Below are 288358 nucleotides of genomic sequence, written 5' to 3' on the forward strand. Positions count from 1 at the left end.
TGCTGGAGCTCGCAGATCCTTTACCCTGACTGATGTCTGTGACAACCACCGATCAAATATTAGATCAGATCGTATTTATATAGACGGTCAAAGCCGGAGAAACGACACGGCAGAACATGCAGCGGAATATATAATATTAATATTGGCTAGAAGCAGCCATGACAGCCATCAGTCACTGACATAAGCAGGACGTATAATATAGGGAGACTTGGAGCCTTCATTTATATTCCGCCTATATGATATATTTCTATCTGCGGCATCCACAGAACATTCCCTCTAATTCTGCCGGTATCTGACATGAGTTGGACCACAGACTTCTCTCCTGTGCTCTCTGTCGCCCCCCTGATGTGACCCTAGACCAAGGGTAGGGAACGTACGGCTCTCCAGCTGTTGCAAAACTACAACTCCCAGCATGCATACTTGCTCTGCTGTTCTTGGAACTCCTATGGAAGTGAATGGAGCATGCTGGGAGTTGTAGTATCACAGCAGCTGGAGAGCCGAAGGTTCCCTACCCCTGGCCTAGACTGTACTCTGTTGGCTCTGAAACGCTGTCACGTTTCAAGTTTATTTAATCTAACATTAGGGTCAGACTGGCATTTGGGTTTCCATATACGGACTCAAAAGATGGAAACCCTGTTCACTTACAACGCGGTTACACGTGGAAACCCACAGACCCCATAGACTATAATATTATCTGCTGATCTTATACTGAAACCAGCGGATGAAAAAGTTGTCCTTTCAGGTCTGATTTTAGGCAGATACAGCAGCAGGAACTACAACCCTAGTGTGAATCAAGACTTAGGCTACATGCACATAACCAGGTGGTAAAACAACATAGACGGCACATAGATGACACCTATATAGATATAGATAGATAGATAGATAGATAGATAGATAGATAGATAGATAGATAGATAGGAGATAGATAGATAGATTATAGATAGATAGATAGATAGATAGATAGATAGATATTAAGATATGAGATAGATGGATGGATAGATAGATAGATAGATAGATAGATAGATAGATAGATAGATGATGGGTAGAGAGATAGATAGGAGATTGTTGGATATGAGAGATAGATAGATAGATATTAGATAGATAGATAGATAGATAGATAGATAGATAGATAGATAATGGATAGATAGATAGATAGATAGATAGATAGATAGATAGATAGATAGATCGATCAGCGGCTTAGATACGGCAGCTGACAGGTCATAGGTCTCTAGGAGCTTCCATTGTTCCGTTCTGTCTTGGCCGCGGCTTGGCTACCCTTCTTCCTATGATGTCATGCTCCATCTCCATAATCTGAGGTCTCACCCGTAGGAGCCGTATCACAGAACCATGAAATGCCTCAGATATTTGTATGCCGCCTTGTAGTCTCTTGTTTTATCCATGCTTCATATCAAGACAAGTAAAAAATTATCATACAAATAAAAGCGCTATAATACCCAATTCTCATGCTAACTACAATATCTCAGGCTGCTTTTTTTTTTCCTCCAACGTTCTAGAAAAGCAGCAAAAACCGCGGCTGACATATAATAGCATATTGACTTTTGCAGATCCTTCCCTGGAGAGGTTACTGATGGTATTGTATATATTGTTTAAATCTGAATTCAGCCCTAATTCCTGAGAACAAATGGCTCTGTATCACCTCGGAGTGGAGATTTGGTGTGAGGAGGTATACCGTTGTTTTATTTCCCGCAGGTAATAAGGGACACGACCCTATTTCGCTGTCAACATCAGAAAAATTTACCGTAAAATTGACTATATAAACGGATGTGGGTCTCGGCCTCTTTCCTCTCTCCCTTAAAGACGTCACGCTTTTATATTCCGTCCATAGAACTCTCTGGATATTTATTCTTCGAGATGATTTCCAAGTCTTGAGTAAGACGCGTCGCCTGATTTCCAATGTTCAACCCAAAAAAATTGTTTGGTGTTGGTATTGTTTGCAGAGATGAGCGGGGATTAGCGGTAGCATGCACTTCCTGTAAATAGACTATGGCCATTTTTTATTCCGCCTGCAGCTGGCAAGGGAAGAGACCGGCGCATTACAACGAGTTTCCTGCGGCTGCTGAAATCATCCTCTAGTTTTAAAATTCATAGCTTCCTAAATTGTAGCATTAAGGGGAATCAGAAGGAAATAATAGGAAGGAGAGCGAGGGGAGAAAACAATAAATGCATAAATGTTCTGAGCTCGGCGAGATGTGCGGTCATTGTCAGCGCGGCCATCTCCTGATCAGATTAATATGAATGATATATGAATGAGCTGCACAACAGATAGACATGTAGGACTCAACTAATGACCAAGTGCATTGCGGGATGGATGGATAGATAGATAGATAGATAGATAGATAGATAGATAGATAGATAGATAGATAGATAGAGTGATAGATAGATAGATAGATAGATAGATAGATAGATAGATAGACGATAGATAGATAGATAGATAGATAGATAGATAGATAGATAGATAGGAGATAGATAGATGATAGATAGATAGATAGATAGATAGATAGATAGATAGATAGATAGGAGATAGATAGATGATAGATAGATAGATAGGAGATAGATAGATAGATAGATAGATAGATAGATAGATAGATAGATAGATAGATAGGAGATAGATAGATAGATAGATAGATAGATAGATAGATAGGAGATAGATAGATAGATAGATAGATAGATAGATAGATAGATAGATAGATAGGAGATAGATAGATGATAGATAGATAGGAGATAGATAGATAGATAGATAGATAGATAGATAGATAGATAGATAGGAGATAGATAGATAGATAGATAGATAGATAGATAGATAGATAGGAGATAGATAGATGATAGATAGATAGGAGATAGATAGATAGATAGATAGATAGATAGATAGATAGATAGATAGATAGATAGATAGATCATTGGCAGATAAGTTGATCGAGAGAGATATTGGTATCTACGTAAATAGACAAATAATCGACAGATCAACTGATTGGTTGATTGATTGATAGCTATTAGTATCTATATAGACAGACAGTCTATTTATCCATCAATGTATCTGTCAATGATCTGAGATGTTATATCTGGTCAGGTGATGGAAAGAAAGAGAGGTGTGATTGATGGAAGAATAGCTAGGCAGATCAGCAGAGAGGTATTTAATAGCTAGGCAGATAAATGTTAGATAGAAATGTGATTGACGGATAAAAGGATTGATGGAGAGATAGGCATTTAATACGTGTATAGGAGATGGAGAGGTAGATAGATGTGCGATTCACACCAGAATTGATACAAAGATGGAGAGATGAGATATTAAAGAGAAATGTAATAACTAGGTAGATAGACAGATAATGATGTAGATAGATCTGGTGCATTAGAAAGAAGTGTAATAACTAGGTAGATACCTTAGAATAAAGACACTCGCTATTATATAGGATGGAGTGCTGCTGGGGGGTTTTAATACTTTTTGGATGTGGCTGTCTTCTGTTTGGATTTCTGTGCTGCTTTGAACCTTTCTTCACTAGATATGGATAGATAGATAGATAGATAGATAGATAGATAGATAGATAGATAGGAGATAGATAGATAGATAGATAGATAGATAGATAGATAGATAGGAGATAGATAGATAGATAGATAGATAGATAGGAGATAGATAGATAGATAGATAGATAGATAGATAGATAGATAGGAGATAGATAGATAGATAGATAGATAGATAGGAGATAGATAGATAGATAGATAGATAGATAGATAGATAGATAGGAGATAGATAGATAGATAGATAGATAGATAGATAGGAGATAGATAGATAGGAGATAGATAGATAGATAGATAGATAGATAGATAGATAGGAGATAGATAGATAGATAGATAGATAGATAGATAGGAGATAGATAGATAGATAGGAGATAGATAGATAGATAGATAGATAGATAGATAGGAGATAGATAGATAGGAGATAGATAGATAGATAGATAGATAGATAGATAGATAGGAGATAGATAGATAGATAGATAGATAGATAGATAGATAGATAGATAGGAGATAGATAGATAGATAGATAGATAGATAGATAGATAGGAGATAGATAGATAGATAGATAGATAGATAGATAGATAGATAGATAGGAGATAGATAGATAGATAGATAGATAGATAGATAGATAGATAGATAGATAGGAGATAGATAGATAGGAGATAGATAGATAGATAGATAGATAGATAGATAGATAGATAGATAGATAGGAGATAGATAGATAGATAGATAGATAGATAGATAGATAGGAGATAGATAGATAGATAGATAGATAGATAGATAGATAGGAGATAGATAGATAGATAGATAGATAGATAGATAGATAGATAGATAGGAGATAGATAGATAGATAGATAGATAGATAGGAGATAGATAGATAGATAGATAGATAGATAGGAGATAGATAGATAGGAGATAGATAGATAGGAGATAGATAGATAGGAGATAGATAGATAGATAGATAGATAGATAGATAGATAGGAGATAGATAGATAGATAGATAGATAGATAGGAGATAGATAGATAGATAGATAGATAGGAGATAGATAGATAGATAGGAGATAGATAGATAGGAGATAGATAGATAGGAGATAGATAGATAGGAGATAGATAGATAGATAGATAGATAGATAGATAGATAGATAGATAGATAGATAGATAGGAGATAGATAGATAGATAGATAGATAGATAGGAGATAGATAGATAGATAGATAGATAGGAGATAGATAGATAGATAGATAGGAGATAGATAGATAGGAGATAGATAGATAGATAGATAGATAGATAGATAGATAGATAGATAGATAGATAGATAGATAGATCTAAATCATGGCCACAAAATAGTGCGGCGCATACGATCCCCGCTCCCATTGAAATCAATGGGAGCGTGTACGGCACGCAAAAGCCCCCGCAGCGTAGACGTGCCACATCACACGGCACGTTACACCATGTGAACCCTCCCTTACTGCAACGTGGGGCGTAAGTAACACTTTTGGCTTATCACCGTGTCGCTTGTTCCATGTGACTATAGAGCCCTATTATATAAAGTCCCTGTACATATTGGCGGTGTGGTGCTCGGTGACAGTTCACACCTGCAGCTCCTGATACACATCTCTTACCGTTCGCATAGAGCAGGACTCCCCCTTTAAGCTCCTTTGTACATTATTTGCTAATTATTTTTTACTAGAAAGGAGGAAAAAGATCATCAAATGTTAAATAAAAGCCTCATTGTAGCGGGTTTAGCAAATAAGACGACTGATCTCAGATTGTCTTCTACTCTTTGCATTTTCAGCTCTTTCCCTCCTCGCCAGGCCTTGTTCTTCCTGTGATATGTGCGGCGCTCCTTTGGTGCGGCTTCTTTGAAGACTCCTCTGCTACGTGCTGGTGGGTAAGAAGTTTTATGCAGAGTTTATGAAAACATCAGTGCTAATTAAGTAAATTAGAGATGCAATTAAATGATGTGTGCTGCCCCCCCTGGATAACAATGGGTACTGCGCTGTGCAGGGGAGGGATATTACACACATTTATCTAGTCATACTTAGCAGCATTGAGCAATTCTTCCATAATCAGATCTGTCCGGTTCTGAGAAAGATGAGTGGCAAACAATATGGTTGGCCCCCACAATATAATGCCCCATTGTGGTCCCCACACAGTATAATGTCATCCTATAGTCCCTACAGTACAATGTCACCCTCATCGTGGTCCCCACAGTGTAGCGTCCCTCTTCTTGTGGCCCTCACAGTATCATTCCCCCTTATTGGGGGCCCTGCATTATAATGCCCCCCACAGTATAACGCTCCCTTAGTATCATGCCTATCTGCTTGTGGCCCCACGCTGTATAATGTCCCCCCATTATAAGATCCCTCTCCTTTTAACCTCCACCTTATAATACCTCCCCCATCATGGGTTCCCACAGTATAATGACCACCTCATTGTAGTATACACAATATAATGCCCTCTTATTGTGTCTCCCACAGTATAACGCTCCCTCAGTATCATGTCCATCTGCTTGTGGCCCCCCACTGTATAATGTCCCCCCATTATAGCCCCACAGTATAATGTCCCCCCATTATAGCCCCACAGTATGTCCCCCACAGTATAATGTCCCCCACATTATAGCCCCACAGTATAATGTCCCCCACATTATAGCCCCACAGTATAATGTCCCCCACATTATAGCCCCACAGTATAATGTCCCCCACATTATAGCCCCACAGTATAATGTCCCCCCACAGTATAGCGCTCCCTCAGTATCATGTCCATCTGCTTGTGGCCCCGCCCCACAGTATAATGTCCCCCCATTATAGCCCCACAGTATAATGTCCCTCTCCTTTTGGCCCCCTTATATTACCTCGCTCATTGTGGTTCCCATGTGTAATGACCACCTCATTGTAGCACACACAATATAATGCCCCTTCAGTGACCCAACAGTATAATGCCCCCCTTATTGTGGTCTTCTACAGTCACTACATCGCCCCCTACCTGCTTCCAATCTTCTGGCAGGAGAGGGGGACCCCAATGGTGAAGCAGGAAGTGATCTGCTCCCATCTTCACCACCATATTGAACTCCACTGCCTGGGACAGCACCTGAAATTCAGGACTGTCCCGCTGAGGTATGATGTTGGTTTTCAAGAACCAGATTTAACTCCTATTTATGACTTTTTTTACTTGATTTTTAGACCATTCTTCTTTAGCAAACTGCTCGGGGTCCCTGAGATTTGAAGGGTGCCTTCTCCAAACTGCCATTTTGAGATCTAATCCATTTCAACTGGCTGCAAGTGTGATTTAGTTATTGCCACCACCTGTTAGGTGCCTCAGGTAAGTAACAGGTGCTGTTAATTAAACAAATTAGAGAAGCATCACATGATTTTTCAAACAGTGCCAATCCTTTTGTCCACCCCCTTTTTTATGTTTGCTGTGGAATTATATCCAATTTGGCTTTTTGACAATTCTTTTAGTGGTTTTCCATTGAAGACAAATTAAATGAAGATAATACCAAAGAATGTGTGACTGCAATCATTTTCTGGAAGAAACTGAGTATTATCTGACAGAATTGCAGGGGTGCCAATACTTTTGGCCAACACGGTATAAGGTATATTGGGAGTGTTTCTTGATGTATACCTTCAAAGGAAGGCTCCGACACATAGCCCTGAGTAGACCTACAGTGGAGACGTCACCCATAGCTCCCATCTAGTTCGAGATAAAATTTTCCCGACTTTCTAGACATGTGGGTGTGGCCTATCAAAAGGGGTGTGGCTTAAATGGGCCAAAATTAATGAAAATTGTGTAGTAAAGTTGTGTCTGAAAGTAGGCTAACTAAAAGGCGATATATACATATACTATACGGTCTGAGGATCCGGCAGATCTATCATCCAGCGTCAGTCACTGTGATAAATCTGGTGTATCCTCGCACTGCTTAGTAAATCTGGGTCATTGGTTGTCATTTATACATTAGAAACTTTATTTGGCATTTATTTATTTCTAAGTATTTTCTTAATCCAAGTAACTGGAATTAAATCAGACATTGTTAATCCCATTAAACAGCGACATGATTTGGGCCTTCAGGGAGAAGAGATTTTTTAAACTTTTTCTTCTATCAAAGAGGGACGTGAGGCCGGTGTATAATACTTATGGCGGACCTGAGGGCATATGTTAGGCCCCCGGCTGCGGTGGTAAGCCATCTTTACAACACGTTTGTCTGACTCCTTAGATGTTGTCGTCACTATTGGGATTAGATGGCTGGGATGGGCGATAACTGTGATCCCTGCCAGGATGTTGGCTGCTCTACAAGCGGCAATCATTGCTGATCGCGCCATTCACCGGACGTACCTGACATCCTACTGGGCTACAACACCACACTTGGGACATATCGGTACACTAGTTAGCTCAGAGGGTCATCAGTATGGGATTTCTGGGGTCCAACACTTGGCCCCTGCACAGATCAGCAGTATCAGCAGCGTTCAGGGGCCGGAAGTTCCAGCAATGGACGGGAGAGTGTGTCAGCTCTACTATGCAAGTATTCAGAGCGGGGCTATATAGTGGACGGGGATATAAAGTGGACGGGGCTATGTAGTGGACGGGGCTATATAGTGGACGGGGCTATATAGTGGACGGGGCTATGTAGTGGATGGGACAGCCAGCGCACATTTCCCATCCGCCGGTGTTCTGGTCTGCTGGTATAGCTGAACTGTGTAGGGTCTGAGTGTCAGTCCCCACAGATCCCATACTGATGAGCTGTCCTGTGCATAGGTCATCAGTATAAGATTCCTTTTGGGTTCGTGACCGCTTTTTTGGGATATTTTACGGCTTATTATAAACTTACAGTGTATTTGTATTCTTCTGTATAACATAGTCTGGGGTCAGTATTCCACAAGATGTTGCTAGTTTGCCCAGGCTATGGGTATGGTCAGCCCTCGGGTTCCTCTTAGGTCCATTTGCTAGTTGAGTGTCTAAAATGTTATCAGGATTTAGTTACGCTAGGTTCACACCTGCGTTCAGGGTCTCCGTACTATGGTTTCCGTCTTCTGCATGGCAGAAGACGGAAACCATAGACCGGGTCCGGCCGTGCGCGGCGGTGAGCGTTTTAGGCTCTCCGCCGCGAAACCGGATTTTTTTATCCGGACACAGAGTAGTGCATGTCCGACTGTGTCCGGATTATAAAACCCGGTTTCGCGGCGGAGAGCGCAAAACGCTCTGAATGGGTGAGAAAGTCTCCTGCAGGTTTCTGTCTCCTGCATCTGTTTTATGCAGGAAACGGAAACCTGCAATAAGGACAGATGAACGCAGATGTGAACAAGCCCTTACTGGTCTCCATATCCATCAAAGGGCCTTTGTCAAAAGACTGCAAAAAGCAAATTTCTAGGATAGACAGACAGACAGACAGACAGACAGACAGACAGACAGACAGATAGATAGATAGATAGATAGATAGATAGAAGATAGATAGATAGGAGAGAGATAGATAGGAGAGAGATAGATAGATAGATAGATAGATAGATAGATAGATAGATAGATAGATAGATAGATAGAAGATAGATAGGAGAGAGATAGATAGGAGAGAGATAGATAGGAGATAGATAGGAGAGAGATAGATAGGAGATAGATAGATAGATAGATAGATAGATAGATAGATAGATAGAGAGATAGATAGAGAGATAGATAGGAGAGAGAGATAGATAGATAGAGAGAGAGAGAGAGAGAGAGAGAGAGAGAGAGATAGATAGATAGATAGATAGATAGGAGAGAGATAGATAGGAGATAGATAGATAGATAGATAGATAGATAGATAGATAGATAGATAGATAGGAGATAGATAGATAGATATAGATAGAGAGATAGATATAGATAGAGAGATAGATATAGATAGAGAGATAGATATAGATAGAGAGATAGATATAGATAGAGAGATAGATAGATAGATAGAGAGATAGATAGATAGATAGATAGATAGATAGATAGATAGATAGAAGAGAGAGATAGATAGATAGAAGAGATAGATAGATAGATAGATAGATAGATAGATAGGAGAGAGATAGATAGATAGATAGATAGATAGATAGATAGATAGATAGATGAGAGATAGATAGATAGATAGATAGATAGATAGATAGATAGATAGATAGATAGGAGAGAGATAGATAGGAGAGAGATAGATAGGAGATAGATAGATAGATAGATAGATAGATAGATAGATAGGAGAGAGATAGATAGGAGATAGATAGATAGAAGGAAGGATGGATGGATAGATAAGAGATAGATGATAGATAGATAGATAGATAGATAGATAGATAGATAGATAGGAGAGAGATAGATAGATAGGAGATAGATAGATAGATAGATAGATAGATAGGAGAGAGATAGATAGATAGATAGATAGATAGATAGGAGATAGATAGATAGATAGATAGATAGATAGATAGATAGATAGATAGATAGATAGGAGATAGATAGATAGAAGGATGGATGGATAGATAAGAGATAGATAGATAGATAGATAGATAGATATGAAATTTCCCCAATGTGGGACTATTAAAGGATTATCTTATCTTATGTGTAGGTGAATAAATGACCTATTATTACCTATTACAGTCTTCTTCACAATGGCCGGCGTCACAGGTCGGTATCCGAAGCTTTTCTTTCTTCCCCAGTCTCTGACGCGTCCTCCATTGTAGATTTATTCCCATAGTGACTGTATCGTTGTGCGATTCTAGATGAACATTTGGAATTCTTTTAGTATTATTTTTTAGGGTATGAGACCCACTGGACTTATAGGGGTATTCCGATCACAAGTTATCTTCTAACCAAAGGACAGGGGGTCCACTACTATGGTGGAGGGCCGACCACTCTGACCCCCAATGATGTCGGGAAAGAGGGTGTTTTGCACCTCAGTTTGTATGGAGGAGGTTCGGGATACCCCTTTACAATACACCTGCTGCAAAAAAAAAATGGCCACTGTGTGTGAATAGGCCCCAAATAGTCCAATATTATCCCAATTCTATTACGACAGCCCTGGCCTGACGCCGATGGCGCGGGCGGCAGCTGAAGGGTTAACATTGCGGTTGTCGCCCCGTTCGGATATAACAAGCTAGTTTACATGCAATTTCTTTCCCGATCATATTATTTCAGGAAAACGTCCAATCCGATGTCAGCCATTGTGAAAATCATGACAGGATTTCATTAAAATGAACAGCTGTGAGTTTCACCAACGCCTCGCACCGTACAGCAGAATGTGCAAATAATTTCACTACGCAAAATTAATTTCACACCCATTGTAGAAAAAAATAAACCCGACGCCATAGCGAGAGCATTAGCCCCGTGTTATCTGCCAGTATATGGAGCGACGCTCATGTATAATACCGCCTAGATACAGGAAGACAGGAGAAATACAGACGTAGCAGAGCTGAGCTGGTGTTGGATATGTAGGGGCTCTGTGCATCATATCACCCTGATTTAAAGGGGATAAAAATATTGATTGATCTAGCCTAAGGATAAGTCATTAATATTAGATTGGTTGGGGTCCAACACCCGGCACCCCCACCGATCAGCTTTATACAGCAGCTAATACAGAGAGAATGCAGCAGGAAGCAGACAGCGCTGTTCTCTCTGCAGTGGCCAGACCAGGTATTGCACTTGAATGGGAGCAAAGCTGCAGTGCCCCAGTTCAGCCACTAGTCAGACAACAGCACTGTCAGCATCCTGCTCCATTCTCTGTATATTAGCTGCTGTATACAGCTGACTGGTGGGGATGTCAGAACAAACCCCTACAGATATGGATGGGCTGTCCTTAGGATGGGTCATTGATATGTTTAACCTGGAATATCCCTTTAAGATAAAGGTGATGTATCACCAGCAGGTCAGGAAACCCAGCCATGATGTCCTTATTGTGGTCAGGTTATCTTCTCATACATGTAGTGTCCTCCTGATAACCAGCCATGATGTCCTTATTGTGGTCAGGTTATCTTCTCATACATGTAGTGTCCTCCTGATAACCAGCCATGATATCCTTATTGTGGTCAGGTTATCTTCTCATACATGTAGTGTCCTCCTGATAACCAGCCATGATGTCCTTATTGTGGTCAGGTTATCTTCTCATACATGTAGTGTCCTCCTGATAACCAGCCATGATGTCCTTATTGTGGTCGGGTTATCTTCTCATACATGTAGTATCCTCCTGATAACCAGCCATGATGTCCTTATTGTGGTCGGGTTATCTTCTCATACATGTAGTGTCCTCCTGATAACCAGCCATGATGTCCTTATTGTGGTCGGGTTATCTTCTCATACATGTAGTGTCCTCCTGATAACCAGCCATGATGTCCTTATTGTGGTCGGATTATCTTCTCATACATGTAGTGTCCTCCTGATAACCAGCCATCAAACCCCCTTATAGAGACCACAGTGCCCTCTTCTGGACGAAACCTGCTACCATCAACAATGAAGTCCCTCAGCCCAGTCCTACCTACACCTGTGTATTTCAGATTCAGAGGCGACGTCCCAATTATACGTCTATATTAATACGCTTCTCTACATTAATACACAATTTCATTTTTTACTACCCATGCAAAGGCCTTCCTCTGGCAAACTTTCAACCATAAGACCTTTTCACCCTTTAGCATTTCACATCACGTAATCTTAAACAGTGTCAATGACAAAACCTCAAAAATTAAAAAAAAAAATTCCTAAAGCGGCGGCCATCCGTCATTCGAAAGGTTCTACTGCCACCTAGTGCCCAACTCCTGCCACAACATAACCCTGCGGGGGTAAATAATTTTTTTTTTCTTCTAATATATCTCGATAGCGGTGTACCAATAATCTAAATTTTACCGCGCCCGGTACCGCCACCGCCGTCTACTTTGCAGCCGAAGGGTTAGAAACTTTTTGCAAGTCCTGACCTTCAAATGTAATTTGATAAGACTGAATGTATTTGTCCTAGAGGTTTCAGAAGTCCATACTAAATTTGGAAACATAATTGGAAGATGCAAAGTGCAGAAAGTAATCAGCGCGGACCTACGTAGTCAGCATTCTTAACAACACCCGGGCATAGATTGTCCGCGCGCAACGCGGAGGCCCCGGCCGGATCGCTGCCTACTCCAAAGCTATTAATTGCATTTTGCCTAAAAGTCTTATTAGCCGAACTAGACAACTGAAACCGTACCAAATAGGATTGCAGTTATTAAGCATTTTCGGGAGCTGTTATGGAACAGTTATGGGCTCTGTGAATTTCTCATTATAATAATTGTTTTTCATCGGTTCATAGCAGAAGCGGCGAAGAAAACAATCGGATCGACATTCATCATACCATCTTAATTCATTAAACCCGAATATCTAATACGGGCGACGGCCGGAGTCAGCATTTTTAGCCTAAATGATACATTTTTTAATGGGCGTCTGCTATACTACGTGCCGTATAAACAAATGCAAAAAAAAAAAAAATACGAGACTGGGCGCCGGTTACGACTCTAGCGGAGAGATATATACCGGGCCCGGGCGACGGCAGATGTTATTGGAAGCTATTTATTTTTTAAATGTGGTTGTATGAGAGATGTCATATTCTTTTATGGGTCCGACGTAAAATTGTGCCACCGTTGGCTCTCCGTGCAAGAGGCTGTGGATGGGTTTGCAAGATTAATGGCGCCCTGCCTGGCTTAGATCGCCGACAATGCAAAGCTTGCAAATGTGCAAAAAAATAATAATAATAAAAACGAGAGGGAAAAAAAAATAAAACAGGTGTTACGATGAAGCAGTCACTGGAATAACATGCATTTGGTAAAATATTTATGGCCGCTTTACGGGACCCGCGGTGTAAAAGTTATAAATTATTCAATGGTTACACTTATTTGGGGCAAGTAATTCCCAGGTTTCGAAGGGAAGGATCAAGACTATTGATAAAAGGAGCGAAGCTACGTGTAGGAATCAGGAAGATGCATTGCGAACGTCTGCAGAGATTGTGGCTCTGACAGCGGCTTTATAAATGGCACAAGGTAGGTGGGAGGCCAATGGGGGGAGGGCTTCACGTTGCAAAACCGAAGGATGAAACTGTAATAATGGACAGCTATAGCTCTGCGTAGCAGCTGTATACACAAAACGGTATTGTATCTCCATGGTTGCAGACTACAAACCAACTTGTATGTAGTCTGAACCTGCGGTCAGGTCTTACTCCCTTCCCCTTCTGTATGCAGGGGATGGGGCAGGGAGCGGCTTTGCTCCTATTCCAGTATTAGGCACCGACCTGCGGCCCCGTCCACTTTATAGCAGTGACACCAGGGAATCTCAGGGGCAAAGCTTCTTCTGACCCCCTCCCCAGCAGTAACGTCAGGGCTCAGCTGATCGGTGCAGAGTCTGGGCGTCAAGTCCCCACTGATCAGATACTGATGGCTAGGATTGAGCCGATCTTGAGATTTCAGGATCATTTTTAAAATCCGATTTTTCGATCATTCTCCAGCCGATCCCGATCGTGAAATTTGCTTGATCGCCGATCCGATCTTTCCCGATCCCTCAACCCTAATGTTAGCTTTTCCCACAATGATTGGCCAGTAGCCAAGCATTGTGGGAACTAACGTGATCCTGCTGAAAAAAATCAGAATTCCAATCACGATCGTGAAATTTACTCGATCGCCGATCGGAATCCGATCTTTTCCGATCCCGATCACTACTGATGGCCTATCCTTAAAGCCCTTTTCAGACTGAAAGGCTCCTCTTGGCTCCGTTATAGAACAATCAAAAAAAAAAAAAAAAAACTAATTTCCCATCCTAAAGTATATAATAAGATTGCAGATTATCCAACCCCCTCCTAATGTTAAAAAGTAAGTGAACCTTTCCTCTTGCACTGAACACATTGTACAGATCGCTTTGCTGTCTGCTCGGGATTACGACGTCCTCGTTTCCATCAGGGTACAGCACTCTCTGTTCTCTCCAGGTAAGTGTTCTACAAGTCTATTATTAATGTTATTACTATTATTGAAGTGGATAATCTCCTGCAATGACGATCATGTTGATGTATGTAACCGAAAGAGACCTCTGCAGAACAACACACATGTAGATGGTACAAACAGCCACCGCTTTATGGAGTTAGCTTTTACCTATTCTTGCTTAATTTGGGTGAACTATTGAGGGTTTTAGAAGGAACGATCATGAAGAAGAGGAGGGAACATGTTGTGGAAAAACAGAATTTGCTGTTGCAGATTTTGCTTGATTTTTTGAGCTAAAGTCAGTAAAAAGCAGTTCTGCAATGTGTAGCCTTGTATTGCACTTGCCCCTGCCGTGTTGCTCCTATTGTATACAAGTGAGCCGCTCATTTTGGGTTGGGGTCCAGTGTGATCGATGACTTTTGTCTTACTAGATAAGTAAAGGAACCGGGATGTCACTTACATATGGGACCGATGTGATTAGAATTCGGTGGGAGACACCAGAGCACCGGCAACAGGTGAGTTTTTTGCCACATTCCCTGACCTCTCTGCAAAAAAACAGGTGATCCTGGACAACCCCTTTAATTTGATCCTTTGGGGGACAGAGGAGAGGGTTCTTAGTGCCCACTAAATGACAGGCTGGATTCACATCAATCCCTCTGCACCATCTATGTGATATTGTGGCACATATTTGGCAGACGTGCATCACATTACTTGCTCTGCGCCTTGTCCACCACATTGTGGCATTAGTCCACCTGTAATTCCAGTTCACTTTCTACCAGGTGAACATACCTTGAGGCTAAGGCTGAGTTCACACGGGGTATTTTGGTCTTGTTTTTTGAGCCCATAACCGCCTCACAATCCTGACTAAAAAGATGGCTCTTATTGAAATCAATGGGAGCCGCTCAGTTCTTTTTTCCGGGAGTCGTTTGTTCCGGCTCCCGGAAAAAAGAACGGACCTGCTCATTCTTCAGGCGGAGTCACCTTGCGAATCCGCCTGAAGACACTCCCCCCTCCCAACAAGGCCCATTCATTGGGTCTAATCCGGAGCGGAGTGCGCGACCGGATGCTGATGCACTGTACTGGCATCCAGTCACAGTTACCTGTATTTTGGACAGGAGGCCGCCTCAGGTTCCGGGCCAAAAAAAATCCATATGAATCTGGCCGCAGCAGAAAAGGCCTATGGGAAATACCGCGCTTTTCACTGAATTTTCCTCTGTAGACTTTCTACCTAATTTTTTTCTATGCTATGATTGGCAATCAACTGAATTAATTGAAAGGGAGGTGGAAAAATACTGACAGTGTTTTGTAAATTGAAATCTAAATTTGCAAATTTGCAAATTTTATAGAACAAAAATTCTGCTTTGGAATTTTTTCGCTTCTACAAACCTCGTCCAAGGTGGCCTTGATCAGTCTGGAGTATATATCCCCTTTTATGTATATATGTATGTGGTGCAATGTATGTAGAGTGTCTGTACAGGAGAGCGGGGCCTGTAACATGTTTTGTATGGTAAGCGCAGATGCGGCACCTTCACCACAGCAGCCACTGACAATTGGCGTCTTAATGGCGTTAGTCACAATGAAAGTTCCCAAACTTGAGCAGGTATACGAGCGCATTTCACGGGGAGGTCAGGTCCGCGCACATCACATTTATATGCGCTGGAAACATTTTGATTGCCTGCCAGAAACAATTTGTGTATTTATAGCCGGTGAGAATATTTTCTATCTTTAGACACATTAAAGTAAAGCGGAGCTATCTGATGTAATCAGATTTCATAACCCGCAGAAATGAAAACAAAATCGTATTTTTTTATCATCTCGCGTTGCAGAGTAATATTTGCCAAATAAATAAGTGTGACAGGACAATTGTGATCACACCGGCTGGAGATATTGAAATGCAAATGGAATTTTCAGAGCAGCTTAGTGCGGAGGCCGCGAGAGGTTTGAAATGTCTAATAGGCTGATAATGATACAAAGATACGGGAGAGAGAGATAGATACGAGATAGATAGATAGATAGATAGATAGATAGATAGATAGATAGATAGATAGTCAGATAGATAGATAGATAGAATCCGAGAGGATAGATAGAATAGACTGTATTCACCCACATTCATACTCATATTTTGATATAGATACATATAGAATAAATAGATCAATGAGAGAAGAAAGGATAAACAATAGATATGGAACAGATAGATTGATATACATACCGTATATATATATACAAGGATGAACAGATCGAAAGATAACAGGCAGATAGATATTGTATTGATAGATATAAGAAAATGAGTATAGAAGATAGATAGATAGAAGATAGATAGGGGATAGATAGAACACAAGCGCATCAATCATTCCCTTAGATCCCTTTTCCACTAAAATTAGAAATGTCTTTCATTATGTAGATGGGATTATTGTGCCATTCAGTCACCTAGATCTGTGTCACCTGGACAGATCCTATAACTATGTGCATAAGTCTTAAAGGGGATCTCTACATAAATGGGTCAGCCTGCGGGGAATGCTATAAAATAAGAACCACAACCATCACTCACCTATTAGCCCCCGCTGATCCCGATCCTGTAATTCTGAGAAGTGACAGGGACCCCAGGACCCTATGCAGGGTGTGAATACTTCTGCAATTCATTGTAATGACTATAAATCACTTCGCTCACCGCCTATAAAACAGATTCAATCCCGCGCAGAACATTGATAAATGAGCTTGGAAGGTGGGAACTTTTTTTTTTCTGATGACCTGGTTTTTGTGAAGCCAACGCAAGCTCCAGATCTATGTCCTCTAACAATGCATAAAAGATTGATCCGGAGAGTGGGCGCCCAGGGTGACGGAACAGAGCGACGGCGTAAAATATAGGAGAAAACTGGCCGTAATCTGTCATGGCTGGTGCGGCCTGCTGGGAAATACTGGAATATTGCAGGATGTAAGACGCTACGTTATGTCAAGTGGCTTTACACCAAGGACTGAAGTCTGATGGAATCAAATCCGGCAGTGCCAGGGCTGAACCTTGTAGGTTTTACTATGCACAGACAATACAGTGTCGGGGGAGGCCGGAGTAGGGTGGCGAGGGGCCGCGGACCTCTGGCCTCTCCTTGACAGGTCTCGTCTTTAACATTACATACACACAACAAGAATGAGCAGGACGCGTATTTTTTTTCAACGTTCTCGCCTCTCACTGAAAGCAACAGGAGGTGAATTCTGCCCCCAAATCCGAAGCAAATTCCTCCAGGTGATCTCACCCTCTTTTTTCTCCCATAAGCGATGCCTCTCTAATATTTGTGTTTGTTGAGGATCCTGCACAAAATTGAAGGCACCCACAGATACGCAATGTCCGTCTTGTTCTAGAGCCACGACACCACCATCTGCGTAATTGTGACGCAATCCCCTTCACAGAGCGCAAATAGAATGGAAAACATCAAAAAGTTGACCAGTGCTTTATTTATACAAAAATCTTCTCACTTGTGTGAAATGTATTCATCTTACAAAACTACTTTTCGGATAGAAACAGGATTTTTGTTTTTGAACTACAAAAGTGACCACGTATAACCGTATACCACAGCCCACCCACCCATATAGGGATCACAATGTATATTTAGTTTCCTATCAGTATGTCTTTGTAGAATGGGAGGAAATCCACGCAAACACGGGGAGAACATACAAACTCCTTGCAGGATTCGAACCCAGGACTCCAGCGCTGCAAGGCTGCAGTGCTAACCACTGAGCCGCCGTGTTGCCCCGATTTTTCATACTGATCTGTCCACAGGATACGTCATCAAGATGTGATCTATGCGGGGTCTGACAGCCGGACCCCACAGAGATGAACGCTGCTAGTGAACAGGGACGTTCCATGTCCAGGTGTCAGACCGCCAACAGATCACCTATGAAAAGTTAATATAGGTCTGGAACACCCCTTTAACTCTGTAAGCTGTATTCGCTGGGTGATGGGGCGTCAATGAAGGGATTAGCAAATGGGAGAAGCGGATTAAAGGGGAGCAAGAACATTAGGAGGCCATGGAGACAGATGTTACAGTAGTCTAAGTGGGAGATGGTGAGGACACGGACTAGCATTAAGGGTTAAGGATTCGATACGCATTTCCGAGCTGGAGGTAAGTCACTAAGATGGCTACCAATGTCACTGGATTTTTTTTTACCCTGCATCACATGACCTCTAGAAAACAATTCATGCGCACCATTACCTGTTCTGGATGAATGACATCGGGGAGCAAAAATAAAAATGACAAAAACTATGAAAGCAAAGAATGAGGGGTAAATAAAAGTGAAAATAAATCTAAACACATTCACAAAATTTCAACAACTAAAATTATTATTATTTTTTTATATAATAAATAAATAATTTATAAAACATTATAAAATATCACCGAGGATCCGATCTCCAGTGAAATCCTTCTCTCGGGGCTTACAGCTCATCTCGGGGTCTTCGGGGCGGCCACTGAGGATGGCGAGACACATAGTCGGCGGCCGAGCTGACCAGCCGTACAAACTCCTCAACGTGGAAGGCGTAATTGGTGAATTTCGGGTGTTCTCCCAAAGTCGGGTGATGTCCCTTAATTAGAGGGCACAACAAGCGGTGTCAATGTCGGCCATCTTACCCTCTCCGTTGAAAGACAAGTTCATTAATTCTGGACACAGAAAACAACTTTCATTTAAGCCCCCGGGAACTATTGATTGGTTTGGTTTTCTTTCTTATGCGCAGGACACGAGGGAGAATTATTGACAGGGAGAACTAATGAGCAATTAATTCACTTTTGATCCTGCCACGGTTAGAAATGTGTCACCAGTCAATGGCTGAGGCCTAGTAATGGGGGAGAACAATGTAGGTTTCAGGGAAAAATGACACTGGAAAGAGTCAGGAGCAAGGCCGGGTGATATACGAGATGGCGGCCTTCTCTCCTAATATAGGAGGACTCTAAATTTAGAGGGGGTGTTCAGTGTATAATGGAGGTTGTTATACAATTTTCTTGTATACTTAGACTGCCATCAATATCACACCTGACACCTCTGCTCATTGAAGGGATTGTACAAAGGGAAAGGGATTCGACCATTAAAATCACATTTTTTGTCGTTCACACATAGGAATAGCCTTAAGACACTTTTAGATGTCTTCTCCGCGCAACCATTCGGTAGAAATCCTGATTTTCGTCAGTATGCAAATGAGTTCTCTCGCAGCACTGGGGGCGTCCACAATGCTGTGAGAGAACTCTCCAGCGACGCCTCCATCTTCTTCAGGAACGGGTCTTCTTCCGGCGCTAGGGGTCAAATTTCTAGGCCTCGGGCCTAAGGGCAAAGCCAACTGCGCATACACGCCAGCCACAAGCGAATGGCCGCTTACACAGTAAGTAAGCGGACATTTTCTTGTGGCCTGTGGGCATGCGCAATCGGCTTTGCCCGAGGCCTAGAAGTTTGACCCCCAGCGCCAGAAGAAGAGGCTGTTTCTGAAGAAGATGGAGGCGGCGCAGGAGAGTTCTCTCGCAGCATTGGGGACGCCCCCAGTGCTGCCAGAGAACTCATTTGCATACAGAGGAAAACCGGGATTTCTAAGGAACGGCAGTGCGGAGAGGAGACGAATAGCCTTTCTTAAGGCTATTCCGACGTGTGAATGAGACAAAAATGGGATTTTAATGGTAGAATCTCTTGAATAATCTGCAATACCAAGCAAAACCACAACCAAATGTATAGAGCTATACCCAGAAAACAATGAAGGGGGCGCACTCACTAGACTGCAATGGTGCCTTCAATCAATTGATCACAGGGAGCCAAACTATGTGATCTACCAATTCCCTATCAAAATGGGCGCAGGGGCAGCAGTCGCTACTGGGCCATGGACCTAGAGGGGGCCCTAAAAGGCACAATGGAGGTAGGGGCCCTATTACGGAAGCCTCAAGCGACACCTCTGGAAAGCAGAACTTACCTTGTCCTGAGGATAAACTTTATCTGCTTTCTCCCAAGTGATGTAGTGAAGTCCTCGAAGTCTGGCCAAGTCCAGGTAACACCTCTCATCTTCGCAGTTGTACCTGTGGCAATAACATCATGAATATACAAGATTCTAGATAACGGCGCCCCCGTCTGGGTACCTACCTGCTTTATCATCAGCAATATTATAGGAGAAATAATCAATTATAGCCTAAGGAAAATACATTACCTCTTCACCCCTGTAGGGGGCGCACAGTGCACCTCATCCACAATTGCATTATTTAGGACAAGCACTTACGAACAGACATGGCCGCTTTTCTCCTGTATACTCAGCGCTACGTGCAATATACATACGGTACGTGTAGCATTCTCATGATGCATATACTAAATACAGTATCTGATTTAACCCTTCAGTCTAAAGTGCCCATAAAATAAGATTGATAGCGCAGCATTATTTATACACCAGGTCAGGGGGGCGCACGTTCAAATGGGCTCGGGACGTTGTCATTGAGATTAATGGATTCTTGTATACGCAGATTGTGATAATCCTCATCCAGATATGGTTGAGATGACCTTGTAGAGACGACTCGTGGGAACAGAAATTCGCTTTTATTTTGAGAGTCTATAAATATTTATTGAGCATTCCTTTCTGAGTGGTCATGGTCGGCCATGGCTAGAAATGGGAATATATGGGCAGAGCAGGCCGCTCGCTTAAAATAAATGTGCTAAAAGCAGTGATGGCTACGTGGGTGCGCCAACAGGGCGGGAGTGCGGGCCAAAGACCATTACCATGATATTGTCATCGGTATAGGGTCCTCCAAACTAAAGGCACAACCAAATTTGCAGTAGCAGTTCGGCGCCCGTCCTCTCTCAAGGCGGACCCCCACAGCAGTCACATGGTCTGTCTTTATAGTTCGCCCACCACCCCCGATATAAATTTAGGGTTATCTACCACTATCATCTGCCCGTAGTTATCTACCACTAGCACTCAGTAGTATGTACATCTCTGCATATGGAGAGTGTACTCAGCTGTGCTACAGTGCTGCCTAAGCTCTGCTACATCTGGCCATTTGGATTATAGGGGTGTTCTTATGTCAGTGTCTGAGCAGCTTCTGTGTTGGAAACAGCTTAACGGATGTTGCAGAAATTTGCCACAGTTCGATCAGCCTACTCCCGCGTATCAGCTCTGCTACATCGCTGCATATGTATGGGATATCAGCTGTATGTACATGTTTGCATATGAAGAGCCTATAGAGGTGTGCTACAGCACTGCCTAAACTCTGCTACATCGGGCAATTGTGATCACAGGGGTTTGGTTATGTGACTGTCTGAGCAGCTTCTGTGTTACAAAGGGCTGAACGGATTTTGCTGAAATGTGCCAAAGTTCTCCCCCATCAGAGGCAGAACAACACATTCCCCGTCGTACTCGCTGAAACTCTACACCCGATATACTCCTCTTGCCCACACACATCCTGCATGTTCTGTAGTCTCCTGATCTTCTATGAGACTCCATTTTCTTCACCTTTCACACTGTCCAGCTTCATCCTATATAGCCCCGCCCACAAAATAGCATGTAGCTCCGCCCACTGCCTAGCAGGCTCCTATCTGAGAATGGCTCAAGGACCTGTGATGATGTCATTACAGGTCCTTTAGTGTTGTGTGAACTTAAATTCCTTCACTGCTGTCGTGTAGTAATGTCATTTACCTGGACAAAAAGTAGCCTATGTTTTAATCGGGGTTCCTATCTATGTATGTGGCAAATTTCATGCAAATCAGTTCAGCAGTTTTTGTGTGATTGAGGAACAAACATCCAAACCCACAAACATCCAAACACGGATAGGATAGTCATAAAGGATGACACTCAGGTTACCAGTCATCCTATAGCAATTCTCAGAGATAATGTTAATATGGGAAACTCTCCCTTTACAAGGTGGATCCCCCAGAACCCCCCTAGGTCTCAAACCCGCTGTCTACACATCCAAGACCCCTCAGCGGAACGTAACATGATCATTCCCATAATATCAAGGAATGGCTAGTCATGTAATTGTAATACAAGGAGGATCTCCGTATTACACACCAGGACACAGGACAAGACTTACAGCTCGAATATAACGGCCCAGTCTGGTAAAAAGAGTAAATGCGTTAGGCCGGCCCCGTGCATCCCGATAAATATGTCCGAATTGTGGGTGATCTTCAGCTGGTCGAGAAATCCAAGAGACCTAGAGAACATGAAGCATTGACAAGAATGGACACGACACCCCATAACCAGCCCACCTCCTCTATAAACATAGGCCATAATAGGTCTTATGAGACAATGCCATGAGTTTACAGACTATGAGCCCTTATTTAGGACTCGCCCCATCACCTCCGATGGTCACTTACCTATATTTGTAATCCACAACAGTCACTTGGAAGCGCGGGATGGCCTTTAAGGCGCGGACCAGCTGAGGGAGAACGTCAGTAAGACACGGATTTAGTTTTGCATAATATTATATCACGTTTCTAGATGTCCTGGGAGACCAAAATATTATTTCCCATCATCGCGGTACAAACAGGAAGTGTCTGTGGTTATAAATGTCTCCGATCGCTTGTCGGGAGCCTTCCCACCCGCTCACCGAGACATGTTTTGGCTTCCGAATATCACGTCAGGCAATGACGGAAAAATACCAGACTCTTTTTTAATGTAGATGGTGAGCCCCATATAGGGATCACATAGGAAAAAAATTTACAATCAGTATGTCTTTGTAGAATGGGAGGAAATGCACACAAACACGGGGAGAACATACAAACTCCTTGCAGATGGTGTTCCGGGCAGGATTCGAACCAAGGACTCCAGCGCTGCAAGGCTGCAGTGCTAACCACTGAGCCACCGTGTGGCCCCAGGAAAAATACCAGACTCTTGTATGGAAAGGTTATGATTGTCAGAAAAGCTTCATTCAGAAAGAACCCACCGACCACCCCAGGACACCTGATGGTCACCCAGAGGATTCTACCATGACCATTTACAGATAATTATAAAGTAAGAAATTATTACCTCATCTAAGTTCAGGATTTTCCGAAACTCTGTGCTGCGTATAAGGATGGTGACTCGGATCTTCTCCTCCTGGGACAAAAAATTAAAGTAAAAGTAAATCAGTTATGTTGTATATTTTTCCATAGAGTGTGACTGAGCATGTGCGACCACCAGCAATCAGCTCATCAGGTGGTCATAAACATTGCAACGCACTTTGAACACCAGGTGGCACCATACTGTGCAAGTAAAATAAGAAAATATGGCGTCATCTATGGTCAGTAAGGGATGTTTGGATGTGTCACTGGTGTTATCTATTGTAAACCTGTCTGTGATGTAAATGAGGTGACAGCTGCAAAAAAAAAAACCAAAAAAACCCTGCAAGATTGGTAAATGTCAGTCTATTATTAGGCTTAGTGGTCAGAGTGACAATTGCTGGATAGGATATAGGTTTTTATCTGAAATAGCGCCACTCCTGTCCACAGGCTATGCCTGGTATTGCACCTCAAGTCCATTAACTTGAATGCAATGTTTAAAAAGCAGATTTTTTTTTGTAATCGCGTATGATACAACCTTTATGGTTAAGCCATTTTAAGTGACTTCCTCACCAGCCGGGTTGGGACATGAAAAGTGCACTTGGGGGAGGGGGGGATCCCGTTGCGTTCTCAGTTTACACATGACCCATTCATATTACAGATAAAGACATAACAGAGGGCACAAGTCCTGATGGCAGTGATGGGGACACTACCTCTTTCATAGTCTCCGGCCTTCTCCCCACCATTATTATTCCTGCGCGGTCTGACAACGGAGAAGTGCTCCATATATTATTGGCAGGCTATGAATAATTTTATACATACATAATTCACGGAGCGAGCGGCGACGACTCTACTTTATCCGTACGGAAGGATTTAAAAACGAAAAGAAAAAAATTCACATCTATATGACTGTAATGAACTGCGCCCAGGAACAAACCCTCATCTTGATTTATATCGCACCTTTAAAGTTTCTTGGGAAATATTCAGCCGGAAAAGCACGTGTTGTGAAAACGCTCTGAATAATCCGGTGCTGCGGCAATTTGAGATCTGGAGAAAGAAAAAAGGCGCCGAAATTTACAGCACTAATAAAGAGCGCATCTCCTGTCTTCAGACAATACTTCTACTGTCATCCTTCACATCTCCGGATAACAAGCTTACCAGCGGCGTGTTGTAAAATAACCCGTATCTCATCCTGGGCAGGAGCGCAAACACAGCATCCTTAAAGCAGACCTTAAAGGAACATAAATGCAGAGGGATATATTACCAGCAATGGCCGTAAAAGCGTGAATCACGACCGCCAAGTGTAACTTTCATAGACTGTAACTCTTCCAAATGGGAGAGTGATCTATAAAACAAAGTGCAAAATACAGAACACACAAAACACACAGAACCTCCACTTACAGCAGAGGAGAAGAATGATGGAGGAGAGAAGCTGAACTGAGATATAGTAGTTATAATGGAGAGAAGCTGAGCTCTGTGATATATAGGGTTATATGATAGAGGAGAGAAGCTGAGCTCTGTGATATATAGGGTTATAGGATAGAGGAGAGAAGCTGAGCTCTGTGATATATAGGGTTATATGATAGAGGAGAGAAGCTGAGCTCTGTGATATATAGGGTTATATGATAGAGGAGAGAAGCTGAGCTCTGTGATATATAGGGTTATATGATAGAGGAGAGAAGCTGAGCTCTGTGATATATAGGGTTATATGATAGAGGAGAGAAGCTGAGCTCTGTGATATACAGTTAGGGCCAGAAATATTTGGACAGTGACACAAGTTTTGTTATTTTAGCTGTTTACTAAAACATGCTCAGAAATACAATTATATATATAATATGGGCTGAAAGTGCACACTCCCAGCTGCAATATGAGAGTTTCCACATCCAAATCGGAGAAAGGGTTTAGGAATCATAGCTCTATAATGCATAGCGTCCTCTTTTTCAAAGGACCAAAAGTAATTGGACAATGGACTCTAAGGGCTGCAATTAACTCTGAAGGCGTCTCCCTCGTAAACCTGTAATCAATGAAGTAGTTAAAAGGTCTGGGGTTGATTCCAGGTGTGTGGTTTTGCATTTGGAATCTGTTGCTGTGACCAGACAACATGCGGTCAAAGGAACTCTCAACTGAGGTGAAGCATAACATCCTGAGGCTGAAAAAAAAGAAAAAATCCATCAGAGAGATAGCAGACATGCTTGGAGTAGCAAAATCAACAGTCGGGTACATTCTAAGAAAAAAGGAATTGACTGGTGAGCTTGGGAACTCAAAAAGGCCTGGGCGTCCACGGATGACAACAGTGGTGGATGATCGCCGCATACTTTCTTTGGTCAAGAAGAACCCGTTCACAACATCAACTGAAGTCCAGAACACTCTCAGTGAAGTAGGTGTATCTGTCTCTAAGTCAACAGTAAAGAGAAGACTCCATGAAAGTAAATACAAAGGGTTCACATCTAGATGCAAACCATTCATCAATTCCAAAAATAGACAGGCCAGAGTTAAATTTGCTGAAAAACACCTCAAGAAGCCAGCTCAGTTCTGGAAAAGTATTCTATGGACAAATGAGACAAAGATCAACCTGTACCAGAATGATGGGAAGAAAAAAGTTTGGAGAAGAAAGGGAACGGCACATGATCCGAGGCACACCACATCCTCTGTAAAACATGGTGGAGGCAACGTGATGGCATGGGCATGCATGGCTTTCAATGGCACTGGGTCACTTGTGTTTATTGATGACATAACAGCAGACAAGAGTAGCCGGATGAATTCTGAAGTGTACCGGGATATACTTTCAGCCCAGATTCAGCCAAATGCTGCCAAGTTGATCGGACGGCGCTTCATAGTACAGATGGACAATGACCCCAAGCATACAGCCAAAGCTACCCAGGAGTTCATGAGTGCAAAAAAGTGGAACATTCTGCAATGGCCAAGTCAATCACCAGATCTTAACCCAATTGAGCATGCATTTCACTTGCTCAAATCCAGACTTAAGGCGGAAAGACCCACAAACAAGCAAGACCTGAAGGCTGCGGCTGTAAAGGCCTGGCAAAGCATTAAGAAGGAGGAAACCCAGCGTTTGGTGATGTCCATGGGTTCCAGACTTAAGGCAGTGATTGCCTCCAAAGGATTCACAACAAAATATTGAAAAAAAAAATATTTTGCTTGGGTTATGTTTATTTGTCCAATTACTTTTGAGCTCCTAAAATGTGGAGTGTTTGTAAAGAAATGTGTACAATTCCTACATTTTCTATCAGATATTTTTGTTCAACCCTTCAAATTAAACGTTACAATCTGCACTTGAATTCTGTTGTAGAGGTTTCATTTCAAAACCAATGTGGTGGCATGCAGAGCCCAACTCGCGAAAATTGTGTCACTGTCCAAATATTTCTGGCCCTAACTGTATAGGTTATATGATAGAGGAGAGAAGCTGAGCTCTGTGATATATAGGATTATATGATAGAGGAGAGAAGCTGAGCTCTGTGATATATAGGTTATATGAGAGAGGAGAGAAGCTGAGCTCTGTGATATATAGGGTTACAGGATAAAGGAGAGAAGCTGAGCTCTGTGAAATATAGGGTTATATGATAAAGGAGAGAAGCTGAGCTCTGTGATATATAGGTTATAGGATAGAGGAGAGAAGCTGCGCTCTATGATATATAGGGTTGTAGGATAGAGGAGAGAAGCTGAGCTCTGTATATATAGGGTTATATGATAGAGGAGAGAAGCTGAGATCTGTGATATATATGTTATATGATAGAGGAGAGAAGCTGAGCTCTGTGATGTATAGGGTTATAGGATAGAGGAGAGAAGCTGAGCTCTGTGATATATGGGGTTATATGATAGAGGAGAGAAGCTGAGCTCTGTGATATATAGGGGTATATGATAGAGGAAAGAAGCTGAGCTCTGTGATATATAGGGTTATAGGATAGAGGAGAGAAGCTGAGCTCTGTGATATATAGGGTTATATGATAGAGGAGAGAAGCTGAGCTCTGTGATATATAGGGTTATAGGATAGAGGAGAGAAGCTGAGCTCTGTGATATATAGGGTTATAAGATAGAGGAGAGAAGCTGAGCTCTGTGATATATAGGGTTATAGGATAGAGGAGAGAAGCTGAGCTCTGTGATATATAGGTTATATGATAGAGGAGAGAAGCTGAGCTCTGTGATATATAGGGTTATAGGATAGAGGAGAGAAGCTGAGCTCTGTGATATATAGGGTTATAGGATAGAGGAGAGAAGCTGAGCTCTGTGATATATAGGGTTATAGGATAGAGGAGAGAAGCTGAGCTCTGTGATATATAGGATAGAGGAGAGAAGCTGAGCTCTGTGATATATAGGGTTATATGATAGAGGAGAGAAGCTGAGCTCAGTGATATATAGGGTTATAGGATAGAGGAGAGAAGCTGAGCTCTGTGATATATAGGATAGAGGAGAGAAGCTGAGCTCTGTGATATATAGGGTTATATGATAGAGGAGAGAAGCTGAGCTCAGTGATATATAGGGTTATAGGATAGAGGAGAGAAGCTGAGCTCTGTGATATATAGGGGTATATGATAGAGGAGAGAAGCTGAGCTCTGTGATATATAGGGTTATATGATACAGGATAGGGAAGAAGAGTCAGATCCCGAGGGACCCCCTGCAATCATGAGAATGAGGAGCAGACCACCCCCCTGATTTCTCTCCCTGAATGAAGCCCCTTTGGGCTTTGTATGGCTAACACTCCATTTACTTCTATGGGGCTGCTGGAGCTTGTGGTCCTGGCCGCCCTATACATGTGACTGGACCTTCACCAGAGGTCGGTTCCCCGTGATCTGACACTTTTCCCCCGTCCTGATAATAAGAGATAAGTTTTGCATTAGGAAGTTGGCGGATTTCCCATAATACATTACAAGTTTTATTCACACAACAGAAAATCCCCTTTAATTGGTAAAACTGCTGGTAAAGAGAAGAAAGCACTCGTCTTCTTACCCGCTTTGCGTCGTACGCTTTCAAGTGCGTCACTTCATAGTCGGTGAAAGCTTTCCACGTCTCACTAAACAGATCGCCGTAGCCGTAGAAACTCTGCAGAGAACACAGAGACATTTTCAGACATATAATGCACAACATCTGTATCCATGGGGTGTGGCGAGAAATCCAACGTCCTGACTGTAGGGGGCAGTATACACTTCATTCCTGACCTTTCTTATATCCAATTAGGGGAGCGCTGAGCTGGCACGAGATGTGCCCGAATTATTAAGGGGTTTAGGAACTCTCCTGTGCACCAGAATTGAGGCCTACACCAAACAGGAACTGGTGCAGATTTCAGGTATACCATAAGTCACTGCAGCTTTCTGGTGCGAGTTATAGTGAATTTGTTGGGTCAAAGGGTCCCAGTTCCACCCACTTTTGTAGAAAGGGGCAAGCAGAGCACCGATGGAACAATGGGGCACGTTTGGGGCAAGAAAGGGCTGTGTGCATAAGATGTGCCACATTGAGGCTTCATGTACATGACCGAGTGCGTAGGCCAAGGGTATCTGATGCTCAGTTTTATTTTTGCTCTCATCAGAACACCCTCGGGGGTGCACACTCGGCCGTATGCCCAAAGCCTTACACTAATATAGGCCATAATACTGGCACAGACGGGTTAGTAAATTCCCCCAACTATAAATCTGTATTGAGATTTGGAAAGCACCAGAGCCCTGTAGGGGGTCGATAACTAATTCTTTTCAGGGCGCACATATGGTTAAACGCGCTGAACCGATCTGATGAACTATCGGGCTTGAGGTCACTTGTCAGTTTTAGATGGAGTAGGACGGTCAAGGGGATATTATATAATGATCATTGTAATCCCTGACACGACGCACAATGGCCGCCGGTCTCCATGGAGCCCCACATCTCAATGGTTGAGCAGATTACAGTGGATTATAAATCAGGATTGTCTCCTTTCACACGCCCCGGGTGCAGGGGACGATTTCCTTTTTTGAGAACAGGACCATCTGCCCAGTGCAGATAAGCTGCGTACCTATCCTGCCATACGGCCCCGTGTATACACCCAAACCCTATGGGACCAACTGCAATTACTGATCAACAAGTGAGCGCTACAAGGGGCGCGCCGACCCCTGGACCTGGCAAATTGAAAAATCCCGCTCTTTGTGTAGAGCTCCCGCTCTCTGACAGGTCGTCTCCACCTACGCCATTTATTTTGGGAGAGGTGAAGGGGGTGTAGAGGTAGAGATAATACCGGTCATCACTATCTGATGGGCAAGGGACGTGAACACCTACGAGATTGTAACACGCGCTATAAATTTAATTCCATACAATCTTTTTTTATTAGGTTAACCCCTTCACAATCAAATCAATTTTGGGCTAAAAAAGGGGTTGCTCTAAACTGGTCATTGTCCACAGGACAGGTGATAAGTGACCCCTGGGACCCCTACCAATCATAATGGCAAGAGGTCCCTGCCCCTTGTATGAATGAGGCCCCAGTCGAGCATCTCTATAGCAATATATATATATATATATATATATATATATATATATATATATACACACACACACTATCCTACTAATATTATAAATGGGAAAGTTTGTGTGTTTGGATGTTTGTTCCACTATCACGCCCAAACGGATTACCCTCAAATTTGACAAGTACCTAGAATGGGACCAGGAATCGACCATAGGCACTTTAACGTCCCCAAACAGAGCCGGGCTTGCCCACTGTGAGCACCGAAATCACGGTTGGTGTACGCTGCAGGACCTGAGATGACGTCATCTCAGGCCCTTGCGCTGCTATACGATTGGTAAGCATCATGAAGTGGGCTGCACTCTGGACACAGAACGAGCGGAAAATGGCGTCGCATGTGCGGGCAGCCGTGGGCTGAACATGACGCCATTGGTGGAGCCCGCCGCACGGTGTGCATCGGTGAGTCCACGGGGGCCACAGAGGTGCGAGGGGGTCGGGTGAAGTTGGACACATTACGACACATTGGCATCTGCCCGTCGTGCCACCTGCATAGCCACGGCTGCTGCGCAACGCAGTAGGCCGGACATATACACACATCTACACTAGCAGCACCAGCGGCCCGGGGGTGAGGGCGGATTGCACAGGTGGAGGGGGGGTTGGGGAGGGTGACCGGGGTCACGGGTAGGTGGTGGGGGAGATGGAGGAGGTGACTGTAGTCTCTGAGGGGTGGGAGGGAGAGGGGGCCGGGGGCACGGGTGGGGGGTAAGGGGGGGACCGCGGGTGAGGGGACCGTGGTGAGAGTAAAGGGAGTTGGCGAGGAATGATGGTGTGGGAGGGGGCCGCAGCGGCTGCAAGGAAAGGGGCGTGGGGGGCCACGGGCCGTGCTGCAGGTGGTTCGCGCAAGAGTGTGGGGGCTGCGGATGAAGTCGCGGGTATTGCTAGTATATATATAAATTTTTAAATCTATAATAAAACGTAATAGTTCTATACGACATTTTATACATATGGCCTAACCCTGGGGTCTCTGCTGAACTACACGCTGTCCATCCAGTATAAAGCCCTCAGAGCCGTCCATTTTTCAGCAACGTTATCAGCACTGGAGGGGTTAATCATGATGGAGAACCCCAATGCCTGGATTTATGGGTAGTAATCCCTTATTTATTACATGCACCACAACACGGGTTTATGATTTATAAATAAAATTCCAAAGCATCAGTGAAGACTGACACTTTCACAGGCAGCGCAAACAAACATAAAAAGGGGAAGGTTTCCATTTAGCTCAGGTGTACACGCAATAAAGAGTCCTACGCCGAGCAGGTCACTTTCTCTGAATATTAGAATGGCCTGGCATTCGCACATCTCGTAGTTAATGGGCAAATATAAAAGTGGCGAGTGCATAAGAGCTGCTGAAGATGCAAATCCGGGCACTAAGCAGCTGCAAGCACTAAAAAAAACAAGAGCAAGCGTAAAAGCCATAAAACATATGGTTATCAGAAGAGATCACACCACGGCCATCTTTACAATGTCTCCAGGCTCCTAAAAGCTTCCTCTAGTCCCCAGTAAAGTCCTGTCTCCTACCACAGTAAATCTTGTTCCCTGCTGGCACTGTGCACACTTGGCAGCTCACCAGCCTGTTCTTAGCTCCGTAACAAAAGCAGAATTTGCTTCCTGTTCTCACGCTCAGGAATAAGCAGAAATATCCTCAAGGTTCTGTATTACAGGTGGCAACAGGATATTCCGTACGCCCTTCACACGCCTTGTAGAGAGGCCACTACATGGGTGACGGCATCAGATTGCACAAGTGATGGCAACAAAGGGCTGTAAATAGCTGAGAAATCGCCAACAAAACCAAGGAACCCCTCCCCCAACATCCTGCAGTCATATACAGATATTTTTGGGATGGGTCGGGTCAGACTACATCGCACTCACAGCCACTGAATGCCCTTATGCTCCATCCCTAAACAAAAGTCTTAGGGTGGTTATCCAATTTCCCAATGATTATATAGCGCCTACATATGTAGCAGCGCGGTACAAAAATTGAATTAAAGGGATTCTACCATTAAAATACATTTTTTTCTCGATCATACGTAGGAATATCCCTAAGAAAGCCTATTCTTCTCCCACCTTTAGATGTCTTCTACGCGCCGCCGTTCAGTATAAACCCGGGTTTTCGTCGGTAAAAATGAGTTCTCTCGCAGCACTGGGGGCGGTCCTCAGTGCTCAAACAGCACTGGGGGTGTCCCCCGATGCTGCGAGAGAACTCTCCAGTGACGCCTCCATCTTCAAGAAAGTCCTCTTCACGCGTCTTCTTCCGGTGCCGGCTTCAAATTTCTAGGCCTCGGGCAGAGCCGACTGCGCATGCCCACAGGCCACAAGAAAATGGCCGCTTACTTACTGTGTAAGCGGCCATTTTTCTTGTGGCCGCGGGAATGCCCAGTCGGCTCTGCCCAAGGCCTAGAAGTTTAACCACTAGAAGAAGATGTGTGAAGACCCCGTTCCAGAAGAAGATAGAGGCGCCGCTGGAGTGTTCTCTTGCAGCATTGGGGACACCCCCAGTGCTGTTTGAACGCTGAGGACCACCCCCAGTGCTGCGAGAGAACTCATTTGCCTACCGACGAAAACCGGGATTTATACCGAACGGCGGCGCAGAGAAGACATCTAAAGGTGGGAGAAAAATAGACTTTCTTAAGGCTATTCCTATGTGTGAATGAGAAAAAAAATGTGTTTTAACGGTAGAATCCCTTTAACATCAATCACTACCTTCCATAAGGTTCGCTTTTTGCAGATGTGGGATGTCAGACCCATAGACTTTAATGGAGCGGCCCCCTCCTCTGGGTGTCCTTCTGCATTCACTCCCATTTAATAAGACATGACGGAAGCTTCAACTACTTTTCTGTTGTTGCGTGCAGGGTCTGCTACGTTCCTTACAATGTAGTCAATAGGATCGGACGCAGATGGAGGGGCTCAGTCCCTGTGGTTATTACTACGGATAATTTCGATTGTTCTCATCCTATGATATATGACAGCCACGGACCCCAATAACAGTAGTGTGAACATATCCTAATTTCCCTATATCAGACACACACTATGGCCCATAAGCCTCTCACTATGTGTTCTGTCCATGTGCAGATTATCCTAGCAGGAACCTCCACCACCGGCTCAGGGAGAACTGAAGATGGAGCAGAGGGGAGAACTCCCAAATCATACAGAATACACCTCATATAATGGCCAGAAATAGTGGTACTCCTCATGTATATCCTGAAGAGTCACCCCATAGGTTATATAAGCTATAACACTGATCTCGCTTGCGGTAAGGATGTTATTAAGGAGCGTCTTGCTCATGTTCTTCTATGTATTATTGATGGTGTAATGTACAATTCATGAGGTTTTCTTTCTAGTCCACAGTTTTGTCTTTATTGATGTCATATGGACGCCCTCTATTAATATTTCCCTCGGCTCATCTGTTCTTTCAGCCTTTACTTCCTCCACATATAATTCGATAGTTACACAATAAAAACAAAAGCTATCCCTGCCAAAAGGACACTTGAACTTTTTTTTGCCTTCTCAGACATCTGGGTTAAATTCTAAGATCTGTCCCGTGATGAAAGCCTTGGTTTCTCTGCAGACAGAAGACATAAACCAAACAATATTGGGAAAATCTTCCCTTTTTTGGGCTACAAGCATACGTGTGCATGGCCTGGGTGGTCGACACGTGTGGAAGGTGGGGGGACTGGGCCGCACTACATCTGGGTATACTGTGTATATCCCCGCACATGGGAGAAAGGGGCATGCAAAGGGATTGGGGAGAGGGGGGTAGTTTGGCTGGCGCGCGTGGGCGCCCTCGGGGTGCGGTGGACACCTGGGGAAACTGCACATATGTGCAGATGTAGCAGAGCTGCGACCGGGGCGCAGACGCGTCATCGCCAGGTACATTTCCAGGAACAATTCCAACAATGACACGCGGACAAAGTCGCGGGCAGATGTTTGTTTCTTCATAAATCGGACGTCACACAAATCATACATATACCTATATATTATATCTAAGTGGGAACTGGCAAAAACTGGTCACAGATATCAGTCACTGATCCTGAATGCACATGTGTACCCCTGCATTTAGAGGTACCCCTCCCCCACTGACATTTATTAAATGTACCCCTTAAAGATAAGAGAAAGCATTACTTACCGTGTCCCACATGACAATATTGACATCAGTACTGAAGGAGTTGTTAATGTGTTGTGTTATATAAAGATTCACAAAATCACAGAAGTGGTGATACATATTCACACCTGGAAAGAATAAAAAGATAAGAATTAGAGATGACCGAATGCTATTCGAAACTCTAGTTTCGAATACCTCGCTCTCATAGGAATGAATGGGAGCGGGCGAACTGCAAGGGGTTAAGCGCCGGCCGCTCCCATTCATTCCTATGGAGCGAGGTGTTCGAAACTGCAGTTTTGAATACTATTTGCTCATCTCTAATAAGAACCAATAAGTTCTAAGAAATTGGTGGATTAGATTGTTGGCACCCCCTGGCACCTGCCCGGCCAAGGGGCAACCCAAGGGGATTAAACTTATAGACCACACTGCTGAAATGTAATTCTTCCTGAATCCCCCTCACCTAAGAGATCCGCAAAGGACCCCTAAGAAAATTGGGTCTTGTGAGATGCTACAAAGAAGTACAAGCCGGACCTACAGGTCACCTGTATACCTGCATCCAACTTCATGATATACGTGGGCTTCTCCACAATAACGTCACAATGTCCGTCCTCTATGGGTCTGAATGTCAGGGCACTGTACGCCTGCAGCTCTGCAAACCTGGAACCGCAAGAAATCAGAAAAACATTAACAAAACAATTCCCCCTAGTACCGTATATTACATGTTATATAGTGCAATCTGAGGGGGGATGACAAAACCCAAATTCACACGAGGCGCGGAATGGCTGATCTTGGTCCTGATTCTGACGCGGGAAGCCTGTCACGACTGTCGCGGCTTCCCGCTCCGGAGTAGGCCCAAATGAATGGGCCTAGTCCGGAGGGTGCACCATAGAAACACCATAGACTATAATGGAGTCTATGACAGGAACGTCCTCACCTCAGCCAGGCCTCGGCCTCTTCCCCTCTCTCCTGACTCTATGTGACCAATGTCTGAGGACCACGAGGCCCCTTGCTGGCTCAGATACGTGGCTGATATACCAAACAGCCATCAGTCATAGATAGGTCTGTCGCCATGACACTACAGCGGAGGTGAAGGAGATTTCCTCCAGGCCCCACGGCGGCCATGTCACTGCCTTATCCTGTTCACACTCACAAGACAAAGGCGTACAGAATAACAAAAATCTATGAAATAAAGAGGGAAAATCCTCAGCGCCTCCTCCGTCAATGCTCACCTCACCTTGACATGAAGAGCGTGCTGAGATTTGTAGTGCACATTAGCTGTGCTGTTACAAGGTGCGCCCGGAGTGAGGAAGATGGGAGAGATGTATTGGAGCGCCTAACTTATAGGTTGTACGGGTTACCACGTGTGACCCTATATAATGAAATTTTTCCAAGTACAGGAGACACCACATCTTAAAGGGATTAAGTTATTTTTTTATTGATAAGTTCCTCAGGAATGGTCTTCAATAACAGATCAGCAAGGATCTGACAACCGGAACCCCCGCCGATCTGCTGTTTGTAAGGGCTGCAGCTCCTGTACTGATTATATTGCATGCCACCTTATTACCATCTCATCCCATTCACTTCTATGGGCCAAGGCTGCAGTGACGTTGTATGGTCGCTATAAAACAGTAAAGGGGTCACTGAGGGCTAGTTCACACGGGCATTAATGGCGCGTAATCCACGTCATAATCTGCCCCTTCACAATGGTGGTCTACGTAGCCTGCCAGGCTTCTTTTTTCCGTGAGCGGCATGTTCCGGGCTGCCCTTTCTTCGGGTGGATTCTGCGACTCGTTGAGCCGCAGCGTCCACCTGGCGGCAGCAACCTCCGGAGTCGGCCCATTCATATGAGCCTGCTCTGAGGGGGAAGCCGCGACTGTCGGAAGCTGCGCCAGTCGTGGCAAGCAGGTTTTGACCCGAGAGTGACGCGGCTCCCCACGGTGCCAAAATCCTCGCTTCCGCCCCGTGTGAACTCACCCTGACCCTTCAAATAGCTGATCAGCGAGAGCCCCGGATGTCAGAACCCTGGGAATAGCTCATCCATAAAATAAAGAACTGGGCTACCCCTTTAAGGTTTTTGTTATTATTGCATCTAAGCAAGGGGAAACCTAGAAAAACATCCAGATTCCCAGAATTTCATTCAGCTGATCTTCATACGTCTCAGAGGAATCATCATCATCTTAAACATGTCCCTTAAGAGCTATCCGTTCTGGGAACCATCATGGCAGCCGTCCAAGACGCACATCAAGAGACCAATAGGTGTCATTCAGAAGAACTGGAGATATTTTAGGTTTATTTTGCTGCTGGGAATCTGACAATAAAGAAGTTTCCAAAAATCCAGCATTTCCTGCTTTAAACCCAAGGAGAGGAATTCTTGTCGTCCTAAATATTTGTTGTTTTCTCCTAAAAGCCGATTTAGCATTTGGCAATTCACGGAATCAATGGTCGCTAAAGCGAGACGCCAAACGCTGCCATCGATCCCTGTCCGTATAACGTGTGCATACATTAATTACAGACGTCTGACGGTGATTTATAGGGCCGCAGTCTAATGACAAGAGGCTTATTCATTTTATAAACGGGGGAGCTGAGGTCACTTTCGATTGGTGCCAATACGAGGAGATGAGGGCGAATCCACAGGTAGAAAGTAAATTAGAGTAAAAGTGAGGCTGAAAAGGGATTTCCAGGGCCAAGATATCCAGGTCTTCATCGATATCAGACTGGCAGGGGGCCGGACACTTGGCACCCCCACCCAAGAGACATGCAGCATTCAGATGCTAATATTGCAGCTTAGGTGCGGATTCACAACTGTGCCCGGTCTCCGCTTTCGGGTTTCCATCTTCTGCCAAAAGAAACTGGACAGGAGACGGAAACCCGGCAGTCAGTTTTCACTTGAACGGGTTTGCAAAGTGACCGCCCGTGAGCGTCTTGTTCCTCTCCGCGGCAGAACCGGACACAAAGTCGGACATGCTAGAACGAATACTGAGCTTTGCGAGGCTCCTTCCGGTTGTCTTACAGGTACTATGGTTCAGCCTCTTCATTTTGGTCATTGAATTCTTGTGGTCAGATACCTGCAAGTGATGGCGCGTACACGAGACAGAAAAACGTCCTAACACATACCATGACTGTAGGGGGCTCTTGCGATCACCTTGAGAAAGCAGCTTCTGCGAGTCAAGATCACAATGGCCTCCAATCTCTCCTTTCTGTATAAAGTCTTCATTAAATCTGTAAAGCAAGATTAAGAAGTTAAATTACTTATTTGTTCATACTGAATCCTAAGTGCCCCTGTTGTTCGGCTATTTACATGATCAACATCCCTTATCTGATCGGCGCCGTCACCCGGGAACATTTCAGCGTTTTATTTATCCAAATCTGTTCAGCAGTTCCAAAGTGAAGTCCAAATTGAGGTCTACTAGCCAAGTGGGCGGTAATACTGCATGACATACAGCACAGAGACCCCGCCCCTGAGGAACTATAGTAGTACCGCCCACTTGGCTAGTAGACCCCAATCTGAATCAACATTATAAAGGCATCAAACTCTCAAAGCCATCAATAAACCATCAGAGCATCAATCCTTTTTTATACCACAACCCCATTCTGAGTTTCGTTTGTCATAGATGAGAATGGGATTTTTATTATGAAATATCAGTCTCAAAAAATCTGCCCCATGGTGTGTAGGCGAATACACCCCAGCAATCAGATGTGATCTTTAGGGAAATCAATATGGCAGCAAGTGTTTATTCCACCTGCAGCGCCACCATTTAAGTCAATGGCCGGTCGGTGTACTGCAAGACACGCCAAGTCCTCCAGAACAAGAGACCTTTCTTAAGGATGCCACCTCCACCTCTCAATTCAGACAGCTCCTTATTTCTTACATACTAGATCACAGGATCAATATGAAGTACTGCAGACCTGTCTTGGGATCGTCTAGGATTTCTTAAGTCCAGGTAAAGGTTGGTGGCTCTGCAGTGCTGGAGGTGGCTCGAACAGACCAAGAGAGAGTCTCCCTGCAAGACAGAGACATGTCAGGCAACGTGGACCACCAACCAGAAGACGCAACGCACTCAAGAAGACAGACCTGTGCACGAGGATGACAGAGGACTTGTGCCTCAGCCAGACGCTCCATAACATAACCAAAGTCTGCCTGTCTCCAAAATACTTCTTGGGCGCCCTCCAAGTTCCTTGCCCTAAGGGAACAATATCACATGAGATAACTGGCGGAATATCTGACACATCATTACAATGGGACAACAGATCTGCACCTACTTCTCCTCTACAGAATTAAGGGAAAACAAAGAAGTATATTTAGAACTTATAGTTCTCAAGAATCAAAGCAAGAACCCGGGACCCCCACAGATCAGCTATGCTACTTATCAAGCACAGCGCCGTATAATGTATAGTGGCTGCGCTTGGTATTTCAGCTCAGACCTATTCAAGTGCAAACATCGCCAGGGGCAAATCAGGGACCGCTCTCAAGCAAACTAAATATTCAGGACTGCGGTTACTATGTTTAGGGTACTAAACCTCATATGTAAGGGGTATAAGAGTGCTGTCTAGCAGGATTATATGTTTTTACCATACAGGAGCAGTTTTGAAGTGTTCTACATGGTGGCATTACTTTACAGTATTGCAGGACTGTCTACGTGATCAGTTTCTTATCCCTTGTCCTGTGGAACGGCGCCCATATCGGCACAGATGCAGCCATGTTTTTTGAGAAGACCACCCACCTACAAGACCACTTTTCAATGCAGCTTTGACTGATCCTCTCAGAGAGGTTTTACTATATGTGCTGACTGTACCTATGTACTGTATATAGGAAGGTATTTAGCATTAAAAGGGTTGTACCCAAATTAGAAGGGAACACACCAATCCTGAGAAAGGGGATCCCACTCCCCGGTCCTGATGGAGCATGCTCTATTCATGCTCTATGAGCGCACCCCAGATCGCTATCCCTGGCGCTCCAATAGAGAACATATAGGGTTGCAGGTATATGATCAGGATGCAGAATGACGGACTGGACCCTTTTTTCAGGATGGGTCTGATGGCTGGGACACCCACTGACCCCTGAGAACAAGGCTGCCCCAACCTGATAGAGCAGGAGGCCGAGGCTGTACCCTGCACCTCCATCCTATGGGAGCACCAGAGATGCTTTAGCATCACTTAGAAGAAGAATTATAAAGTTCAGCTACAATTTCAGAGACACTCTGGGCACAGGACATTGTCCTTGCATGCTACGTCTTAGGCTGTAGAAGACGCACTTACCAGCCAGAGTCGACCTTGTCACACACCGGATAACTGAAGCGTTGCTTCTTCCTGCACGACTTCTCGTAACCCCAGCAGGAATCCAGTCGTGTCAGGTGTTCCTAAAGAAACAAGGTTACACATAAGCTGACAATTCTTATAAGTACTAAGTAGCCCCAGAACCTGCTTTACTAGTAACATCCAGACTGATCCCTACGGGTCGCCTCCTTGTCTACACGCCGTACCCAGAAGAAGCCTTTGTACATGTCTATACACAAAACACGGAAGGCCTCCTGATTTTGCCGCTACCTCCCCTGACAAGGCTCCTGTAGGCCAAGGGTGCAGGTTTATTGCTGGAGGCAGAGCAGGAGCTTACGGTGAAACGATCAGGCTGAGGCCACACGTTGCAGAAAAGATGCAGTTTTTGTTCCAGATTTTGCTGCTTTTTTTTTTTTTTTTGAGTTGCAGCCGAGAATGGATACCAAAGGAATGGGAAATCTAGAGGGAATCTTCAGCTAAATCTATTCTATTAACTGTCATGGTGTTCCTCTATGATTCCTCCTGGTAATGTAGGATGTTACCTACACAGACATACATTGTCCAATCAGTGCAGACTGCCAAGACGGCTGGGCGTTGCTATATCTCAATCTATTCTTTCATTTCCAGGAGGGATAACAGAGGAATAGCACAACATAGAGTTATAAGAAAAGATACTCCATTAACCTTTTAGGTTTGGTATTGGTAGACCTTACCCTAAACGGACAGCCGGGGTCCTTACTGCAGAGTCGCGCCACATCCTGGTTATTGTGCAGGTAATACGGTAAGTGCTCGGCCGGCAGATTGATCTTCTGGAAGTCATAAGACAATGGAGTGACGTTCTGGTCTGCAGAGACAACTGGGCTTTGAGCGCCGAGTTTTACTATATGTAATAATAATCCGAAGACCGGGTAGACCATGACAACGCTCAGCATCTGGAGATACAAAATATCACATAGGCATGTTCATAGTACACTTTTACCTACAGCGCCATCACAGGAGAAACAAGGCATTACATATTTTCCATTAAATGCTATGAGATTTGTAACACATGGACGTGTTGGGTCCTCCAGAGCAGGAGACACTCTTTACTCCACGTAGCAGGCACAGGGTAGTTCAGTACATCAGTTATGGGGTAGTGCGGAGGACTGGATGGGGGCTGATAATATGGGAATAGCATAACGACAACACCATTTACATAATGTGAATTAAAACCCCAGAGGGCTTCTTTAAGGTAGGATTCACTTCAAGTTTTTTGAATCCGTTTGGCAGAATCCTGATCTGCTAAAAGGATGGGAAAAAAAATTGTAGGCGAATGTACCCTACTAGTTTCCAAATATGGGACATCTCTTAAAGGGGTTTTCCAAGGCTTACATATTGCTGATCTCGCCTTAGGATAAGACATCAGTAGGTGACTGCTGGGTGGTCTGACATCCGGTACCCAGACAGATCAGCTGGTTGATGAGGCCGCAGCGTTCAGGTTGGGTCCTGCAGCTTCTTCACTGAATACCAAGCATAGTGCAGGGTATGGCCAAGGGACTGAGTTTGGTATTGCAGTTTACTTGAATGAGACTGAGCGGTTACTGTACCATGTGACCAATGAATGTGACATCTTCAGACCAAGGAAGAGGCCAAAGAGCTCACAAGTGCCTCAGCCCCCACAAGCAGCTGATCCTGGTGTTGGGCCCCCACCAATTAAAAACTTGCTATTGGCTGCGACTTTCTCCTACAGCAGCCACTACAGGTAAGATATGGTATTACATGTCGACCATTCAATGCCATACTATTCTATCACCTTCATCCATAATAACTCATCGCCAGGGGTTTTAGCTGCCGGACCCATGGTGGGTCCCTTGCAAGAAGGTTTTGGGTGACATACAATAATACTGCCACACCATTTTCAAAGGGCACACGATATTATATGGGGTCACATGGGCGATTCAAGAAATGAGAATATGGAAAATACAAATACAAAATTTGCCAGATCTATTCCACCATGATGGTGACATCGATGACCTAAAATACCTTTACATGGGTGAAGACTCTCCTGCCATAGCCCTGTATCTGGGCACTGCCACATCGGTCCTCCTGCCATGTCACATTAACAACATGACAAAGTTTGTCTGCAGAGGTTAATCTTTAATACCTGCCATATAAGGTGCCCGTCATGACCCATAGACCACTTGGGGCACCTGTACCCATCTGTATATTACTATGGAGTAATGCACTTTTTAATGGAAAATTTTGCTAAAATAATTAAAAAATAAAGTAGTAAGTTGGTTGCAATCCCAAGGATCGCCGTGTCGCCCTGTGACACCTGCGCGGTTGGAAATCAATGGGGTCTCCCTGCAACCCAATGTGACTACGACTGCAACTCGGAGACCCCCAAAGCCCTAGAAGTGATCAATCCCAATATAACCCCATTGAGTTGCATTAGCGCAGGTGACGCAGGGCGACATGGCGGTCTACGGTCTGGTGTAGGTACAGCCTAATAACACCCCTGAACACCCCAGCGCCTGCAGGGTCAGTCTACTACCTATAACTATTCTGTAGTACTACAACTCCCAGCATGCTTTGTGCAGTCAGTGCACCCTGAGAGTTGTAGTATCGCCCCCAGCTGGGCAGCCTGCAGATGAGTGCGCACATATCAGAGGATGGAGGACCCCCGACCCCCGGCCCCTCTTACCCGCCTCCAGCTGCTCTGTGTCCGGCCGCATCACCCCTCGGTCTCCGGCTCTCAGTGCTGGAGGAGGGAGGCAGGGCCGGCTCTAGTCCCCGCCGGAAGCCTGGGGCGGAGACGGGGAGGGGAGGACGAGGAGCGCCGCCTAGTGCCAGGTGATGGAGGCCGGACGGGGACGGGGCGCTCACACACCGGGTGTACCGGGAACACTGCGGCTCCGGAACGGGCTACAGACCCGGGATATTGTGTGATGTGCCGGATAGCCGGTGTTGTGGCGCCCCCTAGTGGACATTCGTGGTGTTATCTAATCTGTACAGCCATAAGCTCCAGCAGTCAGTATATAGTGGCCTTATATATACCGTACAGCCATAAGCTCCAGCAGTCAGTATATAGTGGCCTTATATATACCGTACAGCCATAAGCTCCAGCAGTCAGTATATAGTGGGCTTATATATACCGTACAGCCATAAGCTCCAGCAGTCAGTATATAGTGGCCTTATATATACCGTACAGCCATAAACTCCAGCAGTCAGTATATAGTGGGCTTATATATACCGTACAGCCATAAGCTCCAGCAGTCAGTATATAGTGGCCTTATATATACCGTACAGCCATAAACTCCAGCAGTCAGTATATAGTGGGCTTATATATACCGTACAGCCATAAGTTCCAGCAGTCAGTATATAGTGGGCTTATATATACCGTACAGCCATAAGTTCCAGCAGTCAGTATATAGTGGGCTTATATATACCGTACAGCCATAAGCTCCAGCAGTCAGTATATAGTGGCCTTATATATACCGTACAGCCATAAACTCCAGCAGTCAGTATATAGTGGGCTTATATATACCGTACAGCCATAAGCTCCAGCAGTCAGTATATAGTGGCCTTATATACACCGTACAGCCATAAGCTCCAGCAGTCAGTATATAGTGGCCTTATATATACCGTACAGCCATAAGCTCCAGCAGTCAGTATATAGTGGGCTTATATATACCGTACAGCCATAAGCTCCAGCAGTCAGTATATAGTGGGCTTATATATACCGTACAGCCATAAGCTCCAGCAGTCAGTATATAGTGGGCTTATATATACCGTACAGCCATAAGCTCCAGCAGTCAGTATATAGTGGCCTTATATATACCGTACAGCCATAAACTCCAGCAGTCAGTATATAGTGGGCTTATATATACCGTACAGCCATCAGCTCCAGCAGTCAGTATATAGTGGCCTTATATATACCGTACAGCCATAAACTCCAGCAGTCAGTATATAGTGGCCTTATATATACCGTACAGCCATAAACTCCAGCAGTCACTATATAGTGGGCTTATATATATACCGTACAGCCATAAGCTCCAGCAGTCAGTATATAGTGGGCTTATATATACCGTACAGCCATAAGCTCCAGCAGTCAGTATATAGTGGGCTTATATATACCGTACAGCCATAAGCTCCAGCAGTCAGTATATAGTGGGCTTATATATATACCGTACAGCCATAAGCTCCAGCAGTCAGTATATAGTGGGCTTATATACACCGTACAGCCATAAGCTCCAGCAGTCAGTATATAGTGGCCTTATATATACCGTACAGCCATAAGCTCCAGCAGTCAGTATATAGTGGGCTTATATATACCGTACAGCCATAAGCTCCAGCAGTCAGTATATAGTGGCCTTATATACACCGTACAGCCATAAGCTCCAGCAGTCAGTATATAGTGGCCTTATATATACCGTACAGCCATAAGCTCCAGCAGTCAGTATATAGTGGGCTTATATATACCGTACAGCCATAAGCTCCAGCAGTCAGTATATAGTGGGCTTATATATACCGTACAGCCATAAGCTCCAGCAGTCAGTATATAGTGGGCTTATATATACCGTACAGCCATAAGCTCCAGCAGTCAGTATATAGTGGCCTTATATATACCGTACAGCCATAAACTCCAGCAGTCAGTATATAGTGGGCTTATATATACCGTACAGCCATCAGCTCCAGCAGTCAGTATATAGTGGCCTTATATATACCGTACAGCCATAAACTCCAGCAGTCAGTATATAGTGGCCTTATATATACCGTACAGCCATAAACTCCAGCAGTCACTATATAGTGGGCTTATATATATACCGTACAGCCATAAGCTCCAGCAGTCAGTATATAGTGGGCTTATATATACCGTACAGCCATAAGCTCCAGCAGTCAGTATATAGTGGGCTTATATATACCGTACAGCCATAAGCTCCAGCAGTCAGTATATAGTGGGCTTATATATATACCGTACAGCCATAAGCTCCAGCAGTCAGTATATAGTGGGCTTATATATACCGTACAGCCATAAGCTCCAGCAGTCAGTATATAGTGCGCTTATATATACCGTACAGCCATAAGCTCCAGCAGTCAGTATATAAGTATTATATACTGTACAGCTATAGGATCACAGCAGCCCCTCCTTCCCTGGTAGACAGTATATATGTATATAGTGGACATATATATTGTATAGCCATAAGGTTCAGCTGCCCATCATTCCTTAGTAGTCAGTATATAGTGGAATTATATACTGTACATTATAAGCTCCAGCAGCCCCTCCTTCCCTGTAGAAAGTATATAGTGGACTGATATTATTTTCTGCCATAAGGTCCAGCAGCCCCTCCTCCCTGGTAGTCCATATGTAGGTATATAGTGGACCTATATACTGTACAGCAGCCCCTCACTCTCTGGTAGTAATTAACCCCGTCCCTCCATTGCACATCTTTGATTTTCTAAATATTTTCCTCTTCCCTTAGACCCATGAAGGTTTTCTATAGGGAGAATTGCACTAACGGCTCCATCGAAAGGGGTTTTCTGGCCTAAAATGGACAGGTCATCGGTATGTGATCCGGGTGATTTGACACCTGGACCCCACACAGATCAGCTGCTCGGGTGGCCTCCAGGCACTGGTGCAGTGGTATTCGTGGAACTCTAGTGGATGGGGCTGCGACTCCGCTCCCATTAATTAAATAGGTCATCAGTATGAAAAATCCACTTTGGACCAGAAAACCCCTTTAGGCCGAGGCCCCAAGTTGCCTAAACCTAGCTCTTTTTGTTGCAGATGTTAGTGTGAAGACACCATGCACACATTGAGCTTTTCATCTCCCCTATTAAATTTATAGGAAAACCGCACGCAATGCCAAAAGCTAAAATTAACATGCGAAGTTTCTGAACCGCATCTTTTTTCCTGCAATGTGTTTATGAGATTAACCTTATTCACTTTGCTGGTATTGCGTTTCCTCAGCCTGAAAAATGCTGCAACCTTCTTCAACCCCTTCTGACAGTGGAGAGATATTGGTGCCGAAATGAATGGCACCGATATCTCCACCACCAGGACACTTCCCAGGAAACAGAATTCAGCGTACTCTCTGCTTTTTATTTTACTCCATTCTTTACCTGCTTTGGTGCTTCTTGGGTTGGATTTTGGCCAATTCTGTAAATGAAACCCCAGAACATCATCCATTCATTTCTATATCTATAAGGTTAGACATTATTGCATTTATTATATTACTGACATTGGGGTGACTTGCTGATCAATGTTGTTGGTTTGTGGACCATGTTCTGGGGTCCTCTGAGTTGTAATAAGTGGAATTTATTCTATAGGTGTTGTAGATTTTATATTGTACGGAGTCTGATATATGGGGAAAAATAGAAATGAAGATTTTAGCAAAGTGTCTGTATTGGTGCATGTGAGATATGGCAGGGACTGGATATCAACCAATAATATATGTAATAAAGAGACTATAAAGAAGAGACTGCTCATCCCTACAAGCTCTAGGAAGGGACTAGTGAGGGCCCACCCAGGGGGGATGTCATGTCCCACTAATACTATTCACCTGAATGTAGGTTCAGACTGATGCCCCAGCCAAAACTTCAGCGTACCTGTCATGTAGCGTTACCTCTTGCACCGATCTTTGCTCCAGGTTAGAAGATTCACTTTGGCTCAGCCCCAGTTTCAGATCAGCCGCAGGGCTCCGTCCCGACCGGTCACGGCTTGGTTCAGATGCGGTGATGACATCATCGTACCGCCTGCTAACTTCTAGGTCGCGTATGTCGTCTCTTATATACCCATAGTGTTATCTGAGGCTTCAACTTTGCATAAAGTTAAAAACTTCCCGCCACTTCAATCTCCAATGAATATTAAAGAAAACCAGAAGACGTGGCTCATATACACAGAACTGTCCTTATATTTTAGGAACCTTAAAAATGTCTGGCTTTAGACCCGAGCAAATTTACATACTACACAAATAATAATTTAACAGCAATATCGGATTTAGAGGGAGAGATTCATAACGCCATGTCGACATGCGGCAAATAAAACATCTCTGACTCCGCTCGAGGTTTATACAGAGGACGCGGATCAACATTTACAGGAAAGAAGTTTCTAGATAAAAGGGCGAGTTTCTTATTCAACTAATTGAGTCTTTGTTGTAGGAGTTCGTCTATCTGAGTCTTATACATATTCTTTACATCCTCCAGGTCCAGGCGCAGTTCTTCGGCCTCCTCGGCTTTCTCGCCGTACATCTGCAGGATAGTGTTGTATCGTTGGTCCAAGTCCTAAAATATTCAATGGATTATATTACAGTATAGAGTTCTCAGGGAGAGATGAATTTAATAGAACACATTTCCAAGTACATAGCACCCTCTGCTGGTATAGAAACGTATGGCACTGCCCGACCACTACCATTCAGACTGGGGGGGACAAAACTCCCCGCTGTTCCTGATTGGTAGGGCCTGGGTGTCCGGACTCCCACCAATCTGCAAGTCAACATGTCTGGATGGGAAAGCCTCTTTAAAAGGGGTTGTCCTAGATTATACATTTAAATGCAAGTAAACACACACCGATACGCACTTGCCTCCTCCACTCTGATCCTGCAGGTCGGCCATTACCGCAGCCCCTTGTTTCTATGCAGAACAGTGCAGAATGACAGGACCGCTGTGGTCAGATTGGTCTCAGTTGTATGTATCTAAACAGAATGAACACCCTGGGTGCTGCCGCTCTGTATACAGAGGAGTGGAGGTTGTGGCTGGCCCGGTGCAAGATCGGAGGGGAGGAGGCTGATAAGTATCGGTGCATACGTATTTTTCGGACTATAAATTTGGGGGGGGGGGAAGAAGGGTGCGTCTTATAGTCCGAATGTGGCGCCTGGCATCCGCTGTAATAGAGAGGCGGATGCCGGCGAGAGACAGACGCCGGCACAGGTGCCGGGGCCTGCGACATCGCTGCGCTCCTCTGCCCTGCATGAAGCCAAAAGCGGGAGGAGTGATGCTATTCCGCTCCTCTGTCCCCCCGCCGCTGGCTTCATGCAGGGCAGAGGAGCGCAGTGATGTCTCAGGCCCCAGCACCTGTGATGGCGTCTATCCCTCGCCGGCATCCGCCTCTCTACTACAGCGGATGCCGGGTCAGTATTGGCGGCCCCTTCTCTCCTGTACCTGTAAAGTTGCAGGCCGGCTCCTGCGCGGCGATATCGCAGGAGCCGACCTGTTCGGGTGAGAGCCAGGAGCCTAATGAGGCTCCCAGGCCTGTCACTGCTGTATTAGTATTGCGGCTGGGTCTATGACCAGCCGTAATACTAATATACAGAATGTCCCATAGATGGCAATACAGTTGTATTGCCGTTTATGGGACTTGCAATCAAGTGACCGCAGGTTCAAGCCCCCGGGGGGGGAAATAAAATAGTAAAAAAAAAAAAAAAAAAAAAAAAAAAAGCTTTAAAAATATATAATAAAAAAATGAAATAAATAAAAGTTCTAAATCACTTCCTGTCCCTAGAACATATATAAAAGTAGAAAATCATATGTCATAAACCACCGGGTTTTTTTTTTTCAATACAAGGTGATCTAAGCAATAGACATTCCCCAAAATGGTATAACTAAAAAGTACATCCGGCCCCGCAAAAAAAAAAAAAACACTCTATGCATCCCCGTACAGCTGCAGGGTCACCTGTCAATGTGGCCTTGCAGCTGTTGCAAAACTACAACTCCCATATTTTACCATTTTTTGCTTCAAAATTTTTTTTCCCTATTTTCCTCCTCTAAAACCTTATCTTCTTATAGTCCAGTGCGTCTTATAGTCCGAAAAATTTATCTCCTAACCCTTCCCTACTGGTTGCATTACGATTTGTGATCTAGGACAACCCCTGTAATGTTTCTGCATTGTGGCCCACAAGTTAATGGGATAGGACGCCATCATCCACCTTCTTCACAGAGCTCTCTCTCACCTGGAGAAACCCGGGAACACTGTGAGAATAATGTTCTTTGATTTCTCCAGGGCGTTCAACACCATTCAGCCAGAGCTACTGAGGGAGAAGCTGAACCTTGGTGGTGTGGACCATCACCTGTCCAACTGGATCCTAGACTACCTGACAAACCGCCCTCAGTATGTGAGAGCCCAGGACTGTGTGTCTGACACTGTGATCTGTAGTACGGGGGCACCACAAGATACAGTTCTTGCCCCATTTCTCTTCACACTGTACACTGCTGACTTTAAGCACAACTCATCCAGCTGTTACTTACAGAAGTCCTCCGATGACTCTGCTATAGTCGGCCTTATCACTGATGGCGACGATAGGGAATACAGAGACTTAAACCGGGACTTTGTTGAATGGTGCCAGCAGAACCAGCTCAGGATTAATGCTGGGAAGACCAAGGAGATGGTGGTGGACTTTAGTAAACGGAGAGGTGCTCCGACCCCGGTGGAGATCCAAGGAACATCTATTGAGATAGTCAGGACCTATAAGTGTCTGGGTGTGCTCCTCAATAATAAACTAGACTGGGCTGATCACCTGGAGTCATTGCACAGAAAGGGCCACAGCAGACTCTACCTGCTCAGGAGGCTGAGGGCCTTCGGAGTCTGGGGGCCACTTCTTAGGGCCTTTTTCAACTCTGTGGTTGCTTCAACCATCTATTTCGGTGTGGCCTGCTGGGGGAGCAGTATATCAACCAGGGACAGAAATAGACTTGAGAGGCTGATCAGGAGGGCCAGCTCTGTCCTGGGGAGCCCCTTGGACCCAGTACAGGTGGTGGGTGACAGAAGGATACTGTCTGTGGTGACCTCCATGCGGGAGAACAAATCCCACCCCATGTATGGGACCTTGATGGGACTTGGCAGCACTGCAAGTGACCGTCTGCTTCACCCCAAGTGTGAGAAGGAGCGCTATCGCAGGTCCTTCCTTCCAACCGCGACCAGGCTGTATAATCTACATCAGACCAAGCGAAGATCACTCCGCACAGAGAACTAATGATTATGACTATGAAGTCTTCCTTCTTTCTTCTTCTGTTCCTTAGCTGCTATGGACTCCTAGTATATCTTCTCTTCTCAGCATATGTGTGCCTACGTCTGTAATATATTACTGTGTATTATCCTGTATCTGTATTACTATGCTGTTGTAACATACTGAAATTTCCCCACTGTGGGACTATTAAAGGATTATCTTATTTTATCTTATCGCAGTTGCTTGAAACTCAACCTGCTGTTTTTTTGGTGACTGTCATTTCACGGGAACCTTGTGGGTCACAATGTAGCCACATTAACGTTCACCATTGCAATACAGGCAGTGCTGGGTCTACCTGTGTCTGTGCTCCATCTAACATACAGGGGTAGCAGAGATAACCTGATGACAAAAAACATTGAAAACTGATTGAAATCTATTTTCCAATGACTTTTCATTGTGTTTTGTAGTCTCCTGTGATGAGGTATCCCGCTGCAGCAGTTTAACTCTGATTCTTAAAGCCGACACCTACCTTCATCTGATGGCGCAGTTTCGGGATCTCTTTCACTTTCTCTTCTAGTTCGTCGTTCAGATTATTTAATTTGACGACTTCCTCGGCCAGGATGGAGCGAGTCTTTTCTAAATTCCCGATTTCAAGCTGAAAGAAAAACAGGGATTAGCAAATATATGGAAAGAATTTGCAAATTTTAGTGATCTGTACTAATAAAACGAAGCATCCTAGAGAGCTCCTTCCCCCTTTCAGATCACAGACAATACCAGAGTGTCAGTCAGCACCTCCTGCATACAGAGCATGCTCAGTTACTGCTCTTTTGCACCATAGTTTCCCCAAGCAAGATGTCGCCAGCAGTGTTAATGTATGTGTAGCCTTTGGATATGACAAAGTATTACCTGCAACTGGGCGATCTCGCCTTCTCTCAGTTTTAGCTGAGATTGTAGGTTTTCGATGACGCTGGAGCCGGCGCCCATCCTTACAGCATCGTACAGATTACTGCTGCTGACTGACGTAGTCATTGGACCGTAAAGTGAATCATGGGAATCCTCCTATACGAATAGAAAAACAGAAGTGGAAGTAAAATCCACCTAGCCCAGGTAGAGGAGGGAAGCAGATCACAGATGATCACAGCGACACATAGCCCATACATTTATTCCCCCATGTAGTGACAGCGCCATCTATGGAGCGCCCGGAGTGCTGTAGGTGAGCAGTTCTCTAACACAGGCCTATAAATTCAGAGGCGTCCATTACAAGAGGAAGAGATGTCGGGTAATATAATTCCCGGCAGTTCTTCTCCAATTGTAGTCTGGGTTCAAGCTGACTTTTAGGAAAGGACATGGAGTAGAGAAGATTTCCTTACCTGTGACAGGAGAGACGTCTGTAAGCCTGTCATATCCACCCCACTGATTGAACTGGAACGTGACAATGTTGGGGTGGTGGTGCCGGTCTCAGGGGTAGGATAGCCATAAGATTTACGCTCCTGGAAAAACAACCAAAGAAGTTACTTAGTGGGATGAACTTGCAAAGAAAATAAAATGAGATAATGTGAGAGCACAGAAGAATCAGATCAGTTTTATAGATTTACAGTGTATGTTATGGAGGTCAGCTGTGCAACCTTAAAGGGGTTATCACACAAAGTGAGGACGGGAGGACCTTTACTGTACTGCAGGCAGAATGTGGGCATGACTGGTGGTCGGCGGCACAAACATCCACGTCAATGGTAGCGCCAGAGAACGGCAAGCACTGTACTGTGCTGAAGGGACAGGGGTCACGGCCCACCACCAGTCACACCCACATTGAGCTTGGCTGTGGTCAGGTTCTCCTGTTCTCTCTTCAGAAGATATTAAGTTTTATTATTATTTATTATTATTTTTGTGACCGGTGGGGGTCTGATTCACTGGGACCCCAATAATTTCAAGAACAGAGCTCCAGTTCTCCCATCCTGATGGTGCACCAGGCCTAGCATACACACTGCCACTCCATTCATTCCCTATGGCAGTGTCAGACATGGCAGAGTACAGCACTTCACTAACTTCAGAGCTCCCATAGGGTATGAATGAAGCAGAAGTGCACATGTTCAGCCTTCCAGGCCATTAGTATGGAAGAAGGGGAGACCTCTTTTTGGAATCAGTCAGGGTCTCGGAAGACCAGACTCCCACTGATCCTAAAGTTATCTCCCATTCTATCGGTAAGGAATAGAGATGAGTGAGTACTGTTCACATCAGCCGATCCGAACAGCACGCTCGCATAGAAATGAATGGACGTAGCCGGCACGCGGGGGGTTAAGCGGCCGGCCGGCGTCAAAGTGGAAATACCAGGTGCATCCATTCATTTCTATGGAACGTGCTGTTCGGATCGGCTGATCCGAACAGTACTCGCTCATCTCTAGTAAGGAATAACTTTATATCTTGATACATCCCCTTATAACGGGTTATCCCTTCTATTACCTACAACTCCCTATACGTCTCTCACTCCCTTCCCCAAAGCTTGTCTGAGCTATTGGGAACTGTGCAGATTGCCTTTAACTAATGCGATCCATGGGAATGAAGACAATGGGATTTCCCCGTTACCTTCTCTTTGGCCGCCTCTTGGGCTAGCAGGACCTTCTTTTTCTCCTGTTCCACTCGCATCTTCTCCATTTCCAGCTGGGAGTTTAGCAGAGCCTGGAAACACAATCCACATAAGAGCAGAATCCAATGGACAAAGGATGAAGAATCAAGAAAGCAGAACTACAATCTCACCCTTTCTCTTCTAGCTTCTTCCGCCATTTTCTTGTATTCCATCTTCAGACTCTCCAGTTCCACTTCATTTCTGTGGAAGAAATAGAGATCGTGTCTGAGAAATATCCATGAGAAGAGACGGGAAGTATTCAGGTGTGTGGTGGAGATGAAGGACATGCGGTTATATATGGTGGTGGCACCCTCTAGTGGTAGCCAAGAGAACTGCGACAAACACTAAAAACATGAACTGTAGGACTAGGCATCACCTATACATGGATTAAAACCAGAAATACATTTTTCTAAACAGTTTGTAATTTTGTTCTGTTCTCTGTACATCATTATCTTGTCTGAACTTCAGAAATGTGCTTTACAGCAGTCACATAGACCTTAGACCTCTAGTCTGGAGAGAACTCATTGAGTTCTATGGGTGAGTGTAATGGGCATGTTTTGTACAGACTGCAAGCGTGCCCAATGTAGTCTGTACAGAAATGGTACCTGTGATTGTAACAAGCATATAATGATAATGAAGTGACTGCAGAGACGTGATCTCTACAGAAGAGGAAGTGTCTGCGTATTAGGAGTTCAGTGCAAAAACTGCAGAGACTCAGGATTTTCGATAGACATGATGACAAATAATGTGTGCAACAATCCCAAGGATTCCCACATGGATACAATTCCTTAATCTGCTGCAATTTTTCTACTTCATAAGGGTAATGCCGGCATTTTACCATGAGCCACAGGCATTGCCATGTCACCTAAAGAGGTTTGTCATTGCAGACTCCTATTCCCTATCCACAAGTGTCAGATCACTGGGAGAGCCCAGCACCAGTGCATTGCATTACCAGTTCTCCATTCAGTGCTATGGTCTGCAATCCCCAGCAGTCCTATAAAAGTGAATAGAGCGCTGGTGTTTCATTCGAAGACAATGCAAGGGAACTTTTGGTCCCCTGTTTCCCTGATATGACATTAGGGATACGTGTCTATAAAGAGAAAGCACTTCAGACTTTAGAGTGACACGTACAATATATATAATAATTCAGCCACTGAATAGCAGCTTCCACTCTGATGGACTTGCTACAAGAAACCTGGATAGGACCTCACTGACCACAACATGAGTGGCCACATAAAGCTTCACGTATATTCAGAGGCATTGGGTAGCAGTATAGAGAGACCCTACACCTCCTCTTATATATACAGTACCTGCTGTGTTCTTCCTCCATCTTTGACAGCCTGGACTTCTCCACCTCTAGCTGAGCTTGGAAGCGGCTCTTCTCTTGGCGGAGGAGGCTATTCTGAGACTCCATTGCTGAGATTTGCGTTTTTACAGACAGGAGCTCCTCTGTCGCCGCTCTCTCCTTCTCTACTGCAGATGCCAGCCATGTCTGCGATTCAGCTATCAGATTGAAAGAGAAGAAAGGGTTAACAATGAAGGGTTAATGTAAATACTATTGTATAAAAGCCTAAAAAAACTGCACAAGACGTTGTGACTTGGAAGCGGAATTAATAAAATATATATTTCCATTTTGTGTGAATCTGTGCATGTAAAAGAATGTGACATGTTCTTACTGAGGCGATCAGAAAGATTCTTCTCCAATTTCTCCCAGGAGGTTGTTTGAGCTGCTAAGGTTGCTTGAAGGTTTTCAATCTGACGCAGCAAAGGTCGAGTCGCTGAAGTGACGCTCTGACTTAGTTCCTGGTTCCGAGATTCACCTTCTTGGAGTCTCTGCAAAAGAGAAGTCCATGTAATGAGATAACGTGAAGAAGTCACAGAGTATAAAGTGATCCTGTCAGGTTATAGGATAGAGGAGAGAAGCTGAGCTCTGATATATAGGGTTATATGATAGAGGAGAGAAGCTGAGCTCTGTGATATATAGGGTTATAGGATAGAGGAGAGAAGCTGAGCTCTGTGATATATAGGATAGAGGAGAGAAGCTGAGCTCTGTGATATATAGGGTTATAGGATAGAGGGGAGAAGCTGAGCTCTGTGATATATAGGGTTATAGGATAGAGGAGAGAAGCTGAGCTCTGTGATATATAGGGTTATATGATAGAGGAGAGAAGCTGAGCTCTGTGATATATAGGGTTATAGGATAGAGGAGAGAAGCTGAGCTCTGTGATATATAGGGTTATATGATAGAGGAGAGAAGCTGAGCTCTGTGATATATAGGGTTATATGATAGAGGAGAGAAGCTGAGCTCTGTGATATATAGGGTTATAGAATAGAGGAGAGAAGCTGAGCTCTGTGATATATAGGGTTATATGATACAGGAGAGAAGCTGAGCTCTGTGATATATAGGGTTATATAATAGAGGAGAGAAGCTGAGCTCTGTGATATATAGGGTTATAGGATAGAGGAGAGAAGCTGAGCTCTGTGATATATAGGGTTATATAATAGAGGAGAGAAGCTGAGCTCTGTGATATATAGGGTTATAGAATAGAGGAGAGAAGCTGAGCTGTGTGATATATAGGGTTATATGATGGAGAGAAGCTGAGCTCTGTGATATATAGGGTTATATGATACAGGAGAGAAGCTGAGCTCTGTGATATATAGGGTTATATGATAGAGAAGAGAAGCTGAGCTCTGTGATATATAGGGTTATATGATAGAGGAGAGAAGCTGAGCTCTGTGATATATAGGGTTATATGATAGAGGAGAGAAGCTGAGCTCTGTGATATATAGGGTTATAGGATAGAGGAGAGAAGCTGAGCTCTGTGATATATAGGATTATATGATAGAGGAGAGAAGCTGAGCTCTGTGATATATAGGGTTATATGATAGAGGAGAGAAGCTGAGCTCTGTGATATATAGGGTTATATGATAGAGGAGAGAAGCTGAGCTCTGTGATATATAGGGTTATAGGATAGAGGAGAGAAGCTGAGCTCTGTGATATATAGGATTATATGATAGAGGAGAGAAGCTGAGCTCTGTGATATATAGGGTTATATGATAGAGGAGAGAAGCTGAGCTCTGTGATATATAGGGGTATATGATAGAGGAGAGAAGCTGAGCTCTGTGATATATAGGGGTATAGGATAGAGGAGAGAAGCTGAGCTCTGTGATATATAGGGTTATAGGATAGAGGAGAGAAGCTGAGCTCTGTGATATATAGGGTTATATGATAGAGGAGAGAAGCCGAGAACTATGATATATAGGGTTATAGGATAGAGGAGAGAAGCTGAGCTCTGTGATATATATAGGGGTATAGGATACAGGAGAGAAGCTAAGCTCCGTGATATATAGGGATATTTAATATGGAACAGGTTTTCTGTGTAAATCCCCCTAGAACAGACAGTGAGAGTCACGTTTACCCCATTACCACACAGGATGGTGACAGCTTTCCCCATGGCAGTGTTAGTACAGATAAAGTTGTTAATGTTCTATGTGGGTGGGGTAATCAGGAATACCATTAGTAATAAGGCATTCCTTGCATCCCTATTTATTCGGGAACTAAAATCTTCGGCATACTCAACCTCAGCAATCTTGGCCACATGCGGGAAATCATCATTTCCCGGTCGGACATGTTGCTTCTTTTTAAGCAGTTGGTGACGGATACTGAGAGTAACCAGTGGGGATAGACTGGAGAGACTAACACATTACCTGCTGCAGCTCTGCAATTTCTTGCCGCAAGTAATCCTCCTTCCTGGCAGATTGCTGTTCTGCCCTCTGCAGCGCCAGCCTCAGATCAGCCACCTAAGGAATCACGAAAAGAAGAATTTGGGTTCAATTCTTTATATTATGCTGACTTTCTACAGACTTTCTGCTCTTAACCTACTGGAGGCAATGAAGAGATGGGACATTGTGCTCATAGCTAGAGCTCGTCATTTGTCTGACACTTCTACCTAACAGGACATACACATAGGGGTTGTCTAGACTCTGCTGGTAACATGACATTAAGCCCTTCGTCTCTGTGTCTCTCTTGGCTTTTTCACCAGTGACCAGAGAAGTCAGGCTTGCAACAAATCAGGGCAAATCCTATACATCGTCTTGGACCAGGTAAATAATATCACCCAAAGTCAATTGATTCATACACTTCTAGGAGGAATAACAGAGCAGCAGATATACAGCAGAGTTAGAATAGACACTATATCTTGGTGAAAGGTTCACTGTAGTTATTCTGAATAAGCCTCATATTTTCTTCTCCATTTACACCCAAAGATGGCACCCCAGTGACCCGATCCTACCTGAATGGCCAAGGCCTCCTGCTGCTTCTGAGACTCTTCCTTTGCCTTCTCCAGGGCTAAGCACATCTCCTCTTTGGCTTTGATTTCACAGCTTAGCGCCACCTCCTGGGCTTCACTGGCTTTTGTGGCATTGGCTTTGTGGAGTTCTGCGAGCTCACTGAGATACAGATATCGCATATCAGCGTGGTAATGAGAGAGTTTATATAAAGAGGCTAGTAACATTATACAGACACTGTACGGAGACTTCCATCATAACCAAGCCATTATTAGGATACAGCGCTGAGGCACCGCTTGGTATAATACTAGTCAAGTGTACGTAGCATTAGCGCCTAGTCAGGGCTAAGTTCACATCCATGGGAGACCCCGTTGCAGTGTTCTGCTTCGGTTTTACAATGATGGACACCCAATGGACCCCATTTCATAGTCAACTGGGGTCTGTGGGATTTAGAGTGTTACCACTATTTTAATGGTCCGCTCCACTGTTTTGGCCAGTGTGCACCTAGTGTAATATGTACCGGTAAGAGTTGTCCAGGGCCGCCTGCAGGCTGCGATTCTTTTCCTGAATTTCGTCCAGCTCGGCCTGCAGTCTTCCCACGTCCTTCTCTTGTCTTTCCACGACACTATTCAGCTTCCTGATGTTCTCCCGATGCTGCTTCTCCACCTCTTCTTTGCCGTCTAAAGTCTGCACAGAAATAATAAGACACGTTACAGACAATACAGGACCTTCCAAAATCTGGATTAATCATCACAGCATAGACGTCAGAGGGCCGGGGTCAAGTATGTTTCATAAGGTCAATGTTAAGGGTCTATTCGCATAGCGTGCTTGCATTGCACATTACAGGTTTAGGTCGGCAGAATGTGACAATTTATACATTATGTCAAAAGTCACCTCTGATCTATGGAATTCTATAGGTAAAGGTAATGTTACTTCTGTCATATCAAGGGGCCGAGGCTTTAGGAACTTCTTAAAGAATGCTGTGGCAATACAATTCTAATAAAATGACTAGAGCTCATAAGTCTTCCATGGCTTTCTCTCCTCATTATGACAATGGTATGTTTCGATGACATGTTGTTCCTGTCCGTAACGTGGCCACAGATGGAGGATAATGGGACCAAACGGGTTACTCTATATCCTCCAGTATAGCACACTGTGTCTATGAACCTAGCACAGGAGTAGTATGCTACAGTAGAGGATGCAATCACATGCACAATACTACAGACAGGGGGCAGTAAGCCTTTCCTGAAGTGTCCAGCCTTGCGACTACATATCACACAGCTCATACATATGGTACATACAACCCACCTGTTTTAGCAGCTGCAGCTCTTCCTCCAGCTCCCGGATCTTCTTGCTCTGTTTATTGATGGTGTTGTCGTGCTCCTTCTCCTTGGACCGCAACTTCTTGATGATCGTCGAGCTCTGAAGTTGTTGCTTGGAAAGTTTCTCTCCTGTGATAGAAGAATATGTTCGCCATGTCACTGACTGCCCTGCTATATTATAGAAGTGGTGGTAGACTCCCTCTACAGTCTATCACCCCATTGCTCCAGATCTCCTGCTCTATATCCTTCCCATCCGCTCACCTTCTTCCATTAGCCCTTTAATCTGCTCGTCCTTCTCCCTCATTATCTCAGCGGTTTCGCTAGACTTGAGTCTTGTCGCCAGCTCCTCCTTCATGGCTTTGATCTCCTGAGAATGTAATAATAAGTTAATGGTCATCACAAAGCCGGTCTTCAGCGTGGTGTATGTCAGCGTGGTACTATATCTGGTGGCTCCCACTGAACTGAATGGAGCAGTAGTGCCCATTTACACTATGCCAGTCTACATAGTTATCATGATTGGTGGAGGTCCCAGCAGTTGGACCCTCCTGACCAGCCAGTTGCTCCCTAATGCTGTTTAAAGGGTCTTCCAATATGTTCTGCTTCAATGACACAGAGCAGGATGGGATCTGCCCTATAATCATAAAGTATTGGACACTCCCTCAGGTGAGCCTTGACCTGCACACTTGGTCATGTGCATTAAGCCAAACAGATTCATCCCAATCTATAGCATTCATAAAGCCCTAAGAACTACGGTATACCGTTTTTGATGCACTATTAACAAATTGTACCCTGTGCCTTGTAAAGAGGGAAATTTGAATACGTTAAAAAGCTGCAGATTTATCACCCAAACCAAAGGTCGCTTCCCGCTGTGTTTTTTTTATTGCAGAGCATCCAGATAAGATTAGAAGAACCCTCATCTGCTTTGCTGCTACAGTAAAACGCTGCAGATTTTCACCAGTGACAAATCCATGCCATGTACGTGCTATATCAGTGTACTCATAGGGAATGTCCACGGGTATGCTTCAAATTTTCCGTTCAGATTTTGGGGGCTGAAAATACGCGGACGAGATTTTAACAAAATCTCATAACGCACGCTCTGGAAATATTCTGCACAGATTTTAACACACAAACATTGATTTCTGTTGCAGATTTTTGCCACTTTGTGAAATCCACTTTCCAAAAGCAGAAAGTAAAGCGGACATAAAGTGTCACAGAACGATCACATGATCACTTAGGTTTTTGGGTTTTTTTTACCTTTTTGGCAGTGTCTCGCTCCTTACACGCCAGCTGCGCCCTCCTCTCGGCTTCTGCTATCCGATGTGTGAACTCGTCTTTCAGCAAATACACGCTGCTGCTTTCCTCTCTGACTCTGACAAGTTCACTGCAATTGAAGGCAAATACTATTAGTCAGACATAAATTCCTTGATAATATTAATAATCTGGGATACAATCTGACCACGGCATCTGCTTGACTTCTCCTTTGCACCAGTTTTGATCACTTTTCCCTATAGGACACCAATCAGTTTCATGGTGACTTCCAACTAGCGGATACTTACCTGCTCCAGTCTCAGCCATTTAGAGACAGTCAGGGGGTCCCCGAATACACAGACGGTCTACTAGTTCTGTCACGTTAATGGATTAAGCTGAAACACATCCAATGACCAGCCTGTACCACTCCTATATCATCATCTCATTGTATAGATCATACCAGCGCTGTGTTTTGCGCATAGTAGGGGTTTCTTCATCCCTGTATGTGAGACGTCAGTGCGTCCATGGCCTGGTTAGTAAGCACGAATACTCTCACTAACCACCTACATACGAGTACTCACTCTCTGAGGTTATCCAGAGTCTCTTCTAAAAGTGCTTTCTCCTTGCTGACGGATAACAGTTGCGTTTCTCTCTTCTCCAGCCGCCCATGGACCTCATTGATGATCTGCACAAAGGGAAAGACAGACAGAAAAGTGACGATTATTATAAAAGGTTTGCAAAGGTTTATTACTCTAGGAGCCAGAACGAACAGATGTTCTGTGACAGTGGCTCCCCCTATGGTGCACCAGTCACATAGTCAGTAGAGATGAGCGAACACTATTCGGATCAGCCGATCCGAACAGCACGCACCCATAGAAATGAATGGAAGCAGCTGTGACGCTGACTTTGCCGGCGGCCGGCGTCACAGGTGCTTCCATTCATTTCTATGGGTGCATGCTGTTCGGATCGGCTGATCCGAATAGTGTTTGCTCATCTCTAATAGTCAGCCATTAATCCCCGCTACAGAGGTTGGATGCGGTTTCACCTGTTATCTCCCAGGCCGTGTCGCTCAGTGGATCACCAGTCCAGATGTCGTAGCGAGGAAACCCCTTACGGCCAAAGCCACGTGTTGCGAAACATGGACCACAGGGTATATAAGGCCATAAATGTTCTATTTATTATGCCGCATGATGTAAAGACATGGAGTTCACTACAGTAATATAACACAATGTGGATTAACAGTATATACCACAGTACTAATATATACTTTATAGGACCATTCACCTATATGTGGCACCTGGAGGTGTATATAGGTCTGGTCTATTCTCTGCAGATTCCTTCTCCTTCCACCGTCTATGAACCCCAGTTTCCTCATGGTAGTCAGTCCTAGATGGGTGGCAGGACGAGGAAGTCTGCAGGTAATATATCCGACACCTTCTCCCAGTAACAAAAAACAAGAAAGACAAGGTTAGAATCACTTGTAAGCTACACAAAAAGAAAAAAAATCCAGCCCCTTCCATGTTTATTGCAACGTGTTGTCACAAATCATCAACCATGACAGCTGACAAAAAATAAGCCAACCCTCCATTATTGATAGCAATGTCTAAGAAACGGTTGTCTATAATGGTAGAAGTGACATGTATGTTAGGTTTATGAGCAGCGTACGGCGTGGGAAGGGCGTTGTATACGATGGGAAGTGGATTTTAGGAAATCCTACTAGTAACAGATCCAATATCTTCTCTCTTATTGGCTGTAATAGAGGATTCACCTGCAATAAAGCGGATTTATTTCTAGCAGAACAATGTACAATGCAATCCTATGGTGGCACAGCGTGTACTTAAGCGGATATTCCCATCTGATAAAGTGATCGTATACAACTCTGTATGACATCATTTTATAACCGGTGTAGTCAGACCTAGGAGACCCCCAATAACTCGGAGAATAAAGTGGTGTTGGTGTCCAAGGAGCTACACTTATCCTTTATCCAGAGAATAGGGGATAAGGATCTGATCCATGGGACCCCACTGACCACAAGAACAGGGGTCCCATGTTCCAGAGAATATAGCTCCCTATTCTGGTGACAATAGGGCCCCCCTATAACAGCTGCAGACTCTTCTCTGAATACTATGTGCATTGCATCGCTGCGGTGCTTGGTATGGCAAATAACGCAACTGAGCTTCAAACCAGTCATGTGATGCCTTAGGCCGGGTCGCCACGGGTTGTAAATGTCATGATTTGCGGAGATGCTGCGGGAAAAATCGTAGCATTTTACAGTGCAAGCAAAGGGGATGGGATTCATGCGAATCCCATGCCCACTTTGCGGAAGAAATCGCAACGCAGACATGCTGCGATTTGCAAAGCCGTTGCGGAGCAGCATGTCAATTATATCTACGGAAACGCCGGCGGCCTTCCTGTAGATATAACTGTAACAGAAAGCCCGCGGAGGAGAACTCTGTGAACTTTCTGTTGAAAGCCCTGCGGAAAGAACAGCGATGCGATCACTCAGGGGTTCTTTCGGCAGCACTTTAGCGCTGCAATTACGGCACGTGGGGCCTTAGCCTTATTAGTCTTTCCAGTTATACTGGTTATTTCATGCAAAATCTGTGTGTATTCATTATTGTATGCTTTCTTGTTGTTTTTTTTTTTTATTTTGCAGATGGCACAATCGTAATCAGTTTTGCACGACAGGGACGGCACCACAGGGACGGCTACATTCGTATTTCATCCAGTACACAGTGTACTTTTAAACTATTCATATTTACTTATATAGACCCATCCTACCCTAAAATGTGCTCCATCGTTTGATGTAATGAGCTGTGGACTTCTCAGGGAAGGAAAACAGATGCCATTAGGAGTCTTACAGAAGCTTTCTCCGCTCTCCCCATTGAAATACAAGACAAAAAAACTGAGTATACAAGTGTATGGGGCAGTGAGGAGAAATAGCTATTATCTGACTACAAGAAAACTGCCGCTTACACAGTAAGCTGGTGTAAGTGACCATTTTCGTGTGGCCCGGGTATTCGGCTCTGCCCGAGGCCTGACTGCGCGTGCCTAGAAGATTGAACCCCAGGACGGAGGAAGACACAGGGAGAGGTCACTCCAGAAGAAGATGGAGGCGGCGCTGGAGAGTTCTCTTGCAGCATTGGGACCGCCCCCAGTGCTGCCAGAGAACTCATTTGCATAGACAAAAAGCGGGATTTCTACTGAACAGCGGCGCGGAGAAGACATCTAAAGGTAGGAGAAGAATAGGCTTTCTTAAGGCTATTCCTACGTGTTAGTCAGAAAAAAAGGGTAACCAATGATAGGATCCCTTTAAAGGCATTTCCAATCCGTCCAACTTATTCCGCATCCACAGGATACTGGATAAGTTGACGATCTCACAGGTTGGACCCTCACTGATCGTGACCACAGGGCTGTTTTGCTCCCCATTCTGAATGCAGTGATGGCCGGTCAGATGCGCTCCACCAGACACAGAGAGCGCTCAGCCATCTCAGTCAGTCCCATGCAAACGAAGGTCCTGTCAGGCCAGAACAGGAAGCAAAAAAACCTCTTTTTTTACGATCTGTGAAAGTTACTGAGATAAGAAAACCTCTCCCCATGGTGTAATGATAACAGGGAGCAGCCGATTGTATTCTACTGCACAGTAAAAGGAGATAAAACCAGACCAAAGGACATATAGTTATAGTCTGCACAAGAGCAGGATTCATAGACACCTATTCACATAAAGGAGCAGGAAGTGTAAGACTTTGTCTCCAGGATGTTTTCTTTGCTTTTATTACCTTTTGCATATCTTCCATTGTATAATCCGCCTTCTGCTCACTATCTGTCTCCTGCAGCTCCCCGGTCACTCCCTGATGGACTAATTCCAATTCCTGCATCTGAAGTGCAGTGACCAGGAGATCCGGCTGCTCCGAATTGACAGGGGTTGCGCTCCTTCCGCTCTCCTCCATCTCTATATCCTCGCTGGAGTGCACAAGCAGCGTCGTCTCATTCGCTTCTTCATCAGTTTTGCTCTCTGTGGAGCTAGTAATGTCCATACTGGGGATAGAAGTGCTAACCGCAATGGCCACCAGGGTGCACCCCCGGCCCGGCAGCTCGTCATCGGAGTTGATTTCACTAACACTGCGACTGTCCAGGGACTGTACACTAAAAGAGTCTATCCTTTCAAAGGCGTCAGAGGAAGAGCAGCTTTCTGTCAGTTTAGGGAATTCATCCAGGCGGCCATATTCAACAGAAGGAGACAGGAGCTGGAAGGAATTCTGCATCAAGCTGAGGTTACCTTTGGAGTCCGTCACCTCCTGCCTGGAGCTGACCGAGCTCTCGCTTATGACACTCTCATGGTCTAGCACTTCAATGTCACTAGTTGTGGAGGTGCCAGAGGAGAAAGTGCTGATGGGAGGTGAGGGGGTATTACTCTGGCGGTCCTCTAGCTTTTGGTCCTTGAGGTCCAACCCATTGTCCTTACTTTCCGGTGGAACCGTTGGAGAAGAAGCAGCGGAGTCTTCTTCTGATTTTGTTTCTAGATGTCCTTTCAGATCCTCAGAACAGTCTCTGGGTTCCTGAATGGATTCTTCAAGGTCAAGTTTCTCCTCTTTTGCCTCTTCCAATACGTCTACAGGCAATTTCTCCGCTACTTCCAAGTCTTGGACTTGATGTTCCTGCGTCTCCGTCTCTTGGAGCTCCTCCCTGGGCGGGATGTCCTTCTTCAGTTTGATTATAGGCTTAGGTGAAGTTTGCTTCACTTCTTCTTTGGGTCTTTGTGATTTGGTGGGAGGCTTTGACACCACAGAGCTCACCGTCACTGGTTTCACCTCTGGTGACGAGAGGAAGGCACTGAAGAAATTTTCGGATTCATCCACGACAGTTCTTCTGACAGGTTTGGTGATGGCGGTCGGTGACAAAATGACCTGGGTCTGAGCCTCCTCCGACTGTCCTCCCCAGTTGGAATTCTCCCAGCTCCCCTTGATGGAAGATCCGGTCCCTGCAGACAAAGGAAAAGATGAACATGAATACTGACACGTCTCTCACGTCATATAATAAGAGGAAAAGCAAACAACTGCACACGATACACTGACAGAAGGGACTGGAAATGCCAAAAAATGAACAAACACAATTAAACTAATTGTTCCTATAACAAGTAAGAGCGAGTTACACTGACATACAGTAATCTGCAAGGCATCTCCAATGTGGAAGAGCAGGGATCGTATATTGGGTACTTGGGATTATTTGACACACTAAAGGTGGTCATCTGATTTTAGGCAAGTTCACAAGGCAGAATCCGCCACAAATTGTCCCCTTCTTTGTCCATTCAGCGGGAGGCAGACGCCAGTGAAAAAAAAAACATCTTGCTCGATCATCATACCTGCCATTGAAGTGTATGGGTGTAGGAAATCTTTCAGATGGCATGCAGACATGGCAGACCCCACTGCAAAATCTGACTTGTGCACTTACCCGTAGCCTTTTGGCAACCACCTGTGGTGGAGGGTTATAACCCCGAGAACAAAAGGACTGGACTGCAGCGACTTGTTCCATAAACAAGACACGGTGGGCAAGTCCTGCTGCCATCAATGGGTTAAGCTAATACTAATGTAATATGTAAGGCCAAAAAGAATGCAAAACAATAAAACCTGCAGAAATCAAGGACGGAGCCAGGAAATCCAATTCCATTATAAGAAAATTCTTAGGTCTTTCCATGTAAGATGTGGATGACGGATCTCTAGGATAAGTCCATCCACATCAGAGGAGTCCGAATGAATATTCCAAGATCACAACTCCTGCTCTCTTCAATGCCTTCTAATAAAACGTGACCCACAAACAAAGTAGCATAAAAGCAACCTACTTAATGCAATTGCCTAATTCCGAGGTCGCTCAAGAATGCTGTGACATAATATTGGAGAACACCGGCTTAACCCCCAGACTAACGCGAACTGTATACATGGCGAACCCCACACATAAAACTAACCGTATACATAGCGAACCCCACACATAACGCTGACCGTATACATGGCGAACCCCACACGTAAAGCTGACCGTATACATGGCGAACCCCACACGTAAAGCTGACCGTATACATGGCGAACCCCACACGTAAAGCTGACCGTATACATGGCGAACCCCACACGTAAAGCTGACCGTATACATGGTGAACCCCACACATAAAGCTGAGCGTATACATGGCGAACCCCACACATAAAGTTGACCGTATACATGGCGAACCCCACACGTAAAGCTGACCGTATACATGGTGAACCCCACACGTAAAGCTGACCGTATACATGGTGAACCCCACACGTAAAGCTGACCGTATACATGGCGAACCCCACACATAAAGCTGACCGCATACACCACTAATCTGCCGCATAAAGCTGACTGTATACATGGCTCCCCCCCCATACAAATGAACGCTTGCTTCGGCCGAGTAGCCATGTATCCGGTACAGGACAGGACAGGACCGCGTTGCTGCCAAACACCTCCCCAGAGAACAAAGCAGCCAGTCCTGCAGGGGGCAGGTTGGGGTGACATTGACACGCATGGCCACCTTTACACAATCGGGCTCCTCACATCCACAGTGTTAAAGGGGAAGTCACATGGAGATAACCTCTGTCCATATAGCTATATACTGGTAGATCTTGTATTACATGGACGGCCATTAGTTGGATCAGTCGCTATGTAATACTCCATCTCCCCTGCTGCAGGCGCTGTCCCTCCAGTGCAGACCAGTATAACCAGCTATTCAGCATATATGTTAATCCCTCACATGCCTCTGAGAGGATTAAGTGGAGTTCCCCTTTAAGGGCCCGTTATCATGGACACCCTGTCTGCAGAATCCGTGTCCTACATGACCTGAGCGCCCCTCACCCCTGCACGTACCGTCCTCATAGGAGGTGATGATGGGGTCTGCCCAGGCGGTCTCATCCTCCTTGATGTCCAGCACTCGGTCTATGGATTTCTGGGCCTGTGACAGCGCCTGCTTGGCGAAGCTGGAGAGCTGTGAGGCGTTAAACCAGCTCATGGTGCCCGGTCACCGCCGCCGCCGCCTCTCCCGGGAGCCGTCACCGAGCGTCCTGCACTTCCCGAACACGTAGCAGTAAACAAACCCCGCCGTGACGTCATCACATCGCGACAGCTGCCTTCCTAGGGGCGGTCTCCTGACCGGTCTGGTGACATTCTTCTGTCATGACGTCATCGCGGCGCGACACTGGAATTCCAATGTAACAAGAACAGGAAGACCAGCTTATTATATGTAGTATGGTGACGTCATGTCATAGCATATGAAAGAATCCATGTAATAGAATATGGTGACGTCATAAACGTAACCATTTCATGACCAAGGCTTTTCATAGATTTCAACATTTAACTTTTTGCCGCTGTTTATTCTCATTTTTGCTTTTCGGTGACACATACGGCTTTATTTTTGTGTTATTTATTTTATACGTCTTTCTCATGTTTTTTTTTCTTAAATAGCACAAAGCGCTACTCAATTCTAAAAAGTTTTCAATAATTTTTTTTTGTAGGCGGTAGGGGTAGAACCTGCGATGGGGTATTGCATTTTATTTGATTTTTTTTACACATTGAACCCCCACTTAAGTTCACAGTAGATTGTTGGGGGAGATGTTATAGAGAAGCTTCCACGTACTCCAGCACCTGCAGTATTATATATTCAGCGCACGCTCAGCTTTGCCAGAGATATCTCTCCACTGTCATGAGGACGGGCCTTACAGCCTAGCACCATCGCTCGTGACTGATGTGACATCACGTGGCCTGTGAAGTGAAAGAGACACACAGGAAGAACGTCTGCCGCTTCAAATAGCTGATCTACACAGGTCCCAAGTCTCAGGCTCCCCTACAGATTTTCAAATTGATGACCTATCATCAATTAATAAAGCCAAAACCGTCTCCCATTGACTTCAATGGGAGCCACTCACTTATTTTTTTCCACTAGCTAGTAGCAGAAAAAAGAAGCGACATGCCCTATATTTTACCCCTGTCCCACAGGTCCAATGCCTTGGGATAACCCTGGACTTCGACTTATCCTTCAAGTCACATATTCAAGCCCTCAACACCTCCTGTCACCTCCAGCTCATGAACATCCAACAAATCTGCTGCTTCCTCACCCCGGAAACTACCAAGATGCTCGTTCAGGCCCTCATAATCTCCAGCCTAGACTACTGCCACACCCTTCTGCATGGACTCCCAGCAAATACCCTCGCCCCCCTCCAGTCCACCTTACACTGCGCTGCTCGCTTAATCCACCTCACCCCCCGATCTTCATCGGCTGCTCCCCTCTGCCAGTCCCTCCACTGGCCACCCATAGCCCAGCGAATTGAGTTCAAGCTTCTAACGCTAACATACAAAGCCATCCACAACCTGTCCCCTCCATATACAGTCCTATGAAAAAGTTTGGGCACCCCTATTAATCTTAATCATTTTTTGTTCTAAATATTTTGGTGTTTGCAACAGCCATTTCAGTTTGATATATCTAATAACTGATAGACACAGTAATATTTCAGGATTGAAATGAGGTTTATTGTACTAACAGAAAATGTGCAATATGCATTAAACCAAAATTTGACCGGTGCAAAAGTATGGGCACCCTTATCATTTTATTGATTTGAATTCCCCTAACTACTTTTTACTGACTTACTGAAGCACAAAATTGGTTTTGTAACCTCAGTGAGCTTTGAACTTCATAGCCAGATGTATCCAATCATAAGAAAAGGTATTTAAGGTGGCCAATTGCAAGTTGATCTCCTATTTGAATCTCCTCTGAAGAGTGGCATCATGGGCTACTCAAAACAACTCTCAAATGATCTGAAAACAAAGATTGTTCAACATAGTTGTTCAGGGGAAGGATACAAAAAGTTGTCTCAGAGATTTAACCTGTCAGTTTCCACTGTGAGGAACATAGTAAGGAAATGGAAGACCACAGGGACAGTTCTTGTTAAGCCCAGAAGTGGCAGGCCAAGAAAAATATCAGAAAGGCAGAGAAGAAGAATGGTGAGAACAGTCAAGGACAATCCACAGACCACCTCCAAAGAGCTGCAGCATCATCTTGCTGCAGATGGTGTCACTGTGCATCGGTCAACTATACAGCGCACTTTGCACAAATAGAAGCTGTATGGGAGAGTGATGAGAAAGAAGCCGTTTCTGCACGTACGCCACAAATAGAGTCGCCTGAGGTATGAAAAAGCACATTTGGACAAGGCAGCTTCATTTTGGAAACAAAAATTGAGTTGTTTGGTTATAAAAAAAGGCGTTATGCATGGCGTCCAAAAAGAAACAGCATTCCAAGAAAAACACATGCTACCCACTGTAAAATTTGGTGGAGGTTCCATCATGCTTTGGGGCTGTGTGGCCAATGCCAGCATCGGGAATCTTGTTAAAGTTGAGGGTCGCATGGATTCCACTCAGTATCAGCAGATTCTTGAGAATAATGTTCAAGAATCAGTGACGAAGTTGAAGTTACGCCGGGGATGGATATTTCAGCAAGACAATGATCCAAAACACTGCTCCAAATCAACTCAGGCATTCATGCAGAGGAACAATTACAATGTTCTGGAATGGCCATCCCAGTCCCCAGACCTGAATATCATTGAACATCTGTGGGATGATTTGAAGCGGGCTGTCCATGCTCGGCGACCATCTAACTTAACTGAACTTGAATTGTTTGTCCAAAATACCTTTATCCAGGATCCAGGAACTGATTAAAATCTACAGGAAGCGACTAGAGGCTGTTATCTTTGCAAAAGGAGGATCTACTAAATATTAATGTCACTTTTCTGTTGAGGTGCCCATACTTTTGCACCGGTCAAATTTTGGTTTAATGCATATTGCGCATTTTCTGTTAGTACAATAAACCTCATTTCAATCCTGAAATATTACTGTGTCCATCAGTTATTAGATATATCAAACTGAAATGGCTGTTATAAACACCAAAATATTTAGAACAAAAAATTATTAAGATTAATAGGGGTGCCTAAACTTTTTCATAGGACTGTATCTCTGAACTAATCCCCCGCTACCTGCCCACACGTAACCGCAGATCCTCCAATGACCTCCTACTCTGCTCTGCTCTCATCCGCTCCTCACACAACCGTCTCCAAGATTTCTCTCGTGCATCCCCCATACTCTGGAACTCCTTACCAAGACACATAAGACTGATCCCCACAATCACAGGATTCAAGAAGGCCCTGAAGACTCACCTATTCAGGAAGGCCTACAACCTCCAATAACACTATCACCGCACCGCCATCTGTACAGTCTCCCCCTCTCCTTCTGTCTCTACCCCCTTCCCTCATAGATTGTAAGCCCTCGCGGGCAGGGCCCTCTACCCCACTGTGCCAGCCGATCACTGTTAGTATGATATGTACCTGTATATTTTGTGTACTGTATGTAACCCCCAAATGTAAAGCACCATGGAATTAATATAATAATGTAAAGCACCATGGAATTAATGGTGCTATATAAATAAATAAAATAATAATAATAATATTTTGCCACAGATTCCACAGAAGACCTGTCCGCGGTGCGAGACTCCCTCCCCATTAGACCCATTTATTTGGGCCTAATCCGGAGCAGAATGCCACGATGGGATGCTGGTGCACTGCATTGGCATTCTGTGGCAGCTAGCAGCGTAGTATGTTCACACGCGGAATCCATTTTCTACTGTGAACATACCCTAACACTGCATGCAGTTTTTTTGGTTAAGAATGCTTCAGTAGGGGTACCAAGAGGTACATTTTTTATTTCCAGTGCTGCACAAAGCCTAAACGATTGGCAAGCACTGCACACCCTTAAATTCATCCTTCTCCCAGAGTAAGTTCAGTTGTAAACCACCGTATACTAACCAGTGGCGTGCCGTCTGTACTTCCATGACCCCTTTCATTCCATGAATAGGAACCGCAGCCACAAAATTGGACAGGAATAAGATCTGTTCCATATCTGCAGTCTGTCCTGTCAGCCTTCACACAGGACATATAATTCACAATCATGTGTAGGGGCCCATATAAATGAATGTGAGAAAAAACCCAAATAACACACTGACCATACAGTTGTCTGCAACTGGCTTTACACGGTGGTCCCTATTTGTCCCTACCAGGGCCCATTTCCCAAAAGCTATTTGATCTGGTTCCATAATTTTGGCACGTGGAAACAATCCTATATATGCATAGGAAGAACATAGATCCTTCATGCGGATTCCAAATATCGTATGTAATCGGAGCTAGGAATACATTCAGCCTCACACAGACAAGGTAAAGAGGGTTTTATTTGCCTAATTACATTGTGTACAGCTCTCCTACAAAACACTTCGTGTGTTTTGCCATAAGAAAAGAACATACGTAAAAGAAACATACAGGCCTTTATACATACACCGCAGTGAGGCGACCCAACAGAACACTGTACATGCTGGATATTTCTAAAAAGTAGAATTAAAATGCTCTTGGGGTGTCTTTAAACCTTTTCCCTTCTTATAAATAATCACTTACGGGGACTATGTTACAGGAGCATTTTAATGACCCTATGGATGGATGGCCACATAGACTCATGATGCCGAATCATTGCCATCAGTCTGACTTCCATCCCAGTGCATAGAAATATCTTACGTTACTGCAGTCTTTTCTTATTGTAATAGCTAAAAGTGGCCACAAGGATCACGTGCTGATCAGTCAGTCTGGTTAAGTCGTGAAATGAAGCTTGAACAGCACGGTCTGCGGCGTGGTAATGTCAGCGACCGCCAGCTCCTGTCCATCAACGAGGCCGAGCTCTACAGGGGGAAGAAAAGAAGAGAATAGATTTAGTGAAGCCAATGCATTTATTTAGAGGGTGAGATTAGAAATGAAGCAGGTTTATCTAAGGAGAGAGCTGCAGTTGTATGGTGGCAATCAACAAATTCTGCCTTCATCTTCTTTAGGTTATAAAGGAGTTATCAATTTCCTCTGAAAAGTCCTTAAAATACAATTTTCATCATTATTTGCCCTATTGAGCTTTGGATAAAATCAGTTTCCTTCGCCCTCTGGCAGCTGGTAATAGCTATTACTTCCCTGCAGGAGTCTTCTCAGCTATACTGCCACCTACTGTACAGTCTCTGCTCCTTCCTGACGAGCAAAGCAAAAAAAAGATCTTTCTATTGGCTTCCTTGCAGTGAACAGAGGATCCCTGTGTACAGACCAGACTGAGCATGTGTGTCCACCAGCACGCCGCTCACATGGTGGACATGCACAACTGCTATACACTTTGAACACCATCTCACCTTTTAAAGTCTTGCAGAGATTAGGTCTAGTTCGTTCTTCTATAGACGCTACTGTCTGCAGAACAAGAAGCCATGGTCATATCCATGTAACAATAGAGACACATTGTTAGAGATAAGGAAGTCCCCATGTATGTTCTTACCTGTAAATATAGGGTCTTATTCTTTCCGTCCAGAGTTGCAGTGATGGCAGGAGACTTCATCTGTCTATAGGAAAACAAAGACATGTTGGTCACTGGGTTTGGTGCAGTCAAGGTTTTGTAAACGTACCTGTTGTGTTCATTGTGAATGCACAACATGAAGAACGAAAAACGCAAAAAAAGAAATAAATCTACATTTAAGTGTGTGTTCCTCCTCAGAATCCATTACACATTGCAGTCCTGTGTCAGCGCTGGTAGAAAGCTGAGAGAGAACTTTGGCTTCCTGATGTGGGTTTGCTCCCTGATCAGCCTTAGACACCGTGGGACTAAGCAGTGGTAGTCTATGGCCTAATGCACACAGCAATGTCCAGTCCAATGGTCCAGAAAATAGGTCCTATCCTGCTGCATGTCATCGGAACACAACACATCACAAGTCCCCATAGAGGTAAGTACTAGTGTTGAGCGAGTAATATTCAATCGAATACCTCACTCCCATAGGAATATGTGTAAGCGGCCGAACACCAAGAGGTTAAGCACATCGAATATTCACTGCACTTAACCCCTTGGTGTTCGGCCGCTTACACACATTCCTATGGGAGCGAGGTATTTGATGGAATACTACTCGCTCATCTCTAGCAAGTACATCATGGAACGTGCATGGGGCCTTAAGTTAGGTTTGTCAATGCCTCCCCTAGAAAACAATGGAATCCAGACTCGGTCCAGAATTTGCAGAGGATAATAAGCAGAATCCAGCTGCAAATTCATCAGTGTAAACAGACCCCTAAGGAGGATCTGTCACCTCTCCTGGTGCGAGTTACTAAATGCTTGCTTTCCCCATGAAATAATTCTGGAGCATCTTCTCTCACAACTCTGGACTGCACTGTTTTCTTGTCATACCTACAGAGACTTGGCAGTAGCATCACTGACCATACAGTGACAGATGGGGTGACCTCCGAAACCAAACGTCAATTTATTCATGCATTACCAGGAGGAATAACAGAGGAATGGTACAAAACAGAGTTCTAAGAAAAGATATTGGAGAATTGTTGTTTTTTGGGGATGGACGTTACAATTAGGCTGTGTTCAGACAACCATTGTTAATGTCCGTTGCTGTCTTCTGTCATAGGACGAAGGCGACGGATATTACCTGACTGAGTCCGTTCCCATTGACACTAATGTAAAGAGCAAGACACTGTCAGGAGAGGGGACAGGTCCATTCTAGGCAAGTATAAAAACAGCGTTTCTCATAGTTTATATGACATTGATCGTTATTTACACGCGGTCCTATCCTTTGTCCTATCTATTGTATCAGTGCAGATTTTAAACATAAAGGGACAATGAAAAATAAATATATATGATTTTTTAAGTTTCATTTAATGTAATACAAAATGCATCTAAGCCTTATGTCTGTGAGTGAGAGTTATTATGGCTGTGCTTTGTCAGTATTACTTACAATGAGGTGTCATTTATTAAGTAGTCCAAAACCTCTTGCAGTTTAGCAGAAGAGGGAAACTGGATTTTCTGGGGCAGTTGGCTGCAGGCTGGACAATTTTCCTGGCAAAAAAAAATGAATAATGTCAATTAGCAAAATTTTTATAAACAATTATGATCAATTAGTAGTAGATTATTGGGAACCTTAATATGGTTAAAGTACCCTTAAAGGGGTTGTCTAGGATTTGAAATTATAGCAACTTTCTTAGAAAAATAGCACCATTCCTGTCTAATGGTTGAGTGTGGTACTGCAGCTCAGTCTTACCCACTTCATGGAAACGGAGCTGCAATAGCAGACATAACCCGCAGGTAGGTTGCCAGTAGATAAGACCATGTATGTGGGAGCTTTCTATGGTTTCACACTTGTGAGAAACCCAGCCATGATATTGTGGTCAGGTAATCTCATACATGTAGTGTCCTCCTGATAACCAGCCATGATGTCCTTATTGTGGTCGGGTTATCTTCTCATACATGTAGTGTCCTCCTGATAACCAGCCATGATGTCCTTATTGTGGTCAGGTTATCTTCTCATACATGTAGTGTCCTCCTGATAACCAGCCATGATGTCCTTATTGTGGTCAGGTTATCTCCTCATACATGTAGTGTCCTCCTGATAACCAGCCATGATGTCCTTATTGTGGTCGGGTTATCTTCTCATACATGTAGTGTCCTCCTGATAACCAGCCATGATGTCCTTATTGTGGTCGGGTTATCTTCTCATACATGTAGTGTCCTCCTGATAACCAGCCATGATGTCCTTATTGTGGTTGGGTTATCTTCTCATACATGTGGTGCCCCTGCCTGATAATTTGTCTACAATAAGGACATCATGGCTGGTCGCCAATTCAGACACCATCCAGAAGTCCCTGACTTCTATTCTAGTCTATGAGAGGATAAGATTCGTGCACTCATAGACTTACATAGAAAAAGGGACTTCCAGCAGGTGTGTGAATTGGCAAGTCCGTTGGACGCCCCTGGTGAGATCATTCCCTTTATTATACCCTGTACTAGAGGGCTAAGACACAATCCACTTTACCAGAATGGGGCTTTATTACATTACTATAACAATAGAACTTACCTTCCTTTCTGCTTCGAAGGTATACGTGTACAATCCATCCACATCATTAAACACCAGGTAATTATTCAGCGGAGTATACGCGCTGCCCCATAGACAAAGACAGAAGATTGTTAGATTGAATCCTAATAATTGGACCAAATCCATAAAGCTCAATAACATATTTACCTGGTGGCTATTTTGAAAACTTCAGTGGCACAAGCGGCTGAAAACACAAACATGGCGACCAGTGAGTGATATTACACAATGGCTTTCCCACAACTAAAACACCCCTCAGTATTAGGAAGGTGCCACACTGACATTAATGGGGTCAGTCTAGCTTCAGTCCGCCTTACCATACCCAAGCCCTGAACCAGGAAAAAGGGCCCTGAAGTGGTTAAAATTTAATCAGGATTTTCTGGCTCCAGAACGGCCTTCATATCCGAGTATAAACAGAGCCAAGCATGTATTAGGCCTATAAACCAGCCGTATTTACACAGGCGCTGCTGTTATAACACAAAGGTCCACATTTTATTCGTTTTTTACCTGCTATTACTGCATTGGTAGAGGCGACGGCCGGGATGATTCTTTTTACAACACCTAAGTCAGAAATCAGATATCAGACACTGGACACAACCGTAGGCACGGCTAATGGAGAAGTGGTTGGAGTAGATTGTGAAATGGGATTTTTGTACTCACCCTGAGTAAGTCTGTACGTTACCCCTCTGATGTTATATTGTGCCGCCCTTTCCAAAGAATTTTTAAAAATCCACTGAATATGTTCGGGGTCGTCCCCATCCAGCGCTACGCCCTCTGCAGACAGAAACAGATCCAGCTTTATAGTATAATGCTCTGATATAGACAACAGGGCAGAGTTATTATGTCAGTTCTCTGGTGTATGAGGCATCAAAAGGTGTAAATTGTGTTTGCAAATCGGGTATAAACGATGCAGGAAATCTAGGCCAGCTTGTCCCGTTATGGACACTTATCCCCTGTCCTATGGATAGCTGGGAGTCCCATAAGGCCTCAGAATGAACTGCCAGGGCACTTGTGTGACCAGCACTCCATTCACTTCTATGGGGTTGTGGGTGTTGCCTAAGATTAGAATCCTGGCAGCCCCATAGAAGTCAATGGAGCGTGCTGGTCACAAGGAGGACTTGGGGGGGGGGAGGGTCTTTTGATTCCTCCGGATCACTGGGGGACCTTGCGTTTGAACAATTGTCTCCTGTCTTGCATTTAGAGAATGTGTACATAAGGGGCAACCCCTTTAATAACGCTGGTCCTTACTAGAGATGAGCGAGTACTGTTTGGATCAGCCGATCCGAACAGCACGCTCGCATAGAAATGAATGGACGTAGCCGGCACGCGGGGGGTTAAGCGGCTGGCCGCCGTCAAAGCGGAAGTACCAGGTGCATCCATTCATTTCTATGGAGCGTGCTGTTCGGATCGGCTGATCCGAACAGTACTCGCTCATCTCTAGTCCTTACCAATCTGCCCCAATGAATGCAGAGACCCTAAGACTAGGAGTACTGAGACTTTCTGCAGCACTACTGAGAAATCCGCTAAGTGTTATTGCCAACATCTCAGGCAGTTACTGACTTTATATAAAATTACGTTCCATACCTCCAAATGGCTGTTCCTTTGGCCATTGCAATATCCGGACATATTCTATACAGTGCTCTGGTAATCTGGGCATAGACGCAATCGTACACATGGGGAAATTAATCTGAAAAAAGCAAAATGCACACATAGGATGGGATTTAAACAGCTGATAAGCAGGGGGTCCCTAGTTTCGGACCCTCACCAATTGCACACTGATAGGAAATATTCAGGATAGGCCACCAATATGTAACAAAAGAAATAACGGACTGAAATCCTGCGTCCTTACCTGCGGTGGGTACAGTTCTAGAGTACATTCCACACAGGCGGTCATTCCTGGTATAATCACCCGGGCGTTTCCTTTAAAGCCTTCTGTACCGCCATCGATTAAAGGAATTACTGAACTTTGCTGCAGCACGCCATCTTCATAATTTAGCAGAGACATCTAAAGAAGAAAAGAAGTCAAAGTCAATAAAAGAAGGTAAAAAAAAAAAAAAAAAAACCACACATCTTTTCCACCCTGTGTAGCCTATGCTGACATTTATGTACATATTAGAATTAGATGACTGGGACTATCACTGATCACAACCAAGCATTTCTATAGGAAATATGGAAACAGCCAAGGTCTCTGACTAGTAATGGGAGGGGGTCTCCAATGAGAACACTGAACACCTCTCTGCTGTATAGAGAATACATTTTGGAGGGGATCTCCTTTTAAACAACAGATTTTCATTAGAAATACAGACAGAGTAGGAGATAATTTAACATTTCTAGTGACTACCATGTTATATACTGATTGTTAAAGGGATCCTATCATTAGATTCCCTTTTTTCTAACACATGGGAACAGCCTTAAGATAGGCTATTCTTCTCCTACCTTTAGATGTCTTCTCCGCACCGCCGTTCGGTAGATATTCTGTTTTCCGTCTTTATGCAAATGAGTTCTCTCGCAGCACTGTGGGCATCCCCAATGCTGCAAGAGAACTCTCCAGCGCCGCCTCCATCTTCTTCAGGAACCGGCCTTTACACGTCGTCTTCCGGCCTGGCTTTCAATCTTCTACGCATGAGCAATTGGCTCTGCCTGACTGCACCCGGCCATTTTTTTGTGGTGCCCACAAAAAAATGGCCACGCACAGGTGCAGTCGGCTCTGCCGATTGCGCATGCGTAGAAGATCGAAAGCCAGGCCGGAAGATGACGCATAGAGGCCGTTCCTGAAAAAGATGGAGGTGGCACTGGCGAGTTCTCTCACAGCATTGAGGATGCCCACAGTGCTGCGAGAGAACTCATTCGCATAAAGACGGAAAACAGAATATCTACCGAACGACGGCGCGGAGAAGACATCTAAAGGTAGGAGAAGAATAGCCTATCTTAAGGCTGTTCCCACGTGTTAGAAAAAAGGGAATCTAATGATAGGATCCCTTTAAACAATATAAATGGATAGAAATATTACCAGCATCCCATTCAACCAGCGCCTGGCGATAATGGAATCCAGACCACACACTATAATATGGAAGTCTGAAAAAAAAAAATCAGAAAGATATAAATATGCTGAAAATAAACATGTTTTAATTAAAGGGCTATTCCCATCTCTGCTATTCAACACAGGAGCAACGGAACATGGAGCAGAAGCTTCCCCCGGTGTCTGTCATTCCCATTCACTCCTATAGGAATTACAGAAACATTGTAGCCCACTCAGCTGTTTCAGTAGTCTAACCTATCTCTGGATGCTGCAAAAGACAGCATTCCTTTATCAGTCATGAATGGTTGAGATAGGAATACCCCTTTAAGGAAATGATATTGTTTGATAAAGTGATCATTACCTCTATAAAATGATTCATCGTAATCTTGAATCTTCTTGTAATGTCTTAAATTTCCAGGTGTTAAGGTAAAAATATACGAACAGACACAGAAGGACAGGAGCAGCTCTGAAAAGCTTTTGGGAAAAGATCTTTACAATTAAATACACACTCCTGGTAAAACGGATACATGCTACGGCAAATGTATGACCTAAGGAAAATCCCTAAGAATTCGAAAATCTATCAGTTTTACCTGGACTGTTACTTTAAAGGGGTCCTCTGCTTTGAACAATCCCTTTATTGTTAGAAGGGTCCTCTGATAACAAGCTGATCACAGGGTTTCGCTCGACTAGACCCCCCGCAACTATCTGTGGGGAACCTGACAAGTGTACTGTATAACCCAACAGTCTAGAAAGGATACGGTGTGACACAACAGTCGGGGATTCTAGTATTTATGAATTCAGCCGCTACCTCTGCTTTGGGTCTTCCAACATCTTTAGGCCTGAAATACAGAATACAAAAAACATATATATTACAAACATGTTAGATTTAGTAATAACATTCTGACACATCTTCGAACAACCTGCAGAGTATCTGCCGTGACCAGGAAAGAAATGATCACAGGTCCTGGAGAACTTTCTTCTTATAAAGGTGGGAAAGTTTTATAAAGTGGTTGTCCAGGAGCTGAGGAGAATTGACACTGGTGACCTGGCCCCAGGATGTCGTCAGCAGACTGGTTGGGTATCCAACATTTGGAACGTATCCTGGATTAGTTGTTTCATCTGCTGGCAGCAGCTCTGCTCCTACAGTGTACAAAGCCAAATGTGGTATACAGAGCTCAGTATACTGTAGTGGTGCCTGGAGCTGCAGACCCGCTGCCCTTCACTTAAATAGGACCAGAGCTGCGTCTGTCCATATACCTAGAATGTGGTTTCCAGCAGCCAAAACAGCAGATTGAGGCAGGAGCAGGGCGTTGGACTCCGACCAATTTGATGACCAATTTTTTATTTTAACACTATAGTCAAAGGCAGTCCTACAAACGGAAGGTAATCTGCCTGCTTGCATCCATCTGCACCGGCATCCAGTCGCGTACTCTGCTCCGGATTAGGCCTAGTCGGGAGGAGGGAGTGTCTTCAAGCGGATGTCACAACGCGAATCCACCGGAAAGAATGAGCATGTTGCTTTTTTTTTCCAGGAGCCGGAACAAACCGCTCCTGGAAAAAAGAACTGACCAGCTCCCATTGATTTCAATGGGAGCCGTCTTTTTGGTCAGGATTTTGAGGTGGATACGGCCTCAAATTCCTGACCAAAATACCCCGTGTGAACTTACCCTTAGACTTTATACTCAGGAACAAACTAAGAGGAGAACATGATGGATCCGCTTACCGGAACAAGAACTGTCTGTTCAAATTAGAGACGTCTATGGTGTCCATATCGATGACATGTATCTGCCGAAACCCTGACAGGGCCTGAGGAATAAAGAGAAACCTGTTATTGAGAGCAGAGATAATCTTTGTGGTGCCGTCATTGCTAGCAATGAACTCCTCTATACACGAGGGACCTCGCTGCCCTAATAGCCCATTACCAGAAATAGCTATTGACCCAGTAATGCGTTCTAGATTCCCCATCAATACTGAAGCATTCATCTCCTTCAGCAATCCTCCATTAGCTGTATGTAATGTACTTCCTTAAAGGCTCAAAATAATGATGACCTACCCTAACAATAGGTCGTCCATATTAGATCGGTGGGGGTCTGACACCCACCACCCCCCGATGTATCAGCTATTCTCAGGATCCCATACACAGAGAATGGAACAGGAATCAGACAGCGCCATTCTCTGTGTAGTGGTCATCCCAGGTACTGCAGATCAGCTCCGAAATAAAAAGGAAAGTGAACCAGACTGGCAACCGCTTTATGAGGGACGCTGATGGATTCGCCAAATCTTGATTTTACTTACACTACATCCTTGGTGTTACCCGATTACCTGAATCGTTGCCATATTCCTATAATAAGAGCCAGGCAATGTGGGCGGTAGATTGCCGAAGCCCATTTCAACTTGCTAAAATCATCACATATACACAGAACATAAAATAAATTACCAGATTTTTGAGAAGTTCACACCCTAAGCCCCCAGCTCCAACCACCAGTATTTTACAGGTCTCTAAGAGAAACTGCAGAGACTGGAAAAAGAGAAACAGATTAGTACAAGCATGAGAATTAAAATATATATATATATATATATATCCATTGTATACAGTCAAGGCAGCCGTAACATGCAGGGTTATCAGAAAAAACGTATGTGATCTATATTGTATAAGGTATACGTATGTTTGTATATAGCTGCACACTCCCTGCTCTTGTCTATAGCTCCCGTATACTGTATAGCTATCAAATAACACAGTGACCTCTGCAACAAAGTGTCAAATAAAGTTAAAAACAATATTCTACACTCTCATGTCTACAAATCTTATGCGTCTCCATTGTTACAGACTACAAAACAACCCCGTGTAGTCTGATCTTGCCGTCACGCTCGCATCTTTTCCATACTTCTAGCTCACATATAACTTGTGGCTTAGCAAGATGGAAAAACATGACGACAGCGGTCTGTAAGGATGGAGACACAAATCTACATCATGGGCGCGACTGGTCTAATAACACCCGGGCCGAACACAACTTATCACAAGACACAGAGCGCTAACGTCTTACTCTACATCAGTTACAAAGCTACAAATACATGAATGGAAATGTGGGGGTTCTCACTTCGTTGCTTGGCTCGAACTCGGGGTGTGTGAAAGGTCCCGATCGCTCGAGGAACTTCTTAACATGGTTCCAGCGACCTTCCCAGTCTCCAATGTCCCCACACCCAACATCCACAGCCATTCTGCATAGAACACAGTACATTTCACTGACATTTCTTCTGTACGGATATGAAGGTTACATCAGAAGATACACCAGAGGTATGACCGCCGAGGAGCGCACTTACCTACCGCCGGATTATAGGGAGAGGGAAGCCTTAGAAAGGAAATTCAAGATTTGCAAATATTTACCCTTTAGTAGTTGTAAGGCCCGGTTCACATCTGCATACGGGTCATTCCCTTCCCCTCTCCATGTGAAAAATGCAGAGAAAAAAGTCCTACAAGCAGGACTTCTCTCTCCGCATTTTTCGTGCGGAAACTGAACAGAAATGACACGAACCCCATTATAGTCTATGGGGTCCGCAGGTTTCTTAAAGGGATTCTACCATTAGAATCAAATTTGTTCTCCCTAACACATAGGAATAGCCTTAAGAAAGGCTATTCGTCTCCCACCTTTAGATGTCTTCTCTGCGCCGCCGTTCCGTAGAAATCCCATTTTCCGCCGGTATGCAAATGAGTTCTCTAGCAGCACTGGGGGCGGGCCCCTGCACTCAAACAGAACTGGTGGCGTCCCCAATGCTGAGAGAGAACTCTCCAACGCTGTCTCCATCCTCTTCAAGAACGGGGTCTTCACGCATCTTCTTCCTGGAGTTGACTTCAAACTTCTAGGCCTCGGGCAAAGCTGACTGTGCATGCCCGCCGGCCACAATAAAATGACCGCTTACACAGTATCGTAAGCAGCCATTTTCTTGTGGCCAGCAAGCATGCGCAGTTGGCTTTGCCCGAGGCCTAGAAGTTTGAAGTCAACCCCCGGAAGAAGACGCGTGAAGAGCCCGTTCCTGAAGAAGATAGAGGCGGTGCTGAAGATTTCTCTCACAGCATTGGGGATGCTTCTAGTGCTGTTTGAGCGCTGAGGCCCGCCCCCAGTGCTGCGAGAGAACTCATTTGCATACCGACAAAAAACGGGATTCTCCCGAATGGCTGCGCGGGAAGACATCTAAAGATAGGAGAAGAATAGCTTTTCTTAAGACTATTTCGACGTGTTGGCGAGAAAATATTCGATTTTAATGGTAGAATCCCTTTAAGGTAACCCCTTTTTTTATGCAGATTAGGTTTCCATTCGGGGGTCCCCAATAGGGCTCCCGGATGGAAACCCATGTGCAGATGTGAACTGAGCCTAACCCACTTGGCTACTTAAAGGAATTTTCCAAGCAAACTAGAAAACCCAGGAGGGATAGACACTCCCTGAACCATGGTCCTCCTAACTTTGGATCCCCCATAATTTTTTTTTTATGACAGAAGTGCTTGTCTTCAGCAGCCACAAGTTGTCTACTGGTGAAGTCTATGAAGTGACATTACTGGTACCCAAAATGTGAATGCTGAAGTCGTGCGAGCCGCTTCTTTACCTCCTCCGCCAGTACAGTCACTCAAAGGGAGAACCAGGGGTGAGGGAGCATTGCTTCCAGTTTAACTCAAAAACCCCTTTAAGAGTAACGTATCACATATATATAGACAAATCATATATAGATAGATCATACAATGCATAGATGTATATACTTTTTTTTTTATTTTTTTAAGTTGCTTTAAATTCCTCTTCACCTCCTCCACCTTTACCTTGTCTTAAGCTGCTATATTTACATTTCAATGCAAACCTTATATTCTGCTACGTCTGAATGCACGTCAAGGCTATGGCCCCAGTTTATGAAAAAACTGCTTTTTTTTTTTTTTTTTTGCAGATTTTACTTAATTTTTTTCTAACCAAATCCAGAAGTAGATGGAGCAGAAGTGAGAAGTATTTGTGCTTTCCTTATAGTCTTCATTGTTACCCCTGGGTTAGGCTCAAACTCAAAAAAATTCAGCAAATCCTGCAAAAAAGAAAAACAGTTTTCCCCCAACCAGCACGAATCATGCGGACAAGAAAGTAGATGGTGAACTACTTCCCTGTCCGCAAGATCCCTGCGGCGATCTGGCAGCAAGCACACGGACCCCACTATAGTCTATGCACCAGCGCTTGCACTTGTGTTTGGTATTCCGTTCAGGGGGTTCCCCAAACACTGATGTGAACGAGGGCTTAGCCTTATTCATTTGGACGCTGCAGTTCCAGACATAGCCTAAGGGTAAGAGTGGCGCTGCGCCTACAAGAAAGCAGTCATGTTTAAACAGAAATGAAAAACTAAAAAAAAAGTCCTTTTTGCATAATCATACATTACCTAAAGATAAACTTTTAGAGAGATTTAATACAATTTAAGAAGGTGAAGAAGTCTCCCATAACAACCAAGGAAGTGATTCTTCTGGATCTTCCAATGATCATCTCTATCCATATGTAACATTACACCTAGGGATATCATATAGAGGGGGGGGGGGATCTTTCACTATGAGCTGGAAGGTCAAACATAGGGTGGCTCTTGCTCTGGCCTTGTTGTATTCGGCCTCGTTCACATGTGCGTTGGTATTCTATCCGGGGGAGTCCACATGAGGACCCCTCGAACGGAATAATGAACGCAACTGCAAGTGGTGTGCCAGTGAAAGCACATGGACCCCATAGACTATAATGGGGTCCGTGCTTGCTGCCAGATCTCATCAGGGAGAGTAGTTCACAATCTACGTTCCTGTCTGCATGATTTGTGCAGGCAGCGCGCGGCAAGCACACGGACCCCATTATAGTCTATGGGGTCCATGTGCTTTCACTGCACACCGCTTGCAGTTGCGGACTCCCCCGGACGGAATAGCAACGCAGATGTCCCTGAGGGGTTACATTGATATCCGTCCATATAGGACTGGCCACAGCTTATTGATGAGGGATAATGGCTGTTTGCTGGATTTTTGTCTTCAGAAGACAATCCGTATGAGATCTTGTCACTGACTGGTTGCTATGGCTTACCCCCTCACCTTTAATAGCACAGTATATCATCACTACATGCACGGTAATGCAGTCCTAGAAATCTATGCAAAGGTCTGTTCAAATTTAAGAGAAGACAACAAATCTAGATGGAGGGAACAAGATTCACATGCAGGTTTACTCATATTCTGCCCTAGTGTATGATACAATAATGTGGTAATCTATAGTTATAATCTATATAGGCAGCCTCATCTCTACAGAGAAAAATCACCTACAGAAAGAAAATACTAAAAAAGAAAACCATAGTAATAATATTAACAGTGAATAACCCGCAACCATCACAGGAATCAGATTCCCAAGCTGTCTCAGAATGGAGCGGCAGCACCCCGGTGACCATCACTCTATTCCCTTTGTTACAGCCCTCCAAATCAGTGGCTGTGCATGCACACTACCGCTCCGTACACATAGGATGCCACTGATTGTGATCAGTAGGGTCACAGCAAGTGGTAAGACGTGTCTGCATACAAAGTGCCAGTGCGTCCACCATAAAGAATGTACCCATTATTGGTCAGACACCAAAAAGACATCCCCACAAAAGGGGCACAGATTGGCGTTTGCCCTCACTGCCGAAACCCACCCCAATTTCTGTTCTTTATTACCGATGAGCTGACCTAAAGAAATAAATGCTGGATAATTTCCTTTGATATCACGTTCACACGGGCACAGAGAGGGTGGATTATGGCGCGTAATCCACGTCATAATCCGCCCCCTCACAATGGTGGTCTATGGAGACCGCCAGGCTTCTCTTTTCCATGAGCGACACGTTGCCACTAGCGGATAAAAGAAGCAGGCTGCCCTTTCTTCAGGCGGATTCCAAGGCTCGTAGAGCCACAGCGTCCACCTGGCGGCAGCAACCTCCGATGTAGGCCCATTTATTTGAGCCTAGTCCGGAGGGAAAAGCTGCGACAGCCATGGCGGGCAGGTTTTGACCCCAGAGTGACATGGCTCCCTGCGTCACTTTCGGTGCCAAAATCTGCCCCCCTGCGTGAACTAAGCCTAAGGGTAAAAATGTGTAGTCAGGTTTTGTCGCAGCTGTGAATCATAAAGGGTGAGAACCTTATATAGGACAAATGGCTTTATTCCATTGTTGGTTACTACATAGCTCCTGCTTCTGGCCCTGTACTGTGTATAGTGTGGACACCAGTAACAGCCTGTACAGCTGATTGTTGCGGTCACTCCCCACTAATCAGGTAAATCCTAAGACAAGGCCATAAAATCCTACAACCCGCACAACCCCTTTAATATAGCATCTCTGCTAAAGACAATCTGTCACCTCTCTGGACACGCACACCCGGAGATAACTGTGTCACTCTGCAACCCCTTTATTAATGTAAGTGAACACAATCACATTGCGACCCTGAGTTGACTTCTAGTTGCAAAACATTTTTGGGACTAGAAGTGGTTACAACGTCCATGGCGTCGCAATGGGACTCCATTTACTTTGGGGAAGGATTTGCAGGACGACACCATTGCTGGATGAATGACAGGAGTTGTGATTTCTGTGTAGCCCTAGCCAAATACTCGTATCTGTCATGCAATACTTCTACAGCCTCTCGTCTCACAACTCTGTCTTGTTTCGTTCCTCTGTTATTCCTCCTAGAAATGTAAGAATAAATTGAGCGTTACCAGTTAGAGATACATTCATGCATTGTCTTATTGTACATTGTGATAGAGGTAACATTCAGCTATACATTTCCAGGAGGAATAACAGAGGACGGGCAGCGCATAGTTGGGAGATGAGATATTCTACAATTGTTATTTCAATACTAAAGCCCTATGCACACAATGGAATCTGACCCCAAATTTCCTGATCTGAATGCAGTCCATGCCTCTACCATAATATACAGTAAGGGAGCCTTCACACGGAGTAAACGCGTGTGTATTTTTGCAAAAAATAATATTTAATAATAATAAAAATAAGACTTCAATTATATTTTTTACATGTGTAAAGTGAAGTCAATGGGAGTCTTATTTTTACATGTGTATTTTGCTAAAATGCATGCACGTTTACTCTGTGTGAAGGCTCCCTAAGGGACAAAGGCACGGTGCTGAGGAAGGGGCTCCGGGTATTCTAGATCACTATAATGCAGAGACTTGCAAGCGCCAAATGCAGGGTACAAGCAAGTCTACGTCACATCTACGCCAGGCAGTCTGTCCTGGGACTAGAAGAATGGAAAGACGGATTGCACAAATAGCAGAACATGAACTGAGTCAGAAGGAATCCAAAAAAATAAGTAAAATAAGATACCTAAAAGCCTATAAATGTATGCTAATGAGGAGGGGTCATTAATATGCATAAACCTGATGAGTGCCAGGTGCTTGGCCCCTCCCCCAGGCAGGGATGTTATGGTCTCCTCTCCTGTGTGTAAGGGTTTTGTTCTCAAACCTGTCCCAGTCCTATCACCTCCCCTGTGCCAGCACTAACTTGTCAGACAGCTCTTCTATCCGCCTTCTTTTCTTCTCCCTAAAAGAGAGAGAGAGAATAAAAGAAGGGTTTGGAGGGCGCTCTCCTGGCCTGTGACACGGAGGGGAGACGGGGGGAGAGAAGGAGACGGGGACCCTGACAGCGCACACAGATACTCACGGCTCTACAGCATCCGCCATATTTGCCCGAGCTTCTCTCTTCCCACAATGCACTGCTGCTGCCCGGTGGGCGTGGCCAGCAGAGACAGGCCGGGAGATGAAGCGCCGGGATCAGGCGGCGGCGGATTTGTTTTGAATAACTTTATTGCTAGCGTGACGTAAACACGAGTGGGAGTGAAGGGGTTGGTGGCAGGGCTTCATGTGGAATAAACTGCACATAGAAAGCTGATAGAGAGGCCCAGTCTATACACAGCCTCAGTGTCCCCATAACAGGGATGTAGTGGCCACAGTGACCCATGGGCTGCCAAATCCAGGGCTGCCAAATTAGTGCTAGTCACTGTCATACCCCTATTGGTTCCAGTCACTGCTGGGGAAGGCACCAATGGGTTCTGTGGCTCAGTGCAGGCGGTGATAGTCTGACACTAGGTGCACACCTGCATTGGGGTTTCTATTCTTCGGGTCCTCTTGGGTGGGCACCCCATCTGTGGAGCAAATTGTACTGTGTGTGGGGGTCACTGTGGAGCAGATTGTACTGTGTATGGGCCACTGTGGAGCAAATTGTACTATGTATGGGTCACTGTGGAGCAGATTGTACTGTGTATGGGCCACTGTGGAGCAGATTATTCTATGTGGCGGCCACCGTGGAGCAGATTGTACTGTGTGGGGCAGATTGTACTGTGTGCAGGCCACTGTGGGGCAGATTGTACTGTGTATGAGCTACTGTGGAGCAGATTGTACAGTGTGGGGCCCATTGTGGAGCAGATTGTACTGTGGAGCAGATTGTACAGTGTGGGGCCCATTGTGGAGCAGATTGTACTGTGTATGAGCTACTGTGGAGCAGATTGTACTGTGTGGGGGCCACTGTGGAGCAGATTGTACTGTGTATGGGCCATTGTGGAGCAGATTGTACTGTGTGGGGACCACTGTGGAGCAGATTGTTCTGTGTGGGGCCCACTGTGGAGCAGATTGTACTGTGTATGGGCCAGTGTGGAGCAGATTGTACTGTGTATGGGCTACTGTGGAGCAGATTGTACTGTGTGGGGTCACTGTGGAGCAGATTGTACTGTGTGGGGCCCATTGTGGAGCAGATTGTACTGTGTATGGGCCAGTGTGGAGCAGATTGTACTGTGTATGGGCTACTGTGGAGCAGATTGTACTGTGTGTGGGTCACTGTGGAGCAGATTGTACTGTATGGGGCCCAGTGTGGAGCAGATTGTACTGTGTATGGGCTACTGTGGAGCAGATTGTACTGTGTGGGGTCACTGTGGAGCAGATTGTACTGTGTGGGGGCCAGTGTGGAGCAGATTGTACTGTGTATGGGCTACTGTGGAGCAGATTGTACTGTGTGGGGCCCATTGTAGAGCAGATTGTACTGTGTATGGGCTACTGTGGAGCAGATTGTACTGTGTTTGGGCTACTGTGGAGCAGATTGTAATGTGTATGGGCTACTGTGGAGCAGATTGTACTGTGTGGGGTCACTGTGGAGCAGATTGTACTGTGTGGGGCCCATTGTGGAGCAGATTGTACTGTGTATGGGCCAGTGTGGAGCAGATTGTACTGTGTATGGGCTACTGTGGAGCAGATTGTACTGTGTGTGGGTCACTGTGGAGCAGATTGTACTGTATGGGGCCCAGTGTGGAGCAGATTGTACTGTGTATGGGCTACTGTGGAGCAGATTGTACTGTGTGGGGTCACTGTGGAGCAGATTGTACTGTGTGGGGGCCAGTGTGGAGCAGATTGTACTGTGTATCGGCTACTGTGGAGCAGATTGTACTGTGTGGGGCCCATTGTAGAGCAGATTGTACTGTGTATGGGCTACTGTGGAGCAGATTGTACTGTGTTTGGGCTACTGTGGAGCAGATTGTAATGTGTATGGGCTACTGTGGAGCAGATTGTACTGTGTGGGGATCATTGTGGAGCAGATTGTACTGTGTATGGGCCACTGTGGAGCAGATTGTACTGTGTGGGGCCCATTGTGGAGCAGATTGTACTGTGTGAGGCCCACAAAGTATCTGTTTTATAGCAGACAAGTGATATTATTTAAGTCAGTACACTACCAATCTGAACAGTATTAAGGTTATATTGCCATGTTGGTACTTTATGATAAATTAGAAGGTTTGGGGTTGCAGTTTGGGCACTCCGTCTCTAAAAGGTTCGCCATCACTAGTATATACTAAAGCTCTGTAATGTATGATCTCAGCTATAATTAGATACACACTATGTCTGACTATTAAGAACATATGTGTAGGTGTATGTACTGTATGTATCCAGTCATATACTGACTGCAATAAAAAATGGTTATACTATGAAGGCTATGGGAACCCAATGTACCCCAACCAAATGAATGCCCATATCTATGGCCTAGGAACATATCAGCATACATACATATAATACATGAATTTTCCCATTTCTGCATTTTTAAGGAGTCGCGTAAAAAAGGGGGAGACCTCCTGGTCTCCAGGAGAGTTGGCATTAAGGTGGCGTTATACAGGGCGGGGGACACTAAGGGGGCATTATACTGTGTGGGGGACACTAAGGGGGCATTATACTGTCCCAGGTTTTGGCACCCAATGGCCGCTTTTTTTTACTGAAAAAAAGTTGCAAACTATGTAGATGAATTATAAAAAATAGCGACATGTGAAGCCTAGCCTAAATCTACCGAAAGCGACTTATTATATTAAAAAAAAAAATGGCATCCAATGCACAGTATTTTACTCAATTTCTGTAACCATTATGCAGTCCATGTGCTGATTTTGAGAGTTTGTAACTCACTAGGTACATAATAACACCCCTAATCTAATGCCATCCTTCGCCAACCACAACATGGCAGATGCGACAGGTAACTTGGCGCCCTCTAGTGTCTGTTTAGGGATACGGCCGGGACAGTGACAAGGTACATGAAGCGCATGCGCCCCCTCAGCTGCCGGATGAGGTAATCGGGCTGCAGAAGATTAGCCCGCATGCGCAGTATCACTCCAAGGTTTGCAGGCAGCAGGAACATGGACGTCCAGGTAGCACCGCTGCGGGCCTGGGATGATTTCTTCCCAGGCTCTGATCGCTTCGGCCGACCGGACTTCAAAGACATCTCGAAATGGAACAACAGAGTCGTAAGCAATCTGCTGTACTACCAGACCAACTACCTGGCCCTGGCCGCGGCCGTCATCTGTCTGGTGGGGTAAGTGGCCATGATGTAGCAATTAAAGGGTGAAGGGAGATGGCGGGGGGAGGACCAGTGGGGTGTAATGGTATTAGACATGCACAATGCAATAACATAAGGTGTATTCCACCACCTGACGAGTGTAGCACCTTCCTAAGGCCATGCTGGGACTTGTAGTTCTGCAGACAGCAATGCCAGTGGCCTAGGCAGGGGGCATATGCAGGTAATGGTGCCTAGTAATGGACTATAACACTAAGGAGAACTGAAAATCCAAAATGCATAGAAGTCTCCTAATGCATTGGAGCCACAGCAGCGCCGCCCTGCGACTTGTACCCTAAGAGAGTTAAGAAGCTCAAGTGGCGCCCTACACCTTACTATCCAAACTCAGCCTAGTACAAGTCCCTGTAAATACTGTTTGCCTATCCTGGTGTGAGATTGTAAGAGTCATCTGATGGTTCTGCACCATGTAAAAGTTGCAGTCAGGCGCCTCTTTTGGCTGCTGGTACATTTACTGCAGATTTACATTACAAACTGAATCAATACAGAGCAGGGGAAGTTCCCTGCATGTGACCATATGTATATTCTGCATACTATAAGGGATTCCAGATGGTTTATGGCTTATTGCTATGGCCTCATACACGTGTTTTTTACGGGTCCATGTGGTTGCTGTGAACACAGGCCACAAAATATTGAGTGGGTCCTATTCCAGGCTGTTTCACGTATACGTCTATGAAAATCAGGGGCTGCACATGTCTACCGTGATTTTTCAGGGGCCCATATGGTCGTGTGTATGGGGCTAGGTATCAGGGGTGTGACTTTTTATTTACACCAATGGCTCTCTGTCGGGGCATGCTGGGGATTGTAGTTTTGCAACAGCTGCAGATTTAGGCTTTGATCTTGGACAACCCTGATGTAGCCCAATAAGACTGAGCCATCGAGGCCAACGGCCGACCATGCACGGGCCTTCAACGCGAGAGGGTTTTTTTGCAGCCACAGCTTTACATTCTGGTTGCAGCATCGGGCGCCCCCATATGGCAGCCATATTCCCTAGCAAGGCCTAAGAACAGGAGTCGTCCTCTGTACAGTCCTTCAGATTTGCAGTAAATCTTGTGTTTCTTTGACTGGTTTTCCATGAGAGTATTGTGGCCACCAATCCCGTCCCATCTTCGCTTCTAATAACCTGTGCAAATATCGCACTCATGTGAATACATTCCTGACGGACACTGTTAGTGGCCGGGTATGAGGAGCTAAGTAAAGCCGGATCTTCCCTGCCATGTAATGACGCGGCATCCTCCGAGCTGAATAATATCCCAGATGTCACCCCCCGAAATATACCCGCACTCTTCAGAGCCGTCACCTCTCCTGACATGGCTGCTTTACTCAATACATTGATATATCAATTCTGGATCTTTTCTCCTAACTCTGCTGTGCTTTTCCTCTGTTACTCCTCATGGAAATGTGTTAAGAAATTGACAACTGGGCGTTACCATTCCACTTGTTCAAAGGGTGTGTCACTGTACGGTCTGATACTGACTTGCATTGTCGTATTGTGCAAGGACACAAAACCAACTAGTTATCAAATTATTCATTCATTTCCAGGAGGAATAACAGAGGAACGACACGAGAATTATAAGAAAATATACGGCAGGATTGTTATATTATCGGGAATGTCGGCATTTAGTAAAACAGACATGTCGGTGGAAATAACGGGTTCTCCTACAAAAATTCTACCTACAGTGCCCAGCGGACCCGAGTGACCCTGATGGACTCTATTGGGTTTCTATCAAGGCGCCCTCACTGTACTAGATTAGATGCTTTACCAATATTATGATGGTAAAATTGAAACTTTTAAGTGTCAAACACCCACTTTAGGGCGATTTATGGTCACGCCGAGATTGTGTTCAGAAATTTGGGAGTGTCCCAGTAAATGGTCCTTAAACTGCACCATTTTATATGTAATGGCCACAATCACTGGGGCGGATTATACTCGCGCTTGGTGATCCCTGTGATGCGATTCATGATGAGGCGCGGGTCTTGTCATGAATCGGGCACATCCTCCGGCTGACCGTGCTCCTCGGTCATGGATAGATATGTGCCGCTCTGACCCCCTCCCCCCATATGCCCTGCCTTGTAAGGCAGATGTTGGAAGAGGATGCATGTATAGGTCCGTACATAGGACTTTCTTCATTCGCTCCCCATTGACTTTTGTATCTGTTGGGTGAAGAACCAGTAAGTATCTTGGGAATTGGTATTTGAGCAATTACACTAGTTTTGCACAGAAGCAAATACAGCCCATAAACTCCAGACTGTATATTGTCCTCCTCTCATGTACTGGACTGCGATCCAGAGGCCGGGTGTCCTAGTGTTATGGGGATCTTTGATGTTAGGACTCTTCTATATTTGTATACAGGACTGTATATTGTATACAGGACTCTTCTATATTGTATACAGGACTCTTCTGTATTGTATACAGGACTGTAGAGCCTTGGGGTGGCAGAGACATCAAAGATCATTGCAATTCTTCAGACTTGACTCAGCTCAGGAAATCTACGAGTAATCTTCATTTTCTGGACCATATTTGCCTGTGTGTATGGGGCCTAGGATGATAGAGCATTGCTCATGCAGAATTTTAGGCCTCCCCCTTGTGACCGCACCCCTGGCATAGGCTATGGATGGGATGAGTAACACACGGCTTACTTAGAAGAGCCCTGACCAGCGTAGGAGGGGAAGGAGAATCTGTGCCAGGAGTCATGAGCCCTTCAATCTTCCACGTAGGCTATCACCCAGCTTTTTTGGACTCTGAGTCATCAGTATGTCATGTGTCGGGTTCAATAGCCACAACCCCCAAAAAACAGATCAGGCGTTCCATAAACCTCTGGGTGCCAAATGCTACTAGTGGACAGGCAGCTTGTGCTCTTGTACCCCTCCTATTCAAATAATAGCAGCAGGGTAGCAGCCGGGTCAACTGCACAGCGCCTCTTCTGGTGAACTGCTAGAACAGCTGATCTGTGCGGGGTCGACACCTGTCCAACCCTGACACATCCCATACTGATGGCCTATCCAGTAGAAGGGTCATCTGTATGAAAATACAATTTGGGGCCAGAGATCCCTTTATCTATTACTGACTTATCCTTTAGCTAAGCCATCAGCATCTGATCGGTGGGGGTCCAGCATTCGAATAGGCACCTGCCTATTCCGTTTCACAGCCCTGTGATGTCACATTCATTGGCCACGTCTTTGTAACTCGGTCCCATTCATGCAAATGGGTCTGAGCTGCAATTCCAAGCACAGCCACGATACAATGTACGGCGCTGTGCTTGTGTGGACGCTGCTGCCTCTTCCAACAGCTGATCAGCGGGGTGGCCGGGGGTTGAACCCTTCCTGATCTGATATTGGTAAGCTATCTTAAGGACGTCTCATCAGTATTATAATATTGGAAATCCCCTTTAAGAGAGAGTATTGTTTAGCTCGTGCTATTTTTTAGTGTTCAGGGCAGTCACTCACCAGGTTTGTTCCCATTCCCAACAGGGGGCGTCACTCTTGTCACATCAGATCTAAATCTAAGGGAAGACCCCTTTAAAAATCACTCATCCTGCAGCGATGACCTCATAAATATCATCCCATGACCACATGACTATCCCAAAAAGTATTGCGCAAGGTATGGGACACATGTCGCCGATATCCGGATGATGTGATCACTGGTTTTGGTTGCGGGCATACACATGGCTAATTTGCTGCGGCACCCCCGGCGCACGGTGTTGTTTATAGCTGGATAAATCCCTAATACTGGATATTACACCATATTAAGGTATCCTAGTGAGGTGTCCGGGCTGCCATCTATCACTCGTATCAGCCCTACTATGTGGTCACCTCTCATCACCCTATCCATCACCCTCCTCTCGGCCCTATCATTGACCGTCACCGGTGCCAGGATCAGATGCCCGGGACGGCCTTGTTTAGTGTTAGTTTATGGGTTGTCAGGGCGGCCTGCGTCACTTCGCTCCTTTTTACTTGAGTTTTCTCCGGATGCAATCAATAGTTATTGGCAAAGATCCTTTAATGCCACCCGTGATCCCTGGTGACGTCCCTAATCCGGGCTGTAACGCTTACAGAGGGTCATCCCTGGCCAGGCAAATATAGCACGGGTTTCCGTGTAATGTCACGTAATCTTATGACCTAGGGGGTTTGCTGGAAAAACTACTAAAGGAGGTGAAAGTACAACAAGACCGTGTCCTTAAAGGGGATGTCCAGAGTAGAGCTTAGCTGTAGGTATTGCAGCTCAGTTCTGTGTGAGTGCTGCAATACCATGTATAACCTATGGGGAAGAGTGGCGCTGTTTTTCATCAGAGAATACCCCTCTCAAAATAGTGGCAGCGTAGCAATTAAAGGGATTGTCCGGGCTGTGATGTTGATTACGGCAGCCTGAATGAACACAGCGCCACACATTGTATAGTGTCTATGCTTGGTATTGCAGCTGAACTCATTCATTTGAATTGGACTGAGCTGCAGCATAGCCTTGTGACTGATGGAGGTGATGGCAGATCGCTACTGCAATATCTTGTACTGATGCTATTATTGTATGTATGACTGTCCATCTCATGGTCATTATTGGAAACAGTCAGCAGGTTGTTCCTTACACTTCTAATACAGTGGACCAGTTGGCTTCTTCTACTATAGTACCTGATATAAACACAATACTTCCAAGAATGCAAATCACTATAGCAGGCATGAAGAAAGCTCTACATCAGCAGGGAATACCGAGAGATTTCAGCTCTGAAGCCGTCAGAATTGTGAATGCAGCTCTGGATTGTAATACAAGCTGTAAACCTTAAAGGGATCCTGTCATTAAAACTCAATTTTTTCTGCCTACTACGTAGGAGTAGCCTTAAGAACGGCTATTCTTCTCGTACCTTTAGATGTCTTCTCCGCGCCGCCGTTCGGTATATAATCCGGTTCTCGTCGGTATGCTTTTGCAAAACTACAATTCCCAGCATGCTTTTCAGCGTGGGGCCTGCTGGGAGTTGTATTTTGCAACCATTGGAGGCCATACAACACTTCATATGACCTGTGTTTTCATGGTGCCGACCCTTTCCCTGGTTTGGGTGTTGGCCCTGTGAGCGCACATCTGTTCACATTCTGTTCCTGCGGCCTTGATGATATTCACTTTTTCCAGGCAGATATAAGTAGCTATTTGTCCTCTATATTTAGCTCGGTCCCACCTCAGATTCGCTCTGCGCTGCCGGTGAAGGAAGTCGGCCAAGTTTTCGTCGGGTTGCAGTGAATGTAATCACAGAGTGAGTGGAGCAGGTGGAGCAACGGGTGCTAGGACTGCAGGAGGACGCCGGAGCTGCTCAACTCTTTGACTTTCTTTTTATGCATACTCCTGCTTATACAATAAGAATATAAACCCATCAATCCGGCCTCATATTAAGGCTTCACATTGCAGAAACGCAGCATCTTTTGGTTGCAAATTTCAATGTTTTTCAGGCACAGTCAGGAGTAGGTTTAACAGAAAAGAAACATCTAAGAACTTCCTATATATTTCCTATTCCTTTTTAATCCACTCCTGACTTTGGTTCAAAAAAATGCAGCGATTCTGCAATGTGGACCCTCAGCCTTTAGTAATTCTGGATATTGATGACCTATCGGTAGGGGTCTGACGCTTGCGACCCCTGCTGATTAGCTCTATGTCAAGGATGGGATGCTCACGAATGCTGCGGCCTCTTCCACATGGAGATGACGTCACATTCAGCGACCGGATGGTGTGGCAGCCCCCCATTCCGTGTATGTATATGGGGCCGAGCAGCAGTTCCAAGCAAGTATGTAACCTGCTGATCTCTGGTGTGGGCCCGACAACCAGAACCCCCAATCGCGTATTAATTACCTAACTTAAGGATAGCGCATTGGTGTGAAATTTCCAGAAAAGGTTTATTCTGGTCACAAGAAGCTACCCCTATCCACAAGATACTGGTTAACTTGCTGGTTAGTGGGGGTACGACCGCTGGGACTCCCATTGATCACGAGAATAAGTGTTTTGCTCCCTGGTGGTATTTGGTCAGCCCTGTTGTCATAACTGGTGGGGGTGCGAATTGTTGGAATCCCAGCGACCTATAAGTTACACCTTAGCTTATGGGTAGGGGGTAACTTGTGATTGAAGTACCCCTCTAGGTTTTCTCAATTACAGATAATTAGGGGGTGCTCCAGACTACACAGTCAGGCTATGGTTGAACCTACAAGGTTTTCCGGGATTTAGATATAGGTGACCAGGATCGGCCACTATACAGTGTACTGGGCTGTCTTGTTCTGGCTCCAATACACTGTGCTTGTTCCAGTGACCACAGCTCCTAACTGATCGGCGGAGGTGCCAGGTGTAGGACCCCACTGATCTTATATTGATGATCTCTCCTTTAAAGTATCACTTTTTTCTTTACCTTATGACTTCACGTATTCTTATCTCTCCTTTTTCCCTTCAGGTTTTTGAGTCCATTAAACATGATCCTCGGCGCCACGGTCGTCATCTTGGTCTTCCTGGGATTTGTGTGGACGTCACACAACAAGGACATAGTCCGTAAATTTAAGAAGCAGTACCCCACTCTGTTCGTCATGTCCATCATGATGTCCAGCTACTTTGTCATCTCCATGTTCGGAGGAGTGATGGTGTTTGTTTTTGGGATAACGTTCCCCCTTTTGTGTAAGTGATTCTGTTTTATGGATTATAGCGGTTTTATTTCCATACTGGCGTGCGACTTAGAATTAAAGGGTCACTCTAGCAAAATAGTAACCCTTACAGGGGTTGTCCTTAAGAAATAGAAAACCCTTTAAATATACAAGACAAGACTCTCCAAAGATGAGAAGACTTTCAAGCTGCCTTGATATACCTGTCATTAACCTCTTCCTCCTCTTCCGCCCCCTAGTGATGTTCATCCACGCGTCTCTGAGACTCCGCAACATGAAGAACAAGCTGGAGAACAAGATTGAAGGTGTCGGCTTGAAGAAGACTCCGATGGGGATTGTACTGGACGCCCTTGAACAGCAGGAGGAAAATTTTGCAAAAATAGCTGACTACATAAGCAAAGTGAAGGAATGAGCATGAGCCGACCCCACCCACAGACCCCCCGCTCCTCCGTCATGTACCATATGAGGTTATCTTTTATGTTTCAGTTGTGTGTTTCGGGGGCAGCACCTCACTGCCATCTTTCCTTCCCCAAACAATCGGTCCAACATGGAGACCTGGTTTTGTACTGTGTTTCTCGGTGTGACCTGGTGACCCCGCTACTGTCTCAACAAGGGGGCCAACTTCTTTTTTTTATATCTTGTCACCCACTGATACATCCTCTGGTGTAATCTTAGAAATATGGGGAGTACCAGTTCACCCAGTCAGGTGTCACCCCCTCCTACCCCCCAACACCCCTCAAAAAACAAAGTATTATTACTTAATGGAAATGCTAAATGTAACTCATATTGCACTTGCTTTGGATACAGATGAAGGTCCTGGTTGCCTCTGATGACTCCACCCAAGGGTTAGGGCTCATATGTATATTTTACCATGTCAAGGATTTTTGTTTTGGCTTTGTTGCTGTTTGTTATCCTTCCTTTGATTGCACTTTTGCAAGAGTCTAGCTCTCTGTGACGGTGCAAATAAAGTTTATTGAAGATGGCAGAGGAGTTACAGTTGATGCTAGTAGAATGGAGTGGTTAATAGTAAGATTTCATGGTGCGGATCCAGTAGGTGGCGCTGTCACGACTCCTTTTTCCTTCCCATCTTCTGCCACGCTTAGTATTAGGCGCACCCCCCACCCACCCACTTGTCCATGTCAAAGCAGGCGGCTTAGGCACATTTAGTTACTGTGACCTGGACCACGCTGCAACAACAGATGTCAAGGTGGAAGGCGCGTTAGCTTGATGGGCAAGAGGTAGCGCCACCTACTGGATCTATGCCACTTCTTGCCACTGCTTTCTAGCACCAGCCCTATGGACACTGAGCACATTGAGTTTCCTTCAATAAACTTTATTTGTCCTATCTTGACAAATCCTTGGATCTTGATAACCCAGGTGACACCACACACACACGCACACGCTCTGTTCTTCTTCCATTGTGAATGCTTACTATTATATCTGCATATTCTAACATATTGCTAGTACAGTAATGCTATTCCCAGCATTGTAATCATTGCATTACCTGGCGCTGGTGCATGAAAAGCAATTCCCGAAAATCATCTAGGAATGGAGCTGACCACTATAAAGGAGGGCATTAGTCATTGGTAACGGTGTAAACACCTGACGCTACCTTGTTCTCGACCAAACACTTCATTTGACTATTACAGGAAAACTGACGAGTAAAGGACTAGACAGTGCAATGGCGGATCGCCCCATCCCTATGGAGGCCGCTCAGCGCTTATGCCATGACTTCTCCTTCCCCTGTATGTTCGATATTATTTGCTTAATATATTTCTATATTATTATATTTACCGGAATAATCCTTAATTTATCCTAATATATTCTTTATTTCCTGCGGTTTTTGCACATCAATTAAAGGCTATGCAAAACCTCACGTCCTATAGAAACCAGCAATTTGCGCTTTGGCTGTTTTTGTTTCCGTTTGCGCTAAACATGGGGGGGCGGTGGACTCTGAGCTGTGGCGGTCAGCACGTTGGGAGTTGTAGTACGTCCACAGGTCAGAGACCACTGCGGTATGGGTAACCCTTCCTTATTAACACTCCTTCTGTGACGAATAATTGGTTAGTAGTAAAAAAGACTGCGGCCTTTTGAAACAGCTGATCGGCAAGGGTCCCCGTTGGTAAACCCCTTTAAACGTCCTGTTAGGGAAATCTAACGAGACTGCAAAAAGCATCTCTTGTTCTGGAGGACTTGACACATCCACTGATATCAATAGTAATCCCTTGTAATTCTTTCTCTCTCCTGTGGAGGTGCTGTAGGGGAATAGAGCACATCAAATAATGCCGATCGGCTGTGATCAAATTAGTAAATCTCTTCTTGGAGAAATTGGTTGTCCCATGTGGACGAGTCCTTTAGTAGAGTATTTGACATCCTGGTCTGTAGGTATTACTAGTTAAAGGCTATATCATTGTATTTTCATTTATTTATGTTTTTTGAACTTGACATTGACCACTAATGGCCGCCATTGCAGTTCTTTTTGGGGTTGTTTCCTTATCCTCCCAGATCTACCCTTTGGGTAGTGTAATGGTGGTCCCATTAAGGTTCACCCAGCTTTCCTATAAACTGATATAACCAAGGAACATCTGAACAAGACACGCCGAGGATTTAGATCTACTTTTAATTTATATGATGCAAGTCGAATGCAAAGCTTCTCTGACCACCATGGCTTCCTCCATTTTGTGCTTTTTATCTTGCCTCTCCTTTAGAGGGCGCCGTTACGCCCGCTAATGTGTTTTTATAATCCACACCGATCCTCTCTTTACTACACTGTTCATCTATGGGTTACCATATACATTCCTATCTATAAGCGACTGCTGTTACATGTCATGTGACAACAGGCCTCAAAAACAGGGGCTTTGTAAATTAAAATTTTGGCAAAATTTTTTATAGGATAGCCGTAAGCCTGGGAATAATGTAAAGTAATAAGCGACAGGATCAGATTGTAGCAATGGAAAAGCATAGGTTTGCATGGGAGCTGCGTACACAAAGCAGTCGGGTATTGCTTTAATCCAAACCGTTCACTTCATGTCTCATTTTGGGATAGATATCGCTCTAAGAGCCGGATTTTTCGCTCTGTAGACAATACCTCCCCTCGTAAGTTTCCGTACGAGGCGCAGTTTTGTCAATGGCAATAGGATTAGATATAAATATTCTTCATACCTCGCTATCGGTATACAGGAGACATGTCAAACTAACCATTGTGACAGGCAATAATGGGGCAGATTTATCAAAATTGCCTGAAAACCATATAGGCCATGTTACCTATAGCAACCAATCACAGCGCAGCTTTCATTTTTCCAAAGCAGCCTAAGAAATGAAAGCTGAGCTTGGATTGGTTGGCATAGACAACAAGGCTGGTTTCACTTGAGCAGGAAGTGGAGCAGTATACTCCAACTCCATGCTGACACACTCCCTTTAAGACATTTACACAAGGGATGCTTTATACTTGCCCTTGTAATAGCGCCACTCTTGTTTATAGGCAGTTACTGGTATTGCAGCTCAGTCCCATTTACTTGAATAGTCTAGTTGTAATACCAGGCACAACCTATAGAGAACTGTGGCGCTGTCGGGAGGATTGTGAATGGCTTTCTTTTATTGATTTGCACATCCGGATGATATTTTACACCTTGCTGTACATAATACGGTCCATAATGATGACATTTCTCTGGTGTGCCGGAGTCGGGCGCTGTTCATGTTACCGCCTTGCGGTTTTAGCTAGGACAGATGCAGCGCTCATTCAACGGCGACAAAAGAAACGGGAATTTCTAGCGGCGATGCATGTGTAACGTGTAGTACTAGTGCAATATTTCACAGATGTGTATGGAAGCTGTGGAAATGAGAAGCAACTTACCAATAAACTGAAACCTGACTAAAACTTGGGATTTTGACCTTTTTTTTTGAGAGAGATCAGTTTGGAATTAAAAAAGGAACCCGTCAGCAGGTTGGGGGGCACTAAACCGCCAGCATGTGATTAGTGTCCCAAATATATATATATATATCTCCTATTTTGAAGTGGATGATCCAAACCGCAGTACCAAGCATGGCCACAGTTGCATGGATGTCCCTGTGCTGGTTTGTTGTAACGTTATTTTGCCAATGGGTAAGGGCACCCAAAATATAGCGCACTGCTGTTTATGCTAAACTTGTATATCCCAGCAGTGACCTGTGTAATGCTCAGACTCTCCTGGCCTGATACCTGTAGTCTGCTCTTCACTTACTTGCAACCATAGGAGTGACTACAGTCTATGGCCGCCTTCCTCATTGTCTATTCCAGACATGACGACCTGTCACAAGTGTCCGGGATGGAAGTGATTGATGTTCCTCTTCCTTACATCGGTTTATTTTAGTGGGAAAATGTGAGAATAAAATCTAAACTCATTTGTCAGAAAGGATTTTCTTTCTAGGTATGGAGTATCCTTAAATGGATTGTCCAGGATTAGAAAAGCAAGGCCGGTTTCTTCTTCGACAGACCAGTGTCTATTTATAGAGGGTATGTCCTCCTCTGAACGCCATTTTATAGTCAAATCAATATTATAGTCCGTATGACACATAGGCACAAGTAACTTTGTAAATTATATTGCGTTATTTATCGTGTTGGCCATGAGTTATTCTGTGTTATATTCCAGAGCTACACTCACTATTCTGCACTCTTGTATTGATCCTGAGTTACATCCTTGTATTATACTGCAGAGCTGCGCTCACTATTCTGCCGGTACAGTCACTGTGTACATACATTACATTACTTATCCTGTATTATACTCCAGAGCTGCGCTCACTATTCTGCTGGTACAGTCACTGTGTACATACATTACATTACTTATCCTGTATAATACTCCAGAGCTGCGCTCGCTATTCTGCCGGTACAGTCACTGTGTACATACATTACATTACTTATCCTGTATTATACTCCAGAGCTGCGCTCACTATTCTGCTGGTACAGTCACTGTGTACATACATTACATTACTTATCCTGTATAATACTCCAGAGCTGCGCTCGCTATTCTGCTGGTGCAATCACTGTGTACATACATTACATTACTTATCCTGTATTATACTCCAGAGCTGCGCTCACTATTCTGCTGGTACAGTCACTGTGTACATACATTACATTACTTATCCTGTATAATACTCCAGAGCTGCGCTCACTATTCTGCTGGTACAGTCACTGTGTACATACATTACATTACTTATCCTGTATTATACTCCAGAGCTGCGCTCACTATTCTGCCGGTACAGTCACTGTGTACATACATTACATTACTTATCCTGTATAATACTCCAGAGCTGCGCTCACTATTCTGCTGGTACAGTCACTGTGTACATACATTACATTACTTATCCTGTATTATACTCCAGAGCTGCACTCACTATTCTGCTGGTGCAGTCACTGTGTACATACATTACATTACTTATCCTTGTATTATACTGCAGAGCTGCGCTCACTATTCTGCCGGTACAGTCACTGTGTACATACATTACATTACTTATCCTGTATAATACTCCAGAGCTGCGCTCACTATTCTGCTGGTACAGTCACTGTGTACATACATTACATTACTTATCCTGTATTATACTCCAGAGCTGCGCTCACTATTCTGCTGGTACAGTCACTGTGTACATTCATTACATTACTTATCCTGTACTGATCCCAAGTTGCATCTAGGATCGTTACCGGGTAAGTAATGTACACAGTGACTGTACCAGCAGAATAGTGAGTGCAGCTCTGGAGTATAATACAGGATAAGTAATGTAATGTATGTACACAGTGACTGTACCAGCAGAATAGTGAGCGCAGCTCTGGAGTATAATACAGGATAAGTAATGTATGTACACAGTGACTGTACCAGCAGAATAGTGAGCGCAGCTCTGGAGTATAATACAGGATAAGTAATGTAATGTATGTACACAGTGACTGCACCAGCAGAATAGTGAGCGCAGCTCTGGAGTATAATACAGGATAAGTAATGTAATGTATGTACACAGTGACTGTACCAGCAGAATAGTGAGCGCAGCTCTGGAGTATAATACAGGATAAGTAATGTAATGTATGTACACAGTGACTGTACCAGCAGAATAGTGAGCGCAGCTCTGGAGTATAATACAGGATAAGTAATGTAATGTATGTACACAGTGACTGTACCAGTAGAATAGTGAGCGCAGCTCTGGAGTATAATACAGGATAAGTAATGTAATGTATGTACACAGTGACTGCAGCAGCAGAATAGTGAGCGCAGCTCTGGAGTATAATACAGGATAAGTAATGTAATGTATGTACACAGTGACTGCACCAGCAGAATAGTGAGCGCAGCTCTGGAGTATAATACAGGATAAGTAATGTAATGTATGTACACAGTGACTGTACCAGCAGAATAGTGAGCGCAGCTCTGGAGTATAATACAGGATAAGTAATGTATGTACACAGTGACTGTACCAGCAGAATAGTGAGCGCAGCTCTGGAGTATAATACAGGATAAGTAATGTATGTACACAGTGACTGTACCAGCAGAATAGTGAGCGCAGCTCTGGAGTATAATACAGTATTGAAATGTATTTACAAAAACGAACATGAAATTTACTTAACATTCTTAAATATTTTTGCCTTCCTTTTGAGGCCAAGGAATTTTGGTTAATGGATGTGTCAAGCCCTAATATACAGGACAGAGTCTTCTGATGTTACCTGTTCGTTTCACCTGGATCATCTTTCTGAGGTTTTTCCATAGACCCATATATTATATACCGTATATACCGTGTATAGCCATGTCAGATTGCGGCCTAGTGGCGGGATTACATTTAGGACAGGGACATTGTAGGACCATTTTATTACATCTTCTTATCATTAATAAAACGAGACATTTCTGTATAAAGGGCACATAATATGGAGACAATTCAGACATTGCTTCATTCACAATCACTTAGAAAAATCTCAGCACGTAAGTCATTCACATTCTGTGTCTTTCCGAATGTCTGGAGATCATCTGTTTCTCGTCAGGTTTCACCTCCCTCTCCTTCCAGGCTGGTGGTGCTTGGTACCAAAGACGTGGAGATATCTGTAGGGGTTCCCGATGCCTTCTCACATTCCTTATTCCCTGGTTTTTACCTTGCAGATTTATGTTGTTCCTCATGCCGGTCATGGGCTCGCTACACGATGATTAATATGGTGTCCTCCTATGTTCATTCCAATATGGAACATGTACAGATTGCCTGATGTCCTGCAGTCAATCGAGGGCAAGTCCCTTTCATATGGACCTGCAGGTTCAGGGGTCGTTGGCTTATTGCACTGTGGTCTCCGCTTGTTGCAAAACTCCAACTCCCACCGTATCCATCGACTGTAACAAAATATTTCCTAAATTTTCTTTCCAATTGAAAAACCGACCTTTTATCTAAATCGGATTGGACCTCCCTTGGACAGACCCTGCTGAGATCCTCCCAAAATATAAGGAGACCGTTCACTTTTCTGACCTTGATCCCCACATTGACTTTGTAGAAAAACATGGCAGCTTTCTTCCCAATCCAGTGCCACATTTGTCCACAGATTACGCGTGGCATTTCAGCACAGCCTTGAGCTGCAGTACCCGACACGAACTGTGGACAGGTGTGGTGCTGTTCTTAGAACAAAGCAGCCATTTTTTCCTAAAGTAAAAATTCCTTGGGCATCTTTCCAACAACTGTGGTGGCTTAAAGCTTTTTTTTTTTCCACAACCATTTTCATGGATCCCTCAAACACTTCAGTCTATTGACTGATCCCTGAAACTCAATAATAGGATGTCCTATTTTTAGATGTCTAAAGACACCTTAGGATTAGTTCACATGTTGTTTTGTAGGCTGAGAAAAAAAATTTCTTTGGAGGACCTGCCACGACCATTTATTACACAGGCCATAGATTTGCATGGTAAATGTGTAATGCCTAATTTCAACTGTGGTGGCGCTGCAGGGAAGGTCAACACTTGCTACCGGGATCCACAGATCAGCTTTCAAGCACTTGCTTGGCTTTGGTCTAGGTCTGTTCTACCCATCTAGGATTAGACATACACTATAACGGTCAGGGTAGCCACACCTCCTTGTCACATTTGCCACTGTTGCCCAATTATTAATGGCCCATAACACTCACCATCCTAATTTATGTAGTCCAATCCACCATGCTTGCCCTTGACCATCCCTCCATGTGTTTTTGGTATCGCCGACGTTCAGATAAATTTGCCCCATTCTATCATTGTAAGGTCTCGGCGCCATATTTGTGAAGTCCCACGTGACATTTTTCCTGGCACAAGTCGAGAATTGTTGAGGGTATAGTCGACCATGGTCGCATCCGAAAGCGCATTTGCCATGTCATGTGTGACTAGGCGGCTACAGATACATTCACATCTCACTCGATTCTGTGGTGATCCCATGAAACTCTCCGCAGTCTCCCCATTGTCTTTAGTAGTTGGCTAATAGTAACATTCGGACTGTCTATAGGTAAGAGTCTTCACATTTACTCCAGCTCTTTGGGGAGAGGCACCTGTAAAGTAAAGCAAAACAATTATTACTTAATGGATTGCTTAAGATCAGTTTAACTACCCCTTCCCCCTGAAACAGCGCCACTCTCTTCCATAGGTTGTGTCTGGTATTGCAGCTTAGTCACTTCTATTTGAATACTGCAGTACCAGACCCAGCGAATGAACCTGAACTGTAGGGGGTTGGATAGGGGTCTTATACGAAGAATACTAAGTATGGGATACCTATGTTTATATCCTAGAAAATCCCGCAAGATGGGTTGTCCAGGGTAGGCCATAAATATTTGATTGTATATGTGGGGGACAATCAGCCTAGCACAGATTGGTTGTACTCGATCCCTGTACTATACAGTGCACTGAGCCAGAAGCAGATAGCTCGCTGTCCTTTATAGTGCTTGGGTGCCATTGCTACATTGATGTCAACGGGAGCTGACCAGCAGTAACACAACCTGGCCACTCTATAGGGAATGGCGCTATTTGCTTCTGGCTCTGTGAACTGTATAGTACAGGGATCAGTCCCACCCCATGAAGAAGATCCTGGACAATCCCTTTAACAAGGTGGTATGTAGACCTTGGATAAAGGCTCCAATTTACCAAAACTGGTACAAAGTGGAAGCTTTGCCTTGAACGACCTATCAAAGATCCCCAAATAAGAAAAGATGGCGTCTGATCTTTTGTCCTATTTCCCATAAAAGTCCCACGTTGCGTTTAATTTTTAATTTTTTTTTTTTTTCAAAAACACAAATCTTTATATGAACCTACATAACTGCAAACTCACTTCCTATCCATAGAAATAATTCCTTACCGCTTTTAGATAGGCGACGTTACTTTGGCGAATATCTTTCAAAAGCTCATCTCTTGGCGTGAGATTGACAAGAGGAGGTGGACGATTCCTTGGCACCGGCTTCAGGGTTTTTATTACGTCCTTAAGATTGGTTTTCTCTGACAGCTCTGAATTTTGAGATGCACTTGACTTGGGCTTTGCCCTCTTGAGCTGTATCATGTCTCGCAAACTGCCCTTATCTGTTTCTTCCCTTAACTTTTGGGCGATGGATTTTGAGTGAAACTTTTTGAGTTTCACTTCTTGGAAAGGTGGAGGCTCGGAATTGCACATGTTCTCCGCGTTGAGCTGTGGCTTGTTCTGTTTGCTTTTTCTGAGCGGTGGTATGGGAATTTTTGGTTCCTCTGGAATCGTTGGCATTCTTGAGTTTTGAGTTGGTGGGGGCATCTTGGAATTTGGAGTTGGTGGAGGTTGGTTCAACATTGCCCAAAGTTCTGGAGGAATTTCCATCCCTAGACTGCTTTCCAACATATTAATGAGCTCCTCTTGCTCTTTCATCTGTTGCTGTTGTTGTTCCTCTTTCCTTTTTTGCCTTTGCTTGTCTAGATTTCTACTTAACAGATTTGTGACCACCATTCTTGGGCCGGGCAACTCAAAATGGTAGCCCATTTTCAACAACGTGTTATTGGCCTTCAGAAGTCTTGCGATCTCCATCTCGGCATGGTGACCCAACATATGTCTTTGATTGTGGAACCTGAGCTCGGTCAGGTGCTCGTTGAACTGAAGACATCGCACAATGGCCACGATTCCTTTGCCGGTGATGAAGTTGGATTCGATATTTAAGGTGGTGATGCTCCTGTTTTCTCGTAACATATTGGCCACTGTGAAGGCCACGTTTTCATCCGCTCCAACATTGGCCATACTGAAAGTCTTTACATGTTTGTTTTTCTTCAAAGCATTGACAAAGTCCACCAGCATCTCCTTTGGAATATTCTCAATGTTGTTCAAGTTGACTTCTTTAACATCTGGATTGTTCTCCCGGATGTTTTGCAAAGATCGATCCAAGTTGGTTTGATTTCCAGAAGGTCTGGCGCTCATCTTAATGAAGCTTGAGTCCAGTGCTAACTTCTTTGGTATATTTAATTTTGAGATCTTCGCAGGTGGTTTTGTATCCTCATTCTTTTCAGATGGAAGCTCCTCGGGGGTGGGACTAGTTTCATCACTTTTTTCCGCTTCTGGCTCCTTCTCTATAACTTCTCCATTCTGTGTAGATGGCGGATGACTTTCTTCTACAGTTTCATTGTCCGTCTTGTCTTCGTTTTCTGATTCTCTTTCAGATGCGGGGCTTTGGTTTATTTGTGTCTCCTCTTCTACTTCTTCTATTGTCCCATTGTCTTTGTCCAAAACTTCCAACGTTTCATTATTACTTTCTTGCTCTGGCTCTTCAGGCTCTTCTTCATCTTCTTGGTTGTCTTGGTCACTGGACTTCTCGTCCTCTTCTCCTTCTTGTTCTTCTTCTTCTTCTCCTTCTTGCTCCACCTCTTCTTCTTGCTCCACCTCTTTTCTTTCTTGCTCCTCCTCTTTGGCAATTAACCTCTAAAATGTAGAATAAAAATTTATCATCAGTGTTTAAAAGTCACAAATAAAAAGGACATAGAAATGTATGTAAATTCAGAGGGGGCCAGGCCATAGCCTGCACTAAAGGCCTCTGCAGGTGGCGGTCTGTTGTTTGTGGACATCCATGACATCTTTGTGCTCTTGGCCTATGGATAGGGATAGTCTCACATTGGACATTTATAGCATATCAACAGGATATGTCTGATAGATACCAGTCCAACCTCTGGGGCACGTAATGTATTCCCAGAATGGGGCTCCCCGACTCTCATTCCTCCTGGTGATGTGGTGATGCCCACCGCACCCAGGCAGAGTAAGTGGAGATTAGGCCTGAACCCTGAAAGTAGATGGTTGCGAGTGTCTAGGGTTGGAATACAACTTTAACAAGATGGGACAACCAATTATTTCACTATCACACTGGGAACAAAGGAATGGTCAGCCATAGCAACCTGATTGCACCCCATTTGAGGCCAAAAGGCCCGCTTTTCCATTGTACCAGTTTTGCCATCTCTCTCCCATTCTTTTGACATTGGTCCCTCCAAAAATTCACCTTCTTGAGACCCTCAAACCTACATAAAGTAGAACCTATAAGTTTGGCCGAGGATTTGGGCCTATAAGCTTTATGTAGGCCTCTGAAGCCTGCTGTGACCAGATCGCCTATGTGTTATCATTGGGTTTCCAATATTTTAGATTCTACGAAGAGCGATATATTTTAGCGCAGCCGATATTAGTGATATCCTTCAGCGATCTCACCGCTCTGGAAACACACAGACCTATTTATGGCCGCTGATGGGTCACCTTGGACCTCTTTATCTTCTACACCAGGGGTAGGGAACGTACGGCTCTCCAGCTGTTGCAAAACTACAACTCCCAGCATGCATACTGGCTCTGCTGTTCTGGGAACTCCCATGGAAGTGAGTGGAGCATGCTGGGAGTTGTAGTTTCACAGCAGCTGGAGAGCCAAAGGTTCCCTACCCCTGATCTACACCCTACAGACGTTATCTGGGGCCTTCAGCGCAGATGTGAACTGTGGTGTATGAGCGATACAGTTCACAGATGGAAACCATCAGCAAGCGGCTAGTAACAACAGGGTGCCATGACATCCCGGACTAAGGATTGTTAAGGTGAGCCCATGTAGGACTGAGTTTTTCAGTGGATCTGTCAACAGCAACTTACTGATGGTCTGTGTTATATTTTACATGAAGTAGAAATGAACTGAAATTCGGTAAAAATAATTAAATAAATGATCGCCCGCGACTACGGTGAAGTACAGGGGTCAGCAACCTTTGGCTCTCCAGCTGCTGTGAAACTACAACTCCCATCATGCTCCATTCACTTCCATGGGAGTTCCAAGAACAGCAGAGTCAGTATGCATGCTGGGAGTTGTAGTTTTGCAACAGCTGGAGAGCCGTACGTTCCCTACCCCTGGTGTAGTAAATAGCGGACAGCTGGACGGCGGGGTCATGTGACCGGCTGCTATTCTGATAGCTCTGACGCTACTCTCTCCACACATGCCATCTGACACAGGTCATGTATTCTTATAACACAGACTGCTCGTGACTTCTAGGACTACAGGTCCCAGCAGGGAATATACAAAGGAGAACACATCATACCAAATCTGCTGTAAGGGCAGCCCTAGACCTTTACCAGTTTTCCCCTCTGCGGACTTTCTACCCCTATTATATCTATACGCTGGCGTTTCCGTAGGTATAATTGACATGCCGCGATTTACAAAAATTCAAGTGTCTTTCAATTCGGAGCATTTCCGCTGCCGATTTTTTTTTTCTGCAATGTGTGGATGGGATTAGCGAGAATCTCATCCGCTTTGTAGGTAATGTAAAATGCAGAATTTTTTTTTTTTTTTTTTTTTTGCTGCTGCTGTGTTTCTGCGTTTTTGCAACCTTGGGCCCCAGCCTAAAGAATGATCCCTGTTTTTGAGATTTCTATCAAACAGCGCCCATTTGGTTTTTTTAAGTATATTGGAACATTCCTTGTCACCATTTCCAATCCTGTTTTTAATAAATCCTAGTATCATAAAACACTAATGTCATGCAGCGAGTTAAAGGTCACGTGACTTGCAACTTTTTGTAACTTTTTTTTATTATTATTATTTTTTATTTATTTTTATTTTATAGTATATTTTTGAGAACCATATCAAAATGATCTGACAATGATTCTTTACCGATATGTTGTGGTGTATCTATGGTGGAAAAAAAAAAAACATTTGTTTCAAGCCAACATAACAGAACCCAACCTGTCATAGTGTTTCAAAAAAACAGGGACAATAAAAAAATTGTGCTATGGGTCAGTGCCGAATTACAGGCGTACCCATCTGACCTCTGTGACAAGCTCTCATAATTCACACAACAAATGTTTCAATATGTCCCCCCCTCCTTGGGTGACCAATTTTTTTTTTTTTTTTTTAATTAAAAAATCTGCAGCCCCCTCCTCATTTCCACCTTACACAGTCGCCTACTCTGCCGAGCCTTCACCTGGCCCTGTATTAATATAAATGCCATCATTTTTATATTAAAATATTTCACAGTCTCTAAAAACAAAGAGGGAAATAAACTGTGGGGTTTATGTTTCTAAACTACTGGTAGCTTTAGTTTTGTTTTTTTTTGTTGTTTTTTTTTTACCTTTTTTTTCTATTTATTTATTTTACCTTTTTTTGTTTTTGTTTTTTATTTAAATACTTTTTTTTTTTTATCCCTGTCATTTCCCTGTGTGATATCTTTTAGCCATTTCTAAACTTAGCCAAAACGTTTGACAGTGGTAAGACTTGTAATAGTTGAACTTGGTTCTGACTTACCCCCCACATACCAAAAACAGACAGAGAGGGCGGACATGACTGCTGTGATAACACATGATTTTACCCCTGACTGTTTGACATCCCAAGTCACTATGGACCCTCGCTTTAGCTATATCTGTATGTGAAACTGACCACCATGACAGCTCCAGTAAGTGTCACCACCCAGCTTTCCCAGATACCTGAGCTGCATACGTGCCCATATAGATAATAAGTCATTACTCATTATATAGGACAGGCGGTCACTACAACTCTTCTTCTCAGTCCTACCTGGTGACGCCATTTTTTATTTAGTCGCTATTCACCCAACTGGATTTTTCGTGACCTGTTGTCCAAAAAAATAAGCCGTCCTATTTTTCCCCATTTTGTGGATCCCTCAATAGACTGAAGTGTGAGGGATCCGTGAAGATGAGAGCCCAATAGATGCAACAAGCGTCCATGTCTAGAGCCCTAACTCTAGGGTCGCTTTTTTCCGGTCCGTCTTGTGGGTGAACATTTACCTCAGATGGCAGGAGCGTTACGGGAACTCTCTCCTCCTCCAGCATTCGCTTGGATTCCTTCTCCCAGTGCAGGTAGTCGATGAGCGACCTGTGGTCAAACTGCCCGGTCGGGGCCTTTTCGGTCTGGTCCTTCTGTAACATGCCCACCGGGACTTTCGGATCCGGTGCCAGCACCTCCATTTCGCTCTGGAGCTCCTTCAGCTCTTCGGGGGATAAATTGGCCAAAATCTCATCTTCGTCGATATCCGCGAACAGCTCGTCTACGTCCGAATCTTGGCTGTGCTGAGACATGGTTGAGGGTACGGTCCACACGGAGAGGGATCCGGGCGGTTATGGTGCGGCGTCTTGTGTCCTCTGAGAGGAAGCCACCATGAGTGACTGAAGCGACAGTGACTCCAGCTGAGGCCAGAGCTATATTAAGCTGTGGGAGACTTCATAGAGAATTTATGACCCCGCTGCCATCTTCTGTTTTCAGCAACTGCTGTCAGCTGTGCAAACGCTTCTGACATTTGAGTACAGCTGGTGCGCCCCTCCTCATTGTGTAACATGGAGCCGTCATTTTCTAGAGGGTTCCAGGGACAGGCCGCTCCACACAACTTTCCATGCGCTCACCAAAGTGTCGCTCCCCTTGAAACCTGACTGGTTTTATTAGGAAAGTCTGCAGAATAGGGGTTAATACGACGTACAGATGCGGGCACGTATCCCAGGATGGCGCTCACACATGCACTCGCCATTGACAGTCGGTATCCGTGCATCCAATGTAGCGCCCATATCAGCGCCGGTCACATACTAATGGTACCAGGACGTCCACGTGCTCTATGGTAGCGCCCAGCTAAAGTAAACCATATGCCCTCATCCATGGGTGGTGTCTGGTATCACTCTGCTCTAATGGGGCTAAACTGCAATACCAGACACAGCCTGTGGACAAGAGTGGTGCTGTTCCTACAAAAAAAAGAAAATCAGGGAGTTGGCATTTTTCCACATCCTAACTTCAATTCCTGCAAGGTCCAAGCACCATAGCGGTGGGGGGGCATCCACATCTGGTGGTCCCTCGGAGTCTTCTTGTGGCCTCCTACCTGATGTTACGTGTCTTAGGGTCATGCGTTGACTTTGGGATGTTTGCATCAAAGATCAGTGATGCCCACGTGACTACTAAGACCCAATCCCAGGCCTCAGCGGTGACGTCAGCCAGGAGGATGCCCAGGCGAGGTGAGTATAGCGGTGTATAATGTTGCCGCAGCTCCCTTGGGCCTCCATTTATTATACTCTGGGGTCTGAAATGAACCAAAATGATCCCTAATATTCATCGAAACGAGAGATCTATCATACAGGATCTGTGCCTTTACCGTATGTCGTGCGCCTGTGCTAGGTGGTAGACATGTGATATTGGTTGTGCTGTGACGCCGCTCCCGATCCTGGATGTTTGTGGTCTGACCACTGATTGTAAATAAAGCTAATTTCAATCAAACCCTGAATCGCGGTTAGTGCATTGTGCATGGGACTTAGTGGGATTCCCACATCATGAGGCTGTAATGACGTATATATATGACAGGGGGCGATACCACGTGCCCAGATTGTTTTGCGGGCCATTCTAGGTCCCTGTTGTGAAAACAACACAGGATTAGCAGAGAACAGCTGAGCGCGGATAATGATGCACATGGCAAATATAGTCTGGGCACCGTGCTGAAGTGTTAAATCCCGCTGGAATTACGGAAAGCGACATAAAGACAAGGGGTCCGGGGTCAACACGTGTGCTAATGTGGCGTATCTGATGTCAGGAACAGTGGCGTAACTAAAGTCATGTGGGCCTTGGTGCAATCTTCTGTCTGGGGCCCCCAACCTCGTCCCTAACACCCTGGAAGAATGGGCAAATCCGCCACATCGTTGCATTCAGTGCGCTGGGTCTCCCGGGGTCCGACTTCTGAAAGTAGTCAGATAATATTCAATATCATGTGGGGTGAAGAATTCTGGGCGATTGGCAGTATAAAAGGGGTCTCCTTTACTTTGGTTCCTGACAGTAATACTATCTGTAGTGGCCTGAGGGTGACCCTGGGGTGACTGTAACTGCCATAGAGACTGGTACTCATGGGAGTAACTGCAGATGGCAGGAGTATCGGCATTGTGGCTAGAAGTACCACAGAATAGTGAGCGCAGCTCTGGAGTATAATACAGGATAAGTAATGTAATGTATGTACACAGTGACTGCACCAGCAGAATAGTGAGCGCAGCTCTGGAGTATAATACAGGATAAGTAATGTAATGTATGTACACAGTGACTGTACCAGCAGAATAGTGAGCGCAGCTCTGGAGTATAATACAGGATAAGTAATGTAATGTATGTACACAGTGACTGCACCAGCAGAATAGTGAGCGCAGCTCTGGAGTATAATACAGGATAAGTAATGTAATATATGTACACAGTGACTGTACCAGCAGAATAGTGAGCGCAGCTCTGCAGTATAATACAGGATAAGTAATGTAATGTATGTACACAGTGACTGTACCAGCAGAATAGTGAGCGCAGCTCTGGAGTATAATACAGGATAAGTAATGTAATGTATGTACACAGTGACTGTACCAGCAGAATAGTGAGCGCAGCTCTGGAGTATAATACAGGATAAGTAATGTAATGTATGTACACAGTGACTGTACCAGCAGAATAGTGAGCGCAGCTCCGGAGTATAATACAGGATAAGTAATGTAATGTATGTACACAGTGACTGCACCAGCAGAATAGTGAGCGCAGCTCTGGAGTATAATACAGGATAAGTAATGTAATGTATGTACACAGTGACTGCACCAGCAGAATAGTGAGCGCAGCTCTGCAGTATAATACAGGATAAGTAATGTAATGTATGTACACAGTGACTGCACCAGCAGAATAGTGAGCGCAGCTCTGGAGTATAATACAGGATAAGTAATGTAATGTATGTACACAGTGACTGTACCAGCAGAATAGTGAGCGCAGCTTTGGAGTATAATACAGGATAAGTAATGTAATGTATGTACACAGTGACTGCACCAGCAGAATAGTGAGCGCAGCTCTGGAGTACAATAATGGCCCTGAGATGCTGTACTAGATCCAACCAATGGAGAAGAGAGGCGCTACTTATTGAACGGGGGGGGGGGGTTGGTAATCACACAATTTATTATTTTTTTTATAGTGATTTTGGAGAACCTTCTTTCTATGTTCCAGTCTGATATTGATCCCGTGTCTCATAGTAAGATTTCCATGGTTGCTATTATGGCCGACTCAGCAGCCACTTCTGGCCGGGTGCCTTTATAAGAAATAGAAGCGGGCACCTGTTATAAAAACACATGACGCCCTCTCCCGCAGGATTTAGCCTGATACCGGACCCTGGTGCAGTTGGAGGTGCAGACCTTCTGTGGGATCTCGGTGGGATTAGATTATTATACCGTTAAGATAAGATAGAGCCATGAACTTTAAGGCCTTGGCCGACATCAGACATGGCTGCTTGTCTAGAGGTCTGGGAACTAAATTTGGCTTCGGCTCATCGCATACCTGGAATAATTTGGCCCTGGATCATTTTTATTAATGTGCATGTAGAAAAAGATAAATATGAATCCTAAACTTAGGGGAGAGAAACGGGGACGAGAACGCTTGTTTTTGTAGAAAAAATCTAGAAGCTAAAATCGGTCTTTATATCATGGCCATATAGGACGGGTGCATGAGCCATTATAGTGCACCAGACGGGTCTTTACATAGGGGCGGAGCTATAGGAGGTGCAGAGGTGGCCCTGGAGCCGAATGGGGACCCAATGGCCTCTCTACAATACAAGACGTCACCCGTGTTGTAGATGTCACATCTCGATGATAGGGGTAAAGTTGATCTCAAAATTTGCGCCAGATCCAGGACCAAATCGGCAGCCTACACTGTTAGGAGCGCACAAAGCCTTATTATAGCCATAGGATGTATCAATAATACCGTCTAATAGGTTGTGAACTGTCCCATATGATAAGGACTCCAGGATGGACCGGCCATCTTTATTACATGGACATGAATCTGGTCCTCAGCATATAGGGGCGTCCTGGACTGCAGATCTCCATATATGACGCCCTGGTCCTCAGCATATAGGGGCGTCCTGGACTGCAGATCTCCATATATGACGCCCTGGTCCTCAGCATATAGGGGCGTCCTGGACTGCAGATCTCCATATATGACGCCCTGGTCCTCAGCATATAGGGGCGTCCTGGACTGCAGATCTCCATATATGACGCCCTGGTCCTCAGCATATAGGGGCGTCCTGGACTGCAGATCTCCATATATGACGCCCTGGTCCTCAGCATATAGGGGCGTCCTGGACTGCAGATCTCCATATATGACGCCCTGGTCCTCAGCATATAGGGGCGTCCTGGACTGCAGATCTCCATATATGACGCCCTGGTCCTCAGCATATAGGGGCGTCCTGGACTGCAGATCTCCATATATGACGCCCTGGTCCTCAGCATATAGGGGCGTCCTGGACTGCAGATCTCCATATATGACGCCCTGGTCCTCAGCATATAGGGGCGTCCTGGACTGCAGATCTCCATATATGACGCCCTGGTCCTCAGCATATAGGGGCGTCCTGGACTGCAGATCTCCATATATGACGCCCTGGTCCTCAGCATATAGGGGCGTCCTGGACTGCAGATCTCCATATATGACGCCCTGGTCCTCAGCATATAGGGGCGTCCTGGACTGCAGATCTCCATATATGACGCCCTGGTCCTCAGCATACAGGGGCGTCCTGGACTGCAGATCTCCATATATGACGCCCTGGTCCTCAGCATACAGGGGCGTCCTGGACTGCAGATCTCCATATATGACGCCCTGGTCCTCAGCATACAGGGGCGTCCTGGACTGCAGATCTCCATATATGACGCCCTGGTCCTCAGCATACAGGGGCGTCCTGGACTGCAGATCTCCATATATGACGCCCATATGCCCCGAGTACGTCGCATTGGATAGACTTGGCATCTATTCGGCTTTTCCATTTCACAAGTAGCGCCGAGATCCAAGGAGACCCGTGTTGTGTTATAGGAACGGAGGGTATAAATATCAGTGAGGAGGATCAGGTCAGGATTACAGGGCGGCCGGCTCGGTGACAGTCACGGATCCTGGATATTGTGATACCTTTCTTTCCCTGGAGACGAGGACCGGGAACAACAACGTGTTCTGGGGATCTGCAAATAGCAAAGTTATTATTTACAAATTGGGTAAAAATTCTACATTTTATAGATTTGAACCTTCTACTTGTCCAGGAATCTCATCTATTGGTCAGAGTGAAGAGCGCCACCTCCTGACTGGGTGGAAACCTACATGGTTGTGCTCTGAGGACCTCTCTGCACTATATACTGTGCTGTAGGATAGGACTTGGATCTAGGCAAGTTATCCGGTTACAATTTATTTCCTGTGTATATGTTGTACATATGCTAGTCTGACACTAGGTGGCAGTATTTCTATATACATATACGTGACCTGACTGGTTTGTATGACTTCTGGTCATAGTCAGGGTCGGACCAGCTCAGCAGAGACTTAGGCTGGTCTTACACGGCCGTAATGTAAGTCCACAATTGAGGGTTTTCGATTGCGGACACATTATATTCAATGCAGCCTCTTACACCACCAGATATTTTATCCGTGGTATGGCCGGGCCGCAACTGTAGTCCGCAATTAGTAGAACATGTACGTAATGGCCGTGAATTGCGGCACTGCACGGACTCGCCCATACAACTCTATGGGCGAGTGCTGCAGGACACGGACATCTGCAGAGCCCATGTTGCCGATCAGCAGCTTGCGGACCGTACATTCAATACGGACGTGTAAGAGCAGCCCTAGCGGACGGTCCCCAGCTCTGACCGGGGAATCCTTTCCATTTAGTTATTTATATAACCCTATTGTAGGAATTGTTCTGTCTTTGTGACCCTTCACTAGGAAAATGGCCTGAGCTTTGCATTGGACTTATCCTTGGGGCTCCTGGACTCAAATGCAAAATCGATCACGGGGCTCCTGCCTACCCTGTACGGTGTAGAATAGCGGTATATGTTATGTGGCAGAGGGAGCTTAGGGGCCCCTTCAGGTTCCAGGATGGGGCCGCATCCCCTATAGCAGGGGTAGGCAACCTCCAGCGCTCTAGCTGTTGTAAAACTACAACTCCCAGCATGCATACCTGCTCTGTTGTTCTTGGAAGTCCCATGGAAGTGAATGGAGCATGCTGGGAGTTGTAGTTCCACAGCAGCTGGAGTGTTGCAGGTCGCTGCCCCCTGCTCTATAGCTACACGCTTGGTGAACTTGGGGAGATGGAATCCGGACTTGTTTGTAGAAGTCATCGGCGATATGGTGGGGATAGGACCACGAAATGTCTACCTGGCCTGAGGGGGGACGTTATATCAGCAAATATCAGAGGCTTGAAGCTCTTGGGCCCCATTAGTAAATCTGTAACGGGCCCTTGTGCCATGTAGAATAGCGGTATATTGTATGTAGTCCGTTAGTGACAGCTACCCCTGCAACCTCCATAGGCGGAAGCCTGTAAGTCCCGGCCAATATTATTAGGGCGTCCATATCTTCTATACTCTCTGTATCTTCATCCTGTACTCAGTAAGGTCTCATGTTGACCTCAGTAGACATTTGGCCATATGACTGAATCCCTATATGGCCCCCGGTGTATTCAGGACACATCCTATACCTGTCTTGTTTTGCGGCCCAGGCTCACTGAAGTATATCAATGGGTTGGTGAAGGTGCAAGCAGTTATCTGTAAGTCATCCATGTGAATGTCCAGGCACATGTATGTGTAGTAGTTGTGCAAATATAAGGAGCAATAATCCGCACGCAGACACGCCATCCATCACAATTTCTTTTATTATCGGACCCTTACAAAAAAAATCGGCTCCAGAAGTTTAAATGCAAAAAAGTTGCGATGTGTCCAGAAGGTGCTGTACAAAACTAATAAATACGCTTCTCATGTCTATCCCCAGATCTCCCAAATGACTAAGGACCAGCTCCATTCTCAACCCTTCACACAACAGATAGAGACGAACACACACAGCCAACCTCGCACACGGCCGTGGGAGGAGCCTGAGGTTGTGGGCGGGGCCTGCAAGCCTGTCTAGCAGAAAACTGGTTAATCCCTTGGAATACGGCCGGTGGGGGTGAGTGCACGCACCTGTCTCAGCACGCCTTACCCTGCTGTTGTCAGGCCAGGGTTGTGATGACTTTTGCAAAGCACCGAAACCTTTACGTTCCGCTCAGTAAGTTTTAGAATTTTTTTTTTTTTTTGCAATTTCTGGAAAAACCTGCAGCTCTTGCAAACAAGCAAAGCCCCAGAAATCTCTGTGAAATGTCAAAGTGGCGTCCGCACAACTCTACGGAGCAGCTGCCCCTCCTGCGTTTGGTTTGTACTACGCTACATCTCTGGGCTCTGCTATAGTGCAAGGCGGAGATCAGATTATTTCTATAGAAAAGGAATCGACGGCCCCAGGTGGAGCCTGAATATGTGTCATGGGGGAGGAGCAAGATCCTGCCCAGCTTAGTTTTAAATAAACAGCGCCACTCTTGGCCATAGGTTGTATCTGGTATTACAAGTCACTGCCATATACAGGGACATATATGCAGCGGGTATAGAGGACATGGGCCCGGCTCACCCACCTCTTGTATAGCCAACAAGTCACCGTCTGACCTACAGGTGCAACCAATCGGCATGGAGGGGTATCACGGATCAGCATAAGGTGGGGTGTTTTTCGGGTCCCCCTTTGTTTTATATGCACCCCTGTTTAATAATAGCTTATAAATGTGCTTTGCTGTGCAAATATGCAGCCATTTTACTGGACCCCCGAGGGTGGCGCCACATAGGGCGGCCATTGATGGGCTCGTTTATCAGATCAGGTCAATAATGGCTGCCCCTTTCCTTTGCATACAAAACAGAATCCTTAAAGGATTAAAAAACCAGGACAGGACGTTCCAATGAAACAGCGCCACCCTTGACCACAGGTTGTTTGCGGTATTGCAGTTCACTTCAATGTTGCAATACCAGATGCAACCTATCCAGAGGAGTGGCGCTATTTCTTCTTTGCACCAAGATCAATATATTACACTATGAAAGGTTTTATTTTAGTATTTTTAATTTCTGGAAATCTAATAAATCGTCATTTCGGAGCCCCGACAAGCTTACAGACCTCCTCCCGTACCTTCCGCACAACAAACTCCTGTTCCACAATTGTTCCATTGCAAATAATAAAAAGATAGAAGTGACACCTGACCAGCAGATTATAACCGTTCCGTATATATAGATATAAAAAAAACCTCCCAAAATAAAAAACAAAACAAAACAAGCTGTACCATAAGAAATTCATTCGTCGCAAAGTATCGGGAGGGTCGCTGTAAAAAAACCGTATACAACGCCGATAAAAAGTAGCCAAGAAAACCTATATACACGTCCTCCTATATACAGATTTTGGGGGGGGGGGGGTTCGGTTTAGACTTTTTGGAAGCATTGGATTTTTTTTTCCTAAAGAGACATGGCATTGTATTCGCGGTATAATCCTTCATATGAACGGTCCAATACTGACTGCAAAGGGTTAATCCCGTTCCAAAGTCTTTGTGCTTTCCCTGTCCTGCAGTACTCCATTTCAGCCACTAGTTGTCTTCACAGTTGTTCTTGTCATAAAGTTTTCCAAAAATTAAAGAAAAAAAAAAAAAAAAGTGCTTTTAATAAATTCATTCTTAGACCCGCGCCTGTAGTATGAGCCGCTAGCCTGCGCCTTGTCAGCCTCCGATCCTGGTGACCGGGACTTGGCGGATTTTGCAAAATCAGCGGTCTCGCTGCAAGGCACGTGAGGTGATGAGTGGAGATTGGGGGGAAGTGTTGAGGGTCGGACGCTTCATACTAAGGTCCCTGGCTTGGAGTCTTCGTGCCATAAGAGGTCTTGTTCGTTCTGAAGGGGGTCGTCACTTAGGGGGGCGACGTCCGGGTCGTCCATTTGGGGAGTGTACGTGACGAAAGTTCTGTGGATGGAAATGGAAATGTTCAGAACATATGGTAGACAGGGCTTGGTTAAAGGAGTTTCCAGTATTAGATAAACTGTCTGCAGTGCCACCTCTGTCTACAGGCTGCAGATGGTATTGCAGGTCAGCTACATTCAATTTACTGCACAGGACCTGCAATAATAGAGATGGCCTACAACCAGAAGTGGCGCTGTTTCGTGAACAAAAAGCAGATCCTTTATTAGTAATCCTGAAAACCCCGTAAGGGGGCATTCACATGATGTAACGGTGGCATTTATTCTAAAAAGTAAACTCGTGTCAGAATCAGCGCTGCAAAACAGAATCCCATTGACTTCAATGTGTTGCATGTGCTCAATGGAACCCATGGAAGTGAATGGGATTCTGTTTTACAGCGCTGATTCTGAAACGAGTTTGTGTGTCAGAATCAACGCTGCATTACATCATGTGAATGCCCCCTAAAAGCGGGTTCACACCTGCGCCCGGTCTCCACTTTGCGCGAAACTGGACAAGAGACGGAAACCGGCAGTCAGTGACCGCCCGTGAGCGTCTTCTGGTCTCCGCAGCGAAACAAATTTTTTTTAACAGGACACAAAGTCGGACATGGAGGACTTTGTGTCCGGTTAAAGAAAAAAAATGGTTTCGCCGCAGAGACCAGAAGACGCTCACGGCCGGTCACTGACTGCCGCTTTCCATCTCCTGTCCAGTTTCTCGGGCAGAAGATGGAAACTTACAAAGCGGAGACCGGGCGCAGGTGAGAGGTCATCACTATGTGTCTGGTGGACGGCCCGGTGATGTCACTTCATCAGTCACATGGGACAGCAGCAGCTCAGTCTCATTCTAGTGAATATAGTTGAGCACAATATGTAAGGCATGGTGCAGCACCCGCCTGTCTCTTATACCAGCTGATCTGTGGAGGCCCCAGGTGTTGAACTCCCATTGATCAAATACGGAAGAGCTTTCTTAAGGTCAGGTCATTAATATGACCCCAAAAATCTCCTTTAAATTCAAGTAAATCCACATGAACCTAAACGGTAGATGGTGGCTATCACGTTGGCTCCTGTCCTATGTACATTGTGGACTCGGAGGATGTCACAATGGCCTCTATTTCAGCACAGATGAATGGGGTCAGTGTTTTGGAACGGAGGGCATCCTGCGCCTCTAACGGCTTTCTCCCATGTCTTCTAAACATTACTGACCTTACACACACAATACTAAAGAAAACATGGAGTGACTGATGGGGGGGGGGGCGTTTTCAACATGTTCTGGGTCGGTGGAAGTCGAGAATCTACAAACAGCGGCTAAACCAGTCTGGCCACAATCCGGGACTCACCTGCTGGGCAGAGGGGTGCTGCTGTACGCAGTGGAGTATCCGGTGTAGGACGTGTGAGGTACGGTGTTTGGGTACACCAAGGTGCCGCTGTGTGCCCACCGACTCCCTGCTGTGCTTGTGGAAGACACTGGAACACACAGAAAACAAGAACGATAAAGGTTTTCCAAAAACTCGGATTATCTTTTTTTTTTTTTTTTTTTCCCATTGAGGCTGCAGCGCCGTACATTGTGTAGTGGCTGTGCCGGGTATTGCACTTGAATGTGACCGATCTGATGCTGTACCATGTGACTTATGAACAAGGGACTTGTAAGTGCCTCTTCAAGCAGCTGATCTGTGGCGGTCCCACTGATCACATAATGATGACCTATCCGCTGTGCTAGACATCCCCTCTAAATATACTATAACGTGACCACCCCTCGGAAAGACGACCCTGACTTACCGGATGAACAAGATGGCGCCCTGATGCTGGGAGATGAGGGAACTTGCATAGACGCATAACAGAGACTCCTCTGTGACCCGCGTTCCGACTCAATCATTCCGTGGGTGGTATCTTTCTGAAACGACGCCCGCTGGTACCACCCCCTTAAATGTTCGGCCACGATGGCCTTGTTAATGTTCTTGGTTATCTGTTCGGTCGTCTTTACAGCTTTCTTTTTCGGAAGCCTTAGCGTTGCATAAGCGTTGAGAGGCACAAACTGGTCGGACTCGTACCTCGCATAGTGGTCGTAGCCGTAGTGCATGGAGGAGCGGTACGAGGGGTTAACGCTGTACTGTCCCTCCGTGTCGTTCTCGTAGATGTAGCCTGTGTTGTAGTAGGGGTCGCCATCGTGGTAGGCGGAGTATCCGGGGATGTAGTAGCTGGAGGTCGGCTGGTTCTGGCTCATCTGGTACACACTGTTGCGGGCGTCCTTATGGGCCAGGTTGGGCATACTGCCAGAGTTTGCCGCAGAGAAGTTTTGCTTCTTGTGCCGCCGCCTATCCCGGGGGCGATTGTCCAGGGTCTGCGTGGTGTAGCAGTAGTTTTGTTTTGGCGGCGTGCTGTAATACTCCGAGCTCGACTGGCTGGTGTAGGAGGATCCGTCATCCAGGACCTCGGTGCTGTTACTTCTCTGACTCTTGGAGATGGAGAAGGTTGCGCTTCCATCGACGGCGTCCACGATGAGAGGAGTGTGGGATTCTAGGCTGCCCCGCCGCTGCCGGCCATTATGGCTCATCCCTTCATTCCTGGCAAAGCAGAAACAAACACATTGTAGTGTCAAGGTAACATAGAGGAGCCGTCCTATGCTTAGGATACGCCTGGGGACACCCTGAAGGGCCAGTGGCGATCACGGAAATGTGTGCTGCTGATCATTGGGGGGGTTTGGTGGGCTCCCAAGCTGACTACCCCAAGCTCTGTCACATCTATAGATCTATTTAAAGGGGCGTTCCCGTCCCATGATGGCAGATTGGTAGAATAGCCTATCACATTAGGATCAGCCTGACCTCTGAGACCCCCAGAGAAGCAGAATTAGAGTTCCCCCCTCCATTATTTCCCCCCCACCCGGCCACCCCTCTGTGCAGGGGCCTTAGGTGCGTCCCCAATTAAGTGAATGGGACCAGTATCGCCGCTGTGCAGGGAAAGAATTGGATGCAGTGTTTTATCCAAGGGCAGAGCTATAGGGTGGAAGTGGTAGCATCTGATACTAAACCCTGGACCCTGAGGGGGCCCGAAGGTCCCTCTGCCACATAATATACACCACTCCACTATTATAATTGTACAAGGTCGATAGTGGCCCCATTACAGATTTTTGCATTGTGTGCCTGGATCAATGCAGCGTCTCCTTCATTCTCAGGAGTGGTCGGGGTCCCAGAGGTCGGGATATCCTAGCCATAAGCCGTGACTCTATAAGATGGAAAACGGCAAGCACAGAAGAAACCACATTGTACTTGAATATACCTTGTGTATTTTTTGGCCGCCACAAACAAACCCCAAACGAATAGGAAAGAGAGAATATTTGGTGCCATTGATAGGGGCGTCCTATAGTCACACCATTCCTACAAGGCAGACATTATTAACCCTTCACCAGGCAGTGCCCGCTGACGCGCCCGCTCACGTGTCCATCCCACGTTCCTGACCTATCGTACGTTGCATGAAGTTATTTGCGACTTACTGGAGATGGCTGCTGCTGTAGGCGTTGCGTGTCAGTACAGGAGTGGAAGGCATGCTCCGACCCCCGTGAGGCTTCCGCTCGGCAGTCTTGTACGGGCTGCTGTGGGTTGAAGTCGGTTCTCTGTGACTATATATGGGAGGAAATAAAAACACATTAAATTTATTAGGCGACGCCAAATTATGCAAATAGGATAAAACACGCACACGACGGCGTGTATAAAACAGGATCTTAGTGAATGGTATAACTTGAGTAAAAAGTCATTCAGTTGCATCGCTCTACTAAAATGGGGTTTTTTTCACAAAAAATATTAAAGCGTTATTTTTTTGTCCACTAGGTGGCACTGTCCTGTTGCCATATCCTGAAGATATCAAATTTATTCTGAATTCTATTCAATACTAATATTCTAGTTCTGGATATGTAATGACATTCACGTCTATGGGGCTGCCCCCATAGAAGTGAACGGGTCGTCGGTCACACAAACCCACTGGCGCTCCATTCACAAGGAGGCTTTTGATTTCTGGTTCTCCTGATCACTTTGGGACTCCGCGTTCAGGCCCCCAGTGATCGGACTCTTATCTTCTATCCTTTGATAGGATAAGTCTCCTTAATGACACAACCCCTTTAAATCTTGCGACTTGAGAACATGACGGTGTGTAATACTTAATTTCTCCAGTGGTGGCGCTGCAGTAAGTATACACTTAAAGGTGCCTTACCCTGAGAGGCGCATGTCTGAAAACTGTTCATTGAGGGAAGATTTTCTGGAGAGGCTTCTGTCTTTTGGTAGTCGGGTCTTGGGTGAATTCTGTAAGGAGCAGGATCTCTGTCCTTGTAGGTAGAGCGAGTCGTCTGAAAAAAACAAAAAAAAAATGTTAATTTTCTCTCTGAGATGGAGGAGAACCAAAACCAAGACTGTTTACTCATGCAAAAGCAATCACTAGGGGGCAGCGTTCAGCAAGCGTTAGATACTTACCATCATCAAAGGTGGTTGTGTCGGACAAGGAGCTGCTTTCTGATGGGATGATGTCATCTGTAAATGGAGGAAAGAAAGAGGAAAACAGGATGTTTAGTGACCAGAAGGGGAAGAGGTGACACTAATGGCTGACTAATGGATTCCTAATTAATCCAGAAAGTGCTAATTATTCCAGATTAACCCTTAGGAGGATGCACACTTTACATCTAATGACTTGCAGGAACCATCGGTCATTATAAGATGATTCCCACATCAGGGTCCCCAAGGGGCGAATCTGATACACCCCTCAATATCTGGTCTGACTAAGCGAGAGGAGAAGAGCCCTCTGCTGGACACCTCCAGGGGCGGCTTATCTCCCTCGAAATTTGGCATGTCTCACCCTTCCTTTACATATGCAACATCAATGCAAGTCAGAGACTTCATACAATTAAAGGGTTAAGGTATTCATCGATGGGGGGGTCACCATCTGTACAGAACTGCTTCTGGCCATGTATTGTGTATAGGACGGGCCCCCTGTATAGTGGCTATGCACCAGTACTACAGCACAGCTACCAATGACTTTAATGGACGCTGATCAGCGACGGTGCCCGGATGCTTTACAGGAGATGGCGCTTTGGGCTCCCGACCCTGTATTGTGTATAGGATGAGTACCAGACAACTGATCAGTCTCATTGATCAAAAATTTATGGCCTATCTTGAGCATAGGCCAGATAAACCTTAACCCTGTACAACCCCTTTAAGACTGTCGGGCTGGTCCCACTGGAGTTGTCACTTTGGGCTGATGTGATGTGATCGGCCATCTTTAAAGTGGCTGGTACATCCTGGTACAAGTAGAAGAAATCTTACTGAGGGATTTTCCTATTGATCCAGATAACAGAAACTTCCTGCTCAGTTCCGCTACGTTCACCTTTTGGCCTGATAATGAATGTGTTAACCTGGGGGCGGTGGGATTTACATGGGACTGCTTATAGTGTGGTGTGGATGTTGCCGCTGTACCTTGCAGGAGTAGGGAGGCCCTCTTGGTTGGGTCTTTCCCCCTCTTGATCCTGTATTCGTTGATGGCGCTCTCTATGTCCTGCAGTCTCTTGATGGCGTCGCTATAATCCTGCTTCCTCTTCCTCTTGACATTCTTCGCCAGGTCGGGCTCCATCAAAAGTTTCTTTGTTGCCTCGACCATTTGTTGTTGGATGAGAAACTTGTGCTCCAAATTTTGCAAGTCGGATTCCTGGGTGCAAAGAAGAGAGAAAAACAGGTCACGAAAACCCCAGGAAAGGAGGGGACCCCGTCCTGTGTGGGAGGAGGAGTCCGGTCTCCATTCGCTGTAGATTCGGGCTCGGCCCTGAGGAGTTACCTCTTCTCCGTGGAGAATATTATCATCCAGTTTAAAGGATGTGCCCATTCGTCTGCGGATATTGGGGGGCTTCTCGCCAGGATTTAGTGGGTACTCGGTTGGCAACTTCCCCGTTAGTTCCTAAAAAGAAAAAAAGAAAACCCCAATGAGGATTAAGACATCACATTTTTGTAGACAATTGTTTAGTGTTCAAAGACCACCCCAACTCCAAAAAAGGGGGTTGTCCAGGTAGAAGACCCATTTACATGCATGTTATTAGGGGATTTGGATAGAATAGGGTGGGACCTCCTCATCTTCTGGCCATAGTGGAGGACCAGTCCTGTCTGCACTACACTGACAGCCCATTGATTTGAATGGACGCTGTGTAATTCTTCTTGTGACCAGAGGTGTCACTGTAGGGAAAGTCCACACATCCTAAAGATCACAGCTCATAGTCAATCAGTGGATCACTTTATGATAAGCTTAGTAGGAGTTGCCCAAAATGAACAACCCCTTTAGCTACAGTGCTAACCACTCAACCACCATGTTGCCCACCCCTTTAAGTGAAAATCATCTGACTACCAGGTTTCACTATCTACGTAAGAAGGAAGTGATCCTGTGGTAACCCCAGATATCAGATCCCCGATCATCAACCCCCCCAGCCCTTGTGGTCACTTACCGCCTCTCTCATACAGATCTTCTTCAGTTCTTCGATTTTCTTCAGCAGAACGTCTTGCAAATCTTTCTCCTTCTTCTTCAGTTCTTGAATCTTCTCGGCCTTCTGCTCTTCGCTGACTTCTGAGTCGATAGAACCTGCCAACAAAATACATTTTAGTCAATTCTCCGGTTCTGGAACTTTTTGAATTTCACCGAATGTTTTTTGAATGTTAGATTTTTTTATTATTTTTTTTAGATATATACCTGAAGAGATTAAGCTGCCGCTGCTGGCCATGATGACTGGATTTTTTCCGTCCACCATCTTGGAGATTCTGCTAGTGCTGCTTTCGGTTAGATCCATAGCAATTTCGTCTAGGCTGCGGGCTGATGGGATTTTGGCCTGTGGAAGATCAATAGGGATAACTTAAAGGGACGGGTCGTGATATATGGGGGGCAGTAATATAATTCTGGCCTGTCTCCAGAGGTGTCAGCAGGAGTCCTTTGATGACATCATTACTCAGGGGCTTTTACTATGTAAACGACCCCATTAAGCACGATACCCCTGTTACGACCCCTCACCACCACGATAATGGTATAAGCTGAACCCACCATGTTTCATTTAACACTTAATTGCCTGTAACAATTTAAGCAGTGACCGCAGGTCTCCGGGCTCCTCATCTCCACTTACTTTGCTCTGTTTTCTATCCAGGTAAAACTGATGTTGACTAATGGCCATCACCCATATGGACTTGATCAGAGAATTGTTTGCATACCAGGTCTGAACTACAAAACCGCTCTGGCCAAAGGTTCTTCGTGACGCAGATATTCTGAAAATTCAGGAGAAAGGGGAAAATAACTCAGCATGATGGACGATACGGATAGCCGGGATAGGATCATGTATGGCCGCCTAGAAAGTGTGTGTATATAGCCATAAATGTGATTGTAATGCGCTACGGCCTATGGTGGCGCTTTGTGTATAAAGATTATTATTAGCAGTATTATTTATCCATCTAATAGACGTCTACAGACCTAGAGTTATTCTATCAGATGGACAACACTCATATCTGTCTCATATACAATGTATAGCATCTAGGGCTCCTATCTCTCGTCAGTCTATCTATGGGTAACTCTTATATTGGTCCATGTAATCCCTACCCATCTCTCTAATCTCTACCCATCTAATCTCTACCCATCTCTCTCACTACCATCTCTCTAATCTCTACCCATGTAATCTCTACCCATCTAATCTCTACTCATCTCTCTCACTACCATCTCTCTAATCTCTACCCATCTCTCTAATCTCTACCCATCTAATCTCTACCCATCTCTCTAATCTCTACCCATCTAATCTCTACCCATCTAATCTCTACCCATCTCTCTAATCTCTACCCATCTCTCTAATCTCTACCCATCTCTCTAATCTCTACCCATCTCTCTAATCTCTACCCATCTCTCTAATCTCTACCCATCTCTCTAATCTCTACCCATCTCTCTAATCTCTACTCATCTCTCTCACTACCATCTCTCTAATCTCTACCCATCTCTCTAATCTCTACCCATCTAATCTCTACCCATCTCTCTAATCTCTACCCATGTAATCTCTACCCATCTAATCTCTACTCATCTCTCTCACTACCATCTCTCTAATCTCTACCCATCTCTCTAATCTCTACCCATCTCTCTAATCTCTACCCATCTCTCTAATCTCTACCCATCTCTCTAATCTCTACCCATCTAATCTCTACCCATCTCTCTAATCTCTACCCATGTAATCTCTACCCATCTAATCTCTACTCATCTCTCTCACTACCATCTCTCTAATCTCTACCCATCTCTCTAATCTCTACCCATCTCTCTAATCTCTACCCATCTAATCTCTACCCATCTCTCTAATCTCTCCCCATCTCTCTCTCATATCAGGGGTTGTTAGCCACCTGTCCATAGGCCCTCTATAGCACCCTATTAGACTCCCTGTCCCCTCCCCCACAACCTCTGCCTGTGTAAGTGTCAGTCTTTAAATATGTCTCTGGCATTCCATTCATGAACCAGGAAGTTGGGTAGAAACAGGGCTGTAGGTCTCTCCCAGATAAGAGCCTGACACTTCTGCCTCTGCATTTATCTATGAGGCATCATACAATATGGCCAGACAAGTCTCACCCCATGGCCTCCTATTCCATGTACAAACCTGCGGCAACCAAAGCACGGGCCTGTGTCTGTCTTACCTGCGGGGATCGTGAACTTCCACTGCAAATTTCTTTTCTCGAAAATACAAATTCTCCAGCTGCTTCCACTGAAATAGCTACAAGAGAAAGAAAAAAGAAGCTGTCAGCGCCCCATAAATAACCCCATCATTATCCATGTAATGTCTGACACACTCCACAGTCGCTAAATCATCCTGGAGGGTGCATGGCGGGATTATGTACGGCGAAAATAAGGGACTAAATTATTATCTGCAAATGGAGGCAAATTCTACTAAAAGAAGAGACGCAAACGTGGTCTCCGTAAAATGTCATCGGATTGTATGTGTAATGGAGCAATGAGGGGTGCAATGAGACTAAAATATACAGAGGTAAGCCGAGTGACCCCGACAGAGGAGGCGGAGGTGACTTTCTCTCGATTTAGAATATATGCATGGTTGGCTGAGTATACATGTGTATGGAGGAGTCAGAAGGAATAGCTGTCAGTCATACTAGCTTAGGGGGTCTGCTGTATGAACAGATATATATATACTCCAGGGCGTAGCTATAGGGGGTACAGAGCTAGCAATGACTACCGGGCCCTGTAGCCTCAGGAGGGCCAAAGGTCTCTCTGCAACATAGGACGACACCAGTATAGTAGATGGCACATTGTAAAAGGGGGCCCCATTACAGATTTTGGGAGGTTCTTGTATAGGGGTCATCTACTGATTGTATCTATCCCGGAACTATCTGCATGTTATAATATATGTAACACCCCTGACCATAAGATACAAAGTAACAAATCAAACACACGGTTATATAATACCCATTAAATACGCCGTCACCACAAACAAAATCCTTTACAAACACTCGGCTTTGCATAAGTTTGTCAATGGCGACCGTATTTCCATATCTTTCACTAAAGTTCAATGCAGGCGACTGCAGATCAACACAAGTGTCCGACGCTAGGACGGCTCGTAGGGTCAGCAGCCCCCGATGGGAGTTGTAGTTCTAGAATAGGAAGTGGATGTCTATCCTAGACAGTCGAGGAATGGGGCTAAAGGGTTAATACGGTGATGAAGGCGTTTCGGAAGGGAGGAGGTGTATATACTGTCAGCAGGAGTCAGACCTGACCTGACCTGACTAATAGGAAAGGTAGGGACTGAGAAAACGCCGTCTACAAATTATTACTAGTATTTAGTTTAATATCGATCCAGCGCTGATGTCTGCAAAGCGGATTCCGAAAATCAAAGGAAAATTTTTTAAAAAAAACATATAAAAAAAATGAATATATTCCTAAATTCCACAAATCAGAAACAACATTCAAAAAAAAAAAATTCCAAAATTGGACACAGATAGAAGAAACGACGTTTCCTACTGGATCTGTACCGAAGTTACAAACGAAACGCGTTTCAGATCACGGAACTGATCCTTTCTGAAGCCAAAAAACAGCCATGGAGATCCAACAAAAGCTCCTAGGGTAAATCGTAGTGTCCCCCCAAGTAAGTGGGGGTGCTTGTTGTTTATGGTAGGACACTTGTAAAATGTAATAAAAACAAAAGGATAAAAAAAAAAAAAATAGTCGTCCTCTTTGGAAACAGTATATTCTCAAATCCCGAAATGAAAACGTTCGAAAATGGTCATAAAAATGGATCAAAAATCAAAATATTATGTAAAAAAAATAGAAACAAAAAAATTCATTTAAATCTATTCCAAAACAAACGTTCCAAAATTCCGCAAAGTGTTGAAATGGAATTTTCAAAAACACTACAAACAAAAAAAAACAACTTGATCTAAGTCCTTGAAGACTTGACAGATCAGCCCCGGCGTCTCGGCACAAGCAGCTGCAGAACACATGCCCGGTGGCGTCAGCTCCGTGCCCGGCTTACCTAGCCCCGTACTATGCCCCCATGGTCCGCAGTCCGCTCAGGGCTCCTCTGCTGTGTTCGCCGCCTTCTAACTCTTGACTCTCCCTCTGTGATACTGAAAAGGTGAAACTCCGGTTTCCCAGCCCCGACCATCCCACCAGTGACACAACAGAGCAACGTCACGGCTACACCCCTCCTGTCTGACAGCAGCACATTACACACACATGGCAGTGGCTCAGCCCTTACTGGAAGTGACCCCGGGGAGACGACACATCGCACTTGGCATTATTTTACCCCAAAAGTAAAATAGGTTTCTTCTAAAATAATTCTACTTTATATGGAAACTGACAAAATCTTGCCGTGACCCTGTGCCATAGACGCCAAGTGTCTACCGTGTGTAGCGAGACGTAATACGGCAGCCTGTGGGGTACAAACCACCCCGAGCTCCAAAGTTAATGTGTTTTAATTTATGATTTTTATTTTTTTTTGTTTTATGACTTCTGTTAGCAAAGTGTTCCTAAGGAGACGTCCACACTGCGGAGTGTAAAACCGTGCGCAGATAGTTTGTTGCGAAACGCAGCTAAACCCTAAAAAAATGCGGCGAAAACAAAATCCCGTAAACGTTATCCACTACTTTTTGCCTCCCCCTATAGATCTCTATTAGGGTTGAGCGATCGGGATCGGAAAAGATCGGATTCTGATCGGCGATCGAGTATATTTCACAATTGCGATCGGAATTCCAACCCGATCTTTTCCAGCAGGATCGAGATCGGAGGTTATCTCAAGATCGGCTCAACCCCAAAAGTGACTTTTCCCATAGAAAAGCATTGACTAGGGTTGAAGATCGGGATCGGAAAAGATCGGATTCCGATCGGCGATCCAGCAAATTTCACGATCGAGATCAGGATCGGCTGGAAAATGATCGGAAATCGGATTTTAAAATCGATCTTGAAATCTCAAGATCGGCTCAAATCGGCCCTAATCTCTATATTTTCACAGGCTGCTATTTTTGAAAAACACACATTTTTTACAATTCTGCAGTTTCGCGGCGTTTTTTTCCTCCCCGAGATGACATAAGAGGATAAAACTCGATAAAACTTAGCCTTTTGTCTGCTGCGTTTCCGCAACGTGTAGCCTCAGCCTAGAGTCGGTTTGGGGCAGGTAGCCACACTGGTCAGGTCCATTCCAAGGGGCAATTGTTTTTGCAATGTTATTACGGCTCTGAAGACAAATCCCCGGGTCGTCCATACAGCGCCCGTAGTCAGGACAGGTCGGCGAGGCTCACCAGGCGGAGCGCGCAGGTCACGGACACACCTTGTACCTGTGTCATTGGTGTATCACTGAATGACTAATTGTCCTCACATTCCAGACGCTGAGAATCTTCCCTGGATCTGAAGCTTTCTACACGGACCGTGACTACGAGACGTCCCTGTACGATATCCCTGCTAGGGAGCCCTACAGGACGGATGCGGGATTGACAGATCCTTGCCAACGAACGTGTCAGCGAGCGTTCCTCAAAATAAGAACATATGATTCAATTTCCCTTTAACATCCACTATGATGTCATTCCCTCGCCCCACAACCACCGCCGGGCCACATGACTCATGATAAAAGGGAATCATGGGACTGGGTAAGGAAGGGGTTAACCTAATCCAATATAGTATTTTGCTAATTCCATTTGACTTTGGGAAAGCTGGGTGACGCTCAGTAAGCCTACAGCTACGCATCGACATGGGTCAGGTGACAAACGTTTCGATGTATTTCTAATGTGAAATTGCGACATTTGAGGTCCTGTGACGCGACCCTGTTGGATTTTGGTCACAGATCACAAGGTAGATGTGACTTTTTTATTACCATAGACCTCAATGGAGTTTGCATGCAAGTCACAGTCACTTGCTACTGCTATTTACCCCCAGCAGGGCTAATATTATTGCAATGGGTGGTATATACCAGTTTATATCAGCGTCACCTATAGGATACCCAATTCCATGCCAAGCTAATCCTGGCACCAGCTCAATCCAGTAATACCATTCAATAAGACCATTGTGGAGAGCCAAGTGTAGGACGAGCCCGTCTCCAAGTGTCCCTGTGTGATCCTTGTACCCAGGGCTGGTGTCAGCAGCGGGTGAACCTGGGTGTCTCCCACAGACCTGGTCATTCCTATAATACACTGACGCCATTCCCTCATCTGTAACTGGATCCCAGTAAGCAAACATTCCACATTCCCAGGATCTCCAAGACCAGAAAACCCAGATGTGCGCAGGGACCAAAAGGTTTGCACAAGTGTTCAATCCCTTAACAAGTCTCACAATGTCCGGGGTGGTTTGTCCTGCGAGAAGACTTGAGGTTTTAGGTGTTAAGAGTCAATAGTCCTTTCCCAGGCGTCGCACTCCTGCACACGTGTACATTGTAGGGTTAACAATAGGGTCACCACAAGCTACGGGGATCAGCATTTTATAGGTCCCCGTATACGTTGGTTGAAAGTCGCCTGCGGATTTCGGCAGGACGGATTGATCATCTATGCGTATGGGGACCGCCAAACCTCTCCGGGCTGCAGATATCGGGGCAAGGAATGACTGGGCATGTTCAACGTCATAGATCAGTCTCAGGGGGTCAGGGGGAGGAGGGGGCCTCTGATTCTCTCTGGTTAAAATTTTGGAGCATTGACTGATAAAAAAAGTGTTTCCAGGACTACTAGATGGACAGTCCTTAGGATAGGTCACCGGTATCAGATTTTTAGGGGACCCCCGCCGATCAGCTCATTGAAAGGGCTGCTGCATTTGGACAAGTGCTGTCGTCTTCTCACTGCTTACCAAGCACAACGCCATCCGTTGTATAGTGGCCGCGCTTGGCATTGCAGCTCAGCCCCATCCATTTAAATGGGACTGAGCTGCGGCTCGGCCATGTGACCAATGGACGCGATGTCACTGGTTTGGGAAGAGGAAGTGGAGCTCTCTTAATTCTTCAAACAGCTGATCGGCAGGTGTCCTGGGTGTTGGACTGGATCAATCTAATATAGAGGGACTATTTTAATAGTCACGAACATAGTCCTGGACAACATACCCCCAATTTTGGGATCGGACCTCACAGCGGGGGCACTGGCGGTGGTAACGACTTCCAATTTGGGAGAAGATGGATGAGCTATTGTGGGGTACTGTATAGGAATCTAAGCTCAGGTCATGGTCACCCGTCACCTTATATGGCTGTCTACTGGGTCAAACCAAAGAAAGCCGGGAAGGGGGGGAGGTTTTATGTCAATGTCATCAGTAAAGCTGGCCAACGCCTAAGGTTCTCCATAGCGGCCCTAGTTCGGGGAAGGGTTCACGTGGTTCACCCCCGGTCCATGATATAAATAGCAATGAACAAAGAAGAGAAGCCATGAAGAAATCCTCGCACTTCCCCATTCTCTTTATAGTCTTCTTATTTTCGGCTGGAGTTGGAGGAAACATTCAGCACTTCTTGAATCCGTCGCACTAAACCTTGAGACGAGCGACCACATGGCTACGGGAAATAGTTGTATTTTACAGATAAATTGCGCAAAACCTCAAGATCTGATGGAAAAAACTGCGATGTCAATCAAGACTAACAGACAATGTGCTCAGATGACCGATACCGAGAAAAGGGGTCATCGAGGATAAGAAAAACATGGCTGCCTTCTTTACAAGACAGCGCCACCGCTGTCCACAGGGCGTGTGCGGTATTGCAGCCCAGTTTATTCACTTCAATGGAGTGGAGATGCAATACCCGACCGAACCTGCGGACAGATGTGGCGCTGTTTCAGGTAGAAAGCAACCAGGAGTCTCTAATCCTGGAAAACCCCTTGAAGTGGGTGGAAGAGTCACCCTAAATGCAGGACAACCCCTTTAAGAGTGACTTCAAAATGGCGCTGTGGTTAACCACGGATGATGCAACAAAATATCACATCATAAGACGCAAGCGAAAAGAAAAACGGATCTGATCATCAATCCTGAGGAAATGATGCGCCGGCATAGACTGGCACGGAGTGTATACTTGGCACACGGCTACAATTAGTCACCTCCATCCCCTTCCTCCCCCCCTTGGGCCGATAATCTGGAGTGTGCGTACAATATGGATACGGTTACATATCACACCACAGCAGATTAGTCAGGCCAGGACGACAAGTGCATGGTTGCAAAATACAGCTGTTATCTGTGCGGAAACCCAAGCCGTGCATGTCTGGATGTGTAATAAGAGGGACAATGCGGTCAGTGTGCTTATTGTGTGCCCGCCAGATAGGAGACAGGCCGAGGATGACTACTACGACCCCCCCGAACCCCACCACCGAGCACAGGCTATTATTGGAAGTCTGACTTAAAGGGATATTACACCATAACAAGTTACCATTCTTCTAGTCAGAGGGGTGTGTCTGATACTGTCCAATCAGTGCTGACTATACTCAAAGAAGTAACACAACAGGTAACACCAGGAGGAATAACAGAGGAACAGAACATCATAGAAAAGGTAGACTATGACCCATACCGAAAGAAGGAGTAACAGTGCCACCACTGTCCATAGGGCGTTTGTGGTATTGCAGACCAGTTTATTCACTTCAATTGAGTGGAGATGTAATACCAGACCGAACCCATGGACAGAGGTGGCGCTGTTTCAAGTAGGAAGCAACTAAAAGAGTCTAATTCTGAAAAACCCCTTGAAGTGGGTGGAAGAGTCACCCTAAATCCTAAAAATGTGGACTAGAAGAACAAGGATATTACGAGGATGCCGAAATCCTGACTACTAGTCGACAAAAAGTCGTAGTATGTGACTCCATTCACTAACATTATTGCGATGCACGTTCATTGGTTGCGGTCACCTGGCCATAGCCTTAAAGGGATTGTCCAGAGTGTAATGAAGCTCATCCTTTGCAGTGTTTAAGCTTGATCACTAATACACCCCTCACTCCCCCAGAGTCCCCTTTATTACTAGGGAGGCGGCCTCCTCTGCTGGCGCCCTGACTCTGGGTCACATGACCAACTCCGCACTACTCATATAGCTTGCGGGCGGAGTAGAGGGGAGTCCGTGACAGAGGAGTGAGGGTCCCGGCCTCCCTGGATTCCCACTGCAAACGTGGTAAATGTGGCTTTGGGCCGGGTGTATATTAGTAACAAAGCTTAACCCTGTCCTGCTGAGTTTTAAGATTCCCTGGATAACCTTCTTGCAGATGTAACGGTGGTACCCCGACCCTGAGGTCACCCAAAGACCCCTCTGACATAAGTAGAGGTCAGTATGGTTGGTTAGGGGAGCAGTCCCATAATACAATCTTATTATTGTAACTCTCTTATTGTCATCTTTCATTATGGAATTGCAATTCGTGCGATTGTCCCAATGATCTTGAACTAGTTCTATACAGGTAGCGGAGGCCAGTATACAGACAGAAAGCTCTATATACCCCGCTCATGTGCACTACACCTGTTCCCTACAGTCCCCGGCACAGAAGGGTTTCCTTAGGGGTCGTAAATCTGTCACTTGCTAATCCTCAGCACAACTGTGATCCTGTATTCAGGGGTTGACAAATGCCCTTAATAGCTAATAACTAGGACTCAGTAATGGGGCTCAGTGGCCCCCGCCGTCGGCAGACCCCCCGACTAGTCCTCATTAAGTCAGTACAGGACGGCGTGTTCTCCCCGCCACGTACAAGGTGCGTGTAATAAAGAGGATAGGATTGCAATGTAATGAGCTGTGAACATGGCGGCTGCAGTGTGTATCCTCACTATATACTCAGGGCCTGCGGCGTTTCAGTGTTATCATAGGATTTTATGCAAATCGTGCCAAAGGGATGGGAGCCTGGAATATTTGGGGGATTTTGCTTGTAACCTAGAACACCTGTGTCTATAGAGCGTGCGGCCCCTGGAATAGCTTTGTATTGTAATGTCTAGGCCCTGTATATATTACACAGAGCCGTACACGGTGCAGGCCTGAAGATACACATACCTGGAATAGCACGCATAGCTTTACCTATGGGATTCTTATTACCTTTCCATCTCTGCAATTTTCTTGCAATTTCAAGAATATTACAAATCTGCAAAGACTATCCAGATATTATAAAGCTGGGTAGCAGCCCCTGGGGTCACATGAGCACTCAATGCTATACAGGCACAAAATGGGACTATGTGCCTTTAAGGACTTGTGGGATCAGTCCCGGCGGCCATATTGGTGGTTCCTAATCTAAGCGGAAACCATTGAACGTCCATCATAGATTTGCATCTGTCCCCCATATCGGATTCCCCGGCCATATCACGATGTGTGAGAAAAGCACACACAACATGGGGCGGCCCGGTTCTCATCACCTCACCCTGCTGGGAAGGACAAACCACCCTGGGGTAACAGGTCTGGGCACAGAGGACTCTTCAAAAGGCCTCACCCTGTATATTCGTGGGACCGGAGGGAGAAGAATGGACTGCCCTTTGTGCGGGATCTATAATCAGAAAGCCATTCAGTTCCCCGTTGAATACAATCATGAATATTATTTATGGATCGTCCCCATTATACTAAATCTTTTGTGCAAAATATTGACCTGGGTCACCCTACACAGAGATAGATAGGAGCGACGGCCATATCCGTTGTCAGCCATCTTTATACGGATACTAAACGCCATTTTTAGGGCGAGTGCACACAAAAGAGGTCTGGGGTTGCAACCTATAAAGGGGTTCCTTAAGAATAACCCATCCATCCATGTATAACGTGGCCCCAATGACTCGGCCGAGCATTCATGTACCTTTGGCGGACACTTATATAATATACGATATAGGATTGGCTATGTTGGGAGAGCCAGGAGACCCTTATACCAGAGACCTTTGCTCTGACGGTTTAGTCCCTATGTATATAGATGTATATAGTATAAACCCTCCGCTGAATGCACAAGAAGCTTTTGTTTGCACAGTAAACCTCGTCCTCGTGTTTTATGGAGCCGATAATTGGACGTAAATCAGACCTGTAAACAGATGATATTTTGGCTTTACGTGTGTACACCTATAAAGGCCTGACCTGTCACATTTTATAGACCCCTGCCTCATAGCTTTCTATATCCAGAGCAGATATAGTCAGGACATTAAATAACCAAAGGATGACAAGTCGTAATGGGTCAGTGGGTGACGTGGACTGGCCAAACTGGCTGAAGAGGGGTTAAACAGGGGGCTGCCAGAGCTGAAATCAGTATAACGCCCTCCTAAGGGTTAATCATAGTTCTGTGTGTTTGTGAGAAACCAATATGGCCACCGCTGCCACTCCAACCGGCCGTGTGCAGTGCGGGCCCGACCCAAGTTTCCCGACCGTTCAATTCTCGATCTCCTTGACAAGACACTTCCTTCCTGGTCCGGTGTCGGCTACAACCTGTTCACGCTCCTCCGATCCCCTCTCACGTGTAGACTCATCTGACTACAGGCGTGAGCCGGTTTCACAGGACGCGGGTATTTCTCGTACATGTAGGAGCAAAGAGGGACATACCATAGAAGGACACGTGCGCCACACTATGGCTGACAACAGGGAACAATACATTACATTCCACCACACAGCGAGCGATTCTGTAGAAACAGACCATAGTAGCCTTCAAATCTGGGGGTCTTGTAGTGGACCATTATTGGGTTAGAGCCCGGGCCCCCTGGGGGATCCTCTAGTCGTCCGACACTGCCTGCTGCTCTATTCTTCCCATCATATATGAAGGAGCCTCAGACAGAAGACGCTAAATCTGTAATGGGGCCCCTACATACCTTGTGCCGTTCAGAATCGAGACCTTTGGGGCCCTCTCAAGGTTCAGGGTCTGGTAGTGACTCTGCACCCCCTATAGCTGCGCCCCTATACAGTAAGATTTAACCCTTAAATGCACAGTAGATGCTAAGGGACCCCATGAGCTTCAGTGCCTGGTGACCCAGATCACGATCCCTATTCCGGGACAACCTTCATCGGAAATCCGACAGCGAGTGCAGAGCAATTCCTTCTACTACCCGATCCCCAGATCCAGGGACGTATTTGGCGTGACGGATATTGGCCTCGCCATATAACGCTCCTGCACTATTATATACGCCCCATCTACACACGTATTATTCAGTCCTCCTATTGTATGGACGTGCTAATAGGATATGGTGTACTGTGACTGCGGGGTAAGCCTAGAAGATACAGATAATCCTCACAAGGATAGAAATCACCATCTTGTCACCTGGCGGCCATGACTTCCAGCTGTTCTTCACACGGTTACACCTCTTAGCCCAGCATGGGTGTTTGGTACAGCCTCAGAGCACATGGGGTGATGGGCGAGGTTAGGGTAATGCCATTTACATAGTAAAGAGAATGGTCATCGGTGCGAAACAGGATTTGCTTTAAGTGGCATCTAATGGGTGAGGGTCTCTAGCTGTATAGAGTGTTATATTGGAGGCAATCCCACATTAGGGATATGGGGGGTAGGGTTGAGCTGATCTTGAGATTTTAGGATTTTTACGATTTTAAAATCCAATTTCCGATCGTTTTCCAGCTGATCACGATCGTGAAATTTGCTTGATCGCTGATCCTGATCGCTCAACCCTAGTGGAAGGGGAAGGTATTGCAGGTTGCAGTTTCTACAAAGCCCTGGAGGCCTGAGGGGTCCCTAAGACGTGCCTACGGCTCCATATAGGATGGCGTCATGACTTGTCCACCCCATAGACTGTAATTAGAGATGAGCGAGTACTGTTCAGATCAGCCGATCCGAACAGCACGCTCGCATAGAAATGAATGGACGTAGCCGGCAGGCGGGGGGTTAAGCGCGCCGGCTACGTCCAAGTGGAAGTACCAGGTGCATCCATTCATTTCTATGGAGCGTGCTGTTCGGATCGGGTGATCCGAACAGTACTCGCTCATCTCTAACTGTAATATCCGAGCGATCTCTTTCCACACTTGTCAGCGCCTTCATAAACATGGCTGACAGCAGAGGACAACAGCCCGTCCCGCTACCAAGGCCATGAGAAATTGAGGTTTTAAGTATCGTAACCAGTAAGAAGGCGGCACAACATACCGCACATACCGCTTCTATATCTGTCCCTTTTACTGCCGCGCGCCAATGAAAACCTGAACGGCGTCATTCAATAAAAATATTTTTTCGACAATTAAGAACGGAGTTATTCAGGCGGCCGCCTCAGCCTGGACCAACCGTGAGAAAGTCATGAATCAGTTATGTGGCCGCTTTCCCCATTGACATTTTTTTTTTTACTCTCTCGTTGCCTCCGCCCAAGTAAATCCAGGCGAAGAGCCGGGGAGTGGAGCGAGAAATATTTATAGAAGAGGTGGAGGAAAGTAAGTTTCTGGGCTGACTGAAGACGAGGTATACCGCCCCGCGTGCTCCAGGTATCACTAGAAACACCTACTGAGGGTGCAAGCTATATATAATGGAGGAGACAGTCACATATACAGATCTATACTGGTATTGTATAAGGGGGTCAAATGCCATGTGCACCCCCGGCCCCACAACACCACCATGAATATTCATTGTAGGCCCCAAAAATCCAGAACAAAATCATTGCCCATTCACGGTTAAAGACAAAGTTGGTTAAGATTGGTTATTAAAGGGGTTTTCTATCCTTAGGATAGGTGATCAGCGGGGGACCAACACCTAGGACCTCCACCGATCAGCTGGTTAAAGGTGATCACCGCAGCCTTATCACTGAATACCAAGCACAGCACCATTCATTGTATAGTGGTTATGCTTGGTATTGCAGCTCAGCCCTATTCACTTGAATGGGACTGAGCTGCTACCGGATCGTGTCACCCGTAACATGACATTGGCAAAGGGAAGAGTGTCAAACAGATGATCAGTGCAGATCCTCTGATCACAAACTGATGACCTATCCTAAGAATAGGCAAGTCCTGGAACGCCCCTTTAATATCAGATCCAATTCCAGGTACCCCCACCAATCAGCTGACATAAGGATTAGGTGAGTGCTGGGTCCCCTTCATCGTTTGTAGGAACAGCACCGCACATTTTGTAATGGTTGTGTCAGGTATTGCAACTCTATCATTCAAGCGAACAGAGTCACAATGTAATACCTAACAAAGCCCATGAGCAGAAGTGGCGCTGTTCCTACATATATCCTCTTTAATCCCCTGACAGATCATGTTGGTACCAGACTATCAGATGACACGAGTATATACACATATACACACATATCCGTCCGCCACCTGTTTTTCCTGCTACCCACATTGCCCAACATTTAAGTATTACCCTTCCAAAAATCACAAACCTGTGCAAAAATGTCCTAAATACTAGAGACGTGACACACTACAAGTCATTGCATACGTGCGGTGAGTCAATACGCCATTCCCTTTAATACTGTAATTCGTGTCATTTTATTCTACAGGGTAATAACGTTCTGGACTACAAAGTCTAGAGATAGGAGATACTAAAATATTAGGAAAACATGGCTGCCTTCTTCCAGAAACAGCGCCACACCTGTCTACGGGTTGTGTCTGGTATTACAGCTCAACTCCAATGGAATGAATGAGACTGAGCTGCAATACCACGCACAACCTGTGGACAGGGGTGGCGCTGTTTTTGGAAAAAGGTTGTCATGCTTTTGTAATCTTGAATTTCCAGTTGTTGCATAACTATAAGTCAGAACGTGAGGGGGTTGTAGTTTTGCAATAGGTGGAGATGCACAGGTTGGGCAGCGCTGGTTTGGATGCCGGGGACGGAGGCCGTACCTTTCTAGGCTTTATCTTGTCTTGGATATCGTATTGTCCAATTCCTTTGTAACTAATTCCCAGCCACCAGGGGATTCCTTGCTTGTCCTGGAAAGAATGCAAAAAAACCGTAAGCAACGACAAATTTGCAAGCGAACCCTATTGGCGGCGCAATTACTACCATACTGATTTGGCAGGGTGAGAGAAAGTCATTAAAGGGGTTGTCCCAGCTTTTGGAATATCAGATCTGCAGGGGCTGACAGTTGGCCCCTGCACTGATCAGCTGTACAGGGCCACACCTGATGTCTATTCACAACACAGGGCGCAAGCAGTTGGCACCATATCTCATCTAGTGGCCAGATGCGGATCTGCAGCTCAGCTTTGGGAGCTTTGCTACAATACCAGAACCCCCATTGACTTAGCATAGGGTTAGTCAGGTACCACCACGGAGTCGGTCATTTTGATAGGAAGAAAAGCACTGCATGCTGCGCCATTCTTCCCCTGCAATCTGCAAAACTTTCCTAACAAATGTAAACACGGGCCCATCTTACAAAACGGTCCCTGGATTAGGGGAAAAAACCTCAATAACACAAACGTGAAATGCAAAAGCGAAGCAACAAGCAGAATGTAAAGTAGCCCCTGGGATGGAGCTGCATCGTATAAAGGAAATGAAAGCAATAGAAAAACATCCAACGATTCGTACGGCGGCCGAATATCTTAATAAAAGATCAAAACCCCGAAGGAACCCGGCCAAGACTTTATGAAGGGTCTGGTAATAAAGTCTCAGAAGAAGAAAATAAGCATTTTATGGATGTGTTGGCGGAGCTGCGGTCACTGACCTTTACTTTGTAGTAATGTACTCCATATGTGGGCAGAGCTTCCACGATTTTCATGTACCTGCAGGTGGAGGGAACAGAGACAGAAGATTATGTCATGGACAATAATGAAGAGATAAATGTCAGTCCATGCGGCTCATCTGATAGTGGGTGTATGGGCGGCCGACAGAGCGCGGGGAACGAATCCAAAAGAATATGCGTAGGACGAGATGGCCGAGGAACTAAAACTGCGTGCAAATAAGTAAGGATTCTGCCCGGGAACATGTATCCTAATAAACAGGTAACTGCAGGGTGCTCGTGCTGCTATGGTGCACAATGATGGTGTCCCTGCAATATACAGCGCTGGGCTATCTATATGTGTACAACGTATCAGAGCTGCCCGTGAACATCTTACCGGACTATGGCTTGTCCTCTAGTGACTCCTTTGAGCTTCTTGCAGTGTTCGATGACTCGATCCTCACTACGAGTAAACACACAATATAAAGGTAGTGTTATGGCCCCTTATAGATGGCTGCTTTATGACAGTTTTAGGGCTTTTCAGCACATTGGAATATATAACCTGCTGTATTTTACACCTCGTGTGCGTCCGCCCAGAAGCCCCTCATAGACTAATGAAGTTTAATGGGAGCCTGTCAGCAGGTTTGACCTCCCAGACCTGCTGACAGTGCTGTATACAGAAGGGAAGACACATATCTGCATGTTTATTTTATACTGATGGCCTGTCCACTAGATCGGTTATCAGTATGGGATTGGGGGAGGGGGGCGACACTTACACTCTGCATCGATCATGTGATCTTTTTTTTTTTTTTTTTTAATGTAGATTGTGAGCCTCATATAGGGATATATGATATAGGGATCACAATGTGCCTTTTTTTGTTTTCACTATCATTATGTCTTTGTAGAATGGGAGGAAATCCACACAAACACGGGGAGAACATACAAAACTCCTTGCAGATGTTGTTCCTGGCGGGATTCGAACCCAGGACTCTAGCGCTGCAAGGCTGCAGTGCTAAACACTGAGCCACCGTGTTGCCCCATCAATCATGTGATCCTACTGCATTGGATGGTGTTGTAGCAGCTCTGGTCCTACCCAAGTACTAGCCCCGTCCCCTGTATAATGGTGGCACCGGGGCACTGGAATAGGAGCTGATCTGCACTGGCCCCATCCAGTGCACTAATGTGGAGCTGATTAGTGCAGGGAGCAGATACTGGGAATATAATAAATCCCTTTAAAGCTTCCGGGCCCCAATGCAAAATCTGTAACAGGGTTCCCACCTTGCATTTATAATATTGGCGATTTTCGTGCCAAAGGGGCCTTAGGACACCCCCCCCCCTCCCCCGCGCACAACCACAACTCTGCATTGCCTATAACTGCCCAAATAAGACTGAATACAGGAGAAATGCCTCCACCCTGGTAACCGGATGCCCTACTATAGTAAGCAGCTCGTGTACATACCAGTAGGTTAGAGACGGGTGCTCCTGTAGGGTCCTGGTGGGCAGCGCCGGGAGGATCTTCAGATCTTTTCGTGCATTTTCATCACTGCAGTAAAACAAAGAAGAAAAGAGAAACTATTGTTGGTTTTCCTGGTGGGGGATGAATTACCGCGGAGCATTGTAACGTCTACTACACACACTCGGGTTACAAGGTAGGCCGCTCTCAAGTGACAGCGACGCAAGAAATCAGGTTATAGACACCTCCGACCGTGGAGACGACACTACACACTGAGAAGGAAGGAACACCTCGAATAAGATACAAACTGGAACAAAAAAAACACCTAAAAAATAAAGAAAAATAGAAAAATACAAAGAGTATGAAAGGGGTTCTAATCCCGTATAGACGTCATATGTGGGTCAAAATCACTTTACCCCTGTGAATGATCAGGTGATAAATTTTGACTGGATTTTCCCAGATTTATTTTTTCGTTTTAACCTTCCGGGATTTTAGTTTATTCAACCAAAGAAGGAAAAAAGAAAGAAAAAAAATTCCGGTAAATCCAGTCTAACAACGGAAATTTTTTCGAGCTGGAGGAAACGCTGGTACGCAGCCGGGTCGGGGTACAATAGTTTAACTGAGTAAAGTTGAATGAGATAGATCGGGTAGAATAGTTGTATAATCGGCGCTTCAATTCTGGAATTTCAGGAATGTTAAAGATCCGCGGGATCCCCCCCCAGCCCAATAAATATCCTCCTACCCCTAAGCCTGGCCGAAAGTGACGAGACAGACAGCAGGGAAATTACTTTTTTAAAAAATTTTAATTGAAAATTTAGGTTGAAAATTGAAAAGAAATTCAAGGACAGTCATAAGTTTGCTATGATATGTATTATAGATCGTTTTTATCTGTATTACTCCTTTATCATACCTCCTGATTTTTAAATGTGGGAGGTACGTGGTAAATGTAGCTCCACCCACTTCTAAATTGACCCCACCCCTTTCTCATTGGGTACACCCTGCACCCCACATCTCCCCCCCACAATCATCCTTGCACCCCACAGTACACCCATGGAATACCAGATTGTGGGGTATTTTATGATACAGCCATTCTATATACCAACACCCCTGTGATGCCGCCATTAGACAAATTGATGCCTGGACCTTTTTGTGGTCCTGTTCTCAGGATCGTGCCATAGAAAGTTCTGAGGGGCGAAATTCTCTTAGTTGCACAGCGGTGTAGGTATAATTTTATCCATAGGAAATCGTGAATGGCAGCCATATTGATTGCCACCTAGCTTTCCCATAAATAGAAGGGGATATCACATGCCTAAAATATATCCAAAAAAACACAACACATCAAAAAAAAAAAAAAAAGACCCAAAGACTAAGATGCCATACACATGACTCCCAAAATTCGTTTAAGGCCCCGTTCACACGGCACAGGATGGCGTATTTTGGACCTGATTTTGGTCAGAATAGGACCAAAACGCGCCTGCCGCGACTTCCGCGTTCTGTATTTAAATGTTACTTTAAACTAGATCTTATGAAGAGGTTGTGTCCAGTTTGGAGCACAAAAAGCCTCGAAACGCGTAATCAATAAATACTATCCTTTTCACCCATCCGAGTGTTGTCTGAAGGCTTTGTGAGCGCCATCGGATATTTTTCTTTGGGGTTCCTATCCCTTGCTCCCTAATCCATCTTCTGTGCTGCGACTTCCGACAGTCGCGGCTTCCCGCTCCGGAGTAGGCCTGAATGAATGGGCCTAGTACAGAGGGTGCCGCCGCGAGGCAGATGCTGCAGATGAAGCAGAAACCTACCGCTCATGGAAAAAAGGAAGCTAGTGGTCTGCATAGACCGCTATTGTGAGGAGGCGGATTTTGACGAGGATTCAGCGCCCCCTCTTGCCCCATGTGAAGAGGGGGCCTCAGGGTCCCAATTTGTTTCCGGATCGAATGTCCCCATATTAACCAAGGGGCAGATTTATTACGCCTTGTATTTGCCGATAAATAAGATTTTTGCGCAAAACATCTGCAACTTTTTTTGGTTTTGCACCATCCTCTCCTTTTGTGGTGTGACAAGGTGCGTGATAGGGGAAGGTGCACGCAGGTGTGTGGCCCGGCAGAGCGTGCACCATACGCCGCTGCAGAGGATATGAAGACAGATTTTTGATAGAGCCAATCTTGTCCAAACTTCCCCAATGGGTTCTAAAAATGACTGCGATTGTGCATAGGGCCTTATACTTACCGGTAGATTTCGGATTTTTTGGGTTCCCCTTTTTATTTTTGCTCTCTTCCTATTCTAGCTACTTCATGCCGATCTATATTAGTAGGAGGTCTCCGAAACCCTTATTTGCTTATAAATGACACTTAATAGGAAGCCGAGGAGGCGCATTCTCTCCTGTAATAACACGGTTCCTAGCAGGAGACAGCGGCCGTGTATATTCTGCTGTGCGTCCTAATGGAAGTGACAAACTCCCAACACATGTTCCTCTGGGGAGACAAGGGCGCCCATTGTCCAGCCGCTTCCCCTGCTATTTCTGACACGTAACTTGTGCTTTATTATCTTTGTCTTGTCCTTACAGGAGTCAGACTAAGAGCCTGGTAGTCAGCAGAACAACGCTCCCTGCTGGGAAGGCATGTGCTGACACCACAGCATTTGTCACTCGGCCACCATACCTGACATTCCGGCTTCTGAGCTAGAAATAAGGCTACTGTTCCCCTGAAATAGTCATTTATAATGATAGAGAGCCCTGGTCTGAATACAGGCCCCCAATAACAGCAGCTTGTACGGTGCAGCAGACATCTATTAGCTGGTGTCTGCTGACAGACAGCCATAAAACAGCCAGTGTCTGTAAGCAGGATGCAGCAAAATTGAGATTTATGGTCAGAGCCAAAGGGGGAGGGGGAATTTAGTAAAGGGGTTTTTGTACCCAAATTGTTTTTTCATACCAATGACCTGTCCATACGATAGCTAATCAGTGTGGTGGTCCGACACCCCGACCCTGCTCAAATCAGGTGCCACAGCAGCCTCTAGATGCCAGAAGGTATTAGGGGATGGGGTGCGTGTGCAATCCCTGGAACCACCACTATGCAGATGATGGGGCCACTTGCATCGGAGTGGTGCTGCACATGCACCTTGTCCCCGGAGGCTGCTGCAACAGCTGATCTGTGCAGAGCCTGGGCACCGAGCCCATCTCCCTCCCAGCCCTGCTCTGCCCACTTTCACAAAACGTAGTAAACAAGGCGCAGAACAAACCACGTGGCAAATTTTTGGTGCAAGAAACTGTTAAGCACTAAAAATGCATCACAATGACGTCATGAACAATGTATGATGTCACGAAAGGGGCATGCACTTGTCTTGTATAGCCAGATGACAGGCCCATAGTCTCCGCTCTTGTGGTGTGTCAAGGTAATGCCGGCAGACATGGTACCATAGAGGACAGCTAACTTTGGATGATGTTGCTCGTTGGAGAACCTTCACGTTTCATTTGGACTACTCTGCGTTGGGTATGGCTGGTGCAGAATATTTGGAGCAAGGAGTGACAATTATTGCAACAATTGGAGGAACCCAAAGATTGTCACGTTTCTTCCTCTGCACAGGATTAGATATGTCCATGAGGTCAGGTGTGTGCTATATTCTACACCTTTCACAAAGCAGTCTGGTCATAGATCCGGACTCGCTCCTGACCATAAAGACACCATCAGTGGTTTCTATGGACATAGTCAATGGAACTTCATTCTCCGAGCAAAAGGGGACCAAGATGGATTAGACACGAGGCAGACAGGCTGGAGTCAGAAGACGTAGCAGGTGGTGCAGAATCTCCTAGACTCCTCTCCAAACATCTCTCCACTCTCGTAAAACACTTGTTATCTTGGATGTTTGTTCCTTCTTTAGCAAATAGGACTACAACTTAAATATTCAAGATAATATACGACAAAAGATTATAGGACGTCCTGCTCGCCCCGACCACACGGGATGATTGACAGCCTTCTCTATGAACACACTGCAACAGGAAGAGCTGTCAATCATCCTGTGGGGGTGGAGGAATCGGGACTCTTACGGTCTCTCCTAGGAGTCCTGTCAGGATATACTCTGCTATACTGTGCATATATCATACAGCTCAGCTTCTCTCCTCTATCATATAACCCTATATATCATACAGCTCAGCTTCTCTCCTCTATCATATAACCCTATATATCATACAGCTCAGCTTCTCTCCTCTATCCTATAACCCTATATATCACAGAGCTCAGCTTCTCTCCTCTATCATATAACCCTATATATCACAGAGCTCAGCTTCTCTCCTCTATCATATAACCCTATATATCATACAGCTCAGCTTCTCTCCTCTATCCTATAACCCTATATATCACAGAGCTCAGCTTCTCTCCTCTATCATATAACCCTATATATCACAGAGCTCAGCTTCTCTCCTCTATCCTATATATCATACAGCTCAGCTTCTCTCCTCTATCATATCCAATCCGAGGAGGGTCAGGCCGGCAGTACCCACCAGGGGTTGCCATAGTAGGGGCGCCTCAGGTTGGAGTCCACTAGTACGATCCATAGAAGTCAGTCTCATTGTTTTATATGGTCATTGCACTAATCTCACACGTACGTATACTGTATACACTTGTGTCAGAAATGAGATATATCCTCCACTAGTACTTTGTACACTGAGGCCATGTGGCACAGAATGGGGCATGCTCAAACCTGAGGATATGTAAATATTGGCAGAGCACACAGAGACTACACCTCGCAAACAAACCCACAGCTTATTCAAGTCCGGGCGGTACAGGGTTAGGGCCTTCCAATCATGGACGAAAATACAATGCACAGTGTTTTGGATGCCGGATTGTGTCAACACTTTTTGCTTATGATCTTGTAATCGAGTCACATCAATAAAGTGGAGTGAACAATACTCATGTCAGATGCGGCCTATTATACTGCTGACAGGTGACTAGACCTGCTGAGTATCCACGCCTTGTGAATGGCTGATAGACGGACCCAAGGGTATTGTGGCTTACACCGTGCTTCGCTATATATGGCACCACCAGAATTTTATGGTCCGAAGGCCAAGTCAAAAGTTTGTGACAAGACCTAATATTGGACCCTCTTCAAATAGGCAAAGGTATTTTGATGGCGTCTTCGGTGGCTACGACTCACAAGGTCAAATATTGCCGAATTACCCTGCGACTCCTTCATGAACGTGAAAGCCCAAGGTTGTGACTGCGATGGAGATCGAACACTGCTGGATTTTTGTTATCAGAAGTCACAACTCCCTCGGGGTCGCAATGTGACTCCATTCACTTACATCGATGAAGAGATCGCGGTGATCTTTGGACACGAGACGGAAGGAAAAATGGGCAAGTTTAAGGATCTGAACACCTTCAACGAGGGCCAAATTTTGGTAGGTAGACAAATGGGTCAGAGCATCTCCAAAAGGTGTCTCCAAGACGTAGTAGATAATGCCTTCCAAAAATGGTCCATGGTAGGACAACAGGTGAACTATTAATGGGATGGTCAAGGCTTCTTAATGCCCATGGAAGGTGAAGGCCGATACTAGAGAAGAACATTGTTGACCTATAGCCATGAGATTAAAACCACTTGCCTAACCAGTATATAATAATGTAATAACTTGCTCATAGATTTAGTTTTTGGTTGGTACGTCCCACCAATATTATATTGAACTGATAGACAGAGTCCTTATGTCTACCAAGGTGAAGACAAAGATGCGATAAGATGAAGATCCATTACTCTATCTTGGAGATTAACATTCGTGTCACGTCCATGGCCAGCTCGTGGTCACGCTAAGTTACGAAAGCTGGAGTTTGACCAAGTAGTCACCATAGACTATCCAGAATTTCACAGAATGGGCTACTATGGGAGTTTTGGGAAGGTTTGCTTCCAAGACGATCCTGTTCCTTAGAACCAGTTCAGTCTCCATTGGTTCCACCACTACTTACCAGTTCTAACCATCACAATTTAATAAAGATCTTGAATAGACGACACAAAATACATGGTAGGGTCGCCTCATTCGGGGTTGACTGCGCCTCCTCTGTGTTTGATAACCAGCCAGAAATAATGTCTGGTCTGATTTGTGTCCTGGGATTTAGCCTTAGCCAAGCCAACACTATTCACGGTCAACGTGATATCTAATGGAAACCATCGGAACAGACTGTTATTGCTACACTCCCATAGTCTTCCTGTTCATACAATGGGCGGCTTAGTGACATTAGACCGGCTCCTTTTGTTGCGCCCAGTATTGTACACATGGCCGGGCCTGTTATTACAGTAGCTTTTTTAATAAAGAAGCCATGGAGCTTCTCATAATTCATAGTGTCTCGCTCGGGCTCGGGCCGCGCTCAAGTAAAAACGAATCTGCATGCCTGTGGTCCATAAAGCCATGGAGACTCCATTGTATAATCGGCCATTGCGGTATTAGATGGGACCACCATGGAGGAGGAGAACAGACCGGAGCAGGGATTTCATGAATGGGAACTCAACGAAAAACCTCATTGGGCCAGTTTCGACTTCGATGGGGATAGAATGACTGTTGGATTGTGTAGTTGTACCTACTGGTTTAAAGTGGTATTCCAGTTCTGACAAGTTATTCCCTATGCAAAAAGAGGGCATTACAGTTTACTGGTGGGGGTCCTGTGTGATTTGTGGGGGTCCTACACCCAGGACCTCATGGACCAGTTGTCAGTTGACTATTGCTTCCACTTCATAGGTAAGTTCCATAGTCATTAATGGAGTATGCTATTAAAGGGGCTCTATCACTAGATTTTCGTGTTTCTAATCATTTGTAGCAAGACCCCCCCATTTTTGTTAATTAATGTGGAAGTCGATATGCAAATCAGCTCCAGGGTGCACAGTGGGCGTTCCGTGCACCCCCTTGCATCATACCTTCTGAACACCCACCGCTACCTCCAAGCCCTCCTCCTCCTGCTTATTCATCGCCTCCATTGTTGGTGGTTTCCATTGAAGTCACGCGCGTACACTTGCAATGTTCTTTAAGGAAAAATGGCACTGGAGTGTGCGCAGTAGCGGTTTCTATTGAAATCACACGGGCTACTACGCACGCTCCAGCGCCATTTTCCCTTAGAGAACATTGCGAGCTGGCGTTGGAGTATGCGCAGTAGCTCGCCGGAGGGAGCACTACCGCGCATGTGCATGACTTCAATAGAAACCACCAACAATGGAAGCGGTGAATAAGCAGGAGGGCTTGTAGGTAGCGGTGGGCGCTCAGAAGGTATGACGCAAGGGGGTGCACGGTACACTCACCGTGCACCCTGGAGCTGATTTGCATATCGACTTCCATGTTAATTAACAAAAATGGGGGGGGGGCTTGCGACAAACGATTAGCAGCACCCGAATAGTCTTTTTAAAGGCATATCTTTAGCTAAAAACACAAAAATCTAGTGATAGAGCCCCTTTAATATAGGACGCGGTCTGAGTTAAACCACCACCGTCTGAGTTAAACAATTAACCCTTTCCTAGTCAGACCATGAGCCGCTCATCAAGATAAACCTCGGAGGCCATTGTTAGAGGATTACTTACTACAATGGAGCAAATATTCCAATATTTTCTATTCCTTCTCATGTAGACTGATCCCTACATCAAAGGCTCGGAGGCGGCCGCGCGGCGACTTATCCCTGCAATTAGCTGACTTTGCAAAAACGCTACAAAACAAAACAAAAATGCTTAAAATTCCTCCGAGACTTTACATTTACAGGTGATTTTTTTTTTTCTTTTTAATTTTAGGCTTTCTGGTTTTATGTAAAATAAAAGATAATCTCAGTATAATGAGAATTTCTGTTTAGCTTTCTTAGGGCCTTGGGTTAGTTTGAGATTTCGGCCTTGTCGTTCCATTCGCTGACAACAAGCGGAGGAGAACGATGATCAATTTGCAAGTTGCGTAAGGTTTCTTTCTATAAAACCGGAAGATTCCTTTAAGGATCCTCGTAAACTTGGTAATGCAATGAATAGTAGCATGCGGCTGGGCCCTTCTCCCACTTCCAAGGGTGTGTGGATTAAGAGGCGACGCACAATTACTAATGTAGGTCACAACAGCTCCGGGCAGGACAATCTTTAAAAAACAAGTTCCCGACTCGACGTGATCCGACATCTATTCCCTACATGATACTTGACAGACAAAACCAAAGACAAATAAGGAGGTATTAAGTCTGCGGACGGGTATCATTACGGAGTTAGGCTCGCTCTCCAAATACAAGCGTTGGGAGAAGGATGAGGTTTGGTTTTTAAGTGCAGGTCTGTTTGTGCAACGCTGGGCCGCATCTGTCCTAACAGGTCGCACCGCTCCGGAGATATTAAAAGCTCCCTTATTATGGAAGGTTGGAGGATCGAGGAGCCATTAGCTACGACAACAAGAGCTATGCCGCCATCATGTGCTAAGTGTGCACCGGGGCTAGGTTAGTGCTAAATATAGGAGTCAGTGACTATTTGTGCAAGATAAGACTAAGGGTGTGCTCACATCTGCGCTGTTTAATCCGTACCGCCATAGGGGTTGTATAGTCGCTAGACCACGCCGCAGGTTCTAACTCCGCAGTCCAACCCTGATTCCTCAGATTTTATAAATGGCTGACTGCTGGGGTCAAAGCGACAAAGTTCCTCTACGGCCACATGCACAAGACCGAGTGTGCACGCCGAGGGGGGACCGATTCCGAAGTGGGATGCAAAAAGATTACATCTGAGTGTCATCAGTCCCCCCCCCCCGTTCCGATGCCACAAAGCAGCATAGGACCTACTCTATAATCCTAAAAGAAAGGCGCCTCGGACCCCCCCATTGGAAGAGCCTTGGCGGTTACCTAATGGAGTAATCCATTATCTCTGTGGGGGTCTGTATGGGTGGGCACCTATAACACTTACTGTATGGTGGCCAATATAGTATATGAGGGGGCAATATACTGTATGTGGGGCGGGATCAGTACAGGAGGTGTTATATGGTGCGGGAGCCGTGTGGGGGGGCCCCAGTTGCTATCTTTCCTAGTTACACCCCTGCCTATGCCAAATCCACTCGTGATCTAAAGGGTCCATGGATTCAGATGGGTTTCGTCACATGCGATTAGCCCCCACGGCCGCCACGTGACAACTCCACGGACATCATGTCACTACTTATCACTGAAAACAAAGGAGCAAAATTAAAAATCAAGGCGCAGTGGGAGGATCCCAGAGATAAATGTGGATAACAGAGATAAGACCTGGAAGGAGAGGACAGGCGGATCTTTTATAGATCGGACGGATTGGATTTACCTCACTCCCCTAATGAAATGTATTTCGCTTCCTCCCAGATCATAATAAACCTATTGGATCACTTTCAAGTAATCAATTAAGGCAGTTCCTGTCGGGGCGCAGATAGTAAACAGTATATGTAAAGAGTTACAGCCTGAACCTAGAATACACAGTGACTCACAAGGCAAACACATGGCGGTGACAGACATGGAGGGAGCGGACTGCAGCGACAGCTGGGACCGCCTGGACAGCGTGACTGGACTCACAACTATCGCCCTGGACATTACAGAGATTTCACGCACCTCATCCGCCCCGAGAGACAACACGACCCAAGTCCTGAAGTTTACGGTTAACAGCGGCGTCTAAAATACGTCAGATTGACACTTAACGTGATTGTCCAGGAATCGCAAAAATGTCATAAACAGCGCTACTTTGTCCCATCTACTATGTCTGGTATTGCAGGTTAGCCTCATTCGCTTGGACGCTGCAATACCACAGACAACCTACGGACAGGTGTGGCGCTGTAGAGAGCTGACTAATGCTGCAGGGGCGCAGCACCCGAATCAAACTTAGGACCGTCACAATGCCCTTTAAAGGGGTTTTCCAGGCTAAATAATGGATGACCTATCCTTAAGATAAAAGATCATGGCTGCGATATAACAGACTTACAGATCGATAGTCTCCGTTACGGCAGTGCGCGGTGGATCCCGTGGAAGGTACCAGGCCTCCCCCCGGTGACATTGTATTAACCAACGTTTATCTCCCCAGCACAAAGCCTGGATTGGAAATCTTACGTGTCAGCTCTTTAAAGAAAACACCGCGCGCCGTGTGCCCATCTGGAACGCCAATTCAGTTTCCTCAGCAAAAAAAACAAAAAAAAAAACAAACCTCTGCGTGTGATGTTTTCTTTTTCATGTTCTCCAAATATACCCGAGTTATTTCTGTCTTGATAACGGACTTCCTGCAGAATCACAAATAACTTCATGGAAACGTATCTGGTCTCTCAAGCGCTCGCCGTGCCGCGATTCGTCTAATACGTTACCAACATGCATGAATAGCGATTGTTATAGACGTGTGATCATGTCACCCATAAAGGATATACACATCCTGATCTTCCTGGTTCATGAATAGAACTACAAACTGTTACAGCTACTATGACACTTCGAGGTACGCGTTATGAAGGTGTGTATAGTACGGTAGAATTGTTAGGGTACGTTCACATCTGCCATTGCAGGACCAGAAGAACGGATTACACAATATAGACGGTCTATGTAATGGTGACTACAATGGGGTACATTGGGTATCCGTCATTTTGCCCCTGACATTGCGATAGAGAAAAATTAAGTTGCAGGAGTTTTTCTTCCCCAATTTCAGATGGACACTTGAACATCGTCTTAGTCCATCACGTAACGTATTAAAGGGGTCCCCACCTGCAGGAAGAAAGAACATGGCTGCCACTTCAATTTGCATCCTCCCATGCTTGGGGAGTGGGGCCGCAACTTATAGTAATTGCCCCCCTTACATGGGGCCCAGGGGACTTTAGAGCCCTCTTAGACCGCAACCCATGGGTGGGAGCGCTTGTAGCAAGGGAATTCAGGGCGCAGCAAAGTGACACCAACATTATAAATGGCATACTATATGGGTAGGGGTCCTCTTTACAAATTCTGCACTGGGACCCAGGGGCTCTATGTTATGCTAGGTTCACACTAGTGTTCAGGTCTCCAATCTTCGGGTCCGCAAGAAGACTTAAAAAGTGGTTACCTGTGGACACCTGCAGAACCCATAGACTATAATGGGGTCCCCCGATTTTAGGTAGAATCTTTGGTGGAGTCAAAGGGCCCGTGCACACGATGTAACGCGGCGTTGATTCTGACACGTAACTTCAATAGGTTCTGTTTAACGTGTGTAACATAATGAAATCAATGGGTTAAAAAGCCTCCCATTGATGTCAATGCGTAGCGCGCGTAAGACGGAATCCAAGTCAATGGGATTCTGTTTTGCAGCGCTGATTCTAACACGAGTTTACGTGTCAGAATCAACGCCACGTTACATCGTGTGCATGGGCCCTAATGTACTCCTCTTCTGCAACCCCTAAGCCTAGTCACCAGAGAACTCGACGGCCATACTATTGCCCTACGTGTCCATATACAGCTATATACGTTCACATGGCTACATTATTGTGCCGGAATCCATCTCAGAAATTCAGACTGGGAGGCTGAGGCCAAAAACCATAAGCGACGTGCTCGATCTTCAACCAAAGCTCCAATTCGCGTGAATGGGACTCGGAGGTCCTTACATGGCGGGTCCTGCTGCCAAACCTGTTGTGTGACCCGAGCCCTGAAGAGGCCTGAAGGCCCCGCTGTGAGGTAATGTGCAGGTGACAGGTAGATGGCTACTCGCACCCGCAGCTCCTTACTCATACAGTCTGGGTTTTGTGTAGATAGTGAATTAATAGAAGTGGAATTCCTCCTGTCTGGACTAGAACAATCGCACTGTTAGTTTTACGGATTCGGGTCACCAGGTTAATCCCCTTTTACCCCTCAGTATCTAGTTAGGTGTAATCTCTCTAAGGCAATGAGTCATGGCCGCACCACAGCCAAACTATAGCGCTTACCCGTGCGGAGTGGACGGAGGGATTATCAAATTAGTATGGGGGGGAAGGGGGGAGGACATGGCACTGAGGCACTTGGGTAATTAATGGCCAGATAACGAGGTAATGAATGACTACTAGATAATGGATTTCACTATAAGAATGGCGGATACCAAGCCCCAAGGTCACGCCGTCTCCGCGCCACCAACACTAAAGGGTCACTGACATTCCAGACTAATCGTCCTCCTTATCTCCAAGGATTGAGGACTTAGCGGAGACATTATCTATATACTGAGGATTCACTTCTATATCTTTACTACAGGGGTCTCTGTTCCCTGCTTTGTTGTCTCAGGCCTGGTCTCCGTATCATGGCGCCACCTTTTAACCAGGGCTGACCGGTGTTCGAATGACACGAATGGCAAAAAGGGTGGCGGGGGGTCCAGACTTAGGACCCACATTTATATCTACCTCTGGGACCTGTACCTATCTCCCAAATGGTGGTCCTATAGCCCCCTCCCATCTACCAGCTGACGCATCCTGAATCACAATGGACACGTTGCCGCGTAGTTCCACCGCGCTCTTCATTCACATCTATGGAAGTCATGGACCACTTAGCTGGAACTAGATATGGGAGTCCTGCCCCTATCCGAAACTTAAAGAGGAGTACCCCTAAAGGTAGGAGTACCCCTTTAATGAAGTTCTTAATGACCTACAACATGTTTTCTACCACATTAGAAGTGACTTGACCACAGACTATAGGATGGCGGCCATCTTTGCCTGCAGTACAGTCTATAGAGCGATCAGGGACATGTCTATAGGGGATAGCAATCGCTTCCATACCCTGTAGTCTGAGGGGGCCCAAAAACTGCTCTACTGTATAAGAAGACACCAGTGTTATAGATAGCAAACGGTAAGGGGGCCCCCTGACAAATTTGGATTGGGGCCCCGGATCTCCAATATACACCTCTGGCTATACCCATGACACACTGCACAGCTCTCCTGGACCACTGGACACGTTCCACCCTTGTGCCCCAACACCCTGTGCAATGGTTCCTCCACCCTGTGTAGCTTTCCTCTGGTATATTCTATTATTCCACCATCTTGTGCGGGATACACCCTCCGGTTCTGTATTCTGCTCCTGTTTCATTCACCCATGAGAGCGATAAATATTCGCTTGTCATTCTTTGCAGACCTTTTCGCGTTACGTTCTGGTTAGAAATCAATGGACGAACAAACTGAACCTCCCCCGGGTAGAGAAAAGCATCAATAAGCCTCAGTCTGTGTGTGAATGGGGCCGACCCCCGGTGTGTGTCCTAGAGGTCGGACCCTCGGGTATCAGGTACGTCCTATAGGTAACATTCTCTGTACTGTCTCCGTCGTCCATTCTCACCCTCCCTGTCATTCCTATAGTCCAGGTGACATATACGATGAGCCCGATACATACATATAATAGTAGGCCCATTTTGTCCACTTTTGCTTTTTCAAAGCATAACTCCCGTATGAGAAAACCGTCTATTATAAGATTACCGCGGCTCCCCGGCGAGTGCCAAGTATCGCAGCGATGACCCCGCCTGCTGACATGACACTTTTATGAGCTCATCACCTCCCATTAAGGCCTTCATGTGGGTTACTAATGTTGAGTTGTGGTCTGAGTCAGCGCCAATGTTTTGTTGGTGTAAACGAGTTGAGCGCAGACCCCGGGATTCGTCGTTGTGTTATCTACAAGACTTGGCTGCTGTCCAGGTGATACCAACGCAAGGAGGAGGAGACGGGATCACTCCCCAAAAAGTGTCTACAATCAAAACAATGGCGACTTTACATCATGTGTTTACGTATCTAGATCTACTGAGGTCAGCCACCTCGGAACAGAAGGTTTGGAACGGGGAACTACAAATATAGGGGCTCGAGGTAGCAAACACCTCAAAGATTAGGTCTGTGGGTTCTTAAGTTTCCATATCTAGATGTAGAACAGACGTACAAACTAGATTAGAAAATTGCGTAAATTTATATTACCGTATATTGTGGTCGGTTGTCGAATCTGACTTTGAATGGAAAAAAAAAAAAAACCTACACAATTGCCAGTTTATATTACAGTAGGTTTAGTGGTCAGAGTGAAAATTGCAGGGATTAGTATTTTTTTTTATATAGATTATCTGAAAATTCTAAAAAAAAAAATTCTAAAAATAAATAAATAAATTAGAATTAAATATAATTAACCTAAAAACTTGGTTTACAAAGCAGGCCATTTTCTGGTGACACATAATTAGAGTCCCGGGGAATTGAAGGATCAGATGTACGGACTTCAAGAAGATTGTAAAAATGTCTCTGACACGTCTGACCTTCTCAAGTCTTTGAAATCTTACTGAAGGGTTAACGCCATTGATGTCCGACCTGTCACTCCGGCCCATAGGGAGTCTAGGGGATCTATAGTATCCTCCGTATATGGTAGCCATGTAATATACAGGATATAGTCAGATCCTTTCCCAGCACAGAGGAAAAAACCCCGTTCCTGGCCGCAGGTTCTCACACATGACACGGCTGACCTTGACTGTCACTCAGGTTATTACATGTACAAAGCGCAGAGCTCACACCTCGGAGCGGTTTTGATGTCGGTTTCCGGCTTGTCAATGACTCCATTGTGAAGCTTTGGCTTCCTCGGTTACCCTTTACCATTGTCTTATGGGTACGGTAGCTGCTGCCATCTTGGCGCTGCTACTTTTAAGATAGGAACCCCGACACTATCTAGGGGAGGCTAGAGTTCTTTGGTAATACCTATCCCGTGCTCCAGGGGGCAGAATTTTGACACTTCTACTGCATATCTAGTCTGGGGTTTTTGGAGGGGAACTTTGCACTAAGGTGAGCACTATGGGCCTAGGCCGGATCTCTACCCTCTTGCCATGTAAGTATATTTCTCCATGACTGCCCTAGATTTCGCAGTAGTCACCCAACCTTGGATAATCGGCTTGGCGCAGGAGAACAATTAAGCAAAGGCCTGTAATTGTGATTATTTTTAGTAATTAGGAGGTGCCTGGGAACCGGCAGACACCGGTGACAGGAAGATACAATGGGTCAGTGGTCTGCAGCGTATGGCTCTCCGGCTGGTGTGAAACTACAACTCCCAGCATGCACTGCAACTCTAGATTAAAGGGGTTGAGCACACTTTCTCACATGACCATGCTGCAGCTCAGTCACATTCAAATGAATGGGGCTGAGCTGCAATACCAAGCACAGCCTCTTGGAAGGCAGTCAAGAAGCTGCAGCAATCTGTATCATTGCCCCAGGCAAGCCTTTAAAGGGATCCTATCATTAAAACTCAACTTAGATGTCTTCTCCGCGCTGCCGTTCAGTATATAATCCGGTTTTTGTTGGTATGCAAATGAGTTCTCTTGCAGCCCTGGGGGCGGGACTCAGCGCTCAAACAGCACTGGGGGCGTCCCCAATGCTGCGAGAGAACTGTCCAGTGCCGCCTCCATCTTCTTCAGGAACGCGTCTCCTTCCGGCGCTGGCTTCAAACTTCTAGGCCTCGGCTAGGCCTGACTGCACATGCCTGCCGGCCACAAGAAAATGGACGCTTACAGTACTGAGTCAGCTGCCATTTTCTTGTGGCCGGTGGGCATGCACAGTTGGCTTTGCCCTAGGTCTGAGGCCTGGAAGGTTGAAGCCACCGCCGGAAGAAGATGCGTGAAGAGGACGATCCTGAAGAAGATGGAGGTGGCGCTGGAGAGTTCTCTCGCAGAATTGGGGACGCCCCCAGTGCTGTTTGAGCACTGAGTACCGCCCCCAGTGCTACAAGAGAACTCATTTGCATACAGGCAAAAACCGGGATTTCTACCAAACAGCGGCGCGGAGAAGACATCTAAAGGTAGGAGAAGAATAACCTTTCTTAAGCCTATTCCTACGTGTCAACGAGAAAAAAAATTTGATTGTAATGGTAGAATCCCTTTAAACATATTACTGTAGGATCAGACCGCACATGGTTTGTTGTGTGCATTGGAGCTGTATACACAAAACGGTAAGTCCACCATGTCGCTTCCTACTTGATTCTACATGCATTTGTACAATACAAACCTCGTTGCAAAAGTATATCACCCCTTCTAAACCATTAATATCCCATTGAAAGTGACTAAACACATTCGCGTGCAATCCCAGCCTTCGTCCCCAGCGTCCTCCCCACAAACACAATGCACAATGCGGCTGCCCACACACAAGTCATGGATTAGGTTGGGCTGTCTCAAGTTCACATGGTCACTGGTTATTATTAAACCGGCCGCTGGCTTTGTGTGGGAAGAACTTTTGCCTTGTTATCAGCTCGCACTTTGGCAGTGAAAAAAAAAAAGGGAAAGACGGATGAATCATTAACAGGCCGAGCGCGACCTTTAGGATCCGTATTTGCTCGGTGACTTGTTACTAATAGGTCCTTGTGCTTATAGAATGGAAGATTTCTTCAAGGATGTAAAGTATGGGCGCTTGTATGTTTGTCAGGCGGAAAGTGAATTAAAGGGTAAACACGGCTTTAAGAAAGAGCGACGTGAACCTGTAATTCCTGCGCCTCGTGCCGGCCATTGTGCCGCAGGGCGGACCCCATAGGGAGGTCAATAATAAAATAAAGGGAAACTTTACGTGCTGTTTATGGACAATGTAATCTGTGCTATATAAACCTTTAATCCCATACAAAGTCACCTTAGTCTTAGCCCATTACCCCACCACTAGGGGGAGCTTACCGCATACCCTCTATAACACAAAGTATACAGTGAGCGCCCTCTAGTGGTGGCAGCAGGGTGCAAAATCTGTTTCTATCCAAAGACCTCATGCACACGACCATGTGTACCGTCATTGTGCTAACATACATATATACGGCCGTATTTTATCACTGACCTGTGAGCCTGGGGCAAAACTCAGGACAGTTCCTATCCCTCTCTGCTTTGTGGTCTGGGCTCACTGAGAGTAATGAATGGGGCTGTGAAGGTGCGGGCGGCCCGTGGACAGACCAGATCATGCACACAGTCATGTTTCCCAGAATGTTATTCTGAGACCCCAAATTATGTTACTGCACGGTGAGTCTTCCACCTAACACCAAACCCCAGGATACCCACAGATTACCCAACAAAGATGACAAGGGCCCAACAATGGACCATAACGTAAGTTTTTGACCAAGCGACGCTCACAAATAACACAACATAGCTGACGTAGCCAATGGTAGACAAAGACTAGAGGACATAGATGAACATCTGGTGAAGCACTTTGGCAGGACAGACGACCATAGAACATGTTTGGACTGCATTAGATTTCCACATGTACAAGACTTCATTCTCAAGGGAGATAAGACACTGTGAAAGGTATATGGCGGCGGCCTATTCCATAATCCCTATTGAGGCGCTAAAAAGTTATCCGGTTTCTAGTATTGATCCTTATACTTTATCCTTAGTTTTGAAGGCCCATCCTATAGACTTGAATGGGATAGCGCTGCAGTACCTACACTCACCACTAGAGTAGGGTTGAGCCGATCTTGAGATTTTAGGATCGTTTTTAAAATCCCATTTTCAATCATTTTCCAGCCGATCCCAATCGTGAAATTTGCTCGATCGCCAATCAGGATCTTTCCCGATCCCGATCACTCAACCCTAAACTACAGTAAACATTACCGAGAGCCATACTATCTCAGTACAGGAGATCTGCGGGGGTCCTGAGTGTCAGACCCCTGCAGATCAATATTGATGGCCTATCCTAAAGATAAGCGATCAATATTAGAAACCGGATAACCCTAATAGAGGGTGCACCTGATCTCTGATTGAAGTGCACCCCCTGCCGATGCAGGATACAAAGACTGGTGTATTCACATCTCCCCCCATGGGTAAAGCAAGGCTTTTCTTGACTTTCGCCTCCCCCCATAGTTATAGATACATTTGTACAATGCACAAGATACTCGGCCCAGTCATTCTCCATGTCTGAAGCCTTGGCTAAGGAGCCTCCAGCAGTAAAACAAGGACTCTTCATAACCACAAGACCTAAGTCAAGACGATAATGAAAAGGGAGGGAATTCATTAAACCCCCGGATGACAGACAGCTCGAGTGTGCTCGCTGGGATGTATTTTGGGCTGAAACCTAGGAGATGTTATCCAAACCTATTTTTGGATTGTCAGCACACTTTCCCTACCAGCCCCCCCCTCCTCCCTGTCTGCAGACTACGCTCCCTGCACGGCAGACGTAACTTTAAGTGGCCTGGGGGGGGAAGATGTAGACTTTGGCAGCTCAGTCTACCCTACAGAAACCAACATGCAACATGAACGTACAAGAGACAAAAGATTCATTACCTACTGAAGTCTCCCCGAGCCTCCTGAAAATGGAAGAGAACAGACAGTGTTAGGATGATCTCAGCCGGATATAGCGCTGGCATACATGAACAACCGGTCACATTACACGTACCAAAGAACTACAAGTCCCAGCTGGCAAGGCACGATGGCTACTTGTAGTGTAATAGGATTAGGAGACATGAAACTGGCCATACACAAGGGACCCGTCACATCTAGTGGAAACCCAACCTGAGACTTTAACTTACTTGCTCCCAGAATTTTTAGTAGCTGGACCAAGGGGTTCTGTGTCGGTTTCCATCATGGGTCATGGGGATCGGAACCAGCCCCCAGGAGCTGTGGAGCAGATTGTACTGTGTGGGGACCACTGTGGAGCAGATTGTACTGTGTGGGGGCCACTGTGGAGCAGATTGTACTGTGTGGGGGCCACTGTGGAGCAGATTGTACTGTGTAGGGGCCACTGTGGAGCAGATTGTACTGTGTGGGGACCACTGTGGAGCAGATTGTACTGTGTAGGGGCCACTGTGGAGCAGATTATACTGTGTGGGGACCACTGTGGAGCAGATTATACTGTGTGGGGACCACTGTGCAGCAGATTGTACTGTGTGGGGACCACTGTGGAGCAGATTGTACTGTGTAGGGGCCACTGTGGAGCAGATTGTACTGTGTGGGGTCACTGTGGAGCAGATTGTACTGTGTGGGGGCCACTGTGGAGCAGATTGTACTGTGTGGGGACCACTGTGGAGCAGATTGTACTGTGTGGGGACCACTGTGGAGCAGATTGTACTGTGTGGGGACCACTGTGGAGCAGATTGTACTGTGTAGGGGCCACTGTGGAGCAGATTGTACTGTGTGGGGGCCACTGTGGAGCAGATTGTACTGTGTAGGGGCCACTGTGGAGCAGATTGTACTGTGTGGGGGCCACTGTGGAGCAGATTGTACTGTGTAGGGGCCACTGTGGAGCAGATTATACTGTGTGGGGACCACTGTGGAGCAGATTATACTGTGTGGGGACCACTGTGCAGCAGATTGTACTGTGTGGGGACCACTGTGGAGCAGATTGTACTGTGTGGGGGCCACTGTGGAGCAGATTGTACTGTGTTGGGGCCACTGTGGAGCAGATTGTACTGTGTGGGGGCCACTGTGGAGCAGATTGTACTGTGTGGGTCCACTGTGGAGCAGATTGTACTGTGTGGGGGCCACTGTGGAGCAGATTGTACTGTGTGGGGGCCACTGTGGAGCAGATTGTACTGTGTGGGGGCCACTGTGGAGCAGATTGTACTGTGTGGGGGCCACTGTGGAGCAGATTGTACTGTGTGGGGGCCACTGTGGAACAGATTGTACTGTGTGGGGGCCACTGTGGAACAGATTGTACTGTGTGGGGGCCACTGTGGAGCAGATTGTACTGTGTGGGGGGCCACTGTGGAGCAGATTGTACTGTGTGGGGGCACAGAAACAAATGGGTCTGTATGCTGTTATAATAAGGGCCAAAAATACAGTCCTGGGCAAGGAGCCTAACCTGGGGGCTATTTATAAATATAATCGTCCACGTAATATATTGGATCCACCAAAATTAGAACTTCTGCTTGTTATGACATCCCATATGTCATAACACTATTACCCTCTGCCAGGCTGAGCATGCATGTATATAGGGCTGCTAGGAGGAATGGCTGTCTATGTATGGCCACCACAATGGCTAATGAATAACTCATTTTTACTGACACATTAGATAATCTCAGGTGATTTACTGACAGATGCCAGGCCTGATCATCCGGTGTCTGCACGGACCGTTACGTCGGCTCATACAATATTAATAGGCCCCGTGAATATTTCATAGGCTCCAGGTATTGTCCATGAGGAGCGGCCATAGATCTAGGAGCAAAAAAATTGTTTTGGCAACTTGAACTAACTTGGAAGTCAGGAATGGAAAAAAAAACGTCCGAAGACCTATTTGGGTAGGAAGGGGATCTTATCTGGGGCCTGCCGCATCTTTCAGACACCCTGCAGGACATGAAATGAATGGGGCCTTATCTCAAAGGAGCTGTGTCTGAACACGCAGATAGCACGAAACCTTATCTTCTTCTTGTACTTGGATTTGGCTGGAAAAAAGTAACCAAAAAAGTGGAACATACGGAGGCCAAGGAGTTCCTGCAGTCTAGATAGATCAGGGAGCCATCTACAGAATCTATGTGTTTTGGTTTTTTTTTCCAGACATATTGGTTTTCAAGGAATCTGAGTGACAACCAATATGGCCGCCCTTACAGTATGGTTTAGTCCCGAATGATCTGTCTGCCCAGTTACGTATGTAGTGAGATAAGCGTGGGCGCTATCTGGGTGAACAAGCTATGGCACTATAATGGCGGCCATTCGACTCTTCTTCTGTTGTACTTTTAAATCCTTAAAGGGGATGGACGAGGATAGAAAAACATGGCTGCTTCTTCCTAGAAACATCACCACGTTGGTCCGTAGGAAGTATCTGGTCTGTCGCTCAGGCTGAGTTCACCTCTCCATTAGAGTCTCCATCGCAATGTCCGCTTACCATGGTGTCTATCCTGTACATTTTAGTGGTCTGTTTGTCCCTTGTTCTGGTTCCCCGAAAGACCAGAACAACGGACAATTGGCATCAGCCTTACTAAAGTGAAAATGGATAATGTGCAATACCAGACACAGCCTATGGGCCATGGTGTCACCGTTGGGGGGTGCACATGAAGGAATCCGGATTACAAAATCCAGTCCAGGATTTCTTGACCCAAACCATGTCAGGAGACAGGGACTCAATACATCATAGTGATGATACCAGACTGTGATATGCCTGCTGTATGATGGGGGTAACTTCCCCTGTCAGCATTACTTCTATAGGGGCATATGTCCATAATGCACCATCCTACAGGGGCAAACATCATGTGCAGGAGACTTTGGACTAGTAAGTGACCCCCAGCCATTGCTATACAGCAAGAATCCACCATATGCTGAAGGCAATAACTTGCTGAGACTTGCGGTTCTACAGCGTCTAGCCGCATGCACATTGACCTTGTGTAACATTACCGGAGATTTTGCCAAAACAACATCTTCGTTGCATTGTTACGGCAAACAATAGATGATCCATTACACGGACGACTACTACTACTACTACAACTACTACTACTACTATCATCTTTCAGCTTCATTGTCCCGGCTCACTGGTTAGCTCAGGTTTAAGGACACGTTCAAACAGTGCATTGTTTTATTTGCTGCAACTATGCCAAACCTGTGCCGTTTTGCAAAAACTACAACATTTGGCCACAATTTCATAATATTTCAGCAAAAAAACATAGTTTGCCCACACAGATGTAGTCTTGAGGTTGAGTAGGAACACACGCCTCACTCAAGACGACTTTGCAAATGTTTTCTATAAGGATGCATTCACACTGTGCGGTTAAAATTGCATCTATAAAAGAAGGCATGCAGTTTTTGATTTTGCAGGTGCAACATATTAAATAAATGCAACGTATGCATCAAAAACTGAACCAAAACTGCATTGTGTCAATGCAAAAAATCCCCTTAGGTGGCAAGTGCACATATCTCCATGCAAAATACCGCACCTGTGTGAACACGGTTTTCATGCCATAACGCTGCCCCGGGGTCCCTGGGCCAGATCATTCCATATAGAAATGACTATATGAACTGCCCTGCAAGCGCATCGAGCTTGGGCCACATATTGCAGCACCTATAGGCAACGCAGCCAGGTTCGCAGCAAAAGGTGACGCCAGTCTGTGCAAAAAGTGACCCCGCAACTTTGGTTGCACAAAATATTTTGAGTGCATGCGTCCTTACCTGCAGAATGAGTGCAGCCAACTTAAAGACGGTCTCGCTGTCCACTTCTATCTGCCCCTGTTAAGACAAGAAGAGAGTCAGCGCCGGCTGTGGGCGATCTCTGCAGTTCATGCCTGTCACTGCCTCTGGGCTCTGCTACAACAACAGACTGTACCATTCCACAGCGCGGGGGAGGCCGGTCCTTAGAGGATTTGATTACAGACAAAGGTGTGAGCTGCTCTGCAATCCTACTTTGCAGACAGAATAACTTTGCAAAGTGTTTGCAGGGTGCAGCGTATTATCATACATACATGGAGAGTGTTTGCGGGTGCATTTAAAGTGTCCTAGGGTGGCTGGGTATAGTTTTAAGCATTCAGGGTGCCCAGTTTTACCCGCTGCGGGTGGATGGTCGATGCCCAGAGATAAGGTTCCACTTCAAGGTTTAGTATTATATACACACAGACAAGTGCAGGGAGACACAAAGCCGCCTCTTGTTGTGCCACCTCCGGGATCTCATGCAGAAAATGATCATATCCATGGCTGCTGCAGGAGACCTGGACTTTTCTTTCATTGTTCTGCTGCAAATTTTAACCCTATGTTGTCAGAGAATACTAAGTATATTGATAAAAGTTACCTGCAGAATGTTGTGATGATAATCAGCCCCATCCATAGGGGGCAGGCTAGAGGCACTGCAGGCTGAGATCACACAGTCAGGCTTACCGTGAAGGGCACATGAAGAAGAGAAGGTTGCATAACCAAATATCGCTGGGTTGCTTTGCAACTCCTTCATTCACGTTAATGAATGGAGTTGCCTTGAGACTGCCGAGAGTGTTGCAACTTCAACTTGAACATTGTTGAATTGAAGTCATTGCACTCTATAACATTAGTGAACAAGGCGCAGGGCGACACACACCGATCTTTGGTTGTGCAACAGGAATCACTATGTAGTCTATACATTGCTGCAAAACCGCCCCAATTCACAGTAAAACTGCCAGCGACGCAACAAGAACTGCGCCACAACTACAACGTCTGAATACGCCCTCAGGGTACTAATACTCTATCGATGATACACTGTACACATAAGCGTTGTAATTTCGTGTTATTGTATCTACTGTCTGTAATGACTATTTTCCTCCGCGGCCGACGTCACGGATGGGGCGGTGCATGAGAATTCAGGTTGATCATAGTAGCGAAGCTGCGGCCCGTGAATTATCATCATTGGATGACGACCAAGGAATATGAGGAAGATCATCAGGAGCCAAATAAAAGGGAGGTATAATTCTATCAAACCCTCGCGGTCGGCGACCAGAGCGCGTTATAAGGAAGCTGAACACACAAACTGCATTCAATGGGGTTAGCAAAAGTAGGTCATGTATTATATATTGTTATTATACATGGATATACGTATACCTATATACCACTAGTCAATAGGGGGTGAAGCTACAGTCACACCCAGGCCCACCGACTCTAAGGTGTGCACCATATTCATAGTCACATGAGACGGACGCGTCCTATTATATTAGGGTGTCATGGTGGACTTGGGGAGTGCGGGCTTTCCTTGTGGAGATCCAGCTGGTGTTGGAAGTACTATACTATAGCTCAGTCTCAATCAAATGAATGGGGCTGAGCTGCCATACCAAGCTCAGCCACCATACAATGTACAGCGCTGTGGTCTCCCCCATTGAGTGTACTGTGTCATGCCAGGGTGCGCTGCGGGCCCTCCTAGGGATTGCCTGTTCACCTATGGGCCAGACCAAACCTGAAACTATGGAATGACCAACTCCAAGAGGTAGTAATGGCATTTGGCCATGTAGGAGAAAACCTAAAACCTACCCCGGTGCCAGGCATGGACTATAGCTGAGGGAGAGGTGCCAGCACTAACCACTGTGTATCTAGGAGATGACTAATCTAGCAAAGTTATTACATGATATCAGTTCCCTCAGGGTGCAGACACCGATGACATCACATCCACTTGTCACTCTGGTAATGAGCCATCTGCAAGGTATCTATAAGTAGATTATTACAGAAGATTCATTATCACATCTAGCAATGATATTATTGGTTGTGATTGGATTTATCGCAATGATTCATCGTTCCTTGTGCAATTTTAACCTGTCGGGTGAACGTTGCAGAGCGCAATGCCCCATCGGATACACTGAGAACGTGAAATCTATCATGGCTTCACGACAAACTGCTCGCTGCCCCCACCCCCCATGACTCCACTGTACTATACTATACTATATATACTGTATTATGGGAAGGTAGAGGTAGCAGGGACTCCTAGTCATACATCACTATGTTCTTTGGAGTTCGGGTCTCCTGACTGGGTTCAGGCCTGGAAATCCGGCCAAGGTGCAGACAGGATTTTCCTGCCCATATATTCCTGTGTGTAGGAGGTCTAATAGCCACCTGTAAGTGCCAGTCCTGAAAATGTCCCTCTATGTAATGGTGACAAACAATGTGGCTATAAGTATTGGAAGGAAGAAAACCAGAAGAAAGTAATATAGTGACACTTGTTGCCCAGTATATCACTCAACTATCCTAGACCACCAGGGATTTTACCATTAACTGGTTAACCTTTCTAGACCACCTGGGATTTTACCCCATACTACCATAGATCACCTGGGATATTACCATTACCCCATACTACCATAGATCACCTGGGATATTACCATTACCCCATACTACCATAGATCACCTGGGATATTACCATTACCCCATACTACCATAGATCACCTGGGATATTACCATTACCCCATACTACCATAGATCACCTGGGATATTACCATTACCCCATACTACCATAGACCACCTGGGATATTACCATTACCCCATACTACCATAGACCACCTGGGATATTACCATTACCCCATACTACCATAGATCACCTGGGATATTACCATTACCCCATACTACCATAGACCACCAGGGATTTTACCATTAACTGCTTAACCTCTCTAGACCACTACGGATATTACCATTACCCCATACTACCCCAGACCACCAGGGATCTTACCATTAACTGTTTAACCTTTCTAGACCACTAAGTATATTATTATTATCTCTAACTATCCTAGATCACCAGGGATCTTACCATTAACCCTTTAACTTTTTTAGACCACTAGAGAGATTACCATACTCCATACTATCCTAGACCACCAGGGATTATACCATTAACCGCTTAACCTTTCTGGACGACTGGGAATATTATCATTAACTATCCTAGACCAGCAGGGATTTTACCATTAACCTCCCAACTATCCTAGAAGATCAGGGAGGTTAGCAATAACACTTTTAGTACAGGGATTTCACCATAAACCCCAAATGTGCTGGTAATAACGATTGTGTATTGGTAATAGGTCCCCCATTTTGCAGCTAGCCAAGTCCTGACCCAGACGCAGCTTGTTATTCGGCTGCACAATTCTGCCTTTAATACGTCATGCGGCCAAGTAACAATTTACTGGCCAACAACACCCACAAAGCAAAAATTGTGCGATTTGTCTGGATCTTGCAGCTGCAGTCATCATCTCACACCTCTGTGCTTTATACTGTCCTGACTATTAAAGGCAGTGTCTTCTCATCTACCTCCTATAGTGCCCCCTATACTCATCCCTGCTGATCACACCCATCCCAATAGCTATCCTAAAGAATGGAGCGGGCCTAGTCAGCGACTGGTTCCCAGCCATTCACATCCATATTGCCATTCTGATCATTGTTCTTCCCATTTTCACTGTAAAACAAATAAGGGCCTATGAAGAGTTAAGAGGATATTAAAGTCTGGTGTCAGCTTCTATTCTTCCTAACAACAGGAGTTCATGTGAAGTTTACCACACCCATGGAACAATAGGGAATTATTACAGGGTGTGTAAAGTCGGTTTTGTGACCTGCAAAAGTAGCAGAAGGAGAATTGTGCGTTTGGTCTATGCAAATGTTGCAAGATGGAGGGTGAAACTGCAGAAGAATCTGCAAAAAATCTACTTAAAGGGTTAAAAATATGAAAGAACTATCAGATCAGTAGGGGGCTGATATCTGGCACCCCCATCGATCAGCTGGTACACAGAGAACGGAGCAGGAAGCAGACAGCGCTGTTCTCAGTGTAGTGGATTAACTGAGTCACTGCAGCTTAGGAGGTGATCTGCAGTACCAGATCTGGCCACTACACAGAGAACAGCGCTGTCTGTTTCCTGCTCTGTGAATCAGCTGATCGATGGGGGTGCCAGAGCCCCAATAATATGACACTGATCCTTGGTATAGGCCTAATGTATTGATCCATTGCATCTAAAATAAGCAATAAAGAAACATGTAAAGGGTGGGCCCTGGGAATAGAACGACCTGGGCTGGGTCCTGCTTCTTAGGGCCCTATAGCAGCTGCATGGATCTGCTTTTATGCGATGCATTCCCCTGTTCGATATACATTTGGGCACAAAAGGACTGCAGGTTCAGACTACACAAGGTCTGTTTGTAGTCTGTTATCATGGAGACCCATAGGCCTGCAGAATTAGCAGAGTTCAATGAAGACCAGATACAATGTTGCTATATCTATTCTATTAGACTCTATAAACTGTTGCAAAGGTGAACCTTTAACATAACCTGCTATAAAGGGAATCAATTCCGGAACTATTCTGAATGGAATAACAATAAGGATGTGGTACGTGAGAATGTCAATAGGGCGACGCCATATCAATACCCTTACACATTACTTTCCCCTTAAGGATTCCGAAAGATTCAGACAAACAAGTTTTATTGGCTGGTAAATTGTATCAGCGCGTAGGAAAATGTTGCAAAATATCATTAACCATGGGTGGGGCAACTACCGGGTCATAACTCTCAAGGGTCAATATAACTGCCCTGCAGGCGGGTGATAAAGCTGAGGAGTTAATACTTTATGGCGTCCTCACGCCACTTCTGTTTTTCCATTTGTACGTTCTCACCCCAGATGGAGAATGGCTGCGCAGGCTGAAAAAAAAATTACCTAAAAACTTCCTTATTACTATAGGGGTCCCAACAGGGCTCTGCTGATGTGCGTCTGTGATTTAGGGGAGGTGACCATAACATATCCCTTCCCAATAGGAGGAGACTAGTACAATAAAGGATACATTGATAGTAGGAGGCCCGGGACAGATTTTGCATCTGAAATGTCGGCCATACTGGCTATCACCCGGTGCTTGGTTTTGTGTGGGCCGCCCGGGGTCAGCAACATACAAGGGGGTGGTTGCACAGTTAAAGTCCCGTCGCATGCATCCTTGCATGCAAATGCAGTCACATCAGTAGTATAAACAGTAATTTGGTGGTAGTCAACATGGCCATCAAGAGAGCGGCGGCTCGTTGGTTCATTACTAGTGAAGGAAGAACTTATTAGATAGGCTGAGTTCACACGGGGCATTTTGGTCAGGATTTTGAGGCCTCAAAATCCTGACCAAAAAGACGGCTCCCGGAAAAAAGAACGGACATGCTCATTCTTCAGGCGGAGTCACCTCGCGAATCTGCCTCCTCCCGACTAGGTCCATTCATTTGGGTCTAATCCGGAGCGGAGTGTGCGGCTGGATGTGGTGCAGTGCACCGGCATCCAGTTGCAGCTACCCGTATTTTGGACCGGAACCTAAGGCGTCCTCCGTGTGAACCTGGCCTTACTGATGAGGTCCGGGGAGTGAGTACTTACCTCTCCTATTGGGAGGAAAGATTAGTCCTAAGAGCAGCGAGTACTGACACATACTCACCGCTCACTCCCTCGGCCCTGTATATTGTTGGGGCTGAGCAATATACTCTGCTGGGGTCACTAGGGTTGCATTATTCTGTGTTGGGGCATTATAATGTGGAGGAAATGTGAAAGCTACCTACACTGAGAATCTTATTATTTAACAATTTTGTCTTTGGAAAACCCCTTCAAGAAATGGTCGCACTAGTCCATAGAGTGAATGTATACAAGGAGGCTCTAATATCCTCCAGCAGTTCGATAGTTACCTAAAGGGGCGGAGCTAAGACACCTGTATGAGCTCAGGTATCAGCTGATCCCGCTGCAGATTCTCACCTGGTCGGTGTTGACCTTTTATCTCCTGCTCTTTCTGCATCTTTTAAACCCTGCAATGCCGAGCTGACATTGTCACTCATGCCGCCATCTATGCTGTCAGTGCTTCGGTTATAGGCTTAGGCCAGGTGGCAAGGCGCCAAAAACCGTAACCTCCGTGTTTATGGAAAATTATACAGCGTTACATAGCTGCATGGTTGAGGAGAAGGACAAGTCTATCAAAGTCAACCTCGTGGATTGTTCAGGTCATTAATCACATGAAACGTCGTCCTGGGGGGTAACTGTGCTCGACCGGAAGACCTCGTGCAAAGCTGTACGCACAGACTCTGCATAGCATACTATTACAGTACTGTGCAGAAGTTTTAGACAGGTGTGGAAACAACGCTGTGCAGTAAGAAAGTAGAAGGGTAAATAGTTCATTTTTGCCAATTAACAAAATGAAGAGAAATGTAAACAGGTCAACAGTCGCCCCCTATAGGTTCAAACACTGACCTGACCTAGAATACCGCCAACTTGTGCAAAGTGAACATACATTCATATAGACATTACCTTGAATACACAGGCTTTTGCATTGAGGAAAAACAATTCGACCGTCGTGATTTCCTTCAGAAATGTTATACTCTCGATGTAAAACCTGGAAAGAAGTAAAATAAGAATTCATTTATTTAAGAATTTATCCTTTAAAGGCATCCTGTCACAGCTAAAGGGATCCTGTCACACGGAACATGGAGTCTCATCAGACCAGGAGTCCGGTGGGAGGTCTCCTTTAATGATTTGTAGCTTTGAGGGTGCATACAGATGTCTGTCAATCAATGTTAGGACCGCCCACTGGACTCCTAAGCACCAAGAAGCAAGGACTTCATTGGATCCATGACCGGGTTATACTGAATCTTTTCCCACAAACCTATATATCAACCTGCTGGCTACTCTGACCTTACTGTCGGTAGACTGGATAGCTTTATGTTAGTGACAGGTCTCCTTTAAGACGAACTCTTCATTAAAAAAAAAAATAATAATAAGGTTTACATCACTGCAGTAAAGTGACAACCTTATGCTGAAAATCGTTATCATGCTGTGGATAGAGATTTATTCTGATTATACAGAAAGGAATGGTGCCCCGATAAGATATGGACCGTACAACCCAGTACATTATCTAAATTACCCCAAAGATAATAAATGAATTGGAACGGTCCCTTAAATATTTAAAGAGACAGTAACCTAGAATGCCATGGTGGTGATACCGGTAATACTCTGGGTTACCGTCCCTTTAAGTATATAAAGAGCCAGTTCCGGTTTCTTTAGCCGCGGTACTTAGAGTCAAACCCAACCTGTAGAAGGGCCCCGACCTGCCCTGTTTGTGTATAGTAACACACTGGGCAATGCCGTGCCAGGCGTACCAAGTATCAGCACGCGTTCATCGTTACGTTTTGCAGAAATCGAATCTCTCCAAAGTAAACATGAAATTCCATCCGACTACACATTTTTCGGCGTTGCTCAATACGACACTAGAACAACATTACGGCATCGGCAGACGTTTCCTAAACCCATGATTTATTCATTTTCTCAATGAATGAAATAAACAGATGAACAGACAGAAGTTCATCTCGTTCGGGAGCCCGGACGTGACACTATATGATAGATCCGAGGGTAGACTGTTATTACACCCCTGCGTTCCCAAAGGGGTTGTGTCCGCTACTGAAGTGGTTAAGGTCTCTCTACAGTGACGATGTCTCTCTGCTTTCCCTCCCCTCTCCATAGACTTCTATTGTACAGAATTGATCACTGGCAGAAGGAAGCAAACAAGTGATGAAGTGGGCACTTTACTTATATACAGTATATTACAACGTTTGTTCTCTCCACCTGCACTATGGCTTTATGAAGAAATAAATAAAAATATACTTAAACTTGAAGCATTGTGCTGTCCGGAGCGATAGCTATAGGGAGTTCTGAGGTGACAATTGCACCCAGGCCCTGTGAGAAGACACCAGTACTAGGCCCTGTTAACGCAACCAAGAAGTGCATCCTGCTACAAACTCGGCCCCACATCAGAAGCACAATCGGTCGTGTGCATGGGGCTTCTCACGTGGCCTTTGGCCCCCCTCAGGCACCAGGGCCTGGGTGCAATTGTCACTTCAGCACGCTCTATAGCTATTACTGCTGGCAGCTATAATGTGGGCGCGGGTCGACTGGTTGCAAGTAGGATTCACCTAAACAAGACAAGGGGCCTGGGGCTCACCTTAGCTTTAGCCCAGAAAAATGTCTGTCATTGTTGAAGGTGTACCCATCTAAGATTGGTAGCATTTACCAAAACGTTATGATTCCTATTGATTCCCCTGACAGTCTTTCCATAGGAAGAATATGCAAATCTGACTTCCATGATGTAATTAGGAAGTCAGTGCCTTAGGCATGCACACCAATAGAGGGCGCTCACTGAGAATGTGCAAGTCTATCTTCCATGATGTAATTAGGAAGACAGAGTCTCAGTCAAGCAAACCAAGAAAGAAGAAAGAAGCCTTTGTTTGCAACGATGTTGGGATTTTACCAGGTAGTCTCTCAGCTAAGGACAGCTGTTTCGATGTTCTTGCATCTCATCAGCTTGGTGCAGAGAGGACTAACCCTGTCTAAGCCTTTCACCTCTACCAGGTCAGTCATCTCTGCACCAAGCTGACAAGATGCAATAACATCGAAACAGCTGTCCTTGGCTGAGAGACTGTATCTGGTAAAATCCCAGCATCATTGCAAACAAAGGCCTCTGAGAAGGTCGGCATGATGTTAAAGGGAGCATGTAGGATACCTGTGTGAACAGGGCCAGAGACAGTGTCCCGCACAGTGGGTGACTCAGAGCAGTAAAGGCCTGTAGCCCCATCACTCTCAGGATTGGTAGGGGTCCCAGACCCCACTGATCATGTAGTGATGATGGATCCTAGTACTATGCCTGTGCCTCATGAGAATCTCCAGCTGTGGAAATGCTGGGAGTTGTAGTACTGTAACAGCAGGACAACCACAGGTTAGAGATTTTGGTATAGATGTTGCTTGTGTTACGTTCCTCTGACCTGACCCCCCGCCATCTTTCCTGTCCTGCCACGTTCCCAGGTTCCAGGAATGATGCACAGGAAACTGCTAAAGAAACGTATAACCCTCCGATCGGAAATGGAAGTTATTGTTCCAGACGTATTCACACACAGAAGAAAAATTATTTATTTTACACAGGAAATAACAATTTCAAGCAAACAAGGGTTTGTTGTTGTTTTGCACTATTCACATAATAAAGACCCCTTATTAACCCGAGTGGGGGCTCCGACTCTGGAGGACACGGCACATTCATGCACTGATATCAATGGATAGCATGTAATGCCTCGCTTCTCCTGCGGAGGCAGTGCAGGGTAGCGGCATACTTGCTGCATGAACAATAGCGTAGAGTCAGACCCTCATACAGTGAAAATCCCATCAGACGTGCAGGAGTTAATCGAATCTAAACATTTCAGGGTCACTGTCAGATATTTTAATGAATTATGAAACAAAAACAAAAAAAAAAAATCTTCCATTTCCATCCAAGGTTTGAGTCACGGTGAATCAGAGCTGCAGTAAATAGAGGCTGAATCACTTCTATGTATCACATCCATCTAGTACTTGGCGTAACCCTGGTCCTCCGGCTCATACTGGGCATTGCCAGTCTGTACCAGTGTGTACCCCTCCTCCCACTACAGCCCTGAGCCAGGGGTCTGCAATCTGCGGCTCAGCCATTCAGTACTGTGGGAAAGATTAGTGACCACCATGGCGAGAGTTGTAATAGGAACCATACTGCATAGGACTCTTGTAGGATCAGGGTGTCGGCCCTCCACAGGATAGGAGGTCATCTATGGAGGTCTCAAAATTTGATTTGGGGCCGGTAAACCTATAAAAGGACAAGTCAAGGACTGTCCTAAATTTTCATAAACAATTCTGGCAAATAGGACACCTTGTTGGAAACTCCGCCCACAAATGGTAACCTTTATAGGCAAGCCCCACCCAAATGTGGGCGTTCCTGCTCCATCAGGGATGGACTCCCCTTACCGATCCCCTGCCATTCCGATTATGAGGTCCCTGCCAGTCTCTACACTGCCCTCTACAGATGATGTGTTCACATTGCTGAGATCACTGCTGTGCTCAGTGATTGGCTACAGAAGGTCACATGTCATGGTATCTCTGGAGCCCAGTATACAGAGACCAGCAGGGGATCGGGAGAGATGGAAATGGATGAAACGGGATTGATAAAATATTTTTTATTTATTATTAATTATTCTTTGTTTTATTAATGTTATTTTATACGATCAGACTCCAAAATGTTCAAAGTCTGGACAATCCCTTTAAGTATTTCCAAATTAAAGGCATACAATCCTATTACACACTATAGGGAATATCTGCGCCTACTCTCGAGGGTTGGGATTTTATTAACCCCATTTCCCCGGGTCACCATCAATTATTAAAACCAAAAAAGAAAACCCAATATTTCTCTTTTGCCATATAGGATCAATATTGCAGGTCCTATACCTAAGGGACACAATGAGGATGCCGAGCCTTGTCTTTGGCGTTGGCGTACGTCTCCCAGTGGTGAGGCTGACAGCCTGGTACTGGTGTTCGGTAGAGATAAGTGGGCAACTCCGCTCAGGAACAAGAGCTGCGGCCCCGTATCACAGATAGGGCGCTCGTCATGTAGGAGGGGGTAAGAAGTAATGTAATTACTAATATTAGCCCCACATGGTATGGCCAGATAAGATTACCACTGTCCACCACGTCATTGTAATGGGAAGCGGGGGGGCGGTTATACCGTACAATGTGTCATTATTATCCGGATACAGAAGCTGTTGTCACGTCTCCTCCGAGATTGTAATTACCCCCGAATTGTACAGAATGGCCTGAATGTAATTAATGTAATTATTTCCATCACAATATAATATTATCCATTACAGAACATGTCAGGAGGAGGCATTGGTATAGTGAGCGCAGCTCTGGAGTATAATACAGGATAAGTAATGTAATGTATGTACACAGTGACTGTACCAGCAGAATAGTGAGCGCGGCTCTGGAGTATAATACAGGATAAGTAATGTAATGTATGTACACAGTGACTGTACCAGCAGAATAGTGAGCGCAGCTCTGGAGTATAATACAGGATAAGTAATGTATGTACACAGTGACTGCACCAGCAGAATAGTGAGTGCAGCTCTGGAGTATAATACAGGATAAGTAATGTGATGTATGTACACAGTGACTGTACCAGCAGAATAGTGAGCGCAGCTCTGGAGTAAAATACAGGATAAGTAATGTAATGTATGTACACAGTGACTGTACCAGCAGAATAGTGAGCGCAGCTCTGGAGTATAATACAGGATAAGTAATGTAATGTATGTACACAGTGACTGTACCAGCAGAATAGTGAGCGCAGCTCTGGAGTATAATACAGGATAAGTAATGTAATGTATGTACACAGTGACTGCACCAGCAGAATAGTGAGCGCAGCTCTGGAGTATAATACAGGATAAGTAATGTAATGTATGTACACAGTGACTGCACCAGCAGAATAGTGAGCGCAGCTCTGGAGTATAATACAGGATAAGTAATGTAATGTATGTACACAGTGACTGCACCAGCAGAATAGTGAGCGCAGCTCTGGAGTATAATACAGGATAAGTAATGTAATGTATGTACACAGTGACTGCACCAGCAGAATAGTGAGCGCAGCTCTGGAGTATAATACAGGATAAGTAATGTAATGTATGTACACAGTGACTGCACCAGCAGAATAGTGAGTGCAGCTCTGGAGTATAATACAGGATAAGTAATGTAATGTCTGTACACAGTGACTGTACCAGTAGAATAGTGAGCGCAGCTCTGGGGTATGTAATGTAATGTGTAGCAGAATCTTACTGTAGGGAGTATTGTTGCTTTATATGCGACTCCTGAATATATAAGTGCAGGTTCCCTAAGGTTAATGGTGTTGGATTAGACTTCATAAACGTGTAAAACAAAAAAATACAATTTTCTCGGCGATACAAAAGCTCAGGAGGTAAAATAAGAATTCAGTAAGATTTCAATATGAAAATTACAGGATTGTTACAAAGCAATGCTCTAGAGAAGACAAAGCAAAAATGTCATTTAGAGAGAAAAAAATCCCTAATCTGTCTTGATGGTGTAATAGAAAACAAGTACACGGAGTTTCTGCCATTCCTTTGGTGGTAAGCAGAGATTGCACTCAGCAATAAATTGGTTTTCTATTACATTTCCAGGCGGCGGTGACATGTAAATACCCGTATCGTGGTACAAATGACATCTCCCCACGGACGCTCGTGGAATGCAAAACTCAATGTCAGACGATTAAAGATGGCGGCATCAGAATATTTATAGTAAACATGGCTGTAAGTGGGAACTCCATCCAAAACGCCTGCGGGCACAGGTTAGGTTTATGCTGGAGTTATTTGGTTCTTGGAGCTGTAGACGCTGCGGTCACATCTAGGCCCAGGTGCCTGAAGGCGCCCAATTCCCGCCAGTCCCGGACACAAGCACTATCAACAACCTTGGGGGCCATTACAAAATTTTGCATGGGGTCTATGGGGTCAAGTTGGTTCTAAAACTGGACTGATATGAAGTGTGGACAAAGGGAAAGAAGAGGTGTCAGTCACTGCGCGGCCCTGGTGTATGAGGTAGTCCAGAAGAAGACAGAGGTGTCGCTGGAGAGTTCTCTTGCAGCACTGGAAATGCCCCCAGTGCTGCGAGAGAACTCATTTGCATACCGATAAAAAACAGGATATCTACGGAACGGTGGCGCGGAGAAGACATCTAAAGGTAGGAGAAGAATAGCCTTTCTTAAGGCTATTCCTACGTGTTAGGGAGAAAAAAAGTGTATCCAATGATAGGATTCCTTTAAAAGAATGGATATCCAAAGTATCCCACTACAATCACTGGTGTAAGTCGGACACTGTTAGTTTCCATTATTTGTTTGTCAGTTGTTTTGGTCCTTTGATAGTCCAGAACAACGGACACATCATCGCAGATGTGAACATAGCGTGAGACGACACCAGTATTATCAATATGCACCATCCACAGGTATTCCCTCTAACCACCCAAGTACATGCACACTTGGTTCACGCGAGTGTGCGTGTGTCCGAATGGGAAGAGGGTAATAATCTGTTACCAGGAACTTCTAACAATGGTTTATCTTCTCTGAGAACAAAAGGATTGGCCATATTGAAATCTAAGTGATCCTTTTTTAACTCTAACATGAAGGGATGCCCCATATACCCCACGAGAGGGTCAGCGGGTCCGACCAGAATCAGCAGGATCGGCCAACTTTGATCTAATATGTATGGCCTGCTTTTGCTTTGGTCTTTACATTGAGCTTGGAATAATATCTGCAGGGGTTGCCAGTGCTGACGTATATCAGCCCGCGGTGGCCGCAAGGAAAGGGGTGTGGGGGGCCGCGCTGCAGGTGGTTCGCGCAAGAGTGAGGGGGCCGCACACGAAGTCGCAGGTATTGCTAATATATATATATATATATATATATATATATATATATATATATATATATATATAGAAAAGGATAGTAGGATCCGCTCGACCAGGTAAGTTAAAAAATAACTTTTAATCCGACATGGTTAAAAAACACACAAAAGAAAATAGATGTGAAATGACAAAAAAGAAGAAAAATGGTGATTAAAACCACATTCTGATAGCTCTAGCTGACGCGTTTCAAGACACAAGGTCTCTTACTCATAGCTTTGTATATATATATATACAGTATATATATATATATATACAGTATATATATATACAGTATATATATATATATATATATATATATATATATATATATACACACACCGTATATCGCGCTAACTAAGCGACCAGCTATACATTATTCCATTGCCACAATTACGCCTTTCCTCCGGCACCCTCCTCACCTGGATGTACAATATATCTTATTGTTGCACACACTTGGAGACCCTGCAGCAAGATATCTAAGACGCCGGAGACATCTCCCTTCCTGGATCTCTTATTCTGTTTTTAACAGTAAAAATGTGTGAAGGTGTGAGCAATGGAGAATAATGAACAGGCGTCCTCATTGTCTGCGGCTGGATGGTGAAGGTCACAGCGGTGTCGGTTTCACGTACAGTGCGGCTGCGGGGTGTTATACAGGTACGTGCTTGTAACTCAATGAGAAGAAGACTCACTGTCTATAGGGAAAAACTTAGTCATGAGACAACTGTAAGACTAAAGAGAAAATCTCTGCAGCCGCCCCCCCCGAACTGATGCTGAAGTTATCCCTGGTCAGAGGTCGCACTGGAAGGTTAAAGAATATTCCTCTTCATGTTTTTGGGGAGTATTTGTAGCCATGGGGGTGCAGGGAATATGAAGCAATAAATAATGTATCTGCATAAGAAGTCACTGCTTATATACAGGGAACCATTATTATTCTCCGCCTCGCCGTTCCGTAGAAATCCCGGTTTTCGTTGGTATGCAAATAAGTTCTCTCGCAGCACTGGGGGCGTCCCCAATGCCGTGAGAGAACTCTCCAACGCCGCCTCCATCCTCTTCAGGAAGAAGACGCATGAAGAGGATGTTCCTGAAGAAGATGGAGGCAGCGCTGGAGAGTTCTCTCGCGGCATTGGGCCCGCCCCCAGTGCTGCGAGAGAACTCATTTGAATATCGGCGAAAACCAGGATTTCTATGGAACAGCGGCGCGGAGAAGACATCTAAAGGTAGGAGACGAATAGCCTTTCTTAAGGCCATTCCGACGTGTGATCTACAAAAAATTAAGTTTAAATGATAACATTCTGTCTGCCTGCGGCCACCACTAGGGGGAGATCTGCTGATACAACTAATACCTTGAACTCAATAATAATACAGTATTTTCTGGTTCAACCTATATTGCAAGTAGCCGATTCCACGTCCTGATTGCCATTTTGGTGTGGACATCCGGATAGGTCTATAACACTCTAGCAGCGGTATTTACGGATATCGGCTGCAGTTGCTCCCCAGCACTGTAGGTGACTTAGTTTTATATACAGTACTGTAGAGGTCTGGTTGATGGTATTAAGCAAAGTGACGCCACTATGGAATGGCTGCAGGGCATATGTTAAGGGTGCAGCGAGCCAGGAGATGTAACTCTATGGATTGAGAAGTAAGCTAAGTCTTTGTTGCAGATGAGCAAAAACCTAATTAGGGCTCTGTCGGACCCCTGAGACCCCGACCACTGTCTAGTCTGTCTTGTTTCCATAATTCCGCACTATGATCTAGCAGGATTATCTCTCCAAAAGGACACCTGGCATCTTTATCCTCTTGGCCTGGGGGGGGGGGGGGTCCCAATGTTTGCCGTTACCCTGAGCAGACAATACCCCATAAAAGTCTCCACAGAGGGCCCGGACTGTCCAAGTGCTGTCACTACAACCTTGAGACCGTCCTAGCGGACAAACCTGCCTCCGGTCAAGCAACTTTCTTTTCTTTTCTTCTAAAGTTTTCACCAGAGTTTGCTGCAAAACCCACCAAACCAGTAATACCAGTCTGCTAGTCTGAACAGGGCGCCCTTTCCTCTACATATTATATCATGGCAATGCTTTATTTCTGTACTCGGTGACTTTTCTCTGGGATGTTATTGTGATAGTATGGGTGCAACGCATTGGCTGAGGTTCAGATGAGTAAGTAGCCCATCCGGCCATCATTAGCGTTTTGGGTTTATCTAGGCAGGGCGCAGGAAGACAATGGCTTATCTAGGACAATATACAATTATAATCAGCTGGATCCAAGCACCGCTGTCAGTCACAATAGTTAGCGCTAGGTTCACATGAGCATTGACTGTCCCTTGTTCGAGTCCATTGGAGGATCAGAACAACGGACAGGTGGATTGCTAAATGTTAAAATGCAAGAAACCATTGACTATAATGGGGTCTGTCAGATGTCCGTTGTTTTTAATTAAAGCGGCGGACAAAAAGTTTGTGCGTGCAGGACTCTTTCATACTCCGATTTCAGGCGGAGAATCTTCCAAGACTCCGAAACAAATGTGCCTAAGCACTGCTGCCTTCGTTTTAGTGGTCATAGGGGGTCTCACTACCCAAAACTAATATATAGTATATCCGTCAGGAACAGGCGTACATTTCCTGTATAACTCACATAATAAGTATGTTGGACCGACGTGTCCCCATCCCCCACCCATAGTCTTCGTCCCCTTACTCAGAGAGTGCCAGGGTGCATCCCTGGAGCAAGACATGGCCTTGCATCACCCACCTACACCAGTTAATTGGGATAAATCCCCCCACAATGTCCATCAGCCTATTAATCTCCTTAGGAACTGTGTAATACTTAATTTCTCCTGTGGTGGCGCTGCAGGGGAATCGAACATTTGCTGATGTATGTGATCTGATTGCCGGAGATCTGATCATTGGGGGGCCCTTATAAAAATCCATACGTTATTATTGTCTTATCCTCCATCCTCGGTCTCAGCTGAGAAAACGGAGCATGGAAGTCCTTGCAGCAGAAATTCGCTGCATTGAAGCGTTCTCAGCGCGTTTATTGGCCTCGCGGTTCTCCGTGTCTGGTGTGTAAGGGTTAATAACAAGGCGTTTATAATCTTTTATCTTCTCCCCTGGAGTAACGCACTCCGCGCAGCTGTGGATTATACAGCTCAGGGGGAGACGTCGCTTTCCATCAATGTATACAGCACGTTCAGACAGCACAGTAACAAGCCGGTGAACGCAGGTTATTATCACAATCTATGTGCACGGGACGACGTTGTAAAGACGTTTTCCATCTCTGGTTAGTGTAAAGCTGATCCGCGACGACTAAGACAGTGAGCTGGACTGGACGACATCGACAAAGTGTGGACCATGAAGATCAATGCATTACAAGGAAACTGCACTGACTTCCATGAGAATTGTGTAATACCCAAGTTCCCCTGTTGGAGCGCTGTGGGGAAATTGAACACTAGGTAAGAGGTCCTCCTGCAGATGACAGCTGAACCCTGGGGTTCCCAGCATCAGGACAAGCCATAGTCATCTACAGCTATATCTTCTGACCCCATACACATGCATGCTCGGCCAGATAGTATGTAGCGGGGGTTTGCGTTCCTCAATTGGTGACTAGAGTCTGAGAAAAGCTTAAAGGACTACAATTGTCTTCACCTCCAGTAATATAATATTTTATAGGATAAGTATATGCCGATGCGGCGTAATGGCGTAATGTCTCTGACCCAGTTCACATGGTGTTTATGTGCTCATCGTGCTGACTAAAGCCATCATCAGAGGACTACATTGCAGTATTTAGCTGCTAACACCCACAACAAGTTCTGTCCAGCAGACTATACTGCCTTGCAAAGCTCTCTACAATGAGTTGAAGATAATGGGGACATAGCGCCCCCTGCTGGCAAAGCCAAATGCAAAACTAAAACAAAAGTTTTTCTATTATATTGAGCATTCATCTGACTATTCCTCCTGCTCCCCACACATGATCAATGGGGGGCAGATACTTTTCCACCATACTGTAAACAGAGTACACTTACCTTACAACAAAGTACAGCGTTACAGGACCGGATTTCTTTGGCAAGTCGTGATCGAGCACCCTCTGTTCTAGCTGCAGCCAAGCAAACTGACCCCTGCAAGAGCCAAAGGGGAAACGGAAGAATTTACAGATTTTCGCCTTGCGTCCGTGTACCAAGTCCATTGGCAGATGGCAGCAGATGGTCACATTAGACTGTCTATTCCCTGGCGTAAGATCTTACTATGTGTTTGGCTTTATACAGCTGGCGACTTATTAAAGAAGTTCTCCAACCTCTAACAATAACCCAACAATAACCCGTCACAGGAAAAAGAGTAAAAATCACAAATAGTATGTGCTATATGTCCTATATACATGATGGCGAACCTATGGCGCGGGTGCCAGAGGTGGCACTCAGAGTTCTCTCCGATAGCACCCATCTGTGGGGCAGATTATACTGTGTGGGGGCCACTGTGGAGCAGATTGTACTATGTGGAGGCCACTGCGGAGCAGATTGTACTGTGTAGGGACCACTGTGGAGCAGATTGTACTATGTGGAGGCCACTGCGGAGCAGATTGTGCTGTGTGGGGGCCACTGTGGAGCAGATTGTACTGTGTGGGGACCACTGTGGAGCAGATTGTACTATGTGGAGGCCACTGCGGAGCAGATTGTACTGTGTAGGGACCACTGTGGAGCAGATTGTACTATGTGGAGGCCACTGTGGAGCAGATTGTACTGTGTGGGGACCACTGTGGAGCAGATTGTACTATGTGGAGGCCACTGCGGAGCAGATTGTACTGTGTAGGGACCACTGTGGAGCAGATTGTACTATGTGGAGGCCACTGTGGAGCAGATTGTGCTGTGTGGGGGCCACTGTGGAGCAGATTGTACTATGTGGAGGCCACTGTGGAGCAGATTGTACTATGTGGAGGCCACTGTGGAGCAGATTGTGCTGTGTGGGGGCCACTGTGGAGCAGATTGTACTATGTGGAGGCCACTGTGGAGCAGATTGTACTGTGTGGAGACCACTGTGGAGCAGATTGTGCTGTGTGGGGGCCACTGTGGAGCAGATTGTACTGTGTGGGGACCACTGCGGAGCAGATTATACTGTGTGGGGACCACTACGGAGCAGATTATACTTTGTGGGGGCCACTGCAGAGCAGATTGTACTGTGTGGGGACCACTGTGGAGCAGATTGTGCTGTGTGGGGGCCACTGCGGAGCAGATTGTACTGTGTGGGGGCCACTGCGGAGCAGATTGTACTGTGTGGGGACCACTGCGGAGCAGATTGTACTGTGTGGGGACCACTGTGGAGCAGATTGTACTGTGTGGGGTCACTGTGGAGCAGATTGTACTATGTGGGGGTCACTGTGGAGCAGATTGTACTGTGTGGGGGGTCACTAAGAAGCAGATTGGACTATGTGGGCGCCACTGTGGGGCAGACTGCACTGTATGGGGGTCACTGTGGAGTAGATTGTACTGTGTGGGAACCCCTTCACCATTTAGATCACACAGTATCTGTTTTATAGCAGACATGTGATACTATTACAAGTCAGAATAACATTGCATGGTCACTATCAAACAGATGTAAATGGTGAACAGTAATTGTTCAAAATTATACCAAAAACCCCAATAGCACAATCCTATTTTGCGGGTCCATAATTGTCCACAAATGTGTCTCCGCACAGTATTAAGGTTAAATTGCCGTGTTGGCACTTAGTGATAAATTACTGGGTTTTGGGTTGCAGTTTGGGCACTCGGTCTCTAAAAGGTTCGCCATCACCTTCCTATATACAGTGAGCACCCCCTAGTGGAAGTAGCTTCTATGGCAAGTAATGGAAGCAGCTCAGCGTTAACCCCTCTCCCACCATCATAAAACTAGGGTTACACCGAGACTTTGGCTACAACCTAAGATAACCGTGTAACTCCTTTGGTAATATAAGTGACTGCAGCTGCTCTGCAACCCCAAGCGTGCGGCGACTGCGACTTCCAGGTGTGCAAAAATGGAGTACTGCACTTAAAGCCGCAAATCAATATCAAAAAAGTTGCTGAGGATTGACGTACAAACTACCCTGCGTCCTTAAAGGGTTAAAAATAGGGACCCATTCCCTTTAAGCATTATCCCTATGCTAGCATCCCGTCTTAAACCGTCACGTAGCAGCTATTTCTCACCGACTACACGTCAGAGAAACATATGAGTTGTGCGCACAAGCGCTCCCTCAAGCCCATAACATCACTCAAAATTTAGTTTATCAAGACTAAAAATCTGTCCCCAAACAATACCGCCGTGTAGCGTACATGACAGATTACACTTCAGCGCGTAAATCAGTCTATGTCCGGGGTTTTTTTCTACCGCCAAGGCCATCAATGGCAGGAAATAGCTGGCACGATGTACGAGCGGCCCGGTACCAGACACCCGGCCGTCATTAATCCCTGGTAAATTATTCACAGATGGAATTACGGAAGGTTATTTTACATATGAACCGCTGCTAATTGATTCATCGCCTTCTATTCATAGGGAACGTCATGTCAGGCGCGTTAATTATTAATAACCAACCAGAAAATTTCACGTCATTCGGTCCTATGGAGCCGAGCTGGGATCACGGCGAGTGATTCTACAGGCTGGACGTAATGAATAATTTCCTCAGAAGTTAATTGAGATTTTTCTTCATCAGATTTTGAGGTTTCCTTGCTATAAAGATTAGTAAGTAAATGTGGAAAACTTATACGGTAAAGTTCCATTAATCCGGTATCGATGACGGCCGGATGGTGTCAGATGATTGAATATTCTGGATTTATGCAAATCTCAGATTATTGGATTCCAGATTAACAGAATGGGGAGACAGAGGAAGCTGAACCTGTCTGTTGCCCCTGGCCAATCACAGCGCAGCTTACAGTTCTGATATTGCACTTGAATAATGTAAGCTGCGCTGTGATTGGTTGCTGCGTGCAACAGCCACCTCATCCATTACACAGTTTTATGGCCAAAATATCTTTGTCTAGGAAAGCTGGGTGACACGAATATGGTTGACATCCAGCTTTACCAGACACCTGGATTAGAGTGCGGATTGTGCTACTATCTAGCTAGGAAGATTGCAGAAAGCCATTAGACACTATTATGTTACTTACGTGTCATCCAAGAAGGAGATCCCAAAATATTCCTTTTCCTTTAGATTGAAGTGTGAGGCGACCAGGTCCAGCAACTCCCGGGACAACAGCTTAGGCTGCAAGAACAAGGGAAAATTGTATTAGGCCTGTAAGATGGATAGATAGATAGATAGATAGATAGATAGATAGATAGATAGATAGATAGATATTACATGAATAGATACATATTTGCTAAACAAACAGATAAAAGTCAGATAGATACATTACTGTAACTTATGCAAAATTCACACCTGCATTTGGGGTGCCTACTTGGGGACCCCCAAACGAAAATCTAATCTGCTTAAAAAAGCTGTTACCTGCAGAAACTGCCGGACCCCATAGACTATAATGGAGTCCGCTAGGTTTCTGCTCAAAAAGAGCAAAAATTGTGTCACTTTTCTCTCCACATTTTTAAAGCATGGTTCAGGAACAGAAACCCCAAACAGAGTTCAAGCACTGGTGTCTCAGATAGACAGATGTGACTTATCCATAGGTAGATAGGAATCATTTGAACGAATACACGATAGATAATACAGATAGATAGATAGATAGATAGATAGATAGATAGATAGATAGATAGGAGAAATATACGTGAAGTATTTATGTTCTTGTTTGTTGTACACCAGGCAGCGCTGACTGTATCTTGCAGGCACCTGTTTGGCACCAGTTTCTCGCCAGTCTCGGGTCAGACAGCTTTACAGAGCAGATGGCAATCTCAATCCTCCTCGCCCTATGAGGGTGGCCGGTATTGTACCAGATGGGGGGAGCGGACCATTATGCAAAACAGGACTATGACAACAGTTGTCTGCAGGGAAGTCTGTCTCTTCCTTATGACTTCTCTTCTCCGAGACCTTCTCCTTATCTCTTACCTGCACCAGTAGCTCCAACTTGCGGTCGTCCAACAGGTGCACCTTGCAGTGTCGCCCTTCTGCCATCTACAAAGGAAAAACATCTTTTAGGTCCATTTGTAAAGAGAGACGGTCAGAGCACGCGATACTAACAAGGTGAGGAGTATAACAGGCCCGTCCACACAAGGCAAATCCTCAGTATGTGAAGTCTCCAGGGCCTACAATCCAGTATATATATATATATATATATATATATATATCCTGATCATTGTACAGATATATACTATTCTGCCATCTGATCTCACTGCTATATACGTGACGTGCTGATAGTATAACTCCCATCTGATGTGCGGTGATAGCGACCAGGCTCTTCTCAGAATCCTGAATTATTTATTGCATGAAACAGATGAGAAATAGATTTTCTTTCCTCGGCGCGGTCGTCCGTCCTCCACGCACATTATTTAGTCTTCCGGCATCAAACGCGCCGACATCATCATCATAACAATGGATCTCAGGGAACAAGGGCTGCCCCAAATCCCAATGAGGAGGCTGATAAAGTAACAGAGGAAGGGGAGACATGGGGAAAATTAAAATTGCACCCCCTTGTGGTCACTTTTGACCATACGTCCCAGCTCTCTTGGAACATCTCGGAGGCTCCCACTAAAAGACGTGACCGCCCAATGTGTGCGACTCCCCCAGCCCCAGCATGGCGGAAAGTGGTGACTCAGAGACTTGTTATTTGCTGAATTTATACATTATAGTCCATTATATATTCTATCATGTAAGACGTTACATCACCAGACATTGGGGGGCGATGTGACGGCTACAAATAATGCCGCATTATCTACATCGTGGTAAATATACATCCGTGTCACTTGGGCTTAAGTGATGTAAAGAGACAACCTGTCTGTGGGAAACGGTCCCGGAAATATATAGGGCTGGAACGCCCCCATCTGACATACAGGGAAATCCTATATGATATATGTACGGCCTAGCAAAGTAGCTGCGGAGTCTCTGGAATTGCAACCATGAAGAATTTCAGAACCAAATTGTGTATTCTGCTGCACCGAATGTATCTGCTGCCTTGTGTTTCAATGGTTACAGACTACAAACAAAGCCTGTGTAGTCGGATTCTGCAGTCAGATCTGGTTGCCTTACCTCTGTCCCCTTTTGTACGGTCTATAGGTTGACTGCGGGATCGGACTACGCACGAGGCCTTGTTTGTCGTCTGTATCTGGAGAGACACATAGGTCTGCATTGGAGCTGTATACAAAATACGTACGGGATGATGATAGAGATATTGTCATAAAATCTGCAAGCAAGAAAAGAAGAAGGAGGAGAGATCTTGTAGTACAGAGCGGCCTTTCCCCCCTCAGACCCCTGACTCATCGGCTGCCTTTGTTTCCTAGTCAATGAGATGGATTTTGGCAGCTGCAATTACCGCCGAGGGTCCTGATCAAAGGGTCTCCACTAGACCTACTAGTGACAACAACGTGCCAAGTCTGTCACATGCCCAATGATAAGCGGGAGACGCCAGTCAGCCAGAAACTTCATAACAGGGACATATGTTTAGCTGCTGCTTATATCTATAGGACATGTAATAAATGACTTCATACTCTATTGTTCATGGAGGACAAAACTGGATCAAGGTCTGTGGGCGAAATATTATGTGTGGGCGCTCTCCATTGTGGAACGAAGTCAGCTGCAGATATACTAACTGATAAGAAACAGTCACACAATAACAGCAATACTCTGACCTCTGTGATATATAGGGGGATATACTAGAGAGAAGCTGAGCTCTGTGATATATAGGGGTATATGATAGAGGAGAGAAGCTGAGCTCTGTGATATATAGGGTTATATGATAGAGGAGAGAAGCTGAGCTGTGTGATATATAGGTTATATGATAGAGGAGAGAAGCTGAGCTCTGTGATATATAGGGTTATATGATAGAGGAGAGAAGCTGAGCTCTGTGATATACAGGGGTATACGATATAAGAGAGAAGCTGAGCTCTGTGATATATATGGTTATAGGATAGAGGAGAGAAGCTGAGCTCTGTGATATACAGGGTTATATGATAGAGGAGAGAAGCTGAGCTCTGTGATATACAGGGTTATATGATAGAGGAGAGAAGCTGAGCTATGTGATATACAGGGTTATATGATAGAGGAGAGAAGCTGAGCTCTGTGATATATAGGGTTATAGGATAGAGGAGAGAAGCTGAGCTCTGTGATATATAGGGTTATATGATAGAGGAGAGAAGCTGAGCTCTGTGATATATAGGGTTATAGGATAGAGGAGAGAAGCTGAGCTCTGCGATATATAGGGTTATAGGATAGAGGAGAGAGGCTGAGCTCTGTGATATATAGGGTTATAGGATAGAGGAGAGAAGCTGAGCTCTGTGATATATAGGGTTATAGGATAGAGGAGAGAAGCTGAGCTGTGTGATATATAGGGTTATATGATAGAGGAGAGAAGCTGAGCTCTGTGATGTATAAGGTTATATGATAGAGGAGAGAAGATGAGCTCTGTGATATATAGGATAGAGGAGAGAAGCTGAGCCCTGTGATATATAGGGTTATAGGATAGAGGAGAGAAGCTGAGCTGTGTGATATATAGGGTTATAGGATAGAGGAGAGAAGCTGAGCTCTGTGATATATAGGGTTATAGGATAGAGGAGAGAAGCTGAGCTGTGTGATATATAGGGTTATAGGATAGAGGAGAGAAGCTGAGCTCTGTGATATATAGGTTATACGATATAGGAGAGAAGCTGAGCTCTGTGATATATAGGGTTATAGGATAGAGGAGAGAAGCTGAGCTCTGTGATATACAGGGTTATATGATAGAGGAGAGAAGCTGAGCTCTGTGATATACAGGGTTATATGATAGAGGAGAGAAGCTGAGCTATGTGATATACAGGGTTATATGATAGAGGAGAGAAGCTGAGCTCTGTGATATATAGGGTTATAGGATAGAGGAGAGAAGCTGAGCTCTGTGATATATAGGGTTATATGATAGAGGAGAGAAGCTGAGCTCTGTGATATATAGGGTTATATGGTAGAGGAGAGAAGCTGAGCTCTGTGATATATAGGGTTATAGGATAGAGGAGAGAAGCTGAGCTGTGTGATATATAGGGTTATATGATAGAGGAGAGAAGCTGAGCTCTGTGATATATAGGGTTATAGGATAGAGGAGAGAAGCTGAGCTCTGCGATATATAGGGTTATAGGATAGAGGAGAGAGGCTGAGCTCTGTGATATATAGGGTTATAGGATAGAGGAGAGAAGCTGAGCTCTGTGATATATAGGGTTATAGGATAGAGGAGAGAAGCTGAGCTGTGTGATATATAGGGTTATATGATAGAGGAGAGAAGCTGAGCTCTGTGATGTATAAGGTTATATGATAGAGGAGAGAAGATGAGCTCTGTGATATATAGGATAGAGGAGAGAAGCTGAGCCCTGTGATATATAGGGTTATAGGATAGAGGAGAGAAGCTGAGCTGTGTGATATATAGGGTTATAGGATAGAGGAGAGAAGCTGAGCTCTGTGATATATAGGGTTATAGGATAGAGGAGAGAAGCTGAGCTGTGTGATATATAGGGTTATAGGATAGAGGAGAGAAGCTGAGCTCTGTGATATATAGGTTATACGATATAGGAGAGAAGCTGAGCTCTGTGATATATAGGGTTATAGGATAGAGGAGAGAAGCTGAGCTCTGTGATATACAGGGTTATATGATAGAGGAGAGAAGCTGAGCTCTGTGATATACAGGGTTATATGATAGAGGAGAGAAGCTGAGCTATGTGATATACAGGGTTATATGATAGAGGAGAGAAGCTGAGCTCTGTGATATATAGGGTTATAGGATAGAGGAGAGAAGCTGAGCTCTGTGATATATAGGGTTATATGATAGAGGAGAGAAGCTGAGCTCTGTGATATATAGGGATATAGGATAGAGGAGAGAAGCTGAGCTCTGCGATATATAGGGTTATAGGATAGAGGAGAGAGGCTGAGCTCTGTGATATATAGGGTTATAGGATAGAGGAGAGAAGCTGAGCTCTGTGATATATAGGGTTATAGGATAGAGGAGAGAAGCTGAGCTGTGTGATATATAGGGTTATATGATAGAGGAGAGAAGCTGAGCTCTGTGATGTATAAGGTTATATGATAGAGGAGAGAAGATGAGCTCTGTGATATATAGGATAGAGGAGAGAAGCTGAGCCCTGTGATATATAGGGTTATAGGATAGAGGAGAGAAGCTGAGCTGTGTGATATATAGGGTTATAGGATAGAGGAGAGAAGCTGAGCTCTGTGATATATAGGGTTATAGGATAGAGGAGAGAAGCTGAGCTGTGTGATATATAGGGTTATAGGATAGAGGAGAGAAGCTGAGCTGTGTGATATATAGGGTTATAGGATAGAGGAGAGAAGCTGAGCTCTGTGATATATAGGGTTATAGGATAGAGGAGAGAAGCTGAGCTGTGTGATATATAGGGTTATAGGATAGAGGAGAGAAGCTGAGCTCTGTGATATATAGGGTTATATGATAGAGGAGAGAAGCTGAGCTTTGTGATATATAGAGTTATAGGATAGAGGAGAGAAGCTGAGCTCTGTGATATATAGGGTTATAGGATAGAGGAGAGAAGCTGGAGTCCTGTTGGGAGTTACCTGGTGGTTGTAGACAGTATTACAGACCTTGTACCGGTGTTTAGGACGCTCCCCTATCTTATAGTGATCCCTGTTTTAATAAGTTTACATCCCCCCCATTTCTAGCGATCACAGATGGGCTCATTCCACAAGAAACGGCCGCTTCTTACATTTATAATTAAGCAAATAAAATCTGTAGAAATCCAATTAAAACGTAAAGCTAAAAACTCCATAAAGCCATAGTACACATCATAAAAGCGCCTAATGTGCTTAGAACTGGGCTGGAAATCGGGAACGAGGAAATATCAGACACGGAGCCGAGTTAAAGGGACCAAGGCACAAAAAAAGCAACAAACTAAACCTATACAATCTACTACAGAACCTTCCTTCGTTCTCGTCTACACGGATTCACTTCCTATTGTTATACCGGATACACGGACACCGGTTTGGGATCACGGGGAATAAAAAAGCCGCTTACCTTACAATTAGACCCCAAGAGTCATAGAGAAGACGCTGGTAAATTGTAGATCATTGCAGAAAACACAAGTGTAACCAAGACATTCCTATAAATACTACACAGGGCAGCGGGATTGTGGAGCGGCTCCGGCTCCTTCCGTTACCAGGCAATCTCAAGGAAATGACATCCGTGTTTTCTCGGCTGATTACAGGTTTGGAAACAAAAGCCATTTCATTTTTAGTCTGGCTTTTCAGTATTTCGGGAGACATACTGTACCCTATACAATGATTTTTCCCTAGCCCCCACCGTTCCCAAGCCATCAGGGGTGTTAGTTGCAGCCCAATATGCTATTTAGGCTCTCTACTGTCAGGTGGGCGGTCCAAGACTATCTGCCCCCAGCTTAGGACCGCCCACTTGACAGCAGTCAATATATTTTTTTAAGGAACTGTTCCTGGGTCTGTGTTTGGGGTTCTGTGGGTATAGATTGAGCTCTAGATTTAGGGTGCTGGTAAATTGGAAAAGGGAAAAACGTCAAGTTGAACCCCCCCCCCCCCCCCCCTTTGACATTACAGTTTCGGGTACTCCGGGCTCGAGCCGTCAGATGTTGTCAGAGAAAGTCCTAAGTGCGGTGCGGCAGGAAATCCTTCTATAGGAAACCACAATCAGTTCTCACATGTGGTTTATCTGGTTACAGCTCCCCCCAGTGAGGAAAGACTGTGGGGAACAGGGCACAAACTTGTGCGGAAAACTGCAAGGTGTAAACTGGACACTACTATCAGAACCAGAACATGAATATGAACATACTCCAAAGACGGCAGGGAAGGGAGGCTGCAGTATTGTGGCATAATGGGTATGTGTAACTCTGCTGACGGTATTATTTATTGGGGGCACTCTGCTGACAGAATTGTGTTTTTGGGCCCCCCTGCTGACAGTATTGTTATCGGGGCACTCTAATAATACTATTTATTGGGGCACTACTGACAGTATTGTTACTGGGGACACTCTGCTGACGATGATGATAGCAGAATGCCCCAATAAATAATACTGTCAGCAGAGTGTCCCCAATAACAATATTGTCAGCAGGGGGCCCAATAAATAATACTAACATCAGAATGTCCCCAATAACAGTACTGTCAGCAGAGTGCCCCCAATAACAATATTGTCAGTAGTTCCCCAATAAATAGTAGTATCAGAGTGCCTCTGATAACAATTCTGTCAGCAGGGTACCCCCAATAACAGTACTGTCAGCAGAATGTCCCAATAAATAATACTAACATCAGATTGTCCCCAATAACAGTACTGTCAGCAGAGTGCCCCTATAAACAGTGCCGTCAGTAGATCACCTCCAATAAACAATACTGTCAGAAGAGTGCCCCAATAAACAATACTTTTAGCAGGGTGCCCCAATAAATAATACTAACAGTACTGTTTATTGGGGCACTCTTCTGACAGTATTGTTTATTGGAGGTGCTCTACTGACAGTACTGTTTATAGGGACACTTTGCTAACAGTACTGTTATTGGGGACACTCTGATGTTAGTATTATTTATTGGGACATTCTGCTGACAGTACTGTTATTGGGGGTACTCTGCTGACAGAATTGTTATCAGAGGTACTCTGATACTACTATTTATTGGGGAACTACTGACAGTGTTGTTATTGGGGCACTCTGCTGACAGTGTTGTTATTGGGGACATGATAGCAGAATGTCCCAATAAATAATACTGTCAGCAGAGTACCCCCAATAACAGTACTGTCAGCAGAATGTCCCAATAAATAATATTATCATCAGAGTGTCCCCAATAACAATACTATCAGCAGGGTGTCCTAATAAATAATACTGTCATCAGTGTTCCCAATAACAATACTGTCAGCAGAGTGTCCTAATAAATAATACTGTTAGTAGGGTGCCCCAGTATATGATACTAGCAGTACAGTTTACTGGGGACACTCTGATGTTAGTATTATTTATTGGGGACACTCTTGGGGAACGTTACATAGTAAGTTTATTGAGTCCCTCTATCAGCATTGACATCAAAGTCATCCTAACCCTCGTCCTGTGGGTGTGACCTGCTCTTATGGGTGGAGTTTACATAATTAAATTTTAGGGCGACATCCCATCTCATGTCACCCTAAAACGGATTCTTCAAAGTAGTCAGATGGGATTATTAAAACTGGAACCCAATTTCTCAAAACTGGAGCGGCCGACTTCCAAGACACTGCCGAGGATGAATCTAGCGCCAGATCCGCTTTAGGACGGCCGTATGATCTATTTTAATGTAGATGCAGATTTTTATAAGTCGCCTCATTAAAATGAAATGTTAATTGAGCGTGAATGATTCGGCGCGATCATTTCCATCTAAATAGCAGCGGAAGAAACTCTTTTGTTGCAGGGAGGAAAAATAACCCAGATCGGATTGCTTAAGATTTCCTGTCATAGAATGTTATAAATGAGGCCTAATAATTGTATTGGCAGAGCCCGACGGTAACGAATATGGTGCTAAGACAATGCGCTGAGATTGCTGCCGTCTCGCGCACATCTTGATGACTTCGGAAATGGGGACGGGGCTCGGCGTTGTTTGAATAGAATCCTCTGTTAACATTTGGCATAGTATCGAGGAGAGGAAACGAGCTGCGAGATTTCAGATGGCCGCGCCGCTCGATGCGATGGTCTTATAAATACACAAATTGGACGGAAGGAATCTAAATAGAAGCTCCTTACAAGACACGCGGCCTGCGTAAAATTTGACGAGCGGCGGATTACACGTCTCGAGACTCGCAAAGGTTAAGAAAGCGATGCGATGTTTTTACAGGTTAAAGGCTTGCGGGGCAAATGTTTTTTTTTTTTATTGCCCCGCTGTGTCTGAAATAAAAAGGGAGCAAGACTGCAAATAATGGATTCACAGCTGCTCCTTGTCCTAGGCAGAGCTATGTGTCACCATGGTACAGACTACAAACAAACCTTGTGTAGTCTGATCTTGCCATCAAGCTCCTTACCATCACTTCTTCACTTCTTGAGAACTTATCATAGGTTTGATAGCCCGAAGCAGTCTGTAGTCTGTAACCACGGGTAGACATAGATCTGCGCCGAAGCTGTATACACAACTAAGTAGGAGATTTTGTGACTATTTGCAGCGCTGCTTTAATATTTTATTAGATGAAATGGAGAAATAGAAGGTTGCAGAAATAAATTTAATCTTTAAAATGGGGTAACAAGTTGAGCAACTCGGGACTTATTCATTTTGGAACACACGTTCCTTCTAACACCACCGACTTTACTGAAATCGCAACTGCTCATGCTGGTTGAGAAACTGCAGCTGCACCTCCCTCCTCCTCCTTGTGCTGTAATTTCATAGAGAAACTGCAGCTGCACCTCCCTCCTCCTCCTTGTGCTGTAATTTCATAGAGAAACTGCAGCTGCACCTCCCTCCTCCTCCTTGTGCTGTAATTTCATAGAGAAACTGCAGCTGCACCTCCCTCCTCCTCCTTGTGCTGTAATTTCATAGAGAAACGGCAGCCACACCTCCCTCCTCCCCATCTTAAAGGGATCCTATCAGTCAGACACAATTTTTTGTAGGTACCAGATCAGAATAGCCTTAAGAAAGGCTATTCTTCTCCTACCTTTCGTTGTCTTCTCCACGCCGCCCTTTGCCTACAATCCCGCTTTCTCTCGGTATGTAAATCAGCTCTTTCGCAGCACTGGGGGTGGGCCCTAGTGCTCAGACAGCACTGGGAGCATCCCCAATGCTGCGAGAGAACTCTCTCCAGCGCCGCCTCCTCTTCTTCAGCAGCGTCATCTTCAGCCTCTTCTTCCGGCGATGGCTTGTAACTTCTAAGGCCTTGGGCCGAGCAGACTGCGCATGCCCACAGGCCATGAGAAAATGACCGCCTACAATACTGTACAATCAGCCATTTTCTCGTGGCCTGTGTGCATGCGCAGTCTGCTCTGCCCAAGGCTTTAGAAGTTACAATCCACTGCCGGAAGAAGAGGCTGAAGATGATGCTGCTGAAGAAGAGGAGGCGGCGCTGGAGAAAGTTCTCTCACAGCATTGGAGACGCCCCCAGTGCGCTGAGAGTGCTAATTTACATACCAAGAGAAACCGGGATTGTAGGTGAACGGTGGCGCGGAGAAGGCAACGACAAAAAGACGACGAAAGGTAGGAGAAGAATAGCCTTTCTTAAGGCTATTCCGACGTGGTACCTACGTTTTATTGAAAACTGATAGAGAAGCTGTAGATGAGTCGCCTTCCTCATTCGGTTTTACTGAAAACTGATTGAGAAACTGCAGCTGCACCTCCCTCCTTCCCCTGCTAATGCCGTTTTATTGAAATCTCTCAGACAAAATACAGCTGCGCCTCCCTATTTATGCTGTGTTATTACTGATAAACTGCAGCTTCATCCCCCTCTTCGGCTAAGGCCCCACAGGCCGTAAACGCAGCGTGAACGCATCGCAGTTCTTTCCACAGCGCTTTGAAGAGAAAGTTCACAGAGTTTTCCTCCGTGGACTTTCTCTTACCATTATATCTATGGGAAAGCCGCCGGCGTTTCTGTAGATATAATTGACATGCTGCGATTTTCAAAACCGCAACGGTTTTGGAAATCACACTGCGATTTTTTCTGCAAAGTGGAGATGGAATTCGCATGAATCCCATTCACTTTGCAAGTACTGTATAACGCCGCGATTTTTCCTGCAGCGGAAATCGCGGGGTTTCCTGCCCTAATGTGGTTTTACTGAAAACTGACTAAGGAACTGAACCTGCACCTTTCTCCTTGCCCCTTACGATGTTTGGCTGATATTTTACTGTTGCATCCTATAGGGATTTTTTTTGTGTAATTGAGGAGGTTTCTGAACATTAAAAGTCTACAGACAGTAAACTGTAAGCTGTAGACCGCTGGGATATCGGGAAGATGCCTCGTTCCTCTAATAAGATACATCACAGTTTCGTGTATTCCCATTTGCCCACCACTTAGGCATCATGCACATGGTCTGTAACCACAGAAACACACAGTCAATGATTTTAGTTTCCCATGTAATGCCTCAGTTGTCCAGTGGAGGCACTGTAGGGAAACTAAACACAGCTAAAGGGGTCCTGCTAATTAAAAGCGAGTGTCTGATATGAACAACCGATCTTACCCCTATTTTGATGATACCATTGTAAATATTCTGTTTCCCAGGATCCTTCTGTGTGGGTCAATGAGCATAAGACATGCCGCTTATCACATAACAAGTAGCGCTGATAATCTCTAGGGCCGAATCTACATTCCATCCAAATAAGCAGGTTGAAAATGATTTATTAAATAGACTGGAGGATTGGACATGCACGGACGCTCTCCGGATAAATTGTCTCTTATGATTTGCCGGAATGAGGGTTAAAGAGACTTCTGTAATTGCAGTCATCTATATTAATCCGGGCCATGACGGTAACGCTCCACCATTTTTATTTTTTAATGTAGGTTGCGAGCCCCATATTGGGATCACAATGTAGTTTTTTTCCCCCTATCAGTATGTCTTAGTAGAATGGGAGGAAATCCACGCAAACACGGTGAGAACATACAAACTCCTTGCAGATGTTGTTCCTGGTGGGATTCAAACCCAGGACTCTAGCGCTGCAAGGGTGTAATGCTAACCAGTGAGCCATATTATTGTTAATAGCATATAAATGACCAACTATGAGTTATACTTTGCATTTATTTCATATAGGATGCTTGGACATCCCCTTTAAGCTGTATATACATAACACTCACGTCACGTGTATATAACGGAGCGGAGCTTTTCCTGGACGATACTTGTAGATGGCCTGAAGTCCTCCTTGTCTATGACTCACGGTGAAATCCTGACATAATCTTGACCATTTCTGAGCTAAGTCTGAAGTCACCGGGTCTAAGAGTCTGAACACATGTACCAGGCATTACTGCTAGCATTGGCATGTGTCACCAGCTTTCCCAGAATCCTGAATTACACATATATATTGATACAGGAGTGGGGGGATATACAACTGCCTGATCATAACTAAACAGATTTATGTTTCAGGACTCTAGGAAAGCTGAGTAAGTCAATATCAGGTCCACTGGCTGACATCTAGTGGTTTAGGAACAGGTAGAAGTAAGTGAACCATGGTAAAGTTCTTACCCCGAGTTCACACTAGCGTCGACTAATTCTGGTCCTTTGGAGAGGGGGATTGCTAAAACAGCCATAACGTACCCCAATGACTATATTGGGGTCCATCATTTTAAAACTGAAATTGATGGGGTCTCCAAGTGGCGCGGATGTGAAGAACTGAAGTTCTCATACAGTAGGTGGAGTCATCCAGCTTTCCCAGACCAGATAAGAATTAGTCCCTAATACCTAGGTAGGGATTGCTTGTCAGGACCCTAGTAAAGCTGGGAGGTAGTGTCTTTATGAGCTAGAACAGGAGTAGGGAACGTACGGCTCTCCAGCTGTTGCAAAACTACAACTCCCAGCATGCATACTGGCTCTGCTGTTCTTGGAACTCCCATGGAAGTGAATGGAGCATGCTGGGAGTTGTAGTTTCACAGCAGCTGGAGAGCCGAAGCTAGAACATCAGATCTATCGGTTGTCACTCAGCTTTCCAAGCAAGAGACATACACAAACCACGATTACATATAGCGATACAACTGGGTTACAACCAAGGTGACACCTGTAGAGCCCTCACATGGAGCGGTATCCAGCTTTCCCAGATTCCAGAATGACAAATGAATCAGTCAAGTCCACTCTACCATACTCAAGCATAACAAAGCAGATTTGCAACTCTGGACTCTAGGAAAGTTGGGTGACTGTGTTGCAGTTTATATTGGTTACAATAATATCAAGTATATTGGTGGCTACCCAGCTTTTTTTGGTACAGACAAGCAAAGTATGGTTATATCGAATTAGGAACAACTAAAGAGAGGCAGCCTTTTTTTTTGTTGCTAAAAAACAAAAATCAATAAAAAATATTTTTAAGTTGCATCTTAGAAATGGTTCTGGGAAAGCTTGGTTGTAACCAATACAAACCACAACACAGTACTGACACTCCACTTTCCCAGACTCCAGTAGAAAAGATGCATCTTGGTTATGAATCAACACATAAGCAAGGACTAATAAGATTTGCTTTTCAGGGCTCTGGGACAGCTGAGTGACAATATATATGACGGCTGGAATATAGAATGTATCGGTTAATAACCATATCATGCTACACATGCTGTATTCTAGTCATTCTATAACCATATCTGTTTCTGAGAAAGCTGGGTTACAGCTCACATCCAGCTTTCCCAGACTACTTTTTCTAGATATAAATCTGTATATTAAGACATAAATAGTCAATTTTGCTTTTCAGGACTCTAGGAATGCTGTGTGACAACCCTTTACAAATATCGGATACATCGGTTGTCACCCAGCTTTCCTAGCAAGAACTAAATGACATTATGGCTGTACCAAATTATCAACAGGACAGGGCATGTGTCTGATCGGTAAGGGTCTGACCCCGGGACCCCTGCTGATCATACAAACTCTATGAATGGGTCAGTGGGTAGTCCATGTGTTCCTCTTCTCCGTTCATCTCTATGGGACTGACAATAGCCCCCGGGCTGTACCCCGCTTCTTTTTTGGCAGCCCCACTGTCCCTACTATATAGGGGACCCTAGTTCTCAAGATGGGTAGGATAGGTGATACGTAGAAACCCCTTTAATACAAACTCTTTACATTTTTATGAGCCGCCCCTTTAAGAACCTCATCCTATTCTCTACATCACATCAGCAATGACAACTTCATCATCCTTTAAACAACAACTTGCTAAGTCGTCAATCAGCAAAAAAAAAGGGCCGCCATCCCCCCCTCAAAAGGACCAGGACACCCCAATATACCAGTCATTTGCAGCTCAACCAAACTTGAAAAGTTTTTGAAATTTTTTGTTACCTGATACACCTCCCTGAGCCCGCACCAGGTCCTCAGCATCACCTGGCATGTCCGTGCCCTGTGCGAGTACCATCTCCTCAACGTGGATACAGTCAGGTTCCACACAAAGCGACTCCCGTTGCACAGCATGTCCTCCACTCCGCACATAAACACAGAAGCCATGGCCGCGACGCCGTCGCTCACCAGACCTGCCTCCGTCTAGTGCACAGCTTGCTTTGGAAGCGGACGAGAAAGCGAGCTTTATTCCGTGCACAGTGACAGAAAAAAAAAAGAGAGTAGAACGGAGCGAAAAGAAGCCAGGGTCAATAAAACAAACTCGTCTTTCACTCAGTTTCCTGGGCAGGATCCAACTTCTGCTTGAAGTCCAGCCAAGGACTGCAACGGCTCGAGCCGTACCCACAGCATCCAGGTCTATCCCTAAGAGGAATCTGCTAATGTGCAGTAGCACGGGTGACGTCACGCTGTCAAATATCCCATCTTCTAGAAAGAAATTGAAATTGTCCTAGCAGAAAATTTTACCAAAATTTTGCAATCTTCCGAATCGTCTTCTGACCGGCTTGGTCCTGTGGGTGAGACCGAGATGGGTAAGACTTGCGACCGTACGCTGGAAAGCAACCTCGCCGGGTATTATCTGGGTTAGAGACTGACGGCAAAGATTAGAGCTTGATCAAGGAAAAGCAATCTGTTCCGAGGATAAAAGTCACGTAATGGTATTAATGAAGAGATCCTTAGCCGAGACGGAGATGAATCACACAGGCTGTAAACACGGGTATAATAGCCCACAGGAGAATACAGAAAAAGGAGACTCTGTAGTTATGGTGAGCGCGAGGCTACGTGCGGGCCCCTGAGGGCCGCGACAGTTCACGCTACTACTTACTGTGTTTGCATCTTTGCTGTGAGCTGGAGAGAAAGCTCCGAGAAGAGAAGGAAAAAGGATATTTTAAGGTCACTCCTGGGACGTTTGTTTCCTAAATCGCTTGAAAGGAGTGATGGAGACGTTATCTGTGACTACCTAGGGGCGGAGGCGACAGCGGAATAAATATTAAGTCAAATAGGGGACTAAGGTGGGGGAGGGGGGAGTGTAAATCAGCGCCATCCGAGTCATGGCAAGTTCACATTGCGGTGAGGTGTTAAAGGGATTCGATCATCAAAATCACATTTTTTCTCGATCGTACGTAGGAATAGCCTTAAGAAAGGCTATTCTTCTCCTACCTTTATATGTCTTCTCCGCGTCAGCGTTCAGTAGAAATCCCGGTTTTCGTCTGTATGCAAATGAGTTCTCTCACAGCACTGGGGGCGGTCCCCTGCACTCAAACAGCACTGGGGGCATCCCCAATGATGCGAGAGAACTCTCCAGCGCCACCTCCATCTTCTTCAGGAACAGCCTCTCTACACATCTTCTTCCGGAGTTGGGTTCAATCTTCTAGGCCTCAGGCAGAGCCGACTTCGCACGCCCACAGGCAACAAGAAAATGGCCGCTTACATCAGCTTACTGTGTAAGTGGCCAGAAGAAAATGGCCGCTTACACAGCTTACTGTGCAAGCGGACATTTTTCTTGTGGCCGCGGGGCATGCACAGTCTGCTCTGCCTGAGGCCTAGAAGATTGAAACCCAAGATGGAAGAAGACACGGGGAAAGGGCGTTCCAGAAGAAGATGGAGGCGGCGCTGGAAGTTTCTCTCACAGCATTGGGACCGCCCCCAGTGCTGTTTGAGCACTGGGGACCGCCCCCAGTGCTGCCAGAGAACTCATTTACATACCGAAGAAAACCGGGATTTCAACTGAACGGCGGTGCAGAGAAGACATCTAAAGACATCTAAAGATAGGAGAAGAATAGACTTTCTTTTGGCTATTCCGACATGTTAGAGAGAAAAAAAAATGTGATTTTAATGATAGACTCCCTTTAAAGGGTTCATGTGGGGAGAAAAACATCTGTAAGAGCCCAAATCTGGCCACACCAATGAGGCCCCTTACAGACGACCGTGTGGTAGTTCAGTGGGCTATCTGGGTTTTTCCCAGATAGAACACTTATCCGTTTTTTTGTCGCCCCATGCCGTGCCGTTCAGTGAACCCCCAGAATACAATAGTGATTTGTGGCTCGCGGAACCCAAAAATCCCGGTAAAATTTTTCGGAAATTTGGAACAAACCCAACAAATATAAAAAGTGTACTAGGTGTAATTTTGGATGTATAACAAAAATTGTGCCCCCTACTGTTGGTACCTGGTACATGATGACAAGAGACTCAAGCCTATGGAGCGCTGACGGGAAGTTAATTTACTTATCGATATATTTTTGGGCTGTGGAAGGAAACCCACACAAACATGGGGAGATCATACAAATTCCATGCAGATGTTGCCCTTGGTCAGATTCGAACCCAGGACCCCAGTGCCATAGTCAGTTTGCGGAACACATATTTTTATACATAGGAGTCACTGGTCTATTCCTCAGTTCATGCAAGGTCTATAGAAGGTGCAGGGACGGCAACGAGAGGTATCTGAGCGGGCCCTAAGGACCCTCTGCCACATAAGCAGACCCCAGTATTATACATGGTCACATTTTGTATGTGATTGAAGAAACTTCAGCCTGCTCCTTCCATATCTATCCGTCTTAGTTGTCCACTCAGATAGGCGGCTCCTCCTTACACCTGCTCTGCTGATGTTACAGTATTTGCGAAGGCGATTTTTGCTGACACAGTCATTTCTACGACCATTAAACATCTGTTTTCTGCCAAGTCAAGCGTCAGGATGTCACAACCCTATAACCAGACAGCGCAGTATCAGCATTGTGTAGGAAACGCTCATCCAGTGGTCGGGTGTGGGTGCAGGCAGGGGCCAGAAATATTCCTGGAAACATGTCTAATGTGTATACACCGGCTGGGTGGGTATGGAATTGGAGCTATAAAACCTTTGTGTGTTATGGTAATAAAATATGTGCCCCCCCCCCCCAGTACACTTCTGTGGAAGGAACTCCATCCACCTAACCTCTCCTCAGACCTTACATATACATCCTATGTGCACCTAAAGCTACAGGAATACTGAGGGATTAACCTGTAATAGGTCCATATACAGGGCCCCCCCATATACAGGGCCTCCATATACAGGGCCCCCCCATATACAGGGCCTCCATATACAGGGCCCCCCCATATACAGGGCCTCCATATACAGGGCCTCTCTTATATAGGGCCCCCCATATACAGATCTTCCAATATAAATAATAAATCTCCCACCTGTCTGTCTATAAATACATATAATTCTCTTTCACCAGAATATAAGTTCTATTATAAGCTCTGGAAATACAGAAGGACTGGCTGAGTTGAGTCTTTTTGCTGTTTTTGGCTTCACCCTTTGGTCCCCGACCACACCCTGGCAGAAGTGACGGCACAAATGTCGGTAGACAGGATATTAAGTCACTTTTACTACTGATCCAGCTCCTTGTTAAGGAATGAACCCAAACCCATCGTACACAGCAGGGGGGGCTCCGGCTGTAGCAAGACTGGGTGGGAAAGGAAGGTCCCGAGCCATATCTACAATGGTGTATATGCTGTATACCGCTGAGTGCTATGGTTATATATCTACAATGGTGTATATGCTGTATACCGCTGAGTGCTATGGTTATATATCTACAATGGTGTATATGCTGTATACCGCTGTGTGCTATGGTTACATATCTACAATGGTGTATATGCTGTATACCGCTGAGTGCTATGGTTATATATCTACAATGGTGTATATGCTGTATACCGCTGAGTGCTATGGTTACATATCTACAATGGTGTATATGCTGTATACTGCTGTGTGCTATGGTTACATATCTACAATGGTGTATATGCCGTATACCGCTCTGTGCTATGGTTATATATCTACAATGGTGTATATGCTGTATACCGCTGAGTGCTATGGTTACATATCTACAATGGTGTATATGCTGTATACCGCTGAGTGCTATGGTTACATATCTACAATGGTGTATATGCTGTATACTGCTGTGTGCTATGGTTATATATCTACAATGGTGTATATGCCGTATACCGCTGTGTGCTATGGTTACATATCTACAATGGTGTATATGCTGTATACTGCTGTGTGCTATGGTTATATATCTACAATGGTGTATATGCTGTATACCGCTGTGTGCTATGGTTACATATCTACAATGGTGTATATGCCGTATACTGCTGTGTGCTATGGTTACATATCTACAATAGTGTATATGCTGTATACTGCTGTGTGCTATGGTTATATATACACTGAACAATCGGAGATTTTTAATTAAACCAATATGTAAATTTACTTTATTTACCATTTTAGATGCACTGAGACTATAATGGAACAAATGGATTTAAAGGTACACTTTCCCTTTAAGATGTAGCTGGTGCTATAGCCGTATGTGATGGAGTCGATTCCTCCTCTACTTATTAACAGGCCGGTATGGGATTGTCAGGTCAGTAAACAAAGTGCGTTGCCTTCACGCTCCACGGATGAAAATTCCAATTTTGGGGTTCAGTGGTCTTTTAAGAGCGGCAAAAGGGTAAAGAAGAAATAAATCACCATTAAATCGGCGAGATTGGGCTGTAGACTCCGCGCCAAAACAATAACGGCAGCCCGGCCTCAGACCCTGGGAAATAATGGCTCCTTCTGCAGAGACAGTAAAATAGTGGATGACTCCCATAGCCCTGGAGAAAGCGATATATCAAGGAAAACGACCGTATACTGGGCGCAACCTCATGTGCAATGCATCATGGGAAACCGGTGACTCACTATTGTAGTACACGGTGTACAAGCAAGTATCAATGGACTTCTGGGCTTTCTTATATGTTGTAGTATTCTTTACCTTGTCCATACAAGACGACCGTCCAGCAAACAATCTGTTCCTGTTGGATTATCTCTTTAAATTTAAAGGGACGGTGACACCAGGAAATGAACCATCACGTTTTGAGGGGGTTCAGCAGTCCTGTGTAAGATGTAAGGGGATGCAGCAGTCCTGTGTAAGATGTGAGGGGTGCAGCAGTCCTGTGTAAGATGTAAGGGGTGCAGCAGTCCTGTGTAAGAGGTGAGGGGTGCAGCAGTCCTGTGTAAGATGTGAGGGGTGCAGCAGTCCTGTGTAAGATGTGATGGGTGCAGCAGTCCTGTGTAAGATGTAAGGGGTGCAGCAGTCCTGTGTAAGATGTAAGGGGTGCAGCAGTCCTGTGTAAGAGGTGAGGGGTGCAGCAGTCCTGTGTAAGATGTGAGGGGATGCAGCAGTCCTGTGTAAGATGTGAGGGGTGCAGCAGTCCTGTGTAAGATGTGAGGGGTGCAGCAGTCCTATGTAAGATGTGAGGGAGTGCAGCAGTCCCGTGTAAGATGTGAGGGGGTGCAGCAGTCCCGTGTAAGATGTGAGGGGGTGCAGCAGTCCCGTGTAAGATGTGAGGGGGTGCAGCAGTCCCGTGTAAGATGTGAGGGGGTGCAGCAGTCCCGTGTAATAGGTGAGGGGTGCAGCAGTCCCGTGTAAGATGTGAGGGGTGCAGCAGTCCCGTGTAAGATGTGAGGGGTGCAGCAGTCCTGTGTAAGATGTGAGGGGTGCAGCAGTCCTATGTAAGATGTGAGGGAGTGCAGCAGTCCCGTGTAAGATGTGAGGGGGTGCAGCAGTCCCGTGTAAGATGTGAGGGGGTGCAGCAGTCCCGTGTAAGATGTGAGGGGGTGCAGCAGTCCCGTGTAAGATGTGAGGGGGTGCAGCAGTCCCGTGTAATAGGTGAGGGGTGCAGCAGTCCCGTGTAAGATGTGAGGGGTGCAGCAGTCCCGTGTAAGATGTGATGGGTGCAGCAGTCCCGTGTAAGATGTAAGGGGTGCAGCAGTCCTGTGTAAGATGTAAGGGGTGCAGCAGTCCTGTGTAAGAGGTGAGGGGTGCAGCAGTCCTGTGTAAGATGTGAGGGGATGCAGCAGTCCTGTGTAAGATGTGAGGGGTGCAGCAGTCCTGTGTAAGATGTGAGGGGTGCAGCAGTCCCATGTAAGATGTGAGGGAGTGCAGCAGTCCCGTGTAAGATGTGAGGGGGTGCAGCAGTCCCGTGTAAGATGTGAGGGGGTGCAGCAGTCCCGTGTAAGATGTGAGGGGGTGCAGCAGTCCCGTGTAAGATGTGAGGGGGTGCAGCAGTCCCGTGTAAGATGTGAGGGGGTGCAGCAGTCCCGTGTAAGATGTGAGGGGGTGCAGCAGTCCCGTGTAAGATGTGAGGGGGTGCAGCAGTCCCGTGTAAGATGTGAGGGGGTGCAGCAGTCCCGTGTAAGATGTGAGGGGGTGCAGCAGTCCCGTGTAAGATGTGAGGGGGTGCAGCAGTCCCGTGTAAGATGTGAGGGGGTGCAGCAGTCCCGTGTAAGATGTGAGGGGGTGCAGCAGTCCCGTGTAAGATGTGAGGGGGTGCAGCAGTCCCGTGTAAGATGTGAGGGGGTGCAGCAGTCCCGTGTAAGATGTGAGGGGGTGCAGCAGTCCCGTGTAAGATGTGAGGGGGTGCAGCAGTCCCGTGTAAGATGTGAGGGGGTGCAGCAGTCCCGTGTAAGATGTGAGGGGGTGCAGCAGTCCCGTGTAAGATGTGAGGGGGTGCAGCAGTCCCGTGTAAGATGTGAGGGGGTGCAGCAGTCCCGTGTAAGATGTGAGGGGGTGCAGCAGTCCCGTGTAAGATGTGAGGGGGTGCAGCAGTCCCGTGTAAGATGTGAGGGGGTGCAGCAGTCCCGTGTAAGATGTGAGGGGGTGCAGCAGTCCCGTGTAAGAGGTGAGGGAGTGCAGCAGTCCCGTGTAAGATGTGAGGGGTGCAGCAGTCCCGTGTAAGATGTGAGGGGATGCAGCAGTCCTGTGTAAGATGTGAGGGGTGAAGCAGTCCTGTGTAAGAGGTGAGGGGTGCAGCAGTCCCGTGTAAGATGTGAGGGGGTGCAGCAGTCCCGTGTAAGATGTGAGGGGGTGCAGCAGTCCCGTGTAAGATGTGAGGGGGTGCAGCAGTCCCGTGTAAGATGTGAGGGGGTGCAGCAGTCCCGTGTAAGATGTGAGGGGGTGCAGCAGTCCCGTGTAAGATGTGAGGGGGTGCAGCAGTCCCGTGTAAGATGTGAGGGGGTGCAGCAGTCCCGTGTAAGATGTGAGGGGGTGCAGCAGTCCCGTGTAAGATGTGAGGGGGTGCAGCAGTCCCGTGTAAGATGTGAGGGGGTGCAGCAGTCCCGTGTAAGATGTGAGGGGGTGCAGCAGTCCCGTGTAATAGGTGAGGGGTGCAGCAGTCCCGTGTAAGATGTAAGGGGTGCAGCAGTCCTGTGTAAGATGTGATGGGTGCAGCAGTCCTGTGTAAGATGTAAGGGGTGCAGCAGTCCTGTGTAAGATGTAAGGGGTGCAGCAGTCCTGTGTAAGAGGTGAGGGGTGCAGCAGTCCTGTGTAAGATGTGAGGGGATGCAGCAGTCCTGTGTAAGATGTGAGGGGTGCAGCAGTCCCGTGTAAGATGTGAGGGGGTGCAGCAGTCCCGTGTAAGATGTGAGGGGGTGCAGCAGTCCCGTGTAAGATGTGAGGGGGTGCAGCAGTCCCGTGTAAGAGGTGAGGGAGTGCAGCAGTCCCGTGTAAGATGTGAGGGGTGCAGCAGTCCTGTGTAAGATGTGAGGGGATGCAGCAGTCCTGTGTAAGATGTGAGGGGTGAAGCAGTCCTGTGTAAGAGGTGAGGGGTGCAGCAGTCCTGTGTAAGATGTGAGGGGTGCAGCAGTCCTGTGTAAGAGGTGATGGGTGCAGCAGTCCTGTGTAAGAGGTGAGGGGTGCAGCAGTCCTGTGTAAGATGTGAGGGGATGCAGCAGTCCTGTGTAAGCTACAATATGGTCTCCTCTCCTTTTGAGATCCTTTAAACGTTCGTGGCCATTTGTTAAGATTAAATCAGAAAACTACAGCTCCCAGCATGTCCAGGCTGTTACTACGAGAGGGTGATACAGAAAGAGATATAATAAGAGAGAACTACAACTCCCAGCATGTCCAGGCTCTTATTATGTTATATTAGGGAGGGATTATAGGAGGAAAGAACTCCCAGCATGGTCAGGCTGTTACTATGAGATATCACAGACTATTACAGGGAGGGATATAGGTGGAGAGAACTACAACTCCCAGCATTTACCTCACACCGAATGTATCACTTCTCTATTTTCTTCTGCACTGTAGCTCCGCCCCCACGTGTCACATGACCATCCTCACAGGTGTGACAGGCACAGCTCTTGCGCGCCACTGCTTAGCTCCGCCCCCTCGTGTCACATGACCATCCTCACAGGTGTGACAGGCACAGCTCTTGCGCGCCACTGCTTAGCTCCGCCCCCTCGTGTCACATGACCATCCTCACAGGTGTGACAGGCACAGCTCTACTCTCCACTGCTTAGCTCCACCCCTACATGTCCAAAATTGGTACCAAACCTGGCCCTGTTAGGAAGCCATTCACTCATCTCTGCATATTACCTGCCAAGCACCTTGTCTAGTGGCTGCACTCGGTATTGCAGCTCAGCCCCATTCACTTTAATGGGACTGAGCTGCAAACAACCCATGTGACCTCACTGGTGTGTGAATCCAGTACTGAAGTGGTTAAGGAATCTTTCTAGATTTTTGTTACAGGAAGGAAGGAAAATTCTGCAATCTGTAACATCTAACGATAGAGAAACTGGAAGGAAATCCTGATTCTTCTCAAGCAGTAGAGCCCAAGACAAAGATATTTCATGCGTCTTTATACAGCGGATTATATTACCCAATACATTTTATCTTAGTAGGAAAATTACCCCATAAACAATGCTGAGCGCTCGCCCAAAGACACAGAATGCAAAGCAGATACTGATCAGCCAAAACAAGGACAACAAAGGGGGTGTTATAGGGCTGTGACACTACACAATGCAGACACACAACACCTCGTATGATTATTCCACACCAGGCAAGCTTCTGGGTGTGTAAGAAGCTCCAAATATTAAAAAAGTCTAAACATCGTCTGTGCCCCCTACTAGAGATGAGCGAGTAGTATTCAATCGAACACCTCCCCGCCATAGGTATTCATGCAAGCGCCGAACACCAAGGGGTTAATCGAATATTCAATGCGTTTAACCCCTTGGTGTTCAACCGCCTACATGAATACCTATGGCAAGGAGGTATTCGATCGAATACTACTCGCTCAGCTCTACCCCCTACCCATGGTATCCCTTCTATTGGTGCCCCTACTATAGAGAATCTGTAAAAAGTCATTATATAGTCCCAAGTATTAGATCGGACACCATTCTTGGGGCAGATTTTGATGCCAATTTGTATCTCATATATTGAAATAGGATTTCACATGAAGCTAATCCTTGTGCAGGTTCTAAGTAAGCACCAATTGCATGGAGATCGAATCTTGGAGAAATCTGCATGTATATAAGGACTTTAAGGCTAAGGACCCGTGTAGAAAAACATGGGTAAAAGAAGCTGCCGAAAAAAATGCAGCAAGAATACCTACACATTGCAGAAATGCTGCGATTTATAAAACTTGTCAAATATACCTATGTTTCCGTCATGTTTTTTCCTGCAGTGCTTTTCTGTTGCAGCATGGTACGTGGGGCCTTAGACTCAAGGAGTTTTCTGGGACTATGATATTGATTGACTGACCTACCTTAGCATAAGTTATCAATATCAGATCGCTAGGGGTCCAACGCCTGGCATTCCCACCGATCAACTACTTGTAAGGAATACAGTGTTCAAGCAATCACTGCGGCCTCTTCACTGCGTAGCAAGCACAGCGCCATGCAATATATAGTGCCTGTGCTTGGTATTGCAGCTCAGCCCCATTCGCTTGAATTGGTGTGAGCTGAAAATTGGTGATGTGGCCAATTTATATGATGTCAGTGGTCTCCCCAGCACCGATGTCACCTCGAAGAGCTGATCCATGGACCACCATGATCTGATGAAAATGAGCTCTTTGGAGCAACTAAGCTACTGTCATTGCTCAATTAATCTCATATGCCATTTCTCGGCATGGAGAAAACACTGCTTGACTCAGGTGACCCTAACCTGCAAGCCTGGGCTATGATGACAGACTCCCTTTAAATCCTGCAAAACACCCTTCAAATTATCACATGGCCCAGCACTATACAAATACACTGATATAACATATATTATACATAGGATGTCACATACATTATATACATTCACTCCACAAGGCTCTTTGATTATTTTAACAAATTAATCCATGCAATATAAAATCGACCCAGATGGGACTTGAACCCACAATCTCCAGCTCCGGAGGCTGACGCCTTATCCATTAGGCCACTGGGCCTTCCATGTACTATTGTTTTACAGCTTATTTCCTCACTCTATTCAGTCTCTGACGCCCCTCCCTCTGGTCTAAAGTCCTTCTATACATGATAATGACAGCAGGTCAGAGGTCACGGCCTAACAATAGGGCACTGAGAACCGAAGAGTGGCTATGGAATCAGTGCAGACATGTGCACTATATCTGTCCTGCATCCGCCTTTACTTCCACATTTCCAGTTTTTTGCTTGGAGTCTTGAATAACTGGTTGATAATGTACACCACTGTCTAGGTCACCGAGATTAGCCATGACACCTCTGTGCTGCTGGCATCTTGTGTGGCTGAAGGGACTTTGCACCCAAAACGTCACTGCACCGAATACAGCAGGATGTAGATCCCATAGGGTTATGGAATAAAAACCAAATATGGACGTCATAGCAGAGGGGCCCCCATCCAGGATCCCAGTCTACGAGCCAGATTGGGGAGACACTACCAAATGCAACAGTCTGGAGAACATGGGGATACTGTGAACGAGATGGTCACCAAATAACTTTAAAGGGCAATGTGTGTTCTGTGAAATCGGTCCCAGCACCCTCACTGATCAGCTATGTAGCCCTACCTGTGGCAAAAATCAAGGTTTGTGTAATTTGTAGTTAGTGAGTGATAAGGCCCAGGTCACATCTATGCATAAGTTTCTGTTCATGGAATCTGCTTGGGGTATGTGGTATGCTACCATGAAACAATGTATCCATTCAACAAGGTGAATGTATCTAGCCTGTTTTAGGGGCGTGTCTGTCAACAATCTATTGACAGATTCCAGTAGCAACCAGCAGAATTCTGGATTCATGAACAAAACTAACACAAACTGATGCAAATAAATAATTTTTTTTTCCAAAAATATGTATAAAATGTATAAAAACAAACATTAGTGTGAGCCAAGCTCTAAGCCGTTGTGTTCATTTGTCTCTTTTAGTCCGCACAATAGCCCCACACTGAGACATTTTCCTATATTTGCATTACCTTTGCATTTGTAAACGACCCCCTGGGATAGCAAACAACCCCCCATCAAAGATATGGAAATGTTTCTGCCACATGTCAACAAATAAAAATAAAATAAACCTAAAAAAACTAGGAGTAAATTAGCAGGAAGAGGAGCGGCGTGTAGATAATACTGCAGAGATGAAATCATATTGTCATTTGCATCTCGGAATACTAAGAAAGTAAATCACCAGCAGATGTCCAATAACAATCTACAGGCATCAAAAGACTCCAACGAAACGCTCAACGCTCCGATGACTCCCGCTCTGCTCCGGCTGCTGCTGTCGCTGGTGCCTGCTGGGCGTAGACTGGGCATAAGTATGAAATACATTTTATTAGGAGGGTTATTACAGATCATCGATCCCAAAAGTTCTACAATGTGGAAACTCTTGGTAAAAAGCTTTATAAAAAGAGGGAGCACTCATGACAGAGCCACAAAGGATGGGGATCATATAACATTGTTCACTTCACCCATCCCTGCATGACTATAGTGCCCGGGGAAGAGGGAGAATTCTGCTGTTGCTGTCACTAGTGAGGAATGGGAAGGGAGAGCAGCTCCTGTCAGTTTTGGGGGGTAAGAAGGGTGAGTATGCTACAGTCAGTGAGTAAGGGATGGGAAGGGGGAGAATGCTGCCAGTGGTAATGGGGGAAAAAAAGAAATGGGAAGGAAGTAAAGCTGCCGTCGGTAAAGGATGGATAGGAAGAGCGAGTATGCTGCTGCAAATGAGGAAGGGAAGCAGAGATGGGAAGGGAGACAATGCTACTACTAGTTTTGGGAGGGGTAAAAAGAGGGAAAATGCTGCTGACGTTAGTGAGGAATGAGAAGGGGGAGAATGCTGTCAATGGTAAGGAAAGGAAACGGAGTACAGCTGTAGTCAGTAAGGGAGGAATAGGAAGGGTGAGTATGCTGCGGCCAATGAGGAAAGGATAATAAGGTAGACAACGCCACTGCCAGTATGGGAGGGGTAAGAAGAGGGAGAATGCTGCTGTCAGTATGGGAGGGGTGAGAATAGGGGGAATGCTGCTGTCAGTATGGGAGGGGTGAGAAGAGGGAGAATGCTGCTGTCAGTATGGGAGGGGTGAGAAGAGGGAGAATGCTGCTGTCAGTATGGGAGGGGTGAGAATAGGGAGAATGCTGCTGTCAGTATGGGAGGGGTGAGAGTAGGGAGAATTCTGCTGTCAGTATGGGAGGGGTGAGAATAGGGAGAATGATGCAGCCACTAGTCAGGAATGGAAGGGGGGGGGCAGCTACTATCGGTTGGGAGTCAAAGAAGGGAAAGGCCAATGTGCTGATGCCAGTGATTGGATGATGGGAAGGGGGAGAATGCTGCTACCAGTGGTGAAGAATGGGAAGGACAGAATGTTGCTGTTAGTACAGGGACAATACTGCTGCCAGCATGGGAAGAAAGAGAAATGGGAGAATGCTGCATTGTGGTGCACTGGGGGGGAAGGGGGAGAATGCTGTTGTGAGTCTGGAAGGGGTGAGCAGGGGGAGATGCAATCTGTTCAGATAAGGTCATGTATTATACCTAGGACATACCTCTATGCAGTCCTGTCCAGTGGTTAAAAGTGGGACTGCAATTCAATCAAAAATTTCCAAAAATCTATATCACATATCGTCTATATCATAATAAATATCACAAGTGGTGACTTTTACTTTAAAACCCAAGTCTGAGCAAAGGTCTGCACTTGATCCGATGCCTGCGCCGGCTTCCTAGCATTTACCTCCCATCCTTTTCCTGTCGGAGGACTTCCCTGAGCTACACTGGCACTAAACAGGTGTCACTGCTACAGGAAAAGGGAAGCCGGGCGAGATTTCCTCTACAAGGTTAGAACTGTCTCAGGATCACTCCCAGGATGCTTTGCAGTAAGCAGAATCCAGAGAGAGATCATATGATGACGAGTATAAAACAGGAAAACAGGGGCAGAGGGAGGGAATAACTACAACTCTCAGCCATGGGGCATGCTGGGGAGGGGGCCCAAAATATTCTGCTTCTATTGTTTACACTTTCAAAGGGTCTTTCATAAATGATATAAACCCAGTAGACCTAACTCCTTCACCACACTACCCTAGACCACCAGGGATGTTATTAGTATTTCCATTATTACCCTAGACCACCATGGGTGTTATTATTGTTTAGGTTACTGCCCTGGACAATCAAAGACATTATAGTCAATTACTTTACTGCCCCAAACCACTAGCGGTGTTATAATCAATTACTTTACTGCCCTAGACCACCAGGGATGCTTTAATCAATTACTTTACTTCCCTAGTCCACCAGGGATGTTATCGATTATACTACTGCCCTAGACCACCAGAGACATCATGGTCAATTACATAACTGCTCTAGACCAACAAGGACATTATCAAGAGTTACATTACTGCTCTAGACCACCAGGGATATTATCATTAAATATATTACTGTTCTAGAACACCAGGGACATTATCATCAGTTACTTTACTGCCCTAGACCAGCTGAGACATTATTGTCAATGACATTACTGCTCTAGACCAACAAAGACATTTTCAACAGTTGCATAACTGCGCCAGGGATGGGGACATTATCATTAAGTATATTACTGCCCTAGACCACCAGGGACATATTCATTAAGTATATTGCTGCCCTAGACCACCAGGGACACTATCATCAATGACATTACTACTCTAGACCATCAAGGACATTATGAACAGTTGCATTACTGTGCCAGGGACATTATCATTAAATATACTACTCCCCTAGACCACCAGGGACATTATCATTAAATATACTACTGCTCTAGACCACCAGGGACATTATCGTCAGTTACTATACTGCTCTAGACCACCAGGGACATTATCATTAAATATACTACTGCCCTAGACCACCAGGGACATTATCATTAAATATACTACTGCCCTAGACCACCAGGGACATTATCATTAAATATACTACTGCCCTAGGCCACCAGGGACATTATCATTAAATATACTACTGCCCTAGACCACCAGGGACATTATCATTAAATATACTACTGCCCTAGACCACCAGGGACATTATCATTAAATATACTACTGCCCTAGACCACCAGGGACATTATCATTAAATATACTACTGCCCTAGACCACCAGGGACATTATCATTAAATATACTACTGCCCTAGACCACCAGGGACATTATCATTAAATATACTACTGCTCTTGACCACCAGGGACATTATGGTCAGTTACTATACTGCTCTAGACCACCAGGGATATTATCATCAGTTACTATACTGCTCTAGACCACCAGGGATATTACCACTAATTCACATTTTTTACTATCATTACTTCTTTTCTTTGTCTGCATCCATGCTAGATGAATGCAGTATATTACAAATGCCAGGACTGGCCTTGGGTTTGTGTGATCTATGCCATCTCTACTGAAGAGGGCGCCACCACGGTCTTACACTTGATTTACCTCTTTTAGGATTGCGCCAAAGCCGTGCTGGTAAGTAATTGTGCAGGATGGGCGCCATTTTTCCTTTGCTATGGAGCTCTATTGTGTATCTTGAAGCTTCTGGACATTACTGCAAGATCCCTGCCATTACCTTCACTCCCTCCATGCAATAGATGGGTAATTGCATCCTCTAAGGTACACGGTCCAGTAGTTTTGCCCCTGACCCTGCACCCCTGATTAACCTCTTATGTACCAGTAGTCCCATCAGCCATAAAACACTCACCCGGAGGTGGCAACGCTGCTGTAAATAATTCAATACACTCTTATACCAAATAACTTATAATCGGCATCAGATGGACAATGGTGAGAAAAAATGGAATTTAGATGAAGACTGTGAACGTTACATTGAATATTCTACATGGCTGATACCAGTGAAGGATCCTGCTGCACAGGACACACAATCTGAATGCCCCATAAACCTGCATATATGTAGTGTCTACAATACAAAGACCTGTCCTAGCTTTGCAGCAATGGCAAGATATAAAGCAGGCTAAAAACCAATCTATGAACACAATCATGTCTGTGAATAACTTCCCATCTGTAAACATACAATCATCCAGAAATAGATACAAGCACATACAGTAGAAGACTTTTCAGACATTATAAGATTTGAGATATGCAGAACGTTCAGTCCTTTGCACAGAGCAACAGTCGGCAGACATATGCGGAAGCTGTGAGGAGGAGAATCAACCCCTCCCCTCTCCATTTACTGTGTGAAGACAGAATAAACAATCTTGCCTCTACTCACTGTTTATCCAGGGAATGAACTGCAAAGTAACAACTAGTGGCGGGAAATTTGAGAGGTTTTTTAGGGCAGAAGTATTACCTGTTGCTCCAGAATCACAAGGTCTATGAAATGAGACTAAGATAGTGACCATTTAAAGGAAATTCATATTTGTATTCTCCCCTGTCCACTGTAATATGGTGGCTTTGTCCTGGGTGACTACTTTTGCTCCCACAAGGACATGTAGATACAATGTAGTCACTCACTAGCTCCAGCTCATGTTGCTAGGAAACACTGCCAAACAACAGATATGCATAATGAGTTAACTATTTAGTTACCGCTTGCTCAGATTTTCAGGGACCTTTATGTCCTGCCATTTTGGGGTCTGTTGTTTCCGCGTCTATTGTTCATTCTGTATTTTCCTCATTTAGGGAACTTCAGAACAATTTCCGATTAAGATACGATCTTGTAACAGTCACAGTTTACAATAGCGGCTGCAGAATCCCCGTATACACAATGAATCCCTGTATTACGGTACTGTACAAGGTTAGGAGGATTAGCCTATTGAGGTACCGGTGATCCAATTTCCCTATGGGAAACGGTGCCACCTAGCTGCCAAAAGGATGAACTGCCATTTACAAAAAGTTTAAAGGGGTATTGGAATTTTATAAAGAGATGGAATTTAGCTAATATATGAAAAGGTGCAGCATTGATATAGTGCAGTGTCCCCTTCTAAGCTTTCCAGTGCCCTGGTGCTATGTGCAGGGAAACCATCACCGATCATAAGTGACAACATAGACTAGCAATGTGCCATTACTGTATAAGATGGGGATATGCCTTTAAGTGGGACCTGCCAGCTTTCTACAATCACTAAACCTGTCTGTACCTAGTCCTGCTCAGGATCAGTCATGGAAAAGTAATGTAATGTATGTACACAGTGACTGTACCAGCAGAATAGTGAGCGCAGCTCTGGAGTATAATACAGGATAAGTAATGTAATGTATGTACACAGTGACTACACCAGCAGAATAGTGAGCGCAGCTCTGGAGTATAATACAGGATAAGTAATGTAATGTATGTACACAGTGACTGCACCAGCAGAATAGTGAGCGCAGCTCTGGAGTATAATACAGGATAAGTAATGTAATGTATGTACATAGTGACTGCACCAGCAGAATAGTGAGCGCAGCTCTGGAGTATAATACAGGATAAGTAATGTAATGTATGTACACAGTGACTGTACCAGCAGAATAGTGAGCGCAGCTCTGGAGTATAATACAGGATAAGTAATGTAATGTATGTACACGGTGACTGCACCAGCAGAATAGTGAGCGCAGCTCTGGAGTATAATACAGGATAAGTAATGTAATGTATGTACACGGTGACTGTACCAGCAGAATAGTGAGCGCAGCTCTGGAGTATAATACAGGATAAGTAATGTAATGTATGTACACGGTGACTGTACCAGCAGAATAGTGAGCGCAGCTCTGGAGTATAATACAGGATAAGTAATGTAATGTATGTACACGGTGACTGCACCAGCAGAATAGTGAGCGCAGCTCTGCAGTATAATACAGGATAAGTAATGTAATGTATGTACACGGTGACTGCACCAGCAGAATAGTGAGCGCAGCTCTGCAGTATAATACAGGATAAGTAATGTAATGTATGTACACGGTGACTGTACCAGCAGAATAGTGAGCGCAGCTCTGCAGTATAATACAGGATAAGTAATGTAATGTATGTACACGGTGACTGCACCAGCAGAATAGTGAGCGCAGCTCTGGAGTATAATACAGGATAAGTAATGTAATGTATGTACACGGTGACTGCACCAGCAGAATAGTGAGCGCAGCTCTGGAGTATAATACAGGATAAGTAATGTAATGTATGTACACAGTGACTGTACCAGCAGAATAGTGAGCGCAGCTCTGGAGTATAATACAGGATAAGTAATGTAATGTATGTACACAGCGACTGTACCAGCAGAATAGTGAGCGCAGCTCTGGAGTATAATACAGGATAAGTAATGTAATGTATGTACACAGCGACTGTACCAGCAGAATAGTGAGTGCAGCTCTGGAGTATAATACAGGATAAGTAATGTAATGTATGTACACAGTGACTGCACCAGCAGAATAGTGAGTGCAGCTCTGGAGTATAATACAGGATAAGTAATGTAATGTATGTACACAGTGACTGTACCAGCAGAATAGTGAGCGCAGCTCTGGAGTATAATACAGGATAAGTAATGTAATGTATGTACACAGCGACTGTACCAGCAGAATAGTGAGTGCAGCTCTGGAGTATAATACAGGATAAGTAATGTAATGTATGTACACAGTGACTGCACCAGCAGAATAGTGAGCGCAGCTCTGGAGTATAATACAGGATGTAATTCAGGATCAATATATCATGAATTATTTAATGTATTGACAAAGCATCTCAACTGTTCTAGCAGAAGAGTTACCTTGGCAGAACATTAGATATTCTGGTACTAAAACCCGAGACTTGTTGCATTCTGAATTCTTGTCCATTTGGGGGGATTATAATTTACAAGCATCGTGAATTGGTTGGCATGCGGCTGGCATTATCTGTAAAGCCCCAGTCACACACATTGTGTTCTGTATATATATTTGTCTGCTTTGCTGCTCTGGCTGTTGCCTCTTCCCAGCTGTTGGTAAATCCCGGCTCTGCTCTTGGAGACAGCTGCTCGGCTGAGTTATGAGAACTCCTGGGAGCTCCAGCACACAAGAGGCGTCCATAGGGACAGGATGAGACGCTGATTTATTGATACGAGCATTTCATTTTCTTCTTAGCAAATCTCCGAATGCAGCAACCATCATGTTCTTAATCTATAGAGTGTACGGTGATAGAGAGACATCTAATAAACCATCTCAAGAGTCTCGGACACTTCTCTCCAATTGTGCATTTCATATTTACTAATATATTTGAAGGGAATGTTCACATGTGGCAGACTTTGTTGCAGAAATATCTGTGACTACAAATGAGTTCCATTCATCTTAATGAAACCTGCAGAAATCCATGTGCTGGTCTTCAAAGAAACCCTATTCCAATGAATGGGCCTGATATCCAGCTGCAGACATTTGTGCAAAAAAAATTGTAATGTGTGAACACACCCTAGTCTCTTGCAAAAAAACGAGTACAAAAACATTCTCACATGTGTCCATCAAAGACTGCACCATTATACAGGTGTAGGCAGGGTTTTGTGCGGATGCAGCCTAAAGCATGACATGTTGTCTACCTACAGCCTCCACTAGGGGGAGCTCCAGGGGTTACCACATACTATAGAGGTATCATAGCGGTAGCATACGTCACAAGGTTTAAAGGGTTGCCTGTGACTATGACATTGAGCTCCACTTCTTCATCTCTTGATTACATGGTTTTGCTTGACCTCAGTCTCATTCAAATGAATGGGGCTGAGCTGCAATACCAAACATACCCACTATACAAGTACAGAACTGTGCTTGGTAAGTAGTGAAAAGGCCACAGCAATCAATATCCTAGTTCCGGACAACCCCTTTAATTTTATTTTAAAATTGTATGTAAATGATCTCTCAGGCTAGGTTCACATCTGTGCTGGTGTCTCGCTAGGAGACTAGCCTCAAGTGTCTGATGGGTGTTGCCTTGTCAGGGAAGTGTCCTGTCTGTAATCCCTCCCAATCCCTTATTCTTTCACATTCAATGATGATTTTTAAGTCCCCTTACTTGCCATCGAACTTTTGCACAGGCACCATGCATGCAGAATCAGGCGCATGCGCAATGACTTTCCCTGTGACTGATGCCTTACTGCAGGCTTGGTTAGACGCTTGGCCCCTTTAAGAGCGCCACAATCATCATCCATTGTGTTGACTTCAATTCTTTTGATCATTGCAGTGAAAACAAACATAAATCTGCCACCCTTGGCTCCCGGCTTTAGGAAACAGTAACTTGGCACTGGGAAATGGTGTGAATGTGGCCAAACCAAACTCTAATCCCTCTACCCCGCTCTTGTGGCAGATTGGCCCTTGTTCTGCCAGCCAAACATCTTCAGGAGAAAAGAAAAAATATGGACGACCTAATCCTTAAAAGTTTACAGGAACAAGGTAAACTCGTATAGTATCACAAAATCTGCTGATATGATCCTTAAAGGGATGCCATCATTAGAATCCCTTTTTGAACAAAGCACGTCGTAATAGCCTTTAGGAAGGCTATTCTTCTCCTACTTTTATTATTCTGATCCGCGCCCCTCGTTCCGGTGTAATTTCGTTTTTCATCCATAAACAAATGTGTCTTTAGAAAGCACAGGGGGCGTCCCCTGTGCTCCCTGAAAACTCTCCAGGAACACCTCCATCTTCTTCACCCGATGCCACTCCGCCGTATCATCCTCATCATCAATGTCCAGCAAGTCTGCGTTCGGGATCGAAATCCTGCGCATGCACAGTCGGCTCTGCCATCGGGCTTTGGGCAGAGCTGACTGCGCATGTCTGTTCAGCCATTTTACTGTGGCTGCTTAAACAAAGCTCGACAGTAGAGCCGACTGCGCATGCGCGGGATTCCGATCCCGAACGCAGACTTGACGGAAGATGATGACGAGGACGATGCAGCGGAGTGGCATCGGCCAAAGAAGATGGAGACGTCGTTGGAGAGTCTTCAGGGAGCACAAGGAACGTTCCCTGTGCTTTCTGAAGACTCATTTGCATTCAGACGGAAAACGAAATTACACAGGAACGGCGGCGCGGATCAGAATAATAAAGGTAGGAGAAGAATAGTTCAAAAAGGGATTCTAATGATAAAATCCCTTTAAGAGGGCTCATGAATACGTGATCAATGGGGGCTGAGACCTGGGACCTGCCTCTTCCCTGTTCTGATGACATCATATTCATCAGTCACATGACCTGTTCGCTATTTCACATTATACTGCAACTTTAAGCTCTACCAATGCCCGAACATCACTCTCTGGATATTCCTTTTTGCTTTTGGCTCCAAAAACCGCAACAAAATCTGCAATCAAAAAAGTTCCGCTTCCACAAATTTCCAATTTCAGCCCCAAAACCAAAATATAAAAATTGACTACGATTGCAAAGTTCCTGAATGACTGTAGCGATGTGTAACTTATCCCCGGCACAGCTGTCCGGAGCCATATGCGATGGTTCTCTGTTGTGTGGGGATGTTCCGCCGTTCCATCAGCCCCCCCACAATTGCATATGTCTATACCATATGTTGCGTATGTTTTATTAATATGTTCCGAGTCACAAGCGTTTCCCGGGATTTATACAGGCGGAGGGGGATTAGGGAGAAAACAAAACTCATTCAAACAACATCTCCATCAATGGAAATCTCCCCCACCCCCGAAAGGAACAACCTCGCAGGATTTCCTGAGAAACAAACAAGACAATAGGGAAAAAAAATGACAAAAAGTTGCAAAAAACGTTTCTCACCGGAGGCAAAAACTGGGGTAGTCACCATTGGCTATGTGATAGAATTGGACGCCTTCTGTTTTCTTGGCAGCGGGATGACTTTTAAGCCCTGAACTAAAAACTAATGAGATACAATGTGCGGCTGAGCACACGGAAGCCATTGTTACGGGGGGAGACGTCAGGCCCTTTGAGGCTATGCTGAGTGACAGGTACCTGCTGTGCCGCGCAGACCGTCTGTGTCAGCCCTTTAATAGGTATAATGGTCTCTCGGATTAAAGCACCACTGAAAATAATACACTTGTGGGGACTGGGAAAAAAAAAACATCCATCAGTCCCCGAGCTCATCTCAAACAATCGCTCGGATTCCTAAAGACGGCGACGCTCTGTTTCTTAAGAGATCTTTAAAGGCGAGCTGGGAAATCTGAAAGGCTGCCAGATACTCAACTCGCCGGGGATCAGGGAAGTTCACACTCAGTAGGGTTGTAAGAGGGTGGATCGTGTAACACTTAAGGAACGGCAATAGAAAACTGCTAAGAAGGCGGACGGCCATATCTTAAAGGGAATGTATCACTCAAGTTTTTAAAAAAAAATAAAATCGGATCGTGAAATCTATCACTTATACCTTAGCTTTTTGTATTTTCTGAATATGTTTTTTACACTATTTTCTGTACACGTTTACATACCTCCCAACTTTTGAAGAACTGAAAGAGGGACAAATTTAGCCCCACCCACTTTTGTGTTGACTCCGCCCACTCATTAATTTTTCATGTGCCCGCACACAGTATAATCCTCCTACAGTCACCCGTAAATTATATGTCCCCCCTCTATCTCTCCCCCAGTTTCATATACACCCTTCATCTGCCTCCAGTTTCATGTCCCTCTTCCATCTCTGCCCCCAGATTCATGTCCCTCCATCTCTGCCCCCAGATTCATGTCCCTCCATCTCTGCCCCCAGATTCATGTCCTCTCCATCTCTGCCCCCAGATTCATGTCCCACATCTCTGCCCCCAGATTCCTGTCCCTCCATCTCTACCCCCAGATTCATGTCCCTCCATCTCTGCCCCCAGATTCATGTCCCTCCATCTCTGCCCCCAAATTCATGTCCTCCCCATCTCTGCCCCCAGATTCATGTCCCTCCATCTCTGCGCCCAGATTCATGTCCCACATCTCTGCCCCCAGATTCATGTCCTCTCCATCTCTGCCCCCAGATTCATGTCCCTCCATCTCTGCCCCCAAATTCATGTCCTCCCCATCTTTGCCCCCAGATTCATGTCCCCCATCTCTGCCCCCAGATTCATGTCCCCCATCTCTGCCCTCAGATTCATGTCCTCTCCATCTCTTCCCCCAGATTCATGTCCCCCATCTCTGCCCCCAGTTTCATGTCCACTCCATCTCTGCCCCCAGATTCATGTCCCCTCCATCTCTGCCCCCAGATTCATGTCCACTCCATCTCTGCCCCCAGATTCATGTCCCCACATCTCTGCCCCCAGATTTATGTCCCACATCTCTGCCCCCAGATTCCTGTCCCTCCATCTCTGCCCCCAGATTCATGTCCCCATCTCTGCCCGCAGATTCATGTCCTCTCCATCTCTGCCCCCAGTGTCATGCCGTCCTCTCCATCTCTGCCCCCAGTGTCATGCCGTCCTCTCCTTCATCTGCCCCCAGATTCACGTTCCACCTCCACATTAAACTTACCTTCTCCTCCGCTCCCTCGCCGCTCTCTGCCCGCCTCTCTCGCGGACACATGCGGCTGAAGGAAGGAGCTGACACAGGTCAGCTCCTCGCTTCGCCGCTGCCCGCCTCTCTCCCTGACACATGCGGCTGAAGCTGCTCGCGTGCTCGCTTTGCCGCTGCGTCTCTCTCTCGCTGACACATGCGGCTGAAGCGAGGAGCTGACCTGTGTCAGCTCCTCGCTTCGCCGCTGCCGCCGGCTCCTGGCTTGTACATCGCATCTACAAGCCAGGAGCCGGCGGCAGCAGCGAAGCGAGGAGCTGACACAGGTCAGCTCCTCGCTTCAGCCGCATGTGTCAGCGAGAGAGAGATGCAGCGGCGAAGCGAGCAGCTTCAGCTGCATGTGTCAGGGAGAGAGGCGGGCAGCGGCGAAGCGAGGAGCTGACCTGTGTCAGCTCCTTGCTTCAGCCGCATATGTGTTCAACTCAGATCTGCGTCCTCTGGACGCAGATCTGAGTTGAAATCGGGACATACCTCCCTCCAACCGGGACCGCGGGACATGTCACCCAAATCGTGACTGTCCCGCGGTAAACGGGACGGTTGTGAGGTATGCGTTTATGGGGGTGGCCATTTTGCCTGAGCTTCATCTATGCTCTTTTCACAGCATTTAGTAACCTGCTTTACAGCATAGTCATGGCCATAGGGAGCAACAGACTGGAGCTGACTCATTGAGGTCTATGGGAGCTCTAGTTTTCTAGACATGCTCAGTGCAGGATGGGGAGGAGATTAGATGACATCATCTGTTGTCAGTAGTGATGTAATGTTGTCTCGGTGGTGTTCTCCATAGAGGTGTTATCTTCTATTGTTGTGGATGTAGTTATGGCTCAGTGATGTTATCTACAGAGGTGTTATCTTCTATTGTAGTATATGTAATGATGGTTCAGTGGCGTTATCTATAAGGTGTTATCTTCTATTGTAGTAGTTGTAATAATGGCTCAATGATGTTATCCAAAAAAGTGCTATCTTCTATTGTAGTGAATGCAATGATGGCTCAGTATTGTTATCTATAGAGGTGTTATATTCTATTGTACTAGCTCTAATGATATCTCAATGATGTTATCCAAAAAGGTGTTATCTTCTATTGTAGTAGATGCAATGATGGCTCACTGATGTTATCTATAAAGGCGTTATCTTCTATTGTAGTAGATGCAATGATGATTCAGTGGCATTACCTATAGAGGTGTTATCTTCTATTGTAGTGAATGTAATGATGGCTCAGTATTGTTATCTGTAGAGGTGTTATCTTCTATTGTAGTGAATGTAAGGATGGCTCAGTATTGTTATCTGTAGAGGTGTTATCTTCTACTGTAATACTTTCTGTGATGTAAATGAGGTGACTGCAGAAAAGAAGACCCTGCCCCCAGAGACACCCCTGTGTTACCGCCCTTTTGGCTAGTAGACTCTAATCTACATCAGCACTAACAGGGCTTATATCTTTGGAACAGCTGAACAGATTTAGATAAACAAAACACCAAAATGCTGCGGCTGACAGCGCCAATCAGATGAGTGATGTCATTGCGCCATTCAGATTTGGTGTTTGGCCCTCTTAAATCTTAACCCTTTCTAGACTGTTTCATACCCCATTTTTACCTTCAGTTTCCGCAGAACTTCACATTTTTAGGCGTCACCTACATCACAGCTCAGGCTAAAATATTCATTAAATCCATTACACAGAACATTTTATCGACGCCGCGTTTTCACATCAACGTTACAGAGAAAAAGTAACACCCCCGAACTGTGAATTGGAAAGAAGTAAATAACCGGAGGAGACCTCGCCATCCAGGCCGAGAAGAAGAAGCTATTTCTGTCGCTTTTCTCTGAATTTCTTGACACTTAAGGTGTTACTCTGCGGGCGAGCTGCGTACAGTGTACGTGTGGAGAGCGGCGCTTCAGCACAGGCTACTACTACTGCTTAAAATGCTGTATGCTAATTGAAGAACATAGCTATTTTCTTCTAGAAACAGCGCCACTCCTGCCCACGGGTTGTGTCTGGTACTGCAAGTCAACTCCATTTGATTTCATAGAACCTTTCCTGTTATGTTTTAGGCTGGTCTTACATATTTCATATTGTGGACTATGCATCGGTAGTAGTTGATACTGGGACTTGGACCCTGAGGGGGCCCCAAAGTTCCCTCTGCCACATAAATTTTGTACTGGGGCCCTTCTAAGTTACACGTCCGTGGTGACGTCACTCACATATGTGACCAATCCCTCTGCAGAGACCGCTAAGGCCACACCTGCCCTGGGCCGCTCCGTACCTTGTCATTCCTTATTGGTCAGCGTGTCTTTGGACTGGTGACGCCCATGTATTCATACATTTCCAGGAGGAATAACAGAGGAACGATAGAACGGCAGTGTACTAAAGAGCAGATACTTCACAATAGTTATATGATGCCGATTACAATAAACGTCTGTAAATATGATGAAATGTACAAAAAATAATTACTGTATTTCCATTTTATTATATTCCAACCAAATTTTTTGCATTGAAAATAACAATTTCACACAGAGGGGAGGGAAGGGCTACGGAGTGCGAGTTACTGAGAAGACTGCGAGCCGGGAAATAAAAACCACTATCTATTATCATGTATTCCCAAACGCGTAGGTGGGCCGAATACTGCACATTCCACAAGTGCGGCGTGGCCCGTACCTATTTCTCTGACCAGGGGGAGGCCTCCAGTCCTGGGGGCGGAATTACTTACTAATCTTAACCACAATTTAGAATAGATCATGTAACGCTACTGTTCATCCTGGGTCTCCTGATTCATGAATAGAATGCCAGCACCACAGTGAGGACTGACACACAAGGAGAGAACAGGTTGAGCGAAATCCAACATGAATTTCAATAACAATCTATGGACTGGGGTTGCAGAAAATTTGGCTCAGGTTAGTGGCTCATGTCAAACATCTCTTCCCACAGACCAACATATTGGAACCTGCAGTCCCGTTTTCAATAAACTTTATTTGTTAGAACATGGAGGACGATACAATGAATAATAAACTGCGCACAGCAGTGATTGTACCAACCATATGATACAGAAACCGTTAAGACGACAGACTCCGGGGTCTGATCAGCGTCTGGGTGATGTGGAAGGCTGACCTACTTTATACGTGTCACTTGTTCTATCTAATATGACTGGAAGTCTGGGGCGGCCAATCATCCATGTGATCCCGCTCCTCAATACAGCGGCAGACACTTAATGGATAGCAGAGCTGTCACCGGGGGCATGGGGCTCAGAAAACACTGCTACATATCATCGGGAGCTTCATCATTCTATTGTACAACGGCCATTCTCCCCTAGGCTGTTATATTGGCTATTATGTATTACTAGGCCATAAAGACGTCTTGAAGGAGGGTTCCCCCGACTACGCTATCGTATTGCTGCAAAACTCAGAATGTGTTCCCATGTGGTGGATATGTCAATTATTACAGATGTAGACCAGCGATTCCAACCAGAGTACTGCGGCATTACAGTGGGATGGTTTGCCTGCTGCGGCATTTTGACAGCGCCGCTGAACTCGTTCCTCGCACCGTGCCCTTGATTGTTCCGGCATTTCAGCAGCTCGCTGGGACGCCATATAATGAGCGTGTTGTTGGCGTTGATGATCCGCCTGCTCCGGCGTTTCAGCAGCTCTCAAGTTGCCCTGGCACTGAAGCCACTGGGGAGCATGATGGCCAGTGCAGGGGTTTTTTGGCGCTGATTTTGACACTGAATCCGCCTCAAAATCAGCTTTTTTTGGAGACTGATTTTGAGGCGGATTCAGCGTCAAAATCAGCGCCAAAAAACTCTGTGTGCACTGACCCTTATACTGTGTACAGGATAGATATGTAAATGACTACAGGGGTCTTCTTATTAGATTCTTAGAATCTGCTTTTGGGTAGTGTAACTCTTGGTGAGAAATCGTAGACGATTAGACGCACCTCTACAACGCACTCCTACAGGTGTACAAGATCTACAGGCCCAGCTGCCACACCTGCAGGATATCATATAGAACCTGTATAACATCATGACCAACCATATCTCATCTTGTATCTAGGCTAGAGGCAGTCTTACAGGGTCCTAGAGCCTCCACTCACTTGTCCGGTTTACCCCAATAAACTTCTCCTTTTGCTCTACTATGGCTATCACTTCCATACATCATCACTACATTCACACATACAAAGCTTTATTCCATTCCAACAACTCCTTCTTGGTGCAGAATTTTTTTTTGTAGAAACCCCCTTTCGCAACAAAGCAGGTATTCAAGTGCATTGGTGTCTATGTCAAAGATGACAGAACTCCCCTTCTTCCCAATTCACTCTTATCACCCTGTGATGAACCGTGAAGGGACTGTCTGTAGGCGGAGGACCCCTTTAACATAAGCTATGATACTATCATTTATAATCTTAGCAAAATGAAATCACCAAACTACTACCTTTACCCAGAGTTGGGATTTTGTTTGATTTTGTAATAAAAAGCAGAATATACAGCGCTCATTTGGGATGATAAATTAGCGAGATGCAATTACTGGCACAATGCAAAAAAACTCAATTACCAGGCGGATTCGCGAAGCCTCCTCCTGCCCTCTGCGGCACTAATGTGAACACTCATCTGGCATTCTAGTAATCCGAAATAATGACCATGTAAATGGATATTGTCAGGTGAGCGAAAAAAGTAGCGAGTGCTCAAAAACCGCCTATTTGTCATAGATGTAGGGTTAATCGCAACGCCAAATCGCCACACGATAAATACATTTTTACCGCACAATGACTGCCGTAAAAACGAAGCTCGAAATTTGCTATATTTACATGGAATAGAGGACCGGTCCAAAACAACGCACCGTAATCTGGCGCTTCCCTGACCTCAGATTCCACTATTACATAGACATCGGCCATAACTCCCCGGACATTGTCCCGCCGTCTCTTTAGTTGACATTACATGTAATTAATGACATAGCGTCAAATTTTCACGGCGGCTAAGATGTCTGACCTGACCGCACCTTTAAGGGGGAAGCAAAGTTTCCTTGTAAGATCACTGATAATAAGAAATTACTTGGGGACACGGGGCAGACGAGAAGAAAAATGAGAACATTATTACTGAAATGGGATATTGATCCGTCTCATACATTTGTAATTACGTAATGCTTCATATCTGGAGCACCAAACATGCTACGCGGAGCACACGGCCGGACTTCTGCATTGTAGGTAGAAAGACAATGACTTTGTATTACAAGTACGGGGGGTCCTGTGTCCCCCTGCTTGTATGGAGAGGAAGGTAGGCAAGCAAACTGATACAAACACTGATCTGAGAGCCACATACGGCATCCCATAGATGCACATACTCCACCACCGCTGGACCCTGTTTTCACGATCAGTGTGGTCCCATGACAGTTTGTAACAGTCTTATAGAATCCACAATAGTATCCGCATCTATCTCAAGAAATAGGTTTGGAGACCCCCATTCCATGGCCTATGTAAATGAAGAGGTGAATGCTGCGTCCGCTTTACAGGTCAGTGAGGTTACATCGATCATGACCTTCAATAGGACTGAGCTGCAATACCAAACACAGTCACTATTCAATGTATGGCGCTGTGCTTGGCAAGCAGTACTGGTCCAAATGCTGCCTGTTCTTCAAATAGATGATGGGGGGGGGGGGGGTCCCTATACATCATATATTAAAGGGATTCTACCATTAAAATCAAATATTTTCTCGCTAAGGCTGTTTTCACGTAAACACGTGTCAGAGTGCGCAATGTAAAACAGAATCCCATTGAGTTCAATGGGTTCGGTCTTACGCGCGCTACCCATTGAACTCGATGGGAGGCGTATCACATTGAAAGCAATAGGTAGAAAAGCCTCCCATTGAGTTCAATGGGTAGCGCGCGTAAGACCCGAACTCAATGGGATTCTGTTCTACATTGCTCACTCTGAACCTGTTTACGTGTCAGAATGAGCGGAGTGTTAACTCCGTGTGAAAGCAGCCTAACACGTAGAAATAGCCTTAAGAAAGGCTATTCGTCTCCTACCTTTAGATGTCTTCACTGCGCCGCTGTTCCATAGAAATCCTGGTTTTCACCGGTATGCAAATGAGTTCTCTCGCAGCACTGGGGGCGTCCCCAATGCTGTGAGCGAGTTCTCCAGCGCCACCTCCATCTTCTTCAGGAACGGGCTCTTCATGCGTCTTCTTCTGGGGGTTGGCTTCAAACTTCTAGGCCTTGGGCTTAAGACAAAGCCAACTGCGCATGCCCACAGGCCACAAGAAAATGGCCGCTTACAATACTGGTAGAATCCCTTTAATAGTTCATCAATATTTGAATCCTGGAAAACCCCTTTAAGAAATAAAAGCTGCACTTTATTTGCTAAGGGCAACAAGGCCATTGTGATAAGTGAGGCCTATATAGGATTATGTAGCTGTGGCTCGGAGATGTTGTCCACGCACCAAGCGTAAATCTTGTTAGCGAGGACATTAGGAAGAGATATTTAATGGCGTCATAGAATAATGTAGCATCGATTCGGGCAGCTCGGAGATGTGACTCATCTGATTAAGACGAGATATCAATTCCCCTAATAAGATTTGGTGCGGTGAGAAAAATGAGGGGTGACAGGCGAAGGCTCGAGATACAGTCCTATGAAAAAGTTTGGGCACCCCTATTAATCTTAATCATTTTTAGTTCTAAATATTTTGGTGTTTGCAGCAGCCATTTCAGTTTGATATATCTAATAACTGATGGACACAGTAATATTTCAGGATTGAAATGAGGTTTATTGTACTAACAGAAAATGCGCAATATGCATTAAACCAAAATTTGACCGGTGCAAAAGTATGGGCACCTCAACAGAAAAGTGACATTAATATTTAGTAGATCCTCCTTTTGCAGAGATAACAGCCTCTAGTCGCTTCCTGTAGCTTTTAATCAGTTCCTGGATCCTGGATGAAGGTATTTTGGACCATTTCTTTCTACAAAACAATTCAAGTTCAGATAAGTTTGATGGTCGCCGAACATGGACAGCCCGCCCTCAAATGATCTGAAAACAAAGATTGTTCAACATAGTTGTTCAGGGGAAGGATACAAAAAGTTGTCTCAGAGATTTAACCTGTCAGTTTCCACTGTGAGGAACATAGTAAGGAAATGGAAGACCACAGGGACAGTTCTTGTTAAGCCCAGAAGTGGCAGGCCAAGAAAAATATCATAAAGGCAGAGAAGAAGAATGGTGAGAACAGTCAAGGACAATCCACAGACACCTCCAAAGAGCTGCAGCATCATCTTGCTGCAGATGGTGTCACTGTGCATCAGTCAACAATACAGCGCACTTTGCACAAGGAGAAGCTGTATGGGAGAGTGATGAGAAAGAAGCCGTTTCTGCACGTACGCCACAAATAGAGTTGCCTGAGGTATGCAAAAGCACATTTGGAGAAGCCAACTTCATTTTGGAAACAAAGATTGAGTTGTTTGGTTGTAAAAAAAGGCATTATGCATGGCGTCCAAAAAGAAACAGCATTCCAAGAAAAACACATGCTACCCACTGTAAAATTTGGTGGAGGTTCCATCATGCTTTGGGGCTGTGGGGCCAATGCCGGCACCGGGAATCTTGTTAAAGTTGAGGGTCGCATGGATTCCACTCAGTATCAGCAGATTCTTGAGAATAATGTTCAAGAATCAGTGACGAAGTTGAAGTTACGCCGGGGATGGATATTTCAGCAAGACAATGATCCAAAACACTGCTCCAAATCCTCAGGCATTCATGCAGAGGAACAATTACAATGTTCTGGAATGGCCATCCCAGTCCCCAGACCTGAATATCATTGAACATCTGTGGGATGATTTGAAGCGGGCTGTCCATGCTCGGCGACCATCAAACTTAACTGAACTTGAATTGTTTGTCCAAAATACCTTTATCCAGGATCCAGGAACTGATTAAAAGCTACAGGAAGCGACTAGAGGCTGTTATCTTTGCAAAAGGAGGATGTACTAAATATTAATGTCACTTTTCTGTTGAGGTGCCCATACTTTTGCACCGGTCAAATTTTGGTTTAATGCATATTGCGCATTTTCTGTTAGTACAATAAACCTCATTTCAATCCTGAAATATTTCTGTGTCCATCAGTTATTAGATATATCAAACTGAAATGACTGCTGCAAACACCAAAATATTTAGAACTAAAAATGATTAAGATTAATAGGGGTGCCCAAACTTTTTCATAGGACTGTATTACACAATGAAAAGTCAGATGTTAATAGAAAGCGATTTCATGGGTTAAAAGGATTAAACAAACATGGCCGACCTCTTCATAAGACAGCACCACACCTGTCCACGGGCTGTGTCTGATATGGGGTTGTCTGATTCACATTTGGATTTGATCACCGTTCAGGGATCCGTTCGCCATTCCGCTTGAAAAATACCCCATGTTAGTCCAATTTTTAAGCAAATTGGTTTTCCGTTTTTTAGGTCCCCAAGTGGACCCGAAGATTGGAAACCCCAACACTGGTGTGAACCTAGCATTAAGGTGTGGTCCTCAGGATAGGCCATAAATATAGAGATGGGGGACAAGAAACTGGGGGCAGAAATGGGGGGACAAGAAACTGGGGGCAGAGATGGGGGGACATGAATCTGGGGGCAGAGATGGGGCGACATGAAACTGGGGGCAGAGATGGAGGGACAAGAAACTGGGGGCAGATGAATGGGGGGACATGAAACTGGGGGCAGATGAATGGGGGGACATGAAACTGGAGGAAGAGATGGGCGGACAAGAAACTGGAGGCAGAGATGGGGGGACAAGAAACTGGGGGCAGAGATGGAGGGACAAGAAACTGGGGGCAGAGATAGGGGGACAAGAAACTGGGGGCAGAGATGGAGGGACAAGAAACTGGGGGCAGATGAAGGGGGGACATGAAACTGGGGGCAGAGATGGGGAGACAAGAAACTGGGGGCAGAGATGGGGGGACAAGAAATATAAGCGGTTTAGCGCCACCGCCAACCCGCGGACGAAGTCGCGGGTAACTGCTAGTAGGCCATAAATATGTGATCGGTGGGGGCCAAGACTCAGCCCCCCAAAGTGAACAGTTGTATGGAGCCACTTCCAGGACCTGCCCAATAACTAATAAGCAGAAGCTCCATCCTCTGTATTGCGGACTGGCACCATTACTTCGCACCAACTGACTTCAATGACGGAAATTTCTGCATTTTGTATCGGACAAGCGCTGGAAGCAGCTCCGTACAGCAGATTAGTCCAGGGGCCAAATTTGTCCCCCAACAATCGGGTATTTATCCTGAAGATAGTCCATAAATAGCTTAATCCCAAAATGGGACTGAGTTGCAATACCTCATACAACCTGAAGGCAGATGTGGTGCTGTTTTGAGAAGGGATCAGCATCTTTTTTTTAACCCTTGATGGCCCCATTCCCCATAAAACATAAGAATACTGTGGGACTGTAGTTAATGAAATAACCACTCTCCAGAGGTGCAGGGAGATTGGGTACGGGGAGTTGTTTGGAGATATTTTAGCTATTTCTGTTACCTGGAGGGACAGGGCGGTCACTTGTGGCTCTGCAGGGTCAAAGAGGGATATATGTGAAGATGGGCATAGTCAACGCCAGTCTTCGTATTCCCGATGCCAGTAGAAGAGCCCCCTCATTTATGATGAAGTGCACGCTCCACCACTGGACCACAATGTTGCAGCACCTGCTATATAGCAGAAGGCACAATCTGCAATTTTTAGCACACCAACTGTTGTGACACTACAATTCCCAGCATGCACACTTGCTCGGCTGTTCTCAAAAGTGACTGGAGCATGTTGGGAGTTGTAGTTTGACCACATCTGGAGGGCCAGAGGTCGCTGATACCTACATATAGCGCTATATAGCGCCATCTAAACCCGCCCCCACAATCTGTGCTGCACATTACAGCCCCCTCAGCCTCTTCAGTGTCCATATAGTGATGGTACGGATGTATAGGCATATACCAGGTGACTTCATCCCAGCAGGTAATGCAATCTATAAACTTATATTTCGAGTTGCGCACGGCAATACAATGAAATTCTCGCCACTTATCGCAGTCGAGCAGCTATTTTAATCTTTCCTAGTGCGAGAGACTTCACAAAGTGTACGTTCTGCAAACCAGCGAAGGTGTTAATTAAATCCCACTGTGTTTTTGTTGGGTAAAACATTCAGTCTGGGACGAAAAGATATTTATAATGCAATACGACATGAAACGCACAGAACAAAAATAAGGCGACCGTGCCCTTGTTGCCTGTAGCAACCAAACACAATTGTCCTTTTCTTTTCGAAAATTTCCCTCCCGCCTTCTAAAAATGCATCAACAGGTTAATTGGTTTCCTATGACATTGGTCGCGGTGTCTATCGGTGTATGACACAGGGAAGGCGGATTGTGAGACCTTATTGGGGCCAAGGAATATGGAAGTGCTAAGTAAGCAATTGAATTCAATGCTACTGGTAAAATAAGTGACTACTTAGGGCGTCCCTGGCTACAACAACCAAGAGCCAAACCCAAAGAGATCAGTTGATGTTGGCTTGAGTTTACAGCCCAAGGGGGTTCCCATTTTTAACAAAAAGCATTTGGATGATACCCAAGCGCCTTCCATTTTTCATTGATTTTCAATGGATGGTTCTGATCCATTTTCAAGGATCTGCATAGCACTTACTCAAACGCAAAAGAGAGCCGGAACCCCCCTGGACTTGAGGCCTAAGGCTGCCCATAAACATTGGACCAATGAGCTGTGATCAGGCCGTGTGACCAATGAGCACGTTATTACATCACCTGTATATGCAGGAAAGCAAAGCATTACTATCCAGTGCAGCAAAACATGTATATGGCATGACATATGACCTTTATAATTGGGGTCAGTGTCTGCTACTCTATGACTATACAGTGGCAATTGTTGGAGATTTCCATTGGAGGTATGTCAGGAAACCTCTGACCTCGGCTGAAAGGCTTGGTCACAGTGACCACAGAGCCTTAAATTGTATTCTGCTTCTAGGGGAGAACATGTATCAAAGAACTATAGGGACGTGCCATGTGCATGAGGCCTTACAGTCAGAAATATACAACATGCAAGGGAATGGGTGACAAGAAGGTTAACTATTTTTAAACCAATTTTTTATGTTAAACATATCATATATATTAGTACTACATACCTCCCAACTTTTGAAGAGCCGAAAGAGGGACAAAATATGCAGCGCGTGCGCCACCGCAAACTTAGCTCCGCCCACTTTTATGTTGACTCCGCCTATTCTCATTCATTTTTCTTGTGCCCCCACACAGTATAATCCTGCTACAGTCACCTGTAAATGATATTCCCCCCACCATCTCTCCCCCAGTTTCATATATCCCCTTCATCTGCCCCCAATTTCATGTCCCCCCATCTCTGCCCCCAGTTTCATGTCCCCCGATCTCTGCCCACAGTTTAATGTCCCCCCATCTCTTCCCCCAGTTTCATGTCCCCCGATCTCTGCCCACAGTTTAATGTACCCCCATCTCTGCCCTCAAATTCATGTTCCCCCATCTCTGCCCACAGTTTCATGTCCCCCATCTCTGACCACAGTTTCATGCCGTTCTTTCCTCCCTTCATCTGCCCCAGTGTCATCCTGTTCCCCCCTTCATCTGCCCCAGTGTCATGCCATCCTCCCCTTCATCTGCCCCAGTGTCATGCCGTCCCCCCTCATCTTCCCCAGTGTATGCCGTCCCCCCCTTCATCTGCCCCAGTGTCATGCCGTCCCCCCCTTCATCTGCCCCAGTGTCATGCCGTTCTCCCCCTTCATCTGCCCCCAGTTTCATAGGCCCCCTACATTATGTTCTCCTCAATGTTTAACACAAACAATGAGTTATACTCACCTTCCAACGCTCCCCCGACGCTCTCTCTGCTCTCTCACTCCCCATTCACATAGTTGTAGGCCCGATGTGACGCTTATGTGATCAACTCTGACGCCGAAGAGTTGAAACCAGGACATACCTCCCGCCGACTGGGACCGCGGGACAGGGCACTGAATTCGTGAATGTCCCGTGGAAATCGGGATGGTTGGGAGGTATGGTACTATGTCCTGCAATTTTCACTATAGCCACTAAGCCTAATGATAAACTGACACTTATCAATTCTGTAGTGGTTTTCTTTGCAGCATGCATCTCATTTACATCACAGACAGGATTACAATAGAAGACGACACCTCTATGGAGAACACCACCGAGCCATCATGACATCACTACTGAGTATAGATGATGTCACACCTTATCTCCTCCCCCTCCCTGCACAGAGCATGTCTCGAAAACTCCTCCATACACCTCAAGGACTCTGCTCTAGTTTATTGCCACCTACTACCATGACTATGCTGTAAAGCATATCCCTAAATGCTGTTAACAGAGCAGAGGAGAAGCTCAGACAAGATGGCCGCCACCATAACCACGTACAGAAATATAATAAAAAAATTTACAATAAGAAAGTATAAACAGATTAGTAAATTTCTCTGTCTGGGTTTAATAAACAGATTAGAGATGAGCGAGTAGTATTCGATCGAATACTTTGCTCCCATAGGAATGCGTGTAAGCGGCCGAACACCAAGGGGTTAAGCGCAGTGAACATTCGATCCGCTTACACGTATTCCTATGGGAGCGAGGTATTCGATCAAATACTACTCGCTCATCTCTAAAATAGATGAAAAAAATTGGCAAGCTATCCTTTTAAAAAGTCAAAAGTGAATACGACACATGTGCGGAGTGTTCCTTTACACGTATGTTCCCCATATACATTAGTTAAAAAAAATAAATAAACAACAGAAACGCGTAGCCCAAAATAGTCTAAGCAGGAAGCGTTTCCTGTATGTTGCCGGCCTTAGAGTTGAAGGCTCCAATAACCTAAGCGCTGTCTCCTACTCTGTCATTACGCAGAGGAAGAGCCTTTGTGCGCCTGCCAGCGAGTCTTAAGTAAACACGTCTTTTCTCTTGCACAATTAAGTTACAGCCGCTAACTCGAGAGCAGAATGAAACCGCAGCGTCACATGTGACAATGACATTTTGTGTATCATACAGGGACAGGAGCGTTTCCACTCCCCATGGGCGTCGGGGTGCAGTTTACAGTAACAGGTTCCGGGAAGTCAAATGGCTTTGATTAATGAATGCAGACAATCATCATGAATAAGTCATGGCTCGCCTCCCACCCGGGAATATAAAACACTTCTACAAGTCCCATGGCTTCCCTGTTGGGTGGGTCTACCATACGCGCTTCATTCTAGGAGAGGCCCGTGGAGCTTTTAGCACCCGCTGAGTTGAAAGCTTTTATCACCTCATTGATTTGGACTCTTAAATAGAAGAAGAGAATAGACTTCGGGGTCATGGCCGACCAAGGCAGCCTCCGATGGGTTTATTTTGGGCAAGATAAGGGCTACTGTATGGAGGTGAAGGCAACTTCAAGTGGGTGGCCATAGATAACACTGTACAGAGTCCCAACCAAAAAACTGGTTGGCAATCCCTGTTACGCTAGGGTCACACTGGCCTCGCCTCTCCGTTGTTCGAGTCCGTCTGGATCCCATTGACTAGAATGGGGTCCGTCATTACAAAACTGAAAAAGTCCTCCGATTTTTTGTCTGACTGCGGCAGATATGAATGTAGCCTTACTGACAGTGCCATAACTAAAGTCTTGTGGTCCCCGCGTGCAATCTTTTGTCCGGGCCCCTACCTCGCCCACACAATGAATTCTTGATAGTGATGGTTACAGGTCTAAGGAGTTTAATCCACCTTAGTGCGGTTCGGGTAATCTGTGGGTCTCCTTGGTTTATGGGTCAGATGGAAGCTGCAATCTCAATACTGATGCCAGTGCTTATGGGCCCAGATGCGACTGCACCCTCTGCACCCACTCAAGTTACACCCCTGGTCACTAACCAATGTGTTGACTTCTTGTATTGCCCTTGATAATACGATGTGATGATTGTTGTGTTTTCCTTGCAGGTGTAAAGTGTAAGGCGGACCTGGAATGGTGCAAAATGTCCCATGGTATGATCCAGCACAAACTGCAGCATGATGCTTGGGGTACACCAGGGTGAGGGTCCGTCGTCTGCTTCTTCCGGGCAGTCAGTTGTCAGTGGAGATCAGACCAGAGTGTACCTGGAGTCCGTCTGTACAGTCCACATCTACCGAATTACTAGAAACCGAAGGCTTAGTGGAAACGGGAGTGATGCCCTTCACTTCTTGGAAACTCTGAGTGAGTAAAGTCTTCTATAAAGAGGGTCTCCATGTTGTGTAACCTTACTTTATGCACTGACAGCCGCTTACTTATATAGAGCCAACACCTGCAATGTAAATTCCCTATCAGTACTTCTTTGGCATGTGGGAGGAAACCGGAGTACATACAGACTCCATGCAGATGTTGTCCTTGGTCGGATAAGAACCTGGGACTCCAGCGTCTGGTGGTCTACATCACACCACCAGTTCTGTGCAGGATACAAATATTAAGATCACAGCTGCTGGGGATATTACACAACCCCAAGCCTACGCAGAGCTTTGCTGGACCTCATAGGAACAAGGAGTGTCCTACTGTGTTTACTTATTGTTCCTTGGATCTTACTACTTGAGTGGACATAGACCTAAAGATTTCTTTCCCAGAAGGAATTTCACTCCACCATTAGAGGTGAGCCCTTCCAAATGTTCACCACCGAGGAACCAATTACAACCAGTAGATAGCAATCCTACCAATGACAATAGGGTTTGCCCTCTGACTTTGCATCTATGCTGATGATCATGAAGGGTATGCACATCTCCTTCTCATAATACAGGTCACTCTGGCCAGTCATCCATCAAGGAGCCCAACTCTTGGACGCCCGTGCCTCAATAATACCATTCTTTGGCTTCCCTTCTTCAGATTTGGCTAATGATAGTATTTAGGAAGGATCTTTCACCACGAACTCCAACTCTTTGCATCCTTCAATACATAACACTCCACTGATTCTGGCACAGTTGGAGCTTTTTGTAGTCCCCCCACCATGCCTGAGCAATCGATATTGTTAGTGTCAGCCTCCAATATGCTAAAGGTATAATCAGCAAAATGCAAGATTTACAGCAACCTGCACTGTCTACCGTATATGGTGTAGCAATGTGGTGGCAAAAATTGCAAAAAGTCTTGGTCGCCCTGCTAATAGAAATACATCAGACAATTGCTGACTTTGCAATTCCCTAATATATTGTTTTAGAGCAGCTCCAAGGTAGAAGGATTGCTCCGTTCCTACATGACTGCAGCCTGGTGGAGTGTACTCTATTGCTCTATGTTATCAGCAGACACTATTACAAGCTATCACTATGGATGCAGTACACGAGCGGCATAGGTAAGGCATCTATAAAACAATGCCTCCACTAGCAAACATCACCCATTGCAAAACCTGAGTACTGCAGACAGACGAGACTAAAGGAACAGAACCGCCCGGGCTATATGACAAGCCGCATCAGAAATCACATACATCAAGACGTTTAACCCTTGCGGGCCCGGGGCGACCTCAGCTGCACTGCGATCCTTTATGGCATCAATACAATCAACAAATTAGCAAATCCATCACCGGATAGCGGAGTCTCTCCCATAACGCGAGGGGTTGCAGAGCCAGTGAGCGCACAACCCACTGTCCGCAGTCAGAACCTACTCGCAATCTCTAATTAAGTGGCTTTTGCAAAACTACAAACCCTAACACTATGGAAAGATAGCAAAAATAACACAGAAAGAGCACGAGTGCCAAAGCCGGAGACGAGGAGGAGAGAGAACAACATGTGAAACCTCAAACCACCCTATAGAGATATTTATAAGCTTTACACTCTGTGCAGTATACTACGGTATTACATTATAGAGCAAGATATGTCAGTTTTGTTTATTGATGTTTGTCTATTATTCACATTATCTATCTATCTATCTATCTATCTATCTATCTATCTCTTATCTATCTATCTATCTATCTATCTATCTATCTCCTATCTATCTATCTATCTATCTATCTATCTATCTATCTCTTACCTATCTATCTATCTATCTATCTATCTATCTATCTATCTATCTATCTCCTATCTATCTATCTATCTATCTATCTATCTATCTATCTATCTATCTACACACACATATATACACATGTAAAAAGCATATGCAAACATATATATACAGTACATATACACACATATATACAGATACATGTATACTGATACATATATACAGTATATACCTTTACAAGCAAATACATATACACACACATATATATATACACACAAACACAAATACAGAATATACACACATATTTATACACATACACATGTGTAAATATATACATACAAACAGCGTATATACACACATTTATATACATATACTCACAACTCACATATATACACACATACAAATTATATATATACACACACACGTATTATATACACAATATACATATTTAACTCTTGAACTGATTTCAGCCAGTGTATATATAACAATAGACATAAATATTATTGCAATAATAATACAACACAATGTGATACAATGTACTCTATGTAGTTAGGGAAGGGTCCGGCCTCCGCAGAGCGCTGTGTGTTTGTTACATTGTGTCTGTGGGTTCATTGATCCTCTCTCCATTGATAACACTTTGGTGATGAGACAGGACAGGCTTATAATACAGCCCAGAGTTCTGCCTTGTCATGTATGAGAGGCTGCAGTACACACGAATTGCCCCCAGGCTTATTGGTTTCTAGACAATGGGCATCCCTTGAGTGTCTCTGTGACCCTGTGGCAGTCCCATGGTGATAATAAAGCATTGTCTTAAACTGCACCATCCATCATGTATCATGTAAGTAAAGCAGAGGGTGACAGCAGCCAACAAGCAGCACATGAGGTCTATAGATATAGAATATCCACATGCAATGTACTTATTGTCCCCGATGATGGGACCCTACCTCTTTGTTGCAGAGCAGGTCCTGTAGAGACTCTGGGGGTCCTTGCACTCACAAGCTCCCCTGGCTTGCAGCTACACATGGGGTGCAGTCCAGGGTTAGGAGGTGCAGGCACTGGATGTATCCAGAGTATAGTCCACATACACAGTGCATGCACCACGCCTCTACATCCAGCACTGCCTTATTATTCCCACAATTGCTGTCTGTCTCCACTACACAAAGCCACACCAGCCTCTCCTCCCCTCCTCAGCTGCTGCATGGAGAGATAGATCTGCCTGTCACACCAGTGACTGCAATACAATCCCTGCCTCCCTGCATGTCACAGCTCAAGGGATGCCCCTACTGCTGCTAGGCACAGCCCCCTCCCCTCCCAGATAGAGAACCCCACATCACTGATCATCCTGCAGAATCTATATATTATACAGCAGGGATGGAAATCACCACTGCAATAGCCAAATAGCCAAGAGCTCAGGCAGAGCCCTGCAAGGGGGTCTGCAATGTGGAGTCTGGGCAGGGTGGTGGAAGGAGCGGGTGATGTTACAGATCACACCGCAGGGATCACAGTAAATGTCAATCATTGTGGGTCAAGAAAAGAAAATAAGTGTACATGATAATAATAAAAAAATCAGAGTATGGCACTATACTATGTGTCCATAGACAGCAATGGAAATATCCTAGCCTTGGAGAAATCTGCACAAGATATACGATAATAATGCATGTCCCCCTAAAAATTGCAGACCTTCAGATCAGTCCTGGGGGACATCAAGGGTTCTTTTCTTTTTTTTGCATATTAAATATATTCTAGAAAATTGGCGCTAACTCTGAAACGTATCTCTATTTGCTGTGTGAATGAATGCAATCTGTTGTTCCCTGTTATCAGCATTGGTATTTGTGGGGTGGATTATTCTAACGCTATGTTCATATCACACTTGGAGGACCAGAACAATGGACAGGTGGATCGCCAAAACAGCAAACAACAACTGTCACGGTTGTGGATATGACAGCATGTCATTTATACCTATGGAAACGCTGGCAGTTTCCCTATAGGTATAATGAAAGCAGAAAGTCCACAACTTTCGGTGATAAGCACTGCCCAAAAAACCATGATGCAACCTGCTACGTGGGGCCTTAGCCTAAAGAGGTGTTCCAGGTTTTTGATGACTGATCCTTAGGATTGATGGGGGTCTGATACCTGGCACCCTCACCAATAAATGGCTTTCATCAGCCACCAGTGCCAGGACTATACAGCCATAAGATGACTCCGTCCACTGTGTAGTGGTGCACGGGGTTACTACAGATCAGCGACCACTCACTAAGGATACATCATCAGTATGAAAAGCCTGGAAAACCCATTGAACCCTTGGATTTTTGCAAGAATCCCAGCACCACTATGTCCCCTATGGCCATTAGCTAAGGTTGGGGAATACACATGGTCACGGCTTGGCTTTTCGATACAACCCCTCTAAGTGGGCACCTCATATTCTACAGATGTGCAAACAAAGCCGTATATGAATATGAATGAAGTATACCATGTGCACCCCGTGCTGATATATATGCTTATGATGATGAAGTTGTATGGCCATATGTCCATCAGGTGATGACCTCACAGGAGAGGCTTAACCTGTAAACAATCCTGTATTCACATTACATAGAGGACCCGCACATCTGTTTCCAGGGCACACAATAGTAATTCACTATCAGTCTATATTGGAAGCTTTAAATCACATCATCTTCATGCACAGCCATGTGGCTTCTCTGTCTGCCCTGGACTAGGAGCTGTTGTGAATGGGAAGGCACTGGTGACTCTCTATTTAATTTGGGGGTAGATGTGGGGCCCAGATGTAGATCCGATGCCAGGGCCCACCAGATAAAATGATTCTGGAGAAGCCCTTGAAGGTCGTGTGCAATAGATCCTGGCTGACCCTGGTTTATAGGGTCCAAAGAGCCAGTAGTCGAAAGAGGTCTTCAACAATCCCATGTGTATGGCTGGCTAGGTGACTAATCTAGAACAGGTCACCTTGTGCGGGATATCATCAACATTTCACTAGGTGGCATCTGGGCCATATACAATCCATAAGGAATCATAATATATGCTACACAACCATCTGACGGGGTCTCGTAAGACCTGTTCCTCTAGTGGTTTGGACCATTCTGATGAAATCTAGTCCATTGGATGGGATGACTATGACAAGTGTGCAGGCCTGACGCAGCGTGGATATTCTGTAGGATCTATAATTTAGGTGCCAGTGTATTCTATGGGCATAATTCTGCACACACTGACTCAGCATCCTCAGGACGGCAGCCACTTAATCATTTATAAGACTTATCTCAGACTCTCTATTTGACGAATACGTCCAGGTTCCTGATATCGTATATTTTATTCAGTGCGGTGCATTTAATTAGCCAGGATTTCTGAGGATAGGAATCTTTGTCCTTCGATTTTCCTTAAAGAAACACTACGGCATAAAGACTCCCGGTCCTAGTATTATTTATACCAAATTCTCCAGATTATGAGTCCAGGGAGCCCAAGAATAATCGACTGCTTTATGTGTGAAGCTGATCTTCAACAGATTATTTGGCTGATAGATATTCCTCCTGACCGCAACACACACATGCATGCTCGGTTTGGCCAGTAAGGTAGGTCTGTGCACGTCTATATCTTAAGTCATTGAAATGCATCTATTCTGCCATTTACGTGACATTGACTTTCTGCAGAAACCATGATGTATACATATAAGACGCTTCTATGACAATGAAATATTGGTTCAATTTCCAACATCTCAGGAAAGGTACATGGGCGGCCGGCCAATATTGGTTTCATTTATTAGCCTGGAAAAAGGTTTACTGTAGAGGAATTTCTGTTGTTATATTCCCAGGAGCCCCTATACACCGACCTTGTCAATCCGGGGTACCGAGATCCCTATATGACTATTCCAGAACCCTCCTATCTGAGCACTGCAGTCCATGTGAGCTCGGTCCCATGCAAGTGAATGAGCTGAGCTGTCATACCAAGCACAGCTGCTGTAAATCATAAGGACCCTGGACCCCCAACTATTCAAAGGAAATTAATTTTGGAAAACCCCTTTAAGAGAGTCCAGACTTATTAAAGGGGTATTCTCATCATGGGAACAGGTGTCACCCAATTTCTTTCTTACCGCTGTAGTGAGTGTACAGGCGGCGGTGCAGGCGCTGCCCTTGGTATTCACCTCTAGGAGATTTCCAGGAATATATAGCAAAACATATGTTTTAACATATTGATGGGCCCTCTGCAAATGTTTCATAAGTGTCCCCCTCCCATCAGCACCACTTATACATACCTGACCGCTCCAAATTATAATGCCCCCTCAGTGGCTCCTACATATTATAATGCCCCCTTAGTGGCCCCTTCCAATATAATGCCCCTCAGCGGCTCATTACACAGTCAAATGCCCCTGCAGTGCCCCTCAGACATTAACCTGCCCAATGACCCCTCAGTAATTAACCTGTCCCCCCAAGTGGCCCCTTAGACATTAATTTTTCCCCTTCAAGCAGACCCCAGACATTATATCTGTGTGCCCACATATTCTTGCCCCTCTCTAGTTGCTCCCACAGTTTCTTATCCCCCTCTGTATATATTGCCCCCCTCTGGTCTCCAGTTGCTCCCACAGATTCTTGTCCCCCTCCAGTTGCCCCCACAGCTTTTGTCCTCCTCAGTATATTTTGTCCCCCTCCAGATGCTTCCAGAACAATGGATACCCCCCCCCCCCCCCCCCTAATATTCACCTCTCTGAGTTCCCCCGTTCTCTCCTCTCTCTGGTCCTGGAGTCTTTAGAGAGTAACAGGTTCTAAGTGGGTGTCATCACCATATTGCGCCCATAGCTCCCAATACACCAGGAGCAGAGACAAGGAGTCAGAGTCGGGGCAACCCACTGCCCGATACAACAGTCTAAGTGCAGTGCTGTCCGGTGTCCCAAGGGGATCTAGTGTAAGTGCACCATTAGCCCTAAGGTTAAAGCAACCCTTGCTCAGTTATTCTAGAAACTCCCATAGAAATGAATGGAGCCATGCAATGGGGTCGGGGGTCTTCCCTCTCTAGATAGAGGCGGGTGTCCCTGTGTGACTCTATGTAGATATCCCATGTGCACAATAGTTGCAGCTGTAGATAAAAGAGTCTTAGTGCGGCTTTGGGTGTCCTATTGCAACGATAGAAGAAGCCGGGGCCGCTCAGGCATTGAATCTGACTATGCAAAACCAAGGTTAAAGCAGATAACACAGCAAATGTATTACAGCTTATTTGCACAGTAATGATCGCAGATGATGAGGCCGAGCAGTTACTTCACATGAACCCAGTCTAGTCTGCACAGGAGGCAATACAATGCTAAAGGATTTGCACCCTTCCAGATATCTCCTGTGTGTCGCAATGAATGGGATCTGATCTTAAAGGGGATGTGTCACCAATTTTATAAATTTATTTATTAAAACCACATAATGAAATCTATGACTTACTAGCCTCTGCCCGCGACTTCGTCTGCATGTTGTTGGCGTCCATGATCCGCCTGCTCCGGCAGCTCTTAAGCTGTCCTGCTGCTGAACTTGTTCCTTGCACCGTGCCTGTAATTGTTCCGGCATCTCAGCAGCTCACTGGGACGCCATATAATGAGCGTGTTGTTGGCGTTGATGATCCGCCTGCTCCGGCGTTTCGGCAGCTCTCAGGCTGGCCTGCCGTTGAACTCGTTCTTCACGCTGTGTCCATGATTGTTCCGGCATCTCAGAAACTCGCTGCGACACCATATAATGAGAGAATTGATGGCATTACTGATCCCCCTCAGCTCCGCTTGAGGAGAGCTCTGTGACTTCTGGCTATGTTCATAGCTCTCATTATTTTAGAATTTTGCAACAAATTAGATTTTGTTTTTCACGGCATGTTTAAAAGTAGCAAACTGCCAATTTGGATTAAAGGTGTTTTCCCATCCAGTGTGTCAGCACTGCCTGGAGCAGATCAGATAATATGCAAATGCATGTACACAATCCATGGAGGGTTAGCTGAGTGTTTACATAGAGAGATAACAGACCTGGTTGAGATAAGCTGCTGCAGTGTAATATAGTATGTGAACATAAATTCATAACAGTTGAGAAGCCATGTCATTTAGCCTATGTGTTAATCGAGGTTACAATCTATCTATGTGCCAAATTTCATTCAAATCCATTCAGCCATTTTTGCGTGATTGAGGAACCAACATTTAAACACACAAACTTTCACATTTATAATATTAGTAGGAAATCGAATCTGTTTTTAATTTCTGATTATAGATTTTTTAAAATTCCGTTTCCTGTACATGGTTATGGGGGCGGCCATTTTGTCTGAGCTTCTCCTCTGTTAACAGCATTTAGTGACCTGCTTTACAGCGTAGCCATGGCCCCTACAATATGGCCTGTATGTAAGAGGAGTTGAAAGACGTGCCGAACAATAGTGAGCTCCCTATAGACAGGATATGTACAGATGTATTCCACTTATCGTGCTTATACAGAAGAGAATGGCTGATCGATCCGACAGGATGTAAACAAACAATAGGACCGTGCGCGGCCGCGGCCACTGGGAATAGTGATCGCAAAACAAAATGCATATCAGTATACAGGAAGACTTTGATCAGTCACCCTTAAGAGTAGAAAAACAGTGGGGTCCTCCTACCATTAGAGGGGTTGTCTTACCATTAAAGATCATACCCATAATATAGATCATAAACAATGTGCTGTTAATCCAGTGACATTTACTTATATAGAATGGCGCCACTTGGTGTTCAAAATGCAGAGCAAAGTGTACGTCCACCTAATGAGCTGAGCGCTGGTGGCTGCACATGCTCAGTCACTCTAATCTCAGTACACAGCAATTCTCTGTTCACTGCAGGGCAGCCAATAGAAATAGTCAGGGAAGCAGCAGAGCCTGTACAGTAGGGGGCAGTATACCTGAGAAGACTCCTTCAGCAGGGGACGTAAGAAGGGCAGCTATCACCAGGAGGAGAAGGAGACTGATTCTCTCTATCAGGACATATTAACAGCAGTACCAAGGGGTATGTGGAATTTTGTAAGTGATTCATGGGATCACCCCTTTAACTCGAATGGCACTGTAAACCAAGAACATGCTGGGGTCATCCAAACCTGGTGTCTACAAGGCCTCTAAGGGCTGTCTAATAATAGACCACGGGGGGTTAACAAAAGGAAAAATGTCATCCATGACCATCATTTGTAATGCACTTTTCTCACGGGGACTCAAAGTGCAGGGGGCGCTGTGGAGTTAGTGGCCGCCGCACAGGGCTCATCCCCAACACCAACCAGATTACCTATCAGTAGGTTTTGGCAGGTCCCACACAAACACGGGAAGAACATACAAACTCCATGCAAATATTGTCCTATGGTCAGAGTCCAGGACCCCAGGGCTGCAAGGTGATGCTGCTAACCACTGAGCCACCCTGCTCAATGGGTAACACTGTATCTAAATATATACCATATATCCCCTGTATACAGCACTGACCTGCACACTGATACTCCTCCACAGAACAGGGGCGAATTATTTAGCAAAATATCTTCAGGGTAGGGCAGGGGTGTGAGCAGCCACTAAAGGATTGGGATTGGGAAAAATTAACCCCATAGTGAGTGGTTTGTGGGCGCTCCTGGGTATTCTTGGATGGTGTGTAGATTGGGCCCGAAGGGGGTGGGGAGTTAAAATTTCACATCATCACGAGTTCACATCTGTGGCATTGCACACAGGACTTTTTCCAATGTCAATTTCAAAATGACAGACACCCATTGGACCCTACTGCTATTTTAGCGGTCCGCCTGTCCATTGTCCTGATTCTGCAATGGTCCAGAACAATAGAGAGGCAATGCTAGGGTGAACCTAGTGTAACCCATGTACAGTGGGAAGGGGGGGAGGGGGGTCCCACACTATGATCAGCAGTGTAAAGAGGTGCTCACAATCCCTCCGGCCTCTTTTGTATTCCGTTGATGTCCTATTCATCGGTCACATGATACAACAGCATCCCAGTCCCATTCAAATGAATGGGGCTGATCTGCAATACCAAGCACAACCACCACCATGTGTACCGCACTGCGCATGGTATTAAGTGAATAGGCCATAGTACACTGCTGCTGCTGCTTCAACCAGCTGATCGGCAAGGATCCCATGTGTCAGACCCCCACTGATCACTCATTCACCCCTATGCTAAGGACAGTATAAGACATGATCACATTTGCTACCCCATAGTTATGCCACTGTGCCCACTCTCCAATGAAACATACAATGGGTCTGTATTATGGTGCCAGAAGTGTCTTCCACTGCAGTAGCCAGGGTGCAGCATGGTATTGACTAGGAACGGCTCCATAATACTGCATGATACATAGTAGTCTATAGGTGGCCATGTGCATTGACCCTTATAGAAGCCTATTAGTGAGAGTACTCACCTTCCTATGGAACATGGGGCCCTGGACGGCCTTGTTTCACATACAATGTTGGGTTCCAGCCATAAGGACTGGACAATACCCCTTAATATAGTTTATTCCCAGTTATCCCAGCAGATGCCGTCTCCACTGCAGCGTCCTCCACCCCCCCCAGACCTTCCATGATATCAGGCCCTATCTGCAGTAGTTCCAGCCGGTACCAGCTCACACACAAAGGGAGTGGAAACGTAATAATCACAAATTAGTATTCTGCTTATTGCAGATATTCCCTGTAATTGGTCGGCAGCTGGGGGTTGGCGTCTCTTCAGATATTGTGCCCGTCTTATTCAATCATCGCTCCTCTCTACCCTAGCCATACTTCATACACACAATAGGTTTCCATATGCATGTTTTAGGCTTCCGTAATCTTTTGGTGCCATGTTATAAATCTGCTTTCCTGGTAGTCATGTGCTTGCAACGGGAAGGAGCAAGACAGGCAGGTCAGTGTTACAAGGCGTCTCCAGCCCTGCCCTGCGCCTGTATACAGCCTGATATTCTGCTACTTGTGGGGACTTATGGCCGTGGTTAGAGAGGGGATCATGTAGGGGATGATAAGCCGCTTTCTAGGCTAAAGAATACTAATTCTATTCAGAGCCTTGTTAACATTATCCGCCATTGTAGAGGGATACACAGAGGCGGATTATAGGGGTCTTCTGGGACTTACATATTGATGACCTATCCTTAGGATATTAGATCAGGAGGAGTCTGACACCCGGGACCCAAAAACATACACATAGGATTCGCCGAACCCCACAATTTCAATGGGACTGACCAAATACCTTATGCATAAGGATGATACCAGTGCAAAGATCAGGCATGTTGTGTTTTAATATGCCCAACCCTTAGTTCTTACAGGAAGATATGTCTTTACTAGAGAGAAGAAACCCATGTGATTCTCCTGGATTTACTTTATATATGGAGGATCCTTCAGGTGGTCTTGGTTCTGACACAACAATGGACCTTTAAGGGGCAGCAGAGGACATCAACATTTGGAGGTGACTTTGTAGCAAATGACCAACCTCAAGGGTCTATTTCTCATGGGATGACTATACCGATGACATGGACATGGACATCTTCTCCATAGGTGGAGGGTGGATCTCACAACCATCTCCTCTGGTGGGTCTAAGGAACCCTAGTCTGACCCTGGGTAAAATGAATAGACATCTACGTGGTAGTCACTGACTATGGTCGCCTTCCGTAGAAGTAACATACGCGTTCGCTTGTAGTCTAACATATTCTATACCCAGGATGTTCCTTCCAAAGACATTTGCAATGAAACATTTCAGCCTATACAATGTTATATCAATGTTTTCATGGAAATATACAATGCATTGAGAATGAAGGAAATTGTATCCCGCAGCTGCGTATCCGCCACAATGTAACTGTGACATTCCTGCTCCTGACTGGTGTCAAGCACATGAAAGCCAGCTGTAGACAGGCAGAGAGCCGGCGCGTCTTCTGCTGCCAAATCCAGGAAATTATTCTGTATTCAGTCCAATTAGAGCCGCTGTATGACAAAATGGCTCCTTGTCACATAAAGTGATGTTCACACACAGATCTGGTGTCTCCTTCTTCTCCTCTGTCAGTTATAATAAGAGGCATCTTTATATCATGGAGTGTGAGCTGTAACATGTTGTCTGGATTAGTACATGCATCTGGTCTAGAGGAACTGCCGGGGAACCTTCACTTATACAGGGAATTGCCTCATTAGCAGATGGTCTCATCCACATGACTGCTGCTTGTGCCCCCACCTGTCTCACAGACTGCTCCCCATGCCCCTGTCTCACAGACTGCTCCCCATGTCCCCACCTGTCTCACAGACTGCTCCCCATGCCCTGTCTGTCTCACAGATTGCTCCCCGTGTCCCCATTTGTCTCAGAGACTGCTCCTCATATCCCCATCTGTCTCACAGACTGCTCCCCATGCCCCTGTCTGTCTCACAGACTGCTCCCCATACCCCTGTCCCTCTCACAGACTGCTCCCCATGCCCCTGTCCCTCTCACAGACTGCTCCTCATATCCCCATCTACAAGAAAACAGAAGAGAGAGCACCGCGCGGCACCTTGTGCATTACCCTTTTAAAGTGATTCCACAAAGTATTATTCAACATATAATCACCTTTAAGCGCTGTGAAGTGATCACAGCACTCAAATATCACTTCATAGACAAAATGGCTAGTAGCTGGCAGATCTTAACCGTGAAAACACGTATGCATGGTACTATACAGAAAAGGACCTATCCAACCAACTTCTACAGAAGTATCAAATGGATAAAAGGATCCGCGCTTACCAACCGTAGTTCTTGTTGCATTCGTTTATTAAAGCCTCACACACAACGTGTTTCGAAACCGGAAGCTGGTTTCTTCTTCAGGTGCACAAAGGACATATGTCCTTTGTGCACCTGAAGAAGAAACCAGCTTCCGGTTTCGAAACACGTTGTGTGTGAGGCTTTAATAAACGAATGCAACAAGAACTACGGTTGGTAAGCGCGGATCCTTTTATCCATTTGATACTTCTGTAGAAGTTGGTTGGATAGGTCCTTTTCTGTATAGTATCATATCCCCATCTGTCTCACAGACTGCTCCCCATACCCCTGTCCCTCTCACAGATTGCTCCCCATGTCCCCATCTGTCTCACAGACTGCTCCCCATGTCCCCATCTGTGTCACAGACTGCTCCCCATGCCCCTGTCTCTCTCACAGACTGCTCCCCATGTCCCCATCTGTCTCACAGACTGCTCCCCACGCCCCTGTCTGTCTCACAGACTGCTCCCCATGCCCCTGTATGTCTCACAGACTGCTCCCCATGCCCCTGTATGTCTCACAGACTGCTCCCCATGCCCCTGTATGTCTCACAGACTGCTCCCCATGCCCCCATCTGTGTCACAGACTGCTCCCCATACCCCTGTATCTCTCACAGACTGCGCCCCATGCCCCTGTCTCTCTCACAGATTGCTCCCCATGCCCCATCTCTATCATAGGCTGCTTCTTGTGCCCCTGTCTGTCTCACAGACTGCTCCTGTCTGTCTCACAGACTGCTCCCCATACCCCCGTCTGTCTCATAGACTGCTCCCCATTCCCCTGTCTTTCTCACAGACTGACCCCCGTGCCCTGTCTCTCTCACAGATTGCTCCCCATGTCCCCATCTCTCTCACAGACTGCTCCCCATGCCCCCATCTCTATCATAGACTGCTTCTTGTGCCCCGTCTCTCTCACAGACTGCTCCCCATACCTTCATCACTCTCACAGAATTCTCCCAGTGCTCCTCTGTCTCACAGACTGCTCCCAATTCCCCCCTTTGTTATACAGACTTCTCACCCTGCCCTGTCTCATCTCGGGTTCCATCCCATGCCCCACTTCTGTTCAGAATCCTGGGAAAGCTGAGTGACAATCTTTGTGGGAGCTATAATGGCAACAATATTTGATGTCATCCAGATTTCCTAGAAACAGACGTGAATAAAAAAAAACAGCATTATTTAACATTAATGAGCAATCAGCCTAAAATTCACCCTGCCGCCCTGATGCTGAGGGATACGGTGCCTGGGCTTAGTGTATTTCTACTCTTATCAGTTCCTCCTGACTTCAGACCTTCCATCCTCTTCCACGGCTTCTTCCTTTGCTTATTGCAGAATGTAGGAAGTCGGGATTTAGGGATTATTTCATGGTGTGAATGGAGCGGCTTCCTCTTCAGTCCACTGGTAATGTATTCTACCTGCTTTCTCCATTACCCCCTCCTGCCGCTGATTATTCACACCCATGGCGGCTTATCTCTATGCCCAGCTCCGGCGTGCAGAATTACTGAACTCAACCCCATTTACGTGAACACAAAAACCAGAAGAGGTGGCTGGCCTGTCCCCAACACACTATGGATACAGAAGACCCGCAAGAGATCAGCATATTCCAGAAAAAGACTATGCAAATATGTCTTCCTTGGTGGAAAAAGGAAAACTTACTCTAGCACCACCTTTTAGTAGGTAACGCCCTTATAGATCAATGCCTGGATTTCTAGAAACCTAGTCACATGATCTTGGATTAAAGCCAAACCAGAATATCTCCTCCAAAAGAAAGAGAGGCCCATTCTGTTTTGGGGGTTTTGCCCCTCATCAGGGGCACGGGCTGGCAGGGTTAAAGGAAATGTATGTGGTTGGCTATGTCTCTCTTCTTTTTGGAGGAGAAATTCTAGTTTGGCTTTAATCCCAGTTTAAGCTACTAGGTTTCTGGAAAACCAGGCATTGATTTATAAGGGATACCTTCCAAAAGGTGGTGCTAGAGCAAGTTTTCCTTTTTCCACCAAGGAAGGATTATTTGCATATTTGTTTTCCAGAATTCTTAGCAAAGCATGTATGGTCAGCAAGAATCTATACATGAGAAGAATCCTGCAATGGCAGTCTCCTTAAAGGGAGTGTGTCACTAGAACCCAGCATATCACCCCAGCCCTGCAGATAGATAGGTTAGTATCACCAGACCCAGCATATTACCCCAGCCCTGCAGATAGATAGGTTAGTGTCACCAGAACCAGCATATCACCCCAGCCCTGCAGATAGATAGGTTACTGTCACCAGAACCAGCATATCACCCCAGCCCTGCATATAGATAGGTTAGTGTCACCAGAACCAGCATATCACCCCAGCCCTGCAGACAGATAGGTTACTGTCACCTGAATCAAACAATGTTTCCCCTTATGAATCGCTGCCTCCATTGCTGAAATATTGCTGTTTTTATTAATATGCAAATTACATTCTTTTCTTTGTGCTGCTTTATTGCTAACTAGACCAATATTTTTGGCAAAGAATGGCGCATTATATGACTTCCTTTTGCAACGGAACTTTTCAAAACTGGCAGATGAGAAAATATTTATTAAATATGGATTATGCCGGGCACTCGATTCTATTTGATTGGAAATTTTCCTATTTCTTGGTGCAAAGACAATGCATAGGGGTATTCCCTCTGGATAGGAGTAGTTTGATGATGGCAAGAGCCCACTAGTCACAAAAATAGGGGTGCCATTCCCCTGTATGTGTGGTGAAGCCAGCAGGTTGAGTATGTGTGCAGCTTCTCCATTCATTCTCTAAAGGACAGTCAGTGATAGGTGAGTACAGGGCTCGGCTATCTTCAGTAGACCCATAAAAGGGCTTGTAGGCTCGGTAGAGTATTCTGCTCATCCATGGCATTGAGAAAATTACCGATTGCTGGATTGGCGTTGGGAAGGAATTTTGCCCCAGTCATGGCTCATGAGTAGGGTTGAGCCAATCTTGAGATTTCAGGATCGTTTTTAAAATCCGATTTTCGATCATTTTCCAGCCAATCACGATCGTGAAATTTGCTCGATCGCCGATTGGGATCCGATCTTTCACGATCCCGATTGCTCGACCCTACTCATGAGGTTTTTTTGCCTTCTTCTACATCAACAATGTAGGGTTAGAGATTGGACATGATGGATCTGTGTCTTCATCCAGCATCATCTACTCTGTAAGGGTAGGTTCACATTTGGGTTGGAGGACTTTTCTGTCTGCCAGCTTCAGTATAAAAATGGGCGCACCCCATAGACTATAATGATCTTTTAAGTGGACAGGCTTTTTGTCTTTCGAGTCCCCATGTGGACCCAAACAACGAGAGCCGAACGTTACTGTGAACCGAGCATAACTATGTGAATGATCTGCTCTTTATGTTGCCCATTATCTTCTCTTGCATATCTTTACTCGACCAAGCGCTACATAGCATAGCAATGGTGTATTATTTACCCAGTAAACTCATAAATGCTGCCCCCTGCAGGTTTTATCCCGGGGGACTCTTCCTCCATCTCCTAATTTCATTGCTCAGCTGAACACTTCATAGAGCTCATTACATTAAGGACTCAGATTAACCACATCCATGAAATTGGTGCAAACACAAAGACCAGAAGCCATTGTGGAGATGTAAATGGGAATAATTGATCTTACTGCGTTCTGTATTTAGAGGAAATAGTAAAATAATACATGGTGATTGGCTTAAAGGGGCAGTGCTTTTATATCTTAGACTCAGGCTCTGTGGCATCCATGTATCGTGATAGGAAGTGCAAAGATATATTACAAACATTAGCCGCCATTGTATAAGGATTCGGACGTCTTCTGTTCCTATAGTTTTCTGTTTTTGTATCGATGATTGTTTATGGTACTAGGATTTTATTGTATTTGATGTTTTTGTGTTTTTATTGCAAAAAAATCACATGTTCGTGTGCAATGTCATGCACTATTTTGTTGGGGACCCGTCACCTAGTCCAATGACATGACATATACCATCTGATCGGCGCCGTCACCCTGAGCGTTTTGGCGTATTGTTTATCCAAATCCATTCATCCATTCCAAAGATATAGGCCCTTATATGCAAGTGGGTGATAACACAGCATGACCTATAGCACACAAAGACCACGCCCACAAGGTTGCCGCCCACTTGGCTAGTAGACAATACTCTGCATCAGCACTAACAGGGCTTAAATCTCTGCAATGGCTGAACAGATTTGGAGAAACAAGGCGCCAAAATGCTCAGGGTGAAAGCGCCGATCAGATGATGGATATCATTGGGCTTTTCAGACCTGGTGAGAAGTCCCCTTTAAGAGGTGATATCAGTCCATTCTATATCACCTTTGGTGTCTGCTGTGCTATTCCATAACGTTAAAAAATTATATTCTGCATAGTCTCCTCGGCTCCAGTGCAACTGCAACTTTTTTGCACCCTTTTCATTTTTTAATGTGCTCTAAATATATATTCTTAGTTTAAAATTCTCCCATTGTATAAGGCTTACAGCGTCTATGCATGGCTATGTGTCTTCATGGTTACAGACTACAAGCAAACACCCTGTAGTCTGATGCTGCCCTCGTATTACCATCAGTCACCTCTTGGTTACTGACCATATACTGTATACTGTATCTTTAGACTAGCTGGAGCTCCGAAAGACCTAAGAAAGTCTAATTTTCCTTAAAAAAAATGTGGCTTCTTGGTCTAAACTTCCTCATAAATAAATTAGAATTTATACAGTGAGAACAAAGTGGATAAAAAATAACAGGACGGGTAAGTGGCGGTCTCCGGAGGACGTCTTCTAGGTCATTGTATAATTACTTCATTCACTTTGACTCTGCTAAAAGCAATGAGTGAGCTCCGAGAAGAAACAGGGAAGGTAAAAGAGGGGGTTGCATCATGTCATGTGTCTGGGGTCTATTCCTTGGGGTGCAATGTCTCTAGTTTTTGGGGTGCATCATGTCATGTGTCTGGGGTCTATTCCTTGGGGTGCAATGTCTCTAGTTTTTTGGGTGCATCATGTCATGTGTCTGAGGTCTATTCCTTGGAGTGCAATGTGTCTAGTTTTTGGGGTGCATCATGTCATGTGTCTGGGGTCTATTCCTTGGGGTGCAATGTGTCTAGTTTTTGGGGTGCATCATGTCATGGGTCTGGGGTCTATTCCTTGGGGTGCAATGTCTCTAGTTTTTTGGGTGCATCATGTCATGGGTCTGGGGTCTATTCATTGGGGTGCAATGTGTCTAGTTTTTGGGGTGCATTATGTCATGGGTCTGGGGTCTATTCATTGGGGTGCAATGTGTCTAGTTTTTGGGGTACATCATGTCATGTGTCTGGGGTCTATTCCTTGGGGTGCAATGTGTTCAGGGTCTATTCATTGAGTTGTAGTGTGTTCAGGGTCTAGTTATTGGGCTGCATTGCATCATGTCATGTGTCTAGGGTCTATTCATATGGCTATAGGTTATAATGTGTCACAGGTCTAGTTATTGGGGTGCACTGTGTTCAGGGTCTAGTTATTGGGGTGCAGTGTGTTCAGGGTCTAGTTATTGGGGTGCAGTGTGTTCAGGGTATAGTTATTGGAGTGCAGTGTGTTCAGGGTCTAGTTATTGGGGTGCAGTGTGTTCAGGATATAGTTATTGGAGTGCAGTGTGTTCAGGGTCTAGTTATTGGGGTGCAGTGTGTTCAGGATATAGTTATTGGAGTGCAGTGTGTTCAGGGTCCTGTTATTGGGGTGCAGTGTGTTCAGGGTCCTGTTATTGGGGTGCAGTGTGTTCAGGATATAGTTATTGGAGTGCAGTGTGTTCAGGGTATAGTTATTGGAGTGCAATGTCTTCAGGGTATAGTTATTGGGGAGCAATGTGTTCAGGGTATAGTTATTGGGGTGCAATATGTTCAGGGTATAGTTATTGGGGTGCATTGTGTTCAGGGTATAGTTATTGGGGTGCAATATGTTCAGGGTATAGTTATTGGAGTGCAGTTTGTACTAGGTCTAATTGTTGGGGTGCAGTGTGTTCTGGGTCCTGTTATTTGGGTTTAATATTTGATTCATAGTTTTATTATTTGTTACTGAAAATGAAAGAAAATTTGAATTTAATTTTTTGAGAGAATTGCCCAAAATGGCCCTCTGGGGCAAAAGGTCCTTGAGGAATTGTAAGTAAAAAATATTCAACTCTTCCTTACTATAACAAGGATAAGATTCTGTATTATACAGTGCTAGAACACAAGCGATATGTCAAGGTTTGGATCTCTTTCTCAGTCCTTGCTCTGGCAACTGCACCAGCGGTATACAACAGGCTGGGGGTCCTTTATGTACCCCCATATCCATGACCATATACTGCACATAAAAAATGTACAACATGAGTACAATCAGAGTACCCCCTAGAAACAGGGTGGGTATGCCCTGGGGTACATGTATGTACCACTGGTTGAAAACCAAGACTGTAGAGGCTTATGGCTTCCAACTACCTGGACCCCCACCAGCTAAATGTCTCATACACAGTATGGTTGAGTGTACTTGTGGGGGAGGGGAGTATACGTTACATCAGACACCTCTGGGGGTGACATCTTGCCCCTTTGAACAAACGGATTGGTAGATGAAATTCACCGTTCCCCTGACATTATCGGTTTTGGGGGAGTGGGGAGACCCCATACACTCAGGATAGTTGTCTGGCTTTCCTCTGATGTCTATGGGTGCAGTGATAAGCAGTCTGGGCTATAAGGATGTATATGGAGGGATACACATATACACAACCACACATCCATTCCATGTAATCCTGTCTTTAGGAATATTCATCATCACTATGATAAATCCCGCCTGATACTTTCTGCGAAGCCGTGTAAATCTAATTTCTCTATAAAATTATTTATTGTACATTATATGACCGTTAATAAAGTTTACGAGTCTCATTTGTCAATGCCGGGAAGTTATGAACCATTCTAGAGATCTAGCAATGAACGGCTCCGATCTCCTGCCGAGATAAAACAGTCCATGAAAAATCCGAGACATTGCCGTTATGCTTTCTAAATCTCATTATCAATAAACGGTTTCTATTATTTTTAGATGTTTTTTAAAGGTTTTGTCTGGTTTTCTGATCCCTTGTTACATAGCAGCAATAAAGAGGATCTCTCTGGAGGACCCAATGCATTACAACAGCATGCACACGACCATATGCGTGTCGACATCCCATGATGTGGCCATACTTCTGCGGCCCCGTTCATTGAGGCCCCCAACACCGAACCATGAGGCCATAGGAATCAATGGGTCAGTGTGCTAGCCGTGAAAAACACGGACTGTGCATATGGTCATGTGCATGAAGCCTAGCAGTGATTTTAATGGGAGGATGTGTAATACTTCTTTTCCCCTGTGGAGGCACTGCAGGAAAACGTAGCGCTTCCTGGCAAGTTCCTCTACAAGCTAATATTTGGGCGCCACCAGTGGAATTGACTGTGATCAGCCTATTGTCAGGGACCCTTTTAATAAAAATTGGCCTATTGATTGATTGATTGATTGGTGGATTGATTGGTTGGCCAATGCGGAGAACCTCTTTAAAAAATTCAAAAATTCCCCCCTAATCCCTAAAGGGCATTTAGTCAACAAGCACCACATACACGTCTGTACCAGGGCAGTGTCAGCCTCATAAGTGGGCACAGATGGACTAACGTTCTGCAGGACCTGACTACATAACGGAATTGCTTGGAGACACATTCAAATCTCCATTCTAAGGCCTCTGCAGTCCTTCTTCCTTGAATTTTGGCGGAGCCCTTATTTCCAGGATCCTTTTCCTGCACTCGATGGCTTCTATTCTTTTGTTCCCCGCAGATGCTTTCTAAGAAGTCAGTAAATCCCAGAAGATGAAGTTGAATCTCTTGACTATGTGGAGTGTTCTTGTGACTGAACCTGCCTGAGTCCAGGATATTTATATCTGAATGTCACCGCCGTCATTTGCTTTTACGTTTCGGCATTTCCTCTGCGAAACAAAATAAGGAAGAGCTCTGTGTAAACAGCGCAGGACTCGGGGTTAGGAGGTGGGAAGTCTTCCTTCAGCTGCTTAAAGCCGATCTGGAGATCTTCCCGAGATCGGGAAAGTAAAATAAATACACTTTTTTTTTGTTAGACTTTTTTCTGCATTAAAAAAAAAATAATAAAAGATTCTAAAAAAATGATTGTTATTATTGGGTGTATTGACTAGTATGTGATCTCATGCTCATACACTCGTATGTGGAGCTATGCAAGTGCATGCGCTTACCAGTAATGTCACTGTGCCTCAGACCAGCCAAAGCCATAATGCCCCTATATCATCCACAATGCCCCCCTGTATATCAGCATCAGCCACAGCACCCCAATATAAGCTCCAGTCACAGCACCCCTATATCACCCACAATGCCCCACTCTATATCAGCATCAATCAAAAGGTCTCTATATAAGCTTCATTCACAGCACCCCTATATCATGCACATTACCCCAAAGTTAGGGTTGAGCGATCGGAATCAGGAGAGATCGGATCCCGATCGGCGATCAAGCCAATTTCACGATTGCAATCGGGATCGGCTGAAAAATGATTGGAAATCGGATTTTGAAATCTCAAGATCGGATCAACCCTACTGTATGTATAATATACAATTAGGGTTGAGCGATTGGGATCAGGAGAGATCGGATCCCGATCGGCGATTGAGCAAATTTCACGATTGGGAAAATCGGATTTTAAAATCGATCCTGAAATCTCAAGATCGGCTCAACCCCACCCAAAGTACATAAGCATTAGCCACAGGGCGGCCATATCAATTTTGGCCACAGTGCTCTCCCAATATCACGCCTAACTACAGTGCCCTTATGTTATCCACAATGCCTCACTGTATATCAGCATCAGTCAGAGGACCTCCATATCCACCATATGGCCATAGTGCTCCCCCAATATCATCACTAACCACAGTGCCCCTATGTTATCCACAATGCCCCATGTATATCAGCTTCAGCCATAGGGCCTTCAAACCAGCAGTAGTCATTGTGCCTTCATATCAGCTTTGGCCACAGTACCCCCTCCCCAATATCAGTCCCACTTCTCCTATGTCATCCACAGTGCCCTATTGTATATCAGCAGCAGCCATAGTGTCTCCAAATCAAGGTCAGTCTCAGAGTCCCCCATCAGACCGCAGCCACAGCGCCCCTTCTGTACAGTATGTGCCACAACACCCTCATGTCTGTCCTAGCCACAATACCGGTCTATCAGCCACAGTTCTCCTCTCTTCCACATATCCGTAGCGGCCACCATGGCAGAATACCTTCATTTATAACATACATAAAATAGTCTAGAACTCCACATACGATTCTGCACCTAAGGTCGCGTTCACATCACTGTCAAAAATTGAATATGAGAAAAATCCTACACGCAGGTCTTATCCGTCCGGCAAATTGATGAACAGATATCTGACAGACCCCATTACGGTCAAAGGGTCCTGGGGGATCTGTATGAGTTGGTCGTATGACAGATCCATCGCCGTCTGGATTTACAATCTCTTTTCTGTTCCTGCGGAGCAGAAAAGCAGAAATCCTGATGGAGATGTGAACACGGCCTAAGCTGCCGACTTAACCCTTTACCTCCCATCTGTAACAGAATTTAAACCTCTGCCCCCTACTTAAAATTCTGCTATAAGTTTGACATGTGCTATATAGTCTTTTGAAAATATTATTGGGCGCTGTGTGGCGGTACTATTATGTGAGCACTGTATGGGATAGGGCAGTATTATTTGGGCACTGTTTAGTAATATGCTATATGATCCCAGCAGACTCCCTTTATAGCAACGTTTGGTTTTACTGTATGGCAGTAGTAGGTGAGTTGATGGGTACAGTGGTATGGCTTGGTCGTTGTATGGCGGTGTTATTTGGCAATAACAGGGTGGGATTATTTCCTGCCTCCTCCATGGTGCGGCTTGCCTGTTGGATTTGTACGATATGTCATTCTGACTATTGCTCTTCATCTAGACTTATCCTTTCTGATTCTTCTTTCTGTAGTTATTAATCTCATCATAAAATATCTGAGAAGACAATCCCGCTAAATCCCGTGCAGCGCGCTCCTCGCTATAGGAGATCTGTACGTCTCACCTCGCGACTCCCTCCACAATAATACGTCTTAATTCCACTCCATATCTTCATCTCCTTATGGGCCTGAGAGAATTATATTACATTGTCTTGTCAGCTTTCCCCCGCAGCTTCCTGAATAATGAGCTGACAAATCCTCGTGTCGTGGAAAGAAGATCTGGAGGCAGATTGACAGGCAGTGTTACCAGGAACACGCAGTGCGCTGCCGCCCTATACCCCCCTCCACCATCACTACAATCCAGCAAGTCCCTAACCTATTGCCCTTGCACTTGTTGCCCATGTACCCATATTCCATAAAATAACAATTCTGGACCAACTTTTCCCCTTAGAACTCTGCAGTATACTGTTCCTCTGTTACTCCTCCTGGAAATGGATGACTTAGGCTTTATTATTAATATTGTCATCATTATATTACTAATTATTATTTTGTATTACTATTATTAATTATTACTAGTTTTATGATTATTGATATTGTTATTATTCTTATTATACTAATGATTAATAATACATAACTAACATAGTAATATTTTTTTTCTTCCCTGCGTATTTTATGACTTGTTTTGCTTCGCTACAGATCCCGAGGATCAACTAACTCTGGGAGAATATTACATTTTTCGCACATTGATTTCCCTGATAGCCGGTGCGGCTTCCTGTCGTCACCTGAGATGAATGGCGATAAAATGGGCAAATCACCGGCTGCAAGAAACATGAGGGGCGCAATGGAAGGAGGCGATCTGATATATACTGTACATCACAATCTGAGCGCCAATCATCCTGAATTCTGAAATATTGTGGATGAAGAAATAGAATAAAATAATATATATGTAATATGATGAAACTGAATAGAATGTTAGTAAATAGAATAATATAATACTAAACATAATAAACCAGATCCAGATACAGCCCAGGGAATATCAAAGAGTAAGGGGGCGTTCACACTACCGTCGGTGTCCGACATGTAGTGTCCGCTCCTAGTGTCCGCTCAAAATCTGTCACGGACACTAGGAGCGGACACTAGATGTGTCCGTGACACCTGTCATTCACTTTAATGGGCATCGGGTGCGTTCTTTTGCACTCCGTGCCCGTCCTTCCCTGTCCGCAAGAGAAGATGTCCGACTTCTCAAGCGGACAGAAAAACCCTGCATGCAGGGTTCCTCTGTCCGCTTGAGAAGTCGGACATCTTCTCTTGCGGACAGGGAAGGACGGGCACGGAGTGCAAAAGAACGCACCCGATGCCCATTAAAGTGAATGACAGGTGTCACGGACACATCTAGTGTCCGTTCCTAGTGTCCGTGACAGATTTTGAGCGGACACTAGGAGCGGACACTACATGTCGGACACCGACGGTAGTGTGAACGCTCCCTAAGTCTATCTATAGGAGACCACGACACATCCTCCTGATGGACTGAATCATACTCATGATGATGCTGATATACTGTGAGCAACTTGCTGATGGTTTCCCAAAATCTGAGAATTCTTGGTAAAGTACATTGGGGCTGAAAGAGGAATTGAATTGTCACTTTTATAGACTCCAGTTTGGAAGATCTATCTATCTATCTATCTATCTATCTATCTATCTATCTATCTATCTATCTATCTATCTATCTCCTATCTATCTATCTATCTATCTATCTATCTATCTATCTATCTATCTATCTCCTATCTATCTATCTATCTATCTATCTATCTATCTATCTATCTCCTATCTATCTATCTATCTATCTATCTATCTCCTATCTATCTATCTATCTATCTATCTATCTATCTATCTATCTATCTCATATCTATCTATGTCCTATCTATCTATCTATCTATCTATCTATCTATCTATCTATCCAATTGTCATCTATCTATCTATCTCTCATCTATCTATCTATCTATCTATCTATCTATCTATCTATCCATCTACTATTCCTATTTGTATCACTTTTCCTCCTTTCACCCCCTTGGATTAGGGGAGTTTAGTTTGGTTTGGTAAATAATGAGCCCCCTAGTGGTCATTTATTGGAATATGTCACCCACATTAGGAAGGTTGTCATATTTGGTTATTGATAGTGCCATGGGATGATGGAGGTATTATGATGTGCCACAGGAAGGTTGGGAGCATGGCTCCATAGAATATGTAATAGGCTTAGATTGGGGTATGAAGGGGTGAATAAGGTCAGTAAGTGGGAGAAGGGCGGTTTATGGTTGTCGAGGGGACATTGTTTATTATGGACCCAAAGACATTTTGCCTAAAATTGTCAAACATTATGGTACAAATCTATCCCTCCTTATAGTCACCATCACTTTGCTGTTCCACTAGATGCACCAGGTTTACTGTATGGCAAGGTCTGCGCCTCTTCATAAATTTGGTGTGTTTTGCATCGAAGTACTTTGTATTAAACAGAGTAATGCCACAAACAATATAATCCTATGGATAGAGGATACATTGCGGATTGGCGGAGGTCTTATTGCTGAGCCCCCCATAATCCTGAGAATGGGGAGTTGCGACCACGATAATGTAGGTGAATGGGAGCAGGGGCTCTTCTGTACCCACCAGGGGTACGGCTGCCTTCCCACAGGGGTAAAACACCCCCCATTCTCAGGATCGGTTGGGCTCTCAGTGGTTGAACCAACACTGATCAGCAATTTATCCTTTATTCTATGGATAGAGGACAAATATTCTTCATGGCACCACCACCCCTTTAAGGCTGACATGTCTATGTACACTAATGTCTGCTTACATTCTAGCGTGACTATATAATACTGCTGTGTCACTCCAGATCTGCATTATGATGCTTACAATAATACAATATGAGAATTTATATCATTTCTGTTTTATTTTTAACCAATATTTACAAATCACTAGATTTTATTGGTCGCGGTTTTACCGCAAGCCTCAAATACGTCACCGCCGGCCATCTGTTTGCAAAACTCAAAGTGCAAGTTCTTCTTTCCAGGACGGATGGAGAGTTGTGTGGTCACAGGATCTCTAGGTATTAGGAATGGCAGCGCTCCTGGGTAGGTTGTCCTGATTCTACCCCAATGGCAGATGTTAGGGTACAGGATTGGGCATGCTGGATTTGGCTATGATCTATGACAGTCGGCACATTTACCTATTTTGGAATTTAGCAAAAGGAAAATGCTTAGAAATCCAAAAAACGGAAACCCAATCTGCTTAAAAAGCAACTACCCATTTGACCGTTTGGAGGACTTTTCTCTCTGCCGATTTTGTGCCCCCGGACCTCATGGACCATAATGGGGTCTCCTGATTTTCCACCCGAAATCGGCGGAGAGAAAAGTCTTCCGAACGGTGGAACGGTCACACAGCAATAGTGTAACCATAGCCTTAGGCTCACCTGAATCATACATTGTATTTACCATGTGAATCTCTGACGCCATTGTTAAGATATTGCTGTTTTGTCAATATGCAAATGAGCTCTTTGAAGGAACGAGGGCGTCACTATTGCTCCAAAGCGGAAAGCGGCCATGCCCTCATTGCTCCATAGAGCTCTTTGGATATGTAAGAATAATATTATAATAATAGACAGAAGGAATAATAATTGTTCCTTCTCTCTAGAACATACTTAGAGGGGATGGGCCATCAATATTAGGTCTGCAGGGGTCCGACACCTGGGACCTCCACAGATCAGCGGCACCGAGACAGCGCAGATTGCGGTATTGTTTACATACCATGACCCGCACAAACTATAGGGACGTGTGTGGGTACTGCAGCGCCAGCGACTGACCATAACGGTGCCTGACAACGTAAAGGGCTTGTCCGGGATAAAATGAAATCCCTACACTAATCTGCGAGGGCTGCAGGGCCGGGATCACACAATATCCTAGAAAGACAAAAATAAACAATATCTCAATCACAAGATGCCAGCGGGATCACCGCACACATCAGCTGCTGGGCTCTGACACCCGTCCTGGGGACACGTAAACACAAAAGCCACAAAGGCGTCACCTCCTGGAATCTATTTTAATCTGATTACACAACGGACAATGTGAGTTCTGCTTTCTACTCTTAGACATGTGCACAGCCAAGTCCTCAGCTCGCCTTGTTTATACAAGACTAACAGAGAGATCTCCCTTTTTCAAGGAACAGCGCCACCCTTGGGCATAGGCTGTGTTTGGTATTGCAGTTCATCCTCAGTCATGTGACTTGGACTGTTCCTGGAACAACGCTGATGCATTTTCCTGTACGATTCCTTTAAATTCTTCTACCATCAATTTAGTGAATATTTGCAATTTATTTTATGATCTTTAGTTTTTTTTTAGGGTTATAGTTACCGCCCCATAGGTGCTTATATGTAGTTAATACATTTATGGTAATTTTCTAAAAATATTTGCATATATTGATTTATATAAGACCTTCCTGCTAGCTGTGTTATGCTGCCATCTAGTGGTGGGAAAGGGAATGGCTGCTTCATACAATGTATACAACGCTTAGACCTTGTATTTTATGTCAGTAAATATTTCATAAGATGTAACATAAGACGACTACCAAGCAGTAATAGGATTAGACCAGAGCACGCAGATACATAAACTGTAAATAGTATCACCCTCTAGTGCAATACGGTGCAAAAATTATAGGCAGGTGTGCTGTGCAGTAAGAATTCTTCCAGAAATAGAAGGGTTAATAGTTTATTATTGTCAATTAATTTAAATAAATAAAATGAACGAAGAAAAGAGAAATGTAAATCAAATCAATATTCGGTGTGACCTTTGCCCTTTATCAGTTCTTCTTGGTGCTTGCAGACAGCGTTTGGCAGGACTCGACAGGGAGGTTGTTCTCGCCGCCATCTTGGAGAACTAAGCCCAGATCTTCTGTGGATGTTGCTTGCTCCAATCCGTCTGTCTCTTCATGTCATCCCAGACACATACCTCCCAACTTTTGAAGAACTGAAAGAGGGACAAATTGTGCGGCACGCTTAGCGCGCCGTGGCAAATTTAGTTCCACCCACTTTTATGTTGACTCCACCCATTCTCATTCATTTTTCATGTGCCCCCACACAGTATAATCCTCCTACAGTCACCCGTAAATTATATGTTCCCTCCACTTCTGCCCCCAGTTTCATGTCCCCCCATCTCTGTCCCCAAATTCATGTCCCCCATCTCTGCCCCCAGATTCACGTCCCCTCCATCTCTGCCCCCAGATTCATGTCCCCCATCTCTTCCCCCAGATTCATGTCCCCCCCATCTCTGCCCCCAGATTCATGTCCCCCCCCATCTCTGCCCCCAGATTCATGTCTCTCTCCATCTCTGCCTCCAGTTTCATGTCCCCCCCATCTCTGCCCCCAGATTCATGTCCCCCCCCATCTCTGCCCCCAGATTCATGTCCACTCCATCTCTGCCCCCAGATTCATGTCCCCTCCATCTCTGCCCCCAGATTCATGTCCCCTCAATCTCTGCCCACAGTTTCTTGTCCCCCCATCTCTGCCCCCAGATTCATGTCCCCCCCATCTCTGCCCACAGTTTCTTGTCCCCCCATCTCTGCCCCCAGATTCATGTCCCCCCATCTCTGCCCCCAGATTCATGTCCCCCCATCTCTGCCCCCAGATTCATGTCCCCCCATCTCTGCCCCCAGATTCATGTCCCCCTCCATCTCTGCCCCCAGATTCATGTCCCTCCATCTCTGCCCCCAGATTCATGTCCCCTCCATCTCTGCCCCCAGATTCATGTCCCCTCAATCTCTGCCCACAGTTTCTTGTCCCCCCATCTCTGCCCCCAGATTCATGTCCCCCCCATCTCTGCCCACAGTTTCTTGTCCCCCCATCTCTGCCCCCAGATTCATGTCCCCCCATCTCTGCCCCCAGATTCATGTCCCCCCATCTCTGCCCCCAGATTCATGTCCCCCCATCTCTGCCCCCAGATTCACGTCCCCCCCATCTCTGCCCCAAGATTCATAGGCCCCTTCATTATGTTCCACCTCAATGTTTAAGACAATAAAACACGTATACTCACCTTCCATCGCTCCCCCGCCGCTCTCTCCGCAGTCTCGCTAACACAGTTGTAGGTGCGATGTGATGTCATCACATCGCGCTTACACAGCCACTAGTCGGAGCGCCGCGGCAAAGCAAGGAGCTGAGCTGTGACTACTCCTTGCTTTTGTATTCAACTCAGATCTGCGTCCGGAGGAAAATCAGGACGGTTTGGAGGTATACACACAGACTGGATGATGATGAGCTGAGGGCTATATCTGTGGGGGCCATATGATCACTTCCAGGACTCCTCCTCCAAAGGGCAAAGGTCACACCGAATATTGATGGGATTAACATTTATCTTTTCTTCATTTACTTCATTGTGGTAAATCTTTGATCTATAAATCGGGGTAGGGGGCAAGGCCTACAGTTTTAGTTAAGGGGGCCCCATCACAGAACCAACGATCACCAAATTGGGTATTTTGGAGGGCACAGGAGGAGGCGATAACTCTATAGGTCTCTTCAGACAGCTTTGATTTTTCACCTCTGGCAGCTGCTCGCAACGTCATCTCTGCTTTCAGCTGTTGATATCTCTGGAAGTAATACGGCTAGAACTGTGATCTTGGTGTCATATGAAAGATGAGAATCTCCTGTTTCATAGGACACTGTCTGGCCTATAGAAATGGTTGATCCAATTCGTTCAAAACTGGGTTTGACCTGAACATCCCATATTGTTTGGTCCAACAAAACCAAAGAATTTGGGGATTCATTATAGACTAATTAAAATGGCTGGGGCAACATGCGTGGTGGCAAATTATTATTTTATGGGATCGCTTCAGTATATTAGATGGGGCATCCTTGCAGTGCCTCTCACTCTCCTGGTGATGTCATACACCCAGGGTCACCGCTGTGGCCCAATCACAAGCCTCTGCAGTGACCCTGGGTGCATGACATCACCAAGAGAGCGCACATGAGCACGCCGAACTTCAGGATGTCCATCTATTATACTCTGGGATCTCCTAGAATTGAATAATTTCAGTTTTGGTTCTATCCAAACTGGTTCAACCCAAAATAAATCAGGGACCTGAGCCATGAAACGAATCTTGGGAGGTTCCCTCAACTGTTTGAAGTGCCCCCCATCCAGTCTGTATTATACAAGACCCAGTGCACCCCCATAGTCTGTATTATACAAGAGCCAGTGCGCCCCCATAGTCCAGTAAGAAGCGGCATAAAGGTTACTGCAGGGGAGAATAAAGAGGAGAAATTCCAGCCCAGGATTTCACAGAAAGGAAACAAAATGAGTTAATAAAGTCGATTACAGAATGTATCCATACTATAAATGAAGATGACAAGTCCACAGCATCAGGTGGTCGGCTGGTCCCCGGCATGGGTATGTGAATGGTCACCATCAATGTTCTGATAATAAAGGTAAGTTAGAACAGCCTGAGATAGCCATGGAAAAATCCTTTCCAATTCCCTTTAAATATATACGCTTCCCCTTTAAGAGATGGATCACTGAGCACTTTCACCTTAGGTGTGATCAAACAAATGGCACTGTCTTCAGAAAGGTAATAAAGCAGAAAGATTAGATAACCGGAGGCGGGTTATAACATCCCATAGCTTACATAACTATATACTGTACTGGGTGCTCCTTAAAGGGACATTACCACGGGTCAAAGTTCAAGGTTTATAATGATTATGTAAACTTACAAAGCAGCGCTCCCATCTTGGACTTATATGGTATGTTCACAGGGCTTGCCATAAATGTCCCATAAATATGGGTCCCACCTGGGATCCTGCTAAGACCCCCTCCCATGGTCACTGTAAGCGGTGAGATGGCCACGCATGCATTGTGGGCACTAACATGGCATTATACTGTGTGGGGGCAATAAAGAGACTGGGGGGCATGAAGGGACCAGGTTAGGGTCAGAGGCTTGTCTTCACATACATAAATCTTGGACATGTTCGGATCAGCCCTTCACCTGTTTTCAGTCCCTGTTCCTTTCCTACAAGTCCCCCTGCCCCAGGGTCTATGTATTTGTGCCCTCACCATCCCTATGGGCTGTACAAGTATTTCCTAGGGGGTTTCCATATTTACACATTCAGGTCAAGGCTCCATAGATCTGTAGTTATGTCACTTGTTTATTAGCACATTCTCACTTAGATGATGATGATGTTATTTCCCATTGCACAACCTGACATAGTAATGCGGACAATGGAAGTAAAACAGTGACCTGCCGCCTCCTCAATGTGGAGAAATGTCACAACTGTCATGACAGTGAGTCACCAATGTGTGAATAATGCTCTATAAGCAGAAAGCTGCCATACTGTCCAGTGCCAAACCATAGGGAATATAAGTGCCTGCAAGCGCCCCCCGGGGCAGAACCTTCATAGGGAATAGCCAGTGAATGTCTCAGCAACCAACATTCCCCCCAACATCTATCTATCTATCTATCTATCTATCTATTTATCTATCTCCTATCTATCCATCTATCTATCTATCTATCTATCTATCTATCTATCTATCTCCTATCTATCTATCTATTTATTTATCTCCTATCTATCTATCTATCTATCTATCTATCTATTTATCTCCTATCTATCTATCTATCTATCTATCTATCTCCTATCTATCTATCTATCTATCTATCTATCTATCTATCTCCTATCTATCTATCTATCTATCTATCTATCTATCTATCTATCTCCTATCTATCTATCTATCTATCTATCTATTTATCTTCTATCTATCTATCTATCTATCTATCTATCTATCTATCTCCTATCTATCTATCTATCTATCTATCTATCTATCTCCTATCTATCTATCTATCTCCTATCTATCTATCTATCTATCTATCTATCTATCTATCTATGTATTTATCTCCTATCTATCTATCTATCTATCTATCTATCTCCTATCTATCTATCTATCTATCTATCTATCTATCTCCTATCTATCTATCTATCTATCTATCTATCCCATTATCTATCTATCTATCTATCTATCTATCTCCTATCTATCTATCTATCTATCTATCTATCTATCTATCTATTTATCTCCTATCTATCTATCTATCTATCTCCTATCTATCATCTATCTATCTATCTATCTATCTATCTATCTATCTATCTATCTATCTCCTATCTATCTATCTATCTATCTATCTATCTATCTATCCCATTATCTATCTATCTATCTATCTATCTATCTATCTATCTCCTATCTATCTATCTATCTATCTATCTATCTATCTATCTATCTCCTATCTATCTATCTATCTATCTATCTATCTATCTATCTATCTATCTATCTATCCCATTATCTATCTATCTATCTATCTATCTATCTATCTATCTATCTCCTATCTATCTATCTATCTATCTATCTATCTATCTCCTATCTATCTATCTATCTATCTATCTATCTAACTATCTATCTATCTATCTATCTATCTATCTATCTATCTATCTATCTATCTATCTATCTATCTATCTCATATATATCTATCTAATATCTATCTATCTTCTATCTATCTATCTATCTATCTATCTATCTATCTATCTATCATCTATCTATCTATCTATCTATCTATCTATCTATCTATCTATCTATCTATCTATCTATCTATCCATCCATCCATCTCATGTCCTCTCCATGATATAGAAACTGATTTCTCGAAGAACTTTGACATAGCAAATAAAAATGAAAATATCTAGAAAAGAAGGACAATCTTTGGTTGAGTAACTTGTAGCTCTAGCTTAAAGGGGTTTACAGGATTAAAGGGATGCGGCTTCTTTCCCCCACAAACAGCTTTGTGCTTGTTCATGGATTGTATCCACTATTGCTGCTTAGCTTTATGCATAGAGTGAAACTTCAGCCATATCCAGCAGATGGCGCCGCAGCTCCTTGTTTTACTCCCAGGGTCTCCAGGAGAGGTAGATTGTGGTAGTGCGCCATATCTGTCACACCCAACCTGTATAACCCCATAGAGAAGGTGCGCACAGGAGATATATAGTCATCTCATATCATCCCAGGCTTTATCTCCTGTCTATAATGATAAAACATGAGAAATAGGAAAATCTAAGTAATTGTGTCAATGCCGAGATTGTGCAAAGACTTTATTAATCCCAAGAATGTGATCAATAAGGATAGTGATATAATATGGCACCACAAGGCCCAGCATGCTCTGCAGAGCAGATATGTCCCATAGTCTTGCCCATTGACATAGGACGATCGTGGTGGACCGGGTGCATAGTCAGAGGGGGAGGGGGATGTACTGTAGGCGCTGGTGTCAGGTAGGGGCCCATAAGGGGCAACTCTATTCACCAAGGTGAGTGAAAGAGTCACAAGTCACCGCCAAAGTCAGACAAAGCCGATCCCACTCATAGGCAGGCCATTGCATGCAGGCTATTGTCCCCTGTTATCAGCCATGTCGAATATGATGGTATGTCAAACAAAAACTCCCCATCATCAGTTTGGCATACTTGGAGATAGATCACCATCTGGAGTGAATTTAAGGTGAAAAAACTAACAATAAATAACACCGCAACCTCACAAATAACACACAAATAAAATCTGCTCATCAGTCGCAGCGTCTTAGAAGTTTCTTTCTCACTGCATAGAAGACGTCTTCAGCCATCACATGACCTGACGTCAAAAGGGGAAGTTTTTTCCGCATGGTGTTAATCTCATGACTCCTGCATTATGTAATTGTTGTTTATACTTATTATCAAGAAAGCGCCGAGCACACTGGCGGCCATTGTTCTTCTCCACTACAGACCTCGCCGTCGCCAAACACTTCGCTTTATTTTGCTCCTAAGGCAGATGTCTGCTGATAAGAAGATTCCCCCAATAAAGAGACAATTTCAGATCTTTCCATGTTATTGTACTTTTTCCAGAACTATTGCTGGATGGGACACATTGAAAACATCTGTATGTCTGTTCACACTTACACTGAACCTTTAAATCTTAAAGGGAAAGTCTGGTTTAGGGAAGCAGTTCTGAAATACCTTATTGGGGAATTCTGAGCTAAAGGAGTTTCCCCCACAAATGAGACTTATCTCCTCCCAACAGAATATATAGGCAGAGAATAATGAGCGCAGCTCTGGAGTATAATACATGATAAGTAATGTAATGTATGTACACAGTGACTGTACCAGCAGAATAGTGAGCGCAGCTCTGGAGTATAATACAGGATAAGTAATGTAATGTATGTACACAGTGACTGCACCAGCAGAATAGTGAGCGCAGCTCTGGAGTATAATACAGGATAAGTAATGTAATGTATGTACACAGTGACCGCACCAGCAGAATAGTGAGCGCAGCTCTGGAGTATAATACAGGATAAGTAATGTAATGTATGTACACAGTGACTGTACCAGCAGAATAGTGAGTGCAGCTCTGGAGTATAATACAGGATAAGTAATGTATGTACACAGTGACTGTACCAGCAGAATAGTGAGTGCAGCTCTGGAGTATAATACAGGATAAGTAATGTAATGTATGTACACAGTGACTGTACCAGCAGAATAGTGAGCGCAGCTCTGGAGTATAATACAGGAGAAGTAATGTAATGTATGTACACAGTGACTGCACCAGCAGAATAGTGAGCGCAGCTCTGGAGTATAATACAGGATAAGTAATGTAATGTATGTACACAGTGACCGTACTAGCAGAATAGTGAGCGCAGCTCTGGAGTATAATACAGGATAAGTAATGTAATGTATGTACACAGTGACCGTACCAGCAGAATAGTGAGCGCAGCTCTGGAGTATAATACAGGATAAGTAATGTAATGTATGTACACAGTGACTGTACCAGCAGAATAGTGAGCGCAGCTCTGGAGTATAATACAGGATAAGTAATGTAATGTATGTAGACAGTGACTGCACCAGCAGAATAGTGAGTGCAGCTCTGGAGTATAATACAGGATAAGTAATGTAATGTATGTACACAGTGACTGCACCAGCAGAATAGTGAGCGCAGCTCTGGAGTATAATACAGGATAAGTAATGTAATGTATGTACATAGTGACTGTACCAGCAGAATAGTGAGCGCAGCTCTGGAGTATAATACAGGATAAGTAATGTAATGTATGTACATAGTGACTGTACCAGCAGAATAGTGAGCGCAGCTCTGGAGTATAATACAGGATAAGTAATGTAATGTATGTACACAGTGACTGTACCAGCAGAATAGTGAGCGCAGCTCTGGGGTATAATACAGGATAAGTAATGTAATGTATGTAGACAGTGACTGCACCAGCAGAATAGTGAGTGCAGCTCTGGAGTATAATACAGGATAAGTAATGTAATGTATGTACACAGTGACTGTACCAGCAGAATAGTGAGCGCAGCTCTGCAGTATAATACAGGATAAGTAATGTAATGTATGTACACAGTGACTGCACCAGCAGAATAGTGAGCGCAGCTCTGGAGTATAATACAGGATAAGTAATGTAATGTATGTACATAGTGACTGTACCAGCAGAATAGTGAGCGCAGCTCTGGAGTATAATACAGGATATAGCTCAGTTTAGAGGTAAAAGGAAAAGAAAACTCTGGTTGATGGTTTATATTTGAATGTGTGTGTATATATATACAGTATATATATATTATGTGTGTAATATTGTGTATATATACTGTATATATTTATAATATTGCCATTAATGTGTTGTATTCTCTCTTCTTAGATAAGTGTTAGATAAAAAGATGGACTGAAGGTACTGTAGATAGATAGATAGGAGATAGATAGATAGATAGATAGATAGATAGATAGATGATAGATAGATAGATGATAGATAGATAGATAGATAGATAGATAGATAGATACTATAGTTAGATGGATGTCTATATAATATTAGATGCTCTTTGTTATTTTTTATTACCTGCAGTTTTCTCCAGTGTGAATTGCGTTACATTTGTGATTCATAAGTAAATATCAATAATGTGATATGTTGTTTTATTCACCATAAGCTGTGACAATAACACGGTTCCTAATAACCTGAGGTTTTCCCAGGGGGCACAGTAAATATATCATGTACTCTGACTGTGAATCTCATTTGTATTGTATGATAAGAAATAGATTCATGTCCTCCATTACGTCTTATGGAGATGCGTGATATCTGTATTCATCTGCCCTGTGCTCATTATCACCTCCTGTTGAGCGGTATATGGTGTAGGAGCAATGTAGAGGATCATGGTCCTACTTTGGTGGTATCAGCTGATCGGCGAGGTTGCAGGAGTTGGCTTAGTGCAGCCTTTTCTCTGTATAGGAACATTAAATTAAAGGGGAGTTCCATTTGTGACATAGAGTGTCATAACTTCAGTGGAAGGCATTGGGGTGGGCTCAGACTTTTATTGACTAGTACTGAGCTCACTAGGCAATGCCCAAATGAGTTGAGTGGCTGCCTAGTGACCTGCCTGACTGGCGAGGTGGCTTAGATCTCCATTCTCTTATCAAAACTAGTGAGGTCACCACCAAGGTTGGAACTGTCGCTGTTGTAACCATAGCAGGTGCTTGGACACAAGGGCATGGACGGATCTGTGCATGTGAAGGGGGCTGTGCATGTGAAGGGGCCTGTGCATGTGAAGGGGCCTGTGCATGTGAAGGGGCTTGTGCATGTGAAGGGGACTGTGCATGTGAAGGGGGCTGTGCATGTGAAGGGGGCTGTGCATGTGAAGGAGCCTGTGCATGTGAAGGGGACTGTGCATGTGAAGGGGCCTGTGCATGTGAACAGACCTGTGCATGTGAAGGGCCTGTGCATGTGAAGGGGGCTCTGCATGTGAAGGGGCCTGTGCATGTGAAGGGGCCTGTGCATGTGAAGGAGCCTGTACATGTGAAGGGGCCTGTGCATGTGAAGGAGCCTGTGCATGTGAAGGGGGCTGTGCATGTGAACGGACCTGTGCATGTGAAGGGCCTGTGCATGTGAAGGGGCCTGTGCATGTGAACGGACCTGTGCATGTGAAGGGCCTGTGCATGTGAAGGGGCCTGTGCATGTGAAGGGGCCTGTGCATGTGAAGGGGCCTGTGCATGTGAAGGAGCCTGTACATGTGAAGGGGCCTGTGCATGTGAAGGGGGCTGTGCATGTGAAGGGGGCTGTGCATGTGAACGGACCTGTGCATGTGAAGGGCCTGTGCATGTGAAGGGGCCTGTGCATGTGAAGGGGCCTGTGCATGTGAAGGAGCCTGTACATGTGAAGGGGCCTGTGCATGTGAAGGAGCCTGTGCATGTGAAGGGGGCTGTGCATGTGAAGGGGCCTGTGCATGTGAAGGGGCCTGTGCATGTGAAGGGGCCTGTGCATGTGAAGGGGCCTGTGCTTGTGAACGGGCCTGTGCATGTGAAGGGGTCTGTGCATGTGAAGGGGCCTGTGCATGTGAAGGGGACTGTGCTGCCCAGCCTAGCCCATTAATGCTCTATGTTCCCATATCTCCTCTATCTGTGTAATGGGGCATTATACTGTGCAGGAGGCCAATATACTGTGTGATGGCACTAATGGAGTATTATAATATTTGAGGGGTACTAAGGGGCATCATACTGTGTGATAGCACGGTGGGTATATTATACTGTGTTTGGGGGGGCCAGACAAGCATTCAAGGGCACGTTGCACCTAGCAACCTATCAAAGTTCAGCTTTCATTTTGTATCCTGCTGTTGAAAAATGAAAGCTGTGCTGTGATTGGCTGCCAGGAGCAACAGTGTCATAAACCTCCCTATTGTCTCTATATGGCTTATGGCCACCTGATATCTATACGACTATTATCGTATTTAACCCCTTGTCCTACGTAGCTTACCAACAATATGACTACAAGTGAATTAGCTGCAGTACCACACACAGCCTGCGAAGAAGGTTGGCGCTGTCTGTGGAGGTCTCGACTATATTTGGTTGACAGCTAACATGGCTGCTAAATAATAAATTGTCTCAGAAATGTCGACATCACACGACGCTTTTCATGGTATATGGACATGGTAGACCCCAGTACTGACACGGTCTCCAGATAGCGGATTATCAGGACTCCTGTTATCACCCGCCGGCAGGCGACATTGCAGAACAGATGTATGACATGTACCACACGTATGATACTTTACACGTTACATGATCGACTGTTAATTGAATGTCAACACCAGACATAACACTCCACCTACACTTCCTGTCAGTGCGGTACAATAACCGGGCTCTATCGGCTTCCTAGTCGCGGGTGAGACGCTGCCCCCTGCCTTCAGCTGTCAGTCTGTACAACACCTTGCACTATATAGCCGTATACACCTCACTATAGGAACACGTCTGGAGCTTCGCTTGATGTATAGTATGGAAATGGCTCACGACGGCGTTATATACAGTACGATGTGCACCCAGTGGTCACTACTGAGTCGCAGGCCCTCTACCTACCACCATGTGGCGCCACTGTAGGTCATCACATTACGGTGATATACTGCCCTGTAGGCCGTACTATGATATATCCCACAGACAAACCTCCCTATGAGATCAGAGGCATACAGAGGTACAGTATGGCGCCTATAGGTGTAACCTGATGTTCATGGGCCCTGAACCACCATATGCCACTCATGGTGCTGGTGTCTTTTCACGTGGCATTGGGCCCAGTGGTCAGGGTCCAGGGGTGACTACTATTCCCATGAGGCTCGGTTCACATGGCATCATTTGCAGAGGACTTTGACACTGCAATATCCAGCAGGAGCCGCACACGGCGGATTTCATGTCAATCTGCGGGACAACCGAGTAGGACACTTTGTTTTCCGGCATCCTTAATAAAATAGCGTCCGCCATTGTCTCCCATTGCATTCGGGGTGAAAGGAGCTTCTAACTGTACCCCTGGACTGAACAGTGTCCGATACCATTGGCAGAACCAAAAATTATGAATGATACGCTTATATACAGTGTTATATAACAGATATCATGTGCTAAAAATGACAGATGACACCTGACATGTCTGTTTTAGTTAATACCTGTATTCCTGATGAAATAACAATTCCGAATTTTGTTTTCATTGCACTCTGAGTTGTGTCGTTCCTCTGTTACTCCTCCTAGAAATTTGTGAATATAGAATATTGTCGAATATACGTGTCCCCACACAGACAGCGCTGACTGGACATTGCCATACCGTGTTGGACACCCCCAAATAGAAGAGGGGATAGATCCTCTTTAAAGGCACGGAGAAAAAAAATGAAATCCCTTGTTAAAGGGATTGTCTGGGGAATACAAGCCAAAAGGAAAGGGTTAAATCACTAAACAGTGAATCCTCGCTGCTGTCATTGCAACACTTACTGCGTCCCGGCTGGCTTCTGTTTTATGGTAATAAATCACGATAAGGATCATATACTATATAATAAAATCCTCATATAAATAGAATATTAATGTAATCGCGATTTATTCTGTTCCATTCCAGTCAATAGAACCACAAAGTAATTTACTCATGTAATAAACTTATTAGGGGCCCAGTCCACATCTGGGTTCGAATGGAAACCTATACGCATTAAAAAGCGGTTACCTAAGGAAACCCCTGGACCCCATAGACTATAATGGGGGTTCTGCTCCAAGTGATGCATGGCGACTTCAGACCCCTCTGGGGTGGCATTAGTGGTACCAGGTCAACGCTGAGGCTGAACCCTAAATTATTATACAATCTGTAATATAATACAATAATATGACGTATGACAGTACTGACTGTGACGCGCCCACATGTTCCCTTCCAGTAATCTGCAGCGGATTGTCACGTCAGGAAGGAGACGCGTCTTTCTATACAGTCAGGCATTACAGAAATACAATTATCACGCAATTCCCGGGGACACTGATGTCATGTCATGGCGGTCATTTTCTGCAGACCTGAAGCAGAAGGCCTGAAAACAGAGGACAATAGCTTGTATTCTGCTGCATAATAAGCACAAGAAAACATCTTGGGCTCAGTTGTAACATAATACTGATATACAAGAAATTCTGCTGCGTGTTCCTTAGCATCATTGTGTTCTGGTTGTGATCCAAAACCTGCAACATGTGTGTGATTCCAGTCCGATGAGACATCCCTGACGATGGGACGATGTGTGAAACCACCAGAGAATAGATAAAGATCAGTTAAACACTTTCCTCTTGTAACAGCGCCACACCTGTCTGTAGGTTATACGTGGTACTGCAGCTCAGTTTCATTGAAGTGAATGGGGCTAGAGATATTTTTTGAAAGAATACAGGTGCTAGATTTTTTAGACGCTTTTTCAGCCTTGTCCTAAAAGGGGGTGGGACTTAGTGGTAAAGAGGAGGTTCTTAAGGTGCATAAATGTGCCCCAATTTCTGTGCATATAAACCAGATAGCAGGTGGTATACACTTAGGCGATGATCTCAATTCCATTTGACATAGTCCTATAAACCCAACAGTTTTCCACTGTCTAAAAATTGGTATTAATAAATCTGCCCCAGAATCTTCAGTCTGCTACCATAGCAACATATAGGCCGCCATAGGAGCTGCAGACACAAAACGATAAGAGATTCTTAATATGATCCCTGCAAAGAGGCTTCATGTTTCATTTCCGATGCCTCAGACCTATCCTTAGGAGTAAGAATTCACAAGGGAACCCTGTCCAAGTCTCAGACGGATGTAATAAGGTCACATTCTAGGATCTGTGTTATGGCTGCAGTGTCAATAAAACCCAATTGTGATCTAAGTTTCCAGCCGGGCTCTGGGTCTTCCAAATGTAATACTGTACAGTAAATAAAGAGTGGCCGGACGTTCACGGGGTGCGGGTGTCCTTATCTCCTGACGATTTAGGATCAGACCTGGGTATATATAATAACCCATATCGGATTCGGCCCTGTATATGGAGCTCTCTAGGCTCTCGCTGTCTTCTTGCCGCCACTTGTGCCTGTCGGCGATAACTTGTGGCGATAATCTATCTCATAAGAACACAAGGAGCTCAATTTCCTCCTAACACGATTATCCTACAGAGGAACCAAGAATATATGTCACATGAGTTACGTAAAGGACAAACATCTGCCATAAGGAAGCCGTATACAGCTGATCACGCTTCATGTAGAAAGAGGAAACCCTGGACAGCGGCGCATCCACTTAAAGGGACCCGATACCAAAACGTTAGTCACCCCAAAACAAGATGCTGTCATCGAAAAATCCAGGCTTGTCACTATATTTACATTTTACCTGTTATGCCACTAGGGGCGCTGTCTCATCTTTGTGCATGTCCAATGGTTCACGTCTCAAACTAATAAGTGATTAATAGTAATTGATACTTGTAGCCTTAAAGGGGACCTGTCACTAGGTCCCAAAACCCTAATGACATCCATTACATTGTAGGCAACGTCACCCTTTTGTTGTTTTCTTTTGTCCGAATCCGTTCAGCTATTCCAAAGATATAAGCCCTGTTAGCGTTGATGTAAATTCAGGTCTACTCGCCACGTGCTCGGCTCTGATCCTATTGAAGTGAATGGGAGCAGGGCAGAAGTTCCCCAGGGACAGAAGCTGTATAGTGGGGGCACTGGGGAGCTGCAGATCTGCTCCCATTCACGAAACAGCTGATCAGTACGGGGTCCGGTTTTCAGACCGCAACTGATCTGATATTCATTACCTATTTACCCTATTAGGATAATATGTCCCTGATTTAGAACCAAAATGAAATAGCAGGAGCCTACAATGGCTTCAAAGAGCGCCCCTTCTCTGTAGGACCCGTCATATCCATGCTATATATATATATATATATATATATATATATATATATATATATATATATATATATAGACAAACCCCATGCAATACTTAATATCACCTGTGGAGGCGCTGCTGGGGAATTAAATACATGCAGGACCAAGAAAAATTAGCAGTGGCATAAAATGGCAAAGTGCATCTCCCTCTTAGGAGGACCTATGTAGTACATAGACAGAGCATTGATTTTAATGGGTGTAATGTAATACTTAATTTATCCTGTAGAGGCGCTGTGGGAGAACTCAATACTTGAATGGCCACAAGGAGCGTGACCTCTTTGTAGTACCCTGCTTATCCATGCAAAATATATACAAAGCATTGATTTCAATAAGTACCATGTAATACTTCATTTCACCTATGGAGGCGCTGCTGAGGAATGAAATACCTGTAGGATCAAGAATAATTTTCAGTGGGAAAGAATGCTACAAGGAGCTCCCCCTCTTTGTAGGAACACAGACAGAGCATTGATTTTACTGGGTGCCATGTAATACTTCATTTCCCCTGCGGGGGTGCTGTTGGGAAATTAAACACTTGTCCTACAGAGTACAGCCTACGGTTTTCAGCAGAATGTCACATGATCAGATGATATTTAGCAAAAATTATCATAAAAAGAGGACAATTCCTTAAATTCTGGTCCTCAGTAAGAAGGGGAAAGGTCCTCGGGTGTAAAAGGGAGGTGTTATTTCACGGATGAGTAGAAGAAATCCTATTTTACACCCATTAAACACAATGTAAATGTTTCCATCCCCCTCCCTGTCCATATCTACCTGGAAACCTGGCGCAGTGCATTGTGGGCGCGGTGGCCATCTATAGAGTTAAATACTGCATGGTGTGCACTTGCCTTTTTGAAAAATAAGTTAAGTGTTAGAGATCCAATGTAAACAGATAACAGCTGCGACGTGCGGGAACAAATGGCTGGCGGGTGACTCAGCAAAATGCAGAAAATACTGGAGAAAAATCTGCGAAAAAAAAGCCTTTTCTGGTTTCTCCATTTCAGTGACAGAAAGTGGATATAAACAATTAGAAAGCGGTAAACAGAGCCGCAACGATCTCTTTCTTAGGGCTGTTTTGGGTTTCATCAAATTCGCATTTTCCCCAAAAAAATAGAGAAAACTATAAATGGAACATTACTTTTTGTTATCTAAAAAAATTCAATTTTTTTTTAAAAAATTGAAAATCTTATTGTTATTTAAAAAAGTTCAAAGTTTTTGAATTTTTATTGAAAAAAAAAATTCTAATTCACAGGAAACTCCATGTTACTTCGCAGTCAATGGGGACCATATAAGGAGTATTTGTAGCCCATTTTGGGGTGGTCCCATGCAGAAAGGGGGCAGGGCTTAAAGGGTTGTTACAGGTTTCTGTGCTCTGTGTATGTATAGATTCCGTATAAGTTATCCAACTTTCCAATATATATATACGGTGTCAGTTCCTTAAGATCTCTGCTTCCAGTCACGTTGTAGGAACCATCCTTAAGTCACATGACAAGATTTTCAACAATGAAAGTTACATCAAGCGATAATCTTGTAAACCGTGAAGAATTGAAACAGAAACTAGGTAAGAAAATTCTAGGACTTAATAGAATATACAAAATAACCTTTATTGGCTAAAAGCCAAAATATCCCTTTAATCCCTGTCCCTGCCGAGCCTGGAAAGGCCCTAAAAATCCCTTTTATGTAAATTTACACAAACCACACCTTGGCATTTTGCAGATTTCCAGTTTTCTTGCTGTATCAGCACTCTCTAACCATGACAGGAGGTCCCATTGCCTCTCATACCATTTCCAACTCAGTACCTGGGGTGACCACATCTTGTGACAGATATAATGGAAACTACGGTGACCTGTAAGTCGCCCCATTGCTATTGCATGGACTATCACTATGGTATGTTTGTCCATACCAATAAACCAAATCCCTTTTGTGTCACAACCACCGTGTGCACAATCCCTCTATATACTGCTGGCCAATGGTATTTTTTCAACATTAAAGGGTTAACCCTCTCCTTTCTGACAGTGGAACGTTCTCCTTTCTGACAGTGGAAGGCTGTATATCATAAATATCCTCACTCCAGTGCACCAGAGGGATTAAAAAAGGAAATCAAAGCCCTAGTGTGGTGCGAGTGACCTGTGGGCCCCCCCTGGCTTATGGGCCCAGTCACCCTGTGACCATTTTGACCCCTAAATTTGCGCCAGTGAAGGTATCTAGCATCCTATATGTCTATTTATACCTCGCATCACTCATTACACTATATTGCAAACTTCCCTAACTTCCTGACCAGAAGCTTCTTCCAATATGAGATCCTCTTTGCGTTTCCCCAAACCTGTCACCTATATATAGAAAATGCATCATCATCGAGGTCATAGTAGATTGTGTTTTATTAGAGTTTGACCCCACCTATGTACTTTGCTACATAATATACCCCGTCCATCCTCATTCTAGGATGCTCTCTGTAGCAGCGCAGTACCCCTATGGAATGGACAGGGTTAATACTTGATCTCGCACGTTCGGATGGCTTCAGTACTTGCTGGACTGCAACGTTAGTCTAAAAAAAGAGCGCTCCATCTGTAAGTGCAATTAATCAGGTCCCGGCTGACGGGGAGCATGGGGGACATCAACTCAAGGATAAACACAGGCCTGGGGGGGGGGGGGTAATTACCGGCAGATGACTTTATATTTCCAGTTTGGACGATTTTATTCAATGCATTTGGGGTCCATTATATGCAATAAAGTGATGGACGACATTCAGAAAAGAGGGGTTGCTTGTATAAGTTAAAGGCAGCGCTGAGATTGCACCTTGTATTGGGGATAGATAGATAGATAGATAGATAGATAGATAGATAGATAGATAGGAGATAGATAGATAGATAGATAGATAGATAGATAGATAGATAGATAGATAGATAACTGTTCGCAGCAACCTCTGGCGCCAGAACTTATGCAGAGAATGGGTCTGGAAGCAGTGCTGTGTTCTGTGTGTAGTGGCCATGCAAGTAAATGGGAGCTGCAGAACTAAGCTCAGCCATTGCACATTGTTGGCGTCTCCAACTCCACTCTCTGTGTCAGTTTTGGTGCCAGAGGCTGCGGCAAACTGTGAAATAGATGATATAGGATATATGATATAGAGGATATCTGTGATCTATAACCTGGAAAAATCCTTTAAGGGAGTCTATGACCACCCAGGGGAGGAGCTGAATGCAGGATTGGCGTGTTTATTGATGGTGCAGCAGTGCTCAGTAATAGAAGAAAATTCCCCCGTGCACCAAAATCCTTACTTGAATAAAGAATAAAAGTGTTTTTTTCTCTGCTTCCCTGGGGCTCTGAAACATAAGAAAGGTATGGTTTTTATTGGGCTAACAGCAGCTACAGCACTATGGGAGCGGTTTAAAGTACCTGGAGGTAGTGATAGACTCTATCTATCTCTATCTATCTATCTATCTATCTATCTATCTATCTATCTATCTATCTATCTATCTCCTATCTATCATTTATCTTTCCATCTCTATCTATCTATCTATCTATCTATCTATCTATCTATCTATCTATCTATCTTATATCCAATGAACAATGCAAAGCCATAAGCAGACCCCTGTTTTCTGGGATGAGGACACATCTCCCGTGAAACATTTATGGCATGTCCAAAGAATATGAAATAGGGTCAGGACAGGGATTCCTTTTTATGGTCACGCTGCAGATTTTTCTGTCCCTTTCCCTGCCCTTTATTGTGGCCTTTCCTCTTACATTGCAGGAAAAAGCACGTAGTGAAATGAAGCAGCCCTGTATATGAAATATTATAACCTACAGCTAATTTGACACAAACAGAAAGCAAAGGTAAATGTTGGATTTGGCTATGGGCACAATAGGCACATGCTTATAGATGACAATGCTCCAGAGAGCTGCTCCGTGCACCGCCCCCTGCCTGTCACTGGGTCTGAAATGCCCAATAACATCAATCAGCTGATCGGTGCTGTAACCCTGAGCATTTGGTGTTTTATCTAACTCTGTTCAGCCATTCCAAAGATATAAGCTCTGTTAGTGTAGATGGAAATTACTAGTAGTCGGTGGCAAAATTGTGTTTTTTCTGAAGGCAGGGTCTCTGTATGTCATACAGTGTTACCGCCCACTTGACTAGTTGACTCTAATTTGCAACACTATAAGGGCTTATGTTAAGTTTTTTTTGTTTGTGTATATTTTGTGCGTCTCCAAGGAGGGGACATATAATATAGGGGGGCATTATAATATTAGGGCCATTATATTGTGGGCCACAATATATTATACTATGGGGGCCAGATAAATATCAGATAGATAGGCAGGCAATAGATGAGAGATATCCTAGATAGATAAAAAGATGAGAATCACTTGAATAAGTAGAGTGTAGAGTTTGATTGATAGATAGATAGATAGATAGATAGATAGATAGGAGATAGATAGATAGATAGATAGGAGATAGATAGATAGATAGATAGATAGATAGATAGATAGATAGATAGATAGGAGATAGATAGATAGATAGATAGATAGATAGACAAGAAACATTTGATAATTATAAATATAGATAGAAAATAGAAAGATAAGAAATAAATAAATAGAGCGATAGATATAAGAAATAGATTTGAGAAGTATAAATAGATAGAAAGGAGAAAGATAGGTAACAGATACATTGATGAATAGATACAGATGTATTTTCAGATAGCCACATATAGATGATAGATATTTATAGCTAGATAAATAAGTAAGAACCAGTTGGCTAGATACAAATGAAAGATAGATAGATAGATAGATAGATAGATAGATAGATAGATAGATAGGAGATAGATAGATAGATAGATAGATAGATAGATAGATTAATAAGAATTTCAACAGATTTAAATTGAATTGAAAGATAGAAATTAGATACTGTTGATAGATAAAGATATATAACGTAGATAGATACATTGATAGCTACATACAGTACATAGGGATTTGCAATAGATGGATATAGAGAAAGAAGATAAATGAGGTAGATAGATGCTGTTGATAGATAAATACAGATAGATAGATAGATAGATAGATAGATAGATAGATAGATAGATAGTCTACAGAACTAGATAGATAAAGGTAGATATACACATAGATATTTGTGATAGATATAGATGAAAAAAAAAAAACCAAATGAGTTAGATACTGTTGATAGATAATGATAGATAGTATAGATGATAAATATATAGTGTAGATAGATAGATAAATAGATAGATAAGAACTAATAGAATAAATGCATATGAAATAGAGTTATATATATATAGAGAGAGAGAGAGAGAGAGAGAGAGAGAGAGAGAGAGAGTTTGAAAATGATAGATATTAGTTGAATAGAATGAAATGAGAAGGATAATAGATATTACTGGAATAAAAGAAAGTCAGAATGAAAGACATTGGTTGACTGTACAGACTTTATAGGAAGTTTATAGAAAGTTCAGATGGTAGCATTTCTCCCAGTGTTGTGTATGTAGACGCCTCCACTAGGTGGCAGCACTGATAGCACATCCGGCTGCACAGTAGTAAAGCACAGGAGCTGTCAGTAAAAGTGTGTACAGTGCAGGCAGGGACAGGGCAGGCAGAGCTGAGGCTGTCACTAGTCAGGGACACACAGGGAGGGAGCAGCCTGCACTCTGCTGTTCTGCACTCAGCTCACTGACAGCTGGAGACATGCAGGCTGAATCAGGGATTGTACCTGACTTTGAGGTTGGAGAAGACTTTCAAGAAGAACCCAAGACATACTACGAGCTGAAGAGTCAGCCCCTGAATTACAGGTCAGTGACATCTGCTGGGACTGGAGCTGCTGCTCTCTGCTGTCATCCTTGGGGATCTTCTTGTATCCTCCTTGTAACAGTGTATCAGGTGTCTGTTCTTGGTAACATTGTATCTTTCTGTTTTGTTTTGCAACATTGAATATTAGCTGTCTGCTCCATGTGGCATGTACCCATATTAGGCAGGGGGGAGAGTATAGCATGTAAGGTCTGGATGGTTCTGGAGGACTTTGCAGTCAAGTTCCCTGCTGTGGGTTGAATAGTATTTTGGAGGTGGGGGTGTGAATATAAATGACTGCCCCAACATAGAATGTTCTGCTGTGTATGCTGATAATGGGTGCTGCTCAGTGCTGGCCCCTGCTATACAATAAGGGGTTGTATGGAGAATCTATTTCTTTGTTGGGGGGGGGGTTGCAGATTACTGACTGCATGGTGTCTAGTGATCCTCTGCTGCTGCAGAACCTCTTGGATGCCAGGGGTGGCCGTCACATCTTTACTTTTACATTAAGTGTCTCAGCTAGCCTGCATCACTTAAAGGGGACATGCTCTTTGTCCATACATGCTTCTGGAGTAAATGGGGTAGTTTACCTAAAAAAAGACGATACTGAGCATCTTCTGGTGTAATACAGTGGAAAACAAAAATGTCATTATTATTAGAAATGTAATTCCTATTAAAAGTAATTATTCTAAAATAGAATTAGAAAAAATGTTAGTCTATATGGAATATATATCTATATTCATAATATATATATATATATATATATATATATATATTCTGTATATTGTATTATAATATATTATAATTAAAATGTATAATAAAATATATAAAATAAAAACATTTATAAAAAATTTGATGATAAAAAAGTTATTCTAGATTTATAATTAACTATTTATTGTCAGATATATTTATCTAAAATAAAATTCTTATAAAAATTAAACTTTATATTTAATATATATCCAGATTTATTTTATATATGCACAAATCCAAATGTTTAAAGGTCTGGGTGTTTATGAGATGGCGGGTTAGGTTGTGTTTTTTTTTTTTTTTTTAATGAAATTTACTTTTTTTCTCCCAGCTCAGCGGTCCGCCAGCTGCTGTGAAACTACAACTCCCAGCATGCTCCATTCACTTCTATGGGAGTTCCAAGTACAGCAGAGCTGGGAGTTGTAGTGCCCAGGGTTGCCAACACCTGTACTAGCTATATCAGTGCCAGCCTTGTTGCATAAGTGTTGGCACCCCTGGAAGTATATATAGCATGCTGCATCATATATCAGTGCTGACCTTATTGCATAAGTAATGGTACCCCTGGAAATATATAGATATTGCAGCCTTTAAGTGTACACCTGCACTTACTGGAGGCAGCCATATTGTGGGCAGTGCCAATGTAAGAGAATCCTGAGCTATGGGTCTAGCGATGTAGCAGAGCTGAACTTGTCATGTGGCTCATTCTCATACAGGTAACACATCTGCTCAGTTCTGCCACCTGTTTGTTGTAACCTGCACTACCCATAGGGCTGTAGCACTTGCTAGTCACCGACAAACAATAGAGATCTATATCTAGAACATGTTTTGACCCTTTGTTATGCCATTGTATCCTTTGTGTGACCTTTGTGTCGGGTGGACACAGGCGTTGTTCTCTTGTTTCACCTTTTTTTTAATTGTTCTAGATTTTTTTTTTTTTTTCTGGAAATAGGAAATAGGATAAATTCTCCAATCCCATTGTTCCTATAGGATCCATCTCTACCCCAGTGTATATAGATATTATTTCTGTTCACTATTGGCTGCACAGTAACATTTAGGACTGATATCACGGACTAATATGTATCAATATAATAGTTACGACGATGTGTCCTTTCTGGCCCAGTGTGGAATGTATCACCAGTTTTTTGTTTTTTTTTTTGTATTTATTAAAAACAAAAATAAAGAAAAAATAAAATTTTAATAAAGTATTTATTAAAAATAAAAATAATTCTCTAATCTGTAAATATTTTCGTTTTGTTGATTTTCCATTCCATTGCCTGTCCACGATTATGGGGGCAGTCGTCTTATCTGAGCTTCTCCTCGGCTCGGCTAACAGCATTTGGTAATCTGCTTTACAGCAGAGTCATGGCCATGGGCACCAATAGTCTGGAGCCGACTCATGGAGGACTATGGGAGAAATCTCTATTCGAGGGAGGGGGAAGAAATAAACTGTGACGTCATCTATTGTCAGTAGTGGATGCAATGATGGCTCAGTGGTGTTATCTATAGAGGTGTTATCTTCAATTGTAATACCATATGTGGTGACTGCTGCAAAGAAAACTCCTTCAGAATTGGCAAGTTTAAGGCTGTGTTGGAGACTCTGCCGCGGAGACCGATGGAGAAAAAATTCCTGCTCTGTGGTCACCCGGTGGACCCCATTAACGTCCATAGGGTCTGTCGGTCTTAGTTTGTTACTGTTGTAGCTCTCTGTTGCTCGGGTCTCCCTATGCCATCAGTGAGGTGGTCTCCATAGAAGTGAATAAGGTGGAGGTCGAGCACCATGGCTGCAATCATATGGGGCCATAATCTCATAATCTCTAGGGATCCACTGGATTCCCAGATCAGACAATTATCCCCAAGAAGTTTTCCTCGTCCTACTGATCCCAATCTTGCAACATATCCTTCTAAGATCATAGTCTTCGGTATTATAAGACAGGATATATGGATGTAGCTATAAATATACATCTAGTAAAAGGTTTATACTGCACCAGTGGACTCTTAATCCGCACCGCGCGACTTTATAATAAGCTGCGCATGACCAAATTAGATTTTCCAATATAGTGCTGGAGCGCGTTATGTCCTGCTCGTGCATTTATATCAATAAAGCTAATTGAAATGAGCCTTACCCATATTCCTCTATGGGCGGTATTTATAACATGCTCCCCCCAATCGTCCTCTTTCATGAATAGAATGCCAATGCTAAAGTAAAGACTGACACGCAATAGTAAGAAGTTGGCAAAAGATTTATATACCATTAGGGGTCTCTTGCATGCTTGGTGGTAGATCACTATTGGTAAGTATGGCTATTATTGGCTGGCGCCTTAATAACAGCCTGGGAGATCTGGGTCACTGGAATGACTTATAATATTATAACACAACCAATATATTTCTAGGAAACTCTGATCATAGAGGAAATGCTGCAAGTGTCAGTGGTCAGATGCAGAACGAACTGGTCATAGCAGTATTCCTAGAGGTCAAGGCAATATAGTAATATGAAAGCAACATGTCATAGGGGGCGCCAACAAGTCCAGAAGAATGGGCATGTCTAGCTTATAGGGTTAAATATCTTTAGACCCCAGTTTAGACCTCTGTATTAATATCAGACCAGACCCCTATATCAATATCAGGACAATCCCCTTTATTAATATCTGATCTCAGACCCTAAATATATTCAGACACCCTATATAATATCAGACCCCAGACCAGATATATTAATAATCAGACCTTAGACTAGACCGAAATATATAGATCCCATATATTAATACCAGACCCCTATATTAGTATAAGACACAGCCTAGACCCCTACATTAATATCAATACCCACCCCAAATCCTCTATATTAACATCAGACCCCAGACCAGACCCCTGTATTAATGTCAGACCCCAGGCCAGACCCCTGTATTAATGTCAGACCCCAGGCCAGACCCCTGTATTAATGTCATACCCCAGGCCAGACCCCTGTATTAATGTCAGACCCCAGGCCAGACCCCTGTATTAATGTCAGACCCCAGGCCAGACCCCTGTATTAATGTCAGACCCCAGATCAGACCCCTGTATTAATGTCAGACCCCAGGCCAGACCCCTGTATTAATGTCATACCCCAGGCCAGACCCCTGTATTAATGTCAGACCCCAGGCCAGACCCCTGTATTAATGTCAGACCCCAGGCCAGACCCCTGTATTAATGTCAGACCCCAGACCACACCCCTGTATTAATGTCAGACCCCAGATCAGACCCCTGTATTAATGTCAGACCCCAGGCCAGACCCCTGTATTAATGTCAGACCCCAGATCAGACCCCTGTATTAATGTCAGACCCCAGGCCAGACCCCTGTATTAATGTCAGACCCCAGACCACACCCCTGTATTAATGTCAGACCCCAGATCAGACCCCTGTATTAATGTCAGACCCCAGGCCAGACCCCTGTATTAATGTCAGACCCCAGATCAGACCCCTGTATTAATGTCAGACCCCAGGCCACACCCCTGTATTAATGTCAGACCCCAGACCACACCCCTGTATTAATGTCAGACCCCAGATCAGACCCCTGTATTAATGTCAGACCCCAGGCCACACCCCTGTATTAATGTCAGACCCCAGATCAGACCCCTGTATTAATGTCAGACCCCAGGCCAGACCCCTGTATTAATGTCAGACCCCAGGACAGACCCCTGTAATAATGTCAGACCCCAGACCAGACCCCTGTATTAATGTCAGACCCCAGGCCACACCCCTGTATTAATGTCAGACCCCAGATCAGACCCCTGTATTAATGTCAGACCCCAGACCAGACCACTGTATTAATGTCAGACCCCAGGACAGACCCCTGTAATAATGTCAGACCCCAGACCACACCCCTGTATTAATGTCAGACCCCAGATCAGACCCCTGTATTAATGTCAGACCCTAGGCCAGACCCCTGTATTAATGTCAGACCCCAGGACAGACCCCTGTAATAATGTCAGACCCCAGACCACACCCCTGTATTAATGTCAGACCCCAGATCAGACCCCTGTAATAATGTCAGACCCCAGATCAGACCCCTGTATTAATGTCAGACCCCAGGCCAGACCCCTGTATTAATGTCAGACCCCAGATCAGACCCCTGTATTAATGTCAGACCCCAGACCAGACCACTGTATTAATATGATTATAGACTCCTATATTATCAGACCCCGGAACATACCTCTAATATATTCAGATATTATTATTAGACTGGATCCCCTAAATTAACTTGAGACCCCAGACCAGAACCCTTAAATATATTCAGTCCCCCTATATTAATACCAGACTCCAGACCAGATCCAACATCACTTGACGTTCCAGTCCTAATCTAGTTTCTAGAGGGTGCACCTTCTCATCAATAAGGGGCGGCGGGGGGGGGGGGGGGGGGCGGTGTTTACAAATACAAGTTTTCATATCTATAACCCTAAGATTTTAATGAGGCTCTGTAGTCCACCCACATCTCCATGTACCTATTAAAATGAACAGACATGGCCGTTGTACGGACATGGCCGCGTCAAGCTGACGCACGAATAAGCTCTTAGGGCTAAATTTACACGCGTGTGGATAAAAACAAAACAGTCCGGTTTTTCATGTGTCGGACCCAATTTCACGGATTTCTCATAGACTTTAATGTATTGAGGGATCCGTGAAAATCGCCAAAAATAGCCGGCCCTAAAACAGATGCTGAAAGTGCCCCCCCCCCCCCCTATTTGCTGTCATAGACCGGAGAGCTGCCCTTGTCCTGGCACCTTCCTGTATACTGTACACCTCCCTTGTGCAGCTGTTTATTCTGTTTTTTTTTGGTTTCTGTCTCTTTTCTTTTCACTTATGCAAATTTTTGCAGCCCCAAAACCCTCATCCTTGTACACGGATGATTAATATCTCCAGTCTTCTGGTGGCTGCAGATTTTCAGTGCATTCTACCACATCGCTCCTATAAATAGGTTTGCAGAGTGTCCATTTTTTCACCTTCCCGTGCAGGGCTCCATACGAGGACATTGATTGTTGGGGGGGCAGTGGGGGCTGCGACTATTTGCATACAGTGCTGACTGCTAATCCAGATGTGTCTACCAGCCCCGCTATTGCAAAACTCAACCATTCCATCTGTTTCTACTTTTTTTTTTCTTTGTATGTCTGTGTGCAATGGTTGTTCTAGGAATGACCATCCATGGCGAGAGCAATTCACAGAAACCAAAAGTCACAGCACTAAATGTATCTACAAGCTGGAACGTATCCAAGCAGGTCTTAAAGGGATGGAGGGCAAATAGAGATTTGTCAGACGTTAAATTGTATAGTTTAGTATAGTATCAATATATTATCTATATGGTTATCTATCTATCTATCTATCTATCTATCTATCTATCTATCTATCTATCTATCTATCTCCTATCTATCTATATCTATCTATCTATCTATCTATCTATCTATCTATCTATCTCCTATCTATCTATCTATCTATCTATCTATCTATCTATCTATCTATCTCCTATCTATCTATCTATCTATCTGTCTATCTATCTCCTATCTATCTATCTATCTATCTCCTATCTATCTATCTATCTAT

General features: G+C 45.0%; 7 protein-coding genes, 1 long non-coding RNA gene and 1 other non-coding gene across 18 annotated transcripts in view; 3 read left to right on the forward strand and 6 right to left on the reverse strand.

Moving 5' to 3' along the window:
* Positions 1 to 18043: 18043 nt before the first annotated feature.
* EOGT (EGF domain specific O-linked N-acetylglucosamine transferase) lies at positions 18044 to 42073 on the reverse strand. The gene is made up of 16 exons (XM_075287513.1): positions 41977 to 42073; positions 40007 to 40225; positions 39276 to 39376; positions 38092 to 38200; positions 37926 to 38020; positions 37134 to 37238; positions 34570 to 34676; positions 34044 to 34147; positions 28387 to 28479; positions 24583 to 24654; positions 24385 to 24471; positions 23414 to 23482; positions 22762 to 22823; positions 22479 to 22598; positions 20378 to 20480; positions 18044 to 19012 (listed from the first exon to the last, which is right to left on the reverse strand). The coding sequence occupies exons 2-16, from the start codon at positions 40223 to 40225 to the stop codon at positions 18866 to 18868; spliced, it is 1593 nt and encodes a 530-aa protein (XP_075143614.1). The 5' UTR covers positions 41977 to 42073; the 3' UTR covers positions 18044 to 18865.
* Positions 42074 to 46175: 4102 nt separating this feature from the next.
* Positions 46176 to 65796, reverse strand: TMF1 (TATA element modulatory factor 1). The gene is made up of 17 exons (XM_075287486.1): positions 65561 to 65796; positions 62470 to 63671; positions 59272 to 59375; positions 58697 to 58823; positions 57704 to 57809; positions 57429 to 57571; positions 56641 to 56807; positions 56126 to 56282; positions 55542 to 55634; positions 53510 to 53666; positions 53144 to 53336; positions 51965 to 52034; positions 51794 to 51886; positions 50584 to 50703; positions 50120 to 50272; positions 49743 to 49868; positions 46176 to 46556 (listed from the first exon to the last, which is right to left on the reverse strand). The coding sequence occupies exons 1-17, from the start codon at positions 65700 to 65702 to the stop codon at positions 46413 to 46415; spliced, it is 3297 nt and encodes a 1098-aa protein (XP_075143587.1). The 5' UTR covers positions 65703 to 65796; the 3' UTR covers positions 46176 to 46412.
* A 4142-nt stretch (positions 65797 to 69938) lies between these two features.
* Positions 69939 to 85406, reverse strand: UBA3 (ubiquitin like modifier activating enzyme 3). Of its 4 annotated transcripts, XM_075287525.1 has the most exons (18): positions 85357 to 85403; positions 85198 to 85236; positions 79779 to 79899; positions 79118 to 79198; positions 78404 to 78486; positions 77439 to 77519; positions 77042 to 77085; positions 76672 to 76736; positions 75511 to 75666; positions 75246 to 75348; positions 74322 to 74435; positions 74169 to 74222; positions 73812 to 73848; positions 73647 to 73728; positions 72531 to 72631; positions 71081 to 71144; positions 70941 to 70995; positions 69939 to 70454 (listed from the first exon to the last, which is right to left on the reverse strand). In XM_075287525.1, the coding sequence occupies exons 1-18, from the start codon at positions 85374 to 85376 to the stop codon at positions 70366 to 70368; spliced, it is 1389 nt and encodes a 462-aa protein (XP_075143626.1). In that variant the 5' UTR covers positions 85377 to 85403; the 3' UTR covers positions 69939 to 70365. The 4 variants fall into 4 exon arrangements, with proteins under 4 accessions (XP_075143626.1, XP_075143628.1, XP_075143629.1 ...); XM_075287527.1 differs by lacking the exon at positions 85198 to 85236 and having other exon boundaries at positions 85357 to 85406; XM_075287528.1 differs by lacking the exon at positions 85357 to 85403 and having other exon boundaries at positions 85159 to 85228.
* Positions 85407 to 88307: 2901 nt separating this feature from the next.
* ARL6IP5 (ARF like GTPase 6 interacting protein 5) lies at positions 88308 to 99064 on the forward strand. Its single transcript, XM_075287231.1, has 3 exons — positions 88308 to 88530; positions 94986 to 95203; positions 95427 to 99064. The coding sequence occupies exons 1-3, from the start codon at positions 88316 to 88318 to the stop codon at positions 95597 to 95599; spliced, it is 606 nt and encodes a 201-aa protein (XP_075143332.1). The 5' UTR covers positions 88308 to 88315; the 3' UTR covers positions 95600 to 99064.
* Positions 99065 to 101993: 2929 nt separating this feature from the next.
* Positions 101994 to 109874, reverse strand: LMOD3 (leiomodin 3). Its single transcript, XM_075287363.1, has 3 exons — positions 109387 to 109874; positions 104488 to 106059; positions 101994 to 103687 (listed from the first exon to the last, which is right to left on the reverse strand). The coding sequence occupies exons 1-3, from the start codon at positions 109675 to 109677 to the stop codon at positions 103661 to 103663; spliced, it is 1890 nt and encodes a 629-aa protein (XP_075143464.1). The 5' UTR covers positions 109678 to 109874; the 3' UTR covers positions 101994 to 103660.
* A 4607-nt stretch (positions 109875 to 114481) lies between these two features.
* On the forward strand, positions 114482 to 125627 carry LOC142218682 (uncharacterized). The gene is made up of 3 exons (XR_012717467.1): positions 114482 to 114606; positions 116366 to 116539; positions 125538 to 125627. It is a non-coding gene; the product is annotated as an uncharacterized LOC142218682 (long non-coding RNA).
* FRMD4B (FERM domain containing 4B) lies at positions 116232 to 198815 on the reverse strand. Of its 2 annotated transcripts, none has more exons than XM_075287492.1 (23): positions 198291 to 198815; positions 185293 to 185358; positions 184406 to 184500; positions 181301 to 181393; positions 170323 to 170407; positions 163770 to 163826; positions 159960 to 159982; positions 141828 to 141911; positions 140766 to 140831; positions 140375 to 140432; positions 139557 to 139643; positions 127051 to 127127; positions 125517 to 125655; positions 125093 to 125228; positions 124851 to 124984; positions 124193 to 124312; positions 123838 to 124066; positions 122842 to 122898; positions 122585 to 122717; positions 121872 to 121997; positions 120161 to 120945; positions 119722 to 119848; positions 116232 to 118391 (listed from the first exon to the last, which is right to left on the reverse strand). In XM_075287492.1, the coding sequence occupies exons 1-23, from the start codon at positions 198450 to 198452 to the stop codon at positions 118268 to 118270; spliced, it is 3063 nt and encodes a 1020-aa protein (XP_075143593.1). In that variant the 5' UTR covers positions 198453 to 198815; the 3' UTR covers positions 116232 to 118267. The 2 variants fall into 2 exon arrangements, with proteins under 2 accessions (XP_075143593.1, XP_075143594.1); XM_075287493.1 differs by lacking the exon at positions 198291 to 198815 and adding an exon at positions 190397 to 190474.
* A 9665-nt stretch (positions 198816 to 208480) lies between these two features.
* Positions 208481 to 208553, reverse strand: TRNAR-CCG (transfer RNA arginine (anticodon CCG)). Its single transcript has one exon. It is a non-coding gene; the product is annotated as a tRNA-Arg (tRNA).
* A 73246-nt stretch (positions 208554 to 281799) lies between these two features.
* MITF (melanocyte inducing transcription factor) overlaps positions 281800 to 288358 on the forward strand; it is a 128627-nt gene continuing 122068 nt past the window's right edge. For all 6 annotated transcript variants that reach the window (XM_075287515.1, XM_075287521.1, XM_075287518.1 and 3 more), the window contains exon 1: positions 281800 to 282051. In XM_075287515.1, coding sequence (XP_075143616.1) covers positions 281948 to 282051 — 104 coding nt within the window. In that variant the 5' untranslated portion in view covers positions 281800 to 281947. The remainder of the gene's footprint in view (positions 282052 to 288358) is intronic.

This window comes from Leptodactylus fuscus, chromosome 9 (genome assembly GCF_031893055.1).
Source record: "Leptodactylus fuscus isolate aLepFus1 chromosome 9, aLepFus1.hap2, whole genome shotgun sequence".
Taxonomy (NCBI): Eukaryota; Metazoa; Chordata; class Amphibia; order Anura; family Leptodactylidae; genus Leptodactylus; species Leptodactylus fuscus.

What these genes read in the sequence shown, in the direction of transcription:
- EOGT (XM_075287513.1), bottom strand. Translation starts at nt 40,225, where the DNA reads ATGCTGAGCGTTGTCATGGTCTACCCGGTCTTCGGATTATTATTACAT. An exon ending in TATTTTACAACACGCCGCTG is followed by an intron (nt 24,472 to 24,582) that starts GTAAGCTTGTTA and finishes TTCTTTCTCCAG; the next exon opens with ATCTCAAATTGCCGCAGCAC. An exon ending in AAGTTTATCCTCAGGACAAG is followed by an intron (nt 19,013 to 20,377) that starts GTAAGTTCTGCT and finishes CCTCTAATTAAG; the next exon opens with GGACATCACCCGACTTTGGG.
- TMF1 (XM_075287486.1), bottom strand. Translation starts at nt 65,702, where the DNA reads ATGAGCTGGTTTAACGCCTCACAGCTCTCCAGCTTCGCCAAGCAGGCG. An exon ending in AGCGAGACACTGCCAAAAAG is followed by an intron (nt 57,810 to 58,696) that starts GTAAAAAAAACC and finishes TTACATTCTCAG; the next exon opens with GAGATCAAAGCCATGAAGGA. An exon ending in AAGAGGCGGCCAAAGAGAAG is followed by an intron (nt 50,704 to 51,793) that starts GTAACGGGGAAA and finishes TTGTTTTTCCAG; the next exon opens with GAGCGTAAATCTTATGGCTA.
- UBA3 (XM_075287525.1), bottom strand. Translation starts at nt 85,376, where the DNA reads ATGGCGGATGCTGTAGAGCC. An exon ending in CCCGACTGTTGTGTCACACC is followed by an intron (nt 77,086 to 77,438) that starts GTATCCTTTCTA and finishes TGGAAATTTAAG; the next exon opens with ACATTACAAGAAGATTCAAG. An exon ending in AAAGGAACAGCCATTTGGAG is followed by an intron (nt 74,436 to 75,245) that starts GTATGGAACGTA and finishes TTCTGTCTGCAG; the next exon opens with AGGGCGTAGCGCTGGATGGG.
- ARL6IP5 (XM_075287231.1), top strand. Translation starts at nt 88,316, where the DNA reads ATGCGCAGTATCACTCCAAGGTTTGCAGGCAGCAGGAACATGGACGTC. An exon ending in GCCGTCATCTGTCTGGTGGG is followed by an intron (nt 88,531 to 94,985) that starts GTAAGTGGCCAT and finishes TTTTCCCTTCAG; the next exon opens with GTTTTTGAGTCCATTAAACA. An exon ending in GATAACGTTCCCCCTTTTGT is followed by an intron (nt 95,204 to 95,426) that starts GTAAGTGATTCT and finishes TCCGCCCCCTAG; the next exon opens with TGATGTTCATCCACGCGTCT.
- LMOD3 (XM_075287363.1), bottom strand. Translation starts at nt 109,677, where the DNA reads ATGTCTCAGCACAGCCAAGATTCGGACGTAGACGAGCTGTTCGCGGAT. An exon ending in TAACGCTCCTGCCATCTGAG is followed by an intron (nt 106,060 to 109,386) that starts GTAAATGTTCAC and finishes TCTACATTTTAG; the next exon opens with AGGTTAATTGCCAAAGAGGA. An exon ending in ACGTCGCCTATCTAAAAGCG is followed by an intron (nt 103,688 to 104,487) that starts GTAAGGAATTAT and finishes TTTACTTTACAG; the next exon opens with GTGCCTCTCCCCAAAGAGCT.
- FRMD4B (XM_075287492.1), bottom strand. Translation starts at nt 198,452, where the DNA reads ATGGCTTCTGTGTTTATGTGCGGAGTGGAGGACATGCTGTGCAACGGG. An exon ending in TACATTACTACAAAGTAAAG is followed by an intron (nt 139,644 to 140,374) that starts GTCAGTGACCGC and finishes CATTCTTTCCAG; the next exon opens with GACAAGCAAGGAATCCCCTG. An exon ending in ATATTCTCCACGGAGAAGAG is followed by an intron (nt 124,067 to 124,192) that starts GTAACTCCTCAG and finishes CTTTGCACCCAG; the next exon opens with GAATCCGACTTGCAAAATTT.